Source organism: Oikopleura dioica, chromosome PAR (assembly GCF_907165135.1).
Source record: "Oikopleura dioica chromosome PAR, OKI2018_I68_1.0, whole genome shotgun sequence".
NCBI classification, from domain to species: domain Eukaryota; kingdom Metazoa; phylum Chordata; class Appendicularia; order Copelata; family Oikopleuridae; genus Oikopleura; species Oikopleura dioica.
Genome location: NC_137293.1, coordinates 279,701 through 539,235, shown reverse-complemented (window position 1 = coordinate 539,235; position 259,535 = coordinate 279,701). Strand labels below are relative to the sequence as shown.

The 259,535-nt window shown below is 41.5% G+C and overlaps 60 protein-coding genes, 2 long non-coding RNA genes and 1 other non-coding gene across 68 annotated transcripts; 27 read left to right on the top strand and 36 right to left on the bottom strand.

The window, feature by feature from the left end:
* Positions 1–9,205: 9,205 nt before the first annotated feature.
* On the bottom strand, positions 9,206–9,867 carry LOC145705819 (ubiquitin-conjugating enzyme E2 D4-like). The gene is made up of 4 exons (XM_081783316.1): positions 9,754–9,867; positions 9,636–9,713; positions 9,322–9,601; positions 9,206–9,279 (listed from the first exon to the last, which is right to left on the bottom strand). The coding sequence occupies exons 1-4, from the start codon at positions 9,865–9,867 to the stop codon at positions 9,206–9,208; spliced, it is 546 nt and encodes a 181-aa protein (XP_081639442.1).
* Positions 9,868–18,470: 8,603 nt separating this feature from the next.
* On the top strand, positions 18,471–19,450 carry LOC145705793 (DNA sliding clamp PCNA-like). The gene is made up of 5 exons (XM_081783277.1): positions 18,471–18,591; positions 18,741–18,847; positions 18,910–18,992; positions 19,031–19,261; positions 19,300–19,450. The coding sequence occupies exons 1-5, from the start codon at positions 18,471–18,473 to the stop codon at positions 19,448–19,450; spliced, it is 693 nt and encodes a 230-aa protein (XP_081639403.1).
* Positions 19,451–49,008: 29,558 nt separating this feature from the next.
* Positions 49,009–50,702, top strand: LOC145704265 (uncharacterized). 2 transcript variants are annotated; one of them, XM_081781712.1, is made up of 5 exons: positions 49,009–49,913; positions 49,987–50,149; positions 50,197–50,236; positions 50,287–50,364; positions 50,410–50,702. In XM_081781712.1, exons 1-4 carry the CDS (start codon positions 49,702–49,704, stop codon positions 50,328–50,330), a joined length of 459 nt encoding a protein of 152 aa, XP_081637838.1. In that variant the 5' UTR covers positions 49,009–49,701; the 3' UTR covers positions 50,331–50,364; positions 50,410–50,702. The 2 variants fall into 2 exon arrangements, with proteins under 2 accessions (XP_081637838.1, XP_081637837.1); XM_081781711.1 differs by having other exon boundaries at positions 50,197–50,364.
* Positions 50,703–52,600: 1,898 nt separating this feature from the next.
* Positions 52,601–53,536, top strand: LOC145702391 (uncharacterized). Its single transcript, XR_014134311.1, has 3 exons — positions 52,601–52,819; positions 53,236–53,306; positions 53,351–53,536. It is a non-coding gene; the product is annotated as an uncharacterized LOC145702391 (long non-coding RNA).
* Positions 53,537–53,788: 252 nt separating this feature from the next.
* Positions 53,789–54,788, bottom strand: LOC145702390 (uncharacterized). Its single transcript, XM_081779613.1, has 5 exons — positions 54,727–54,788; positions 54,399–54,636; positions 54,240–54,354; positions 54,063–54,136; positions 53,789–54,022 (listed from the first exon to the last, which is right to left on the bottom strand). The coding sequence occupies exons 1-5, from the start codon at positions 54,754–54,756 to the stop codon at positions 53,871–53,873; spliced, it is 609 nt and encodes a 202-aa protein (XP_081635739.1). The 5' UTR covers positions 54,757–54,788; the 3' UTR covers positions 53,789–53,870.
* Positions 54,789–55,054: 266 nt separating this feature from the next.
* LOC145704458 (uncharacterized) lies at positions 55,055–56,477 on the bottom strand. Its single transcript, XM_081781913.1, has 6 exons — positions 56,184–56,477; positions 56,011–56,141; positions 55,862–55,965; positions 55,670–55,793; positions 55,483–55,612; positions 55,055–55,196 (listed from the first exon to the last, which is right to left on the bottom strand). Exons 1-6 carry the CDS (start codon positions 56,473–56,475, stop codon positions 55,063–55,065), a joined length of 915 nt encoding a protein of 304 aa, XP_081638039.1. The 5' UTR covers positions 56,476–56,477; the 3' UTR covers positions 55,055–55,062.
* A 3,507-nt stretch (positions 56,478–59,984) lies between these two features.
* Positions 59,985–64,543, bottom strand: LOC145705899 (neuroendocrine convertase 2-like). Its single transcript, XM_081783398.1, has 16 exons — positions 64,446–64,543; positions 64,331–64,403; positions 63,866–63,963; positions 63,430–63,577; positions 63,093–63,271; positions 62,894–63,050; positions 62,729–62,823; positions 62,413–62,516; positions 62,287–62,374; positions 62,054–62,211; positions 61,801–61,884; positions 61,621–61,720; positions 61,428–61,576; positions 61,326–61,385; positions 61,219–61,278; positions 59,985–60,462 (listed from the first exon to the last, which is right to left on the bottom strand). The coding sequence occupies exons 1-16, from the start codon at positions 64,490–64,492 to the stop codon at positions 60,215–60,217; spliced, it is 1,848 nt and encodes a 615-aa protein (XP_081639524.1). The 5' UTR covers positions 64,493–64,543; the 3' UTR covers positions 59,985–60,214.
* Positions 64,544–64,843: 300 nt separating this feature from the next.
* LOC145704125 (O(6)-methylguanine-induced apoptosis 2-like) lies at positions 64,844–66,541 on the bottom strand. The gene is made up of 7 exons (XM_081781563.1): positions 66,369–66,541; positions 66,040–66,181; positions 65,656–65,782; positions 65,557–65,613; positions 65,319–65,514; positions 65,124–65,276; positions 64,844–65,081 (listed from the first exon to the last, which is right to left on the bottom strand). The coding sequence occupies exons 1-7, from the start codon at positions 66,448–66,450 to the stop codon at positions 64,900–64,902; spliced, it is 939 nt and encodes a 312-aa protein (XP_081637689.1). The 5' UTR covers positions 66,451–66,541; the 3' UTR covers positions 64,844–64,899.
* A 372-nt stretch (positions 66,542–66,913) lies between these two features.
* On the top strand, positions 66,914–68,328 carry LOC145704063 (uncharacterized). The gene is made up of 5 exons (XM_081781495.1): positions 66,914–67,039; positions 67,091–67,203; positions 67,241–67,488; positions 67,536–68,027; positions 68,071–68,328. Exons 1-5 carry the CDS (start codon positions 66,921–66,923, stop codon positions 68,257–68,259), a joined length of 1,161 nt encoding a protein of 386 aa, XP_081637621.1. The 5' UTR covers positions 66,914–66,920; the 3' UTR covers positions 68,260–68,328.
* Positions 68,329–69,411: 1,083 nt separating this feature from the next.
* Positions 69,412–70,075, top strand: LOC145703585 (uncharacterized). The gene is made up of 3 exons (XM_081780963.1): positions 69,412–69,575; positions 69,618–69,716; positions 69,888–70,075. The coding sequence occupies exons 1-3, from the start codon at positions 69,450–69,452 to the stop codon at positions 70,026–70,028; spliced, it is 366 nt and encodes a 121-aa protein (XP_081637089.1). The 5' UTR covers positions 69,412–69,449; the 3' UTR covers positions 70,029–70,075.
* An 843-nt stretch (positions 70,076–70,918) lies between these two features.
* Positions 70,919–73,444, top strand: LOC145705754 (cysteine-rich motor neuron 1 protein-like). The gene is made up of 8 exons (XM_081783238.1): positions 70,919–71,042; positions 71,248–71,680; positions 71,725–71,984; positions 72,074–72,367; positions 72,490–72,692; positions 72,731–72,885; positions 73,119–73,372; positions 73,416–73,444. The coding sequence occupies exons 1-8, from the start codon at positions 70,919–70,921 to the stop codon at positions 73,442–73,444; spliced, it is 1,752 nt and encodes a 583-aa protein (XP_081639364.1).
* Positions 73,433–74,633, top strand: LOC145704395 (uncharacterized). The gene is made up of 4 exons (XM_081781842.1): positions 73,433–73,481; positions 73,523–73,864; positions 73,907–74,014; positions 74,496–74,633. The coding sequence occupies exons 1-4, from the start codon at positions 73,446–73,448 to the stop codon at positions 74,601–74,603; spliced, it is 594 nt and encodes a 197-aa protein (XP_081637968.1). The 5' UTR covers positions 73,433–73,445; the 3' UTR covers positions 74,604–74,633.
* Positions 74,634–75,722: 1,089 nt separating this feature from the next.
* Positions 75,723–78,684, bottom strand: LOC145703291 (carbohydrate sulfotransferase 12-like). Its single transcript, XM_081780630.1, has 6 exons — positions 78,568–78,684; positions 78,359–78,469; positions 78,128–78,257; positions 77,481–78,082; positions 76,621–76,841; positions 75,723–76,134 (listed from the first exon to the last, which is right to left on the bottom strand). The coding sequence occupies exons 4-6, from the start codon at positions 77,650–77,652 to the stop codon at positions 75,838–75,840; spliced, it is 690 nt and encodes a 229-aa protein (XP_081636756.1). The 5' UTR covers positions 77,653–78,082; positions 78,128–78,257; positions 78,359–78,469; positions 78,568–78,684; the 3' UTR covers positions 75,723–75,837.
* Positions 78,609–81,484, top strand: LOC145705745 (uncharacterized). The gene is made up of 8 exons (XM_081783228.1): positions 78,609–78,614; positions 78,870–79,272; positions 79,343–79,629; positions 79,832–80,114; positions 80,155–80,428; positions 80,467–80,698; positions 80,742–81,176; positions 81,233–81,484. The coding sequence occupies exons 1-7, from the start codon at positions 78,609–78,611 to the stop codon at positions 80,958–80,960; spliced, it is 1,704 nt and encodes a 567-aa protein (XP_081639354.1). The 3' UTR covers positions 80,961–81,176; positions 81,233–81,484.
* A 14-nt stretch (positions 81,485–81,498) lies between these two features.
* On the bottom strand, positions 81,499–82,796 carry LOC145704776 (ATP-binding cassette sub-family C member 3-like). The gene is made up of 6 exons (XM_081782245.1): positions 82,642–82,796; positions 82,453–82,601; positions 82,173–82,409; positions 81,984–82,129; positions 81,871–81,942; positions 81,499–81,826 (listed from the first exon to the last, which is right to left on the bottom strand). The coding sequence occupies exons 1-6, from the start codon at positions 82,711–82,713 to the stop codon at positions 81,771–81,773; spliced, it is 732 nt and encodes a 243-aa protein (XP_081638371.1). The 5' UTR covers positions 82,714–82,796; the 3' UTR covers positions 81,499–81,770.
* A 54-nt stretch (positions 82,797–82,850) lies between these two features.
* On the bottom strand, positions 82,851–84,010 carry LOC145705744 (multidrug resistance-associated protein 1-like). Its single transcript, XM_081783227.1, has 4 exons — positions 83,929–84,010; positions 83,376–83,722; positions 83,157–83,334; positions 82,851–83,113 (listed from the first exon to the last, which is right to left on the bottom strand). Exons 1-4 carry the CDS (start codon positions 84,008–84,010, stop codon positions 82,851–82,853), a joined length of 870 nt encoding a protein of 289 aa, XP_081639353.1.
* A 430-nt stretch (positions 84,011–84,440) lies between these two features.
* LOC145705743 (multidrug resistance-associated protein 1-like) lies at positions 84,441–88,701 on the bottom strand. Its single transcript, XM_081783226.1, has 9 exons — positions 86,320–88,701; positions 86,101–86,278; positions 85,800–86,057; positions 85,586–85,740; positions 85,397–85,545; positions 85,117–85,353; positions 84,928–85,073; positions 84,815–84,886; positions 84,441–84,770 (listed from the first exon to the last, which is right to left on the bottom strand). Exons 1-9 carry the CDS (start codon positions 88,696–88,698, stop codon positions 84,715–84,717), a joined length of 3,630 nt encoding a protein of 1,209 aa, XP_081639352.1. The 5' UTR covers positions 88,699–88,701; the 3' UTR covers positions 84,441–84,714.
* Positions 88,686–90,628, bottom strand: LOC145704775 (uncharacterized). The gene is made up of 4 exons (XM_081782244.1): positions 90,483–90,628; positions 89,828–90,055; positions 89,403–89,786; positions 88,686–89,074 (listed from the first exon to the last, which is right to left on the bottom strand). The coding sequence occupies exons 1-4, from the start codon at positions 90,502–90,504 to the stop codon at positions 88,704–88,706; spliced, it is 1,005 nt and encodes a 334-aa protein (XP_081638370.1). The 5' UTR covers positions 90,505–90,628; the 3' UTR covers positions 88,686–88,703.
* LOC145704777 (dTTP/UTP pyrophosphatase-like) lies at positions 90,492–91,739 on the top strand. 2 transcript variants are annotated; one of them, XM_081782246.1, is made up of 4 exons: positions 90,492–90,609; positions 90,918–91,109; positions 91,154–91,336; positions 91,379–91,738. In XM_081782246.1, the coding sequence occupies exons 2-4, from the start codon at positions 90,930–90,932 to the stop codon at positions 91,598–91,600; spliced, it is 585 nt and encodes a 194-aa protein (XP_081638372.1). In that variant the 5' UTR covers positions 90,492–90,609; positions 90,918–90,929; the 3' UTR covers positions 91,601–91,738. The 2 variants fall into 2 exon arrangements, with proteins under 2 accessions (XP_081638372.1, XP_081638373.1); XM_081782247.1 differs by lacking the exon at positions 90,492–90,609 and adding an exon at positions 90,626–90,724 and having other exon boundaries at positions 91,379–91,739.
* LOC145704778 (uncharacterized) lies at positions 91,704–92,683 on the bottom strand. Its single transcript, XM_081782248.1, has 3 exons — positions 92,415–92,683; positions 92,093–92,370; positions 91,704–92,046 (listed from the first exon to the last, which is right to left on the bottom strand). Exons 1-3 carry the CDS (start codon positions 92,433–92,435, stop codon positions 91,809–91,811), a joined length of 537 nt encoding a protein of 178 aa, XP_081638374.1. The 5' UTR covers positions 92,436–92,683; the 3' UTR covers positions 91,704–91,808.
* A 54-nt stretch (positions 92,684–92,737) lies between these two features.
* Positions 92,738–93,531, bottom strand: LOC145704779 (uncharacterized). The gene is made up of 3 exons (XM_081782249.1): positions 93,486–93,531; positions 93,301–93,441; positions 92,738–93,137 (listed from the first exon to the last, which is right to left on the bottom strand). The coding sequence occupies exons 1-3, from the start codon at positions 93,503–93,505 to the stop codon at positions 92,858–92,860; spliced, it is 441 nt and encodes a 146-aa protein (XP_081638375.1). The 5' UTR covers positions 93,506–93,531; the 3' UTR covers positions 92,738–92,857.
* Positions 93,532–93,700: 169 nt separating this feature from the next.
* LOC145704774 (uncharacterized) lies at positions 93,701–95,572 on the bottom strand. Its single transcript, XM_081782242.1, has 3 exons — positions 95,475–95,572; positions 94,599–95,427; positions 93,701–94,554 (listed from the first exon to the last, which is right to left on the bottom strand). The coding sequence occupies exons 1-3, from the start codon at positions 95,549–95,551 to the stop codon at positions 93,934–93,936; spliced, it is 1,527 nt and encodes a 508-aa protein (XP_081638368.1). The 5' UTR covers positions 95,552–95,572; the 3' UTR covers positions 93,701–93,933.
* Positions 95,573–97,631: 2,059 nt separating this feature from the next.
* Positions 97,632–98,784, top strand: LOC145705742 (uncharacterized). The gene is made up of 3 exons (XM_081783224.1): positions 97,632–97,684; positions 97,965–98,041; positions 98,086–98,784. Exons 1-3 carry the CDS (start codon positions 97,632–97,634, stop codon positions 98,703–98,705), a joined length of 750 nt encoding a protein of 249 aa, XP_081639350.1. The 3' UTR covers positions 98,706–98,784.
* Positions 98,785–99,449: 665 nt separating this feature from the next.
* LOC145705741 (uncharacterized) lies at positions 99,450–100,696 on the top strand. The gene is made up of 5 exons (XM_081783223.1): positions 99,450–99,524; positions 99,778–99,880; positions 99,922–100,147; positions 100,189–100,330; positions 100,402–100,696. Exons 1-5 carry the CDS (start codon positions 99,450–99,452, stop codon positions 100,549–100,551), a joined length of 696 nt encoding a protein of 231 aa, XP_081639349.1. The 3' UTR covers positions 100,552–100,696.
* A 9,152-nt stretch (positions 100,697–109,848) lies between these two features.
* On the top strand, positions 109,849–111,265 carry LOC145704400 (profilin-P-like). The gene is made up of 3 exons (XM_081781848.1): positions 109,849–110,046; positions 110,236–110,476; positions 110,900–111,265. The coding sequence occupies exons 1-2, from the start codon at positions 109,871–109,873 to the stop codon at positions 110,456–110,458; spliced, it is 399 nt and encodes a 132-aa protein (XP_081637974.1). The 5' UTR covers positions 109,849–109,870; the 3' UTR covers positions 110,459–110,476; positions 110,900–111,265.
* Positions 111,266–111,270: 5 nt separating this feature from the next.
* LOC145704399 (uncharacterized) lies at positions 111,271–112,171 on the bottom strand. Its single transcript, XM_081781847.1, has 2 exons — positions 111,801–112,171; positions 111,271–111,586 (listed from the first exon to the last, which is right to left on the bottom strand). Exons 1-2 carry the CDS (start codon positions 112,134–112,136, stop codon positions 111,323–111,325), a joined length of 600 nt encoding a protein of 199 aa, XP_081637973.1. The 5' UTR covers positions 112,137–112,171; the 3' UTR covers positions 111,271–111,322.
* A 278-nt stretch (positions 112,172–112,449) lies between these two features.
* Positions 112,450–113,498, bottom strand: LOC145704065 (uncharacterized). The gene is made up of 3 exons (XM_081781497.1): positions 113,090–113,498; positions 112,900–112,978; positions 112,450–112,852 (listed from the first exon to the last, which is right to left on the bottom strand). Exons 1-3 carry the CDS (start codon positions 113,456–113,458, stop codon positions 112,539–112,541), a joined length of 762 nt encoding a protein of 253 aa, XP_081637623.1. The 5' UTR covers positions 113,459–113,498; the 3' UTR covers positions 112,450–112,538.
* A 1,797-nt stretch (positions 113,499–115,295) lies between these two features.
* LOC145704325 (uncharacterized) lies at positions 115,296–116,282 on the top strand. Its single transcript, XM_081781773.1, has 4 exons — positions 115,296–115,428; positions 115,482–115,601; positions 115,650–115,793; positions 116,048–116,282. The coding sequence occupies exons 1-4, from the start codon at positions 115,365–115,367 to the stop codon at positions 116,272–116,274; spliced, it is 555 nt and encodes a 184-aa protein (XP_081637899.1). The 5' UTR covers positions 115,296–115,364; the 3' UTR covers positions 116,275–116,282.
* Positions 116,283–116,368: 86 nt separating this feature from the next.
* On the top strand, positions 116,369–120,081 carry LOC145704173 (exosome complex exonuclease RRP44-like). The gene is made up of 9 exons (XM_081781613.1): positions 116,369–116,521; positions 116,671–117,042; positions 117,297–117,923; positions 118,022–118,321; positions 118,404–118,521; positions 118,586–118,938; positions 119,030–119,521; positions 119,602–119,773; positions 119,815–120,081. The coding sequence occupies exons 1-9, from the start codon at positions 116,369–116,371 to the stop codon at positions 119,955–119,957; spliced, it is 2,730 nt and encodes a 909-aa protein (XP_081637739.1). The 3' UTR covers positions 119,958–120,081.
* On the top strand, positions 120,072–124,086 carry LOC145705734 (STE20/SPS1-related proline-alanine-rich protein kinase-like). Its single transcript, XM_081783217.1, has 9 exons — positions 120,072–120,381; positions 120,426–120,514; positions 122,164–122,233; positions 122,278–122,513; positions 122,557–122,622; positions 122,664–122,857; positions 123,076–123,431; positions 123,492–123,683; positions 123,731–124,086. Exons 1-9 carry the CDS (start codon positions 120,072–120,074, stop codon positions 123,760–123,762), a joined length of 1,545 nt encoding a protein of 514 aa, XP_081639343.1. The 3' UTR covers positions 123,763–124,086.
* A 94-nt stretch (positions 124,087–124,180) lies between these two features.
* Positions 124,181–131,776, top strand: LOC145704174 (uncharacterized; the record flags this gene model as incomplete). The annotated part of the gene is given in 4 exon segments (XM_081781614.1): positions 124,181–124,366; positions 124,422–128,317; positions 128,320–131,340; positions 131,381–131,776. Coding segments are annotated over 4 exon segments (7,341 nt in total), but the record flags the coding sequence as incomplete, so codon positions are not given.
* A 56-nt stretch (positions 131,777–131,832) lies between these two features.
* LOC145705733 (uncharacterized) lies at positions 131,833–133,942 on the bottom strand. The gene is made up of 5 exons (XM_081783216.1): positions 132,697–133,942; positions 132,406–132,656; positions 132,204–132,367; positions 131,979–132,159; positions 131,833–131,937 (listed from the first exon to the last, which is right to left on the bottom strand). The coding sequence occupies exons 1-5, from the start codon at positions 132,767–132,769 to the stop codon at positions 131,833–131,835; spliced, it is 774 nt and encodes a 257-aa protein (XP_081639342.1). The 5' UTR covers positions 132,770–133,942.
* Positions 133,943–134,850: 908 nt separating this feature from the next.
* LOC145704082 (uncharacterized) lies at positions 134,851–139,468 on the bottom strand. Of its 2 annotated transcripts, XM_081781513.1 has the most exons (7): positions 139,331–139,468; positions 137,175–137,230; positions 136,698–136,727; positions 135,847–135,937; positions 135,587–135,678; positions 135,180–135,233; positions 134,851–135,127 (listed from the first exon to the last, which is right to left on the bottom strand). In XM_081781513.1, the coding sequence occupies exons 1-7, from the start codon at positions 139,375–139,377 to the stop codon at positions 134,979–134,981; spliced, it is 519 nt and encodes a 172-aa protein (XP_081637639.1). In that variant the 5' UTR covers positions 139,378–139,468; the 3' UTR covers positions 134,851–134,978. The 2 variants fall into 2 exon arrangements, with proteins under 2 accessions (XP_081637639.1, XP_081637640.1); XM_081781514.1 differs by lacking the exon at positions 136,698–136,727.
* Positions 139,469–140,797: 1,329 nt separating this feature from the next.
* Positions 140,798–141,415, bottom strand: LOC145704858 (uncharacterized). Of its 2 annotated transcripts, none has more exons than XM_081782327.1 (4): positions 141,282–141,415; positions 141,148–141,241; positions 140,991–141,107; positions 140,798–140,946 (listed from the first exon to the last, which is right to left on the bottom strand). In XM_081782327.1, exons 1-4 carry the CDS (start codon positions 141,343–141,345, stop codon positions 140,850–140,852), a joined length of 372 nt encoding a protein of 123 aa, XP_081638453.1. In that variant the 5' UTR covers positions 141,346–141,415; the 3' UTR covers positions 140,798–140,849. The 2 variants fall into 2 exon arrangements, with proteins under 2 accessions (XP_081638453.1, XP_081638454.1); XM_081782328.1 differs by having other exon boundaries at positions 140,991–141,098.
* A 7,428-nt stretch (positions 141,416–148,843) lies between these two features.
* On the bottom strand, positions 148,844–158,387 carry LOC145705720 (beta-1,4-glucuronyltransferase 1-like). Its single transcript, XM_081783202.1, has 7 exons — positions 157,711–158,387; positions 157,469–157,672; positions 157,369–157,430; positions 150,072–150,189; positions 149,385–149,722; positions 148,994–149,342; positions 148,844–148,951 (listed from the first exon to the last, which is right to left on the bottom strand). Exons 1-7 carry the CDS (start codon positions 157,810–157,812, stop codon positions 148,844–148,846), a joined length of 1,281 nt encoding a protein of 426 aa, XP_081639328.1. The 5' UTR covers positions 157,813–158,387.
* On the top strand, positions 150,950–157,339 carry LOC145703974 (uncharacterized). The gene is made up of 4 exons (XM_081781389.1): positions 150,950–151,196; positions 151,405–151,481; positions 156,990–157,144; positions 157,185–157,339. The coding sequence occupies exons 1-4, from the start codon at positions 151,078–151,080 to the stop codon at positions 157,254–157,256; spliced, it is 423 nt and encodes a 140-aa protein (XP_081637515.1). The 5' UTR covers positions 150,950–151,077; the 3' UTR covers positions 157,257–157,339.
* An 820-nt stretch (positions 158,388–159,207) lies between the features above and the next one.
* On the bottom strand, positions 159,208–160,015 carry LOC145705714 (putative serine/threonine-protein kinase zyg-1). The gene is made up of 3 exons (XM_081783196.1): positions 159,693–160,015; positions 159,371–159,651; positions 159,208–159,327 (listed from the first exon to the last, which is right to left on the bottom strand). The coding sequence occupies exons 1-3, from the start codon at positions 159,946–159,948 to the stop codon at positions 159,208–159,210; spliced, it is 657 nt and encodes a 218-aa protein (XP_081639322.1). The 5' UTR covers positions 159,949–160,015.
* A 12-nt stretch (positions 160,016–160,027) lies between these two features.
* LOC145702280 (phosphatidylinositol 4-phosphate 5-kinase type-1 alpha-like) lies at positions 160,028–162,361 on the bottom strand. Its single transcript, XM_081779500.1, has 6 exons — positions 162,320–162,361; positions 162,170–162,279; positions 161,650–161,815; positions 160,523–160,833; positions 160,252–160,476; positions 160,028–160,209 (listed from the first exon to the last, which is right to left on the bottom strand). Exons 2-6 carry the CDS (start codon positions 162,189–162,191, stop codon positions 160,052–160,054), a joined length of 882 nt encoding a protein of 293 aa, XP_081635626.1. The 5' UTR covers positions 162,192–162,279; positions 162,320–162,361; the 3' UTR covers positions 160,028–160,051.
* TRNAS-UGA (transfer RNA serine (anticodon UGA)) lies at positions 161,857–161,938 on the bottom strand. The gene has a single exon. It is a non-coding gene; the product is annotated as a tRNA-Ser (tRNA).
* A 1,221-nt stretch (positions 162,362–163,582) lies between the features above and the next one.
* LOC145705713 (glial fibrillary acidic protein-like) lies at positions 163,583–166,390 on the bottom strand. Its single transcript, XM_081783195.1, has 9 exons — positions 166,135–166,390; positions 165,804–166,090; positions 165,504–165,627; positions 165,242–165,318; positions 164,957–165,201; positions 164,272–164,347; positions 164,137–164,232; positions 163,977–164,097; positions 163,583–163,936 (listed from the first exon to the last, which is right to left on the bottom strand). The coding sequence occupies exons 1-9, from the start codon at positions 166,280–166,282 to the stop codon at positions 163,629–163,631; spliced, it is 1,482 nt and encodes a 493-aa protein (XP_081639321.1). The 5' UTR covers positions 166,283–166,390; the 3' UTR covers positions 163,583–163,628.
* Positions 166,391–166,489: 99 nt separating this feature from the next.
* On the bottom strand, positions 166,490–167,240 carry LOC145705993 (uncharacterized). The gene is made up of 3 exons (XM_081783501.1): positions 166,911–167,240; positions 166,786–166,870; positions 166,490–166,745 (listed from the first exon to the last, which is right to left on the bottom strand). The coding sequence occupies exons 1-3, from the start codon at positions 167,156–167,158 to the stop codon at positions 166,533–166,535; spliced, it is 546 nt and encodes a 181-aa protein (XP_081639627.1). The 5' UTR covers positions 167,159–167,240; the 3' UTR covers positions 166,490–166,532.
* A 523-nt stretch (positions 167,241–167,763) lies between these two features.
* Positions 167,764–169,071, top strand: LOC145705711 (uncharacterized). Its single transcript, XM_081783194.1, has 4 exons — positions 167,764–167,831; positions 168,402–168,524; positions 168,634–168,693; positions 168,948–169,071. The coding sequence occupies exons 1-4, from the start codon at positions 167,764–167,766 to the stop codon at positions 169,036–169,038; spliced, it is 342 nt and encodes a 113-aa protein (XP_081639320.1). The 3' UTR covers positions 169,039–169,071.
* Positions 169,072–169,275: 204 nt separating this feature from the next.
* On the top strand, positions 169,276–170,747 carry LOC145705707 (uncharacterized). The gene is made up of 3 exons (XM_081783189.1): positions 169,276–169,560; positions 169,998–170,594; positions 170,700–170,747. Exons 1-3 carry the CDS (start codon positions 169,330–169,332, stop codon positions 170,745–170,747), a joined length of 876 nt encoding a protein of 291 aa, XP_081639315.1. The 5' UTR covers positions 169,276–169,329.
* A 217-nt stretch (positions 170,748–170,964) lies between these two features.
* LOC145706168 (ZP domain-containing protein-like) lies at positions 170,965–172,357 on the top strand. Its single transcript, XM_081783690.1, has 3 exons — positions 170,965–171,418; positions 171,740–171,980; positions 172,119–172,357. The coding sequence occupies exons 1-3, from the start codon at positions 171,277–171,279 to the stop codon at positions 172,318–172,320; spliced, it is 585 nt and encodes a 194-aa protein (XP_081639816.1). The 5' UTR covers positions 170,965–171,276; the 3' UTR covers positions 172,321–172,357.
* Positions 172,358–172,860: 503 nt separating this feature from the next.
* Positions 172,861–174,560, bottom strand: LOC145706162 (uncharacterized). The gene is made up of 6 exons (XM_081783684.1): positions 174,350–174,560; positions 173,666–174,208; positions 173,459–173,574; positions 173,276–173,411; positions 173,065–173,234; positions 172,861–173,023 (listed from the first exon to the last, which is right to left on the bottom strand). Exons 1-6 carry the CDS (start codon positions 174,526–174,528, stop codon positions 172,863–172,865), a joined length of 1,305 nt encoding a protein of 434 aa, XP_081639810.1. The 5' UTR covers positions 174,529–174,560; the 3' UTR covers positions 172,861–172,862.
* Positions 174,561–174,722: 162 nt separating this feature from the next.
* On the bottom strand, positions 174,723–182,927 carry LOC145706157 (uncharacterized). Its single transcript, XM_081783680.1, has 11 exons — positions 182,862–182,927; positions 178,717–182,726; positions 178,595–178,673; positions 178,400–178,553; positions 178,177–178,357; positions 176,964–178,134; positions 176,801–176,919; positions 175,658–176,761; positions 175,210–175,616; positions 175,076–175,161; positions 174,723–175,029 (listed from the first exon to the last, which is right to left on the bottom strand). Exons 1-11 carry the CDS (start codon positions 182,864–182,866, stop codon positions 174,777–174,779), a joined length of 7,569 nt encoding a protein of 2,522 aa, XP_081639806.1. The 5' UTR covers positions 182,867–182,927; the 3' UTR covers positions 174,723–174,776.
* Positions 182,928–183,112: 185 nt separating this feature from the next.
* LOC145705702 (serine protease 42-like) lies at positions 183,113–183,994 on the bottom strand. The gene is made up of 4 exons (XM_081783185.1): positions 183,984–183,994; positions 183,579–183,921; positions 183,451–183,536; positions 183,113–183,407 (listed from the first exon to the last, which is right to left on the bottom strand). Exons 1-4 carry the CDS (start codon positions 183,992–183,994, stop codon positions 183,113–183,115), a joined length of 735 nt encoding a protein of 244 aa, XP_081639311.1.
* Positions 183,995–184,331: 337 nt separating this feature from the next.
* LOC145705698 (uncharacterized) lies at positions 184,332–184,848 on the bottom strand. Its single transcript, XM_081783183.1, has 2 exons — positions 184,552–184,848; positions 184,332–184,511 (listed from the first exon to the last, which is right to left on the bottom strand). The coding sequence occupies exons 1-2, from the start codon at positions 184,801–184,803 to the stop codon at positions 184,332–184,334; spliced, it is 432 nt and encodes a 143-aa protein (XP_081639309.1). The 5' UTR covers positions 184,804–184,848.
* A 1-nt stretch (position 184,849) lies between these two features.
* LOC145705694 (uncharacterized) lies at positions 184,850–186,035 on the bottom strand (the record flags this gene model as incomplete). Its single annotated transcript, XM_081783181.1, has 4 exons — positions 185,911–186,035; positions 185,523–185,871; positions 185,231–185,480; positions 184,850–185,051 (listed from the first exon to the last, which is right to left on the bottom strand). Coding segments are annotated over exons 1-4 (852 nt in total), but the record flags the coding sequence as incomplete, so codon positions are not given.
* A 1,802-nt stretch (positions 186,036–187,837) lies between these two features.
* Positions 187,838–190,548, bottom strand: LOC145705693 (uncharacterized; the record flags this gene model as incomplete). Its single annotated transcript, XM_081783180.1, has 10 exons — positions 187,838–188,279; positions 188,324–188,383; positions 188,594–188,768; positions 188,816–188,952; positions 188,997–189,088; positions 189,136–189,286; positions 189,339–189,516; positions 189,553–189,959; positions 190,033–190,046; positions 190,111–190,548. Coding segments are annotated over 10 exons (2,094 nt in total), but the record flags the coding sequence as incomplete, so codon positions are not given.
* Positions 190,549–193,131: 2,583 nt separating this feature from the next.
* LOC145705691 (acetylcholine receptor subunit alpha-type unc-63-like) lies at positions 193,132–198,146 on the bottom strand. Its single transcript, XM_081783179.1, has 8 exons — positions 197,074–198,146; positions 196,859–197,027; positions 195,761–195,849; positions 195,580–195,715; positions 194,867–195,288; positions 194,123–194,818; positions 194,002–194,065; positions 193,132–193,267 (listed from the first exon to the last, which is right to left on the bottom strand). Exons 1-6 carry the CDS (start codon positions 198,082–198,084, stop codon positions 194,213–194,215), a joined length of 2,433 nt encoding a protein of 810 aa, XP_081639305.1. The 5' UTR covers positions 198,085–198,146; the 3' UTR covers positions 193,132–193,267; positions 194,002–194,065; positions 194,123–194,212.
* A 463-nt stretch (positions 198,147–198,609) lies between these two features.
* Positions 198,610–200,782, bottom strand: LOC145705690 (uncharacterized). The gene is made up of 2 exons (XM_081783178.1): positions 199,977–200,782; positions 198,610–199,060 (listed from the first exon to the last, which is right to left on the bottom strand). The coding sequence occupies exons 1-2, from the start codon at positions 200,738–200,740 to the stop codon at positions 198,610–198,612; spliced, it is 1,215 nt and encodes a 404-aa protein (XP_081639304.1). The 5' UTR covers positions 200,741–200,782.
* Positions 200,783–204,344: 3,562 nt separating this feature from the next.
* Positions 204,345–205,829, bottom strand: LOC145706165 (uncharacterized). The gene is made up of 4 exons (XM_081783686.1): positions 205,518–205,829; positions 205,092–205,399; positions 204,798–205,050; positions 204,345–204,740 (listed from the first exon to the last, which is right to left on the bottom strand). The coding sequence occupies exons 1-4, from the start codon at positions 205,653–205,655 to the stop codon at positions 204,423–204,425; spliced, it is 1,017 nt and encodes a 338-aa protein (XP_081639812.1). The 5' UTR covers positions 205,656–205,829; the 3' UTR covers positions 204,345–204,422.
* Positions 205,830–208,410: 2,581 nt separating this feature from the next.
* Positions 208,411–210,680, bottom strand: LOC145706161 (uncharacterized). The gene is made up of 7 exons (XM_081783683.1): positions 210,417–210,680; positions 209,770–210,352; positions 209,401–209,717; positions 208,929–209,181; positions 208,803–208,883; positions 208,563–208,757; positions 208,411–208,522 (listed from the first exon to the last, which is right to left on the bottom strand). The coding sequence occupies exons 1-7, from the start codon at positions 210,542–210,544 to the stop codon at positions 208,484–208,486; spliced, it is 1,596 nt and encodes a 531-aa protein (XP_081639809.1). The 5' UTR covers positions 210,545–210,680; the 3' UTR covers positions 208,411–208,483.
* Positions 210,681–218,790: 8,110 nt separating this feature from the next.
* On the top strand, positions 218,791–219,687 carry LOC145706167 (uncharacterized). The gene is made up of 3 exons (XM_081783688.1): positions 218,791–218,969; positions 219,018–219,378; positions 219,419–219,687. Exons 1-3 carry the CDS (start codon positions 218,867–218,869, stop codon positions 219,624–219,626), a joined length of 672 nt encoding a protein of 223 aa, XP_081639814.1. The 5' UTR covers positions 218,791–218,866; the 3' UTR covers positions 219,627–219,687.
* A 726-nt stretch (positions 219,688–220,413) lies between these two features.
* On the bottom strand, positions 220,414–221,218 carry LOC145706169 (uncharacterized). The gene is made up of 2 exons (XM_081783691.1): positions 220,795–221,218; positions 220,414–220,749 (listed from the first exon to the last, which is right to left on the bottom strand). The coding sequence occupies exons 1-2, from the start codon at positions 221,201–221,203 to the stop codon at positions 220,634–220,636; spliced, it is 525 nt and encodes a 174-aa protein (XP_081639817.1). The 5' UTR covers positions 221,204–221,218; the 3' UTR covers positions 220,414–220,633.
* Positions 221,219–221,807: 589 nt separating this feature from the next.
* On the top strand, positions 221,808–228,929 carry LOC145706158 (uncharacterized). Of its 2 annotated transcripts, none has more exons than XM_081783682.1 (12): positions 221,808–222,109; positions 222,604–222,924; positions 223,758–224,147; positions 224,247–225,423; positions 225,469–225,776; positions 226,086–226,420; positions 226,464–226,529; positions 226,572–226,859; positions 226,903–228,242; positions 228,358–228,524; positions 228,570–228,746; positions 228,791–228,929. In XM_081783682.1, the coding sequence occupies exons 1-9, from the start codon at positions 222,093–222,095 to the stop codon at positions 228,063–228,065; spliced, it is 4,065 nt and encodes a 1,354-aa protein (XP_081639808.1). In that variant the 5' UTR covers positions 221,808–222,092; the 3' UTR covers positions 228,066–228,242; positions 228,358–228,524; positions 228,570–228,746; positions 228,791–228,929. The 2 variants fall into 2 exon arrangements, with proteins under 2 accessions (XP_081639808.1, XP_081639807.1); XM_081783681.1 differs by having other exon boundaries at positions 221,810–222,109; positions 223,758–224,141; positions 224,241–225,423.
* Positions 228,930–230,579: 1,650 nt separating this feature from the next.
* On the top strand, positions 230,580–232,084 carry LOC145706163 (putative acyl-CoA dehydrogenase 6). The gene is given in 7 exon segments (XM_081783685.1): positions 230,580–230,782; positions 230,820–231,038; positions 231,041–231,066; positions 231,112–231,240; positions 231,283–231,370; positions 231,415–231,707; positions 231,750–232,084. Coding segments are annotated over 7 exon segments (1,242 nt in total). The 5' UTR covers positions 230,580–230,592; the 3' UTR covers positions 232,047–232,084.
* Positions 232,085–235,022: 2,938 nt separating this feature from the next.
* On the bottom strand, positions 235,023–235,648 carry LOC145706171 (uncharacterized). The gene is made up of 3 exons (XR_014134657.1): positions 235,424–235,648; positions 235,172–235,344; positions 235,023–235,128 (listed from the first exon to the last, which is right to left on the bottom strand). It is a non-coding gene; the product is annotated as an uncharacterized LOC145706171 (long non-coding RNA).
* A 561-nt stretch (positions 235,649–236,209) lies between these two features.
* Positions 236,210–237,135, top strand: LOC145706166 (trypsin-3-like). The gene is made up of 2 exons (XM_081783687.1): positions 236,210–236,247; positions 236,344–237,135. Exons 1-2 carry the CDS (start codon positions 236,242–236,244, stop codon positions 237,097–237,099), a joined length of 762 nt encoding a protein of 253 aa, XP_081639813.1. The 5' UTR covers positions 236,210–236,241; the 3' UTR covers positions 237,100–237,135.
* Positions 237,136–239,307: 2,172 nt separating this feature from the next.
* On the top strand, positions 239,308–239,991 carry LOC145706170 (vesicular glutamate transporter 3-like). Its single transcript, XM_081783692.1, has 3 exons — positions 239,308–239,474; positions 239,514–239,654; positions 239,706–239,991. The coding sequence occupies exons 1-3, from the start codon at positions 239,312–239,314 to the stop codon at positions 239,915–239,917; spliced, it is 516 nt and encodes a 171-aa protein (XP_081639818.1). The 5' UTR covers positions 239,308–239,311; the 3' UTR covers positions 239,918–239,991.
* A 195-nt stretch (positions 239,992–240,186) lies between these two features.
* On the top strand, positions 240,187–256,428 carry LOC145706156 (fibrocystin-L-like). Its single transcript, XM_081783679.1, has 6 exons — positions 240,187–240,307; positions 240,703–255,299; positions 255,357–255,660; positions 255,707–255,776; positions 255,824–256,063; positions 256,106–256,428. The coding sequence occupies exons 1-6, from the start codon at positions 240,195–240,197 to the stop codon at positions 256,382–256,384; spliced, it is 15,603 nt and encodes a 5,200-aa protein (XP_081639805.1). The 5' UTR covers positions 240,187–240,194; the 3' UTR covers positions 256,385–256,428.
* A 1,255-nt stretch (positions 256,429–257,683) lies between these two features.
* On the top strand, positions 257,684–258,105 carry LOC145705682 (uncharacterized). The gene is made up of 2 exons (XM_081783170.1): positions 257,684–257,820; positions 257,863–258,105. The coding sequence occupies exons 1-2, from the start codon at positions 257,725–257,727 to the stop codon at positions 258,103–258,105; spliced, it is 339 nt and encodes a 112-aa protein (XP_081639296.1). The 5' UTR covers positions 257,684–257,724.
* The last annotated feature ends 1,430 nt before the right edge of the window (positions 258,106–259,535 follow it).

The window sequence follows — 259,535 nt, the reverse complement described above, 5'->3', positions numbered from 1 at the left end:
TGTAGTTTTAAAAACTTGACATTCGGAAGATTCGAAAAGCTCTGTGAAAATCAGGCCTGGATATCGAGCATAAGATGGTGGTCCTTGTCTTTGTGCCTGGATTCTGTTTTGAACTTGAACAAATTGATCTTCGCTGATGAATTCTGTTTCAGACAGTTCGTCCTCTTCTTCACTTTCTTCGTCTGAGCTCTCAAGATCGACGTTTTCATTCATTTTTCATTTAATAATAATCAAAAATATATTGATTTTTCAGAAGAATATTTATTTAATACTTTCGGTCCCAAAGATCCAATCATTCAGCCCCAGTTTTCCCTTTTCACCCACTAATTGAATCAGAAAAACACAAAAACAACATCTAGAAGAAGGAACAGACGCTTGTGAATCATTCTGTCTTCTTAGAAATAATTTTCCTCAACCCTATTTCTCATAAAACGCCAATACGTGCGAGGCCTTCTCACGGCCTCGCGGCCGTTAACGCATAATGCTGAGTGCCTAGTTAACGGGTTAAATGAGAGATTGGTCCTAAGAATTTTTTAGTCGACCCCCCACTGAGCGAAAAATTTCAGAAATTATTTTTTTCTTTTGATGATGAAAAGTTGGAGTAATTTATTGAAGGCAAATCGGGTGGCGGGCGGTCTCGATCGCAAAGGCTATTTTGCGAACGGCGTTCGCAAAATCGAAAAAATCTCGGTCGAAAATCGAGTGCTTCTTTTTCTTAGCGCTTGAGTCGAAGAAAACTCATTCTTGGCATTTTTGAAGAAGAATTTGTTCGTTTTATGTGGTGGCAAGCTGTTTGGCACAGCTGACCCTAACACACGTCTCAAACCTCAAGTGCCTCTGATGCATATCAAGCTCCAGCAGACACATTGATCGAGTACCTTGCATAATTTATGTTATTTTGTTTCCCTTCTTTCAAAAAAAAAAGAATAAGTTCTAAAATGTTTGATTTGACTAGCCTTTTAAATACAAGGTTTTTTGTAAAAACTCAGAAAACTGAATTTTGATTGAAATCAAAGAAGAGTATTTTTGGCTAGAGAAATGACCATAATTGATTGTTAGCTCCGCTGAACAAAACTGAAAGTTTCGGTCGATTTCAGATAATATGGGACCTCAGGCTCTTTCATTAGAGTACAGGACTCGTCCAAGAACTTAGTGTGTAATCATAGGTCATAAATATTCCATATAATAAGTTAATAGTTGACTTATCTCTAATCGATACAATTATTATATGAAGCACACTTATTTGAAACTATGTTTATCCAAGAACTCAACGAGAATGATGAAATTGCAATCCAGAATGAACTTTCAAAACTTGGAGAATTTGATGCCCAACGACTTTCAATTCCCCAATTAATCAGCCTAATAAGAGAGACATCGGCACGAGCGAACGATGAGAAACTTCCGAATATGGTTTACCAATGTTCACGCCGAAGCGCTGTGGTTTTGTTCCGTCAAAAGAATCATCTCACCATCGCCATGGCATTTATGGACCCATGGCATTCTGCAATATTCTGGACTCTTTCGAGCCTGGTTATTTTCTATTGTGGATTTTAATTGGTGGCAAAATTCTATACGAAGATAAAAAGAAGAAAAAAAGATAATTATTCAGAAAATATTGAAATGCAATCACGTGGTCGTGGCCGTTCTTTTAAATACTATAACGACGGTCGAAGACGAAAACAACAAATGTAATATATATAGTACGAAAAAGCTTCCGCTCGCTTATTTATTGAAATTCTGGTAGAGCATCGAGTACAGGCATTTCAGAAGCATCATCTGCATTTTCGTCGTCGCGGGCAACGTAATCGCCAGCGCCACTTCCCTCGACATTATTGTTGTTACAACTTCCGTCACTTTCATCAGCAGCGCTATCTTCACCATCTACGCCAACATCATCATCTGCGCTAGATCCGCTTTCACTTGTCTTATACTCTACATCATTTTATTGCTAACATAAATGGATCCTAAATTACCTTCCTCGTAATTTCGGAGATAGTGGACTTGATGGTCCGCGCCGATCAAACTCTCAACTTCATGTGATCGGTGGGGTTTTTGATCGTAAAGTTCAGAAATTGCCCTCAAATAATTGGTGAGATCATTTCTGAAAGCACCAGGGTTTGTTCGTGGAAGACGCTGGATTGAACGATTTTGGAGCAAGCCGTTATCAATGATCTTTGTCGACAAATGATCGAAATGATACTCTTCTCACATTTGTTAGTCCAAGGAGCAAGTGTTCTTCGCAAAATTTTGCTCCGACGGTGGTTCGCCCTTTTGTTGCCGGCTCCCGTCCAAATTAATTAAAGATAGGCATTGATTCCGCTCAACAAAAACAAATGGTTGTCTTCATGGATGGCTCTTGCAAGATTTCGATTATCGACTGAATTATCAGAAGAAAAATATTCTAGGTTGAGAGCTTGCCAAACTTCGACCTTCTCAACAAAATAGCCCAGATGTTTCTCACGACCATCCAAGTGCAAAAATTCTACTATTTTATGTTTTGAAGCACATAAATCGTACATTTTTGCACAAGGGCAGTTAATTATTAAAAACCGCAACGGCGAAGATAGCTCCTGGCGAAAAAGTTCTCGCATATTCAATCGTTCGATCGCAGTTGGTGCACCTGGATTGATCTCCAAATTGGAAAAAAGCCCGTAAAAAACTACTGTACATTCGCATTTGCCTTGCCGCTACCGCATTTTACAAAACTATTTATATACTACATAAAATTTCTTTTACAAAATTTACAAAATATAAAAATTAAGAAGGTTCCTGTAGAAAAAATAATAAAATATTAAAAAAATTTTCACCCTTTCCTCAACCATTCAATCATAAAGTAAAAATCGAAAATAAAGCCTTCCAAATACTGTAAAAAATTTTCCGAAATTTTTCGCTCAGTGGGGGGTCAACTTAAAAGTTTTTTGTGACCACTGTCTCATTTTATGTCTTAGAAAATATTTCGTTGCAAATTTCCTTACACCGACCAAACTCTTATACCGACCAATTCCTTACACCAACCAAATTCTGAAAATGGTCGGTGTTAGTATTTGGTCGGTGTAAGGATTCGGTCGGTGTAAGGATATGGTCGGTGTAAGGAAACACCGGTTATCATTCGAGCTGCCCCTAACCCTTAACCTTACCCAGGTGGCTACGCCCCCAACCTAAGGCCTCTCCCCCTGGACCCCCACCCCCCTTAAGTTCCACGTCCCTAACCCTAACCACTAGCCCAGATTCAAGAGATATTGGATAGCTCGAGTCACAGGCTCGAATGATAATCCCTCTCTTCGGAGTTTGCTGCAGCTGAAATTTCGAGAAAAAATTTGGACGAGTAGATATGCGATAAATATAAAAAAGCTCGAATCGCTTAGCAAATCTAACATGGACAGACAAGCAATCAAACAATGATGGCTTTAAGAAAGATGTTCAAGACTGGAATCGACAACTTGTGTAGCAAACCTCAGTCAGGGTCTGAAATATAAGTTGCAAGAATTCAAAAACTGATTGTAGAGATAAATTTTCGATTCGGAAGTTGCAAAACCGATTTTCGGCTTTAAGGACCCCAGTCAGCTTTTTCTTTCGAAAAATGGAAATTTTAAAAAACACCACATTTTGAGACCATTTTTGATTTGCCAAAAAAACATTTTGCGAAATTTTTTTTGTGAGAAAATTGTTTTTTAATAAATCTCAGATTTAACAAATTTTTAAAATAATAAAAAGTTAGAATGCGAAATTTTATTTTTGCGAAATTTTTTTTTTAAAAAAGGGGTCATTTTGCGAAAAACTCGCAAATTTAAAACTCGCAAAAAAATAATTTTATATACCTAAAATAAATTACTATTTTTACTATTCTTACTAACTATACTTTCTACTACTTTACCCTACCACTATTTCTTCTGTTATTCTCTATATTGCGCGCGGAGCGCGCCCTTCTATAATTTTTTCGCCAAATTTTCGCATTTTTTCTCGATATTTTTTGTACCCATGTTTTAGTTCCGGGTAGGGGGTGGGATGGGGGTATTTTCATTTCTTCCTCTTAGCGTTTTCACAATTTTTTTTTCTTTTATTTCTTAAATTTTGCATAATCTATTTTCGACATTATGGGTGACTCGAAAATTATTGGGAGGGTTTTCTTTGGTGTACAATATTATATCTTTGGCAGAAGATATTTATTGTTTATTATTAACTCGCTTATTTGGCAGAATAGGCGATTAACTCCTCTCAATAATTTTCTGGTCCCATTTGATTTTCCGAGCTGGGTTATCTAGCCGCCTACACGCGCCTCCACTGCGTTGGTAGTTTTCCTTGCTACGTTACTTCGTTTTTGTTTTTTAGCTCCTTCGTGTCCGGTTGGCTTAGTGGTGTGCCTCTTGATAGGGCGTTTCTGGTCGGCGTGAGTTCGATTCTTGCATTGCTCGTGCTCTTTCGGACGATGATGAGGGCGTTCAACCACAACCCTGATACACGATCGGAGACAACCGAGGGTACGGACATATCTTTTGATGCCTCCATTGAGTCCGTTTTTGCTATTATTGAGTTTTTAAGTTAGTATTTTGGATTGCTACTTAAGTTTATTGCTAAAATATTCTCGGCAACTTTGGCCGACATGGAGTCGTAGGCGACGATTCGGCTCTATTTTGTTTGTGAATTTGGGTCGGGTCTGCTTTCTCACTAAAAATTCTATTCAGGAACGCCAACTGCATGACCAATCGAAAGCTTGTCATTGATAATTCGGCGCATGTCCTGGAAATAAGCCCGATCGGATTTTACGCTTATTTCTACTGCTATGGAATGCAAGGTATTATTTTTCTCATCTTATTTACTGATCCTCAGAATCTGGCGAAGGACAATGGGACTAGCTATGTGCGAGCTATGCTACCGAGCCGAATGCGTTTGCACCGAGTCAATCGGATACGTTCTTTCCTTTTCTAGGACTTTATACGATCAATAATTGCTGCAAAGGTGATGACATCCGAACTTAAGACAAGCATATGCTATCAATCATGTTTGTAGCAGAAGTTGGGACTGTCTTGTCTAGAAGTTTATGAAGATGGGTGGCAATGGATCTTGGTAGTTCCAATGATTTTATCTTATCGTATCTTTAGGACAATTTTCTACGAGTCTTGGTCGCCTGTGTCTAAATATCTACTTTTTCGAATACACTCCTGCGCCGTGCTGAATAAATAGTCGATGATTTAATAGTTTAATGTTCTTTTAAGTTCCTTTTCTGGAGATAACCGAATAAAACCCTGAACTGATCTGAACGTTAATTTGTATAATTATATGAGTCTTAACCCTGATATTGAATAATTATAATTCATTTTTTTATAGTCAACCCAAGTACTCACTCATTTCTTAGTGTGATTGATCTTTTATCCTATATAATACTTGAATCCGAAGACATTCCTTAATTTTAATTTGTATTGATTTTAATCAGAACGTGGCTCAATCCTATTGATCGTTGCATAATAATGGAATAGTGTTATTAAGGGAATGTCCCGTTTTTATCGTCTATTTCGTTGCATGTTTATACTGGAAGACATGGTGTTTGAACCTGTGGCAATGATACAGTGAATATGGTTGGCAAGTTTTTCAGTACGTTTGAGGTCTTCATTTTCCGTGGCGTGGGTTTTCTGTGGCGTATGTACAGTTTGTTCCATCTTGGCGTTGGTCTAATTTGTTTTATTATTATTTCCTTTTTTTGTACCTTATATTGTCGTTTCGAAGACGATGTTTTCTTTTCCGGCGTTTGCATTCATCATGGTCACGATCGTTTCGCATTCGTCTCTGTTATTGTTCTCGTTGGTAGGCTCTTCTGTTCCGCCTTCTTCTCTCATTTCGTATTGCTCTATATCCATCATTGTTCGTCTCAGCTTCTTTCGTTGTTGATTCCATTCTTTCATATCCATCTAATTGAATTTAGCATTTCTCTTTTCACTCTTACTTACAATTCCGACTAGTGTGTAAGCGACTATGCATGCAGTGTTGCAAACTCCAATCATCAGTATTGTCATTGCGCCGAGCCTACAATGTCGTTAATTTCCTGCTATTGTACTATTTCCTTACAAAACTATGTCTTCGGCGCAGGTAATGGGCATGCCTTCATACATTTCGACGTCGTTGGGAAGTGAATTGTTGTATATCGTGTAAATTCTGTTTATTTCACCTTCTATAGTGACTGCTTTCGATATGGTGTTGATAAAGGCAGCTAAGCTGGCGGCGATGCCTCCCCAGAATACTATCGAGGCCACATTTGTTCCGCGTTTTTGGGTTATTGCTACATAGTATTATAGGGGTTTTTTTTACATGGCTTACCTAGGAGTATTGCGACGGAGAGGATCGCTTCGATGGTTGTGTAGCTGCCGAGGCGATCGTACGGGCGGCATTTCTGCTGGAACATTCTTTGGAAGTTTGCATCTTCCTGTAGGCAAAATTCGCACCATTTGATGTCCTATCATTTGGTTATTTTTTTTATCCTTTCTTTTACCTGTCTGATTGATTTCTTCATCTCTTCCAAAATGCTTTCTAGCTCCTTTCGTGTTGTCTCCGTTTCATTCTCTGGTAACCTGGCAATTTCCTTCTCAAGTTCTTCCTCATTCAATTTTCGATCGTTCAGATGTTCTGCGAAATCTTGCTTTGTTAGTTTTTTTTTTTCCTTTTTTCTTATTTACCTCCGTCCTTGACTCTTTTGCATTTTTCTCGAACCCTTTCGCGAGTAAACGGCGCTGTTTTCTGCGGATGCTTAAACAAGATTAATTCCTTCGTGAATTGGGTTTTTCTATTTACTTCATCCATTACTTCCTTGATGCCGCAGACGAACAATCCCAGTAGCGCGAGGGAAATCACCATTAACTTCGCATCTCTTCGACAACTCATGTTCGAATATCTGAATAGCATATTGTTAGCGGTTTCAAGTAAACGTTTTAATATATTTGGTAAATTGATCGTTTGTGTTTTCAATAATCGTTATCATGAAAGGATTGTCAGTGTTTTGAGTTGATTTACGGTAAATAAAAATATTAATGACAATTTAATTTGATTTATATAACTATTAATTGTATCCTAATTTCGCGTTTCCGGTGGTAATTTTATATTAGATGTCCATGTCCTCCTTGGAGTTGTTTTATGCCGGCGGTTCTCTTTTATACGTTGGTCTCTTCTAGATGTGCGTCGTTGTTTTGTGCTGATTTTCGTTCTTCATTTTCGTCTATTTTGTTTTCACGTTTGTTGCGAAGTAGTGCGATGAATGCCTGCGCCGTGGCAGTCGTCATTATGAACGTGCACAATTTTGTCCCCTTGTACCTAGGATATCGTTACGATCTGGCGTGCTCTTTTGAATATGTTGTTTTAGTAGCTGCGTCTCACCGCTCTTTGATAATTCTTTGTTTCGCTCTGCCTTACCTTTTTGTGTCTGCGACACAGCATAATTCTATATCCGATTCTCCCAATGTCATTTCGTATTTGTATTTTGAGTAGTCGACTGTTGTCTCATCGTTGTCTTCTTCGCTAAGGATCTTTCCTAGTAAGGCCAGCGTTACTACCAGGAATGCTCCGTTCATCAGCGTCGTGGTCGTCCACAATCTTTTCTTGTGTTTGTATCCTATTACGGCTCCTTATTTTGTTGTAAGCGTATTCATATTTCATTATCTTACCTAGCAAGATGTTTCCATGTGTTATTCCCGCGATAAAATTGTAAATGTCATTTTCTGATTCGTGGTTCGCGCAATTCTCCTTGAATACTCGCTCGTATGCGGTTTTGTCTTTGCAGACGTCAATTAATTCATTCGCCTTAAAGTTCCTTATTTCTCTATTTTGTATATTGGTTTTCTTGCCTTTTCTTGTTCTATTTCATTCTTCCTTAGAGTCTCCATATCCAAAACCGCTGCCTCTATGACTTTTGCTATTTCATTCCGTGTCCATTCGAATCCCATTTTCATTTTTAGTCTCGTTTCGAATTCGAGAATTCTCTCTCGCTGTGTTGCTGTGAAGTTGAGGTTTTCTTATTTTCGTTATTCTTTTTATATCGTTTGTTCTCTTACCTGGTGATAGCACTGCTTGGCACAGAGATTCGTAACGTTTGGTCGAGTACGTTGCCCAATTCCTCGGAGTCTGAGTAAAGTATTAGTATTTGTTCTTTATTTTTTCCTCATGTTTACGAATTAAAGTAGCTTTTTTCCTAGTCTATTGTAGCCAGTGTTCTAAATTCTGAAAATCTCGATATAATCTACGAAGCTAGCTAAGCTGTGAGCTGACTGTTTCCGAATATTGCTACGCTTGTTAAGCTGTAGCTGTCAGCCTAGCTAGCTCAGCTTGATTTGCTCACCAGATTTAGAACTCTGATTGTAGCTCTCTTGAGCTTGAAGTAATATATCCTAGAGAAGGTAGTTATTTTGACTTGCTAACGAAAAATATATGCCTTTAAAGATTATTGTTTGGGGTTTAACCTACTCTATATTTCGTATTTGAGCTAGCGTCCATTTTCGGTACTCATTTATTTTTGCCTCTTACCTTTTCCAATGCCTGACTTCCCATCGTTGCGAGTAATCCAACAATCGCGGTCACAAGCATGGTAGTTTCCATCGTCGTCGATTTCATTTCGATTCTGAATTATTTTATTGCCACTGTTTAGCTTCAAAATTATGAACGTTCTTTTATTTTTACTCCGTTTTTTGTCGATGGGCACACTAGTCGTTTTACGGCGTTGCTTTGTTATTCTATAATCTACTTCTATACGATAGCTTGTTCATTACTACTTTGTTCGGGGTTTTGCGTATTTTTGTTGTCGCCGGAACTAGGAGATATGTCATATTGTTGGCATTAGTTATATTTGTTCGTCCCTATTTTAGGCTAAAGTTTCACGGTTGTAATGATCTCACCTGCTAGAAATATGAAATCCTTCTGTTGTGTTTTTTGGTAACTTTTGGGTACTTCTTTTCTATTTACTGTTTACTCTTTTTTCTATCTCTTTCTTTCAATTTTATGCGTGTCTCTGTATCTTGTTTTGAGAGACTTGCTCTGCGGGTCGGGCGAAAATGTACCTCGGGCGCCACTTTTCGCGTTTCGCATTGCCTACGCACCCACTCTATTCTCCCTCGTGATTAGCCTTACTCATATATGACTCCATTTTGGCCCTTATGGCGGTTTTTTGTGTTTTATCAGAAGCTTCCATCATTTTTATTGATTTTATTTTGTTTTAATCAGTGAATTCTGTTTACTGGCTCATTGCATGTCGCATCGTCCATGTTTTCGCCTTTCGATTGAATTCTTCTGTATTGTTCTTGTATTCTAATGCTTCTCACGGTTATATAGTTATCGGCTTCGCTTTACCTGGCGGATTTGTTGGTTCACGCGGAATGTATGGCTTTAGATCATACATTGTAGCTGCGAAATCCATGCATAGCTCACTGATTGTCCCGAGTGGCCTTGTCCAGGTCCATTTTCTTGTCGATCCAGGCGTACTTAGTACCCTATTTGGAACATCAGGAATGAGTAGTTCTCCTGTTTCTGGACTGACCAATGGATGGTAAATCGGCGTGAGAAATTTTGCAGTGAAATCTCCTTGTGGATAATCTTCCGTCATTTGTATTTGCAGAATGAAGATTCCTCCCTTTTCATATTTTAGTAGTTCGTCTTTTTCTTACCTGGTATGGTGTGCCCAGTGGTCCAAGGAACCGGATGTTCCATTTGTACGGGTCATTTCTGTCTATCAGTATTGTGAACTTAATATATCTGTATTTTTGCCAATATATTCATAATTACCATTGCAGCTACCATGTTGCCGTGACTTTCCAAGTCTCGACGTTCTGCTTCCAATCTGTTGTTTTGGTAGTTCAAGTTCATTTCGAGAGGCTTTTCGAGATTTGCGGTGGTCATATTGCTATTACCGGTGTAACTATTTTTTTTTCTTTGTTTGTATATAATCTCATTTCCTGATAAGACTTTGGAGTGTTTCGTCGCTTTTGCTGATCGGCTGAGCGTGGTTGTCTCTCCGACTTGTGTCTGAGCGGGCGGTGCCCGCGACTTGCCGCTCAACAAAATTTGTCCGAGCGTCAGCCTTATCTATCTTCCGATCTTTAATTTCTAATTGGCCCGAGTACCACCTGATTTGTACCTGGCTTTCCCTGGACTCATTTGTCATTTTGATTTTTTACAATTACTTTCAAGAGAATTCTTTACTTCGAGATACTATTTCATAATTTATCATTATCCACGCTCTATCGCTTTCTCCCTGCGTCGATCCCAAGTCTAGAAAATATATTTCTAATCGCATTACCTATTCATTTATTATTTTGAATCTTCCATTAACTTGTCGACAGTACTCCCTTACAATTGATAATTATGATCCAATGTGTATTTTGTTTTAACTATATCCCCTTATTATTCTTCCCTTGAAATTTTTCTGTTTAAATTAAATTTGTTTTCAGCTAAATTCGAGTCCCAATTTTTGCTTTTAGATGTCGTCTGATTCCGTTATTTCTAGTGAAGAATTAACTCCGCCAGTCCACTTCATCCCGTTTTCTGCTGATCGTTATGTTCGGACGGGTTTCCCCCATTTTCGGCGTCCTGGAGTCGTCATGTCTTACGCCGTTCCTTCGTTTACGTCGGATCCTATCCATACGAATGAATCGTCCGATCTTCTTTTTCCGCTTAGACTGCGCTCCTCTTCTATTAGGTAAATTTATTTTACTATTTTTCATAATATATTTATTAGGGATGGTCGCGCTGTCTTTCGATTCACATGCGCCCGTAGGCACTGCACTGGCGAGGAGTTTTTCTCTGGCCCCTCATCTATGTTGTCTGGTTCTAATGATGACCGGATGTTTCTTGAAGAATCGGCTTCGAGCGATTTCTTTTCACTCGTGTCGCTCTTTAATCCTAATGATGCCCACCAATATCACCAGTCTTCACATTCTTGTTGGCCCCTTGGAGAGAATTTCGCTGGCGAATTATCGCTCCAGCATAAACTTCGGGTACTTTCTTTTTTATATATATTTTTTAGTTTTTTTAGTCCGCTCCTTTCTCTCGCCGGCGAATCCATCTTATTCGGGAGTATATTCACACGACTATTGAGCAGGTTCGCGTCGAATATCCGTCTTACGCTCCTGTACGTCACAATGATCATTACATTGATTTAGTTCTTTCGAGACTTCGTTGACATTTACCGTTGTTTCTCGTCTTTTTGTCCCTTGTTTTTGTATGTTAATATGGTTAATTTTTTTATTTCCTTTTTTTTTTATTTCTCAATTAAGCTTATCCTTTCGTACTCTTCCTTGTTTTCATATAATAATTTCGCCCCCTTCTGATTAATCCTATTTTTTATCTCGTAGCGCTACTGTTTCACATGATCTAAATTATTTTGACTATTTTTCCTGCCAGGCAAATTCGTAGCACCGATTTATAGTCACTTTCATTAAAAATTAAATTTTGTGTTTCACTTTTTTAGATTCGATGGCTAATGTGATTGACCCAATTTTTATTCCATCTTGTGCGAGGAAAGAAATTGTCTTCCCGCATGTGGTTGGCTCTGGACTTCCTGCCGTTTTATTATCATATGTTCCTGAAGATGCGTCTTCTGATTTTTCTCCCGATCGGTTTTTCTTTATCGATTTAGCGCTACACTCTTCCGCCATAGGTAATTCTCCTCGATAACAAATCAATTTTGTCCAATTTAGCGATGATCCTGGTCAATGTGTGTTTCGTTTTGTTTGCCGTGAGCCCTGCTGTCATGCTAGTGAGTTTTTCGTTGGATCTACTGACATCCTCGTCCACCCATATACTCCTGGATCGTCTATTCGTTTACGTCCGTCATGTGTTCGTGAGTTCTTTGCTCGAACATCATTTCCTTCCGAGCACCATCCCACTCTTCATCGTCAAGTTGTTCATACTTGTGCTGGCTTAAACTCTGCCTATGCCGCTGATTATTTTTTTCGCCATTTATTGGTAGGTTCTTTTATTAACGCTCTGTGTTAATATTTAGCGCGATTACAAAGCCATCCGTCCGACCACCTTTCAAATTGAGCGCTATATCGACGAAATGATTACGAGGGTTCGTGAAACTTTTACCGATTTTGCTCCTCTGCGTGACAGCCTCTCATATGCTGCTCTCCTTCGCCACGGTTCTGGCGCCTTGTCCCGCCGTCTTATATAATTTCTATTTTCCCTCTTCTTACCAGTACCAATCCTCCTTTTGTTCCTACATCCATGTTGTTTTTTACATGTACTCTCCTCCTTGATTTCCATTTACATTTAGAGGGATAAATGAGTCATGGGTCGTCCGCAAAAAATCCATCTGCTGCTGCCAATTGTTTCTCCAGTGATGATGAGCGCTTTGCTGATCTTCAAGCTCAAGCCGAGGTTTAATAAGTGTTCATATCCATTTTTAATTTAATTAGATTGATGATCAATCGATCCACCCTGAGGCTCGCCGATTAAAAGGCAATAATTCTGATCCTACGGATAATTGCACTTCTATGTCGTCTGCTCAGCCTCCTGATAATCAACCTCAATCTTCTCTGACATCTTCCCTCAGGGGTCGACAGGCCTCGATCGCGAAGTCTAAGTCAATGGCGGGTCCTGCGTCAAATACTAAGAACTTGTCGAAATCCAGGGGATCATTTCGTCTATCCGATTCCTCAGCTTCACCTTCCCCCCCTCGTCGACCAACGTCTCTTACGGTATTATTATTTTTTATTTCTTTCATTTTATATTTAGTCTTCTTGTCGAACGAATCGGCCGAACCGCAATACTAAATGCAACTCTTCGCGCCCCATTGATAACCAACTCAACAGAGCCGATGTCCTTGTTGATCGTGTATTGCGTGAAAATGATTCCCGTCGCCCCCAAGCCTGTGTTTCTCGTGCAAATCCTCGCAATCGACAAATTCGCGTTACCTTTGATTCTGATGATGATGACCGACCCTCTCGTTCAACGACGGCGCCTTCTCGTCAACCCGGTTATCGACGTCGGAAGAAGATGAGCTCCGTTCCCGCTATTATTCAGCCTGATCCCGAGGTCTATGCTCACAGGGGTCGTAAAGCGCATCACCACTTACCCCCCGCCGCGCCCGATAATCAACCTTCCACCACGAGTTCACTTCCGTCGCACCAATATCCCGACATCTCTGACGCTGATCTTCAGCGATTTTTCGAGGCGCCTCGCGGGGAAAATTTTACTCGCGGTCTTGACCGACTGCAGGCTTCCCTCGAGGAACGGTATGCCCAATACCGGCAAGGTGCATTGCAGAATCCTGCTGTTGCGTCCATCATCGGCGGTGCGGCTGACCCGGCAAATCCCACTGAAGATGGTGTCACTCCTGTCGATCATGGTGATCATCGTGGCTTGACTTTTTTCCGCGATAATCCTGATCATATTCCCTGTTCCTTCAACGCTGATGCATTTGATGATCCTGCCGCCCACATTGAGCATGTTCGTGATGAATTTTCTCATGTTACCAATTCTGTTGTGATTGCTCCCTCCGACACACGCTCTGTTCGCCATTCGTACGTGACTTCGGCAGGAAATCCTTCGGCAATTCTATGCTATGGCGTGACACCATCTGGGTCATCTCTTAGCCAAAACGATGTTTCATCTGATTCAACCTCTTCTGGCGCTCCTGACGATTCATCTACTCCTGCCGGATCCGTCGCCGTTCAAAACGTACCAAATGGAAACAATCCGGGTCAACAGTTGGTGCTTTTCGATATGAGAAAGGGAAATTGCTACTTAACGTAAATGTGTTTTTATATTCTTTAATTATTTTTTTTTCTTTAAGGCGCTGTGGTCGGCTTTCCGTGTTTTACTTCAGATGTAAAAATTGTAATGCCGGCCGTGAGACTTTCTACGGGCTTCCGGGTCTCTTGGTTGAAACGAGTCCTGGATCTTACGATGTGAATCCAGTGTTTAGCTCGGACTTTTTTCGCCATGTCTTTTTTCATCCATCGTCCGTGTCACCGGATTTTGGTGCTTCTAGTCGTAAGAGTTCATTACACACATGTGGAGGTCTTTCACCGCAAGAGGCTGCTGAGCTTACCTATCGTACCCTGATCGATGTAATTTTTTATATTGTTTGTAGTTGTTAATTGTCGTTTAGGCTGAAGTTCAACGTAATGGAGCTAACACTACGTCTGTCGTCGTGAAAACGTTGTTTGAAAAAGTTCAGCGCGAATATCCAGGATACAAACGTCAGAGAGCGAAGGCATTCTATGCTACCCAGCTCGCCCAAAAAAAATTCCGCTTCAAAAAGATGTTGGAAGATGCCGATGACGAACAGGATGAACGATGCCCCCTTCTCTCTCGCCGGCTTTGTAACTTGCCTTATCAGGCTGGAATGAATCTTTCCGGTAAGCGGTTTGCCGCTCACCAGGACAATAGATGCCTTATCCGTAAGTTTTGCTATCGAATATAATATGAGCGGAGCGAATTTTGTTTTTAGTTTTGGATTGGGCCCTTATCGAGCGATTGCCGAAGAGAACGTTCCATCGTATCATGTTAGATGGTACTTTCTTCGTAGCCGGAAGCTTCTATCAATGCGTCACGATCCTGATGTCATGCGTTGATGATATTCATGGCGAGAAGCTTTTGCATATTGGCGGTATCTATATGCTCACCAAGAATTCTTTGGATTATGAGCATGCATTTTCCGTCTTTTGGGATCTCATCAAACCTGAGATGCGGCTTCTCTGCACCCACTGTCTCTTGCAATGTGATGCAGAGGGAGCGCTCTATTCCGGGTATATAATTTTCGTTTATTTCTTCTTATTTATATTTAGCTTCGAGTCCGCTCTCTCATCGAAGAATGTTCAAGTCTCTACCTTCCTTTGTTCGATCCACTGCGAACGGAACCTCTTCCGGAATCTTAAGAATATGTTTGGAAATAAGGCCGCTGCTCCTATTCGTCTCGTCTGCTGGGTGCTTAAGAATGCCGTAAGTTTTCCCTTTGTTTTCTTTTTAATTTTTTTAGCAATTAATGCGTGAAGATCTCACTAATGGACTTCTCCTCTACTTCTACTCGGTTGTCGCTCGTACTCCTCTATTTGGACGTAGACTGGCGAGATTTATCAAGAACTTCGCGATGCGGGTGCTTAGGCATAAGTGGGGTAAGCGTTGGCACTTGTGGCCACTGATTCAGCTCCAAAAATGCAGTGGAATACCATTGTCCCTTCATACCAATCCGGCAGAGTCTATTCACTCTGCCTTAAATTGGACGTACGTCAAGCGCCATGGACGGGTAATTTTATATTTTTCTTCTTTCATTATTTCGTAGCGGCAACTCTCTTTCCGGAAAGATGTGGAGATTTATAACAACTTCATGAATGATAATGGCCGTGAATATATGGAAGGCAAGTTCGTTGAGCCTTGGTGCGATCCTGAACATCACGAAGCGAACGTTCTTCACATGCGGCAGGTTATTGATCTCTGTGACAAAATCCCTATCGTTCCTGAACACGAGCCGCTTCCGACCGAGCATTTTCTCGATATTATGGAATTTATGCTGAATACGTACAAGGTATTTTGTTTTACTTACTTTCCCATTAATTTATAGATGCGAGAATGCAAACGGTTCGCCGCTATCGCCGCGCGCCGTCTTCGTCGTGAACGACTCGCTCAGTTGATGGCTGACAGTCACGGTCTCGACGCTGGTCTTGTTGCAGCTGTTTCTAACGATGATCCTATTTATTCTGATGATGAGATGGAGGATAACGCGGTTGACGGGGCGTTGCCAGATGAGGATATTCGTATTCCGACTGACTCGAATGCTACTTTTGTCGCTCCCGTGGCTGAAGAAACTGACGCCGATGCGCTTCTCACCGAAGATCATTACCGCGATGATGCTGATGGTTGGAATCTTCAGCAGATTCCAATTCCAACCGCGTCCAACAATTTGGACTCCCAGTTTCGGCACTCGGTTTCTGAGATTGATCTTGCCACTAACGCTTCCGGTAATATTGGCGCCAGTATTATTCCATCTTCATCTGTATGCAATATCTCGCCTCCACCGCCTCAGCGTGTTGCTGAGTCTGTGACTTCACACGGTCGTATCTCTCCCCGTGATTCTTCCGGACTACATTCTGACCATTGTCATATTTCTCCCCCTCTCTGTCCTGTTGCTGCGGCCGCCTCTGTTACGCCCGAGCCACGTTCCAATAATGAGCCGATGCCCTCAAGCGGGGGCGCTGTTTTCGCGGAGGGCGCCGCAATTACTACTCCGCAGTCTCCTATTCGTCAGAGCTGTCACGGCTCAAACATGACACCTGTTTCTGTTTCTCCATCGATGCCCGTGGCAACTTCCGCTCCTGCCATTGTTTCAACTTCTAATCCAGTGCAGCAGTCTTTATCACAACTTAGTGACACAATGGATGATCTCCATCTTGGTATATTAATTATTAATATTTTTTTTTCTGTATATTAGATGCGTCATCCGCTCAACATCAAGCAGCTCCCGATTCCAACCCTCCTTCTCTTCCTGGCCCTTCGTCCATGTCTAATTTACCAGATGTTGCTTTCTCACAGGTTCCTTCTGCATCGGCTGATGGTCGAGTTGGTCCCGCTCGATTTATGGTCGAAGCCCTTTCTCGTACGGCTTCTGAAAATGATTCGCCTTCGTCTCTACCTGTTCCCGCTCGTGGTCGATCTTCTTTGAAAAAAACTGACACGACGAATTCATCACGCCCCTCTACGTCTTTTTCTCAAGTAGTTGAGTTGTTTTGTTTATTTATTAATTCTTTAGGCCTGCCTCTCTTCTTCTGCGTCTCAATCCTTGGGTCATTCTGAGCAGCCCTCCCCCGGGTCCATTAATCGTGTTTTGTCCCCTCTTAAACGCAAGTACAAATCTGTTCGCTTGGATGAAAATGGTCGGCCTCGTCCTCCGGTAATAATTTGGAAATAATTTTTAATGTCATAAATTTCAGCATGTAACTACGAAGAACCCACGTGTTATTTCTTCAGTTGATGAGCGTCCTTTGTCCTCTAGCGCCAATTCCTCTCAACCCAAGGTTTTTACAATCTTTTTCATTGTATCTGTATTTCAAAGGTAACGAAGACTTCTTCTAAGAAGCCGTCACGGACGGAGGATGAACATCAGTTTATGAGGAGCGCTCAAATTGCGTCGGAGGCGGCGAAAAATATATCTGTCACGTCTATGATGGGTGTATTTACTCGCAAGTCTACTCGCCCTATGAAACCTGAGCTTCTGCTTCGTCATCAGCTCGCCGAAGTTGCAGCTCTTAACAAGACGCGTGCCGAGGAAGAAGCTGCCGGTATCCCTGTGTCGCAGCTCACCGCCGATGAAGAATTAGAATTGGGTCTGATTGCTGCTGAACGACGGTCTTCTTCTCGACAGCCGCGTTCCAAATCGAAAGCTCCCCCAAAAAAGAATCCTAAAAAATCCTCCAAAGTTTCCAAAACTAAATCTAAAATCGTTGCCAAGAAAAAAGATTCTTCGTCCGTTCCACCTGCTCAGGTATTTTTATTTTTTTATCTTTTATAAATATATTTAGCCTACTAAATCATCGCGATCTAACCCGTCTTCTCGTTCGTCTGAACGGTCGAAGTTGGCTGTTGCTTCGAACACTCCTTCTGGTACCTCCCCCATCTCTCCCGAGGTATTTCTTTCTATAATTTTTTTTTTCGAATATTCAGTGTCCATCCCCTGCTGATCCGCCTTGTGGCGAAGCCATCATCCCCCTTCGACGATCCGCTCGCAATAAGAAATAGTTTTGTTTCTTGTTCTGCTGACTTGTCTTTTATTTCTTTATTTAGCATTGTGTCGCTTATATTATATCTTGATGATGTACACTGCACATATTACTCATCCATATTTTTATCGTATAACCGAAGATTTTAAGCACGATGGAATCGCCTCTTTTATTCGAATCATTTATTCAACTTCACGATGCAAATCTTTTGCTTGCAGCTAATCGTCGATCTTTTATTAAATTTGTTTTAATTGATAACATCACTCGCGATCAGCTCTCTGCGATTCTTAAAGGTCCTTACTTTGGTGCTTATGTATTTCGCCCTCATTCTACTGAGAATTCGGACCCCCCTCTAAATTATCATTTTTTCGCGATGCTCTGGTTTCGCTCCCCTTCAATGATTCCTTCGGTTTTTACAGCTTTTCCTGCTCGTCGCGTTTGGTCTCCCGGCTCAACTTATTTTCTTGGTACGCTTGAGCTGTTCGTTAATTTCGTAACTGCTTATTTCCAAGGTATTTACAGTCTTATTTAATTTTTTTTTATATTCATTTATAGAAGTCAATTTTTTTGGTCGCCACAATTCTAATCTCTACCGTGATACTCATCATTGGCACACTTCTTGCATTGGTAACCGTATTCGTCCTGCCGCTTGGCCCCTATCTTCGTACCCGTTTCTGTCCCGTATCCCTTCCGAAAATAACCTTTCTTTTGACATTTCGTCTCCCATCGATTATATCCCTCTTTAACTTTTCTTCTATTGTATTGCTACTCTCTTCTGTGTTAATGTGCCTTTATTTAGATTGCATGTTCGAGTGTAGTTTCAGGAAAGCGGAAACACTCAAAAGATGTATCGATTGCCTGACCGCTTTTGTCGATCAAGCTATTTTCGATATATCATACGAAGGTATATCATGCCAATCTGTTGATGCTTCTAATTGTTCTCTTGTCCAATTGGTTCTTCGTCGTAATGGTTTTTCATCATTTCGCTGTGATCGTAATCTTGCGCTTGGAGGTATGACTTAATTCCATATGTTTATATTTATTTTTCTTTAGTAAATTGTGTTCGTCTCAACAAATTACTTCAAACCGCACGAAACGACGATACCATTCGTCTCTCCGCGGAGGAAAATCCTGACGTCCTCAACGTGACTTTTGTTCGGGTTAGTTTTATTTTTTTTTTCTTATTCCGACAAAAGATTTATGACTTATTTATATCCTTCAGAATGACAACAATAATGCCTATTTCGAAATAAAGCTTATGGATCTGGATATCGACCAGCACACCATCATCGACAAGGATTACTCGTTAGTGGAGGATGATTTATTTTTATTATCTTATTTAGCACTACTGTTACGATGTCTTCCGTCGATTTCCAGGCTGCCATTAAGACCCTTGCGAATTTTGGGGACGAGCTTAAAATTGCCGTGTCGACCTCTAATATCGCCTTCCAATCCCGTGGATATTTGGGTTCTGGTGAATTTGTTTTTTCTATGGCTTCTTCAGACGCGAAAGATCGTCTTTCCCGTCTGACTATTGATACGCTATCACTTGTGGAGTTAACCTTCGCTATGCGGTTAGTTTACCAAGAATTATTGTATCTATATTCTTCAGGTACTTCCCTATCTTCACTAAGGCCGTTTGTCTCTCCAAAGATGCGACTCTTCAACTTGGTGTTGATGTTCCCCTCTCCCTTCATTATAATATTCAAAATTTTGGACACATTAAATTTTTCCTCCCCCCCAAGGTCGAAGATGACGACTGAACTGTTCATTCGATTCCCTTTATATTATATCTCTATCGCTTTCTTTAATTTTGCTCTTTTTGTCAAGGACAAAATTAAGCTGTCCCCTCTAACGTATTCCTCGTTATTGTTTAGAATTGCTCTCGCTTGATTCGTCTTTGGGATGGTGTTTTTTCATGCTCGTTTCAAGTCCTCATTTCAAATTCTCTCACTTCTTGGTGATATGTCATTCTACCCGGATGATATCGACTGGTTTATTGCTGTTGATGGGGCGTCTTGGCGCTCTCCTAACTCCACTTCCTCCGTTTTGACCGAGGTCTACGTTCCTGTCGCTTCGTTTGCGACTTTCCAGCTCTCCGAGCCATTTCACTACTACAGTAGAGCACATTCACTGTTAAAAAAAAAATTACTTTGTTAAGTTAATTCGACGAGACTGCGTGACATTTTACTGGCTCTTCCTCATGATTCTGAGGTAACATTTTCCCTGGCCGGGCTTACTGACGATTTGTCCGTCTTTCTTCACTGCCAAGTATGTTTTCTGTGAATGTTTCGTGTTAATAGTTTCTAGATGAACAATGAACGTCACCATGCATTCCTGGCATATAATCCTCTGCCACCTCGACCTTGGCTTCCATTCATACCCGATTTTCGGTAGTAAATATTATAACTTCATTTATGATTTTTAGTTGTAATTTGACGATGCCTTCTGCGAATTTTTACATCATCCTTGCTCAGCTTCTCCAACATTCGAGTACCTGCAAGCTTATTGTGACCGAAAATTGCGTCAAGTTTCAGACGTCCAACCCCACTGGACAATCAACAGGGTTCATCGATTTGACTACCCGCATTGTACCCTTTGCACCTGGACACTCAATTCTCATTCACAGCAATGAGGATTTCGAGGTTTGTCATGACCTTCGGTAAGTCGTCGCTATTGCATAAAAATAAGGGTTCTCTTCAGCGCCATGGTCTCAACATATTTTGCTGCCGCTGCTTCTACCATTGTCACCGTTTCTTTTGGTCCGGGGTCCTTGATGCGACTCTGTCAAGTTTTACCCTGTGGCGCTCTTCTCAGCACTTACCTTGCTCCACTCTCTGAATGAATGGCTATCCCTCTTTGCCTACCGTTTTTCCCCCAGACCTTTATTTTCACTCCTCTTCATTTTTTAACATTCCCTAATCCGATAAGGGCTTTTTATCGACACTTTGTCTATCGGGTGTCTTTTATTATTGATAAACCGTTTTATTTTACTATGCGTAACCGTTCTTTGTTTAGATTGCATATATGTTTGAATGCGAATTTGACTCGGCCTATCCCATGAAGATTTTGGTTGATTTTATTAACGATCTCATGCATGACTGCTTGTGGACAGTTTGCGCAGATGGCCTTTTTCTTCAATCTTCTGACAATTCGAATAGTGTTCTTGTTCAAGTTGTTTTCCGTACAAGGGGCTTTAGACGATTTCAGGCCGACAAGGAATTAAAACTCGGAGGTTTTTATTTTCTCTAGTGTTCTCTACGGTATTTTTAGTCAAAGCGAAATCTTTTCACGAAGCCCTCAAGCATGTGAACAAGGATTACTCCCTTATTTTGAAATGCGATGACAATTCTGACGATATTTCACTTCATACATTCTGCACGGTAGTTTATTTGGTTTGATAATTTTTCTTAAATAATAATTTAGAATGGCGGTCCTTCAGCTACATTTGATCTTCATCTTATTGACTTTGATCGCGATGAAGTTGAAATCCCCATATTTGACGTGAGGTTTGCGTTATTTGTTTATTATTCTTATTAATATTATATAGTTGCAAAGTGTCAATGCCAACCTCGTGTTTCGTCGATGTCTGCAAACAGTTTTCAACTGTTGGGGATACAGTAACGATATCTGTCAAAAGTGACTTCATTCTTTTCGAGTCTGATGGTAACTGTGAAAGCGGACGGATTAAGGTGGCAAATTATTCCGATATCCGATTTCCAAGTGATTCGATTAACATTGACGTTGTCAAGCAATTGCAGCAAACATATTCGACATGGTTTGATTTTGAGTACCTTCAAAATACTATTTTTAGCTATTTCCGCCGTCTCTTGAAAATCGCCCCTCTTGCTAATCGGGTGGACATTCATATAGTGGAAGAGCTGCCAATTGCCGTTGTCTTCCAGATCGATGAGTACTCCGCTCTCAAGACCTTTATTGCCCCTAGACTTTAGTTATCTGCGCATGATTTGTATATCAACGTTATTCGTCGTATACAGTTTTACACTATTGAAAATTTTACCTTCAGATTCTTTCAATGAGCAATTACGAAAGTCTCGGCAGCAGGCTTAAAAACGATCTGGATTGCTGCGTTATTGCAGAAGGGAGGGAGCTGAATTCGATTTCGTGCTGTCCCAATTGCTCAATCATGGTATGCTCTAAGTGCATTGATGAAATTGCTGGCGCGTCATCGTATTTGAAATGTCCTCAATGTCGAAAGCGACTCAAAAAGGTTCAAATAGCTTCTGAGTGTCGTTACGATGTTCATTATAGTCACAATTTCTACAAATTCGCTGGGCCCCAGATGCTCTTCGCACGGTTTTCGGTGAGTTGTCGGTTACCTTCATCGTAATATATATGTGTTTAAAGATCTTGTTGATTGCTGCGATCAACAAAGACTCCAAATCGAAGATCTTCAGCAGCAGATCAAAACTTTGTCTAAAAATAAGCCCGCTACAACCCAAAATGAAGAAACTGGCCGTCGAATTTCTTCTTCTCAAAAAAAATGGTACTATTTTTAATTTTCTCTTGTTGTGATTTTTAAGGTTGGTGGTCAACAATATTCCCTCGATAACTGATCATTTTCCATCTAAAGTCGCCTCATTTCGACTCGGACATCAGGTTTTTATCATTCCCTTTAAAAGTTAATATTTCTCTTAGAAACCTGTTGCTGATGATCAAGCACCCTCAACATCTTCGTCGGGTACTCCTTCCGGTGGCAGCGAGACTGGGAATAGACGTTCACCCATTATTACTCGTAGTAAAAGAGATAATTAGACGAATAGCTAGCGACTGAGTGGTATTTTTTTTTACTTATAGAATGGCATGTGTGAAGTTTTACAAGCCTGCTTGGTTGGCACATATGATTGCAAGCGAGTATCTTACCAAAAATGCTGTTCGCTTTACTTTCTGTCATAATTTTTTCCGCGTTGCCCCTTTTCCGCCTTCGAAAAACAAGGATAAAATTATTCATTTCAAGCGAAGCTCGACATGTTCCTATGTGAATACCACTCGCCGTATTCATGATTTGATGGGTTTTTTAATTCATTAATAGGAAAATACTGCTGTTTTTAGTTTTCTCTTCTTCGTTGCTATCAATTTATGAGGATATTAAACGCGCAAAGATTCTGATGCTAATCATTGCTGATGGACCATACGATGAACTTCAAATAATGGTTAAAGGCGCGAATCTGCACAGAAAGCATTTCCTACCCATCAAGCTTATCATCCGTTCTTGTTCTCGCAGTATATTGTTGCCTCGACGATCACTACCTTCAAGAAAACCAAAAAATAACAAAAACTTATTAAAAGATACTAGGAAAGGGATGGAAATTTGAAATTCATCGGTGATTCATTTTTCCGTTGATAAAGCGATCCGTCTGTGTTGATAAGTATGTTCAAACTGACTTCCGAATCAATATTTCCACCCTCATTAGGGACAATGACAATCTGTCGAGACCTCAAAGGTATGACAACAATAAATTTTTATCATTTCATCTTTTATCATAACGCGATCACTCTTAAAACGGATTTAATAATTATTCACTTTTTCCTACTTTTCGCATTTTTAGCTCTTCTGTGACTGGAAACTATCATCGCGACGAGATCGTCCTCCTAACTGAAGCTGCTTCATCCTTGTCCCTCCGTTCTTGTCCTTATAAAAATTACTACGAGTCTGTATTTCCCCGAAGATTCGTGAAGGACTTAGTAACGCGTAATGGCAAATTTAACTTCAATCAACGTGACTTAAGGTAATATTTCCTCTTATATATATTTCGAGCGGAGCGAGCATAAAATAAGCTTAAGTTCTAGTTTTTGCACGAAATTACACAATCGTACAATTCGCCGACGAAACGAAGTGCTCCCCGATTTTTCCAAATTTATATCCATCATTTCTACATCCCTGATCACACGAATCGATATTGGGGGATTCTTTGCAACGTCGTCGAAGTGGCGTAGCGTTACTCATGATCCCTTTATTGCAAAAGAGGTACATTTATATTTGGTTTTTATTATATTTATTTGTTAGTTCTATATCGATATTGACATAACTGACTACACTTTCCGTCGGTGCTGTAGCGGCCGCTCCACTTGCAAAAAATGTTGGAAATTTCTACAGGTGGCGGCGCGTCTAATTGACCAGACTCTGCGCAACGACTTTGGATTTTCGAAAATATTTTGGGGTATTTAGAATGACTCAGTTTCTCTTTATGTAAATAGTATACAGTGGTTCGCGCGGGATTCACGCCTGGGTTCTTGACGACGAGTTCATGGCCAATTCCGAGTCTCGCCGAAGAACCGTTCTTGCATATCTATCAAAAAAAAACATGCCTTATTATGGATCCAAGCTATATCATACGTTTTATTCACGAGCACTTGATATTATTGACCCTCTTTGGCTTGAATTACTGGCCGAACAAGGTTTGAATATGCTATTTGTGATCCGTTTAATTTTTTTTAGGGATTCTTTCGGATTTGAGCACTCTTTCTCGATTACTCGACTTTACGTGCTTACTCGACGATCAAAAAGCTCATCTGGTTAAGGAAGTAACGGCTGCCAAAGCTGAATCCGAAAAATGGAAGCTGATAGAAGGTGTTCTTCAATCAGGAGACACGATGGATTTTAATAGTATTCGGGCATTAAAATTAAAAATAATGCTGCCAGAAATCGACGAGCAAGTTACACTTAGTAATTCCCATCTCATTCGTCTCCCGTTCAGCATCCACGATCACTCGCAAAAAGGTTTATTTTTATTTTTTTTTTTTGCAAATGCCATGGTTTAGTTGTATTGCCTTTTGATGCACCTTCGGCGAATTGGTCATTTATTGAATCCATTCCTACTGTCTTTAATGTCTCCAGTTTGCAAAAAAAAGTTGAGGATAGCGTTATTTATTTGTCAAGCGTACTTAAAAATTGAAGTTCTCTAGTCATGTTCTGTGTGATTTTAGAATGCCCCAAACGACGATGGTGCCATCATTGTCTTCTCTCACAGCAAACGTTGGAAGGTTTTCTCCCAGTTTTGCTTTTCTTTTCATATCATAATTTAAGAATCACTGCTGCTACCTGTAAAGAATTTTTTTTGGAGCGTCTTGCTCGTGTCGACTCCGTTCAAGAACACATCCATGTGTATAACATTATGCTCTCACTTATGGATCAGATGTGAGTGTCCTTTGTTTTTTTTTTCTTCATCATTTAGGATCAAAATCGAGGCGTACACCTTGGGGAGACATCTTTTGGTTCGTGTGGATACCTGTCATTTCAACGGTGACAGAGAGCTAAGAATCGGACTTTCTCCAGATGCTAAGAACGATGTGAGGGAACAGATTCAGCGGTAAATTTTTTTTCCTCTGTAATGCTTTTACTAAAAACTTTTTAGCCGTCTTTCAAAACTTGAAGAAGATATGTTTTGCTAAAAACTTTTATACTCGTGCTTATAAATTTTATCTGTTAACTGAAAATTTTGCATCTCCTATTTTGCTTTTCCTTTTATTTTAGAAATGAATTTTGTTGTTGAAGCTTCGCCTTCACTCGCGCTGATATTCAGAGCTGTTGATAATTTGGCTCTGGATCTCCGCCTTTGCTTCAGGAAAAAAGTTACTATCATCGGAACAGGTGATGAAGATGCAGTTTTTGTCGTCTACAATCCCAACTTCGACTACCGTCGTTTATCAAAATTATGACAACGTCCACCGTGTAGTTCAAGGTAATGACTTATTTTCTCTGTAAACTTATTCTATCTAGTTGTTGATCGATTTGATGTTGTCGACACGATTTGTTCTGCCCCTCCAGGAACTCATATTAGTTTCAATCTATCAGCAGCTATCGGCGACAAACTGTACATCAAGTTCAATACGAAGGAATATTTTGTCGAGCACTGGGTGAATTCGAAGGAGGTTTTTAATTCACAAGCTCCGGATAGCAACTTTTATGATAACGACTGCATCGTGTCTATTGACAACGATTTGCTCTTCCGAACCGCTTCCCACTTGGCAACAGGTATACAGTTATAAGAACTTTTCACAATTTTTGATAGTTGGCGAATACCTGACGATCCACGTTATGACTAACGGAAAGGTGGAATTTTCAACAACCAAGACAAACAGCAGCAAGAAGAGGGTCACTTGGTTTGATGATGACGCGGTAAAAATTGAGAATCCGGTCGAAGGTCGAAGTTTCTGCAGTTTATAGTAAATTTAATTTTTGTTTGTCTTGTAAAATCTTTTAAGTATACTCAAGATGTTGACGGAATTGTTAACAGGCGCAGAGTCACTACATCTTAAAATAGATGATGGTGCAGCTTTGGCCTTCAAAGCCAACATTGGTCGATATGAGGTAAGATTTGGGTTAATGATCTTAGATGATTTTAGTTATTTGCACAATTTGGCGAGATGGAAGAGCTCAAAATACCAGTTTCGTGCTCAACTCTACAAATATTATAATTAGTCACTCTTGTTGAGCATAACTTAGAGGGCCATTGTATGCTGGTAGATCCGAAAAATGTGCCATCTACTCTGGAAAGATATACAAGGTACTACCGATCTGCAAACGAAGAGGGCGCAAGCGACAGCCAATATTCAGCGTACGCAGTTGAAAATGGCGAAGTTCACAGTAACGGATTTCATAATCTCTGTTTTATTCGAAGCGCCACTTGTTTTGTTTAACTATAAAATAATCATAAGAATATCGCTTATGAACTTCGGAAAAAGTCAACGATCACAAGATGCAAGCTCACAAGTATCTGACCGTATACTTCCAATCTCTGATCAAGAAGAGATTAAAGCTGCTTCCTCTTCGCAGCAAAACGATCAAGCAATAACTTGTGCACCACACGCTGCATCGACACCTAAAAAACCCGACGCGCAAAAAGTTACACCACCTAGTCGCCCAAATGAGGATGATTTTGACAGTGAGTTCCAGGATGAAGAGATAAATCAGTGGGTTGAGTCACGACAGATGGAAACGGATGAATGACTGAAAATCTTTAGGGCGCCATGGATAAAAATAATTATAAATTTCACTGTCACGAGTATGTAAATTCAGTGTTATATTATTAAGACTGATGGAGCGCGTTGAACTTGCCCTAAAAATTTTGGGCAGTAAGGATGCCCAAATCTGTGCGGACGATTTTGATTTTTATTTCTCGAGTATTACAAAAATCTCCATTCGGCTTCGACTGCCACCGACAATCAAATCGATAAAGGAAAGGAATAAAAAGTAGCTTATATAATTGTTTATGTTAAAATTGAACTCTTAAAATAATTGCTTGCATTCCATAAAAGATCAACTCGCAACAAAAATTCTGACAATCGGTACTACAACTTTTGCTCTTTCACAATACGTGAAAATTAACAAAACTCAAAGATACTTATCGTCAGGAATTCCAGGCTCGACGACGGTATATGACGCACATTGGCCGTTTTGTCCCTTCATACGTTGCCGGAATGGCCCGTGTAAGTGAAAGGTACCGAAAATTAAAATGCCCCCTCAATTTAGTTAATATCATAGCGAAATTGAGTATTTGGTACGGGATGATGGCCACCCCGTAAAAGAGTACCTTGATGCTTTCGACGGTATGAAGGAACTTCTGGAGAAGGTGCGAGGTGAAGCTGGCGATCTTGAAATCAAAGGTTTCATTCATTCAATGTACGAACATAATCATTTATTTAAGAAAATCCTGCAGAAAAAGCAAGAAAAGCAGTTTGATCTGTACGAATCAACCCCAGTCTTTAAAGATTAATGATACCTTACGTATTACCTATATTAGACTGAAATCCTACGAAGGCCTGCAACATAATGGAGAAACGTGTTCCCTTTGGTAGTTTTGAGGTTCGGTTTGCCGATGATTCCGATGAAGGACCTTCTTCCAGTAATTCGATTTTGGCTGCAGCGACGAAATCGAAAAGAACGAGTATCGTACTAGCTGATTTAGTGCCGCCGTCACGTAAGTAGAAAATAATTATAGAGTGCACTTAAAAATAATAGAGCCACCTTCGGATGATGAGCCCAATAGAGAACAACCGCATTCAAGCGGTGTACTCAATTTTCATCAGAAAAAAAGAGCAAACAAACACATCAAGATAGGCTCCGAGGAACTTCGAAATCTTCTCACTAAGAAGAAAGCATCGGCTCCAATCGCAGTGGACTCTGATGTTCCACCTCCACCGAAAACATCGACCCATTTGGCCAGTCGAGCAATTGGTAAAAAGTGCACTCATTCCACCTGGGACATAAATGAAGGTATAAACAAAAAAATTAATCATTTTTATATCGCGCAAACATAGTAGGAAGAATGGACATCAATGGTGGAGTTCGAGCCAAGAAGAAAGCAGCTGGAACTAATGACGATCCATATGCGTTTGGCAGTGCTGACCTAGGTATAACATAAAAATTAACACGAACATAAAATTGATATTATAGATGTAAGTCAGTCTGTCTTCCGCCCTTATCGGGGAAATTCGGGAAATTTTTGCGACCGTGACAATTTCTCGGAGACAATTACAATTTACGACTCGCAAGAACGACCAGTGGGTAAGTTTATAATAATTTATAGAATAGAATAAGTAAAATTTAAAAATAGACGCCACCGAAACAATAGATTTAACGAAGGACAGTGTTGAGGAAAGAGTTGCGTCAACAGGATCACTCAGAATTACCATCAACGGTAAATATAATAAGATTTTATTAATACTTACGCTTAAATAAGTGAGTGCGAAAAAGTACGAACGAGATAACAAGGAACTCACCGTGAACGTCGACCTCGATGAAGCTACAGTAAAAATCGAATAACTGTTCAGCCTGACCTTACTTGACTCAAATTTCCATATCTCTCGCTCAAAATTGAGCTACAAATTTTTTACTATTCGGTCTCAAGTAAATCTGATAGGTCAGATTAAGTGATGGCGCTGTTGCCGGTGGACGACGAACAGCGCCGAAGAATCAAACACTACCCAAAAAATTTATTAAGAAACGTGAATGTTCAAGGCATACCTTATTGACGCGAATAGGCTGAGAAAAATGGCCTTTGCCATCGAGTCGGATTTTGGCTACTGCAACTTGATGGTAACTTCCAAAGAATTGCATATTCACAGAATCGGAACGCGATCAGGAAACAAGATGACAATACTGACAATCAATCGAGAAGCATTTCACGAATACGAATGCCAAATAGAAAAAAAATGGGCAGGTGAGAGATGCTATTGGGTAGACATTAAAAAATTTTATTTAGTATCAACGAACATGTTAAAACAAGTTCTATCCGGGGGGGACATTTACCACGATGTGCTTATCAGCATAGATTACGACCAAGATGGACCATTTTTACAGACGGAATACATTGCCAGGGTAATTGATGCATACTAGCCGCTTTAGACTGTTTATTAAGATGAACAACCCAAGAATCCAGGAGCCAAGCGAATGGATGAAGTTAGCTCTGGGCTTTAAATCGAAGCGGCGAATTCATCTGTCGTACGAATTGCAACACATTCCAGAAACCGTGCCCGAACCCGAGTACAAGTAATAAATTTTAATCTTCATAAACTAACTATTGCTAGCTGCACCGTCGAGTTAGAAGGAATAACCCTTTTGACGATATGCGATAGATTCGAAAATGTCTATGGAAAGATAGAATTGACAATCGATCAGCTAACGAGAGTAGTTAAATTTTCAAGCACAAACTACACATTCCTGAACACACCAGTCAGGGGTCAAAATATCAGCCGAAATCCTAGTGCGAAAGCGAACCATTTTTTTTTAAATTAAGCGGCTTCGCAAAAAAGCGAGTTCGCACTGCGAATTTAGACCCCTGCTCCAGCTATAACAAATCGGGCAAGTAACGATCGAACACTTCGATACAACTATTCTAACAGGTATCACACGGTGTGTGCAAAACTAATGAATGAAGGCGAATGGTGTTCATCGCGAGCGCAGAGCAGATTCCGAATCATGTGACAATCAACGCAGCGGAAGACAAACTTGTTCTCATGTATAGCGTGGAAGGAATGGGAACAGTCGCCTACCATTTAGATAATATATAAGAGGAGTAACAAAAGGCAAAGGTCACGACATGAGAGATGAAATGCTTAACACCGGCAATACGAAAAATTCAAAACATTAAGTTTAGATTGAGATATGTCAACTATTCCGCGAAATGATAATCGAATTCACAACAACGGCGCAGCCGACATGGACGAAACCTTTCAGCAACAAAATACAGGAATGGCTGAAAGAACAAAGCATTAACAAAAAAAATCATCCTCAGCCATTGAAGCAGAAAACCAAGTAGTCCAAGAATTAACTTCCGAAAACCGTGGTCCAGAAGGTAGTGAAAACGATGAAACTAAATTGCTAAAGATTAACCTAAATAGAGGACAGTTGAAAATACCTCCTAGCATTCGAAACGATCCAAGAAGTACCCGAAGAAAACGAACGGAGCAACGAAAACCGAGACCTCTTTGACCCAATTAATCAACAGGAGGAAATACAAAGGGTCATAATAATTAGAAAGCGAAATTTAGAGGATAGTATAAATATAAAATCAGCTCATATAATTATTGACCCTTCACTCAGAATTAATCTTATCAACAACTACTTCATTAATGAGGACCAGTGGAATGCCGTTTACAACTTCGCCGACGAAGTTGACCCAGAAAACATTTTCCTGTAAGCTAATAATAAAACAAAAGACCACCGTTTATAGGGACGAGATACAGCGAGAAGAATACATAAACGACCGACTAATCGCCATACCAGATGAGGAGGCGACCGAGGAACTGTGTCCTATTTGCTTGGAATCGCTCACCGCGACGAGATGCCAAATGGCAAATTGCACGCATATCTTCCATCGAAATTGTATTCGACAGTGGCTGAAAGAAAACAACAACTGCGCCGTGTGTCGGGCAGATTTCTAATATTCCCATAAAAAATCCATCCATTACCCTCCCCCCCCCCACTCTTATTTTTCATTTTTTTTTGTGCATTTTAACTAAAACAACTTTCCAGGAGAAAGCAAATGAAACGTCAAAAACACTCCAGCTAACCGCAATAGTTCCTAACTCGACCTGTGATTAAAATTCCGGCGTACCCATCAACATGAAGTTACAGTAGCGTGTGGAGTTGCCGCAGCCTTAGCGAGTGCTGAATTGCTGCACCCATGACCAGCAATTCATCTTTTGTTTTCTTCTACAGTAACAAATTAAAGCGACGGTTCTGCACCTTTAACCCGCTGTCTAGGGGTAGAGCAACTCCAAACACCACAGTTCTGCGACAAAAACACAATATTAATAATATTAATATTAATAATAATTAATAAAAATAGTTCTAGAATGGATTTCGAACTAATGTGCGCACGCACAATAGTTCGGCACGCCACAGGAGGAGAAGATATACTGCTGAAATATTTGACCGCAATCGACATGATCGACAAAGCGACGATCTTTCTGGTACGCGCAAGGAAGGAGTGTGTAGAAGAGGGCGACAGATACAGAATTGACGCAGAAACCGCATTTATGCGTAAGGAAATAATATCAAACGGTAACAGAATTAATTAAGGTGGGCGACGCGCAACGGTCGAGAATTTTATGGGGAGATTCAAAACGAATGGTGCCCAAATCAATGAGTACCTTGCAAGTAATAACCAAGGAAGTATCAGGTAGGAAAAGAAAAAAAAAAGAAAAAAAAGGAATTTTAAGTGAAAATCTCACTGAAATGGTCAATGAAAACGCACGCCCATATGCAGCCATCATAAGTACCTTCAGGAAGCATTAGCAATAACTATAAATATAACACACATAATTATGCTAATGGAAAAAAGAGACTTTGAATTACAAACAATATATGTTCGTGATAAAGTTGAGGATGCTTTGGAGTTAGCGCGAAGCATAATCGAATAAAAGAATTAATATTCATTCTCACCTGTGAAAATTAGTGGTCATGATTTCTGTCAACAACTATTCAGTTTTAGAAGACGGTTATGTGGAAACAGGACAAAAACAACGCTCCGAAAACATCTCACCCTAATCGAGGTAACAAGTAAATCGACATTACGAAAACATAGATTAATATAGTCGACGGAGAAAATGGAATGGTGACACCCAGCTCCATCCTCGCCACCATCCACATCGCAGGTAAATAGACCCAAATATTATACAATGCTATGTTCACGCAAAAAGGAGACCTCAAGGAATGCAATGAAGCGGACATCAACAAAGCCATAAGAGTGGAGGTATAAACCTAAAAAAAATAAATGATTAAAAAATAAAGGCACCCTTGGAGATGGTAGTCAAAACTCAAGGCGAAGGAGATGTCACCATGCTTCAAAAGAAGTTCGAAACCTTGAAGGAGGAGAAAGCGTTGCAGCAGAGTTCCGATGATAAAGAAGGAACAAAACCACTTGGAACCCACCTCTGCACTGTTCACATCGCCGGTATTAATAATAACCCACAACATATTTAATAACTTAAAATACACATAAGAAACGATTATTGACAGCATGAACAAAAAGAACGTTCCAACAGCCGGAAATCGCAGCATCCCCATCGAGGTACGCAGACCTATGAATAAAATACAAAATGATAAGACTACCGCGGACCTCAAAGTCCTCCAGGCGTTGTCCAACGGCGAAGCAACGCTCAGACAGACACCAGATAACTTCATGATGGATGGAACCTTCCACCTAGGAGGAACATTGAAGGTAGATAAAAATCATTCCATAATTTTTGAATGACGAAGGGAAACATCGATCTTACCGCCGCTGTGAACAAGACTGACAACGAAGGGGAAGAAATCAGGAAAGGAAATATGCTGATGGATGGAACGTTCATAACAACGGGGCTGGAAGGTGAACAGAAAGTATTGATGATGGACGGAACATTCATGGCGGGGAAAATTGATAAGAAGGAGGAACAAGAGGTAGGAAAAAAGATAGACAGAATCAAAAAATAAATAGAAGGAGAAACGAAAGAACGGAGAGAAGAACGATAAAAAGAATGAATTCTGAATAAAAGGAGAAGGCGAATGAAAATGTGCAAATAAAATAACAGCACAAGTGTTCAAAAATAAAAGGCAATTTCTTAGATTGAAATGTCGTCGAATGCAAGTGAGAGAGATACGGATAGGAGCATTCCAGCGAGTCAAAATGAAATCGATGAAAGGGAGAACGAAGGAAACAACGAAGAAGAGGAAAGACAAACTCCAACAATGAATGAGGAAAACAGGGCTCAAGAGCCTGAGTTAGGACCGTGATACCAATACGCAAAAAAATAAAATAATATAAATAAATATAGATATATATCACGGAAAGGATCACAAAATGGAAACATGGCCGACCAATACGAAGATTGGATGAATGTGTATGAGGAAATGTACGAAGAGTTCGTCCAACGCCAATCATTAGCAGAAAGGCAGTTCTAAAATGGTTTATTAAAAATAGCTGTGACTTATTACACGACAAAATAATTGCTTTTTGATCAATATAGACAACCACTAGAAAATGCCAATAAAAGACAAAACGAGAGTGGCAACAGTACGAACACCATCGGCATACAGGTTGACGTTCGCGTAGAACAGAGAATGAGAACAATGGAAAGATATGAAAGGACTGAACAAGAGAGTCAAGGAAGCCTTTGCCCCATCTGTCTAGAGGAAATTAATTCTGACGGAGTGCAATTACAAATGTGTGAACATCGCTATCATGGAGCCTGCATCGGAACGGGAAATGAACAATAAAATATAGAAAAGCAAACTGTGATTTCCAATAAAGAACGATGGCTTATGGAACGTAACTACTGCCCGGTCTGTGTACGTCGAATCTAGGATCGCTAAAGACGGGGATAAGCATTTGAGATTGAAACTATAACTTATAGTCTATAAGTAATAACCAAAAACAAGCATGTCAAATGTAGAGACAACCAGCAATCAAAAACATTCACACAATTGCATATCCATTGAAAGGAAGAAAATCGCCGACTCGCTCCGCTCGATTTATAACCAAGAAAGAGAGAAAAATGGATAAGGAGCTAATTAACCGAAATTATTTAGAATGCCACCGAAAATATACAAAAGGGAACATCGAGGAATTGGCCTAGTCGAATGCAAGGACGAGGAAATACTCGACGATGAATTGTTAAGATTCCCAGTCCGAATATATTCAAAACTTCCAATGGACACTGACTTCGATCTTGATAAATTAATAGCCATTACAAGAGCAAGATACTTGGCTCTTTGTATCATCGAAGGTATAATGAGTATGCCCACTCAAGTATTGAGAATAGAAAAGATAGACACAAACAAAAGACTGTGACCAGTATAAGAAAACGGCTATTAGGCTGGGGTCGGCGACTACAGAACTGAGTTGGCGGATAAGGGCCGAACCAGAAATGACCAAAGCTGAGGGAAGCATTGATGCGCGGGGAAAGCCAGCTCGAAGATGAAATCTCGAAAATGAGACTTTCTTGCGCAGATACCGACCCCTGATGTTAGAAGAATCATTTTTACGCGACAAACTTGTGAAATATATCGGACTGGAGCGATTGATCCCCACACTAGACGAAAGGAACAATGATAACGTATCGCATTGGACCTTAAAGATAGCAGTGTGTCGAGATCCAGTGCGTCGGGCTTGGTTTATAGAAAATGAGCTCAGATTGTTCGAGTATAGATATTCGTTGCTGAGCGAAAAAGCAAAAAAAAAATTCCTGCAGGTAATTTACAAAAAAAAACCATCATTGAATTTCATTAAGAACGCAACGAAAGGAATCGACGAGGTAAAGGCTGAGGAATTGACAACGGACCTCGCCAAGAAACTGAAAGAATGTGCCAATATGAGAACAGTGACCGTTAAAACATGGTATCGCATTCCGTGGACAGAAGTAGAGACTGTTGTCTCGCAGAGGGATTGTTTTCTACATCAAGGCAAAGGTAAACATCAGAACGTATAAGTAATAAATTTTTAAGCCTATATTGCCGAACAAGAGTTGATAGAATACGTTAAAAGTATTATGAACAAAGAAAACCATCGCTGGTTAGACGGATTCGCAGTTAAGCACGACGCAATGATGTACAATGAAACAGAAAGACTAGGTAAAACAAATTTAGCGATATGACGCACAAAACAGAATCCGAAATTCTTGCTAGTGACTATCGAAGTAATTAGATACAGCACAAACGCGATAATTAAGTGCCTATCCTGAAAGCGATAATGGAAGATGTAAAGCCGGAAGAAATTCAAGCAAAAACGAACGGTCTCACATACGACAATTTGGAATTCATGAAGAGAACATCAATGCCACCTTGTTTAAGAAATTTGTTCAACGGACTAGATAAGGATGGAAAATTAAAATACATGGTACTGTACTAATATATAAAAAAAAAAGTAGCTGACTGGGAAACAATGAGTTGAAAAACGATAAGAAAGGTTATTAGGGACGGCTGCATTTATGGTCATTCCTACGAAATGCAGGAATGACAATGGAGGATGCCCTGAAGCTAACAACAACAAAAATGCATAACTACCAAAATCCAGCAGCGGAACACGAGTATCACGTTAAATATGCATATGGACAAGTGGGGAAAAAGAGCCCAATAAGTAATTATGAAGCAAATTACAACAAAAAGTAATGAGTTTAGTATCCTACACATGCGAAACGAAAACGAAGATTGCAAAATCGAAGGAAGAATATCATTTGTGCCCATTTACAAACAACGAAGATCTCAAAACCAAACTGGAAAGTTGGGGAATATCTGAAGGAAGGGATTTTCAAAAGTACCCAAACAGAGAAGGCACGTAAAATCAAAGAAAAGACATAGAAGACATAATGACACATGCGAAGAAAGGTCGACCACAAAAAGCCTGTAGCGAATTTTTCCAAAGAACACACCAGAGTGATCAAATGGACAAAAAGACGGTTGAAATCAAGAGCCCCAACGAATATTTTAACATGAGTAGATTTTGGGGGAAACAAGAAAAAAAGCAATGACACTAAATCAAAACCTCCCACTATATTTCACTCGCGAAACAAAACACATTTTGATGCTAAGACACCGAATCCGATAATTTGTGCTCAGGCAAACCTTCATCAGGGTGGAACGTTGGGGCAAAAAATTAGAATATGGCCGCCCGATTGCCCGCCCGATTAAAATTTATTGAAGAAGAAGGACAATTTTGTATCCCGAGGAAAAAGGGCACTCATGGAGAACCGAAACCGGTCGTTCTTAAAGAAAATTTCAGTATTTATGTCCCATAAGATGCCATTTTTTCTTCCGGGCGCCGACTATTTTCCCGGGCCCCGATTTTGCCCGATTGCCCGACTTAGCCCGATTTTTACCTCAAAAAATCGAGCCCTACACCGCCCGATTTGCCCGCCCGCCCGATTTTTTGCCCGGTTTGCCCGAGTGGACCAGTCCCAACGTTCAACCCTGCCTTCATTGTATAGAACGCTCGAGTTTTCTCGAATTGAAAACGTGAGATATTTTAATAGGTAATTTAAGCGTGAGCTCATTTATCATTTTCTTCCTGGGTAATGATTAACACAAAAAACATTGCAGAATGGAGAGAAATAATGAACAGGTACAAAATAACCTAGGAAAAAAATTAATTAAAAAAAAAAGGAATATGGAAGAATCGGACATGATACTCGAGGGAGGAACAGCAATGCTCAACAAGATCGGGGCCAAGGTAGACTAAAAACTAACGAAGATTAATAGCGTAAATCAAAGATCAATTGATGCACGATGCCCAAATGAATCAAGTGACTCTCGATGAGTTTCTACGAAGAGATGATACTATGGACCCAAATGATCCACGCATGGAGGAATACATTTAGGGATATAAGAGAAAAGATAAGTACTAAGGATTATATTCATCGACTTATAGCCGAGAGATCATCAATTTTTACCACCGCCACATAGGAATTGTTCAAACCGGAAAAACTAGAAAGAAAACCGTTAATGAACAATCAAGAAACATGGAGAGCGCTGTACAACGAGCAAAGGCTACGTGCTGTTCATGGCACTAGGCGACATACACAGGAAGGCCGATTAGTCGACGTGTTTATTGAAACACAAGAAGAGCTCGAGAAGGAATGTTCAATCTGCTTACAGAACTTCACTGAGATAATGGCGAGAGGGAAAAACTGCCATCATCTCTTCCACAAAGAATGTTTGACAAGATGGGTGGAGCAGAGCAACCGCCGAAACCCATGTCCAGGAACGGTGATATAAATATAAAAGCGAAAGTAATCACAAAATATGCATCGCCGCAAACAGAATGCCGACAGAGACTTTTCTAAGAGAATACTGGGCCATAATTAAAAGCTATACAGTAATGAAATAAAATTATTAAGAATGTTCTACCCACTGATGCTCGCCCGCGATGTGGTCCGTAGGTTCACAGGAGACGACATCATCGTAATGCTTATGCATTACTATGACAACGTAAAGGTAATGACGAAATAAAAACAAGGACTAAAATAAATTCCAAGGACGCAATCAGACTCCTTCAAGATCTACGAAAAACTCTTAAGGATTTTGGCCAGATTGCAAAGTATACCGAGATCATAGAAGAACTAGGTAAAAGGAAAGCCAAACGTTAATAAAAAAAAAAATAGGGGAATTGCTGAACGAATGCAAGAGCAGTTACGAAGATTTCGAAGCCAAAGGAGGAAAGCTGGCGAATGAATTGATGAATGTACCCGAAGATGAGAGATGGTATGAAGGTATAAATTGCGATAACATCGAATTATTACAGTAATTACATCGAACACCAAGTCGAGAGTAGACAAGGAACAGCAGAGACGATCATTGCTGCACATGCAAGACTAGTGCTCTCCAAACAAAAAGCAGACAATCGAGTGGCCGCAGAGATGAAAAAGAAAAACTAGTAATAAATATGAGCCTGCGAAAACGGATTAAAATAAACCGACGAACTCATTGACAAAGAACAGTATCCAGTGAAATACACATATGGATAAAAATGATACCAATGAAACTACAAGAGCAGGTGTTACAAAAATAAAGCAAGTGCAAATAAGTTGTGAGAATAAGCATTTGATATGGAGGTTTCAAATTTGCCCGAAAATTGCGGCAGCCAAATCTCCGAGGGGCGAATGCACACCTCCGCCATAGAACGGACATGGAACTTCAATTTCCAGGGACATAATGACGACAGCTATTCTTGAACAAAAAACGGCGCTGGTATATAAATTTGATAAGAGAACTTCTTATCAGTTTATTGACAGAAAATATTGGAACTATCAGGAGTTTTATATTATCCGACTCCTCTCGACAAGCTCTTTAAAACTTGACAAGAAGTTTTTGATGGTTTCCAGGCCCGCTAAATACTTTGTTAAATCATCAAGATAAAAATAGCAGCGCATAAACAACACAGGGGCAGAAGTATGATGCAAGCGATTGAACGGTTAATAGAAAGGGCAAAACTCAGCAATGACATAATGAAGCGGCGAAGACCGATGTAATTAATCTTAATAAAAAAGTTATCAAGAAATGGCCGCCTACTGACAAAAAATATCCAAAACGGGCAATAGAGGTCAAATGCATAACAGCACCGCGAAAATACAGTACCTTTACACACCGGTAAATCAGTTTAAAACTGATCCGGGAATATAATCATTCGGATACGACCAGGCCACGCCACAAAATAGTTGAGGTCGAAAAGGCGAGCGAAATTAGCAAGCACAGCGAAATCGATCACCGAAAAAACTTGCAATCATATCAGAAATTCAAGCCAAACTAAGTTGATTATTGAATCATCTCAAGTCTTTCGAGAAGTCGGCGCGAAAAAAAAAGGCCGAGAAGCACTGCTGCCAGCAAATCAGTTGAGATTCGTTCAAAGTAGAATGGAGGAACGACAGAAAGAGAAAAAAGGTAAATTTTTGGCAAAAAAAAAACCAACCAAAATCACAGGTATGCAGAAGGAAGGAACGATAAAGAAGAGAAACAACGTATGGGCGCCGAAAATGACGAACCGCCAGGAAAAACGCGGAAACAATAACCGAAACAGGAGGGTTCTGACAAAAATCACAAACCAAAATTAGAGAAACTAGTACAATAGCACGCTCCGCGTGCATTATATCTTTTACGAGCTTCATAAGTCCCTAATGGATTACAGATAGAATGATGAAGTAGTGAACATCTGATTATAAAGAATCCGGAAAAGAAAGCCATACGAGGAGCTGTTGGAAGAGCACGAGAGAGAACAGGATGAACGCGATAAACGGGAAGAACGTAAATTAGAGTAAGGATAATTTATGAATTGGGACAAACAAGACCCCTTACAAAATTAACAAAATAAATTTAGAGCTTGGCTTCGAAGAAAAAGACTGGAAAACCTACGGATGGAAAAGGAAATCATAGAATTGCAACAGGAGCTCTTCCAGGCTGAAAAGGAAGCAATCATGAAGCTGAAAGAAGAAAGAAAAAAGATTGAGGTGAGTAGAGACACAGAATAAGCAATATGTGAATTAATAGGGGCGAGTCAACGCAAGCATGAAGTATGAAAGACAGGAATCAGAAGAAATGCAGAACGAAGAATCGAACGCCGAGATGGATATCAAAACGGAGACGCAAGAGTAAAAGTAAGACAACAAGAGAGCCCAAAAAACCTTATAAATTCAGACGGAGAGAAAGAAGAGAGAATGCCAAATTTCGATCAACTGAAACAAATAAAGAAATAGAACCAATATGCAAGAGTGGAAATTTATTTTCAAAAAGACCAAAGCAGGAATAAGAAAAAAGAGAGCAGGAGTAAGCATAATCAGGGAATCCAAGAACATCGACAAACTTTAAATATTCGCAAGAAACAATAGGACAGATAATAATCGTAACCGTGTTAATAGAAAAAAAAAATTGACAATTATTAATTGGTCTTTTATCAAAGACGCGAGAGATATTCTTGAAGCGGTGTCAAAACAACGGAGCCAAACTGAGTGAGAGATTCTTCAGGCTCCCATGTAGATTCAGATTCATCAAATCCTTCCCAATGAACCTATAAAAGAATTATTAAGACAGAAAAACTATAACGAAATTGATTGCAGACGAGTAAAATTATGGTGGCGATATTGTAGATACGCAAAATAACCAACCTTGTATTTACGAACGCCGTTTTCGGTTTTATGTCCAATAATCTTTGAAACAAGCCACTGCGAATGCTCGGAAAACTACAAATTATTTAACTAAAGAGCGAGAAAACATACTTTGGGTTCCTTCTTGTCAAGATGAAGAGTCCCAGGTAAAAGAGAACGAGGTTTCCGAAAAGACGCATCGTACTTTCGAGCTTCGAAAATCTCCTCATCAGTAAAAGCATAGAGCGGATAGAATAATTCCGGGCCATTATTAACGCTGAACTAAGATACAAATTAAAAGAAAGAAGTAGGAAGGAGATTACTTTGTAATGAAGAACTCCGTCAATTATTCGACGATCCTTGAAGCGGCCGCCCAATCCATGAGTATATTCGTTAGTACGATTGATATTCATACTCCTGAAAGTTCTTGCGTCAGCAATAACCTCACCTCCATCAGCAACTTGAGAAGAAACATCAGGGGGAATTTCTTGGGAAGAGGGAGTTATTTTACTCTGCGACATAGCGCTGAAAAATGAACTTTGTGAGCAATTGTGAAGGAAACTAAGTATCACAGCTAATGATATATCGCCAACTATCAGGAAAAAACACGAAGGCAGAGGGACAATCAACTTAAAAAAACCACGGCGAAAAACAATTCAAGTTCAAAGCAAAAAATTTTACAAGATAAAAAAATAACATGTTTTTCGCCACAGCAAAAACTTTGACGCAAACAAAAAAAAAACACATTTCCGCTCCTAATGACGTCATCAGGACGCTCGAGGAGAAATACGAACGACACTGTTTCTAGACTTTCCGGAGTTGAAACAAGATATCCCGAATCCGAGTTTTAAAAATCTCCGTATTGAATACAACGAAAGAGAATATTGTTTTGGAAGAAAATAATAGGCAAGAAACAGACTTTAATTAAACCACTAATAATTTAAAATCCATGTGGTCAGAAAAAAAAACAAAATGATAATGAAAACTTAGCCACGGCCACTGAGATGAGCAACTTCAACGGAAAGAGCGAATTGGAAAAAGCAATCACCATTCACTGCAATAACGATGCTTTCAGCCTTAGCTCATTGCATGACAACACATGTAAGATTGACATGTTAGAAAAAAAAAACAAATTAAGTGAGCAACATCGTAAGCACTCCAGGTTACTTCGCTTTAATCGTGGCAGGGGCGTTCCTTCTTGGAGTAGTCCTAACAGGTAAGACGAATAAGATATGAAAAACAATCGAAACACCACCTCGTAAAAAATGCAAAAAAACAAATCAACTAATGAAGACAAATCAAGATATCTTACTCAGAGTCCGTTAAGCAACGATATGCACATGCCGTTTTGGGCGAAAAAGGAAAGAGTTCAGAAACAAAGTCAAAGAACTCCGAGAAGAAAAAAAGGTAAAAAAAAAGGAGGAGAATCAATATTTTTTTTTAGGAAGACCGAAACCCACCGATCATTGTGCCAATAACGCCAATGAGCCCATTACCGCAGCATTATCCGGCACCACTGATTGTCACTGAAGAGATCCCAAGAGTGACTAGAAGTATCACGGACCCAGTACGAATGGTAAGAAGGACGATGTTTTAGGTTTTCAAAAAATACAATTCAGTCATTTGGAAGAATGAGTCAAGTAAGCTACGAAAATGAGTACCATTCGACAAGGGTACCTAATAATCAACTAGAAACAAAATATGCCAAAAGTAGAACTGGAAAACGCATATAATCAATATAATGAGAAAGAATACTACAAGAAAAAAATTTTAAATAAATACCCAACCCACAGACCCCAAGAAGATCGAAGAGAGGATATAACCGACAATTGAGCGCCAACATTTTTGAAGAGAATAAGGACCGGCACAATTATAAAGAATTCATCGATAATAACTTATCAGATAAAATTAAAAAAAAATTATTATGTGCAACGATAAAAGGATGATGAATACTAAACCGTAAGAAAATCAGAGAATGATTCATTTGTTCTATTTAGAAATAAATAATATATGCACCATGCAACATATTTGAATGGAACAAGATAAAACTCGAATTCCAGTTAATATACACATTATTATCGCGATGCAAGCCTTAATATCTACATAAAGTGAAGCACCGAGAAGCACCAAAACCAATTAATCATATAGAGAGAAAATCAATTATGAGAAAGGCTAATTTAAAATCAAGGCAAGACAGAGCAGCAATAAAGCATTAAAAACAAAAATTTCAAATCCAAGATAAACCATTTGAAAAAAAAAGAATCAGATTAACAAATCTCATATCGACAATTATAACAATATCAACCTGCAGCCAAGTATTTATGACGAAATTTCAGATTCAAGCATTTCAAATTCAGGATTTTAAGAAATCCAGGATTTAGAATCCAGGATTTTGGGAAATGCGGAAGTAGCCTTATTTTTATTTTTACTAGGAAAACTTTCTTGATATGATTTTTGAAAAACCATAACTTGTTTTCAATCCAAGCTCAATATAAATGTTCTTTCTACAACTATGGTTGGTAATAAAAAATTAAGTCATTCATTCGAATTGGTATTATTATAAAGTTAGCCATAAATCATATAATTTATATAATATAAAGATCAAATATTTCTTATATCAGTGATTCTAACAAAGCAAATTTTGGTAGCTAAAGCAAACGCCAGGGAAACGGTAAAATCATGCTCTATTATAACTGAAAATTGAATGAGCTCGATAAGAGCTCGATAAGAGCGCGACTCGATAAGTTTTAATATTTTTGGACTTTCTCCTAAAGATATTAAGGTAATTACAAAGCCACGATGATAATTTATACACTAGTCTGCCTCATTTTTTGTGCTCTTTCATATCGGCAAAAAACGAAAAAATATTAATGCCCGTCAACAAAATTTGAAATCGCCCTTACATACGCAGCGCGGTCAAATAATTGGTTTCGATTGTTTATTAATTCCAGGCAGTATTATGGTCGGTAACAGAAATAGCAGCAAAATGAGAGGGGGTGAAATTGGCTGAAATTTGAGTTGACGACGGTGAACCAGCTCCAACAAAAATAGAGGCGTAATGAGAATGATCACGACATTTACTAAAAATATAATGAAGCAATTATAAACTGATGAGGGATGGAAGGTGAGTCGACCACCCAGGGGTGTAGGGCGGCCACGTTCTGCAGGGGAACGGCGTTCTGCAAATGCAGCTTAAAAATGGCGCTTAAAAACCTGATTTGAAAAACCATAAGGCTTATTTTGCTTTTGAAAATAAGTGCTTTTAGGCGCGACAACTTTTTTGACAACAATTGGCGTCTCGTTCTGTTAAGCAGCTTCATGTTAGCAGGTAGAAATTTTTAAAATGATCGATTTTTAAATATATCCTCAAATTTCCAAATTCGAGTCAGTGTTCTCTTTGGCCGATGCAAATCTATATCACTAAGCAGGTAGCATTTGGCATTGTTGGTCTTTTAAGCTCCGAGCTCGCTAATTTAGCTATAATCATTTTTAAAAATCAGTTCGGGATGGCCAACTCACCTTCCATAACCTCAAACTGATAAAATACCTGGCAACGAATTGATCAACCCCAGGAACATCCAAATAGCAGGAGATGGCGTCAATAGTTGATTCTGAAGCCCATTTGGAACTTACAGAAGAGAAGCATAACAGTGACTTAATAAAACGAAAAGAATATATAATGAATGAAATTAATTAACGAGATGCAAATTGGTATAAGTCAGCCTGGACTTAAAGATAAGGGCATCTGCAATCTCTTCTTTCCGAAACAACAGCCCATTCTTCAATAAGGAATAGAGATGCAGTAACTAGACAGAGACAAATTAGTAGAGGATAAGTAGAGAGTTGGGAAACAAGTACTCGACTTTCAAAATATCGAAACCAATTGCCCGCCGGAGCAGTTCTACGTCCTCCAAATCAACCAAACCAAGACGAGAGGTAAAAGTCACACAGTGCAGATTGGAAAGGAGAAGTGCCTTGTCTAAAAGCATGGTGAAACGTTCGGAACGGACGAATCGAGCAACCCAGCCAAAAAAACAAGGCGAACAGGCAAACAGGCGGCGTAGGATTCATATTTATATGCTAAGAAGCAAAAAAGGTCAGGAAACGGGCAATATCGGCGCCAGGAGATAGTCTGGGCACAGAGTAATAATGACAACTAATGGGCCGTAAATACAAAATTATCACTAAAGCATCAGGAATCGGGTCTTCATGAGCGTCTTTCTTACTACGAAAAAGGAACTAATCTTTTTCCCTCAATATATACAGATTTTTAAATTTCCGGACATCAGTCGCGCCCGGGTAAATAAGGAAGGGAAAATATCAGGCAACTATCAGACCCGCCAAAGGAAAAAAATCCGGCAACAATCGGGCAGCCGAATACAAAAAAAAATTTGCCCGAACGTTCCACAATGCTTCGGTGCGGTTTACATTTTCTCCCCAAACTTGTCTATCACCATAAAGCAATCGTGCAGAAGATAATATAGAGAAAATGTTATTAACTTGCGCTTCATCATTCAAATCAAGGATATCAGGGTTAATAGCCATTCTAAAATAAAACCATAGTTAATTATTGACGGCTAAGTTCGAAACAACGTATAATAAATTTAAAAGAGATGTCCCATAATACAGATTATACCAGAACTTCTCAGGGCACGCGGAGAAAATAGGTGAGTACTTCATTCAAGAGATCAGTTAAAGAATGATGAAAAAAAGCTCTTTGTAAAGTAAAATCGCTTCAACAGAAAATAGAAGGTTAACCGATAGTCAGGATCGACTATGGCCTTCAATTACTTGCTCGGCTTTATTTGCATTCCCTCGCCTTCAGGTAAAGTGGCTTTTTGACTTGGAATTCTTAATCAGAAACAAACCTCGAGTTCTGGGCCAGCGGCTGCAGATTCAACTGTTCACTCTCGTTTCTCCGCTACTCATGCTCGGTAGAATCGTCGTTTTCCAAAAGATAACCGCCGTCCTGAGTGTTTTTAGGAATTGATTTGTCATTTATAACTTAGTCAAGAGAATCCACACATGAAACATTCAAAAACAAAAAACTATAATTAAAGCCAAGAACACACTCTTGTTAAAAAGATAAGCCCTAAAGCATTTTTACATTATTTTTCAAAAATCACCTTCTTTGCATCAAGAAAAATCAGGGACTATGCTAGATATAGAAAATATCGAAAGATCAACGTCTCGCATGATTAGCGAAACCCCTCCTGACTCACCGACTAACTCAACATGTAAGGCGATAAGTTCAACAGCTGTTTCGGTAGGTTTATAAGACAATACCAAGATTATCTGGTCCTTCCGTCGGATGAAATGGCGTAACCAGTGGAATTTGAGATTCTGAGCTTCGGTTTGTGTCTAAAATCATTAAATTAAACAACTACGAATCGATAAGTGCAACTAAAGTCACTGTGCATGATCGCTTTCTTCAGTGACATCAACGAGTATGCTGGCGGCGGTGTCCTCCTTTTCTTCCAAAGATTCTTTAGGAGTTCGTCCTCGTAGTACACATCGCAAATTAGCCGCAGTCGCATCTTGAAGATTCACATCATACTAAAACAATACCATAAAAAAAAAAGAGCAAATATAAGTTCCCGAAACAGTTGAAAAGTAGCCAAAGAACGATATTCAAGTATTCACAGCCATCGCCGATGAAAGTTTTTAGGCAGTAAAATTTTGAAGAAAATGAGCTTCGATTAAGGCAAGTTTTTCGGCGGAAGAGGCAAGGAGGGGCTCACAATAAATATACATAAGGAAAACAAAGATCAAACCAACATGTAAAAATTAGAGCCCGGCTTTCATGTGTTGATAAGCAGCAACACGAACTTGGGCCTGTCCAGCAAGATCGGTGGACAGGGACGACCAATTGATTTGAGAAACAATTTCATCGCAACGAACGAGAACATCGGAGAAGCCAGCATTATTGTCCTTCACAAGTTGCCAATCGAACTAAAAGCATAGATAAACTAGGGGCAAAAATAAACAAGTTAAAACAAAGACGTCTATGACAAATATTAATATTACACATTCCCACGAAGGGATACATACAAAAAGCTTCTCCCGCAAAGACTGGCCCAACTCATCGCCAAGATGCATAATATATATGGGATCCTCAAGAATGAGGAGAATATCGTCCATCATCGCAATTTGATAATTGCCCATGTTCGTAGAATGATATAGAATTTGGAGATCGACTTCGAGGCGCCCCGAAGAAACCGCAGGAACGACAATAGGGCCAGATTGAATCCGGTTTTGAGTACCCATACTAAAAAAACCCTAGGACAACTCTATATGAGTGAAAAATAGTAAATTCAACACAAAAATAAGAAAACATAATAACTGACAAGACTTTGAGAAAGTAGCACACAAAAATTGAGGCGTCCAAAGCTCTAGTTTTCGTCGCTAGAAAGAAAATAAGGATAAATAGATAAATAACACCCACCACTCGAGCTTTACAGCAACATTCTCATCACCAGAAGCATTGGGGGAGCAGGAACATTTACAAGCGAATGCCGAATCAGAAATTATTGGTGTAATACAGGTAACAGCGGTACCAAAACAGTAGGAATTTCCACTTTTGCATTTCAAAGATACATGGGGGTCAGAGCCAGAGGGTTGCCATAGCGAGTTCCCACGAAGCGGGAGAGTAAAGACTAATGAAGATGCCTCCTGAACAGCTTCCATAGAAAGAGAACCGAATCGTGTGGAAGAAGGCAGGCACGAAAAGGGAATAATATTGGATAACAGTGGACCAGAATTAAGTATATGAGAAGGACCAGCGCCATTCAACAAAGAGTCAAGAGAAAAAGAGTGAGCAGTATCAGAGAGGGTATGAAAACGAGCCAGGAGGGATGTAAAAGTTGAAAGATGAGGCTCATTGACGAAGTCGGACAAAGGCGGACGCGTAATGAGTTGAAAAAACTCATCTTTGAAGAGAGAAGCATTACGATTACGAGTATTTATAAGGGACCAGAGCTCAAGGTCGTCATGAAGGTTGGAGCCGCGGAAGAGAAGTAAATTTTTTGTTTTCCGAGAAAAAGTATCGTAGGCCGACTTCCAAAAACGTAGAAATGTAACATCATTAATATGCGTGAGAAAATACTTAGGATTCCATAAGTCAAAATTATTCCACCTCCGAAACCAAACAGGACGCGTGAACTCGAGAAGAGATGAAACAATTTTCCTGGGCATAATTTCAGTGTAGAGATGAGGCGCGCGGTCGATCGATGACGAGGAAGGAGTTGAGGTTGATAGAAACGAGATAAAATCCAATAAAGGGTAAACCTTACTGGAAAAGACATGTAATGATGGAAAACTTTTTGGCTCCATCCGCGCTTCACGGGAATGGTCGCGCTTCATCAGAGACTGTTTGGGACGCCATACCAACTGGTAAGAGGACTTCCCAGGAATAATGAGACATGTAGAACTGGGGTCAGACTTTCCAGTTGATGCAATAGAAGAGGAGGCACACACAGAAGAATCCATTGCCACAGCATTGCCAGTGAGACGGAAGTCATCAGGAGATGAATGAACAAGAACACCGCTATTAAGAAGATTCAGAAGAGCATCACGATTGAGACACCCATCATAAAGAAAGTTACGGAACAAAGATTCGGGGGAATGGTCATTAGAAGATAAGTTAGCATAGGAATCAGAAAAAATCGATCGATGAAGCGAGGTAGTTTTAGAGAGAATAGCACTCCAAATTGACTCCCAATCGGTAAACTGAGGCAGTGGAAAATCGGCAACCGGCGGCAAAACATCGATTAAGCCACTGGGAAGAAACATAACAGAATTAAAATGTGAAGAAAGAGTTGGACTATGAAGTTCCATCTCATTTAGAATCATAAATTCTTTAGTGGACGGAAAGGAGATAATAACACGGTCCATACAATGTGGCGCAGCAATATTATTAACAAAATGACAGACCTGAGAGATATTGCACGCACCGTAGACAATGGCAGTGGTATAAGATTGTGGAGGCGTCAGGCCGTGAGAACGCGCCTGGGTTAATAAATATGATGAAGCATAATTCATCTGTTCAAGAAAAAGGGTATCATCGTCATATACCAAGACCCGACAGGTATCTTTGATCCATAGCCAAATATCGACAGCATCCTTCGAAGGATTCCGACTAATCATACTAAAAACGAGAAAAAAACAACTAACACAAACATGCAAAAAAACAGAGAGAAAAATGCACAGCATCACAGAATATAGTATGAGAATAAAAAAAATAAACAGCAAACAAGGTAATAAAGAAATTACACGGGAGAATAGAGAGAATCAAAGTTGGCGCGTAGCCGCGAGAAGCGCAATGATTGGCCGCGGAGCACCAATGAAAAAGGAATAATATAAGCGAAGTGAAAATATCTAAAACGTTCAGAGAATGTTATTGACTTCTGCCAAAGACAGTAACATTCAGACCGTAAAAGATAACATAATTAATAACTATGGCTTGGAAAAATGAACCGTGAAAACTTCTGCCAAAGATTCCACGGTCCATTTTCATCCAAAGCAATACCTGTAGAAGAGTTGCAGAAATAAAGAGACGAATAATATGTGAAATAATGAGAGGAAGGAATCTAAGCTTCAAATTCATAGAGATTAAACAGCCAAAAAAAAATTTGGAAAAATCAAAATAATAAGTGAAAAAAAAATGATGAAAACGCTAAGAGGAAGAAATGAAAATACCCCCATCCCACCCCCTACCCGGAACCAAAGCATGGGTACAAAAAATTTTAAAAAAAGTGCGAAAAAGTTTTCGCGAAAACATAATACAGGGAGCGCGCTCCGCGCGCAATATAGTAGATAACAGAAGAGATAGTAGTAGTAGGAATAGTATAGAAATGGATGATTAGTGAGAAATAATATGTAAAACAATAGAGAAATTAGTATAAGGAAGGTATTAACTAAGTTTAGTAAGTTAGTTTAGTAAGTTGTTTAGTTAGTTAATTTGGTTGTTTAGTTAGTTTAGTTTAGTTAGTTAGTTAGTTAGTTAGTTGTAAGGTTGAAACTTATTATTTTAGAAAATAATTTTTTTTATGTTAAATTGTTTTTTTGCGAAAAAAAAGTTCTTGCCAAAAAACCGCACAATCCGATTTTCGTAAATTTAAAATTTCGCAAAAATAAAATTTTTTTAAAAAGATATTTTGTAAAATAAAGATTTCAAGGAAAAGAAATTATGCAAAAATAAAATTTCGCAAAATGTTTTTTTGGCAAATTAAAAATGGACTCACATTTTTGATTCTTAATGCGTTCTTCAACTTACTTCAAAAACTTGATAAGAGTAAATTTTGACAAAAGAAAATCAATATTTTTGCCAAAATAAGGGCAAATTAATTTTCGGCGAAAAGTACAATTTTCAAATGCGATTTTGAGGATGTTAGAGTCGAGGTAACCCCCAAAAAATAGAGCCTCAAAATCGTTTTTGGCCCGTTGAATCCATTTCCGGGCCAAAATTTTAAAATTCCGACATTTGATTTTTCGAAAGTTGTTGACGGGGGAGAGGGGTCCTATCTCGACTCTTGTACCCTCAGAATTGCGTTATAAAGTTGGCTTTTCGACGAAAAATGACGAAAAAGTCCAAATTTTGCTAAAATTTTAGATTTTTATTGGTCAAAAATTGCTACGAGTTTACATAATGTATAAAATTTTCGGGCACACTAAGAAGCGAAAATACGGCTGTTTTGAAATTTCCATTTTTTGAGGAAAAGTGTTGACGGGGGCCTTTAAAAAAACTACTCTGCGGCTTTTCGTTTAAAATTTTCCAGATTATGACTCAGATTTTCTATACAGGTTTTCGAGCCCGGGTTAAGAACATGAAAATCCAAGGTTTATTTGTTCGTATTACTTGTTCGACCAAAATCAAAATTAAAGAATTGACTTTGGTCTCTGCCTTCATCGCTCTTACTTGAGTAGTGAAGCTTATGGAACCGAAATGGGCTTTTCAATCTGCGACAATCGAACAGAAGCAACTTTCTTTTGCGAACATGATGACCCTAAGTTTGCTTTGAAGACATACATGAACAAAGATTATATAAACGAGAGTAGAATTTGGGAGCTGGAAGATCCGATGAGTCTGAGATTCGATAATTATTTGACAACGAAAGAAATAGGAAAAATTCTGAACAGAAGGCCGAGAAAAATACTGTAAGTAACATAAGTAAGGGGAAGCCTGCTTCATAGTCTATGAGTCATAGAGCTTTATTACTGCGATTTCTAGCGAGGCGGTTGCTCAGTGCAAAAATGAAGGTTCAAAACTGTACCGGCCAAGTAAATCGCACTCACTTTCCTTTCTCCACGAGATCTTACCGGAAGTCACACAGGATATCATCTGGATGAATGGATATCTCCGCGACACGAGTCTTTACGAATTCGAAACGAATGTTTGATTCTCAGTCTTTGTTATTTTATTATTGAAAATTATTTTAAGAGAAAACTGGAGAGAGATGATTTATTCACCAAGTTTGAAAGTATATTGGGGTTTTATACGGATAATGAAGTTTTTGTCAACTCCTATAAGTTCAGTGGAATTTCAAAGGATGGCATGTTTCAGCGACAAACTAACAACTTCCCGGAAGCACATGGTCTTTGTTTCGAGGTTTGCAAGCAAATCATCGATTAAAAAATACGTTTATCTTTTTAGACGATCGAAGAATACCCCGAAATCGAAAAATTTCCAAAAATATTTACTTTCTCTTCAAAATCTGCGCACTTTTTGTCTTTTTTGTCGGATTTTATATTTTTCTTTGAAATTCTGATAATTTTGTTTTAGGCTAAATAGATAAAAACCTAAAAGTTTAGAAACTTTGTCTTTTCTAACTGCTGATATTCTGTCGCGTTCTGATTCATTCTATGAATCAATAGGAAAAAATAGGCAATAAAACACATTTTTATGACCATTATGATGGTTTTCATGATCAGTTTTCTTTAGTTAAATTTCTGTTAGTTCACCAAATATGTCAGAACAAAATGAGGATGCTGAATCTTTTCAAACTTGCGATGATCAAACCTATATCTCAGAGAGCAGCGTTTCTTATTCACGAGAATCAGATGTATCTGTTCAAAACCGCCCAATGAGCCACATTGTCAGACTGGAGAATACTATCGCATCTCTTCGAGAGAAAGTTCAGCAGCTCGAACTTCAACAAAAAAATGATCTCACTCAAGACGATCTCGAAAAACTATCAAACAAGAAAATGCTTCAAAAAATAGATACTTATGAACATGGATGGCAAAATTTAAGAAATTGATAATTTTATCACTCTCAATTTTTTGTCATCCTTTAAATTGATTCTCGAGTCGCAAACGACGAATCAGATGTTTACCTCTTCCTGAAGGCAGTTGTCGCTGGAAGAAAGATCGTCAATCTGAAAATCGATTTCACCTCGGCAGAATTCTACAAAACAAATAACGAAGAGGTGTATCAACTTTTTCGATACCCAATTACTTATAACGACTTCAGCATTCAATTCTTCATTATAGAAAGGGTCCTTTGGACCGGCCCCGACGACCCAGAAACTCTCCTAGACTGGATAAGAGGTGTAAAAACAGAATTTTATAACGAATTTCGCTACAAAATTGTTCTCAAATCTCCCGAAAAAAGAAATTTTGAGATTTTCGCGCAGTCGTCCGACCCAAAAGATGAATTACGTCATTGGTCGACGACAGAAGAGGAGGAGGAAGAATTCGGCAGTAAAATTTATGTTTACGGAAAAACTATGATTGGCCGCGACGACACAATAACCATGTATTTCGGCGCCTTGACAGACGACTGGGAACATAAATGGAAAAGGAGACCTCGCATGAGATCTTTTCCAAAAATACCAATTACGTGGACAATAATACAATAACGAAATGAAACATAGTTGATGAAAAATATATTCTACTGTTTAAAATAAAATATTAATTTCCATCAGAAAATAATTTCGTTGAAAATGAGTATTTGCGATATATCGAAAGATTGCGTCGAATCACGTGTTTGATAACATGAAAGCAAGTTGCTCCCATTCATGATTTTTGATCTATCGACTCGGTGGCCTTTTTTATGTTCTCTGGCGTAGATTCGCCGCGGGGGTGATCGTGACGTCCCCGCGCAACGCTGTCAGGAGCTCCATCTCCTGCAGAGATTGAACTTCAATTCTTGAATAAATCCTAGTGATTCCAACTGGAGTCTTTAATATCGCCCCTGTACATTTCCATTTTGAGAAAAAAAAAGAAAGAGAGCCATCACGAATTTGAAACCCTAGGAGAGGGATTAATGACCAACCAAAAGATCTTGACTAAAAAACCTGTGGAGAAAACCTGTGTCAGGGTAGTAAGCCCGCTCTGAAGAAAAGCCGCGTAGCGGCTTTTTCTAAAATAAAGCCGCGAAGCGGCTCAGTAATTTTAACCCTCAGATTTTTATATGTGACTTTTTCAGGACCCTGACTCAGGTTTTCTGCGCAGATTCTCGAAAAAAGACGAAGATTTCATATCTTAAAATTTCCTCTAAAATAAACTTTTGACCCTTTTATTCTCAAAAATTTTTGCAGTGAAGTTTCAAAATGGGAAAACCCAGAACTAAGTTTTGTGAAAATCGGAAGGTGTTCAAATTTACACAGAGCCCAGCATCCGGAAGTCGCTAGTCCTATCCCATATCACAGACACAAGAAAAACCAAAAAAGAGAAACAAAATATGAAATTCGTCAATTTGGCCGTCCTAACAACAACTTTTCATTTTACTAACAGGAACTTGGGCTCAAATAAAACCTAACTGAAATCATAGAAGAGATTTTCAAAGTATTTTTTTAAAAGAAAATCGGAAAAAATTGATAATTCTAGCCCTGGAAAGCCTGCCATTGACAGACATAGTTTTGGAAGATCAGAATGCTATCTCAAAGATTCCAGAAATCACGAAGTTTGAAATCTCAGAAAATCTTGCAGACGATGATTCCCTCGTGGACAGAAGCCGTCGAAGTCTGAGACATGACCGCAAACATCGAAGAAGCAAGAAGGAAAGAAGACGCAAGGAGAAAGAGAAGAAAAATAGACGAAGAAGACGAAACAAGGATAAGGTGAGGCCAAATTTAAAATGTTAAATGCTTTCTACTGATGATAAAATGCTACATTTTATGTGTTTTTAGCAGAGAAAGAAGCGAAATAAACGGGTATTATGAAAATTAAAAGCAAATAATTGTTTGATTACGCAAGATTGATTTGATTGATATTCGAAAAATATTTGATTTTATTCCAGATTCCTAGAAAAGAAAAATGAATACCAAAAATGTCAAGATAATGATATCTACCTGGAAGATTCTTCCAGACTAATTCTTATGTGTGGAAGAACCATAATTGGCTCTTTTCTTTAAAATAATGAAAATTTTTGTAATCACGATTCGTCCGATCAAAAATTAATAGGTATACGAGCAAGTCGGATGGACTCATTATAATAGAATAGCCCTCAGATGGTACATTAATAAGCTGTATTTAGAAAAACAAAAAGGATCGTCGACTAACAAGCAACGTCGGATTCCACAAGCTCAAGAGCTGGTCCCTCAACCCGTAAGCCCCATTTCACAACTGCCTCTTCTTATCTGTCATTTTAGAGCTCCGACGCACGACCGTATCCGTAAGCACTTGTCTGACTTCTCCGAGCCGACAACGCGATATCGTCGCCCGCAAGTTCCCTGCTTCCGCGGTCTCGATCGCCTGAGCAGCGGCGGCTTTGCGTGTGGGCTTTATCTTTCGTAATTTAGAGAGAAAAAAGCACTTGCTGGTATTATGATGATAACGCCTAGGACACGGGATTTTGATAATTTAGAAACGCTTCTGCGGATAATCCTCGTAAAAATCCCGCGACAGATCTTCTCCTCTCTATCTCTAGAACTCTGGTAGTTCCTTATTCCTTTCAAGTTCTTTAACTCCTGCCCAGCCGAGTGGTTTCTTCCTCATCCCTTTTTTCTTTATTTTATGTCCCGAAAAATAAACATTCTGCCATGGCTGCGTCTTTTTGTAAAAAAAAAAACGAGTTTTTCATTCGATTTTTGTGTATTTTTTATTTCAGGCTTAATCTTTTTAGTCTCTTTTTCATGCTCAATGAATTAAAGCAGGTCAAAAATCGGCGATTTACCAGATGTTTCGGGCCCAGGCGGCGCAGGCGGAAAAGTCGTCGCCAACAGAGGAGCCGGCGGGGATTTTACCGTCGGGCATTTTTCCGGCCATACCGGTGGTAAGGCAAGTGTTCATGTCGAAGTTGCCCCAGTTGACGCTCTTGAGTCCTGAAAACGGTCTTTTGGGAAGAGGGAAGGGTGATTATACCGTGAAGTTGAAGAGCGAACATATCTTTCTTTGAGTTGCCCCAGACGGTGCCGGATGCTGGCTCACCAGCGTGTCTTAAATGAGATACAGTCAGACATGAAAAAAGGTGGTCTTTAAAAATCTGGAAAATAACGACTTTGACTGATAAAATATCTCCAAGTTTTCATTTAAATTTACCGGAATTGGAGAGCAACATTGGTTTGTGTCTTGTCAACTCGGTGGTAGACAAATTCTGGAGTGTAGTAGTTTCCTCGGTCAAGGATGTCCCAGGTTACTCGGCCGTCTTCGAGGGCTGAATATTTTGTCAAGAGCGAATGAAGAGTGGGTTTTACGTACCTCGGAGGAAGTCAATGCCGCAGTCTTGCTTAAAGAAAAGGAGGAAGCCAGTGTAATCCGTGTCGACGGATCCGTAAATAGTGAACTTGATCTTGGCCGAGTCGTCTCCAACTGCGCCTGGGCGGGGGACCTTCTTGTTTCGGTTGAAGGCGGAGAAGATTCTGGTGTCGCCGGAAAGGACGGAGTGGTCCAATGTACAGTCATCGACAGTGTTACCGACGGTGGCGGAAACGGCGCTTTTCGGAGCTTTTTAATTGAAGCAAAAAAGGCCTAATTCTAGAGCCAAGTTGCTATTGAAGTATATTCTCTGATGTTAAAAAGCTCTCCTGATGGCGGAAAAAATAGTTGACAATTTCATTTCTAAATTATCTTCAGACTGAATATTTTTCGCCGAGCGGCGCGGGGATATATTTATATCTTATCTACGCTCCCCGCGGACGCGTGTAATCATTATTTTGTCCACGGATTGAAGGGATGACTTCTTGATTGCACAACAAAAGTCATTATCTCATTATGAAACGAAATTCAAGAACGAAATTGGTAACGAGACACCCCAAAGCTGTTTTAAATCGAAAAATTATTTGAAATTTCAGACTTTTGAAAGTCGAACTTTCCGTTTTCAAGAGACCCAAATTTAGAAATACGCCTAGGTTTATTCTGTTTTTTAGATAAGAAAGAGGGATGAAATCAGTAAGAATAAAGAGATGACTGTAGTTCCCGCAGCAGAGCATCCCTTCTTCGTGCATCCAGTATTGCAAAGGCTGTCGTAGCATGTCTCCATATTGTATTTGTTCTTCTCTAGAATTATGATAAATAGGCATTAAAAATGCTCTCCCTCGAAAAAAAAATTTGAAAAATTATATTTTCAAAATTTTTCGACCCGAAAATGATTCGCTCTAATCATTTATATATAATATTTGGATCTATAATATTTCTATAATATCTATAATATTTGGACCAATCAGAGGCTCGTATTTGTCGAACCGGCCAATCAGCGGCCGAATAGCCGCCCTCGCAAATTTTGTCGCCATTATTTTTTTTTTGATAATTTCAATCGGAAGGGATTTTTTGCATTTGAACATACTATCGACTTCGAGATAAGCAACTGTATGAGCATCCATGTTCGTCGGCAGACAGCCTCGTTGAATGAATCGTAGAACCGGATCTTCATGCTTTCCTTGCATAACACTCATCAACAAAACTTCACAAGTCGCCTTAGAATAAAAAATTATGAGTCAGCAGTCTTTTCGGATAGATTGATAAGATCTTACGTCACATGGTCGGACTGGCTGATCGGTATTAAGACTTGCACATCCTTCTTCATGCGCTTGTGGATGCTGCCACTTGTTGTTCTTGTCTTTGTACTCGGCTCCCTCGCATTTGTAGCACTTTCCGGTGTCTCTATGATCAGGGCTAGACATTTTGTCCGGGAATAAGCGAAACTTTGTATTAATTTATTCAAGCCAGTCCTTGGCTCCTCCAAGTCAAGAGCAAAAAGCGAGTCGGGATAAGTAGCAGCTTTCGAGCAATTTGCCATTTGTTGGCTTCCACAAAGAGTGTCATCAATCTATTTATCAATCTCAAAGCGGCATTTTTAACCTCGAATCTTTACCTTGATCGTTAGCTCCGCTTGACGAGCGCCGGTTTTTCCGTAGTCGAAGAGGGGGTTGTAATCTGGGATCATGATGAAGTCCCGTTTGAGCTCCGTAAAGGTCGTCTTTTTCGTCTCCCCGGATCCAGTTGCTTTAAATTGTCGCTGACATTTTGAAGAGGATCAATGCTTACTATCGTAGCGAGTTCCGGTGATCCAGTAGGTGGCGCAGTCGTATCGATAGACGACGGGAGTTGGCTCGGTCACGTTGTAAAATCGGTTCGGGATGGTGATCTTGAACGGTTTCGACTTTTCTGGGTCCGAAACGTCTTGACAAGCTTCATTTCCAAAAGTGGTTCCATCGGAGTTCTCTCTGTAAGTACAGTGGTAGCAGTCCAATGGTTGGACTTTTGGGTCACCGATAGACTTATCCGGGGACCAGCCAATGGCGGAAATTCCAGTGAAAAAGGGAACTAAGGCTTTCATGCTTTCAGGGGATTGCGTGAAAAATGGTGGTTTTGCTTTTAGCGAGTTATTATTTTGAAGGTGTAAAATGCAAATAAAATCGTTATTTAATAATAGGAGGTGCTATCTTCGGTAGTAGAGATTTCCTTTTCGGCAAAAATGCCGCAAAGCATTTCCATTTTGAAGCCTATTTTCAAGAAAACTTTTATGCACAGTGCCGAAATGGAAATCATTTTTTTGGGAAAAACTTTTCGGCAGACCTTTTTACTAAAATACTAATGAAAGTCTCTTCTTTTCAGGAGGCTCAATATTTACTACGGGCCAAAAAATAAACCAAAAAATATACATACTTATTGATATCCCTTTTTCGGAATTACCCAAATAGCAAAGGGTCTAAATTCGAACCGGAAATAAACTCTTACATCAACTGACCGTACTTTCATTTTAATGAACGTCTATTTTACGTCGTAAAATAATGCAAATCATCAAAAATAAAATCAGCATTTTTTTAAATTAGCCAGCACGAAACCGACGAATTCCGAAACCGACCTGTTCCGCGACAACATCCGTGACCAAATCGACAAGTTCAGGGATCAAATCGACCAGGTCCGCGATCAGTTTAGGGACCAGAGCGACCAATTTCGTGATCGATTCCAATATCGAGATCAATATGATCGCAAGAAAGCGGGTACCCTCCTTGTGCCGGGAAAAAACCTGAAATCCCGGCACTCGGAGGGTAAAATCCGAAACGTTCTAGAAATCCCTTGTTTCCTGCTTTTTAAAGGTTTTGTAAACGGTTTTCTATAATATTTGGTCACCAGGGATGTAAAATAGGTGGTGGCCTAAAACGTCGTCCAGTTGCTGCATGTGCGGCCTAAAACGTCTCTCCTGTTCTTGCATGTGTAGGCCTAAAACGTCTTTCCTGTTCCTGCATGTGTTGCTCAAAACGTCTTTCCTGTTGCTGCATGTGTTGCCTAAAACGTCTTTTGGGCCCCTAGGCTAAATGAATGAGTGAGTCGAGAGATGCTTGGTAAAGCCACGTCGCCTAACAGCCCAATAATAGCAATAATAGCTAGCCTCGACGATGACTCGGCTTCTTACGTAACGATGAGACAGGAAAAATAGATATTAGCCTAGGGGCCCAAAAGACGTTTTAAGCAACACATGCAGCAACAGGAAAGACGTTTTAGGCCTACACATGCAAGAACAGGAGAGACGTTCAAGGCCGCATATGCAGCAACTGGACGACGTTTTAGGCCACCACCTATTTTATATTCGCAGAAATTTTTGCTTTGCGATGCGCTACGATTGCGGAATTTTTCGGGTGCGATTTTGCGCTGTTTTGCGCTGCGAAATCCGAAAATCGCGCAATTTGCGGAATTTTGCGCAGTTTTGCGGGAAATGGAAATTTCTTTATTTTGCGGAAAATTTGCGGATTTTGCGTTTTTTGCGGAATTGCGGATTGCGCAAATAACGCGCAATATGCAGAATTAGGCTGATTCTGCGGGATTTTTGCACATTTCGCGAAAATCTGCGATTTTTGTGATATTTTCGCCCCGTTTTTTTTCCAATTGACATGAAGAGATAAAATTTTAAAATTTTTATAAAAAGGGGACATTATAACGAGGTTATAAAAATTATTTTCAAGGTTTTCAAAAAAAACCATAATTAAGCTAAAAACAAAGATAATATGAATTTTTTAAATAATAGGTGTGGGTAGAACTGAGATTGATCAACTCAGACTTCCAAGCCTTTCTCAAGCCCCTTTAATTAAGAGATCAAGGAACGGGGCTGAAACGGCACTTCTCGAAAATAATCGAAAATAATCGCTTTCTGATGAGCAGATGGTGTAAATACAGAAATTTTTTCCGCAAATTAATGCCAAAGTTGTTGATTCGATGATAAATGAGAATCTGATCCGCCAATCTTCGCAAAAAGCGCAGAAATTTTGCGCAAAATCCATGAAAATTGCGTTTTGTGGATTGCGAATTTATAAAAATTTTGTGGAATATTCGCGCAAAATGCGCATTTCTGAAACCCACTGAAGAGCGTGATAATGAATAATACCGGAAGCATTTTACAAATAAAATCGAGCGTTTCCGCTAAAGTTCATTCACTTCTGTGAAACGCAAAGATGGCAAAAATATTCGATTTGACGAAGTCGATGATTGAGATCTTCAACGACCACGCTGGTGATGACAAAATGCTCTCCAAAGAAGAGCTCTTGAAGATGATGGCTCAAGGTAAGTTAGCAAAGTGCTTAAATTTTCTTAACAACAAGCTTTAGATAAAGACGAGATGTTCTCCTCCAAAGATATTTCAAATGGGCTCATGATGATGTTGGACGAGGGCCTCGACGAGAATATGTCCTTCGGTGAATTTATCGAGTTCATCGCTTTCCTCTGCGCTCTCATCGAGGCGGGACAGGAAGACAATGCAGACTATACTGATGGTCCTGAGACCAATTACAACAAACCTCAACCAGAACCAGGCACCCCAGAATGGAAAAAAATGGAGCAAGAAAAAGTCATGGAGAAAATAAGGAAAATATTGGCAGCAACGTTCGGCAAAAAGAAGAAAAAAAGATTTGCTGACACTAAATTCATGCAAGTTGTCGACTCAATTGCAAAAGCCGGAATGTAAGCAGTGAGCGTTTCCCATCGCCCTTTCTGTGCACGATCCGCAAGGATCACTCACTCACGCAATAGATACTCTACAAAACACACACTCAAGCAGGAGCCCAGTGATTTAACCACTGTGTAATAAATATGCTACAGTCACATTGAGTCCAGTACATTGAGCAAGGCAAAACTCAAAAATAAAAAAAAAATTTAAGAAAAAATTCTCATTTTATAAGCAAAAAAAAATTGGACCCTTCCAACTCACAAACAGTCAGGGCAAATTATAAACATTGTCACTTTTTGTCAAAATTTTCGTTTTCGTAAAGACTTTTCGAACAAGACCTCTATTGCCGCCGAATCCCAGATTCTTGATCGATCCTTTGTTTGACTCATTCATTTTAATTTTGCCATTTTTTAAAACAGGCTCTCAAAAGAACTTGCAGACTTCAAGTTGCAGTGTAAAATGCAGGGAGAATGTTTAATGGAAAGTTTCAACAATTAACCTTAGCCCGCCAAGATGCGCCACGCGACCGATCCTTGGTCATTCATCTGCTCATAACGCCCAAATGAGAATTTTTTATCCGAAAACTAAGGGTACTTTGAAAGAGTTTACTCGATAATCTTTTGAAAATTATCCGAAAATCGGCCTTGAAATGAGTTTTAAAACGTTTTTTTGAAAAACTGAAAGTGAAAGGCTCAAATGATAACCCCTCTGTGCGAGAAAAATACATGAAAACTAAAATACTGATACCCTTATTTTGAGAAATTAAGACAAGCAATGATGAGATGAATTTTTTTTATTATTTTTGATTTTTTTAGCGTAACATTTTGAATGGCACCCTAGTCGACTAGTGTATAATTCACAATATTAAATTATTAATTATAAATTTTAGTAATAAATTAGCGGGATTTTTTTTCTTAAAAAATAAATAAACAAACAGTGCGGAAAAAGGAAAGAAATCAGAAAGAAGGACAGAAGAAAAAAGTTGTAAAAAATAAAAAAAAAATGAAAAGATGTTTTGATGAACTTCATGGATTCAAAAAATTAAAAAATAAAAACTGAACGAGGTGAAGAAAAAAGATTGAAGAAAGTTTTGCGTTGAAGACTCTGCAGAATAAGAATAATTAAAAATTTGAAATCAACTTTTGATTTTGTCAGACATGTGGCTCGGAATGTGACTCCAGGGGTCTTTGGTTCCGTGGATGACGAGCTTCCATTTCAGGACTTTGGCTTGTTGTTGTTGCAGGGTTAATTCGCTCAAGGCGACTCGCACCTTCCATTCTCCTCTGGAACGCTCACCCCAGAACTGGACCGAAACGAAAGGCCATTCGTTCAGCCCAACCACGCTATCGTCATCCCTTGGCCTCGGCTGGAGAAGTTTTGACGCTGAAGTATTTAGTAAGTGTTCTTGCTTGTTCAATATTTTAAAACGCGCAATCAATCAAATATTTATTATAAAAGGTTTGTTCTTAAACTTATTCGCGGAAAAATGGATTTTCTTATTTTAACTAAGTGCTGTCAAAGGAGTTAAAAAACTTGGTTCGTTTCTTTGAAGCTTGGAAAATGATCGTAAATGATAATCTGGAAGTTGAAACATGGGAAGTTGAAAGGTCGAGGAGCTATGTTTTGATCCATCGTGACTTTTTGCGAGGATTATTTCTCGGCATAAAACCCATTTTCGAGGGAGTTTTCGTCCAACAAAACAAGAAGGAGAATCGAAAAATTATTGTCAAAGAAGAAAATGAAATCGAATTCTTCGAAAAGCTGAATTTAAAATCGTTTTGCGAAGGAACGATTCAGTTTTTGTTTGACAAAATCGACACTTATTACTTTGGCAAAAGAGAGAGGCTTTTCAAAAAGAGAGTGAGCTGATAAATAAAGAGATTAATATTAATAAAAGCTTGCTGTTTCTAGACAGCTCATGTGATTCTTGGATATAAGAGAAGAAACAGTCAAAAATGCCGAAGCAAAGAATGAATTCGAGTCCCTCGAGAAACAAAAACTAGACTTGAGTTTTGCGAAGGAACGATTCAGTCTTATATTTGGCTCACTCGACCGATAAATCTGGTATTTATAAAAAGATTCTCAAATGAGTCTGCTCGTCAAGGGCGAACTGTCATCAACAGAAAAAGATAGACCTACTTGTGCTCATAGGAGACGTCATATTGATCGCCAAATCTCCGCGTCGAGATGTTTTCACGGCTACAATTCATGTTTTGATCTTTTTGAAATCAAGGAAGAGTACGTACAAATGAAAGCTTGGACGTGTTCGATGTAGTTTACTTCATTGCTTTTTCCGGCGCAGGAATCTAGGAAAAAATTTAAAGGATGAGATAGAGGAAAGAAAAAACCTGTATTGAAAGACATTTCTACAGGTTCGCCGCCTGTAAATGTCATTTTGTCGATCTCCATTTCTCCAACGATGCAAGATTTTCGCTCTGGCGCATTTTTCCATTTCAAAGCTTCTTCAACTAGCGATCCTGCGTCGATCACTCCGAACCTGAATTCATAAAAAATTGTCTTTTGAGCCCAAAATTTTTCTACCCGAAAAGATGGTTGAATAAGAATCCAGCGCCATTGACCTGCCAAGGGTGTCGCGGATCCGAAAGCGTTCGCTTCTTTGATGTGTAAACGAGAAGATGCTTTCGGAATAGTTTTGAAAGTGGGGTACGAAATGGAAAAGTGATTGACTCTGACTTATGGGATTAATAATAAAACCCTCCTGAACGTCCCTCCACGTCAAATCTGGATTAGCTTCGAGGGCGAGCGCGATTACGCCAGCAGCTTCTGGCGCTGCGGCTGATGTGCCTAAAATTGAAAATAGCTTACAGTTACCATACTCTTTGTTCAATACTGTATCCAAATGAATCGTTCTTGGAATATTATAATAAACTAGTCAATAAAGTATTTACTGGATCTCTCTCTAATGGATGTATAACTGTAATTCCCCCGCTCGAGGACATGCCGGCCTACTTACCCGAGTGCTTCATTGTACAATTGCCATACAGATCAGTGGTGGCGACGCCCGCATTGCTTCGAGCGCCGACCTTGCCCGATGAAAAAGTCGATGCGACGATCGAGGAGCAGGACTCGTCGTAGATCGCCGTCTCGCCGTCGTTGACAGCCGAATTAATGCTTCATATCGAGTAAATAACTGCCAATATTCTTTCCACATATATATTAATTCGTTGATTCTCTTTGAACTCGAGCCTGATGGTCCACATGGAGCTTGCATAACCGTCTAAGTTGCAATCATCGAAAGGTCCTCCATCTCCGGATGCCCACACATAGATTGAGCCTGATGAGTAATAAGAAAATATTTCATCAAAAAGGTACCTTTTCCATTTCGACCCTTGTTAACTCCGTCTCGCATAGCTTGGAGGGTGAGCTCTCGGGGACCATCGACAGTTTTTCCATCATCTGTTGGCCCCCAGGACGCGCTGAAGGTTCAATGACTTATTTTGATAGAACATTTTTAACCTGTTTGAAATTCATAGATAATTCTTAGATAAAGCCCCGAGCGATCTTTTGAACGAGCTAATGATAACTCAAAGTTGTCAGAAACGCCACAAAAGAAAAAAATCCATAATTTAAAGCATAGAAACTAATTATGGTTTTTTTTTTTTGATGTTGTACAAATCATAATTGTTACCTGTAAATATCAATATTCTGCGGCCTAAAGCCCATGGAACTCGCTTCGATCGCATCCGTCATGTAGGGTTGATCGAGCATACGTACTGCCGCGATCTGAACATCATTTATTCACAACATCCTCCTTTACGATCAACGTCTAGCCATCAATTTATATATTTTTTACCTTCGAGTTGTATGCGATGCCGACTCCGCAGATTCCATTGTCAGCGACGGCAGCGATTTCACCTGCGCAGCGGGTTCCATGGCTGTTGAAGCCGTTTGAAGTCCAACGGGGGTAGGGATACGGGTCGTTGCCGGAGAAGTCCCACGAGTCTTCCGGGCTAGAATATTGCTTTATTCCATTATCTAGTTGCTAATCGAACCTGTAATTCGGGAAGAGATCAGGATGGTTGTAATCAACTCCATCATCGAGAATCGCGACTGTAACTCCTCTGCCAGTAAATCCCCGCTGCCAGACATGAGTCACATTCAAATCAAGTCCAGGTGTTCCATCATCTTGTCCGGTGTTTTGAATGTACCACTCAGCGTTCCACAGAGGATCCTGAAAAAATCATTGAAGAAGCGTTTTAATTATATTTATGCTGACGTCAGCAGCGCTTATCCGATTGTTGTCAGACTATCGGCCTTACTTTTGCGCAGCGCAAAAGATGGAATAATTGATGACGAAAACGAAAAACGAAAACGAAAAAATGCACTAACCTGACCGTGATAGCCACCCTTTGCCCGTGTATCCGGTTCAAAGGTATCCCCTCGCATGCCGCGTTTGTCACGCCTCAGAGGCTCCATTGGATATGTACGGCGGATTCTGTAGTCGCGTGCAAGTTCCCTCATGTAGTTTTCTGCTTGGCTAGTGGAAACAATAAGTAAAGACTCTGACACGCTCAGTACGCAGAAGAATCAGATTCTATCATTAATTATTAAACAGTTCTTGCTCAGAGTGTCTGTCTCTGTACAAAAGGCCTTGCTACAATTTGTCTAGCAGACAATTTTATTGGTTCTTATTTCAAACTTATCGAGAATGCTTATTATAGAATTTTTTATTGCGAAAAAAAAATTTTCTTCTCGAAATTTTTTTGACTTTGTTCAAAATGAACAGATAAGGGCCTAGCTCTTACCCGCACCCTAGAAAGTATACCTTTTCTTGAGCAAATTTGGCATGCCAGATCGCTTGAGCAAAAAGGTATTCTCCCCAAGAAGTCCATCCGGAACCGATCGCACTTCCAATCCATGTCGCTAAAATTCAATGTTAACCAACAGATTACTCCCGTCAATAATTAAAGCCTTCAAGCCTCGGGCTTTCAAATGGGACTTGACGGAGATCCGAAACAGAAGCTGGCTGAGGGATCGATCGATCGGGCCAATCACTGGCATACATTCTTTCATTGACCGAATGAAAGATGCATTCTGGGCTTCGGTAATATAATAATGACCTCATTTATAATTATACCCACTTTTGTGGCTTAAAAACACGCTTGAATTTGCTCAATTAAGGTCAGGTTTAGGCGAGATAAAAATCGATAACGACCATCTTAACCGCTCATTTTTATAATCAAAAAGAAAAAATAGAGCTATCTGATTTATATTTATAAAATAAGGATACCTTGAGAAGAGATTGAGTTTCAGGAAGATATTCAGGTTGAAGTTCGACAACAAAATTATTCGTTAAATAGCCACTAAATTCTCCTTTAACTTCAAAACTTATCAAATTTTTAAACCTTTTGACAGGGCTGAACAGCCCTAAAAGGCCAAGGCATTGTTTCATCGACTGTCTCCCAATCTGAAAAAATTTCTTTACAAGATGAGTCGTTGTTGATTTCTCTCCGGATTTACCAAAAACAACAATTCAAAAGAATGAAAAGAATGGGTAGAACTCACCGATAGCTGAGCGCAATGCAGCAGGAGAATTATCGGCCCGAGGCAATGCACCGACTCAAGCGCGCCCCGGGCGACGGCGAGTTTTACCCGCGGCCGTGAATTTGAAAACGACGTGGCAAAAGAAAACTAATAATATTAACAATACATCAGAATATTTCGATCTTCTTGTATTTTCATCTTCGTCGTTATGCTTGACGATTTTGACATATGTTTGATCATTCAAAAATAAATGAATATAAAGTGTACAAAAATATTTATATTAATTATAAAAATGTAAAAGAGAGTAAGAAGAATTTACGCAGCGACGAAGTGATTGCTTGCTGGATGTCTGTAAGAAAAACGCTCGAATTCTTTCGGCGTGTAGGCTCCCGGGCCGGGTTGACTTGCAATCTTTGCCTTGGTTAGTCGGGATGAGTTGGATTTGAACATGTAGCTTCCCATGGATTCTTTAACTGGGGATTTGTAGACCCCAACATCTAATAAACAAATAAGACTGAGAACAAAAAAACATCCTTTACCATATTGCCCCGGTCCAGGAAGAGGACCTGGTTTGTCAACTGGCAATGCTGGAGCGGAAATAAGATTCCATCCTCTGCATGGTTGATTCGTTGTATTGCTTTTTGAAGCTTTCAGATTTGTGCTGCTGGAGTACGCTGCCGGTCCTGGCCCATCTAGAAATTGAGATAAACGCTGATTTATTTAGTTATCGTTACCTGAGTACTCATTTTTCAAAGGGAATCGCTCAGCAGTATCTCTAAACCAGTTCATAGTAGAGGATTTCTTTTCCAGCGGCTTTGGATTGTATGCATTTGGCGCAACAGTGGAAGAAGCACTGGTCTTCAGTCCCCTTTTGCTTTTGCTTTTGAATACAGAAGTGGTTCCTTGTGATTTTTCCAGGTTTTGCAAGCTCTAGAAGAGGATAAATAAATGGGTAAACAGCCTATTTTTTACCTTGACAGGATCGTATTTGTTCGGAGCAGGAGTTTTCTCGGCAATTTTTTTGATTGGCTTTGAGTAAAAATTGATTTAGATTTTCAAAGTCTTCTTTACCTGGGTTCTTGGGATCTGAAAACCGTAGCTATAAGCTCGGGAGAAATCTTTTCTATCCGAAAAATTTGTTGAAATCGCGTAAGTACTTGCTGACGGGCCACCCTGCTTCTTCATCCGAGGTAAACGCCTAAAAGGTTTACATCAACCTAGAGTTAAGCGCGTGAACTCAGAATTAAAAGACGCCTTTGTCCGATTTTATTAGATTCAAGTCGCTGGAAAATTATTGTGATACCGTGAACACTATTTATTGCCTTGTATGTTCATTGCTTTATATGAGAGATTAGCGTCTTGTCCCCGAGTTTCAATGTTATAAAATGCGGTATTCAATAGCCGAAGACATATTTATATAACAACTTCAGCAATAAAACAATTGATAAAAACAACCTTGATTGCGAGGCGAAATAGCCAGTTCCACGCTTTCCAAAAGATGGCGATTCACCGACTCCCCAATCCTTCTGATTTGAGTACGCTCCTGGACCAGGGGTTTCTGAGATATTTGAATCTTTGAATCGGGCTTCTGTTGATGCTGAAAATAGTTAATTGAGAAATTGCTCGGAACTTCTTTTGTAATCAATTTTATAACAAGTCAACTGTCCAATTTGGTTTATAAATAATTCCAATTTGAGTATTTTTGGAAAGAAATTTTAGTTCAAGTTATAAGAGGAAAATAACTGACGGATAGGAATGATAAAATTTTTCAGTTCTTTACTTACAGAAAGCCTTTTTTTCAAGTGAATTGGGCAAGATCTGCACCTTGAATCTTGACGGAATCGACGGCCTTGACTGGCACTCCATGCTCGTAAAACTCTTTGCCTTCTTCTACAAAAATTAGTATTTGTTTGCTTTTTTATTGAACTCGTAAGTTTTGAAAATCTGAAACTCCTCCTGTTGGTCAATAAGCACAATTCGAGGCCATTGTGGTAGCGCTTGTGTTAGCACTACACTGTGCAGACAAAAGGAGACTCAAATAAAGAATAACTCATCTCAGAGTCCTCTGCCCAAACAAGCAGTAATTTATTCGACAGTTACACTCATGATTTCTATTAAGATAATTACCATTTTTTTAAACTGAATTTCAGATTTTCGATAACAAGGAAGAAAAAAATCTTTCTAGAAAAAAGTCAAAAAACAGTTAAATTATCCGGTGCTAAATATTTTTATGCGTAGTCAAATATCAAATCGGTTTCGAGGGCGTTTTGAATATTTGCATATCAATCGACTTGTACTCCTGAAAAACTATAACGATTTTGAATATCATTTCTTAGATGAGATTTCTCAGCATTTTCATATTTTTCGAGGGCGTGTTTCGCGCTAACTGTAGCTTCAGAGCACGCCCGTCGATTGAGAATAGAAGTGCTATTGTAGCTAAAGAAGATAAGTGCCCGTAAGTTACATAAAAATAAACTGCTCTGCATGAATCAAACAATAATTTTAGTGATGAGCACTTGCAAATAGAATGCGAGTCAATCTGCAGACTAGAATTCAATCGATGCCGTCTCCTCTGTGAGACGGAATACTGTCAATCCATTTGCGATAGGGAATACGACAGTAAGTCCTAAGAGAAGTGAGTTATTATCTTCCCCAGATTGCCGGAACGGCTGTCCTTGTGGAGCTGACTGTAAAGAAGGATGCAATAACTGCGAAAATACCCTCTGTCCTGTGGGTATTCTGGTTATCGGCGCGGACGTGAACGAGGCTTTCTCGATTTCTTTCGACGGACAGACGAGTACGAAAGCGACCATTTCAGCACCGAGGGACGACTACCTTGAATTGGCTCCTCATGCTCTTATAAAGAATGAGCTTTACATCTTTGGTGGGCAAAATACAATGAAAGTAACCAGAATTTTTAGAGTCAAAATTTTAATGAAAATAATTTCAAGATTGCGAAATTGGTTGGCTGCGAGTGGATAGAACAGGTTCCAAAATTAATCAACCCAATGAAACAAGAATCTGCCGCGCTGACTATTGACAACGGGACTAAAGCTTTAATTTGCTTTCAATATAGTATGAGTCCGCAACGATGTGAAATATTTGACACGACAATCTCTGTCTACACAAATTCAACCAGATATCCGCACGGTGGCGGGAAACTTGCCTTCTATAAGGGACAACCATTGACTGTTGGAAACTCCTTGAAAACTTATGAGAATATAGTCGAAACTCTGAGACTCACTGATGATCCGAGCTCTTCTGGTTGGTCTACTTTGGACGACTTTCCGGGGCGAACCGGCAATCACTTTTTGATCGGGCTACCTAGTGGAAGTGTTTTGCTCGCGGGAGGAGGATTTTTTGAGGGGAATGACTGGTTTTCCCAAACGGCGATTTGGCTTCTTCAAGATGAAATTTGGACACAAATCGGGGATCTTCAAAATGTAAGTCTTCAGAAAACTGGAACAAAAATTGATAACCTTCAAGGCTGACGCCCGCGGATCAGCAATCATGTACAACGATTCAATTTTCCTGGTTTCTGGCTACAACGATCCCTATGCGATTGTTCGTCTTGACTTTGAAGGGGATGAAATGGTCAATCAAGAAATCATCGGAAACACTGTCTCAACTTACCTTCCTGTCCTTCTTTTGGTTCCCGCGGATTTTTGTGTCTGAAGACTAGCAGATGCGAGACCAGAAAAAGCAAATCTTTCTATTTTTCGATCTCAAAATATATTTTTTTTCCGAAAATCCGAAAATCCACGCAAAGAGTTCGAAAGAGCAAGCAATAAAAAATTCCTTTGAGAACCCTAATTTTCTTCAATAATTGACTCGGCAAGGGCCTTGAAAACAGCGTGTTCATAAAACTCTCGGACAAATGATGGCGCTCGCGCTTCGTGATCGGACTATTTAACCGGGAATACCTCTTTCCAGAAACTGTCCAAATTAGATTTCAGAATTTGAAAAAAACTTCAATCAAAAGATAGAGAATGAAATTTCTTCTTTTCCAATTTCTTTTCTTGTTTTCGTTTTGTGAGTGTTTCGGAGACAAGCGAGTGGCACATCTTCATTCTGCTCTTTGTATGACTCATGGAAGGCAGATCTGCAACAAATGTCCGAAGATCATGACCGCTAGAACTCGACGAGGATTGAACAGTTCTGAAGAACTTATACGAAGAAGCTGCCCTAGCCTGGTGCAATTATGCTGTGCGGATAGCAGATTTATAAACACCCGATTTGCCTGAACGGAAAACTGCCATTTTATTTTGTATTTTTTTATCATTTTCCAAATTCAGTTAGAGATACGTCTTTCTTTCCTTTCTGTGAATAAACTATTTTTTAATTTGAATCCTTGAAATACTCAGTAAATGCTAATAGCAACTGATTGATTTTTTATTCTAAAATGAGAGGAGATGGCTCAATTCGACAAAAAATTTTTACCAAAATTTTGGTCAAATTTAAGACAAATAAGATTTCCGCAGATTGCCGGTAGGGCAAATCAGATTTCAGAAAAAATGTAAGGGCCTAACCCTAACCCTAACCAACCCAAGGGTAAATCTAACCCTAAGCGTTCAAAGGTCCAATCTGTACCAGGATATTTTTGTAATACTTTTGGAGAGCCTGATAATTTCGAAAAAGCTGCCAGAATCTATGCTGATATAAATTGGTCCTTGAAACTTTTGAGAATCTTGTGTTCCGCGTCTTGTGTTCCTCAATGTGCGTCATGTGTTGCTGAGTAACTTCTTCAAATCCTAAACACTCTTTCGAAATCAATTTGTTTGTTTGCTCATTCCATCGCCGCGATATAAAACCAAGCCGTCTTTGCCAAAAAAGACAAGACACTAGAAAAAAAGAAAGAAAACATCATGAAGATTTTTGCGACCCTCGCTGCTTCTGCCTCTGCTTTCGGCCCTCAATTTCCCTCCGAAGCTTCCAATAGCCAGTTTTATTTGAACGCTGTTTCTCAAGCCCTTACTGCTGCTCAAAATCAGGTTAAATATGAGAGGAAGAGGTGAAATTAACGCTGTTTCTAGGGAGATCTGCATGGCCGTGGAATCTCGGGCGTGACTAGTGTTCGATGCAACAGAATGGCCGACATTCGAGGCAGTGGCCGGGGAGAAGTTCATGTCAAGGTATATTTTGATTCTTGATGTTTCAGGTTTTTTAGTTGGGATATTAGTATACAATGTTCTTGTAAATACAAAACTTAAAAGAAGATCCGCAATTAAATATTTTATTTTCAGACTTATGGATAATTAGACACGCCTATATTTGCCCGCTATATTCTTATTTATATATTTAAGCATTGCAACGTCCACTGGGAATCCCTCGGCTGGGGAAGAGTCTACGACTGTGTCTCCGCAATGGAAGTGTCTGCCTGTTCTTACTGCCGAATGGCCCCGACTGCTGATAACTTCCGAACATCTTGCCAAGAGCAGCCCTGAAAAGAATACAATCCAAATAAAGCACAATTCAAATTTTTCAAATTCTCAATTTCAAAATCGAGTCTCTCTCTCTCTCTTGAATCCGCGCAGGGGGTCCAACCAGGTGACAAGGTCAAGTTCAGACTCAATCCCCGCGTCATCCCTTTCTTCTTACTGAGCTTTTTTCTCCATTTTTCGAGCATGAGTTTCTTGTTCATTTTTTTGCTAGAGATATTTGCACAGAGAGTGGTTGGATTCAGTTGTTTGCCAGAAGATTGCTCTGTTAGTTTTGGTACTGTAGTCTTTTTATGGAAAGTCTTTTGATAAATCGATTGACTAGTCTTGACTAGTTTAGGTCAAGCAAGTTAATACAAATGTAGAAAGATATAAAAATAGATAAGAAAAGGTCTGTTCTATTTCTATCTAAAACATCAGTCAAAAATTATATTCTACAAAAAGAACAAAGAGTACCATTTTGATAAGAACGATATACGAGCGACGCTGCTCAGCAGAAAATGATGATTGTGACGGAAGAAAAGTTTTTGATAGCTGTCACTGCTGCAAAATCTGCGGGAAGACGGAGGGAGAGTCTTGTGGAGGAATGTATGGACTCAGTGGTCAATGTGCGCCGGATCAGGGACTGTATTGCGTGATTCCAAGCAGCTTGAATAATGATGGAAATGTTATTGGCACTTGCAAGTCGTTAATGGGAAGGGTCTTTTCTAAGAAGAAATTCTCCTTGAGTCAGACTTTTTAAGATTCTCAGGGAATTTGTCTTGAAAGTTGACCTTATCAAATCAAGCTGGAAGATTTTCCTGACTCTTAACTGTCTGAAGGAGTCAAACCTTCAAGCCTTTCATTTTTCTTATACAAAAGATCCTCGGTGATAGACCGAAAATGACAGCTGCAAAATGTTCGTTTTCAAAGGCTGCGAAATTGTTGAGAATACTTGTGAATGTCGCCAAGAACAGAGTTGCATCGACCCATTTCCATTCCTGACGATTGAGGATTGCCAATTGGCGCTTATCAGAAGATGTGAGAAGAGAAAATGTCCGAGATATAAGAATAGGAGAATTTCGTGTCCGGTTGATAGTGAAATTCTACCAGGAAAGGGTGCATTAATTTAAGGGCTGGTTCATGCGGATGCAAGCCAATCAAAATCGAGCATAGATTGCAGGGGCCAATCAGAAGTCTCATTTTCCTTAGAGCTTCAAACGCATTTTCCAACCCTTAAAATCAGGCGAATGGAGCGATGATGGATGCTGTCCACAGCCCGATAGCTGCATCTGCAAACCCTGCCCGAGAACCCTCTGCGGAAATGGAACTCCAAAGATTCTGCTTCAGCAAGGAAACGGAATTCCCGGAACCTGCTGCGACGTAGAAAAATGCGGCGGCCTCTCTGACCTAAACATTGACTCGTCGATTTCCGAGGTGACTCCTTTCTGTGGCAAGCTCGACGGGCAGCTGAGAAAAGTCGGAGATACGTGGTGGTCGGATGAGTGTACAAAATGCACTTGCAAGGCGGATGGTAGAACTGACTGTGAGGCGTTTGCTTGTACCCCGGAAACGTGTCAGAATTATGAAAAGAAGGACAAGGCGCATTTTGATAAGTGCTGCAGGGCTGAGTGTGAGACCTACGATTATTTTATATTTGAAGAAGACACCTGTCCGAGGTTTGTAAAAATAATAAGAATTCTTATTCCTAATATATTTCTAGGATGCCCCGCTGCGTATTTCCATGCCAAATTGAGTTCGACTCCCGCGACTGCGAAATCTGTCATTGCCCCGACTACACTTACGAGGACGGACTGAGTTCGTCGTCAGAAATTATCACCAAAGACGGATGCCCGTCGCTATCCGGCTGTCAGAAGACCTGTCGCCGGTTTGGATTCAAGCGCGATCCAACTACGAAATGCAAACTTTGTAAATGCCAGAAAACTCCGCTCAAGTGCCCGAACCTGGGTGACTGTGTCAAGAGTAAGTGACGATGCGATTCTTTCCTTTTTTACCTTTTCGATAAAAACTTATCGCTTTCAACAACTTTTTAATTCTGAAATGTCGTCTAGTCTGCCCTTATGGTTATCGCCAGGACAACTACGGTTGCGAGATTTGCCAATGCCGCCGATGTCCGTCCTTCAATTGCGAATCACGTGACACTTTCGGAGTCATGACGCAGCTCATTTGCCCGCACGGCATGGTGATCAACGACAGCGGATGTCGAATTTGCCGCTGCAGGAAGAAAAATGAAAATGACACGGCGCTGACTGAGAAAAGGGCGGGAAGCGTTTGTACTGTGGGAACTAGTAAGAAGAAAGAGGGGGAGATGTGGAAATCAGGAACTGTTTCTGAAAACCATAATTGTGGGAAGAATTTTTGAAATAAAATATTTTTGATAATTTTTGAAGTTGATTCTAAAAACTTAATGTATACATCCTTTGCAGTTCTAAACCCGGTAAAAATAAGTTCGCTAACAAAATCAAAGGTTGTCATCTATGCTTCTGCTATTCCGGCTTCGATGAGAACAACGAAGGCTCGATTCTCTGCAACCTGATCAAATGCCCAGATGTCTCCGGCTGTCAAGCTGTCGTATTCCCTGAAGACTCATGCTGCCCACAGTGTTTGACTTTAGTTGAAAATACGAATTCTACTGAAATTTCTACATCATCAGCCGATTTCTTCAAACCGGTATTTTTTCCTTTTTTCGCATTATGGCAATCGTTTAGCAAAAATGCGACGAATTAGGTCTAGTCAACGGAGAAGTTTGGCGACCAACAGAAGAAAATTGCTTCATTTGCGGATGTATGGCATCTTTTGTCATGTGCTCCTATCATGTCTGCCCACCGGTCACTTGTGATGAGCCAATACTGATTCCCGGAAGGTAGATTTTTAGCTTTCTTGCGTGAAAAGCACCCTTCAAAAAGATTTTTGGGCATTACGACAAAGTACGTAGCAAATACGTCGAAAATGTCAGGATTCTTGAGACTAACAACTGACCTATCGTCAAATACCATTGACTCAAAATAGACTGTTCCCGAAGGTCGAAATTGAAGAAGAAAAATTAGTCAGCGCAGAAGCCAAAAATTCTTCCAAATAAATAGCTGAAAATTCTAGCTGCTGTCCAATTTGCGAAATCTCCAATCCTCTCAACCACCGCCTCTGTATCAGCGAAGAAAAAGGAGCGATCGAACATGGACAAAGTTGGCGAGTTTCAAACTGCAAGAGTTGTTACTGCGATGGCGGAGAGATCGTGTGCCGCAATGAAATTTGCGAACCAGTGGATTGCGAAAATCCGGTCATCAGAAAAGATACATGCTGCCCGATTTGTATTGATTTTACGCCGCCAGGGATTGGACTTGCTTTTGAAGGCATTTTTATTAAGAATTTTTTTGGTGAAATAATTTTCGAAAGCATTTGGAAGACAGTTGTATCGACAATGAAATGAATGACAGACTTTCTGAAACCACTTGGAAACGAGTATTGCTAGAAATTCCTTCCTCATTTCACCAACAATTTAGGATGTCTGTACGACTTGCCAATGTCTTCGCGGCGACATCAGCTGTTTTGTCGACCCCTGTCCTCCAATCGAAGCCTGTGAAAGTGGCTTGGAACCGATTTTCGCCGAAGGTCATTGTTGCAAAATCTGCCCAATTGCTGAAGAAGAGCTGTGCAAGACCAAGGAGTGCACGATTACTGTTGTCATGACGGTATTGCTTGTTTTGCTGACGATTCTGTCGATAACAGTCCTCGCCTGTGTGAGATACAAGAAGAGCAAGGATACATACGAGCCGGTGCCGAGATATTCTGATACTTACAGAACCAATGGCGGCGTGGTGCAGCTACCAAGAAGTCCAGCAATTGTAGGAAAGAAAAAATTAATTCTTTGTTGACAGATTTTCAAGGCACGAGTCGTCGCTGGAAATGACCCGGATGGCCGAGTAACTGCAACTGGCTACGCACGTGACCCATCTCACATGTCAGTAATGAATCTTCAGAATGCTACTTCTTTCGTAAGTGAATAGTTAAGGACCCCCCCCCCGTCAGCTTTTTTCTTCAAAAAATGAAAATTTTCAAAAATGCCATATTTTTGTTCTGAATGCGTCTGGAAGTTAGATTAAGTATAAAATCTTGACATAAGCAAGTTTTGACCAAGAAAACTCAAAAATTGAACCAAAAATTGCACATTTTCGTCATTTTTCGACGAAAAGTCCAATTTTCAAACGCGATTTTGAGGGTGTTAGAGTCGAGATAGACCCCCAAAAAATGCAGCATCAAAAACGTTTTTTGACACGTAGAATCCATTTCCGGGGTCAAAATTTTGAAATTCCGAAAATCGATTTTTCGAAAAAAGCTGACGGGGGGTCCTTAATAGCTCTTTCCATCAGCTTCTTCGAGTTTCTATTGGTCGAAAATCGACTGTTGATCATTTTGACCAATGGGAAGCCATGATGGATTGATGAAAAAAATCCTTATCAAGAATTTCTATTGTAGCAATCGCTTCCAAAACACTCCACGGCCACCCAACTGACCTCCGATATCGGCAAATTTTCGAGCGTCACTGCCCCCGATTTCGACGAATTGTGGAGAAACAACGAATAAGACCCCGTTTTCCCTTCCTAAAAATAAAACTACAGGCTCTTAAGATTTTAATAAATGACATCAATATCTCAATTTACCGGTGATTTATTACATTGACTTACGGTAAACATTTTGCCACGCGCTGCCTGTGGTCGCGCACCATGTGGCACGCAATTTGGCGGATGGATTTCACGCCGCGGTAATACGCGAATTTAGCAGCGAGCTCAGAGCATTCCAAGTTTTCTTCCCGCCACTTTCTAAATAAATATGAACGAGGTGGAGCATCATTATGACGGTAAGAAACAGAGAAAACCTTCATTTCCAAGAGAAACAAATCTAGAATGCCCGAGCGACTCGCCGGAGAAACAAAAGCCAAAACTCGGCCGCAAAATCTCCCGCGTCCTGTCGATCTTCCGTAAAGAGCCCAAATCTCTTTCAAAGGAGCCCGTTTACGAAGAGCTGCACGAAGTACACGATGGATCGGAGATTTCCGCGCCACAGTATTCGATCAGTACGATGGGAAGACTTGACAGTGGCATCTCGTCAGGGTCAGATCTGCTTGAGCCCAGCTTTGCCGAAGTTTTGAGGAATGGAGCGCCTTTTCCGCAAGTTGTTGCGCCGAATGGTTGGTGGGTCAGGAATTGGTCAAAAATCATTTTTTTGACCAAAATTATTAAAAAAAAAAAAGAAATTTTTATGAAATTTTTAACCATTTTTAAGTTTTTTGATGAAAAAAAAGTTTCTTTATGCTTGAAAGACCAATTTGGTCAAGATTTTTAAAATCCTGCCGCTAATTTTTTGACCAAAATTAAAAGAGGTTTTCGCCACCGAGCCCCTACCCTCTTCCTTCCCGTCGAAGAACTCAAACCCGTCGACATCGCCTACATCGATACATCCGTCAAAATCGACAAGAAAACACTATTTTACCGAGAAGAATTCATCGGAAAAGAACATCTCAATCTGGTCGGCTACAGTAGACTCTGGGGACCGCTTGTGCTTTCGATAAAGGATAGATTCTTAAATTTATTTCACGATAAAGCTTTTGGTGCTTTGAAGGTTCTTACGTCAGTTTTATATAAAAATGGGCGTTTTTAAAAATGGAGAATTTTGGGCCTGCAAATTTTCGTCAAAACCGTTCTAATAAATATTTATTACAGCTTTTAAAAATGAATAGAATAATTTTTGTTGAACACTTTTGGCTAAAATTATGCTTTACAGAATATTTTTGTTTGGCATTTTGAACACTTTTCGCACTCTATCTTAGGTTATTTTGGGCTTCTTCAACTGCACTAATGAATTTTTCAACGAATTGAGGAGAGTACCCTCCAGCGACGAAGTCAAAGTAGTATCGTCTGTAAAGTTCTTTTATCAAGTCGATTGGTATTTCTACGAATCCTTGGGCTTCGTGATGAAACCAGCCGGAATCGGGGTCTGGGCCGCCGTAGCGAGGGGCGAGCTCGAGAATGCCGGTCAGGCCCTGCTTGTCCAGGACCCAAGGCCATTCTTCTTCTGATCGACGGCCGTGGATGATGTATTCGTAGTCCATCGCACACTAGAGAATATTCTTAGATTGAAAGATGCAACAAATAATTCGACTTTCGGGACAATTTTTTTTTCTCAAATTTGATTGGCTGGCCGGTCGAATGTCGACATCTGGTTTGTCAAAAATCTGACCAAGATTTTGGTCGAAATTGTCGCATTTTTGCCTGGTTTTCGCTCATAAATTGCCAATTTTAGCATTTTTTCGAGGCTCGAATGAATATTTTGCCGCTTGATTTTGCTGTCAGATAGTATAAATCATCATAACGTCAAAATTGCGGAGAATTATAGATAAGAGATTTTCGTTTCGGAAAACTCGTGTTCAATGTCAGGAAATGACGAGATTTGGAAAACATAATGTTTTTGCTACTCATTCTACGAATTCCCATAAAAACTAAGCTTGTTCATGTTATGACTGATCGAAGCTGTCAAAACATAACCGGCGGTAAACCGTTGAACTTAGTCTTCGACAGCGAATGGTCAAAAAACAGGAACTTACAAAATGACAACATTCGTCTTGAGCTTTCCAATGTTGATTCATTGCCGCGTCGTTTGTGTCATGAACCAGCATTCGCAGCCATTTTTCAAGGGAGACTTTGAATTTTGGCGGAGCGGGTGGGCCAGGCTCTTTTCGGGCTTTTTCGATATAGGAGTTGAATTGTCTGTTGTTTGCTTCGTGCGCAGGATCTTCTGGGTAGTACTGGATTTTGTCTCTCCAGCCTAAAAGAAATTTAGAGTTTCATTATCTAAGAATTAATCTTTCGTTGATGATGTCTAGTGGGCATTTTTGATTCTTTCTTCTGTCGGAATAAGCCCGAGATGATCTCAAAATCTTGGAATCATGGTCCATAATATGGTTCCATGATTCATGGAAGATATTGAGAATTAAAGAAGGGTAAATTGAATATCGAGAGTCAGTTGAAAATACTTTTAACAACTTTGAATGAGAGTATCATTTATATTAAAAATCAGTCAATATTATCAGGATTTATAAAAATATACGATTCATTTCAAATATTTAGCAGAATTTGGCCGTGCGAATACAAAAAGTCAAGTTGAATACATTTTTGTTTTCATTTGTTAATCTGAAATCAAGTAAAATTTTGAAGAGCTATTTTTATTTTCATAAAAAGCGCGCCACCTCCTTCTATCTCAGGTGTTTTATAGGCCATCTGTTATGCAGATTTCCAAAAATCCAGCTGTTGATTATATCTATTTACTTTTAGGAGGCCTGTAAGTAATAGCCTATTACTAATAGGCCATAACTAATCGCCCATAAGAAAATTTTGACGATCCTAAGGGTCTCAGAGCTCTATCTTTTGACCACTTCTTTTTCATATTTAAAATATGATATTTTACCTGATCTTGCCCTTGTAAATGGATCCCTCGTATTTATATATCTCTTCTCCTTCCCCTGCAACAGCGCAGCATGCTTGACTGTATGAAACCTCGGAACAAAGCCATACAAAGCTGCTGGATAAAACACGTTTTTATTCGAGTCGTCCTCAAGCACGACGCCTTTTGCGGCCATTTCTTCTTTCGTCTTGGAAAGTTTTGCGAGGGCGATTTGCCAGTTGGATGTCCCGGCTTTAGGTGGGAGGCAAATCAGGAAGTCTTTTTTGACTTTTTGGGAGTCAGCGTGGCGTAAGGAGAAAACACTGAAATTTGGCTCCAAACTTTGACTTTTTTCAAACGAGATAGAATATTGGATGCTTGGGAATATTTGGAGCCGAATTTATCATTCCACTTGATCGGAGCCATCGAATCAAATCGCTTCCAAGAATACGGATCCTTCGGTTCACCGCCTGGTTCAACGGATAAACCTTCGATTAGTCTGTGAAAATCAAGTAGATCCTCAATCGTGTTATTCTTATCAGCCGCCATTGCGTAAAGTTGTTGTCGATATGTACAAGCAAGGTTTTTGACCAAATAACGACGGAGCATTCGCTTCTCGACCGACTCTGAAAAGGGGCCTTGAAAGAAGCTGCAGATAATTGTTAGCTTACCCATTCGTTCTTCTTGTTCTGGAGTAAGCGGTTCTGAAACGGGAGGGGAGGCTGCATATTCCCATGTGACAACCCAATCGAATTTGGAATCGCCAAGTTGAAGGGTGTAATTGAAGTATACAAGCAATATCTATATATAAATTAAAAAATAGTCAGCAAAAAATTCTTGTTTGTTGACTTCAGAATTTTCAGATTTTTCAAAATTCGGGGAAAAATTTAAGATAGACTTACGGTTAAAATTCCTATAAAAATATATCTGTCTTGAGTTGCGATTTTCTTCGATCTTTCTTCATATTTCGATGCTCTTATTAATAACTCGTTCTCTTCCATTTTCTGTTGTTCCTGAAATTTTCTCTGTCAAAAAAAAATCAATGAGGGTTTAGAAAATCGAATTCAGCCCGCGGGGCAAGCAGCGTAATAAAAAAGGAGGGTTGACTTACTTTTACAATTAAGCACCTGTCTTAATTTTAATTTCTAACTCATGAGAGTTTGTTGATTTTCGATGAGTATTTTCTTCCTTCCTCTCTTTTTTTTCTTCTTTCCTATTTCTCTTCTATCAAAAGAGTTTTCAATGCGCAAATATGCGAATATTTGTGCACTCCTTTTTGTTTGCTCGAGTGAAAATAGCGCGGTTTCTTAAACTGGTCTCTTTTGTTCAATTATTCTTTGTCAAAATTAAGCTCAGAAATAACGGAAAATCGTAAAAAATCTCCGAAAATTTTGATGATCTTCGACTTGTCAGCTCGGACTTCTCTTCTATCGATCTTGTAAGAATCTCAATAAACAGCTTGAAAAGGAAGAATACTCCATCGTCTTGCGATCCGTTTCTGGCACTGAAATTCGCCAAGTCGCTGCTCCAACTGACTCGATCGACTGGGCTTCTACTGTTTTCGGCTCCCTTTCGATGGACTCCTTCAGCCCCGTTGTCAGCCTCAATGCGTGGGAGACGATTTCGAGCTATGACGAGCACTCAACATCGAAAATCCACAACATCGGTCTTTTACTACAGTTGGAGAAGCAGTACGACTCGTTGACGATGGTTTCGAATGTTCAGATTTCGCGACATTTGACCAACTTTTTGGCTACTATTTCGTCGCCGATCAGAGGAACAGACGGTTCAACCGCCTATCATGCCCAGCACTCCGGTATCTTTGAATTCTCTCCTTTTTAAACACAATTTTTATCGAGAAATTTCAATCCAAACCTCTTTTTCAGAGCATAATCTGATGATCCACCCAGCGCCGATGATGAAAACCTTCCGCGAGCGACAAGAACGAGCCCTCGCCCCACTCGTCCAAATCATCTTCCAAGGCCATCAGACCCCTTTTTCTCCAGATCTTATGGGAGAGGACCGCGTACTTGTCTACATCATCGTCCAGCCTGTTCAGTTTTCTTCGAAAAACGAAAGCTACAAGATCTCGATTGTCGCGGATAAAAGCGTCGGTGACTTCGGACCGAAAATACCAGAGCCCTCGGTGGTTTCAAAAAAGAATCTGCAGCAGGTTTGATAGAGTCTTATAAATATCTTATATAAAAACTGAAAATAGACTTATACGTAGCGATTTTATAGTTTTATCGCGTTTTTATGGAACAGGGTTCAACGAATTTGCCAATAAAGTCGCTTTTTTTATGGGCCTTTTGGATGAAATTGCTTATTATTTAAATTTATAACATGTAGTTATATTTCAACTCTCAATTCCCAAGGTGCTGATTCCTCTTCTTATAAACGCATCAAACGCCGCTCTAGCATCAAAAAAGCTCGTATGTCTCCGTGCAAGAGCTCGAGCAGAACTCTTCGCTGATCTAATCGAGTCGCTTTCTGGCTGGGATGGGACTGGACAGCCGGTGGAGGGGCAGAAGATCAGCGAGCTGGTGAGACCGCCCGTGGTCAACAAGGAGAAGAAAAAACTTCTTCCGGATAATGATACTTACATGGTGTTTATGAAGGCGGTGGCGAATTCTGAAAGCTCGAGAAGCCGCGATTCAGGTATCCTTAAAAAATAAATAAACAAAATAACTCTTGTTAGGGTGTTCGTCAGGGAATTACTCATCAAATGAGCTGGAATCGCCAGTCACTCCGCCTCCAGTTGAAAAGCCCCCAAATTTACCGAGCAATTTGCCAGTTGTTACGCTTATCGAAAAGCCGGACATTTCCGGTAGGTATTCAAGCGTAAGTCTGCCAAGAAAGACTTCCAGGGAAAGTTGTTGCTCTCATGAGAGAGTCGTTTATGATATCAAAAGTAAGCCAGATGGAACGACGAAGAGAAGGCGGACGAAAACAAGGAGAAAACCCTCCATCCGGTACGACCCTTTCTAGTAGAAAAATTCAACACTTTCAGAGAGGAATCAAAGCCAAGAAGAAAACCTTCACGATCAGAGTCCCGAAGGTCATCGAAGAGCCAGAAACAGGATAATTTTCTTGAGCAGAAATCACAGTACGATCGCTTGAAGCATGACAGAATTGTAGAGCGATGCAGATCTCTCTCTGACCTTGGCTACAAGGAAAAGCACCAGTCGAGAAAATATGCTCAACTTGAGGACCTCGACTTCAACTGTACTTCTGATTCATCTGTAAGTTTTCCCAAAAGCAATTCTTCCTCTAAAACTTCCTAAGATCGATTCCCTATCCGACATGGACTTTACTTACGCCCTCAGCAAGCTAAAATTTCCGCCGCGAGAAGCCACTTCAAGCCGAAGAAAAAGCCGAATTCCAAGAGCAGCATCTCTAGCTGTTCTTCCAGAGCTCAACGAGTCGATTCCGATGCGGCCAATTATCAAAAATGATTTGATTTCTGCGAGAAAAGAGAAACATTCAGTTTCTTTCAGAGAATAAAGCGATATTGAATGATTTCTGTACATTTGACTTTTGGAATAAAAATTTTGGTGATTTTCGTTCTTTCGTCTCTAGAACTATGGTTATATTTGTCCATAGTTTTCATTTGTCATATTTGAAAAAATATATACACGATGAAATTCGACATAACAACAGTCAAAGAAGGAGAAAGTACGATCTATACTTTTCTACTCAAATTGAGTGGAACCGAAATTGGTGAGTCGTTTATAAATCTAGGTGTAAAGCACCATGTTAACAGAGTTCTTAAAAAGAAATCCTGCTTGTTCTTGCTGTAGCTGTGATTCTCATCCTGCAGAGTAGAAACATAACGAAGATAAAGAAGAAGATAGACTACGACAAACTTGGGAATGGGCATCAATTTGAATAGAATACTGTCGTTTACTTACAATTAGTCTCAAAGAAAAACAACTTTGATAACCAAAAAAGAGATCCTGAAGAAGAACCGACTTCAAAAGCTACAAAAAAGATGCCTGCAATGTTTAAAATGTACCGCAAAGTTTGAATAAAAGCACTCAATTATTTAACTGTACTTTATTATCAATAATAGTGATTTTTCAAGTTTCAAACATACAAAGCAAGGAACTTTAAATGGTCAAAATAAAGGTAAAGCTGGCTAAATCAGTATCAGTAGATTCATTCTTTTTTGTGCGGCTTTCGGAAAATGTGATAACTGGGTATCAGTGAGTGATTTTTTTTACTAAAGACAATGGTAGTTTCTAGTTCGGAAATGAGTGATGCTCATCTTGACAATTGTCAATTGAAACAAGTTTGAGGTAGATGAATTCGTGACTAAGATGAAGCCTCGTGGCTGCCGGAAGCTTTGAACAGCTCACTGTAGATTCCACCTTTAAATAACAAGTTAGGCATTGGCTCAAATGACTGTAGTTACCGTCAATGGCCTTGAGCGCAGTTGGGCTGTCAAACTCGGCGATTTTTCCTTTGTCCATCACCAGAATTTTGTCTAAAAGAAAGTTAAGTCTATCCGTGGAAAAATTAACTCACCGGAATCATCGATCGTATCAATTCTGTGAGCAACGGCGAGGATTGTGCAATCTTTGAACTCTTTTCTAATGGTCGTTTGGACTAGCTGATCTGTCTCGTTATCGACTGAAGCTGTTGCTTCATCCAGAATCAGGAACTTTGTCTTCCTAATTCAAAAAATAAGTCCTCCAGTCTCATTTCTTTCCTTACCTCAAGAGCGCTCTAGCAAGGCAAACTAACTGCCTCTGCCCAGCACTCAAGTTTCCACCACCTTCAGCAATTTCGTGATCCAATCCTTTCGCCAATGTATCTGTAAATCCCTTCAAATGAGATAGCTCGATCGCTCGCCAAATGTCCGCATCCGAGTATTCTCCAAAAGGATCCAAGTTCTTTCGAAGAGTGGCAGAAAACAGCGTCGCTTCCTGCGGAATAATCGTCAACTTCTTTCTAAAAAAGGAATCAGAAAACGAATAAGGACTCAAGAGCTTACCTGAGGTCATGAAGACCGATCTCTCTACAATCAACCCCGTCGATGATAAAGCTCGACTTTTCCTCCGCTTCGACAAGACGGAAAAGTGACAAGACAAAAGTCGACTTTCCGGAGCCAGTTCTTCCACAAATACCGATCTTTTCCCCACCCTATCGAAATAAGTAACGCTCCAAAATGAAAGATAAGAACCTTGATAGTGATGCTGAGATCATCAAGAGCTGGGGGCAAGTTTTTGCGGTAACGAAGAGAGAAGTTTTCCATCTTGAGTTCTCCCTTGTCCGGCCAGCTTTCCAAAAGCTTGTCTTTTCCTTCCCATTCCGCTTCATGTGGGAATTCATCTTTTTACGAGTTTTTCAAAGGATAGTCAAAATTGTAAAAATAACCTATTCAATCTATTTTTAACCCGATCCTTTGTCCGTATACTCCAGCAGCCTCTCCACCGCCACGGCGTGATTCTCCAAGTCTGATGTTTGTCTAACCGCCCAGTTGAGTGTTTGACTCATTCCGAGCGCAGTGGACAGAGCAAAGCCAACTTTACCCGCCGTGGTGTGTTCCTTAGCCCACACGAAGATTAGAGCCGCAGTCAATACGAGCAGATGTGAGAGAATTTCCAGGCGGACGGCGAGCCAACGGTAAGCAATTATAGAGCCATAGTAATTCGCTAGAAACAAGAAATGAAAAGAGGAAAGGGGAAATAAGCGGACCTTGATTATTCTGATCGATGAGCTTGAAGTTGTGGCTCTGGAAGCGACTCTTGTATCGATAAGCCCGAATGGTAGATGCTCCGTGAATCGACTCGCCGAAATGATTGTAAATTGGAGATTTTGAAACAGACTCGATTCGTTTGAGCTGACGAGTGGTTGCGACAAAGATTCGTTGGATCTTTCAAATGGGTTAACGATAAACGATAGCGAGAAACTAACCTTGAAGTAGACGATTCCAAAGAAAGGCAAAAAGACCAAGTACCATACCGAGCCAGAAACAATCGCAAAGACTCCAAAAAGAACTCGCAAAAAACAATGAGTCCACATTTCCAGCGTTCTGATCAGTTGCGCGTCTACAACATCGATATCCTTGCCGACTCTGTTGATGATTCGTCCGGAAGGAGTTTTGTCGTAGAAGCTCAGTGGGAAGCGGAGAATCGATTGAATAACTTGATCGTGGATACCTCGAGAGGCTTTGATGCCACCAAGGGAGAAGGAGAGAGCGACGACAATGACAAACACGGATTGAACAATACCGAATCCTCCGTAAACACCCAGACGAACGCCTAGCTAGCTAAAATTTCCGCCGCGAGAAGCCACTTCAAGCCGAAGAAAAAGCCGAATTCCAAGAGCAGCATCTCTAGCTGTTCTTCCAGAGCTCAACGAGTCGATTCCGATGCGGCCAATTATCAAAAATGATTTGATTTCTGCGAGAAAAGAGAAACATTCAGTTTCTTTCAGAGAATAAAGCGATATTGAATGATTTCTGTACATTTGACTTTTGGAATAAAAATTTTGGTGATTTTCGTTCTTTCGTCTCTAGAACTATGGTTATATTTGTCCATAGTTTTCATTTGTCATATTTGAAAAAATATATACACGATGAAATTCGACATAACAACAGTCAAAGAAGGAGAAAGTACGATCTATACTTTTCTACTCAAATTGAGTGGAACCGAAATTGGTGAGTCGTTTATAAATCTAGGTGTAAAGCACCATGTTAACAGAGTTCTTAAAAAGAAATCCTGCTTGTTCTTGCTGTAGCTGTGATTCTCATCCTGCAGAGTAGAAACATAACGAAGATAAAGAAGAAGATAGACTACGACAAACTTGGGAATGGGCATCAATTTGAATAGAATACTGTCGTTTACTTACAATTAGTCTCAAAGAAAAACAACTTTGATAACCAAAAAAGAGATCCTGAAGAAGAACCGACTTCAAAAGCTACAAAAAAGATGCCTGCAATGTTTAAAATGTACCGCAAAGTTTGAATAAAAGCACTCAATTATTTAACTGTACTTTATTATCAATAATAGTGATTTTTCAAGTTTCAAACATACAAAGCAAGGAACTTTAAATGGTCAAAATAAAGGTAAAGCTGGCTAAATCAGTATCAGTAGATTCATTCTTTTTTGTGCGGCTTTCGGAAAATGTGATAACTGGGTATCAGTGAGTGATTTTTTTTACTAAAGACAATGGTAGTTTCTAGTTCGGAAATGAGTGATGCTCATCTTGACAATTGTCAATTGAAACAAGTTTGAGGTAGATGAATTCGTGACTAAGATGAAGCCTCGTGGCTGCCGGAAGCTTTGAACAGCTCACTGTAGATTCCACCTTTAAATAACAAGTTAGGCATTGGCTCAAATGACTGTAGTTACCGTCAATGGCCTTGAGCGCAGTTGGGCTGTCAAACTCGGCGATTTTTCCTTTGTCCATCACCAGAATTTTGTCTAAAAGAAAGTTAAGTCTATCCGTGGAAAAATTAACTCACCGGAATCATCGATCGTATCAATTCTGTGAGCAACGGCGAGGATTGTGCAATCTTTGAACTCTTTTCTAATGGTCGTTTGGACTAGCTGATCTGTCTCGTTATCGACTGAAGCTGTTGCTTCATCCAGAATCAGGAACTTTGTCTTCCTAATTCAAAAAATAAGTCCTCCAGTCTCATTTCTTTCCTTACCTCAAGAGCGCTCTAGCAAGGCAAACTAACTGCCTCTGCCCAGCACTCAAGTTTCCACCACCTTCAGCAATTTCGTGATCCAATCCTTTCGCCAATGTATCTGTAAATCCCTTCAAATGAGATAGCTCGATCGCTCGCCAAATGTCCGCATCCGAGTATTCTCCAAAAGGATCCAAGTTCTTTCGAAGAGTGGCAGAAAACAGCGTCGCTTCCTGCGGAATAATCGTCAACTTCTTTCTAAAAAAGGAATCAGAAAACGAATAAGGACTCAAGAGCTTACCTGAGGTCATGAAGACCGATCTCTCTACAATCAACCCCGTCGATGATAAAGCTCGACTTTTCCTCCGCTTCGACAAGACGGAAAAGTGACAAGACAAAAGTCGACTTTCCGGAGCCAGTTCTTCCACAAATACCGATCTTTTCCCCACCCTATCGAAATAAGTAACGCTCCAAAATGAAAGATAAGAACCTTGATAGTGATGCTGAGATCATCAAGAGCTGGGGGCAAGTTTTTGCGGTAACGAAGAGAGAAGTTTTCCATCTTGAGTTCTCCCTTGTCCGGCCAGCTTTCCAAAAGCTTGTCTTTTCCTTCCCATTCCGCTTCATGTGGGAATTCATCTTTTTACGAGTTTTTCAAAGGATAGTCAAAATTGTAAAAATAACCTATTCAATCTATTTTTAACCCGATCCTTTGTCCGTATACTCCAGCAGCCTCTCCACCGCCACGGCGTGATTCTCCAAGTCTGATGTTTGTCTAACCGCCCAGTTGAGTGTTTGACTCATTCCGAGCGCAGTGGACAGAGCAAAGCCAACTTTACCCGCCGTGGTGTGTTCCTTAGCCCACACGAAGATTAGAGCCGCAGTCAATACGAGCAGATGTGAGAGAATTTCCAGGCGGACGGCGAGCCAACGGTAAGCAATTATAGAGCCATAGTAATTCGCTAGAAACAAGAAATGAAAAGAGGAAAGGGGAAATAAGCGGACCTTGATTATTCTGATCGATGAGCTTGAAGTTGTGGCTCTGGAAGCGACTCTTGTATCGATAAGCCCGAATGGTAGATGCTCCGTGAATCGACTCGCCGAAATGATTGTAAATTGGAGATTTTGAAACAGACTCGATTCGTTTGAGCTGACGAGTGGTTGCGACAAAGATTCGTTGGATCTTTCAAATGGGTTAACGATAAACGATAGCGAGAAACTAACCTTGAAGTAGACGATTCCAAAGAAAGGCAAAAAGACCAAGTACCATACCGAGCCAGAAACAATCGCAAAGACTCCAAAAAGAACTCGCAAAAAACAATGAGTCCACATTTCCAGCGTTCTGATCAGTTGCGCGTCTACAACATCGATATCCTTGCCGACTCTGTTGATGATTCGTCCGGAAGGAGTTTTGTCGTAGAAGCTCAGTGGGAAGCGGAGAATCGATTGAATAACTTGATCGTGGATACCTCGAGAGGCTTTGATGCCACCAAGGGAGAAGGAGAGAGCGACGACAATGACAAACACGGATTGAACAATACCGAATCCTCCGTAAACACCCAGACGAACGCCGATAGACAGCGGCTCCTCTGGATCATCAACCATCAGATCTTTGGCAGATTCAAAGATATCCGTCTCTCGCCGATATCTGGTGACACACTCTTCGACGGTTCCATTTGCTGGCTTTGTACTGTCGGACCAATCAGCCAGCCAAAGATTCTCGCCGAGCCAGAAGCCGTATCTGATTGTATTCATAAGCATGGCGAAGAAGAACTGGAACATTCCAAAAGCCTCGAGATATTTTCTCAGGACGCTGAAATCGATGGTTCCGCTTTTTGACTCTTCCTTCTCCGTGATTTTGCCGTCCAGTGCTTTATCTTTCGACTCCTTGACCGACAACTTCGACTTCGTTGGCGCCTCAATTTCTTCGGCTTTCTTTTCAGTAGCGGAAGAATCAGCCTTTAGAATCATATGAAACTCCGGATTTCGCGCCCAAATATCTTCATATTTTCCGATGTCAAGAATCTTTCCTTTGCTCAACAAAACAACACGGTCGCACATTGGCAGGAACTGCGTCGCATGGGTCGCTAGAACTCGCGTTTTGGATTTGAGAATGGACTCTCGGCCGATCAAATTCGTGAATATTTCTTTTCCTACATGAGGATCAACGGCTGACAACGGATCGTCGAAGAGAATGATGTCTGGATTGGAATAGGCGGCGCGAGCGAGGGAGACGCGCTGTTTCTGGCCTCCGGAGAGGTTGATTCCTTTCTCGCCGATTTCCGTCTGATCTCCGCTTTGGAGAATGTCTAGATCATCTCGAAGCGATGCCGCAGCGACGCACTTCTTGTAATAAGCTTCGTCTAGTTGCTTGCCGAAAATGATATTGTCCTTGAGCGTGGCATTCTGCAGCCATGCATCTTGGGGAACATACGCGACGGTGCCAGCTAAGGCTACGGATCCGCCGAGCTGGTCCATTTCGTTGAGCATGGCGCTGATAAGCGATGATTTTCCGCTGCCAATGTGTCCAACTATGCCGACGAGTTCGCCCTTTTTGATGTCGATAGAAATATCCTCCAGGGTCGCTCCTTCGGATTTCTTCCAAGTAAAGCTTCCGTTTTCAATCTTTACAGTTCCCGACTTTCCAGGAGTCTTTTCGGAGTCCTTGAGTTCTGGAAGATTGAAATAATTCTGCAAACGGGTCACGGAAACGCGCGCTTCGATCACTTGCATCAGCATCATTGGAAACATCTGCATCGGGAACCGCAGCAGATTGAAGTACATGATGGAAACGAAGGCCTTCTCAGGGGTGAGGACGTTGTTGACGGGATCTCTGAGGACATAAGTGGCAAAAGCAGCGATAGTGATGAAGAACGGCGAGACCGACCAAGTCAGGGACATGAAAACGGCGACTTTTGCGCGTTTCCACATTTGGTCCAGCTCTTTCTGACGGATTTCGTCGATCCACGAGGCGAAGAACACCTCCCAGGCGTAGAGTTTGACAGTTTTGATAGCGGTTACAAGCTCGGAAATGGTCTTCATTCGTTTGTCCTTGGTTTGCATCAGCGCGCGCATGATTTCTCCGATCTTTTTGCCGACGAAGGCGTTTGCTGGGATGAGTAAGATCATCACGGCAATTCCGGAAAAGATCGCGGCGCCGAGCTCTTGCCAGAGAAAGTAAAGCGAAAGGCCGATTTGAAGGGGGCCAGACCAGATCATGTGAATGTAAGTGAAGATGTCTTGGAACTTCTGTGCGTCGACCGTCATCATGTTGACAATTTCTCCGTGTGTGAACATTCCACGCGCTTGAGAAGAAATGTTCAGTGATTTCTGGTAGAGAAACGAGGTGATCGAGTTTTTCACCTTCAATCCGGCATTGCTTCCGACCCAAAAGTACTGATGAAGCAGGAGTGTTTGAACAGTCGAAACGACAAAAAGCAGGAGCGCCAGAAGAACTCCCTCTTGGATCGACGTTGATTCTGCGCAGACACTGATCCAGCGAATAAACATCTTGAGGACTTGAGGGTTGATGAAGGAAAGCGCGTCGTGGAGAAATTTGAAACAAGCAGCCATTAGAGCAGGCTTCCAGTAAGCTTTGACCATCACTTTCAAGAGCCCCTTTTGCATGACCTTCGTTCCTTCGACTGGAAGATCAGATTCTTCAGCATCTTCTGGCTTGGTATTAATTTTCGACTTTTTCTCGTCGAGAAGCGCATCTTTTCATCAGCTTTTCCGCCCTTTTCCTTGCTTTTTGCACCTTTTTTACTCTTAATTGGAGCGATAAATGTCCAACTTGCTTCTGCAGCTTCCCAGCTCTCGCAGAATCGATCGTGCTCCTTGTCGGACTTGAGGTGTTCCGGAACCTTTGGAAGATCGTCCATTTCTAGCGGCTTGTCTGTGACGCCCATGATTCTGCCGTACCAGTGGAAGAAAATTCGGGACGGAAGACTAGCTTCTTCTTCCCAAGCGTTTTCGGACGCTAAGAATGGGTCAAATTGAATATTTCGAAAGTTATAAAGCTTCATATGATATGAATCATATCTCGAAAAGCTGCGTAAGAAACCTGAGTTTGGGCAAGAGATCTTGTTAACAAAGCTGCAATTAAAGCTTTTTCAGGACCCTGACTCAGGTTCTTTTCACAGCCTACCAAGCCTAGATAAAGGTCTTACTGAATCTTATGTACAATTTTTTCATCTTTTCGTATTTTCTCTGGACTTTGGATTTCGCCCAGAGAGAAAGATAGAAGAATATCCTAAACCAGAAGCAAATATGAACCGCGCAAATAAGCTAGTCTTGTAGAAACTGACCCATTCCTTCAGAATATTTGGCGCAAGGGTTGAGGTTATTCGGTACCAAATGCAGCACCATTCCAATCAGCAAAAGCGTTTCCTGCCAAACAGCGAATTTCAACGACCGTTGCAGGACGATAGAATCGTGGACGGCTTCTGGCGAGTTGAAGTAATGTCCAGCAGTGATAAAGGTCGGGAAGAAGCCGATGAAGGAGACGAAGAAGAGGAGTAGGACGAGGCCATTTCCGTCTTTTGTCGTTTTCTTCGATTCCCAGAGGATGAAAATTGTTGAAAAGGGTACGAGGGAGTAGAGGACCGGGCCGAGGAGAGCGAGGTCTTCGGCGTAGCCATCTTTGTTATAGTCGATGACGGAGAGGATTGATTCGGACCAGGATAGAATTACTTTAAATAAGGTTATTTCTAAGGAATATAAAATTGGGTACCTAAGGCGACAGAAACAAAAAGGCGAAGATAGAGGAGAACCGATGGCGTTTGGTTCTTTTTTCGAATGCTAGCGAAGAATTTGACAGCGACGAGAAAGAGCACGGGCGAAACTAGAATCGTGGCAGCTCCGATGAGCAGCTGATTTTGATGATACTCGCACGCTCCAGCCCATTGTCCCGATGCGCCTTCGATAGTCTGCCAGCCACTCTCACTACACCACATGGTGACTGAAATAGAAAGATTGTTAGTTTAAATTTAACTCATCTACGGATTTTGGCCAATATTTTGGTTCAATAAGGCATTATTTTGTTTGACCCCGCACAAAGGTACGCTTATCATGCTAGAAATCCTCCTTTTTATAAATTTTTATTTGTTAGAAAGGAGCCGCAGAAATAATGCGGTAGGCAAAGTAACGCCTAATTGAGCCAAAATTTTGGTCAGGAAATATGAATGGGTTAAAATTTTTAAAATTTGAAACATGATTGAGATGATTTCGATGAAAGGAAACATGGGAACAGTTCTTTTTCTACAGCAATTTTCTCTACACTTTTGAGGCTCAAATTTGAGCTAAAGATTGATTCATTTTCGAGTCTGACTTCCAACTTTTTTCAAAAGAAAAGTTCGCCAAAATAAATCGATAAAGAGGGAACGAACCAGCGGGTCCGTTGAAAATCATGATTTTTCTCTTATTTTTTCAATTCTTCCGTTTTCTTCTTGAAGAATGCGCCAAGAGCCCTGGCCCCGCGTAGGTTGAGAAATTAGGTTGTTACTCGGATCTCGCGTAAGTTAGAGAAAAAGTGGTTATTTTTTGTGAATTATATGAAAAATCTCTAAGCCAATTTTCTGAAAAAAATTCTTTTGTTCTTAGTAAATGGAGTTTCTTCCGCATCTTCTTTGTGAGTCGAAAAAAAGAAGAATCGAGAAAAAATGGCTGTCGTTAAAATGCTTTTCTTGAGCCTTAGATTCTCTTGGTTGATTTTTCTTTGACCAAAATTTTCGACTTTGGCCATTTTTCGTTGATTTTGACCTTTTCTCTTTTGTATCTTTTTCCAATTTTATCGAAATAAGAGCCCTAATTATCGGATTTAGAAGAAAAGAAAAATGTTCAAAAACTTCAACGGTCGATTCGTGCTTGGATCAACGAGTCCGAGAAGGAGGGATATTCTCAAAATGGTGGACTTGGAATTCGTCCAGAAATCGCCGCAATTTGACGAAACCGAGTTAATGAAACGAACAGATCTTTCGCCCGAGAACTTGGTCAAACTCATTGCAGAAAATAAGGTGAGCCCTTTCACTGCTTTCTTTTTTCAACAACATCTGTTTAGGCTGAAAATGTGGCTGATCTTGAAGCAACTGACTTTCTTATCTGCTGCGATACAGTAATTGCTTCCGGGGCTCAGATATTCGGCAAGCCAGCGGACAGAACTCAACAACTCGAACGGCTGAAATCGATGAATGGAGGGAGCCATTCTGTGTTTTCTGGAGTTTGCTTGAAGTACAAAAATAAGGTTCAATCCCTTCTCTTTCTGTTTCTTGAGAACTCATTTTAGACGCGCTCATTTTCCGTCGAATCAAAAGTCAACTTCGGAGACAACAAGGAGGAACTATTGGAATGGTACGTCAGCACTGGAGACGGAATGGACAAAGCAGGAGGATACGGACTTCAATCAGCTGGAGCAGTGCTTGTCAAGAGCATCGAAGGCTGTTATTATAATGTTATGGGACTGCCGCTGCATCAGCTCTTGCGAGAAATTGACCTCCTGCTCGAATAGAAAAAAATAGTGTTTGAAAGCTGAATTGACGACTTATGACATTTGGATTATCACATGGGAAAATGTTCTTTATGACGAATAATAAAAATTGGAGTCTTATATGTTGAGTCAAAAATTGTTCGTCGGTTTATTCGTAAAATAAAGTTGTAAAATGAAGAAATATCGTGGCATTTCGGTAGATTTGTTTGTCTTTGTAGTTCTTCTGTTTTCAGAAGCCAACCGGGATACTCTGGCCAACACAAGTAGTGTAGTCGCATGTGGGAGCGATGTCGAACTCGGCGACCTGGTTTGGTCCCATTGGAATGGTCACTGGAATGGCGAAATTGACGCAGTCGTAGATGTCGTTCCAGGTGACGGTATCAGGCAGGCCGTTGGGGTAGTTGAGTTGGAGGATGTACGCGTCTTTTTTCAGGTTTCCAGTGATGTCTGGCTGGGTCTTGTGAACGCTAGAATTGAGAATAAAGATCGACGAATGGGCGGAGTTGGTTTTACTTGAATCCCATGGTGATGGATCGATGATCTTTCTGATCCTTAGGGTAGTCCTGGTAGTAAGTCGCGTTGAAAGCTCTGTAATTCGGCATGGGATGGTCGGTTTTGGGATCTCTCATGTCCATAATTTCGAAGCTGAAGGCGTACTCGGGATCATCTCCTCGGAACATGTTGAGAACGGTCTGCTTGCAGGTTTTTCGGGAAAAGATCAAATATCCCTGATAGTCGTTGAGGGCGGCAGCGCGGCTGGAGGAAATGACGAAAGATGAAGCAGTGTTTGTCTGAATGATCCGCTAAGTGGAATTTTTTACCATCATTCTCTTACTCTGAAATAAGGCTTCATCATCTGCCATTTCCAAAGCGCCTTCTCCGTCAGCAAGTTTGGCGCAACTCGGTCACAAGCGCAAGGATCATCGACTGAAATACATTAAAGCTAAAAAAGCTCAAGATAAAATTTCAAATAAAAAAAATATATCATTCCACACACTATCTCTTGATCTCTCGTTTTTCAAAAGAGATAAAGAAATTCAAAAATTCGGTTTCATTGTAATTTTGATTTAGCAAAAGTCAAGCGTTCTCAAAAAACGCAAAAGTCTCGCTATGAAAAAAGAAATGGAGAAAAGTCGATTTTATGGAGAGAATAATTCAATAACATTTGGTTTATTCAAAACAAATTTAGAATTCAGAGTGCGGTTTTCAGAGCGGAAGGTTCTTAGAGATGAGTTTCGCCGGAATCTTTTCGTTTGTCGCCACAGCTAGAATTTTTCTTCAAAGAAAAATTGAAGGCAGTTTTCTTAATTTCATCATTTTGGTGCTCATGATGTAAGAAAGAAATCCGGAAAGGGAAAACATCACTGCCGCTGCAACCAAGAAGGAATACATTTCATTTTCATCATCCTTGATTTTTTGAGGTTCTTTGACGAGAGGAGTACAGATACTTGGCACGGTTGAGAGGGCATAAATGGCGACTTGGAGCGGCTTGTGAATTACCCACCATCTTCGCTTCGCGCTTGGCAGGTTCTCAAAAGGAAACCAGAAACCAGTTTGGCTAGAATGGAAAGTTGAAAACTACGGAGCTCTCGAAAGTTCGAGGGTCAATATTGACTCTTATTGATAAAGATTTTGTTTCTGAGAAGCTCAAATTTGATCAATTATCGCCGAAGTATTTGTTCCGCGGAACGAAGAATTAAAATCAATTTACGAAAACTCACGAAAATGCTAGAACAGCTCCAGTTTCTCTCCAGCTCCAGTCTCTTTTCTCCTTGTCCGCATTCAGATAGTTCGCCAAAATAAGCGAGAATCCAACAATGTTGAAGATCGTCACGAAAATTGACTTGATGAATAGATTACGCCTAAAGCATTAGCTTGAAATAATTCCGAAAAAAACTGTACAAACCGGCAGTTTCCTTCACCCATCTCTAATTTCAGTTTGAAAGATCGATTTATGACCAGCCACTGAGTTTAAATAGCTCTGCTCCACAGTGCCCCGGAACTTGATCAACGTCATTAGTAAAAACTATGGTTACCAAGAGGGGGAACAATAAAGTTCACATCTAACAGTTAAATCAATTCTCATGAATAAGTGAATAATTTGCTGACAAAAAAGACGAGTTTTGTTTAACCGTTTTTTTATGATTTTTATTTGTAGCAAGAAGGCAAATCATAAATAAAAAATAAATAGAAGAAGAAAAGAAAGATAGAAAGTGAAAGGTAGAAGGGGATAAATGAGAAGAACTTCTTTGACTTCCGTCGTCATCTCCTTCCAAGCTCGCTGACCCTCCCCAGGCTCAGCTCGCTCGGATTTTGAGATTTGACAGAGATCATGAAGGCATGCATCGCTTGTTTTAGTTGAAAAGAAGCTGCATATCAACGACAGTCTTGGCAACAGGATCGCATCGTTTGTTGGTGTCGCTGCAAGCGGCTGTGAACAGGTTGACGATGCTAGCACTGTCGTAGTTGACGGCGTCGAATCGCGGCACGAGCTCGTTCTGGCAGATGTCGCAGTCAGAGTTGTCGACCCAGGTGTGGCTGTTGAAGTCGAATGCGTTTGTTGCTACGCTTGGGTCGCCGATGAGTCTGGCACTTTCTTCGAAGGTCTTGGGGAAGCATTCTTTCTGGCCGCCGACTGTACCGTCGCAAATGCCATCAGCGCCAGTGTTATACCAGTCAGCGTCTGATTTGGCGTAATTCCAGTGTCCAGGATGGGGCTGGTCCTGGATGTCTTGCTTATTAATCGCGGCTCCATAGCCTCGCGTATATGTAAAGAAATCGTTGCAAGCAAAGTGTCGGATCTTCGACGGAGTCGCGCTTGGTGAGTGGTAAGTGATACCACCGGCTGCTTCTTGGAGACCAGTGACGTCAGCTAGAGTGTCGCCGGCTCTGTTGGGATTGCAAGTGCTCCCGCAAGCGCCACCACCGTCGTTCGGCGCTGCGGCAGAGAAGGCTGATTGTGACATGATTCCTGCCTTAAAAATCGATTAACACATAATAAGAAAAGGAACAATTTTACCTTTGTGGCATTTTCGATGTACTCGTGGGTGAGAGCGTCGACTTTGACGCCTTGCTGGTAACCCTCTTGGCAAGCAAAGTCGTAGCCGAATGGAATATGTGGCCGCTGGTTTAAGTCACCACCATTTGCAGGCTGCTTGTAGGGCAGGAAGTTGCATGGAGCGTTGCCTTCGGCACTGTAGTTGGTTTCGGTATCCAACCCGGCGACGCAGCAGGCTCGACAGACGGAGACGCCGAATGGAAGGAGATCGTTCCATCCAGCTGTTTGGCCTCGGTCGACCTTACGAAGACACTGGGCCTGGTACCAGCTTCCGTAGAAGAACATGTTGTCTTCCTTGTCTCCGCCAACGTTACCGTCAAAGGTATTGTCCAATTGGTCCTTGTGGTTCTGGACTTGCATGGCCATGCATCCACCGACACCGTAGCCGAGAACCGTACTGCTTCGTGCGCTTCCAAGGCTTCCCTGGTTGTTCGTGAAAGTTCGCTTTCGGAAAGCTTCCCTGTTGTTGTTGTAGGATTGCTGCGATCCAAGTCGAGTTCGCTTGATTTGAGGATGGTTCATCATCTGAGCGCAGCCGGCGCGGATTCCAATGACCTGTCCGAAGTGAGCTCGCTCTTCGAGGAAGCAGTACATCTCTTCACCCTCGCACTCGATTCGGTTGTAGTGGTTGAAGAAGCCGGTCTTGGAGACGTCCCATCGATGGATGACGATGTTGTCTTTGGTAGCGTGGCAATATCGACCATTGCCGGACCGAAGACCTTTGTTGTTGCCAGTATCGGTGTTGCCAACGACGTTTCCGTACTTTCCATCGTAGCTCGCTTGCGGAGCTCTAGAAATTCAATGTTAAAAATTTTAAGCTTCTCTCTTGCGACTTACCCGTAGTTGTTAAACAGACTGTAGTCGTAGAAGCCCTGGCTCGTCGCCGAAGCGACAACCGTAGCAAAAAGCTTCATTTTCCCCAACTACGAGATTTTTTGCCAGAAACCGGGGTTTTGAACGGAAATGTTTAGCGCGCTGGTAGAAGAAGGATGTTTCCGGCGAAATTTGCTGATAAATGTTTTTTAAACATGTGGTTGCTGCCCCCACGTTTCCTGCTGATTAAAATGTTTATCACGTGACAACAAAAATCTGTGATTAAAAATTTCTATAACTTCGTGTACTGGAAAAAACGAAAGCAAGGTCTCACTCAGTCAAAGGTCATAATTTCAGCGAGCCAAACGAATTTTTTTTTACCGAGTAAACTTAGACTAGTCCCGGCTAGGGGCCGTTGGTCCGGAATTTTTCTTCGATTCTTTATTTTTGGCATCTATTTTTATTTTTTTTTACAAAATGAACATTAGTTATTTCTTTTTTTTTGCATTTTTCCTAGCTTCAAAATCATGTTTTAGGCAAAAAAAAATCGCAGAAAATGGCCAAAAATAACCAAAAATCGAAAAAAAAATTCCTAAAAATAACCAAAGACGCGATTTCAACTTCACTTTGACGATAATTTTCGAAAATTTTCCGTGGAATTTCTTTTCCCCAGCCGAAGAATAAGGCCGTATCACCTAGAAGATGTGACTTTTAAAAAACGGAGAGCAAGTCTCCAGCTGTCAGAAAACTCCAAGCGATGACCTATCTCCTCATCTACGAGCATCCTTTCGTTTTATCTTCAGAAAAGCTTTTTCTCTTCCAGAGATCACTCGCTATGGCGATTGAAGAAGAAAACGAGAATATCGAAAATGCGATTGTCAAAACTAAAATTCAGGTATTTTCATTCTCACCTAAAATTTAACTTTATTTTACATTAGTGTCTTGATTGCGACTGCATCGGAATTTTGAGACAAAAAGGGACGAAAGTGTATTTGATGCCCGTGGAAGTTTTGAATACTCGGAGCATTCATACCCAGGAAAACGATGTTAGAAAATCGAAAAAGAAAAAAATATGGAAGAAAAAGTGACGGCGAAAATGGGCTTGGCGAAACACGGGAACACGACCTATTCGCAAAAGTGGAGCTATCTGACTCTTGACTGTTTTCTGGCTCACTGTTATGCTCATAGGTATCTCTCCAGTAATTTAAATATAATATTAATATGAATTTTAATAATATAGCAAACTTCGCCTCCTTGGAGAAATCGCGCGGTGCAACGACATTTCTGACGTCGAGCTGTCACCGAAACTACAAGAAATGCGTTAGAATTTCGACGATGGACTTTTGCGGACATTTAATGAAGCAATGCCGCGAGACCAAGAAGTTTATCCTTCCTGAGCCGGTTTCGAAAGTCGAGCATGTCAAAGCGCCACTGCTTGTTTTTTCCGAAGAAGAAAACGATGTGAATCTCCGCCGCTGTCAGAAGAAACGCTTTTACGACCAAAGAGTCTGCCGCCATCTCTGCTCGAACACGCTCGTTTTGAAATCAACGAGGACCAATCCAATCACGCCCTGCGAGTCAATCTGTTTTGGGCTGACAAGAAGCTTCGATTCCGCCGGAGAAGTTTGCCCATTTCAGAAGTACTGTTCCGAAGGTTGTCCTTGTCCTCATTACCAGTGTGAGAAGTTGGAGTCGCCTCAAAAACTTGTTCCAGTTTTTGATCTGCAAAAATCTGAAACCAGTTCAATGCCAATCGAGTCAACTTCAATTCAGTCGTCTTCAACTGAGTCCACTTCGACGACGGGGTCAACAATGTCGTCCTCAACGCAGTCAACAACTTCGGCGGCAACATCTCCAATGACAACCTCAATACAGTCAACGTTGTTTTTGGACAGTTCAACCGCCCAATTAAATGGCAGTACTGAACTGATAACCGGTTATGAGTATGAAGAACCAAATTATGCCATTTTTTTGGCAGATTTCAATGGTCAGAATGAACCAAGAAAGATCAGTGTCTTTGATTTTTTGGACTCTTATGAACGGTTTTGATGATTCGATGATGATTCAAATTAGGTTGAAATATGTTTCCAACTAAAATATTTCAAAACTTAAAAGTCAATTGGTGCTACCTTTCTCAACGGTGAGCATTACTTGGTCGATGCCTTTGGTAACTTGATGAAAATGAAAGAAAATGGCGATGCTCCGATTTTAGTTCCGAATCGACGCAAAGATTTGTACGCATATTATTTATATATTCTTTGAAGATCAAAGTTTGGATCGCGACAAGAGCCAAGGCTTTTGTTTGGCATAAGATTGTGTCGCCAAGGCGCTAATAATTTTTCGTTTTCAAGAGGCCGTTTCGTTTTCCACTTTGAATCGTCGATTGGAACTCACCACATTGAGATTCGCCTGAAAGACAGAGATCGAAAGATCTTCCCCGTCCTTGTTATTTGAAAACGGTCGAAAATCAGATGAACACTTAAAAGATCATTATAAATTTTTGACCAATAAAAGCTCGCCGAATGACCGTCCAGACAAATGTTACTACTACGCGCCGGAATATAACCTTAACAGATTCGAGGAAGCCCAAGGTGAGAATCAGCCCTTTACTTTTCCTTGTTCCTTGACATTTTAGGCTACATCGCGAGCAACCACGTGAACGCTCGAACATCTTCAATTAGCTTCGGCGGCACATTTATTTTGATGAGCTTGAGACTCGGCAGAAACTGGATCACCCTTTCGAAAACAGTCGCTCTTAACTCAATCCGAGCAACGGAGCAGTTGGAGAAGGGCTGGAGAAAAGACGAGTTCACGGTTCCAGCTATGTTTCGCGACTTTGATCCAGTGCACGTGATTCCTCTGGAACGGATTCAAAAGATATTTTTTCCTTGCTCTTCCTGCTTTTTCTGTGAATCCTTAAAGATCGATCTTGGTCAATTGATGCTGATCCTCGTCACTAGAAGCATTGCCCTCTCAAACACGCAATACTCACTTTTACTCGAAAAAGAAGGGAAATTCCTGACGCTCGGCAATGAATGGATCGGCTCCTTGGTCAAGTACGAGCGAGAATCGCGTTGTTTCTCTGGTTTGTACGCTCCGAAAGATTACGCCTATTCAAATGCATTCGGAACCAACAACGACGAGTGTGAGTATTTTATCAATGGGTTTATAAACAACGATCGTATTTACCTCCAGAATATTGTTTTTGACACGACCTTTGAAATATTTTTCGACTTCGGAGAGGATCTTCACTAGAGTTATATTTGTCAGACAACAAATATGGTTCATAGCTCGCAAACCGAGTCTCGTATAGTTCTGGATAAAAGTCAATCCTCTGAAAAGATCACATCGAGCTTGATTTCCGGCAACAAAGTGCTGAAAACAAAATGCTTGTGACTAGCAACCCGTATTTCGAATTTCACAAAGATGTCTTTCCGAACTTCGCCAAAAACGCTGTCGAAAGACAAATCCTTTTTCCGCAATCAGGCGACGCTCTTGATCAATTTCTTAATAACATGTCGTTACTAATGGCGATAAACTGAGCCCGAACAGCGAGCAGTTTGTCTCCACCATATCCATTGACGATTCTGCCCGATTTTCCTTTTTCGTCTTTCGATGAGTCTCTATTCCATATTTCTTCATTCGAACTGGACTTAAATGAAACGCAAAAACTTACTTTGGACATTAAGCAAAGAGTCTATCTTTTAGAATCATTTTTATTTAAATGGTATTGTTGACTCCGCAAAGACCAAATCTTCCCTCACAAAAGCAGCGAAAATCCTGGAATTTCGATCGTACAATGAAGAATTGATCTTTGCAGTTGAAACCTTTGAAAACAACTTCATTGCCATCTCTTCTGACTTTTTCGGGGAATCGATCGCTTTGGACGATCCGTTAAGCACGGATTGGAGATCTCTTGAACTCATGTTTAAAGTCGAGGACGACTCACTTGTTTCCCTCGTTGTGAGGAAAAGGGGCCAGGAAATAGCAAGAAGGCAAATGAACGAGCTTCAAACTATGGGAGAAAAGAGAGTCAGACTTTTTAAATTCGACGACGAAACCGAAATCAAGAATGTTTTTTTCTATCAAAATCGACCAAGTCAGATTCTCGTTATCTTACCTGAACCAGAATTACCACGCCATTATGCTCTGTTTGGAGATGGCTTTAAAAACGAAAATACAAACTTGATTGTTCCAACGATTCTTCAGAATAAAATCTACGAATCTAAAGCTGCTCATGTGAAAGGCCAGTTGCATTTTTTCGGCGGCCGTCAGAGACAAAAACAAGTAGACTGCTCTTTGAAACTCCTTATTGACTATATTTTAGATTACTATTCTTGTCGAATGCGAATTAAGGCTTCTCCCGATTCGGCTTCGGAATGAATATTATGCTGGAAGCAGGACGCTCACAATTTCAAACGGAACTGAAGGTTCGTCGCAAGAATATATATTTATTTTTTACACTTTTCAGCTCTTGTTTGTTTTGATGAGAAAACAGACAAGAAATGCGAGATTTTTAACGGCACTGCTGTTGAAAAACTCGCATTCGAACCAAGAGAAGGGCACTGGGACGGTGGACTTGCTCATTTTAAAGGACGGCCAACAGCAGTCGGCGGTCAGATGTATCCTTATTCGAACAGAGGATACACGGAAACCTTGACTGAAAATGGCTGGGAAAAACTGCCGCGTCATCCCAGGTTATTTTATTTTGCAAATTTTTTATTCAGCATGATTTAAGAGATATAAGGATTGTTACTGTTGCTGGATTGCCGTCGGGATCAATTGCTACGTTGGGAGGTTGGGATGGGGATTCAGAAGTTCTCAAGGAGATTTTCGTTTTGAATGAATTTGGATGGACAATAATGGGAAATTTGCTTCAAGTAAGTTCATTTCGGGGTATTTTGAAAATTTGATAATATTTATTATTAAAAAATATATCTATATTTTTCAGCCTTCTTACTCTGGATCATCGATTCAAGTCGGCGACGCTATATATTTATTCCCTGGAGAAAGCGACGAAACAACTCGAATGATACAACGCGTAAATCTAGGAAAGGTTGACCAGTTTTTCAAGAAACTTCTTTCGGAAAGCTTTCGATAATTCGAAGGAAAAAATGGTGAACTGATTTTAAAGACGGAGACAATATTGCTGCAATCGAGGTTGTCGGAGAACATGATAAATATTATTCTTACCCGATTCTATTCTTGTCACCGTCGAATTTCTGTACTGCAAAACATGATCAACGTCCTTATCAGTAAAACTTTCTTTGTGCGTAATAATTTTTCAAATTGTTTATTCCAAAAAATCACTTTTTATTTATTACAATAATCGACAAGAATAATCAGAACAAAAATTTATTTTCTCGTATATTTTTCGAGGTTCGTAAAATCGCCCCCCTCAAATATATCAAATTCTTCAACAAGTTTTGAAATCGCAAAAGGATGATGCCCGGGCAGGATACCCGTCTCGCAAGTTGCCTGGTCTCTTCCGATTGTAAAAGTGGACGATTCTCCTTGCTCATCGATCTTGTTCGACCGGTCGATGAATCCCTTAAAATAGACAGATTTTTTCGGATTTGGATGGCTCTTCTTGATCAAGTGAACTCCGGGGCGAGAGAGAAAAGACCAAAGACGGCCGTCTTCGGAATTCTCGGCGGGATAGAAATCGGGGAAGGTCATTGCTCCAAGCCCTTGAAAAACAGATAAGCTAAAAAAAATGGAGCCACTGATTGTACAGTACCTTTACTGGCGCCACCAAGCTTAACATTAAATGGGCAGTAAACAAACAGCGTAAAGTTAGCGTTTTCCCAATATTCCCTGCTTTCATATTCTGGATGGGCATCGTAATCAATATTTCCATTATCCGTCCAGTTCTTTGAAGCGAGCAAAGAGATGCCTCTAGCCTTCATTTTGATGTACCCATTTTCGATTTCTCGCACTTGGTTGAATTTGTTGCCCGACCAGACGGGCATGCCGGCGATTTCGCTCGGAATCAGGGCGGTATAATTTGCATTCTTGTAAATAGTCTTTTTTCCGAAGACTATTCATTTATTCTTATAAGATTAATCTCGACGCGAGATTAGTCTGTTTGAATAAAAAAGATTAATTCGGGAAATTTTCGAAATAGTTCCGAGATTATTTCAAATAATCTTGAAACGCGCGCTGTGATTGGTGGACCAATGGCCGACGGCGCGAGAGAAAAATGAAACTCAAACATGCTTGGAGCGCAGCTTGAAATTTTGTCCGCGCCGCCTCGCACTGCTCACAGCTCGCCAGCGCCACCAAAATTTTTTCCCCGAGCCACGCGACCCTCGCTAAAAAGATTAATCTCGAAACTAGTCCAGTCTTGACTAATCTCAGAATCTTTTTCCAAAGAAGATTAATCTCGCAAATTTTCGAGATTATTTACAAGAATGCAAATTATACCGCCCTGCTCGGAATACATCTTAATTATAGAAAAAAGAGTGAAATCGAAAAATAGAAAAGTTCTTTTACCGTGTCGGTCTGGCAAGAACCCAATCGCAGCGATTAACAGCACAAACACATTTCGCTCCAACAAACGGCTTTCCTATCGAGTTTCTATATCCCTTTTTACATGCCATTCTTAACTGGTCGCCTTCGTCGTGATAGACCTCTCCATTGAAAGACGGATGCCAATATTGATGAGTAGAATTCCCCCGGCCTCTATTCACCCGATTTATGTACATTCCTGGCCAGATAAAGTCGCCTTCAAGGTTCTCGTCATAAGTCTGATTACCAGTGCACCGCGCTGGCATTGGCGGCGCTGTCGGCGCTGGTGCAGGCGGAACAGTGACTTTGAGCGCTTCAATGAGCTCGTCGAATCCACTGTCGGATGACTTAATTATTTGAGAGCCAGTAGCACCACCGTACGCTTCTAATTTGGACTCAATAATTGCAATTTTGCTTGCAATTGGATCAATTTTGTCATTTTCGGTTCTCACGATAGCCTGGACGACGATCATGTAGGTGACAGATCGCATGAATTCATTCTCAGTTGCCAATATAAATCGGCCGTAGTTTTCAAGGCTCAATCCCGATGCAGCCTGAACTTCCTTCATATTAAGAATTTCTAGCTCTTCTTCAATATCGAATCGATCTAAAAATCCGGCCCAAGACGACGGATTCTCCAAGTCGACATAATCAGGAAGATCGTTTTCCTGACTGATGAAATCAAGAGTTGCCGTTTTAGGAAGGGGACATTCATTGATAGGAATGCATTCGCCACCGTTGCCGTCGACAACTGTTTTGCCCGAGCGGTAGATGTAGCCGAGAGCACACTGGCAGCCTGGTTTGCACTTGTCATCTTCGATGCAAATCTTACTCTCGAAATTATTGAAAGCCGTTGTGTGGCAATCGTGAAAGCAGGTGTCCTTGCAAGTCTTGAAAACCTCTGTTTCTTTGCAATGGAAACATTCTTCTATCGGAATACACGCAGATTCCTTCTTTCTGGTTTCTTTGACGTATCCATCATCACAGACGCACATTTCCAATGTCCTCGAATGACAAGGCAAGTCCAATTCGAGTTCGTATGGATGCTTACAGCTCTTGAAACAGCCTGGGGCTTCCCAGCTCCATGAAGAGTTCTCGCCGCATTCTGGCTCGACTCGAATACATTCTTTTTCTTCAATGCACTCTGCGAACGGGTTTCGATCTTTTTTAAGATATCCAGATCGACAGACGCAGCCAGGAATCATCAGTTGATCAGAAATCTGCTCGAAATTTGAGATCAATTGAGTAGCTTGAGCAACGCATTTGGATCCATCTGGATCATCACATGTCGGAACACAGTAATCCATCTTGTCAATGAATCGGGCGTGGCGAGGACAGCCGCCCATGCAACTGGAAAGCGGGACGCATCGTGAAAATGGGTCATCGTTTTCCCTATAAAAACCGTCTTTACAGACGCACTGGAGGTCTTTATCTGCACAGTCCTGAGAAATTCTTGCTCCTCCGGAAAATTCATTCCATGTGTTTATTTGCTCGTCTAAAATCTCAGTGTATGTATCGTTGCACGTGGGTCCAACGTCATCTGGACAACCAACCTCTTCGAATTCTGGATGACAAGCGAGAGTTTCAATCAGACATTCCCGATTGTAGCATGGCAACTCAAAATCATTTTCTTCAATGATTTCTTCGAAGTCCCGATCCCAGTCCATTGCAAAGTCGTAGCCGCTTATTCCGGCCTCTTCAGCGGCAGAAAAGAAGCTGAACATCAAAGATCTTATTGTTGGAGCCACAATATGAAGCTGCGCGATGTATATTTCTTTCACAATAAAATTATGCTTTTCATCGAAATAGGAGATTTCCTTTTGGCGTATTTCGATGACCCCGATGTGAGAAAAATGCTCATCATTTCTTAACCTGAACATCAGATCTCGCCAAGTATAGGGATTTTCAAAGTCAAAGCTCGGTGCTGTTTTTTCAAAAATATAGACAAGATCCGCTTTCTCCCAAGTTGTGTACACGTCAAAGCAATCCTGTCGCGGAACACAAGGACTCTGTAAATCTGCATTCAATCGGACAAAGTTTTCTTCGCAGACACAACCTCCAGAACACCATTCGCTATTCTGCATTCGTAATTCACCAAGTCTGACAGATTCGCAAGTCTCAAAACCATCGTTGTAGCATTTCGTTGGAATTTCGTTTTCTTTACATTCGGCAACATTGAAATCGTGACAAGTTTCTGATCTGACACATTCGGCATTGGCTGATTCTGAACTTCGGACAAAACCTTCGAGACAATTGCAACCAGGAACACAGGCGTTTTCGCAAAGCGGCACGTCATCTTGGCAAAGAGGGTGACAGCTCTCTGAGCACAATGAATACTCTTCGTTTACACCACAATAGCAAGGATCTTCTGGAACACCGCCTCCGAACATTCCGCTAGGATTTCCTCCGGGACAATGGCATTCGTAAGATCCATCAGTATTAAAGCAGAAGGCCCAATTGTCATAATCGCAAATTGTGTTTTCCGGAGCAGCGCATTCATCGACATCAACGCAAACCCATCCAGCTTCCGGCGAGCTGACATCATCAGTGTAGCCAGTATTACATTGGCAAGAAAACGATCCGATCGAGTCTTCGCAGCTCGCATTACTTGAGCAACTATGGGAGTTTTCGGAACACTCATCAATGTTGACGCACTGGCCGACAGTTCCATTTCCTCTGAATCCAATATTGCAAGTGCAGCTCCATAGGGGAATCAAGTCTGTACAGATAGCGTTGACATCACATTGATGGATGGAAACACCAAGTTCGCACTCATTGATATTTAAACAGTTGTAATTGTCTGCAGACATTTCGAAACCAAGATTACACTCGCAAGTGTAGCTGCCAAAAGTGTTGACACAAGCAGCGTTCTCACTACAATTAAATGCATTCGTTCTGGCCATGCTACACTCATCAAAATCTACACAGTCAGTTCCCCTTGCCGCATTGGCATTATCTGGATTGTCGACAAAGCCAACATTCACAAGAATAACTTCCAGCGTTGTCGGAACAGGTTGCGTCTATGTGACAGTCATCCAAAGATCGAGCGCATTCGTCGATGTTGATACAGTCATCTCCTGCTATGTTGAATTCGTATCCAATATTACAAAAACATTCGTAGGCTCCAAACGTGTTGCTGCATGAAGCATGTGTTGGACAATCAAAGTCATTGATGGCACACTCGTCGGTGTCATTGCAAATCAATCCATCTCCGTTGACGTCGTTGAATCCATCCCAGCATTCACAGTCGTATGATCCGGGATTGTCAGTACAGTCCGCCTGTTTGCTGCAAGGAGCGTCGACCACACACTCATTGATATTTGCACAATCAGTAACGCCATCACCTTCATAGCCTTCTTTACAAGAGCACGAAAAACTTCCCGGGGTGTTCGTACAGATCGCATCAGCATGACAATTATGCGGAAGATCAAGTGAGGTGCACTCGTTAATATCCTCGCAATTCAAGCCGTCAATCGTGATCCATCCAAGATTACACTCACATGTGTAACTACCTATTGTATTGGAGCACACAGAATTCACGTCACATTCATCTGTTTCGAGAGTACATTCATCAATATCGATGCATTGTTGCTATGAAAAGGAATCGACCGCAAATGAATATATTTCTATTTGATATTAGATATTAAATAGATAATTTTGTGTTTGATCCCTTTCCTCGGAATCTCTGCACTCACAATTATATACACTAAACTCATAACTCTCACGCACACATCGTTCGTTGTTCGGACAATCGAGATCAGAGCAGCCATAAAAAAAATTATTATTCATGCATTGAACGGTGTATTCCGCCCCGAACGCGAATGTGTAGTCGGTGAAGATTCCAGGGCTCGGATGTTTAATTGCCCACAAGTCATCGAAACAGAGATCGTCGGTCGGCCCGGACCAGGCTATCAAATTGAGACAGTTATTAAAATCATATGCTTCATCGAGATCGCATACATACCAGCCTTCATCTGGCGTCCATCTTATGAACAAATCTATATCGTGGCAAGTGTAGACGTCTTTTCCATTAAACGTATCGCCACCGTAAACCAGACACGTAAAACTTTCGGCTAAATCGGTTAATCTTATAGTTTGACAGCAGCCGAGATTTGTCCGATCGCAATTAACAAAATTGAATTTATTGTCCCAATTCCAATAATTATATTCGTCTTCTCCGTTGTAACAGTCCTTGAAGCCATCGCAGAGTTGGTGTTTGAATATTGGCCGAATAACTCCCAAAGCGTCAGGCTCCTGACACTTGGTTGTTGGCGGAAATGCTTCGATAGCATTCTCGCCGATGCAGTAGTGACCATAGATCTGCTGGGCATCGGTCGTAGTAAGGTGAGGATGCGGAGAGTAGCTCTTCCCGTTTTTAAGGATAAACCCGTCAGGCATAAGAACGGATGATGGCTCGAGATGATGATTTGTGTCGATCCAACCCCACTCATCGCTGTTTGCGGGCCAAAGCAGCTCCGGAAAAGGACCTTGAATCGGGTCTTGCTCGAAATATTTGAAGAAATCAGGTCTATAATGCTCAGATGACATTCCAAGAGCCACAGCGAACACACGTTGAACACCTCCAGTCAAGATACAATTGTTTGTCAATCGCATTGCTTGATAGCCTGGCTGAAGATCCAACATTCCACTAAAGCATAATTCGTCGATATAATCACAGAAACCTTCGTAGGACCAGCATTCCTCTTTTCCTTCGGGATTGACCGAATTCTCACCAACGATGTGAATGCCATAGTCATAATTAAAATTAGGAGCAAATTGTTCTTTAAATTTGAGGCAGGGCACAGCAACAGAAATAAGGCGAATCTCATCACGAATTTTGGAATGGAATTCAAGAGAAACGCTGTCATGAAAGGCATATGGGATAATGATATATCCCTCCTCTGACCGCCACCATTTTTTGGGATGCCGGTCAAATTCTCCTCTGGAGGCGAAGATCTCGTCTTGCTTTGAAAAGGGACTTTCGTGAGCGGACTGACGTTTGGTATTCGACATCGTATCCAAGGGAGGAGCGGGTTTTCCAACCAATTTTTCGGAACGGCTCTTAAATAATCGCTTACTAAAACAACGACTGTGGAGCTAGGGGGGCAAACTAGAAACAACATTTTCTTGATTTGTTTTTGATTGACCGGTTCAACTGGTCGTAAGTTGTCACCTGGAGCACAGGTACCAAGATTGAAAATTTTTCGTTATCTGGGGCCAGGTCTCAAGATAGGCTTTGATTTCTAATCTCCGCATAAAAAATACCGAAATTGGGATTTTTTCGAGTCTTTGTACGTGGTCCCCAGGAGACAACAACGGCTTGACCAAGATGTTTCTAACTGATAGTCACAACCAAAGCGGCCGGTAAGTTATCGCATCGTATCAAAACATTCGGAGATCGACAATGCGCACTTACATGGCTTTAGATAGCTTACGAGTTTTTCAGTTAAAGAAATCCGAAAAGTCTAAAGATTGAACTGCTTGATTCAAAAATTGACTCTTTGGTCATCGCTGAAACTAACATGATCTCATCATTCAGTGACCAAATTTCCGAAATCCTAGTTAATTATTTGTCTTTAACTCTCTCAAAAATCATTTTTACTAAGCAATCTCGCAGTTAAAATTTGTTCAAAAGAGTTGCGCTTGGTCGTGTTCTCCAAGGCTGTGCGATTAAATAAAAAATTAATTTTGTAGAAACTACTCAAAAATATTCAAAATCTAAATCGTAAACGAGCGCTATATTCTCGGGTCTTACCTCTTCTCTTTCTGTTTCTACATTAGCGTAAACATAACCCGGTTCGCATTGACACGAGTATGTCCCTTCTTCGTCCACGCATGTGCTTCCACAGTGGCAGTCATGGGTACCTTCAGCGCATTCATCAATATTGACGCAGGAAAACACTCCCTGCGCAGTCACTTGGAGTTTCCATCCCAAGTCACAAATACAGAAATCTCTATAAAACTCATCGTGGTTATGGATTACGAACCAATAAACGTAACAGGAGGAATGAGGATGACAAACAGTCGATATGCACACATCAGCAGGACCCTCATTGTCTCTCTTTGTTCCCGGCGGATTCGCTTGGCAGAGCTCAAGGAGCAAAAGCAACAGCATGATTTCTACAAGCTTTCAATAAACGAAATGTCGAGGTTGCTGTCCAGTGAGTTCCACTGATAGTCACAATCAAAGCGGCCGCTAAGTTATCGCATCGTATCAAAACATTCGGAGATCGAAAATGCGCACTTACTTGGCTTTAGATTGCTTTCGAATTTTCCAGATCCGAAAAGATAAACTTTTGATTCAAAGTTTGACTTAAAAAGCTGGTCTTTGGAAATCAGATTCACTAGCATCATTTTCCATTTCAATGTGAAAAGACGATTATTATTATTTATGATTATCAAAAGACAAATGTCTCCGATATGCCCAACAGTCAAATATTTACAGCTGAGAAGAAGATACGTCTCCAAAAGCAAATATAAATCGCAATCAAAGACAGAAAATGTCAGAAAATCATCGAAAAGAGACTATTTTTCGAAAACCTTCAAGAAAGGATTGCTTTCTTGTCCTCGAGGGAGAGCTTTTTTTATTGATTTGATCATTTGAAAATCCCATGGCGAGCATTGAAAGATGATTTTTACGAGATTCAGAGCGCGTGGCGAGTCTTTTTTTCTTTGCCGTATTTTAAACGAGCTAATATTTGACGATCCGGCGGAGGACGCTTGTTTTTATGCCTCTGCTGAATCATTTTTTCCGTATTTTGAAAGAGTAGTAACAAGTGTTAATTTTGTAAAGGCAGAATTTAAAAATGAGTGATTACAAAATATTGATCCTTCCATGATTGAGCTGGTAGAGCGGGTGATGATTAAGAAAGTAGCGTCTAAGGGAGTGACTGTATGTCTTGCAGATGTATTCAGTGCGTTTTCAAAGCAGTCAGGCGCGTCACTTTTAGTTTCACAGCTACTTGAAGTTGAGCTTTTTTTATTTGAGAAGTTTAAAAAGAGAAAGAAAACTTGCTTTTTATATTGACAAATATTTATTTTTTATTATAATTTTTTGTCAAGAATAAAAACAAAAGAGACTCAAGTTCAAAATCTTTAACAATCAAGTTGGAGCCAAATTTTTTCCAGAAAGAATGAAATTTCAGCAGAAAAACTCGCCCCAGTCTGATTCAGACTTGGCTAGCGGGGGCTCTAAGGGCGTCACGTCGTCGCGGTTGAGTTGAGTTGCGCGTTTGGGATCAAAGAGGAAAACGTGAGGCAGTTGCCCCGTCCGGGCGCGTTGTTCATTTTTGTCAGAGCCCGTCGCTCTCTTTGGCCAGGATCAAGATCTGAGTCACTCGAGTTTCTTTCGCATTTCGCAGAGAAAATAACACAAAATATGGCCCCCTCGAGTGAATAAGCTGTCCCGTCTTTCAGTCAGAAAAACCGCAGAAACGAGAAAAGAGAAAATCGAGAGAAACAGCACCTACGACCCGGCGTTTTATGACGATTATTATCGGGTTTAAAAGGGCGTTTTGTTTTTTCACCATTAGAGAGAAAAAAATTACTAAAAATTATTGATAGTCTCTCAAAGATAGCAATAATTTCTTTGTGAAAAGGAGCCCTTTTAACGGGCAAATATCTAGGGAAGATCCCATTTTAACGGATTAAACACTCCTTAGGAATGCCCTTATTTAAACGGATTTTTAATCAAATACTTTTTAAGCAACATTAATTCGGAAAATCCGATAAAAAGAGGACCCTTTTGAAATAAATTCAAATGTCCTAAAGGAGGTACTTGTCAAGTAAAACGACGACCCTATTCTATCAGTTCTTTGAGCAGTATATTTCTGTTAAAAATTTCAACATGATGTTTTTGTCCAACTACTTTCACAAACCTCTTATCTTTTCAGAGTGTAAGTTATATAAAAATGTCGTGGTCCGGATACGTCGACAGTCTCAAAGCAAACTACGCCGGTAACGTCGCCGCCGCTGGCCTTTTCGGCTTCAATGGATCAACTTGGGCACAGGAAGGCTTCGACCACGCCGCCGCCAACTACCAGGAGATTATCGACTTGTACAACTTGTTCACCGACCCCAGCAGTGGGTAAGTCATCTTTCTTGTTTTTCGACCTTGAGCTAAAAAAAGAGGCACGTGACCGTTCTTTTGAACTTCCAGCGCGTCAGTAAAATCATCAATGAGAAATGAATTAGTTTTGACGCGGCGATAAATATTTATTAATCGAGCATCGACTTTTTTCTCAAGCGTACGTAAGCAATTATCATTTTCTTCTAGTTTCGCAAATGGCTTCACATTCAACGGAGAAAAATTCGTCCTTGTCAAATGTTCCGAAGACTCGCTCCAAGCAAAGTCAAAGGCCGAAGGAAAAAACCCGTTCTCAGTTGAAAAGTCGAACCAGTGCCTCACCATCGCCAGAGGAGTCGATGGATCCAATGGTGGATCCTTATCACTCGCCGTCGGGAAAATCGCCGACTACTTAAAAGCTAACAACTACTAAGCAAGACAATTGCATCTGGTAAGTCCTCCTTGATGTCCAGCTCGGCAATCTCTGTAGAAACCTGAGTGACTCAGGCTGAGTCAGGGTAGCGGTTTTATGTCGAAACCGTCTCCAGACCCTGACCCAGGCTTCTACTCTGGTTACCAAGCCCATCCTCCTTGCCTTCATTATCTTCCCGGCAAACTGTATAAAAACCTAAGTCAGAGTTCTGAAAGAGCTATAATACCGTATAAAGCCGCGACCCTGACTCAGGTTTCTGCACAGTTTCCCGAGGCAGATGATGAACTCAAAGAGGATGGGCGGGATGGTAGTCTGAGAAGAAACCTGAGTCAGGGTTCTCAGAGAGTTTCGACAAAAACCGCGACCCTGTCTCAGGTTCTTTCATAGGTTTCTGATCCCTTTATCCTTGCTATCATCATCTCTTCTAACGACCATATTTAGCATTCCAAATCACCTAATCAGATCAACAACAAAAAAATCGCGTTTGAGCAGCTCTCCACTCTTCACCAGATAGCACCTTCAAAAATTGAAATTGAAATCTTCTTTTCCTTTTTTTTTCTTATACGGCTAGGCCATAAAGAATCTTCTTTCAAACTTTATGGCCCAGTAGGGCACCCCTTACTTGAGCACACCTGTCTCCCTTCAACATTGTTTTTTATTATTATCTTCTTACAGTATCAATTTGAAATTCATTCGACGTCTGACACAACATGTAACTGTACAACTCTCTAACTGAATCTTAATCAATTCGGGTCAGCTAATAAGAAAACCGCTTATTTACAAAAATAAAATAACAAAATCGAACAAAAAAATCAACAACGGTTCCCTTTATTCTTCAAAAAAGGCAGGCACTAGACTTTCAATTCATCCCCTCGGTCGTAGTTCTTTCGAAGCAATTTGTTGTTCCGGACTGAAAAAGCTCTGAACTGAAAGCAGGTAGAACCCGGGATTGAGTTGGTCGTTCCGGTAGCAGGAAGGATGAAAGAAAGGAATGGCATCTAGTGAGCCGCAAATTTCGGAGCCTGTTTGGGGGCAGACACCTTTTTCTGGGAGGAAAAGCCGGTGGGTTTCGGGAACGCTATCGACGGGCAAGAAGGGCTGATCTTGGAGGAATTCATCGTAGAGAGACTAAAAGACCATAAGTTGTTGAAAAAACTGAGGATAATCAAATATCAATTGAGCTATTTCCTGATTAAATGTTCACTATATTTTCTACATTTGTCACTATATTATAGTATTGGCTGGTGCCATTTTCTGAAGTGCGTTAAATTATGTCAATCATTATTCGGATAGAAAATTATTTGAGCACACGGTTCTTTTGACAGACAATTCTGGAATTTACCTCAAGGATTCCACCAGTTGTATCATTCGTCCAATTCGAGTTGTAGCAGCCATAATGCTCTCTAACTTTCATTCCATCCTCATTCGTCTGAACCCTCGTGCAATGAGCATTTTTAGCGTATAAAACTTTGTGACATAGAGCCTCTCCCGTGCATCGGAATTCATAAATCGGCTTCGTCTTGCAGAATAGCTCTTCCACCCACTTTCCATCTTCAAGCGTGCTCTTGTAGTCTCCCTCCTCTTGCCACCAGAAATTTAAGTTCCAGGCAGCGTTGAATTTCGTGTCCCAAACTGCCGCGGATGAAAAAGAGCCAAAGATAAAGGCGAGAGATTTCATTTGGAAATTTTGAATTTTTCGGGATGAAAAGCTGGTTTTATAACCGACGATAAAGCTTGGAAAGCGATGCAAGTTTTTCAAACAAATTGTCAGCGCGGAATAAACATCACGTTTTTCCGACGCGCATCTTATCCTGCTCATAATATTGAAAAACGTTATGAAACTTCTTTTCCGAAATGCTTTTCCGAATCATAATGTGACTCGGCAAAGCCGCTGACACAGGTCCTTACAAAGGTTCCAGAGCCCGCGGTTTTAGCCAATTTTTTCCTCAATAAATGAAGAAAAAAGTGGGCAAAGGTTTTATTTTTCCTTTAGGTCTTTTATTATCAATAAAATCGTGATAGTTTCAGAGCGAATTTGTTCAAAAAGCAGTGGAAAAAGCAAGAATCAGTTTCAGATTTTCTAAATTCGATCCCAAGCGTAGAGGCCAGTCTCGTACTCATCGTGCTTGTCGTAGTTCATGTCCTCCTCGGTGAAACCATCGAGGTTGCCGAAGTCCTGATGGTCATAATCCTCATCATCATCAAGGAGGCCAGGCTCATGATCTTCCTCTGGGTCCGTGTCAGTTTCATCGTCGGTAGTGTCACCCTCAAAGTCGTTGTCGATGTCCAAATCGGCGAGGTCCTGATGAAGGTGCCCACCACCGGAGAAATCAGAATCGCCATCGTAGCAGTCGGCGTAGCCTCCGCTAAAAGTAGCGTTCTCGGGATCGTAAGCTGAATAATCAACTTCAAATCAGACCTCTAGTCAAATATTTTCTTACCTTCATCACCACTGTCCCGAGTTTCGCCATCATTTCTCGATGTTTGAAGTCGATCGTCTGGTTTCTCATCTGGAAGTTCCTGAAGGTAGTCCTTGTGAGGATCAAGCGAAATCTTATCGAATGATTCAACAAGAACCCATCCATCAGGCTCATCAGCGGGACCAATCTCGGTCATCTTTAATTCTCGTACCTTCTCATTCTCTTCTGCTTTCTCAACTTCAGCTCCGGAAGATCCTGGAATCGGAACGGAGCTGAAAATGGCACTTCCATCGGCTTTCTCCGAGTATTCTTTGCTGTCGGGGTATTTCGTTCTCACGAGCGTAACCAGCTCGTTCTTCCTCCGCTGCAAATCTTGCTGCTTGACGAACATCTTTCTGCGCTCATCGTGGAGCTGTTTCTTGATATCGTCGAGTACTGATTCACGGGTTTCAGCGTTTAAAAATCGGCATTGATATGGGCTATCTATGTCCCCTTTCATTTTTGCCTTGCGCGCGCTTTTGAAACCCGGCTTCAATATTTTCAAGAAGCACTTGCTCCAGCGGGCCTGCGGGACGATCATGCTCGTTTTCAGTCATATTTTCAGCTTTTTGGCTCTCAAGTGGTCTAAAAGATGACTTGTTCTATCAATAGGTACAAACATGTTTTTGTTTTCAATTATTTGTAACAAGTGGACTAAAGAATCTGTGTACAAAACTTGACTCAGGCTCTGACTCAGGACGCTAAACTAGAAATGAGACTGGGCTCGGTAACCTGTGTCAGGGTTTTCAAAGATCTCAAATCAAAAGCCGCGCGGCTTCTTTTTTCAAAGAGAAGGCGGCTTTCCAATTGAGATCTTTTTTAAACCTTTTACTTCCCGAGCTCAGCTTTGTATAAAAAGCCGCAAGGTGGTTATTCGCCAAAGCTCTTTCTGGACCATGAGTCAGGTTTGCTTCGCAGCCTTCGGAGTCTAGTGCAAAAAATAGTGAGCTTGAGCGGTGAAAATGAAAAGACAGAGAATTAACGATTCTTCGTTGATTTCAAAATGTTTCAATATTTTTTCTTGGTGTCCTTTTTCTCCTTGAATTTGAAGTCCTTGTATCTGTCTGGGTAGTCCTCCTTCAATCGCTCGATGATTTTCTTTCTCGATTCTTTCTTCATCCGTTCTTGTCGAATTTCCTCAAGTCGTTGTTGTGGGCTTGGTTCTCCATTCTCGCTTACTTCACTTTCGGATTCTTCGCTTTCTTCATTCTTGTTCGGTTTCTCGCGGTTCGGCTTCAGGTGGCTCCAAGCTCTATCCAGGGTGGATTCTCGATGAGTTTCGTTCGAAGGGTCGGCGAAAACGTACGCTTTGAATACTGGCTGTTTTAGGGTCGGCTTCAGATAAAAATAGGGTTTCGAAAAGCCGCCTGCATCTTCGGGCAAAACAATGAGGAGAGCCAAGCTTTGCGCGGATCTTGGCTCAAAAACCTGTGAAGAAAACCTGAGTCAGGGTCTGAAAGAGCTTAAAGGAAATGCGGCGTAGGTTTCGTTGTTAAAAAAGCCGCTACGCAGGTTTTCATCTTAGCTCTTTGAGACCTTGACTCAGGTTTTCTACGAAGGTTGCCGAGCCCAGATCCGCGCAAAGCTCGGTTTTCCCCTTTTCTAGTAGAACCATTCCGATATTCCACAATTTTGATAAGAATAAAGACCCTCTCCTGAAGTCCCTCAAGACACTTATAATAAAACCTCTTGGTTTCTTCATGCTTCTCGACCAGTTTCGAGTACTCGTCGAGCTTCATTTGGAAGTCGTTTCGGAGGAGGTTGAATTTGAGACTGAACTCGTGCCAGCTGCCGTAGCAAGGGAAGCGCTCCTTGTTGATTTTCGGGGAGCCAAATTCGGACGCAAGTTCGCTTAGTTTCTCGGTCATTTTTTCTTGATCTGAAAGATTAACTATTCGGAAACCTGTGTAGAAATCCTGAGTCAGGGTCTTGAAAAGCTTCAAGAAAAAACCGCGTAGCGGTTTCTAGTAAAATCGAAGCCGCGAAAAGTTTTAAGTTGCTCTTTCGAGAGTCTCGAATCGAGACCCTGACTCAGGGCTTAAACACAGGTTTTCGAGTCTAGATGATGAAGGGTAATGATAAAAAATGAATAAAGAAACTGTTGAACGACAGAAAAGATACAGTAGTAATGAAAAAAGGATTGGAAATTGACAGATAAATTAGAAAAGTGCGATTTTTGATTGTTTCTCTTTCTCAAAATCAAAAATAAATGTCAGTTTTGAAAAATTCAGACAATTTTACTTAATACGTGAAAATTTGGGAGTTTTCTCTTTTGCCGTTTCTCTGAAAAACGCTCTGAAAGAAGAAGCGTTCTTCCAGGATAATTCTTGAAAAATGAAGAGCCGCGCGGAGCGCCTGCCAATCAGCGCCGCCCGTTTTTTCGAGAATCTGAAAAGCGAAAAAAAGAGAAGAAAGCAGGTTTCGAATTTATCGAATTTGATAAGAAAATGCTTTGGCGAAGAGCAAGCTTGGCAATTTCGGCAATTAGGAAAGAATCTTTGGATGCAAGAGGTATTTTCTCACAAAATTTCGCTTCTCATCAATTTTCTTAACGAAAATTCTAGCGGCGGAAGTGCTGAATAGATACAGAAACACGAAGGATCCGGAACTTCGCCAGCAAATTCTGAAGAGAGAAGAAATCAAACTCGAACGAGCTCAAAAAATGGGGAAAGATCGAATTATCGGTAAACTAAAAAGTCTTCCCTTTCAGGGTTTTCTTATCGGTTTTTCAGTGAAGGATGAGTACCGAAAATTCGAGTGGAAATTGGAATCGAATCAAAGAAAATTCGAGCCATTTGAGGACGAAGTTCTGATTGAAGCGGAAATTGCTGGGGATGAATATTCGCAGCAAATGAAGAGTGTCTTCAAAGAAGCTGGTAATTAAAAACGATCCTAATTATTTATTTTTCCCTTCATTAATGATCGCATTTAAAAATTTATATAAAACATATTAAAAATGAAAAAAATGGTTTGTTTTGATGAAATACTAGAGAAAAACATAAACTGGTTTTTTTTCTTTACGATTTCAAAAAAATTTAATAAATGATTTTATGGAAAAGTAACTGCAGATTTGCCAATTTTATTTTCTGCCACGGAAGCAAATAAGATCCTCCTGCAAAAAATCTTTCAGATGAAAAATACTACTGTCGCGTTAAACTCGCCGAAGCCGCCCTAGAAGAACTCAAAGAACTCTGCCCTTCGCTGATCCCTGCTCCGCATATCCACAAAGATATGGTCGAAATCAAAGGCCCAGATTTTTCCCTTCCAGTTGACGATTTCCTCACGATGAAAGCACCCCTTGGACAAGCAAATTTATACGAAACGAATTCTTATAAATCAAAATCGAATTCTGAATAAAATCGCTATTTGGAAATTTTCAAGTTCTCTATATTTGCTCCTCGCGTTTCGTGACAAATCTTATTGAGCAGAATTAAGAATTACTTTTTAGAAAATGAAGGAAAACAAGGTCGTAATTGTGAAGACCCGCGGTGGTAAAATCCTCCGGTTGATGAAAGAGCATTACTTGCGAGATGATATTGAGCATGGAATTGGAGCAGCACTTGATTCTAGCCCCGAAAATCGGCCTAATTCTTTCTGCAGTCGGGTAAGAGAGCGGTTTTTATCTAGGATTGGGGAACCTGTGTTGAAAACTGAATCAGTGTCCAGAAACAGCTTTGAAATTTCTGTAAGACCTTGACTCAGGTTTCCACACAGGTTCCCCAGCCCAGATTTGAGCCTAATGATCTTTTCTAGCCCCACTGGATTCTGCCAGATACAAACGTCTTTCTTCACAACCTCGATGCGTTGGAAAACGAGCGATTCCAGAACATCATCATTTTGCAAACCGTCCTCAACGAAGTAAAACGACGATCTGGTCCGAATTACAAGAAACTCCGAAGTTTGATCGGCTCAGGAAGAAAAGCCTTCGTTTTCGTGAACGAATTCTGCGCAGAGACGTTTTCGAAGCGGGTCAAAGGAGAAAGCAGCAATGACTACAACGATCGACTGATAAGAAGAGCAGTTGCGTTTTATAACAATAAAGGAAGTGGATTTGGAACAAGGTGTTTACTCATTACGAATGATCGGGCAAATGCGGAGATTGCCAGGAAAGCTGATTTGGAAGCGGTTTCTTTCAGGAAAGGGCGATTTCTTTATCACAAGTCATTTATCGATAATAGAATTTTTGAACATCTGTAAACACCTATAGACTTCAAGTGCCATCTAGATACATCTGTAGACATCTGTAGACATCTGTTGACATCTGTAAACATCTTCAGACATCTTTAGGCATCTTTATCCCTCTGGAAATAGCTGCAGATACCTTGAGACGTCTAAAAATCGGTCTCCGTAGAATAGAGCTCACTATAAAAGAATCAAAGCCCTGTAAAAGAGAGTATGTCGGAGAAGTAGCGCCTGAAGTATTCGACAAAGTCGCTGGAGGAAACGAAGATGGGATCGAAATCGACCGAAATATTAACTACCAGCCGCATTGGTCGATGACCCAGGTCCAAATTGGCGTCAAATCGAAGAAACTTGTCCAAGGCAAGCTTGAAATCTCGCGAGACAACTATCTTGAGGGACTACTGAGGGACGGGGATCGCGACATTCTGATTCAAGGAAGAAATGATCTCAATCGAGCGATGAATGAAGATATTGTCGCGGTCAGAATCAAGCCAGAAAGTGAATGGTCGGCTCCGAGTTCTCGTTGTTTAGATACTGAGCTTCAGCCTGGAGCTGACGAAGCCGAAGCAAGCGCTCCCAAAGCCGGTTTAAAGCCGATTCCGACGGGAGAAATCGTTGGTATCATCAAACGCGCATGGAGAAACTACTGCGGCGTGATCGAAGCTCCCAATCCGGGTTCAACGAGAGTACTCTTTCTCGCTGCGCAGCGGCAGATCCCGAAGATTCGCATCGAAACGCGACAAGTGGAGAGACTTATTGGACAGCGACTCGTTGTTGCTATTGATGGTTGGAGCCGAAAATCGAGATATCCGAATGGACATCTTGTCAAAGTCTGGGCTCCGCAATCTTTGCAGCTTCGCTTCTAAAACAGTCGCTGCGTGGCTTTTTATTTCATTATTTACTGCATTATTTCTGAGCCCAGTTCAAAGTCCTCGGAAACGTCGGCGACAAGAAAACAGAGAACGAAGTCCTTTTACTCGAGCACGACGTAAAGCACGATCCATTTTCACCGAAAGTATTGAGCTGTCTGCCAGACAAGAACTGGACGATCACGGAAGAAGAGCTGGCGAAGCGAGTTGATTTACGGGAATATGACATTGCCTCCGTCGATCCGCCCGGCTGCACAGATATTGACGATGCGCTACATTGTAAAAAGCTGCCAAATGGAAATTATGAAGTCGGAGTTCACATTGCTGATGTCAGTCATTTTATTAAACCAGGAGAGTTGCTCCCGAAAGTGCGTTTCAAGCGGTTTTGTTTCGTTTTTGAGGAAAAATAGACAAATTGAGAGCAAAAATAAAGGAACTGCACTTGATGAAGAAGCTGCGCAGCGGGGGACGTCGGTTTATCTCGCTGATAATAGAATTGACATGGTACCGATTCTTCTTTCGTCGAATTTATGCTCGCTTAGAGGCGGAGAAGGTACTTTTTCCGGGATAACGAAAGCTTTTCTCGTAAGGTACATATTTTAACCCTTTAATTCTAGAGCGATTGGCGTTTTCCGTCATTTGGGAGCTCGATGACAACGCGAAAATCCTCAGCGTGAAATTCCATAAGTCCGTCATCAAATCGAAATCTGCCTTTACCTACGAAGAAGCCCAAATCCGCATCGACGACAAATCAAAGACCGACTCCTTGACCGAGAGTCTGAGAGGATTGAACTACCTGGCGAAGAAACTGAAAGCGCAAAGGTTGGAAGATGGAGCGCTCACCTTGGCAAGTGTGGAAGTTCGCTTTCATTTGGACTCAGAGACGGCAGATCCGATTGATTTGTACACGAAGGAGTTGAAAGAGACTAATTCTATGGTCGAAGAATTTATGCTGTTAGCCAACTGCTCGGTAAGCGACTGTTTTAGTCATCAATTTTCGGTAGTTTGAAGTATTATTGATATTTTTGGCTTTTATTGGTCTTTTTCGATCATATTTTCAGGTAGCGGAGCATATTCGAACAGAATTCCCACAATCAGCCGTTCTCCGTCGCCATCCAAAACCACCCGTGTCCAATTTCGACCCTCTAGTCCGCGCTGCCAGGGCCAAAGGATTCCATCTCAATGTCAATTCTTCCCGTGAACTGGCGGATTCACTCAACGAAGCTGTCGATCCCGCCGATCCAATGGTCAATACTGTCCTTCGAGTCATGTCAACTCGCTCGATGATGCAAGCTGTTTATTTCTGCACGGGTTTCGAAAGTGATTGCTGGCACTACGGACTGGCTGCGCCAATTTACACGCATTTCACGTCGCCGATTCGAAGATATGCTGATATCATGGTTCACAGAGCTCTTGCAGCGTCAATCGGCGCTGATACTACGACGCCTGATATTCTCGACAAGAATCACATCAATAATGTCTGCAAGAATATCAATTTTAGAAACAGAATGGCTCAGCAAGCTCAGAGAGCATCCATTGCTCTTCATACCCAGGTAAATAAGCAACAACTTTGCTTGAAGGGTTTCTTGGCCAGATAGCATGTGATTTTCGTTTTTTCATGTCTTTTTTCTAGCTTTATTTCCGAAAACAAGGCGCTAGAACCGAAGAAGCGTACGTCATGCAAGTCAAACAAAACGCCATCGGCGTGCTCATCCCTCAGTTTGGCATGGAAGGAACGATCTTTTTGAACGATTTGGAAAAAGAAGCAGAATTGGATGAGGAGAACTGCGAATTGCTCGTCAAAGGTCTCCCCTTTTCTGTCATTAAGTTGTGTAATTTTTTTTAGGTACAAAGTTCAAGGTGTTCGACAAGGTGAAAGTGCTCGTGACGACGGAGCAAAGTGGGCCGCAGCACGAGCGCGTCCGGATGAAACTAGTCGATCCTATTATAGAAGGATTCAGCGTTGAAAGCGACAAGATGGAAGGATAAGAATGATACTTTAGAATATTTTACTGTTCAAGAAATTCACACTGAAACTCGTGACACCCCACTTCACATTGTTTTTCTCTCTCTCTTTCTCCTTTTCAAAAATAGAGAAAGAAGATGACGATGATGATGATCAAAGAACTGATTTTGGAGCTTTTAGAATATGAAAAACACCTGAAGCTATTGAAAATGGAATCGGGGCAAGAAGAAATCGAGTTCACCACGAACAAGGGCGACTATGAAATGCTCGAGGTCCTCGGTCAGGGAGCCACTGCTCATGTTCAAGTCGCCTGCTTTACTTGCCCGAAAACTGGGAAACAAAGGAGGGTGGCGGTGAAACGGATTCAATTCGAAGAGTTTTCCAGCTCACTCAAGTCGATTTCGACGGAAGTTGGGTTGATGATGAAGTGTAGACACGAACATATCGGTCAGTTTTTTGAGTAAAGAGGGGGGGTTTATAAGGATTTTCAGTGGAGTTTCATACGAGTTTTGTCGTCAAACATGAGCTTTGGATCATAATGGCCCTGCATTCTGGTGGATCAATGTTTGATGTCATAAAAGTAAGTTTATTCATGTTATGATATTAGTAATAACTTGTAACACTTTTCATTTTTCAATACTTGGGCACATTATGAAAGAGACTGTTGCAAGATTTAAGTCTTCATTTAAGAAACTTTAAAGGATGCATTTGAACATGTAGGAATCGAATCATTTTATTACTTTATTCTTCTGAACTTCAACCTTACATTTTTATGCAGCGTTTGAATCAGAGTTTGAAATTTTCGTGACTCGCGAGCGGCTCACTTGAGAGCGAGCGAGCACGAGCATGATGCTCTTTGTGCTCCCGAGCACATTTATTTCAGAGCTCGTGCTCTTTGCGCTCGCGAGCGCATTTCATTTTGCGCTCTCGCTCTCTTGGCTCTCGAGCACTGGTCGAATTGTGCTCTCGCTCGATCGGCTCTCGAGCTGAAAAAACTGACTCGCGAGCAGCTTTCAAGGGCCTTAAGGGTAAAACATCAAATCAGCCCGGCGCGCCACGCTGGATCAGCGGCCCGCTGTGACCTACTTTTCAAAAGGCCGTAACTTATGAACGGATAAACTTTTTTCAAAACTTTCTTTTGGCTTAAATTGATTGAAGCCTTCTCTCTTAGCATACTGAAAATGAGCGAAATCGTCCACTAAAAAGTAGGGGAAACTGACATGAGTTGGAAAAAATCTATCTCCTCTCACAATTTTTATCCGATTTTTTTGAAACAAAAACCAGTCAGTAGAGCTCCGTTAGACCTATAATTTGGTTTTCTCAGATCAAATTTTGAAGGTCTCTAGAATTTTATATGATCCTTTGAAATGAGCGCTGAACCGCGCCGCTACTTTCGCAGGAGCGCAGCGTGAGAGATAGGCGGGCGATTTTAACCAACTCATGTCAGTTTCTCCTACTTTTTAGTGGACGATTTTGCTCATTTTCAGTATGCAAAGAGAGAATGCTTCAATCAATTTAAGCCAAAAGAAAGTTTTGAAAAAAGTTTATCCGTTCATAAGTTACGGCCCTTTGAAAAATAGGTCACGGCGGGGCGCTGATCCAGTGTGACGCGCCGCTCCGATTTGATGTTTTACCCTTAAATGATTCGGCGGCCCCGTGACTAATTCCATATGAGTCCCTGTCACAGGAGTTAGCACCTCGCGGTGGGCATGTTTTATCTGTTTACTCTCGGCTTTTCGCATTCTGCTGCCGATATTACGGACCTAATGAAGCTTACATAAAACCGAAAACAACAAAAATAGATCCTCAAAGAAATTTATTTATGAAAGTGAATAATTATGCGAAAAAATATTCTTTCAATTTTGCTCGCGAGCCGCTCGTGAGTCAATTCCATGGCGAGCACGAGAGCAGCCGCTCCCGCTCGTCTAGCTCCCAAGCATTTCTGACATATGCGCTCGTGCTCTCTGCGCTCGCGAGCGGGTTCAAATTTGGGCTCGTGCTCTTTTGGCTCTCGAGCCAACTCATTTTCATGCTCCCGCTCCCCTGCTCTCAGAGCAATGATAAATTTTGCTCTCGCTCTTTTCGCTCGCGAGCATTTGCGAGCATTTCAAACTCTGGTTTGAATCTTGATAAGATACAAATAATGATAGTTTCGGTTGATAAAAATGGATCAACGAGATTGCAATCAAGTTTTGAACCCTGGTTCGATTTTTTTATCTTTTCTTTTAGCAAAGAATAAACCGCCCTGAATTCGAAGATGGTCTCTTTGAAGAGGTCGAACTTGCCACTGCTCTCAAAGGTACAGTCTTACACAGAACTTCTTTGCTTCAACACCAGTTCTAGCAACTCTATCGGGACTTGATTACCTCCACTCAAACGGGCAAATTCACCGCGACTTGAAAGCTGGCAACATCCTTATTGGAGGAGATGGTGCCATCGCTCTTGCCGATTTTGGTGTGTCGGCGATAATGAGTATATCTGGTGATCCGTTTGGCGACGCGAAAAAGGGCACTTTCGTCGGAACTCCTTGCTGGATGGCGCCGGAGGTAATGGAACAAGAAAAAGGCTACGACATGAAGGTTTGAATTCTTGATCATTTGAAGGGAAATATTTGATTTATAGGCTGATATTTGGTCTTTTGGAATTGTTGCCTTCGAACTTGCCACTGGTTTTGCTCCGTATGCCAAGGTAAGAGACGACTCGAACCATTAATTTCACCTGAAATTAAGTTCCCGCCGATGAAAGTCATCATGCTGACCGTCAATAATCCCGAACCTACTCTCGACAAGACGAAATACAAGAAATATTCGCGAGAATTCCGCAAAATGATCGAAAGATGTCTTCAAAAGGATCCGAAACTGAGACCTACTGCAAAAGAGCTCCTGAAAGGTAAGGCAGTTTTTATCGGCTGGATTTATCTACCGTTCCGCCCCAATTCTCGCCCGACCTGATTTTTTCAATTGAAAAAAATTTTATATTTATAAAACGGGATGAGATTAGCAAATTTTAAAATTTATATATAATATATAAAATGATGGAATATTTAAAATGAATCTTTTTAATGTTTTGGTTTTGTTTCATGCTCAAAAAACGTCACAGTTTCTTGCATACTGCCGAATAAATACTTTAAAATATATTCAGACAAATTCTTCAAAAAGCAAAAGAAGACGACAAGTACAAGCAGGTGATGCGTTCCGTTCTTTCCTACACGCCGATTCCCGCCAAAGGCATCACGCCCCGTCGAGTTCCTGGCAGCTCTGGACGACTGAGAAAGCTGCCCGATGGAGGCTGGGAGTTTTCCGACGACGAGGCAGACCCTCAAGAAAAAACTGAAAATCACAACAGTCCAAGAAGTGCGGAAGCTAAGCGCGAAGTTGACGAGTTGAAGCTTAAAATGGAGGCAATGAAGGGAACGGAAGTCAAGTTGAGCTTGAGAATTCGACAAAATCAGAGTGGCCATCTTCAAGATATCTCTTTTCCGTTTGTTATTGGCACAGGAAAGGGGTTCGATGAATATATTACTGTTCGATAAAGCTTGTGAATTATCCCTTCAAAAGATACACCTGCACTTGTGGCGCAAGAAATGATGCAGAATAGAATCATCGAAGTAGACGATATCCTAATCGTAGCATCGAATATTGAAGACCTTTTGGAGGCGGTGGTTAGTAATCCTGAGACGAAAATGGAGGTCACCTTCAGGGTGAAAACAGGCCTCACAGACAATAATATTAATGAAGAGTTATTGAAAGGTTAGTTCATCGAATCGAGAAAGAAAATGATTTATTTTCTTTTGAAGGTTTTGCAAAATTATCTTTGGAGAAGCAATAAAATCATCTGATGAAGTCATCCTGTCAAAGCTTTTTTCATAAAACTTAACCTTATAGCTGCATACTTACCCTTCTGTTTTGCGAATATGGAATTCAACTATTCAACAGTTTGTAATTACAATTTGTATATTGCCCAATTATATAAAGTAACATAAATGATTTTACATGTAACATTACCGTCATGAGTCATGACGCGCTGTTGTGTATTTCTTCTGTTGATTTGACTAAGTTCATCGATTTATAATTATGATAATTATTTTACTATTTCTACATTCAGCATATCAAATTTCTGTTTCATTTTAACTCTCCTGCCTTCTCTTCCAACTATTTGTTAAATATAATTCAATGACCAAACGAACACAAAAACTTCTATTGAAAGGCCGAAATTCATATTTTCGCTTATCAATATTTATTTTTCTTGAGTTCATGCGTGTTTGTTTCCGGCAAATCTGCAAGAGAACATTCTTGAAGATCAATTTCTAAATAATCAAATGGCAATCACGAATGTCAATGAATTTTGAAATGATAAAAGAAAAGATGAGATTTCTTTTTCTTCATCCGAGAGAGATTGAACGGGATGAAGGGTCTCGTCATTTTCGTCGGAGGTAAAATTTCTTATTAAAAATATGAGATAAGTTTTTAACAATCGAATTTATTAAGGGCTGGCGGATGTTCTTGCCCAAGAGGACCCCAACTGCCTCCAACACCAGCTCGATGAGCACTGCCTTGAGCAGACTGGCTTCCCATACCTTCGATATAATCGGGCCAAGGGAAAATGGCGTTGCTACGGAAGCCTCGCACCAGACGGCAGCATGCATCGAGAGTGCACAGATAACTTCGGGAACCGAATCGATTGCGTCCGACACGCTGATGATAGTCCTTTTCTCGGCGGGGTCCACGCTTACGTCTTGGATGCGCTGACGATGGGATGCCAAGTCGACGAGTATGACGAATACGATCAGACCAGTACTACAGAGGGAACAGTTACTACCACAGTAATAACTACAACGGCCGACACGACAACATCATACGTTGAGCCAAGCACTGACGAACCTATGTCAGAAAACCAGCTTCCGGAAGGTACCAACTGCTACAGTGGCAATCAGTTTTACGATCAGCTCGATGACAACCGAATCGTCGGCGGCGAAGAAGCCATTCCTCATTCTTGGAACTTCATCGTCTCTCTCCAATGGGGCGGTCATTTCTGCGGAGGTTCGATTCTCAACGAAAATTGGGTTCTCACCGCTGCTCATTGCTGCGGATCTGATGGCATGGAAGGTACCGACGTCGTTGTTGGAATCCACGGAGTAAACGATGACGATGGACAGTTCAGGACTGTCGAGTACTCCGTCAACCACCCATATTATGGCGAAGATGGCTTTTCTGGTGACATTTGTCTTCTCAATTTCAGCGAGCCACTTGCTCTCGACGGTATGAACTCCAATGTGGTTTGTCTTCCAGACATTATGGAAGGCATGAAACTCGGAGGAGAAATGCCCATGGACGACTGCTACGTAGCCGGATGGGGTGCTCTTGAAGAAGGTGGCGGTGCTCCTGATGTTCTTCAGACCGTCAACGTGCCCCTTATCAGTCCAGATGTCTGTACGTTGCCTTCTATCTACGGCGGACAAATAAATCCAGAGTGGGAAATCTGCGCTGGCCATCTCGAGGGAGGAAAAGACTCGTGCCAAGGTGACTCTGGCGGGCCACTTGTTTGCGTCAAAGATGGCGAACCAGTTCAAATCGGTGTCGTGTCATGGGGCAACGGATGTGCTCGACCGGATCAGCCAGGTGTTTACGCCAATGTTTCAAAAGCGCTACCTTGGATCGAAAGCGTCATCTTTGGTGAAGAAACTACAACTGCTGAGACAACTACAAGTGCTGAGACAACTACAAGTGCTGAGACAACTACAAGTACTCAGGACACTACAGATGATTATGATGACTTCTGGTGCCTGCAGGATAAAATGGACGACTTCTGCTACGAGTACGACATGGCTTTCCCATGGGCTCGTTTCAACCCAAGCAAAGGCAAGTGGTTCTGCTATGCAGAGCTTGATCCTAACGACATGGAGAACGAACAGTGCGCTGGACCAGATGGCACTCTTGAAATGTGTATCCAAGCTCTCTGGGGCGGCGAGTACGTCGGCGGCGTAAACGTGGACCTTCTGGCAATCAAAGTCGAAGGCTGCGACGATTTTGTTTCGACAACATTTTCGCCACCAACCGATTATCCTCCAACGGATTACTCGACAGAAGTTCCACCCACTGACGATTTGGACCAGCTTCCTGAAGGAACAAACTGTGCCGGCAATCAATTCTACGATCCTGAACTGCAAAAGATTGTCGGAGGAGTTGAAGCAGTACCTCACTCTTGGAACTTCATTGTTTCTCTTCAATGGGACGGTCATTTCTGCGGCGGCTCAATCTTGAACGAAAACTGGGTTCTCACCGCGGCTCATTGCTGTGAAGACGGCATGGAAGGTACTGACATTGTCGTTGGAATTCACGGCTTGGATGACCAGGGACAAGTTCGAACTGCTCATCATTCTGTTAACCACCCTAGATACGGACAAGATGAGACAACAGCAGGTGATATTTGTCTCGTTCATTTCATGGAGCCACTTGATCTTGATGGAATGAATGTAAATGCTGTGTGCCTTCCAGAGATGATGGACGGTATGAAGCTCGGCGGAGAGATGCCAGAGATGGATGATTGTTATGTTGCTGGTTGGGGTGCTCTCGAACAAGGCGGTGACAGTCCAGATGTTCTTCAGACTCTCATGGTGCCCCTCATCTCCGACAATATTTGTCAAATGCCATCAATCTACGGTCAATCATTTGTTCCCGAGTGGGAGATCTGCGCTGGTTTCCTCGAGGGCGGCAAGGATTCTTGCCAGGGCGACTCTGGTGGACCACTCGTCTGTGTTAAAGATGGCGAACCCGTTCAAATCGGTGTTGTCTCCTGGGGTGCCGGATGCGCTCAACCAGACTCGCCCGGCGTTTACGCTGATGTTGCCAAAGCTCTTCCGTGGATCGAGAATGTTATATTCGGCGATGAAACCACAACTGCTCCAATTACGGACACTACCGAATATACCACTGATGTTCCACCGACTGAGGATCCTGTAGATGATTTCCATCAGCTTCCCGATGGCACCAATTGCGGTGGGAACCAATTCTATGATCCCGAATTCCAGAAAATCGTTGGAGGTGTCGAAGCCATTCCGCACTCATGGAATTTCATTGTGTCTCTCCAATACGGCGATCACTTTTGCGGAGGATCAATTCTTAACGAGAACTGGGTTCTGAGCGCTGCTCACTGCTGCGAAGGTGGTATGGCGGGTTCAGACGTCGTTGTTGGAATTCATGGACTTGGAGATGAGGGACAAGTGCGAACTGTCGATCACGCTGTTAATCATCCACGATACGGCGAAGATAACACTATGGCTGGTGATATCTGTCTTGTACACTTTGTCGAGCCACTTGATCTCGATGGCATGAATGTGAATGCTGTCTGTCTCCCCGAAATGATGGATGAAATGAAACTCGGAGAAGAAATTCCAATGGAAAATTGCTTCGTCGCTGGCTGGGGAGCTCTTGAACAGGGCGGTTTCGGTCCTGATGTCCTTCAGACTTTGAGCGTACCACTGATTTCCCCTGAAATCTGTACTATGCCATCAGTTTATGGCGCTGGACTCGTTCCTGAGTGGGAAATCTGCGCCGGTTATCTCGAAGGTGGCCAGGATTCTTGCCAGGGCGATTCTGGAGGACCTCTTGTTTGTGTCAAGGACGGTGAGCCAGTGCAGATTGGTGTCGTTTCATGGGGTTCCGGTTGTGCTCAGCCAGACAAACCAGGTGTTTACGCAAGCGTTTCTAAGGCTCTCCCTTGGATCGAGAGTGTCATCTTCGGTGATGGTACCACAACTGCTCCAAATACTGATACTACTGATAGCACCTGGGGTCCAACTGAGACTACTCCGGACAGTACCGACAGTACAGACTACACAACTGAAGACGGCGATGATTTCTGGTGTCTCCAAAACAAAATGGACGACTTTTGCTACGAATACGACATGGCCTTCCCATGGGCTCGATTCAACCCAGGCAAGGGCAAATGGTTCTGTTACGCTGAACTTGATCCTAGTGACAAGGAAAATGATCATTGTGTTGGACCTGATGGAACTTTTGAAATGTGCATCCAAGCTCTTTGGGGAAGCGATTATGTCGGTGGCGTAAACGTCGATCTTTTAGAAATCAAGGCCGAAGGCTGTGACGATTTTGTTTCAACCACTTATTCTCCACAAACCGATTATCCTCCAACTGATTACTCAACAGATGTTCCACCCACTGACTTTCCAGGTGACGATTTGGACCAGCTTCCCGAAGGAACCAATTGCGCTGGAAATCAATTCTACGATCCCGAACTGCAAAAATTGTCGGAGGATCTGAAGCAATCCCCCATTCTTGGAACTTTATCGTTTCTCTTCAATGGGGCGGTCACTTCTGCGGCGGTTCAATTCTTAATGAAAATTGGGTTCTCACAGCAGCTCATTGCTGTGAAGATGGCATGGAAGGAGCTGACGTAGTTGTTGGCATTCATGGTTTGGGTGATGAAGGACAAGTTCGAACAGCCCATCATTCTGTTAACCACCCACGATACGGACAAGATGAGACAACAGCAGGTGATATTTGTCTCGTTCATTTCATGGAGCCACTTGATCTTGATGGAATGAATGTAAATGCTGTGTGCCTTCCAGAGATGATGGACGGTATGAAGCTCGGCGGAGAGATGCCAGAGATGGATGATTGTTATGTTGCTGGATGGGGTGCTCTCGAGCAAGGCGGTGACAGTCCAGATGTTCTTCAGACTCTGAAGGTGCCTCTTATCTCCGATGATATCTGCGCAATGCCATCAATCTACGGACAATCATTTGTCCCTGAATGGGAGATCTGCGCTGGTTTCCTCGAAGGTGGCAAAGACTCCTGTCAGGGCGATTCTGGTGGACCTCTCGTCTGCGTTAAAGATGGCGAACCCATTCAAATTGGTGTTGTCTCCTGGGGCGCCGGATGCGCTCAGCCAGACTCGCCAGGCGTTTACGCTGATGTTGCCAAGGCTCTTCCGTGGATCGAGAGTGTTATTTTTGGCGATGAAACTACCACAACTGTTCCATACACTGAAACAACCGACAGTACCGAGTCAACAACTGAAGATGGCGATGATTTCTGGTGTCTCCAAGACAAAATGGACGACTTCTGCTACGAATACGACATGGCATTCCCATGGGCTCGATTCAACCCAAGCAAGGGCAAATGGTTCTGCTACGCTGAACTCGATCCTAACGATATGGAAAAAGAGCAGTGCGTAGGACCTGACGGTACTTTTGAAATGTGCATTCAAGCGCTCTGGGGAAGTGATTTTGTCGGTGGCGTAAATGCCGATCTCTTAGAAATCAAAGCAGAAGGCTGTGATGATTTTGTCTCAACCACATTTTCACCACCAACCGATTATCCTCCAACAGATTCTTCAACTGATATGCCACCTACAGACGCCCCCATCGACGACCTCCACCAGCTTCCAGAAGGAACCAATTGTGGAGGAAATAAATTTTACGATCCCGAATTGCAGAAAATCGTCGGGGGTGTCGAAGCTATCCCACATTCCTGGAATTTCATTGTTTCACTCCAATATGGTGATCATTTCTGCGGAGGATCCATTCTCAACGAGAACTGGGTTTTGACTGCCGCTCACTGCTGTGAAGATGGCATGGAAGGTACGGACATCGTTGTTGGAATTCATGGACTCGATGATCAAGGACAGGTTAGATCATCGCATCATTATGTTAATCATCCAAGATACGGAGAGGACAACACCATGGCTGGTGATATCTGCCTCGTCCACTTTATGGAGCCACTTGACCTTGATGGCATGAACGTTAATGCCGTTTGCCTTCCAGAAATGATGGATGGCATGAAGCTTGGAGGCGAAATGCCGATGGATGACTGCTACGTTGCCGGCTGGGGCGCTCTCGAAGAAGGTGGCGACGGCCCAGATGTTCTTCAAACTTTGAGTGTTCCTCTCATTGCCCCTGAAGTTTGTTCAATGCCTTCTGTCTACGGCGGTGATATTGTTCCAGAATGGGAAATCTGTGCTGGATACCTGGAAGGCGGCAAAGATTCCTGCCAAGGTGACTCTGGCGGACCTCTTGTCTGTGTCAAGGACGGAGAGCCTGTTCAGATTGGTGTCGTTTCTTGGGGCAATGGATGTGCTCAACCGGATTCACCTGGTGTGTACGCTAGCGTTTCGAAGGCCCTTCCATGGATCGAGAGTGTTATCTTTGGCGAAGAAACCACCACTACTTCTGTTACAGAAACTACTGATAGCACTGACTACACAACAGAAGAGGGCGATGATTTCTGGTGTCTTCAGGACAAGATGGACGACTTCTGCTACGAATACGACATGGCTTTCCCATGGGCTCGATTCAACCCCAGTAAGGCCAAATGGTTCTGCTACGCTGAACTTGATCCGAATGACAAGGAAAATGAGCAGTGTGCCGGCCCTGATGGAACTTTAGAAATGTGCATCCAAGCTCTTTGGGGTGGCGATTTCGTCGGGGGCGTTAACGCCGATCTCTTGGAAATCAAAGCTGAAGGTTGTGATGATTACAGCACGACTTTCTCGCCACCAACTGATTACCCACCAACCGACTACTCAACCGATGTTCCATCAACGGACTTCCCAACTGACGACCTTGATCAGCTTCCAGAAGGAACTAACTGTGCCGGTAATCAATTCTACGATCCTGATTTCGAGAAAATTGTCGGTGGAGTCGAGGCTGTTCCTCATTCATGGAACTTTATTGTCTCTCTTCAATGGGACGGTCACTTCTGCGGTGGCTCGATTTTGAACGAGAACTGGATTTTGACTGCTGCTCATTGCTGTGAAGACGGCATGGAAGGTTCTGACATCGTTGTTGGCATTCATGGTTTGGGTGATGAGGGACAAGTTCGAACAGCCCATCATTCTGTTAACCACCCACGATACGGTGAAGACGAAACCACTGCCGGAGACATCTGCCTTGTCCACTTCATGGAGCCTTTAGCTCTCGATGGCATGGATTCCAACGTTGTCTGTCTCCCCGAAATGATGGACGGTATGAAACTCGGCGGAGAGATGCCAGAGATGGAAGACTGCTATGTCGCCGGCTGGGGTGCTCTCGAGCAAGGTGGTGACAGCCCTAACGTTCTTCAGACTCTGAAGGTGCCTCTTATTGCTGACGAAATCTGCTCCATGCCTTCTATCTACGGACCTGACTTCGTTCCTGAATGGGAAATCTGCGCTGGCTTCCTCGAGGGCGGCAAAGACTCTTGCCAGGGCGACTCAGGCGGACCACTTATCTGCGTCAAGGACGGCCAGCCAGTTCAAATTGGTGTTGTTTCATGGGGCTACGGATGTGCTCAGCCAGACTCACCAGGAGTTTACGCTGATGTTGCCAAGGCTCTTCCATGGATCGAGAGCATCATTTTCGAAGAACCAATGACAACTACTACGTATGAAACTGAAACTACAACAACGGTGATATTCAAATTTTTGCGTTTTCTTATGCTTATTTTAGGGCGATGACTTTGATGATTACTGGTGCCTGCAACATCGACTCGACCAATTCTGCTTCGAGCGCTCTTTAGATGAAGAAAAGGACTTCCCGTTCGCTCGATTCAATGTCGGCAAAAACAAGTGGTTCTGCTTTGCTGAGCTCGACGCAAATGGAATTGAAAAAGATCAATGCGCTGGTCCATCAGGCGAACCTGCAGGATGTGTTCAGTACAAGTGGGGAACAGACTTCCTTGGTGGTGTTCATGCTGATATGATGCTTGTGATGGAGGAAGGATGCATCGATGTTACGACTCCTGAGTTCACCACTGAGGATACAACGACTTCGGCAACTACCACTACAACAAGTATGTATAGATATTTTTATATTTTTCGGTCAAAGATATATTTCCTTCTAATAAAATTCCAAATACCTACAATCTTCGCGTGTTTTTCTTTCAGAATCAAGTTTTTTATTTACAAATTCATTAGCAACGCAAAAGAAACAAGCATGGCGGAAACTTTCAGTTTGTATCCGCTGTCAGGATCAGCTGTCGTGTTGAAATTTTCATAAACTGTCGTCTGAAGTTTGGTAAGAGAGGGAGTTTTGGATGTATTCTTACCAGATCTGGAGCTTCTGAAGTAGTAGTAGTCTTTTTCTTCTTGGTTGTTGTCGTAGTTGTCGTCGTCGTCGTGGTTGTAGTTGTTGTCGTGGTAGTTGTGGTTGGAACACAAGCTGTGTCTTCTGTGATTTGATCCACATTCTTTCCGACGTTTGTGAACGGTGCTCCGCATTCAGTTTGACTACGGTACAGGTTTACCTAAGGAATTAGGAAATTTTGTCCTACCGTTTGTTCTCCATTCGGGAAAAAGCCCAGAGCATCTCGCAGCAGTCGATTTGATTCCCAGCAAGGTTCAATGAAGTGATCATATTTGCTCGATCGAACAAGTCAGAGGTGATGTTGGTCAACTTGTTGTTTGATAAATCTAGTGAGCCAAGAACCGGTGTTGCCTGAATAACTGTTTGCTGAAGAAAGAATGCTTTTGAACCTGGATGGAATTTGTAGGGAAGAAATCGATCTTGTTGTTGCAGAGTTTGATGATCTGAAGCTGATTCAACGAAATGAACGAGGCCCGCTCAATCGTTGAAATATCATTGTGGCAGAGCTCTATTTTTTGAAGCGCAAGATTTCTGAACGAGTCGGTTTCAATTCTCTTTATCGAGTTTCGGTTCATCAAGAGGACTTTCAATTTCGCCAAGTTGTCGACCGTCGAAACCGGAATTTCTTGAAGATCATTGTCTAAAAAATATTAAGGGAAGAGATTCAAGAAGCTTTGTACCATTGAGATTGAGGTATCGCAGGCTTTTAAGATGAACGAACGCGTTGTCCTTGAAATGCTGAATTCCATTCATTGACAAATCCAATCCAGTGACTTCTTCAGGGATTCCATATGGAACGAAATCAACAATTTTCTTTCCCTTGCAGTCGACAAGTTTCAGCGGGAGGAAGTTATCATCTTGCCATCTGTAGCAAATGCAGTCGCCAGGGCATTTGTCCCACCAAGCGCTTGGGCAAGTAGCAGCGAGTTCTTTCTCGGTAATGTTTGAAAGGGACTGACCGACGATTGTTTTTGGATATTGACATTTAGGATCTCCAATGAGATTTGGAACGCGACGGACCCAGGCGAGGTGGCAATCACAAGAAAGTGGGTTTCCTTGGATATCGAGTTTTTCCCGAATTAGGCTTCAAAATTTACTGGTAAAAATCGTTCGGGTTTATTTTGAAGCCTACCAAATAGGGCAAGTTCTTGCTCAATTCTTCTGGAATAATTTCAATCTGATTGTTCTGAAAGAAAAGCTCCTGTATGTTCATAACATTATGTCCAAAAATCTTTCCTCCCAAATGAATGAGTCGCGGATTGTCACGAATCTCTAGAGTTTTGAGCTTTGGAAGATTGACAAAAGCGAATTTTTCGACGACTTTCAAGTTCGGCATTTCGTTCAAGTAAATTGCTTCGAGCTCGGCGAAATGGGCGAAGGAAGAGGTTTGAAGCCGATCCATTGGGTTTCGCGACAGAGAAACATTTTTAATTGATTGAGAGTGTTGAGCAAACTCGTCGGAACTCGCTCGAATCTGTTTTCATCCAGTACCAAGCTTTGAATAGACCCAGCCCAGGCGAAAACATGCGTCTCCAACTGCGCTTCGGATAAACCACATCTCGTCAAGTCCAATTCCTTCAATTGGGTAAGCTGATAGAGTCCATGAGCGTCGATAGAAGTTATAACGTTGTGGGAAAGATCGAGAACGACGAGTTCTGAGAGACTGTTGAACATGCGATTGACGACGCCGGAGATTTTGTTGTTCGAGAGGATGATTTTGTTGACGTTGTTCGGGGTCATTTTTGGCAGCTCGTTTAGGTCGCTTCCAGAGCAGTTCATTGTCTTTGGGATTGGTAAAAATTGGATTGTTGGAATTATAGACAAAAATGTGACAAAAATTTAAGGATATTAACTGTAGTTGACATCGTATTATAATTCTTTTTGTTGTTTATTGTTAAAGCTTTCGGTTGTTGATAACCATCTTCAGTAACTAATTTTGTTTTAGTACAGAATAATCAGAGAAATACACACCTTTTTTGAGTGGAAAGGGAAGAGAATTTTCACACTGATTAGTTTTTGACAGAAAGACAACAACAATAGAATTCATCTAGAGAGAAAATGCATAATTTGAACAACAAAACAAAAGCCCGCTCAAGAAATTTTGTTGTTCAAATTATGCATTTTCTCTCTAGATGAATTCTATTGTTGTTGTCTTTCTGTCAAAAACTAATCAGTGTGAAAATTCTCTTCCCTTTCCACTCAAAAAAGGTGTGTATTTCTCTGATTATTCTGTACTAAAACAAAATTAGTTACTGAAGATGGTTATCAACAACCGAAAGCTTTAACAATAAACAACAAAAAGAAAAAAATTTAAGGACAATTTTTTTCTGAAATCTGATTGGCCGATCGGCTTAATACCGACTTTTGATTGGTCAAAAATTTTTGTCTAATTTTCTTTAATTACTGTCAATTCGGGTCACGTCCTCAAAGTTTCTATTACTTTTTAATCAATTTTCCTTCAGAAAAACTTCATGTTTCAAATTTCTCTCAATATAACAATTGCAGGGACTCGGACACTTTCCATGCGGCGGATTGTCTTCATAATTCGTCCATGGACACGGAGCGGTTAAAATATCAAAGAATTTCGATCCATGAGCGTCAATTTCTTTTTTCTCTTTTGGTTTTCCATCAACCGTTTGGAAGAGAAATAATAAAATTTGCAAAAGCATATTTTCAGGGGAAATTTTTCATTGATGATCTTTCGAGGTTTCTTGGGGATAAGCCTCAGGTCGTTAATCCTTGAGTCATCCCTTTTTTGTGAAGCTCGGGAAGTGCATCTCATCATTTTACAAGATCTTCACCTCTGAGGCACTTGGCAAGAGATGAAATTACTAGGCATTCGGATGGTTTATTTAAATATTCAATATTCTAGCGAGGAAAAAAAAGTGCAAACAAAAAGAAAGCAAGTGTGAAGTGCAGTGCAATGTTCGAAATTCTCCTTGTTGATTTCAAAGTTTCAAATTCAATCGCGGTCGAAGAGCATTTTCACTGGAGTAGGTCGGAAAGAGCCGAGGTTGATGACTTTTTTCCGGAGACTTCTGCTTTTATAAGCGCGCAGATCGTGCACTCGCATCCATTGGCGCAGATCGGCTGGGCAGTTCATGGATCCTTCTGAAAGAAAGCTACAGTACTGTCCTCAGAAGAATGATTTTGATGAGCTTACCTGAGAAATACCGGATTCGTATGCTTCTGTTTAGTTCATATCCAAGGACCCAACTTTCAGATAGGTTAAAAACCCCAAATAAAAAAACGCTGATCTTATTTTTGAGTTTTAAAAGTGACACCCTTATGATAAGGTCCGAACAATCATAAGAAAAATGAACTTAATACTCTTTATTACTTTGATAAGAAGCTCACGCGACTAAATGGCACAAACCAAGAAAAGAAAGTGCATTTTCGGAAGACCAATAAGCTTGCTGTATTTGGGCTACCGGCCAATCAAAAACCTTTCTATAAAAATCAGTTCCTTTTCTTGGTTTGGCCCGTCAAAAAAAGCAGAGAAAAAAATTCTCAAAGAAATCTTAACCCATGAATTCAATATCACCAATAATTTGGTTTTGTAACCTTTCCCATGTTTAACCCTTGAGCGTCCAATTTTGAATCGTGCTTTTCTCAACACAACAGGTACTTCTTGGCCTTTTTTGTTGAATGCATCGCGGATCTTTGTCTTTGGTTCTTTTTCTTGATAAAAATCGTTTAAAAATCCTTAACGCCTTTTTCTTCTATTCAGAGGCGTAAGGCCTGACATGTCAAAAGACATGGCCTTTATGAAAAGCACGTGTTTTTTTAAAGGCTGTTTCCGGTACTGCTTTCAAAAGTTGAACCATTCCCATTCACTAGCGTACTTTTTGTAATAAAGCCCGCTGTAGATTTTGCTCAGCGGCTCTTCTCCTGCGTTTAAATACAGAGTATTACAGACTGCTAAAAGCATATATTTAAAAAATGGGATCGCTTAAGGGGGGGGGTCGACGAGAATTTTTTCAGGGGTGATCGTAATTTCGCTTATACACATAGTCAGGATATGAATCTTATATTTGATGAATCTACAGATTCTCCCAAATCTGCTGAGCCTCAAATCATTTGATAAAAATTTAGATTTAGGGGTCAAAATTAACAAAATTTTCGAGAAAATGGCCCTACTTTGACGGCATTTTTGACCGATTTTTTCTGGCCAAAATTTTTTCTAGTTTTCGCCGCCTGATTTTTACGACCCTTATCTATCCACCAGTAAAATCAGATTTAGCCTATCTTATCGGGTTTTCCCGAATTTTTGGTCACGGAGATCCCGATTCTCGTCGACCCCCTCCTTAAAAAACAGTTTTTTTGTAAAATCATCAATTTTCTCTCTGGTCTCCAAAATTTGGATAAGATAAAATTGGTCTCAAGTTTGATTTCGCGGCTTTTTATCATTATCAAAGTCGGTTACGTATTTTCTGAAATCGCGGGTTAGTGATTGAAAATTACTTTTTTCCTTGAAAATTTGAGAATCTTTGTAAAGAGATATTTAGATCTGAGGATTAATTGAAAATGGGTTCATTTTTCAGCCTCGAAGGCCGCCTCGCGTCCTCTGTTAATATAAACGTTCAAGTTCAAAAGTGAAACGACTCGATTTCAATTTATTTAATCAATTGAGGATGCGCCGCCAGACAACGGTAATTTGGATTTGAGTAGTAGCTCTTACCGATTTGCCTCTGTGGTAATGGCTCCATTACTAGTTTTGAATTGAAGAATTTGTATTTTTGAAAAGGGGACAAATTGATAGTAATTGATCGAATGGGGATTTTTACTGTAGTTTTCGATAAAAAGAGTATTTGAAAGCCTAAATTTTCAAGCTGAAGGGACTAAACCAAAAAAAGATAGTGCATTTTTGAATTACCAATAAGATTGCTGTATTAAGCCTACTGGCCAATCAAAATTCAGATTTATTAAATCACTTCCATATTATTACCCTAACCCTAGCCCTTACCCTGACTCAGGTTGCCGAGCCCAGATCTACCCCCTTAGAGTAATAAGACTCTATCACGTCATAAAAGAACTCGGAAGAAAAGATGACGATGCTTCCTTAATAAATCAGAGTCAGGCCCCAACCCAGCTCTGAGAAAATCCATTTTGATGATGACATATTATGATTCTAATTTGCTTATCAGTTGTTGCTTACCTGGCGCAAAGAGGCTCCCGGAGTCGAATGATGAATCGTAAAGTGCGGCCGAAGCTCTGAAAGAATCAAAAAGTTGTGTTGACAATTTGCGGTGGATGAGTTGAAAGAAAATTATATAAACAATCATCTTAATGGCGGGTAGAATCCGAGGAGCTAATAAAATAAAAAAAGAAGGGAGTTCAAGTGCTTACATATGTTAAATATTTAAATTGATGTTTATTTAGCACCAGATGCGAAAATGGGGTGTAATTGAAGACCGCCATCTTACCGTATAATTTTCATTAAATTATTTTCAACGAAAAAGTTGAAGATAAAATAATAATTAAAATTGATTTTGATGTGATTGTGGTTAGGGTTAGGGTTAGTTTTGAGGTAAAACAGGAATTCTTTGGTTGAAATTAGATAAAAAATATCGATATGCGAAATCGAAGTTGACACCCTGAATATTATTTGAACTAAAAAAGTAAAATAAGGGCGTCACTTTCTTAAATTTGAAATTTTCAATTAACGATGCTTACCCCCTTACTGACTTCTGCTTTGAAAGAATAAGGGTATCACTCCGAAACTACTTACAGTGGTTATCCATTATTTAGCAGTTATTTTAAAATATAATTCCTTAAAATGGAAATTTTTCTTTTCTTATGGAAAAAATGGCTTTTTTTATCGTTTTCCGAATGACTGGGAGAAAAAGTCATGAGAACAAACTACTGCATAATTTTCAATTCTGACCCTTCTGCGTAAATAATTGAGCAATAAAAAACTTCTCAATTGATTTTGAGTAGTTATGGTCTCTGAGCCATCTATTCAGCTCTGGCTGAGCGGTAAATCAACGATTACTTCCGATTTTCTGAAGGACAAATAAATACTTTCGCTTGTTAAAAAATCTCCGTTCTCACCAAAAAAATGAACTTTTCAGAAAACGAACTTCAAAAGTAGGTTCAATTGAAGAATCACAAAATCAGCTGGGAGCGGATTTGAAAAGCTCGTAACTCTGTCACTTGGAGTCGTTTTATTGATATTTGATTTTTGGACCACCTAATTAGCTGGCCTTTTTGATTGACATAAATTCATTTTTTTTATTCAGCATTATTTATGATCATTATTTTGGTTTTTTTTATTGAATTTTCTTTGCTGGGTAAGAGAGAAAGAATTTCGCAAAGGAAAAATTCAGATTTTTTAAATTATCGATCCCTTTATTTCCATCTTTTTCCACGTGATTTTTGATATTTAAGGGTCTCTAGGTCGATAATGACGATTTTTGAGAATAAATTCTACAAATTCGTCCAAAAATCTTCGGGATTTCTTAAGGGTATCTAAGCGAAATCCTTGTTTGAAAAATGTGTTCTCGTCGATAACTTATCGATACCCTTAACCCCTGCCCGCATGAAAAATTTGTCACCCCTGCCCGCATATCGACCTACGCGTAGGTCGGGCCTTTTTGGGGTCTTTCAGTCGGGATAAAATTTTCCAAAAGACATGGATGGAAAGATAAAAGGCTGAGCTTTCTCCTGGACATGATCAAATGTCAAATGTCAGATGTCAAATATCAACAAATGTCATCTTTTCAAAAGTACTCATTTTTGATAAAAGAATAAGTCGTCAGCGCTCCAAATCTCGTCCAAAATGAATTTAAATATTTTTATGCAGTCATCAATACAGTAAAAATTTACAATTACGAACTTTTATTATCTACTAAGCATAAATTTGATCAAATAGATCTTGCCGAGAACAGTTGAATCAAAGTTGGGTTTTGTCATGTTGACCCGAGATCAAAATTTCGCTCAATTGCTAAAATCTTAAATCTTTGAATAAATGTTATTTTGAGCTAAGATCCTGATTCTCCATTAAAAAGTAGCCCGATATGTGGGGGTCAGCTTTATAGAAAATATTTACCAATAGCGAGATAATCGCGTTTAAAAGTCAATTTACCTACGCGTAGGTCGATATGCGGGCAGGGGTTAAGAGGTGGTTGCCCCCTTATGGCAAGTAAAGCAAGATCGAAAGAACGCTGTCTTGAAATTGATACGTTTTTTAAAAAAGTCAAGAAGCAAAATAGAAGTAAAGAATGCCAATGAAGACACGTTACAAGGGCTCTAACCGGAAGACAAGTTTGCGGCCACAAAGGCCCTTCCCTTCCTTAAACAATAGGCACTTACATTTCTGCCGCCAGCGCGGCCGCGAAAATCACCGCGTTAAACTTCATCTCATCTCCAATTCAAACAAAAGTCTCTTCAAAATTCAGCCCTTCTTTTTTCTCTTCCTTGATTTCCTAAAAATCCTAAAAAAAGCCGTCTTTTTCCTGAAGAATAATTTTCAAACAAAAATCTGAGAAAAAAAATGTTGAATCTTCTGAGCGCGCTCAAGTGTGTGCGAGCGCCACCGATTTTAAAAACTGAAAAAATATAGAAAAGAATCTCAAAGGGCGGAGATTCTTTTTATTTGGAAAATCGGAATAACGTACATTTTTACGGGGGATTAGCTATTTTGACGGGGAATGGATTTTAGTCGCTGAACCAGGGAAAAGATTTGAAGATTTTTTAGTCAGAAAAGAATCACTAGAAACGATTGAATCTTGAATAACTAAACCCCTTTTCAATCGATCTTATTATTTTAGTCGTAGATATTCTTAAAGCTAAGATAGCTAAGCTGGGGAAGGAATTTAGCTTGGCTTAGCTTAGCCGGCAAATTTTCTCCTCAACTTAGCTAAGCTAGACCTTCTTGGAAACCTCTAAGAGAGAAGCTGACGAGAAAATTTGCCGGCTTAGCTTAGCTAAGCTTAAATCAGGACATTTTTAAAAAAATCAAAACCTTGGAAGTATTCTAGAGATATTTTCCTTTTAAATTTGATATTATTTTCCTGGTCGTTTACGAAAAGGGCAAATTTGCGGGAAAAAGCAACAATCGGAAGCTCTCAAAATTTTTTTCCACCAAAAAGCCAAATTTGTACAAGTTTGATGTCAAAAATTATCAAAGAAAAAATGACATCTTGGCTCGATATAAAATTGACCTGACAACAAATCTAGCATATCAGCTCGATATGTTGACGTCAAAACTTTCCGGAAGTTGAAAATTTTCCGTATTTTTCTCCATTGAGAAATTGAAAAAAAAAGAGTGATTTTTTTGTGTTTCAAGAAGACTTTTGCTGTCAGTGAAGGACGCGGATTAGGGCAAATCGATCAGCTTTAGTTTCCAGTTTAAGTTTCTGAGAATGTTATATAATCCCAGCACTGGTGTAAGTGGAAGCTGTGTACTCAACGCAGCGGATGAGACATTTCCGGATTAGCGTGAAAAAATCCCCTGGAGGAAATTCTTGCTACAAACAAAAATGTTTCTCCTCGTTACTTTCTTCCTCATTCCTTCTCAAGAGAGCTCGATTTACTTATCAGTTTTTTAAGAAAAGATGATAATATGGCTTTCACTATATTAATTTTTCTTGAATTTTTGAAATATTTTGCTGAAAAAATGAGTTTTCAAATTATGTTAATAGCAATAATTTTGGTCAAAATCATCATTATTAGCGGTTAAATTGAAAGCTCTGGTCGAAAATTCAAAAAGAAGAGAAACTGAGAAATTTATTAGATAAGCATAATTAGTAACCAAAATGAACTTTTTCTTTTGGTCGGAAGGAGAAAAAGGGAACAGGTGCGCCTGTCAGAAGATGACTGTAAATAATGGCTATGCAGATTTCATATTTGAGCGGGTCTGCTCGCCAAGCACTTCGGGCAGAGTTATCGCGGGTTCAGGAGTTGGGCTTTTAATGCTCATTGAATGCCTGAAAAATTAACTGTTTCTCCGACCAACAAATTGTCCGATAACCTGCTCATTCTGGTCATCGTTGATCTCCGCATCTTTTCGTCCTTCTTTCTCGTCTTTACAATATCAGCAAGAACATTGTTGATCAGAAGACCTTTCGTTCGCGACTCACTGTTTTGACTTCAAATAAGACCTAGAAACTTATTTTCTAAGCCCTTACCTATGACATGTACTGGAACTGTGGATGGAAAAGGCGCTCCCGCCAAGAGACGATTTTGTGTGAGATCGAGATTTACTTGCGGAGAGCGATAGAACTACACAGTTTATAGATTTATTTTTGTAACTCTTTATCACCTGATGCTCGTTTAATGAATTCCTCCGCTTTTTCCAGTTCCTTGGTGACTTCTCTTACCGCCATTTGTCGGTCGAAAACAGCATCTTCCAAGGTATCTTCATGGATTGTCGGATCTTCTTCGAGAAGAAAATCATCGACTTTTTAGGGCGCAAGATTAATCAAAAAAAATCGCACTAAGAAACACTAAGATGGCCAAAATTAAGTTAAAATTTTAGAGCAATCAGATGACCGCGTTCCACCTACGGGGCCAATCAGATTTCAGAAATTTTTTTTTCAAAAACTTGGATTTTCGTCGCATTTTTGACCGAAAAAAGCCACTACCCGAAAAATCGTTCGTGAGAACCCTTTTCCTGGATCAACCAATTCGTCTAACATCTCATCGAGTCGAAATTGCTCATTGAGTGGTTCACTGCCGACGGTGTTTTTCGATGGACTCTTCCATGATTTCACCCGCTAAAAGGAGAAATTCTTAATTTCAATCTCAGCTGAAACCATTCCCAAAGCAGCAATATTTGATTTTCTTCCAAATGCCCATTTACAGCATTTTTCGATTATAACTGTCACATGAACTTGAGCCTATTTACTAAAAATACAGTTTCTAGAAAGAAACATTCTTCTTCAATCCAGCTCTGAATTAAAACGGTCAAGGTCCAAGGTGTCTCTCAAACAGAAATTCTTGGAACATCAAAATCGATTTCCTGGCGCAGTTTCCTTTACACCTGTCACTTCGCAAAGTCGATTTCCTCATGTCATAGGCGCGCTTCCGAAATGTTATTATCGGAAGTTTTACTTTCGCAAAATCATTTCAATCATCAAATGCAGTATTCGATCATTCTCTTCTCGGCTGTCAAAATCGTTCCTGCTGAAATTCTCGTTGACGAAACAAGAAAGTCTTTCTTGGTGAAACTTTTGTTGAATAAGGGAGTCACCGTGTTATTTCAAAAAGAAAAACCGGTATGAGGAACGTTTTATTTTGAAATCAGCGTTTCTGAAAGCTTGGTTCTTGGATATGAGTGTCACAAAAGCATAAGAATACGCCATTTCTCGGCTAAGGTCAGCATTACTCAGAACTTCAGTGAAAATGCTCTTCGACCGCGATCGAATTTGAAACGTTAAAATCAACAAGGAGAATTTCAAAAATTGCACTGCTCCTAAAAGACTTTCTTTGTATAACTATTTTTTTCAATAAAAATAATTATTAAAATTAACCATCCGAATACCTATTTATTTTTATCTCCTGCGAAATTGCGTATCTCTTGAAGCTCTCATTAGCCGTTTTTGAATGTGTAAATAAGGCTTTGATTTCGATAAATACTTTTTTATTTGATCAAATTGGTAAAACACGGTACAGAAGACACCGGGAAATTTGAAAGAGACATAAGTTTGCTAGAATCATGATTGGGAGACAAACAGAACAGAAGAATGCTTATTTTTCAATTACATCAACGTGTAGGAGAGATTTCGAATTGGCTTGTTGACGACTGAGCCTTTGGTAGCCCAGAACCAAAAGTCGCCAGTTGCAAGATCATCGGTTTTCGGGAAAGATCCCGAGGCTTGGTGTTGATGGTTTGCATAGAGAAAGTAGGAGACATTTCCGTCGTTAGTATCTTCTTGATGAAACTCAATCCTTACCCAAGACCCTTCTTCGCACTGCACATCGAATTCATGAACATCAGGAATTGCCACTTCTACAGTTATTTTTCCCGTAGTGTACGCGTTACGAGTGAGAGCAAATTTTTTCTGATTTTCGTGATCGATGTACAAGCTGTGGCCTGTGTAGTAGTAGGCTGAACTATAGGAGTCGCAGAGAATGTCGACTTCAAAGCGGAAGCTGACGGATGCCGCCTGTCTCTGCAGGTAATTGTTGTAGCTTGGAGTGAGCGGGCAGCTGCTAACGATCGGGAAGCATGTCAAGAAAGGGTTGCGACAAGGGTTCTCACAGCCATCGTCGACACTGGTCGTGGTCGAGATCGGAGCTGGGGTCGTAGTTGTCGTCGTACTAGTGGTAGTGGTAGTAGTGGTAGTGGTAGTTGTGGAAGTCGTATGGCCCTGACAAGCGGTTTCCCACGCGTCGACAGTCCACGATTTGAAGTGCCCGTTGTTGCAGTGCACTCTTCCCTTGTTTGTTCCGTCTTCGCAGATGATGTCGTAGCCGGCTCTTCTGTTGTTGATGACTCTCGCGAGCTCGAGCTGACCATCTTCAAGCTGGACGGAGGCAGCTGCAGCGGCGCATGGATGAGCCTCCTTCGGGGAACAGGACAATCTGACGCTGGCGTTGAGGTTTCTACGACGGGTTAGTTAAAGGAAATGAAATTTAGTCAACAAACTTTTTGGCAATAGTTGCTGGCTCGCCGCATCGGGTCATGAATCGCGGGGCATTCTTCCTCGGCTTGGCGGTCCAGTCGGGAACGAATCCCGCCTCGCAAGTCGGATAGCAACGAATCTTCGACCTCAAGAGTCCTAGATTTGGACAGTTCCAAGAGCCGTTCTCGATCGGGAACTGCTCGATAGTCTCTTCAGTCTTGGCGTCGCAGAGAACTCGTCGCTCTTCCCTTTCTTCAGCGGTCAGCCCATTGTACTGCTGAAAGTAGCCGGCTGAAGTTGAGGCAAAAAGAAAGCCTGCGAGTTTCATTTTCTTCAATATCGAGGTAAATGATGGATCGATGTTGGAAAATTCCGTTTATAAAGGAGATGGATTAACAATATTAACGATTAAAATTGCTCCAAGATATAGAACATGTTTTGATTCATTTTCAGTCTATTTTCTAAGTCTGTCTACTTTTTCAAATTTGTCTATTTTTCAGAAGAGAAAATTAAAATCAGCAAAAAAAAAAATCGAAAAAATGAATCAAAGCTTTGTCTTTCTCGGTAATTTTGAAAATTTTCGTAGCTTTTTACATTTCTGCGCGCATATTCACTTATTTCGATTATGATTGAGGTCCGCAAATTTTAATAATGGCGAATTTTTTTATCCTTAATTTTAAATTTCAAGTTCCTTTCTAGGCGAGTGACTCGAAATTTGTCAAAAATTCGGGCTCAACCGATTAATGGAAATGATTTTATGGATCAGGGTTTTGATTGGCCGGTAGGCCAAATTCAGCAATCTTATTGGTTATCCAAAAAATTCACTTCCCTTAATTGGTTTAGTCCAAAAATTTGCGTCGCAAAAAGGCTCTCAATTTTTGTTCATTGTCGTGAAAACCTGGGTCAGGGTGTTAAAAAAACAATAAAAAGTCACGTGACGGGTTATTTTTTGTTAACATCGGCGCAAAGATCATCATTTTTTAATTCGCCAGATTTACAAACAAATGTTTTACCTTTTTGCGGTTTGGAAACTCGAAAAATGGAAATTAGACTTTGCTAAATTTGCCCGCGACGTCAAATGTAGCGTTAATTGAATAAAAACATTTTGGAGCACGTTTTCACCGACCGGCGAATTCGATTACGATTTTGGACAATTCGGGTCAACTCTAATGTTCATCTTTATCCATAAATTATGGACAATTATGGATGGCGTTTTCTTCCGAAAACGTTTAGAGTACGGGTGTCGGCTCAGAAGTCCAAATTCACCTCACACAAGTTTCACCTAGGTGAAGGTGGGTGAAGGTGAAAAATTTTTAACTCACCTCACCTAAAATTTTCAAAAGCCGGCTTTCACCAAATTTCACTTTGAGGTGAAATACGGTGAAAATTTTTCAGTTCCCATCACCTTACCTAAAATTTTCGAAAATCGGCTTTCACCCCAATTCACCTTTACGTGAAATTTGGTGAAAAATTTTCACCTCACCCCCCTCACCTCACTTATTTTTTTGAATATCGGCTTTCACCTTAATTCACCTAAAGGTGAGGTTTGGGTGATTTTTTTTTCACCACACCCGTGGGTGAAGGTGAAAGGCTGAATTTGGAACTCTGTCTCGGGTTTTTATCGGGTTCTTATTATATTTTTTCATAAATGCACTTTTCGCGTCATCGAATATTGTACAAGAGTTTATTACATAGAGTGTTACAAATAAATTTTGGCAGGATAATAGAACAAAATATAAATGAGTTTATAAGTAAAAGAATAGAAATTGAAAATTCACGTAAGATCATTTTAATAGTAATCAGAAAAGCGGTTTTTTATTTCCAAATCGTTTTGATGGAGGAATGTAGCCTTCGTCTTTGAAAAAATTTTTCTTGAAAGGAATCTTTCGATTTCTAACCCCTTCTTTTTGCTTTGGCCAGCGAGGAAACCAGGTTTCGACTGGGTTGCAGCTTTTTGGATCATCGTATATTTTCATCAAGGTTTGCTTTTTTCAAGGCTTCTTTCTCGAACCCAGTGTTTGAAAAAAAAAGTGCGCGGGCTGCGAGCGGGCGAGCGGGGCGCGGGCGGGCGCGCTCGTCCATCCGACCAGCTAAAATTTTGACAAATTTTGCCCGCACTCATCCGCCCATCAAAAAATCAAGCCTCATACTGCTCGCACGCGCACGTACCGCTCGTGCTCCCCCGCTCGCCCGCCCTCCCCTGCCATGCTCGCCCCTCGCCCATGAGTGCATGTGATTGGACAGGGTATTATCAAGTAAAACGGACTCATTTTACACAGAACAAGGACTTACACAAAATTGGGACTCATTTTACACAGAAAAATAGGAAATCGTTTATTTTCTATGTTACATAGACTATGTAAAATAAGTCATTATTCTATGTAAAATAAGTCCCTTTTCTGTGTAGATTAAGTCCGTTTTCTTTGTTGGTCGGTGGGTGGTGGGCTTTTTGGTCCAGAGTTGGAAATGTAGTAACATGTTGCTACTACATACTGCCATTACTACCATCAGAAACACCGCTTCAAGATTACTACCGCGGCTCCAAAAAACTGCTACTACGTACAATTACTAAAAAAAAGTTAACAGTTTACTACCATCATGATCAAAGACCTTCTTTTCATTAAAAACCACCGGTACAAATTTTGTACCGCTGCCGCCTTACATCCGGTTCAGCAATCTTTGAATAAAATCTGAGTCAGGGTCTGAAAAGTCTTTTACGAAAAGTTCGAGAAATTACTCATATTCTGGAAATGATATTTACTCTGCAATCATATATTTACCTCTTCAATGCCGACTCATGCAAAACGGTCAGCAGCAAAAGATAAATCGTAAAAACTCTTGAAATGAAGGGAAAATTAAGTTTTAAAAAGCAAGAGAGTTCAGAAGACCCTTCAACTGTTCCGTTGAACGTCGTAGTCAACGTCAGTAATCAAGTGAACAGCCCAGCAGAAAAGAAGGAGAAAAAAGAGAAAAAGGATAAAAAATCGTGCCTGAATAAACTAAAAGGTCTTTCGCTGATTTTGAAGATTGCGGTCGCTCTTCTGACAATCCACGGAATCATCACGCCTTTGATTCTTTCGAAAATGAATGCTCATTCCGATTCGCAGGACGATTCTACCATTACTAAAGCTTCCGGTAATTGTGTTAGAACCGGGTTCTAAAGTCAGAGTTTTTAATTCATATTATTTGAATTTTACCTCAGAATCAGTACGTTCAACAAGGCTAGCATAAATGTGGCTGGAGCCTCCACGTTCTGACTTGTAATTATCTTGAAGAAACTTCAAGACAAAAGACGTGGAGTAAAAAAAAATCCTGACTGCAGAACCAGAATTTGAACTTACGGAATCAGGTTCTGCTGCAGAACCTGGCCGCCTTTCACCCAGTGCAATTTAATAAAGAACATAGATACTCTCCGGCTTCAAAAAGAGATCGAAGAACTCAAAAGCGGTCGCTCATTGATGGTTCTTTCTGGATTGGACTCTCAAACAGTGTTTCTGAGCTATGTTCTCAAATCAGATGGAAGCAAGAGTCCTCTGACAATCAAAATGCCTTCTTACACTTCTCACTACCTTTACCTTTCGTACTCTGCTTTGATTCGCGGAAAAGTCTACATCTTTGGTGGAGTAAATGAAAATGATTTTCATGTAAGTGTTAGTTTATGAAGTCTTCATTCCATGAAAATTAGATCGCGATGATTAACGACTGTGAAATTGAGGAGTTAGATGTAAAACTCAACAATCACTATTACTGGAATGCTGCTGTTGTAACGGCAGCAGATCAACAATCAGGTAGACTAAGAGCAATATAATTTAAAATAATATATCTTTAGCATTGATTTGCTTTGACGAAAAAGAATGGAGAAACTGCGAAGAATTCAACGGCAGCGCTGTTTCAATAAAACCGGCGACGAAATATTATCATAGAAATTCTTGTTTGGCGCTCTACCACGATCACGCAGTCGCAGTCGGCTCCTGGGTTTCTGACGCCTACAAGAAAGTGGAGGAATTCAATGGCGATTCTTGGTCAGAATTACCAGATTTTCCAAAGTAAATTGGTTTAAATATCTTTAAATTATGATTTGAAGAGCAATTTTCATGCATTCCTGCATTGGAGTTTACGACGGCTTTCTTGTCCTCGGAGGGAAATACGAAGAAAATGAGGAATCTCACAGCTTAAAAGATGTTTATTTACTACGCGACTTAGAATGGACTGTTGTTGGCCAGCTCAACGAATATGTAAGAATTTTATCAAATTCAGCCATCCTAAAATTTAACTTTAGCATTTGTATTCCTCCGCAGCGCGAATCGGAAATACGATTTATCTTGTTAGCGGCAGAAATGAACCGTATGTTATTTTTATGAATCAACAAAAATTATTAAACTAAGTTATGCTGTGGAAAAACTGGAATGGGATGGAGAACAAATTGCCTCGGCAGAAGTCGTCAACAATCACTGGAGCGAATTTCATCGTCCGATCGTTTTACCTGTCGATGAATTTTACTGTACATAAATTTTATAAATCAAAGCGCAGCATAGAAGATCAAATAACATTTCAAATAATTGACAAAAGATAATTTTGTAGGGCCTACAATGTAGGCTATAAATTATAGCGGCTATAATACCTACTCTCTCTTATTCTTTATTGAGATCTGCTAGAAAAACAGCTTGAAAAATAATTTTCTAGAGAATATTAGTTTCATTTCATTTTGGTAGTAGCTCTGCAATCTTTGTATAAAACCTGATGAAGAAGATCTCTGATGAAAAGCCGCGGATCGGCTTCGGCAGAATTTGAAGTTCAATTGAAAAGGCAATTTCGCATAGACGTGCTTTATGCCATAAAGTTTATGGTGGTGCAATTTATTTCAACGGTCATACCGTATGCAACATACGGTATAGATAATACGAAAAGGGAGAATCCTACAACATACTACCATTACTACCACCCGATGAAGAAATTTACTCCATTTCTACACGTACTACCCTACTAATTTCCAACTCTGTTTTGGTCGGTTTTGGCTGATTCTACGCGTCTTCCGGTTGGTTTTCTTTGAGTAGAATTTAGCGCCCCGGGAGGGTGAGCGGGCGAGCGCGGGAGGGTGCCCGCGCACATCCGCCCATCCCAAAATCTGGCCTCTACGTGCCCGCTCTCATCCGCCCTTCCAAACAATCGGACCCTTCGCGCCCGCGCTCGTCCGACCATTCGATTCTAAGGCTTTTTTCAAACACTGCTCGAATCTTAACCCTAAGCTAACCTTACTTTATCTACTTGAAAAGTAGTGAAGCCATTCCTGGTAGTGAAAATTGAACAAAACCCAATTTCTGTAGGTCTCTTCCAATCGAGCGGCAGCGTGAGGAAATTTCCAGCCCTAGAATTGACAGTACTCTTTATCATTCGACAAGGGACTCACATCGTGAACCAAAAAGGCATCGTCAAGCACGGAAAAAGTATACCCCGCAGTGAATAGCTCGCAAATCTGCTGCTGTCGATCAAAGCCATATTGTTTGAATCTCTCATCAAAAAGTGGCACATCTTTTGAGCCAATGTAAAATGGCTCCCAATTCTTGTTCCATGTCGCGTTGAAGACGATTTTCGACTGGTCGCTTTTTCGGAGAGGGATATCCAACCAGTGGGGGTGCTCCTCGGGCGAATGGCACCACCAGCAGGACTCGTTGTGGAATGGTCGGATGAGGCCTTTTCCGAAATCTTCGAGAAGGTGTTTTTTGTTCTTTGATCGAGCGTAGCCTTTTTTGAGTTCTCTCTACTTCCCCGTTTAAAAATTGGGCATTTGTAGTGGGAACTTTCCTTTTTGCATCTCAAAACATGGCACAACAAAAACCACGTTTTCATTAAAATCCTCCTCGTAATATCCTTTACTAACCGCCATTTTGTTAAATCTCTCCCTGATAAACTCATTAGGCAGGACATCAATGTCGATGAGAAATGTAAACTTCGTCGCGGAAGCTTTTATCGCAACGTTTCTCAAGACATTGTGAGGATAGGGAATGTCGCCTTTGTAGTTGCCTCCGTCGTCGCCACCGAATTTGGAGATGATATCGACTAGCTCGTTGCAGTCATTGAATTCTAAACCACCGGCGGAGGAAGAAACGTCCGATGTATGGCCGATCGGGTAGACCAGGGGTCAAAATATCAGCCGAAATCCTAGTGCGAAAGCGAAGCGAAAGCGAACCTTTTTTTCAAATTTTCTGCGAAGCGAAAGCGAAGCGAATTTTTCGCCCATGTTCGAAGCGAGAGCGAAGCGAAATATCATTAAAAATTGCGAAAAAAAGCGAAGATTTTTTCGCTTGAATTGAAACGCATTCTCTGGCAAGAATCTATAGCTATCAGCCACTCAAAAGCGAAGATGATTTCAAAAACCTATTTTGGGGCAGAAAATTACAAAATATCAGTAACTATACTTAACTTTACGAATTCGCTTCGCTTCGCATCGCTTCGCAATAAAGCGAATTCGCACTGCGAATTTAGACCCCTGGGTAGACGAGATGAAACGTGACTTTATCGCGAATCTGGGGCCAGCATTTGCGCATTGAACTGATCGCGTCGGTAACGAAGGCTGAATCTTTGTCGGGAGCAAAGACAGCGATGCTAGAATATGAGCGTTAGAATTCTCTTGTCAAAAAATATGTGATTTAATTAGCCAGAGTTTCCCTCCTTGAAGCTCAAGCTTGCTGAATGTTTATTAATCTCAAAGCCGCTGAATGAAAGCAGGAGCACTTGAATAGTCCTGTAAGGATAGACAGTAAGGCTCTTGTAATCCACGCAAACTATGGCGGTTGATGATAGTTTATAAGTTATAAACTGTAACATATAAATATTTATTTGAGGAGAAAGCTGCTTCAAAATTTGGCCATTCTGAAGTCGATTATCTAGGACCAGGGTTAGGGGCTAGGTCGAGGTAAATGTTACCATAGAGTTGAGTTCTATGTGGAGAAAGCCCCCGGGTCCCCATCCCCGTTTTCCGCGCATATCACTCGCGGGGAAGTCTAAAAATTTTCCTTCGCGCGTGCTGGGCGCTTCAGAAGAATCTCGAAAATTTCTGCGGAAATGCAGGGATTCAGCCAATCACAGAATCGAGAAGACGAACTCCAAGTTTTGGCGCTCCACATTGAGCGACTCTCAGGGCCAGGGTCGCTCAGAGTCTCCTTTCTTCACTTATTCTATCTCCACCTATCTCCACTATTCGCCAAAACATGCATCATTAATACGAAAAAAACTTTCTAATCCGCTACGTCAATCACGACCCTTGAAACCGGCATTGCGATATGAGCGTTATCACAAACCGGCCCGATGAACCCTGGACTATAAAACCGAGCGCCAAGTTCGCAAAAATCATCACTCGCTAAATACTAGCGAGAAGGAACAACTACAGATTTTCCCCAAAAATCTTGTCATCGATTTTGAAAAATGAAGCTTTTTACTTTTTCTTCGCCGGAGCCGCTCTCGCCCAGGAAGTCGACTCCTTGAACACCGTCGATGACTCATTCTCCTACTACTACGACGAGTTCGGTGTTGCTCTTGGAAACGCTACTGAGGAAAATCGAGGGAAGAATTCGCTTATTCGAGATGATCCTGGATCCTGCCTTATCTGTGACGTAAGTTTTAGTTGAAACCAAGAGACTCCTCAGGTTAGGGTTAGGCCCTAACCCTTAGAGTTGTAAAATGCAAACTTAATAGAAAATCGAAACTTCGATCTTTCCTTAGAATCTATTTTGGCAAAGGCGCTTTGCGGCTTTTCAATATGAATTTACCGATTGTATTTTAGAAGGAACTCAGATTCAAATTATTAAATCATTTCTCTAGGTCCAGGACGGATACGACTACAACAGCGCCCTCAAGGAATGCAAGAGAAAGGGCAAGTTCGTCCAGTGCAACAATGAATCAGGGCAAACTTACAAAATAATCAACTTTTTTCCTAATAATGCTATTGAGTTAACACCTGGCATGATTCTATATCATGGTAAAGTACTATACATAGGGGGTCCACCGTGGGAAAATTCCGTGAATTTAAACCTTCTTAAATGTGAAAAATAATTGATGGAATGGCTTCCTTTGATGCTGAGGATCATTCTTTTTCATTATGACAACCCCCGAAAATCCCTATTTCATCCCTTAAAATTCAATTTTAGGCTCGAGCTTGCACTTTTTTGCGTTTTAAAAAAATGTTCCAAAAGACTCCAATTGGAAACCAATATCATTGTAATCTACAGGTAAAATGCTATAATCTGATAGGTGAATCGTGTTGTGCACTCGTGTGCAAAAAATTCTAGAGCCGATTCTTTCTCTCAAATCGCCACCCTGTCAAATCTGAGGTGTTCGATTCCCGACGATGACACTTTTTTTATTCATTTTTTCGCGTTATTCCGGTCTAGAATAATAATCTTTTGAAAAAAAAAAATAAGTCATGTGATATCAATGACTCATCGTCGTCCTCCGGAGGACTCTTCTGATGGAAGAACCTTGCTGGTAGAGCAAAAATTTCTCATCAAAAATGGTCGGGCCGTCTCAGCCCCGTCCCTGGCTTTTTATTTAAAATGGGCTTGACGGCCCTTCGGGCCGTCTCAGCCCCGTCCCTGGCTTTTTATTTAAAATGGGCTTGACGGCCCTTCGGGCCGTCTCAGCCCCGTCCCTGGCTTTTTATTTAAAATGGGCTTGACGGCCCTTCGGGCCGTCTCAGCCCCGTCCCTGGCTTTTTATTTAAAATGGGCTTGACGGCCCTTCGGGCCGTCTCAGCCCCGTCCCTGGCTTTTATTTAAAATGGGCTTGACGGCCCTTCGGGCCGTCTCAGCCCCGTCCCTGGCTTTTTATTTAAAATGGGCTTGACGGCCCTTCGGGCCGTCTCAGCCCCGTCCCTGGCTTTTTATTTAAAATGGGCTTGACGGCCCTTCGGGCCGTCTCAGCCCCGTCCCTGGCTTTTATTTAAAATGGGCTTGACGGCCCTTCGGGCCGTCTCAGCCCCGTCCCTGGCTTTTTATTTAAAATGGGCTTGACGGCCCTTCGGGCCGTCTCAGCCCCGTCCCTGGCTTTTTATTTAAAATGGGCTTGACGGCCCTTCGGGCCGTCTCAGCCCCGTCCCTGGCTTTTTATTTAAAATGGGCTTGACGGCCCTTCGGGCCGTCTCAGCCCCGTCCCTGGCTTTTTATTTAAAATGGGCTTGACGGCCCTTCGGGCCGTCTCAGCCCCGTCCCTGGCTTTTTATTTAAAATGGGCTTGACGGCCCTTCGGGCCGTCTCAGCCCCGTCCCTGGCTTTTTATTTAAAATGGGCTTGACGGCCCTTCGGGCCGTCTCAGCCCCGTCCCTGGCTTTTATTTAAAATGGGCTTGACGGCCCTTCGGGCCGTCTCAGCCCCGTCCCTGGCTTTTTATTTAAAATGGGCTTGACGGCCCTTCGGGCCGTCTCAGCCCCGTCCCTGGCTTTTTATTTAAAATGGGCTTGACGGCCCTTCGGGCCGTCTCAGCCCCGTCCCTGGCTTTTTATTTAAAATGGGCTTGACGGCCCTTCGGGCCGTCTCAGCCCCGTCCCTGGCTTTTTATTTAAAATGGGCTTGACGGCCCTTCGGGCCGTCTCAGCCCCGTCCCTGGCTTTTTATTTAAAATGGGCTTGACGGCCCTTCGGGCCGTCTCAGCCCCGTCCCTGGCTTTTTATTTAAAATGGGCTTGACGGCCCTTCGGGCCGTCTCAGCCCCGTCCCTGGTTTTTTATTTAAAATGGGCTTGACAAAGGCCGTTGTTCTTTGATTTTTGACTTTGGTTGATGATTTTTTAGTTTTGTCCCCAACCCCACCCGCTCCCTTACTCGTTAAATTCTTATTTTTTCTTATTGTAAACGTTTTATGGTTATTATTAGCTTCGGAAGGAATTTTTTGCTAGCAAATAAATTTTGATAGTAAAATTCAAATTTTTTTCATTTTCTCATTTTTTCGCTCTGATGGTTCAGGATGGATCCTCGGAGCTTGTTATGATCGTAATTATGGTCAGTGATCATCAGCTATCAAATTCATGCAACAAAACTCTTTTTACGTGAAAGTTGAGAAAAATCATATTTTGACCCCTTCTGACCTCACGTGACCTCTGATGACCTCAAGTCATATGTCAAAATGATCAGTGGATCATAAGCTTTCCATCGATGTATCATTCATCCTTATAAAAGGATGTTTAAAAAATCGATTTTCCCACGGTGGACCCCCTAACTATACAAAAAATTTTTTTCGAAAAAAAATTTCAAGGTTTTCAACCTTTTTAAGCCCGTCAAAGGTCTAACTTTTGAACGCACCGAGCTACAAGCAAGAGAATAGGCTCAATCGACGCGCCTGCGAGTTCTGATCATTTTGAGAAAAAAAATTTAGTGCTGCGCCTTTTGATTGATCAGGAATGACCCGGAGGACCTTTTTTGGACTCTGCTGGAAAACAAACTATTGCTGGAAGAAGATTCCTGTTTCCAAGAATCTCCAGCACCAAGCAAAAAATACATAAAAATAAAAAAAATAAGATGTTTATGATCACATGAGTCCTCGGAGGACCCATGGAGGACAAAAGCTGCTGGAAGACCTCTCAGCCCCGTCCCTGGCTGATTAAAATTAAGGGGCTTGACGGCCCTTCGGGCCGTCTCAGCCCCGTCCCTGGCTGATTAAAATTAAGGGGCTTGACGGCCCTTCGGGCCGTCTCAGCCCCGTCCCTGGCTGATTAAAATTAAGGGCTTGACGGCCCTTCGGGCCGTCTCAGCCCCGTCCCTGGCTGATTAAAATTAAGGGCTTGACGGCCCTTCGGGCCGTCTCAGCCCCGTCCCTGGCTGATTAAAATTAAGGGGCTTGACGGCCCTTCGGGCCGTCTCAGCCCCGTCCCTGGCTGATTAAAATTAAGGGGCTTGACGGCCCTTCGGGCCGTCTCAGCCCCGTCCCTGGCTGATTAAAATTAAGGGGCTTGACGGCCCTTCGGGCCGTCTCAGCCCCGTCCCTGGCTGATTAAAATTAAGGGGCTTGACGGCCCTTCGGGCCGTCTCAGCCCCGTCCCTGGCTGATTAAAATTAAGGGCTTAACGGCCCTTCGGGCCGTCTCAGCCCCGTCCCTGGCTGATTAAAATTAAGGGCTTGACGGCCCTTCGGGCCGTCTCAGCCCCGTCCCTGGCTGATTAAAATTAAGGGGCTTGACGGCCCTTCGGGCCGTCTCAGCCCCGTCCCTGGCTGATTAAAATTAAGGGCTTGACGGCCCTTCGGGCCGTCTCAGCCCCGTCCCTGGCTGATTAAAATTAAGGGGCTTGACGGCCCTTCGGGCCGTCTCAGCCCCGTCCCTGGCTGATTAAAATTAAGGGGCTTGACGGCCCTTCGGGCCGTCTCAGCCCCGTCCCTGGCTGATTAAAATTAAGGGCTTGACGGCCCTTCGGGCCGTCTCAGCCCCGTCCCTGGCTGATTAAAATTAAGGGGCTTGACGGCCCTTCGGGCCGTCTCAGCCCCGTCCCTGGCTGATTAAAATTAAGGGCTTGACGGCCCTTCGGGCCGTCTCAGCCCCGTCCCTGGCTGATTAAAATTAAGGGGCTTGACGGCCCTTCGGGCCGTCTCAGCCCCGTCCCTGGCTGATTAAAATTAAGGGGCTTGACGGCCCTTCGGGCCGTCTCAGCCCCGTCCCTGGCTGATTAAAATTAAGGGCTTGACGGCCCTTCGGGCCGTCTCAGCCCCGTCCCTGGCTGATTAAAATTAAGGGGCTTGACGGCCCTTCGGGCCGTCTCAGCCCCGTCCCTGGCTGATTAAAATTAAGGGGCTTGACGGCCCTTCGGGCCGTCTCAGCCCCGTCCCTGGCTGATTAAAATTAAGGGGCTTGACGGCCCTTCGGGCCGTCTCAGCCCCGTCCCTGGCTGATTAAAATTAAGGGGCTTGACGGCCCTTCGGGCCGTCTCAGCCCCGTCCCTGGCTGATTAAAATTAAGGGGCTTGACGGCCCTTCGGGCCGTCTCAGCCCCGTCCCTGGCTGATTAAAATTAAGGGCTTGACGGCCCTTCGGGCCGTCTCAGCCCCGTCCCTGGCTGATTAAAATTAAGGGGCTTGACGGCCCTTCGGGCCGTCTCAGCCCCGTCCCTGGCTGATTAAAATTAAGGGGCTTGACGGCCCTTCGGGCCGTCTCAGCCCCGTCCCTGGCTGATTAAAATTAAGGGGCTTGACGGCCCTTCGGGCCGTCTCAGCCCCGTCCCTGGCTGATTAAAATTAAGGGGCTTGACGGCCCTTCGGGCCGTCTCAGCCCCGTCCCTGGCTGATTAAAATTAAGGGGCTTGACGGCCCTTCGGGCCGTCTCAGCCCCGTCCCTGGCTGATTAAAATTAAGGGGCTTGACGGCCCTTCGGGCCGTCTCAGCCCCGTCCCTGGCTGATTAAAATTAAGGGGCTTGACGGCCCTTCGGGCCGTCTCAGCCCCGTCCCTGGCTGATTAAAATTAAGGGGCTTGACGGCCCTTCGGGCCGTCTCAGCCCCGTCCCTGGCTGATTAAAATTAAGGGGCTTGACGGCCCTTCGGGCCGTCTCAGCCCCGTCCCTGGCTGATTAAAATTAAGGGCTTGACGGCCCTTCGGGCCGTCTCAGCCCCGTCCCTGGCTGATTAAAATTAAGGGGCTTGACGGCCCTTCGGGCCGTCTCAGCCCCGTCCCTGGCTGATTAAAATTAAGGGGCTTGACGGCCCTTCGGGCCGTCTCAGCCCCGTCCCTGGCTGATTAAAATTAAGGGGCTTGACGGCCCTTCGGGCCGTCTCAGCCCCGTCCCTGGCTGATTAAAATTAAGGGGCTTGACATAAGGCTCGCACCTTTGTTTTAATAATTTGGTTTCAAGTGAAGGTGATCAATCTTCATCTTGTCCCCAACCCCACCCTCACCCGTTTCTTTAATTTTATTTACAGACCAAATTTTATCTTTATTTATGGTCTTTTCATAATATTTTATATAAGAATATTCATGTTTTCCACGCTTGGTCTTCCAGCAGGGTGAGTCCTCCAAGGAGTCATGTGATCAAGGAAAACCCATTAAATCATTTTTTTACAATTTTATTATTATGCTCGAAAATGATTTAAAATTATTCTTCTTCCAGCAAGAGTTTGTCTTCCACCAGTGTTCAATGAAGGTCCTCCGGGCGATTCCTGATCGATCAGAAACCCTAGCACTAAATTTTCCTCTTCTAAGATGATCAGAATTTCAAGGCGCATCGATTGAGAGTATTCCCGTTCTCATAGCTCGGTGCGTTCGGAAAATGGCATTTTCGGTGATTTTAGATGGCGCTAGAAATTTACCACGTGATCATTGGGAAATTTTTTTTTCGAAAATGTCATTCATGTGTCTTGGACACATGTGTTACAAATTTTAAGCCTCCTACGACCATCCAGTAAAAAGTTGATTTTTTGTAAGTTTACCCTAACAATGATGCCGGCGCGACCCCGAACTGGAATCTCTGCGAACTCACCGAGCGAAGAAACAACGGAAAAATTCAACTCACCTCAACTTGCAACCAACAATCTGCTTGCCTTGGGAACCAAAAGCAGAACGATCACCAATGCCTTCCTTTTGGCGCAGTTGACCGTAAGAGACAACTCATTTTTGAAAATTACGATTTTTCTAGGAAACGGAATCGAGAAAGCTTCAACTTGCCGACAGTGCTTCGGAGTCGGCCGACAAGTCAACAGCTTCTTGAAAAACCTCATCTCCGGGAAATACGATTTCTCTGATTACGATCGGGACTTTACTGGGTACTATTAAAAAAATCCTGCAATAAAAATAAGCAAAACAAACTCCCTCTTTTTTACCTCATTGGTCCAGACCAGCGTTCAAGCAGGTTGATCACGTGATGAAGATGATTCGCAGAGCACTAGAATTTCTCAATTTGTAGGCATGTATCTCCATTACCTGGCTGGCAAGAGTGACATCTTCATATTGCCAATCTTTCATATCCGCAAAGTAAAAGTACCGGATCATGTATTCGGCAGTAAAATTCGGTAGAAAACCAGCTGGAGTTTTGACCACTTCTTTTGCCGGCTCATTTTTGTACGCTCTTTTTACCAAATTTCTCACGTGACCCGATATGTCCCGGACATCGTGTAGAAAAGTAAGCTTAAAAATTTTACCCAATGCATAACTCTTTCCTTTACCGAGTAGGCAGTGAGAATTAAAAGAGAAAAGATGCCGATGGAAATTCGCTTCAATAACTGTATCCTTCTACTTTTCTCTTGAATCAAAGAAAGCTCTACCATTTTCTGTGTTTTTTGGATTAACAAAAGATCATGTTATTAATGCTTTGTTTCTGCAGCGCTGATTAGGTCGTTAAATGTTTCCGCCGACAATGAGAGAATCGTAAGAGTTTATTTGTCAGTGTCGTGTTGATCATGTACAGTGATGTTGATACGAATAAAGGTTGCATCAACTACCGGAACTACGACCCAACCGTAAGAAGTCTGAGTTGTTTATGACAGAACTTTGCCCGTAAAATGATGAATCTGGTCAATGACAAAGTCTATTTTATGACGTTTTTCATTCGAAGCTATGTTGACACTATATTCTTGATTTATTTTTCTGAAGTCAAAACGCCACTCGTGACAATTCAAACGAATTGACTGTTGCTTCATAAGTTTGATATTAACTTTCTTCTGTCCTAACGATAGCAGTCTCAAAACTTTTTTTATATCATCTTCCTTCATCCAGTTTCTAGGACCACCAGATGCTTTTTGCCGATCATTTTCGAAAAAATTTCCAGCGCCGCCAAGGGGACCAAGCTCTTGTACGAGCTGATTTAGTTCAAAAGATGCAGAGTCAGTTTGTTCCCTTGATTCAATAGGCAATTTACCCTGTTCCGCTATTTTTTTGTTTCTCTCCTCTTCGAATTTTTTCAACATAATTTCGGTCCCTTCAACAAATTTGCGGTGGTTTTCTTTTATCTTCAACTTGATATCCTCCTTTTCTGACAGATTCAGTGAACTTTCTTCTTTCAATCTGATCTTCGCTGTTAACGCACGATTTTTTCCCTCGAATTCTTTTACTTTTTGGTCTTTTAATTGAAGCTCTCGATCTTTTTGCTCAAGCTCAGCATTTTTTCTTTTGATTTCTTCCTTCATCTTAGCATTTTCAAGTCTCAAAATTCGGATCGTCTCTTCTGGTGGGACAAAAATGTCTGTCGGTCTAATTCCTTCCTCCAATCTTTGAATAAGCTCAGAGAAAAGCTCTTCGCTTTGAAGCTCCAAAGCATTAGCCGGTCGTTCAGATTTCACAGGATTCAAGCATTTTTCGAGAAGATCTTCAAACTCGTTGAAATTCCCAGGTAGAGAATAACCCGGGATTGATCGGCGTAATCCATCGCGGATATTGAGCTCTAGAATTTTCGACTGGCCTTATGGAAATTTAAAGTTTCCTACTCATTTGATGAGCGATGTTATGCCCTTGATAATTATTCGGCGTAAAAGCATGTTCGAAGGTGATCAACTCCTAGAAGTGAGTTTATCAGATTTTTGAATTTTTCAAGAAGAAATACCTGCAAGATCATTCCAAAACCCCAAACATCGAGTCTTGGAGATTTTGCGATTCCCTCGTCCTTGAAATGTTCTTTTCAAAGGTTTTACAATGGCCCATAAAAATTCATCTTTTCCTGAGTTATTCTAAGCCTTTCCTGGTGGTGCGTACAGTTCCGTATTTCTGACATCGTGAGCATTTGTCGTATTGCTCGTCCTAGTGACAGAACGAACCTCTGACGCAGAGCCGAAATCACCGAGTTTGACCTGAACAAATTATTTATCTGAAAAATGAAAAGAAAAAACTTACGGTGATCTGATCTGCCTTGACAAAAACATTTGCCGGTTTTAAATCGAGGTGAAGAATCTTCCTCTTGTGGCAGTAGCTCAGCGCGCTGACGATTTGAGCACCAATCAGAGCCACTTCTTCTGGCTTGCTTGTTCGCCCAGCTCGTTTCTTCCGCTGGATCCAGTCTACCAGACTTCCACCTTCGCAATATTCCATCGCAATAAAGGATAAAAGTCCGAATCGCCACCAATCTAGCCTCATTTCGGGGAGGAATTCGATAAACTCAACGATAAACGGGTGCTCTTGTTATCAATTAATTTTCAAAATAAAAGCACAAGCTTACTGATAGCGCTCAAGTTTCTCGCCTCCTCTTCTGCTTCTTCTAGCTGCGCCTGTGACCGTATCTGTATCCATTTGATCATGACTATATCTCCTGTTTCTTTATCAGTCGCTCTAGTGACTCCCCGGACGTCTCCAAACTCTGAGTTTTCCAAATTCACGAATCTCTCATTCAGCGAATTCGGCATTTGCTCTTTTTCGCTGCTTTTGGATGCTTTTTTCTTTTGGTGTTTGAATATTGTGACTGTAATTGTTTGCATAAGTAAATTTGAAAATCGAACAACCAATGAAGCGGTAGAAATGCGAAATTTATTGATACGAGAATTTACAGTTCGAAGAAAACATTTTATTCACATATTTTTTCTAAAGCTCTTCTTTTTGCGAGTCGATTTTCATAGCAAGGCTTAGTGCGCGTTGCCAGTTTTTCACTGGCGATTTCATTTCTGTTTCTTCTTCTTTTTTATCTTCTTCTGAGGTCTTTGGTTGGAAAACGCTGTTGAGCATGTAGGCATCAAATCGATCTAAAACCGATTTTTTATCCACCTTTTTAAAGATTCTCTTACGTTTGTATTTGCCAGGCGGCTGGACAGAAACTTTATGAAGATTTTGAGGTCTGTGTTTTACTGCTTTCCAAATGTATTGAAGTTTGTGCGGGAGGTCGTATTCTTGAAGCATATCTACAATTCCAATGTACAGGTAGCACCGGGCGCCGGTTTTGTCTCGAGCTGGAATTCCGCCCTCGAAAACCATGTCGAGGAAGTTTTCTCGAGACATTTTTCTTTGCAAATCTGAATTGATAGAGATTTTTAAGGGTGTCGACGGCTTATCTTCTACCTTGAATTATTCTTTCATTTTTTGGCTTGACAACTCCGAGTAACAACGAATAGTCGAAAATATTATAAGCATCGAGAACGGTCGAATCAAACTTGATACTCTTCTCGATTTCGTTGTAATATTCTGGCTCCAGATGCAGCGATCCAAAGATTTCATCAAAATCGAGATCTCGATATGTTGGTTGAGCTTTTTTCTTTTCTTTTTCTCCTGCTTCTCGGGAGATGGTAGAGCCTTTCAAGTCGAATTTGTGGGTGAGCTCGATTCCATGAGGAAAGAAGTTGCGCATCACGACGATTCTGATCGATCGTTTTCTAGGGATGATTAAGGGGGAGGTCGACGAGAATCGGGATTTCCGTGACCAAAAATGCGGAGAAACCCGATTGGATAGAAAAATTCTGACTTTTCAGATTAAAAGAAAAGGGTTTGAAAAATTAACCGGCGAAAAGCAGAAAAAAAAAATTTTTGAAAAATTTTTCAAAAATTAGGGTTGAAGTGGGGGTGTCTCGTGACCAAAAAATCTCGAAAACCGAGTTTTTTTTTCTTCATCAATTATAATTTATAAATAGTTTAGACCCTTAAAAATTAACCGGCGATCAAAAAATTAAGGGTAATTTTCATAAAAATTTTTTTCTCATTGATTAAAAATATTCGATTTTCGTCAAAATCGACATTTTTAGCCATTTTTTCATGGAAATTTTTACAAAAATTAGTAAATAAAGACTAGGATTTTTTTTTTAAATAATTTGTCAGAAATCATTTTTAAACAATGCCTTTTTTGGACGAAATCACCAACTAATAATTTTCAAGAAATTTCAAGTTCGAGACTTACTATCGAAAATTTTACATTAAAAAGTTAACAAATTGAGAAAATGCTAGAGACCAAAAATACTCCTTTTTTATCGAGGAATCCAAAAATATAATCAAAATTTTGAAAAGGCGAAAAAAATTTTCTCGACGACCTCCCCCTTAAGTCTTATGATTCTAGCTTATGGTTAATTTGCCCAATACGGGTTTCGAAAGAAGCATTCTTGTGGCTTGGTAAGATGTTCACTGATAGAAGCAACGACTAAAAACGACTTCGTAATATTTGTTTCATTTTTATGGTGTTTCCTGGGCGTAAATCCTACCTCATTCGAAGAGTATAAAGCCCATAAAACTTCGTCAAAAACGTATTCGGATGTTGGTGCAACGTCATGTAGTAACCAAGCAGCATCTGCTTCAAAAACTTCGACTGTGCCTTTGAAACCGTCTTGAAAACGTACGAATTGTCCGATGTCGTCCACATGAGAGCGCCTAAAGGGGGAATGAGGGGTTTCCAAAATTTGAAAAAATGGCGCTACGAGCAGGATTTGAACCTACGCGGGGAGACCCCATTGGATTTCAAGTCCAACGCCTTAACCACTCGGCCATCGTAGCTTGTTAAAACACCTCACCAAAGAACAATATAAAGGGATTACTCTCTAAAAGGGCTCAGATGACTCATTATGACTCATCATGAGAATTCACGATAAATTGAACCCCTTTTTGGACTTATTCAGTATCAAGCTTAGACTCTAAACTTCAGAGTCTTTACCTGAATTTAAGAGTCTAAGGTTTAGAAATTAAATCAAAAATAAGGACCTCCCTCTCATAAAGTCCATTTTATACCTGATTTTGCCGGATTGCCCATTACTTTCAGCTTCCCCTTTGCAATTTTCGAAATGTACTCCTCATCCGATATCCCAAGAGCTTTTCTAAAGTACTGGAATCCTTTCGGACTAAAACTTGTTAAGAAAAATATCGGAAAAAGTCGCCTACCTTTGAGCTTTGAACTTGAAATCAGAAAGAGTGTGCGTTGGAGTTTTTCAGAACCAGCAGCCGGAAAATAGACTTTTCGAGTTTTCTGGAAATCTTGGAATAGAAGCAGTTCGTCCTTTGATTTCTTCTTTTGGTACATTTCTGTCAGGTGAATGATCGCTAATTGAAGCGCTTTTTTGGGCTCTATTCATTATTTTTTCTGATAGACAATTGTTAAATTAGCAAAGAAAAGAAGCAATTATGTCCTCAAAATCATCTTTTCTGGCAAATTGCCGGTAATTAACTAACAAAGAAAACACCCATCTAACAAGGGCAAATTCTTTGTTCATCCGGTACCAGAAGAAGCAGATGGTGGCAGACGACGTTTGTCACGGATCATAAAAAAAAACTCTAAAAAAGGAGGGATCAAGTCCGGTAAGGTCCCATTAAAAATTCATGATGAATTTGAGCCCCGGCCTAAACCAATTTCATCTCCCTGGCTTCGTTTGAAAATGAATGCTTTCGTAGCTTCGTTGAATTTCGTATGCTTTCCCAGTCTGACAGTCTCCTGAATTTATAATGAATCGAGAGATTTACTCCGTTCGGGTGGGAGAAGAGGGGGGTTAACTTGACCTTTTCAAACGACAATTTCAGCGATTCAGAAGCTTTAAAAATAATACAAATACGGTAAAAATTAGAGATAAATAGAAATGAACATTTTCGAACATTTTGAAGTCCCAAAAAATCTGATTTCAGCGAAAATTTTCGCAAAAATCGACTTTTTTTTTCCCAAATTTCGGCGATTCGAGTGACCACCCAGAGATTTGCGGTTTTATTTCCGGCAATAAAAAGACACAAAAATGCTTACTTTTCTGTCGATTTTATGCGTAAATTCTTCATTCTTCTTCTCATTTGCTCTTTCTTTCGTCAATTTGACGATATCAAAGAAATTCGCACTGTTTTCTCTCTCCATCTTCAAGTCATCCATTTCTAGTCTTTTTGAAAATTTGTTCTGGATATAAAAGAAAGGCAAAGAAAGAGGCCCGGATAAAATGCGCTTTCGTTCAATTGAGCGCGTTTTATTCTTGACGCTAGAGACGCCTCGGGCTGCTTTTTGGAGAATTGAGCATGAAGGAAAAAAAGGGACTGGGCGTGAGACTCGAGAGGTGATGAGACTCGGGAGAGTGGTTATAATGCTGATTGGATAATGATTATTGACAAACGGCCAAGAATTGTGATGTCTACATTCTCGCGGTTTTTTTTTTATTATTTATTAGTGTCCAGAATTATTAATGATTCTGCAAAGAGATGAAGATCATAAAACATCGATTCACTCAGAAACAGAATCATCAGAAGAATCTTCCGATGAGTCATCAGAATCGTCAGAAGAAGAGTCAGAAGAGTCGTCAGAAGAGCTTGAGTCACTTGGTGGCGCAGTTTTCTTGATGATAATCGAGGGCTCCACTCGCTTTGGAATCGCTGGAGCTTTGATGGCAACGACTTTTGTCGCTGTATGAGTTGGTTTTGGTCGATCGGGGATTCGGGGAGGAATCGCTGGGGCGGAAATTGGCTTGGAGGGGGTTTTGATGATTTGGACCGGTGGGCGCTCATCTTCGCTTGAATCGTCTCGGTCAGAATCTAGATTCAATAGAGCATCTTTTCGAAGGGAAATTGGTACCTGAAGAACCATTTGTTGAAATCCGCCCTTCTTCGCCCTCCAAAAGGCTTCTGTATGTATCGATTTCCTTCTCCAGCGAAAGTTTCACGCTCATAAGGTTCTTGTACTCCGTCAAATGTCGCTAAAAATCTCTAGAATCACGAACAACACGGGGTCATACCTTCATGTCACTAACAGCACGATCCAGCTCAGCTTGAAGCTTTGAAACTCGCGCTTGATAAGATTGGACCTCGACTTCTGAGCGTTTTTCCATGTCCTTGGGAAAATAAGAAAAATGCGTTATCAGTCAATAAACCTGAAGATTTCGCTCGAGGTATTCGTTTGTTCCTCTGAGACTCTCAAGCTCCATTTCCAGCCGCGTGACTTGCTTTCTTTTCAATGGTTTAAAAGGACGCTATGATTTTATGGGTGCGCGTCAGTTAAGGCGTTTTTGCCATTTGCGTCTTTTAAGGCATTGCGTCTTTTAAGGCACTTGCGTCAGTTAAGGCGCTGAAAAATGACTAGTGGAATTCTGATATCAACTAGGGTCTGCTAGATTTCTTGATAAAATATTACTTTACCAATTCCTAGGGTAAGTGCCAAAGTTAATATTTTCTCAAGAAAATCTTTTTATATTCAGTTATAAGCTGAACCGCTGGTTTATGATTGAATTTGAAGTTTTTCTTGATAGAATAAATTTATTATTTGTAAAAATAAAGGTTCGACACTAAAATTTTAGTTAATTTTCTCAGATCGTTTTCAATGTATTTGAAATTATCTGAAATTTAAATATTTTGAATACGCTGTTAAATTTGAGATTGAAATAAGGAGAATTTCAAGGATAGTTACAATCGAGGTAATTTAGCAGACCCTACTTGATATCAGAATTCCACTAGTCATTTTTCAGCGCCTTAACTGACGCAAGTGCCTTAAAAGACGCAATGCCTTAAAAGACGCAAATGGCAAAAACGCCTTAACTGACGCGCACCCTGATTTTATACCGAAGTCCGGTTTTTCGACCATTCCTGTACTCCGCGATTTCGGCGTTGACCTTCTCGAGTTCTTCCTGATTCGATCTTGATTTTTCCTCCAAATCCGAGCATTTTCTCTTGTACCATTCTTCTGCTTCATCTCTGTTTTTCGCAGCAATGACGTCGTATTCTTTTCGAATCTCGGCAAGAATAAGCGTCATATCTGGTGTGACACCGTCAACTTCCACGGAAATTCCTTGCTCAGAGATTTGATTCTAAGAATCTTTTAAACATAATGCCGATAGATAAAATTACCTTGAGATCCTCTATCTCTTCAGCTCGGACTCGGCGGGTGTAGTCAAGTTCTTCTTGAACAGTTTCGATTTTGCGTTCTAAATTGATGATCATATTTAGAAGAATTAAGTTATCTCAAAGGCTAGTCTCCAGTCTTAATTGATGGGACTTTTCATGTTAATTTTGAGTATTCGATACTGTATTGAAGCATTAAAATACTGATTATCTAGCCTGGAAATATATTTGTGGTGTTTAAATAGTATTTTGAATAAGATATTCTTACCAAGATCAACCCGAACCATCGTTGCGTCATCAACATCTTTTCTCATCTTTTGAAGCTCATCTGTAAGATCATTTCGTAAAGTATGTTCGTCCTCAATTTTATGACTTTTAAAGATAAGTTTGATCTAAGCATTCATTGCTAAAATTTAAGTTAAGGTTCGTAGTCAGAATTTAATATTAAATAGAAGTTGATTATTATATTATATAATCCTCAGAGAGGTTGTCTCCAGAAAAGTATATATATATCTCAAATCTGGCTGCATTATGGTTTTCAATCTAGATCATTTTTATCCCGATTCCTAAGTTCAACAGCATCTCCCTTCAAATTATCCCTCTCAACCTGCATCTTGACCTTCTCCATCGTTTCTTGATCAATTGCGATTCTCAAGGCATCGATCTCCCTCGCCGTATCATGGTGATTTTCAATTTCAGACTTCCGTTTCTGAGCAGCTTTGATTTTCAGCTCTAGAATTCTATTCTGCTCTTCCAAGAATCGGACTTTTTCAATGTAGCTCGCGAATCGAGAGTTCAGTGATCCAAGTCGCTCGTTTGGGGATCCAAATTTATTCTGCGCTGCGGCGTACATGGCTAAAATAGCTAATGAGACAAATTCTAGCGCTTTAAGATTTTACCTTGAATATCATCGGAAGTATAAAAGTCCGTCTTCTCTGCACCTTCATTGGGAATCTTGTTGATACTCTGCGTACTCCCAAACTGCCCCCTCGTCGGCCCAAAAGCCTTTCTATACGAACTAGCCCTAGAATTTGACAAGACGGGCATCACTTATTTCTTTTCCAGCTTTGTTTTTGAAGGAAGCTGATAAAAAGCGAGAAACCGATGACGCCACAATTATGCCCCCGAGTGGCGAAAAAACAAGCATTGAGCTGATTATTTACGCTTTATGGCAGCATGCCCGGAATTTTTTTCCCTCTGACGCATCTTTTTTCCCTTATTTTTTACAGAAAATTTTTTTTAAGAAACACTGTCTCAATTTTATTGATCGATCTCGATCGAAGACCATGTAATAATTTCAGACACAGAAAGCAGCGCATGTCATTCCAGCATATCTCGAGCCGAACATATCGCCACCATAGGAGTAGATACCCATATCGCCCTGCCCAACAAGCATGGTTATTTGCTTCGTTTCACAAAAGCCGAGACTTTGTGAGACATTTCCCATACATTCAACAGCGCACATTGGTGGGTTCGATTGATATGTGCAAGCGCTTGAGCAGATGTCGCACTGGAAAGAATTTATTTTCTCAAACAATTGAGCCACTTACATAAGCCTCGAAGAGGTCTTTATAGACGTTGGAATTGCCTTCGATGCCACAGGAGGCAACAAGATTGTATCCATGACCGTATCCACTTGATTGAAAATGATTCAAAAAATTATTTTATCCCTTACGTGTTGGTCGGAATCGTCGAGTGTCCAGCAGTACGAGCGGAATCGTCGGAGCAAACGCAACTGTACTTTCTTCCAGTTTCGACAAGCAAGGCATCGTGAAGATTCAGAACACATCGTGGCATAGACATGCTGTTCCGACCACATTTGACGAGTTCATCGCTAATAACTTTCTCGACCGCAGCGTCTCCCTTTTCGATCGAAACCGCATCAACCCCTAGGTTGAATAAAAAGAGCGAAAGCAACTTCATTTTGTCTCAGAATAATCCACAATATATTGGTGAAAAATTTTTTGTTGTGAGCATCTGTTTTTTCTCAAGATTTCAGGGCGTTTAGAATTATTCTCACTGTTATTCGTTATTCGTTCTGCAAGGTGATGGTTTCTCAAGCTTACTTGGAAATTTTTTAGGAAGTGGGCGTTTTGTTGGCTTTTTGCTCGGGAATTTATGCAGTATTTCATTTTGAGAAGAAATTTATTTTTAATATTTCTGACTAGGGATGGAAAGGTAGAAAAATCATTGCAGAAAGCAAAAGCTTCGAAGTCTTTTGAAGTTGAAATAATGTATTTTATGATCATTTTTTCCTTCGATTTTTTATTGAGAGCAATTAAATGATCTCGCTTTCCTCGTTTACAAATTGGAGTAAACAACGAACCCCTACATGCAAACAAGGTGAGCAAAAATCTAGATGAACTTATTCGTCATTTTCAAAAATTTAACTCGTATATTTCGTGGCAGCGCCATCAAGCAGATATTTGAAAAGAACATCGCCGCGAGCGAGTTGCTAGTAGAGTGCAGTCGTTTTTGTTTAGACTCCATCAAGTTTTTTGGGGAAATCAGACAGGAAAAGATAAAAAATGAGCAAAAACAACGGGCAACAAATGAGCAAGAAAGAAAAAGAAAGAGAGGGAAACAGCATTTCAAGGTCAGTTTCAAAGACTTCTTCAAAGAATAGTTTCAAGGATCGGATAAAAATTTAAAGAACAAGATCTCATTTTTTAAGACTTTACGAAGGGATACCCTTAATGTTTTATCAAAATTAAATTAATAAATCAAGTCAAAATTTAAGATTTCAAAATAAAAAATTCTTAAATTTTTTTCTTATTTATAATTTATAAATGATAAAAAATTATTAAAAATTATTTCGATGAAAATTAACTTTTATTTTTTGAAAGATTCTTGTTGATGTGAATTTTCAAACGCAGAATAGAGCGGGCAGTGAAAGTTGTATTGTTAGCTCAAGGTCATTTTGATAAATTTACAAGGGGATAACAATTGATTGATGCAATTTATATTCGATAAAAAGCTGCCTGCCATTGAATGCTGCAGATCGCCTGTCACGGAAAGGATCGACGTCGTTAAACGAGGCGAAATGATGAGATCTATTTGGTCAAGGGCTCAATTTTCTGAAGAAAAATTGAGGAACCATAAATCTTTTCAAAATATGTTGCATATTGATTTTTTTTGCTCTAAATTACCGATAAATTAAGCAAAGGGTTCGCTTTATCTATACTCTCCAAACCTGTATTAATAAAAATATATTATCAATTGAGCCTGAAATACAGTCATTTGGCGGCCTAGCGGACGGAAATCATCGCGATCTACGAGCAAGCATACGGTACTAAAAAATCTCGCTTTTCAGAGTGTTTGAGAAAACGACATAAATCGCAGCTTCCGCTGCATCTGAATCAATGATTTTTGAAGGGGAAGTTATTGTATTTATTCAGGGCGAAAACTTATCCGACAAAAGTTCCTCCGCCAAGATGTCGCTCAAAAACTATGATCAGGTAAAAAATTCGCGAAGAAAATTCATAGAAAAAATCTTTTGCGGGACTTTTCTTCGGAAATAAAAAAGGACACCTTTATTTTTTTCATAAGAACAGAAAGATAATTGAGATTTTAAATTCTTTCAACTAAAAGTTGCTGAGGAAAATACAAAAAAAAAACGAAAAAATGATCAAATTCTTATTTTGAGAAGAAAATAAGGGTGTCTCTATGCTAAAAATCGATGAAAAAGCCTGCTAGGAAATATTTTTTTCAGAAATTTATACGAAGAACCGACCTCTCGACCCCGTCGAACGCTGATCTTAGAAACGCGAAAACGACTTGCTCTTGGAAAAATTTATGTTTAGAAATCTCCGCTTTTTTTGTTAATAAATTTTGTTTCTTTTCCAAACCTGTCCCAATCATTCAATCATTGAAAGGTTCAATTATGACATCATCAAATTTTCCGCCGAGTACGTGTTCTATTTGTAATGCAATATTGCCCGGCTGGAATTATATGAGCCGGGTTTAACCGTGAAAATCGGCATGATCGGTATAAATATCCTTCCATCTTCGATAAAAAATCATCAGTTCGGATTTTTGAGAAAATATTTTTCAAATTTTCGGAGAAAAATTCACGAGATTTTTTGAAAAAAAAAATGAAACTTTTAAAAACTGTTATTTTTTGCGCTCCCGTTTTCGCCGGAATTCCAAAATGTTGGGAAACTGAAGGTTCCGGCTCTTTTTCCGGCGATTTTTCTGGAGATGGCGAAACCGAAGAACTGCCCGGCCAAGGCGATATTTACGACTATTTCAAGTTCAACGAAGAAACAGGCAAAATAGAATTCCACCACGATTTCTCAGCATACGATGGCGAGTGCTATCTTCAGGTGAGCTTTGATAAGTAATTTTTTGTGTGTCGACGGATTGCGGCAGCTTTATGTACTTCGAGGGTCGCTATTGATGGAATTTACGTAGATTACCGAGAGAAACAGATTTTGATAACCAAGGACGTAGGAATTTTGAATAAGAATTTTCGCAAGAGAGATAATCTATTGACCCCCGTATTATTTCGAAAAACCACTATTACTAATAGTCTATTAGACCTCTCTTTTTGTCAAATAAAATAAGGGTGTCACTATGATAAAAGAAACTCTCCAATAAAAATCTGGTGTTAAATGCTCAATCTTTTAGGGTTTGGGTTAGAGTAAGGGAAAGAAAAACTAGATAAATATTAGTTTTTTTCTTTTGGTAAACGAGAATAAGGGCGTCACTAGACTAAAATGCGATCTCATAAAACATACTCAAAATCTTCATTTTTTCCTAGCCATCGAACAAAGAGCTCAGCTATTTGAAAAACAACTGCTGGAACATCCGTTTTGTCGACCCCAATCGCCCAGATCCGATCCCACTCGATCCAACAGACTTCGAACTTGACGGTTTCAGTGGAAGCATCACCGCCGGTTTCGCCTTTGTCGACCGCGACTCTGCTGATAATTCAACTTCAAGTTTCTGTTCTCAAGCTTCGATGCTAATGACGGACGAACAAGAGCTGATTTTCGTGATGAGAAATTCTCAGCGACATTGCGCTCCAGTTGAATTTGAGTCGATGGAATTGCCAGAAACCTGTTGCGATTTTTCGCAGTTTCCTGCGCGTCGACAGATGAATCTTGAAGACTACGCCTGGCAAACTTGCGGCATCGACAACATGAAAATCGAGATCGACCGCTGCGCCATGGTCTACTACGGCTTTTCCATCGACGATTTGAACCTGGATGGGCCAGAGGGTGGTACGGGACTCGGCCTAGCTGCTGGAGATGATGATCATTGCATGGGAGAATTTAGTGAAGATGGAGACAGGTTTGTCTGGACATTGGAGGAAAGGGATAGCTGCAGGAATGGTGAAATTGAGGATCTAAAAAGGGCAAGAGTTAGGATTTGGGTTAGGATTAATGATAAAGTCGGGTTATCGGTCTTGAGGTCCTATCTCATATCATATGAGTCATATGACTGTCTAACTTAACTTAAGGGTGTCAAGGGACTTTATAAAAGGAAGATTATCTTGGACAAGTTTTGAGACAAAAAATAAGGGAGTCACTAAAAATTTTTGGAAAAAAGAAAAGGCCACCAAAAATAGCCTGGAAACAGCCAATTTTGCCCTGAGCTGCCAGGCACGTGTCAATTTTGATTCGATTTATCAACAAAATCTGTCAACAAAACGAATAGAGCGAGCTATCATTTTGACAGTATCGCGTAGCTGCTTAAATACTGTACAAATTCACCATGGACAGAACTCATCGAGAGGCTAATTCGACGCATTACACCTTGTCAAATGCTGTCTCAGGGCGAACGGGTCTTCAAGTTGGCAAAATCACTAGAATTCGCGAAGCAAAAGGAAATGGTGTTTATTTTGCTGGAAAACTAGATTTCCAAAATTTCAAGTTTGCCTAGCGCATCAGAAACGATCTTCTTTTTCTTATTCCGGAAAGCGGAAGTCGACTCAAATCCTCATGCGCGTCGCACTGGCTTAATTACAGTAGAAACACCAACAAACAGTCAATTTCGCGTGCACTTACCCAATCTCACTGACAGTATCAGCGTTTAACATGGGCTATTTGCAAACTGTCGTCCCCGCAGGAATCGTCAATTTGAAATCGACGGCTGTGCAACTCGACTATCAAATGGCGATTTACAAGGACGCTACTTACGAGGATTTTGTTGAGGCGGATGCGGAATTTGATGTCCCAGGTAAAATCATTTTTCATTGAAAAGGATGAATAGAAATTTATGAGGCTCATTTTAGAATTTAGGATTGGTCAAATTTTTTGAAGGGGAGGTGTCAGAAACCGACAAAAATCCCGACAAATTTTGCGTGGAAATTTTCAGCCAACCAGAATCCTGGATTTGGCTAACAGGCCAATCAGAAGCCGAGTAGCCAACCACGCAAAATTTGTCGAAATTTTTTTGTCGGTTCCTGATGCCACCCCCTTATAAAGCTCCTTTTCATTTCGGTCCGTAACCTAACCCTAACTTCAATCCTTAAAAGTTTCGAGTCAAAACTCTTTTAAGAAAAAATCTTTGTTGGAATCTCCACAACCGCTCCTGGAGACCTCAAACTTGGCGTCGAGAAATGCTGGTTCACTGGTTCTCCCGATCCTGCTGATGCTCTCTTCTATACTTTCATCGAAGACGGATGCGGGGAAACAAATGCTGAGGAGGGTTCAATCGAGATTTTCCAGAATTTCGGGAGCTCCGATGCGAGATTTTCCGTCAAAAGCTTTTTGTTTGACGGCGATGAAAGTTCTTCATTGTAAGTTGAGAATTTTATTAATAAGAAAAATCGTAATTACGAGTGACGAAATAGCCAATTGGACAAATTTGCTTCTCAATGATGATAAGTCGAGAAAAATCTACAAAATCAGTGTTTTTATCATTTTTGCTTGTTAAGATATTTACACTGCGATGTACGATTGTGCGCGGACTGCGATAACACTTGCGATAGCGATGCAACCAGAAAGCGACGGGAGCTCCTTGTTCTAGAAAATACAGACGATTTGGTTTCTCACTTGTCCTTGGAAATGCCGATTCAAACGAGAAAGGAGCAGCCTCGATTTCGAGGTTTTTTTCAAAGAAGACCATTTTTAAAATAAGTTTCTTGTTTCTGCCTTTTTTACTAAATATCATGAAATAAATAAACATGATCGGCGAAACTCTTTCTCGGAAAATCTTCATGATAATTAGGGCCGACGCGTAAAAAATCATCCCCAAGAAAGCATTAACGTAGAGAGCTGAAATTTCGGGACATAGTGTAGTTCGACCAAACTTAAAAAAATTGCTATTGAAAATTGTTTGGTCTTGTCACGTGGTCACGTGATACAGGCCTCCGAAAAGCTAAAATAGCTTGACGACCTTGAACGCCTGATCAAGGTCGATCAGCTCATACCAGAAGTAAATTTTCGATAGCAATTTTTTTATTTGGGTCGAACTACATTAGTAATGTAACATTACCTCCCGAAGTTTCAGCTCTCTACGTTGATGCTTTCTTGGGGTTGATTTTTTACGCGTCGGCCCTAATCATCATTTATCAAAACGACGAATTTCTTTTCGAAGTTTCGGATTCACTACCTATAAAAATTACCTCTTCCTCACTGCTTACAAAAACACTCTTATTTAAATTTTCTATTCAAATATTTTATATTTTGCAAAGCGGATCAAGAAGCATTTTTGCGTAGGATTTGAAATTTTGAGGAATGATTTCGGTCAAGGCACAAAAGTTGTAAGGAATGATTCCGTCGCCAAAAGGATATTCGACATAAGCTTCGACAAATGATTTTGCAAGTTCAACCGGGTCACCTTAAAAATAACGTTTCTGCAGTTTTGACAAAAGAGCCTACTTGGAATGGGTTTTCCATCTTCTTTGAGTTTTTTCTTCAAAATCTCGACCGCGTCTTGAGAAGATTTGTCATTTCTAGTTTTTCTCCAAGTTTCATATTGATTTTCATCATCAAGACAGAGTGTTCTCCAAACGACTCCGATTCGGATTTCCGACTCATCAAAAGTTCGGCTTCAAAAATTCTTGAATTTTCAAAAGCGCTCCGTTCTTACATGAATTTTCCGTCTTCAAAAAGCTCCCACGTTTCGCCCTCCTTGTATCTGAGCTCAGTTGCTTTGTCTTTGTTGGCAATAAAAGCCTTCGAATTCGGACGAAAAGTTTCAACCCCGTGCGCTGTTTTTACTCCGTCTGAAAATGAATTTTGATATCAAGGAAGAAGATCAGCAAACACTCACCAACAATAATAGCGGAATTATGTTTTGCTCGAAAAGAGTACTTTTCGCCTTTTGGACCATGTGGCCAGAAGACGAAATCGCCTCCGTCGACATATGGGTTTGTTTCGTTTCCGTGACTAAAATGGCAATAAAGACCAGAAATGCGCAATCACTTGTATATCTAGATAAAATCTACAGGCAGAGTGGTCAGGAAGCTATCGAACTAACATGTATGCAACTCCTTGAATCTGCGGAACTTCATTCTCATTGATCACTCCACTTTGCCTCAGCGCAACTAGCAGCCAAACCGGGGTACTCTCCCTCGAAAACTCCATGAAATACGGATTGTCGTAATGAACAGCCAGTTCCGATCCAGGAAGCAAAACCGTCAGCGCCATCATTTCTTGATGATTTTTCTTTGGCGAAGGACAGAACTTTTCAGAAACGGCTTTGTATTGTTCAGAAGCGAAGACTTTGGAGATAGCGCCGACGGAAGAGAGAGAATCGGGCCCGTCTTTGATGTGCGAAAAATACTGCTGGAAGAAAGTGGAACCGATCAAATTTGCCAAATCGTCGCGGTACATTTTCTTCGACTGCGGGCCTCCCGAGATCACGTGGTGCACTCCGACATCGAATCTTCCAGCGAGAGTGCAGTACTCGCGCTTGGAATTGGGGAGCATGTAGGGGTGCGCACAGGTGCCATCAGGGAGGAGGGCAGTTTTTTCGCCGATGTGGTCGTTTATTGCGTGGTTGTCCAAGTTTGTAGCGGTTCTAGAGAAGAAAAATGAAGATGAGAGAAAACAATAAGTATGTTTTCCGTTGCGATTTTTTTGAAAATTGTCTTGTCGTTACGGAGATGAATTTAAATATTTTGTGTAATCTCGCTTGTTAAAGAAGCTGAAAGTATTTTACCTGAAAAGGCCTCTTTTTCGCATTTGATTTTTAATCTCCGCAATTTCATCCACCGTCCAAATATTTTCCAAACTGCTCCAATTATCGTTTCTCTCCATTTTCGCCGCCTCCTTTCTCCACTTCCTCGACAGACTTATCTGCAAACCTAGCAAGCCAACAAGCCCTGCGAATTTCCACATTTTAAAAATAAAAAGGGTGTGGCTAGAAAGAAAAAGTGGTACTAGCTTGATAGCAGTTCATTTGTTTGATGTCTGGAGAAAATCATTTCAAAAGATAAATATTTGATTTTGCGAAATTTTGAACTTTGAAAAAATCAATTCTTTTCGTTCTTTCGGGCATAAAAATGGTAAAAATAGTATAGTTTATTGGAAAAAGACAATTTTATAATGAAGATAATTAAGATGTTTGCATCAGTTTCACAAGAGACTCAGTAATCGCCGAGACATCGACAAAAACAGCTCGAAGAGCAACTTGAAACATCAGTTTGTTTCGACAAAAGACCGAAGATCGTCGCGGTGCCTTCTGGAGAGTCGCAAATGAGAGGGGATCCTCGATCGGCGGTGCAGATTCCCTCGGCGGCTTCGTAGATTCCGTCATTGTCCAAGTCGATTTCTCCAGCGCAGAATTCGCTTTCAAAGTCCACTGTGCCAGGCGGAAGATATCCGCTCAAGGAACAATAGCTAGAAAAATGATGATAGAAATCTGATCTTCTGAAAAAAAACAAACCTTTCTGAATAAATATTGATTCCGACCTTGGCCATTGGGTCCATTTCTGATCCCTTCATCCAGCAATACTGGCCATGTTCTGGGCTCTTGAAAGTTTTTTATGATTTTAGGTGACAAAGACAAGTTTTAAAAACCTGTGATCGAAGAGGCAAACAAGCTTTTCCGAAGCAGTCCTCGCACTCCTCCGGCTTTGATTTTGACAAAGACGGGACTTTGATCAAACAAGCATCGGAAGTATCAATTCTTGGCTTGACGAAAATGCTCTTGACGTAAAATTCGCCGCGAGAACTGTCCGCTCCTTCGATCCATTTTGCTCCACCGATCATTGCTTCGATGGAGGAGGTGCTTCCGAGACAGCAATGCTCAGTAGTGGTGAGGATGAACTCGTCGTCGATGATGACACCGCCGCAGAAATGGACAGAGCCATCGAAGGAGGTGACCTTGAGCTCGGTGTGCCAGGGATGGAGGTTGTTGAGGCTTGATGTGGCCTTGATAAGACCACCGTAGGATTGGAACTTGTTGTCCCTGTCGCAGGTGAGGCCTAAAATGATTAAAAATATCTCGTTGAAAAGTCAATTTAACCTGATGGAATCGAGTTGGTTCCAGATTCAAAGACGCTTTCTTCAAATACTGGCCATCCAAGACCTCTTTCTCCTGTAAAACCATTATTGCTCACAATCAATAGTGGATATTCAATATCTTCTTTGAGGTTGAACGAAAGTCGACGGATGGTGTCGAATATCTTGAAAAGGTCAAGTGGTTTTTCTGAAACTTCGCAATTGATGAAAGCAGAGTAGTGGTAGGAAATTAAGTTGTCCTGGAAAATGTTCAAATATTCGGAAAGAACGCCGGGATTGTTCGATCGGAGATTGCATTCTTCGCCGACTTGCGTTTTGTAATACAGATCCGATTCAGTCTTACAGGTAGATGAGTCGACAGAAAGGCGGCGGTGCTCAATCGCGAGTTCTTCAAAGCTAGCTCGGAACTCGTCAACGTAGTGTCCAATAGAAACAAAAGCTTCTTTCAGCGACTCAATTTCCTCCTCGATTCCAAGTGTCATTTCTCGGAAAGAGCAATAATCTTGAGACTCGACTGCGAATTCAGCGATGCATTGCTCGATTTCCGGTTTCTGCTTCTTGAAATCTCCGAAAGCGTCCATTTGCATTCCTCCTTCATCTCCCATCGCAAAACCAAAAGTGGCGACGCAGGTGACTCCGACATTGCAATCTTCGGTGACTTCCGATTCACCTGGGCAAGAAGCACCTGAGCGGCAAACTCGCTGTTTTGTTCGACTTCCACCCTCGCAAGTTTTTGAACAAGGCGACCAGAAAGACCAACCAGACCAGTCTCCTTCAGCTCGTCTGTAATATCCCGATGAGCCATAACAATCGCCAGCGTAGCATTTCTTCGTTTCAGCTCTGATTCCTGGACAATACTCCCCGTAGCACTCTCGGTATCGCGTTTGCTTGCCCTCGCCGCAGGTGACTGTACATTTGCCCCAAGGCGCCCATGTTCCCCAGCTGTCCTGTGGCTTGTAGTTGTAACCATTGTTATTATTACTGTAGTTGTAGCAAGTTTGAGAAGCGGTACAAGTTCGGGACTCAGAATTGCTTCCTTGGCAGCTTGAGCCGTAGTTGTTGTTACTGTAGTTATTCGTTACGCATTGACGCTCTCTATATTGTTTGCCTTAAAAGTTCGTCAGTAACAAAAGTCTTGTGAGAGTACCTTTATCGCAAGTGGCTGAGCATGTGCTCCAGTGACTCCACTGTCCCCATTTCGGTCGATAATCTGGGCATGCATGGACGTTGCACTTCTTGGTCTCTTCGTTTTTGCCGGTACAGCCCCTGTGAGAAATTTTTATCGAAATTATTTTAAAGTTTTTTCCTACTTTTTGCCTGGTATGGCGTTCAAGCATTTGCGTTTCCTAGCAATCCAGCCGGTTCCACAAGATTTCGGACATTTGGACCAAGAAGTCCACATTCCCCACATTGGATTATAATTCGAATTGTAGCTGGTGTTGATGTAGTTGGTTTGGCTTGGTTTGTAGGCATTGTTGTTTTGGGTGTAGTTGTTGTTGTGGTTGTATTGCTGGTGATTGTTGTTGTGTTGCTGAGATTGCTGAGAAATCTGCGGTTTCTGGCTGGATTGTTGTGGTTTTTGTTGGTTGTTATATCCGCCTTGATGATTTTGTTGGGAATATTGGCCACTCTGACCGCCTTGCTGATTATATTGCGGTTTTTGATAGTTGTTATCGTTGTTATGATTATTGCCTTGATGATTGTTATGGTTGTTTCCGTTATTGTTGTTGTTGTTTTGATTATGGTTCTGATGACCTTGCTGATTGCTTTGGTTGTTGTTGTTTTGGTTGTAGCTATCGCAGATAACAGCTCCCATGAACCGCTGAAGAAGCGCGTCGATCTTGACGTTCCATTCGGTGTTGCATCTCGGTTTGACATGAGCGATAATGTCCCTCATGTAATAGAAAAGACTTGCTTCATCAGTGACTTTCTTCGATTTCGTCAAAGAGCACGGGAGAAGACCAGCTTCGGCCGAGCATTTTGGTAGAGTTCGTCCACCGCTGCCGCTTTCAGTTGCCTCGCGTCCATCGCCAAAGTCGGATTCTAGATAGATGATCTCTGCTTTGTCTTCATCAAAGACAAAGTCGATCGAAATGATTGGCTCATCAGCTCCACTTCGCATAAATCCATGCTCACATTTTCCGTAAACTTGTTCGGCAGTAATTCCGAGCGGCTTCAAGAACTCAACGATCATTTTCATCAAGCCAGTTGCTTCCTGCCACTCGCAAATGTCAATATAATGATCATTGAAGAGCTTCTGGAGGCAAGGGCTTGCGAATCGCATGGAGCAGTAACCACTCTTGCAATCGGGTTTCGAGTCGTCTGTCCAGGGACACGTGGACTTGTAGACGTCCGTAGCGTGGTAGCCGTATCCGCCATATTCGCCTTCGCATTCTCGCTTTTTGCATTGTTCTCGTTGATATGGCTTGCCGGGGCAGGTTGAGTACTCGTTTGTGCAGGTTCTTCGACGCTCACGGTATCCTTATATTAGCTCTCAATTTTCAATTAATAGCATTTTCAAACCTTTTCCACATGTTGTCGTGCAAGCTCCCCATTCTCCCCATTTTGACCATCCAGTTTCGCTGTCATATTCGTAAAGGTCTTCACACTCATATTCGCTGCATTTTTCCGTTTCCGTATCTTTTCCAGGACAGTTATAAGTATTGCACTTTCGAGTTCTCGTTCTGGATCCTCCATTACAAGTCTAAAATTTAAGGTAAAAAAATAGCATTTTTCTTCAAAAAACCTTTGAGCATTTGGTCCACTCGCCCCACTCTGCCCAACCAAACATGTTTCCGTAGCATTGTTTTCCAGTTTCGCACTCTTTGGATTCAAAGTAGAGATCTTCGTCGCCGCATTTTGATGGGTCAACTGGTTTTCCGTATTCAATACATTCTCGACTAGAAATGATAAGCTTCTAGGAAAGAATGATTGCTCTTACGTTCTAGAGATACTTCCATTGCCACAAGTGACAGAGCATTTTGTCCATGCTCCCCATTGTCCCCAAGCTGGTTTACCGTCTTAATTTTAGTTAAAGATTCTTGAAAATCTTTTGATACTTACTGTTTACGTAAGAAAAGTTATCGCACTTTTCTTTATTGCACTTTTTCTTTGCAACAGGAGAACCTTTGCATTTGCACTTGGAAGGTTGAGTCGGATGAACTGGGAGAGCTGTTGGTCCAGTTGGAGGCTTTGTGCCAGGGTTAGTGGGAGGATTCGTTGGTGGCCTGGTCGGTGGATTGGTTGGCTCATGAGGGCCATGAGGGAAGTCCTCATGAATCGACCTTCTTTTTCTGTAACTTGGGTTCCATCGGCCGTATTCTTCTGTCTCTTCACAGACCCTTATTTTCTCCATAATACCCCCATCGCATGAAGCGGAACAAGCGCCCCATTCGGACCAATGGGACCACTCCCCAACACATGGTTTTTCATAAGTAGTTGTGGTTGTTGTTGTCGTCGTAGTCGTGGTAGTTGTTTTGTAACAGTTTTGGTCAAGGACGCAGGTTTTCTTCTGTTGGCTAGAGCCAGGACAAGGAGTGTTGTCATAACAATCGACAGGGCATTTTCGTGTTCTGACGGCGCGGCCATATCCGCATGTCTTCGAACAGGCTCCCCACTCGCCCCATTCTGTCCATTTCGTCTCGCATTTCGCTGGATATTCCGTTGTTGGCGCAGGAGTGGTGTAGTATCCGCATTTTTTACGATTGCAGGCCCTTGTTTGACGATTTTGACCATAGCAATTTTTGACTGAGGAATAATTATTGACGCATTTTCTTGTTCGCTCCGAAATTCCGCCTCCGCAAGTTTTTGAGCACTTTGACCAAGCTGACCATTGAGACCACTCGGATTTGTACGGTGTCGTCGTTGTTGTGGTCGAAGTTGTAGTAGTAACTGGGTAGCAGTTTCCTTTCTGCTTTTTCTTTCCGTAGCAGCGATTTGAATATCCCTCGCACTTGCGCTCTCGGTATCTGACTCCGCCGTAAGCAGTCTTGATGCACTCGCCCCACGCTCCCCACGCACCCCAGCTGTCTCGATAGGTTGTGGTTGTTGTTGTTGTAGTTGTAGTGGATGTCGTCGTGCATGGTTTTCTATTGCAAGCTCGGTTTTGCCTCAAATTATCATAGCAGTAACCGGACTTGCATTTTCGTGTTCGATACTGAGTTCCACCATTGCAAGGTTTTGAACAAGTCGACCAGGATGACCATTTCGTGTAATCAGCAGCACTTGGCGGCTTGTAAGGATCTTCCGTGGTCGTTGTTTCTGGAGGATAAGTCGGGCACATTCGCCAGCCGCATTTTTGTTGTTGATTCTTGGGACCTGCGCAGTACGAGCCCTTGCAGTAGCGAGTTCGGGATCGGCTACCGACTCCGCATGTTTTTGTGCAAGTCGACCATTTGGACCAATAAGACCACTCCGAATACGCGGTTGTAGTGGAAGTGTATGTTGTTGTGCAGGGAATGGCGCTGCAATATCGAGTTTGAGTTTTCTTCCCGTAGCAGCTTTCGCCGGAGCCATAGGCATCGATGCAATGGCGTTTTCTAGTCTTTTGTCCATATCCGCAAGTCTTCGAGCAGGACGACCAGGACGACCACTTTGTCCAATACGGAGCTGGCACTGTCGTTGTAGTTGTCGTTGTCGATGTTGTGGAGCAGAAGGTGTACTTGTTGCAAGCTTCTCGGTCAGTTTTTCGCCCGTAGCAATCTCTATCGTTGTAGCTCGACTTTTTGCATTTTCTAGTTCTTTCTCGCATTCCTCTTCCACAGGAGGTAGAACACTGCGACCAAGATGACCAGTTCGTCCATCTTCCATAACCAGGAGTCGTCGTTGTTGTTGGCGGCTCTGTGGTGTAAACGCGGCACGATTTTCGATTGCAAACTCTTTTTTGCTTACTGTGGCCATAACACTGCTGACCGTATTTCGACGTAATACATGATCGTTTTCGAGTAGAAATACCACCCCCACAGGTTTTCGAGCAAGTTGACCAGTTTGTCCATTCTCCCCATTTTCCTGGAGTGTAGACGGTCGTTGGAATCATTGTTGTTTCGTAAGGACAAGCTTTTCGGTTGCAAGCTTTTTGTTGCTTCTTGGCGCCAGGACATTTTGAATAATTTGAAGTGACTTCGATCGTTTTCGACTTCTCGTTGCATTTTCTCGATCTGTACATCAGTCCACCGTCGCAAGTCGCAGTACAACTCGTCCAAGGCGCCCATTCTGACCACTCGTATTTAGTGCTGCTTCCGGTTGAACCAGTGGTTGTGCCGTAATAACTACCGTAGCAGTCTTTATCGGCCCGGCACTTTCGAGTATCGGAAGATTCGCCAACGCATTTTTGGTAGAGATTATTATACTTGCATCGTCGAGTTCTGATCTGATTTCCTTTTCCGCAAGTAGCTGAGCACTTGGACCACTCTTCCCAATTCATCCATTTCGATTGCGAAGTTGGTTTCTGATAAGGCGTTTTCGTCGGCTTGGTTGAGTACTGTGGCGGAATTTTACCGAAACAGGCCATTTCCTCGACCATGATTTTAGGCTCACAGTACTTGTTGCTCGTTTTCATTGTGGCATAATTGCCATGATAAAAGCAAGCACGAGAACGAGCCTTTCGCCCTTCTCCGTATTTGGCGCAGCAACTTCCCCATTCTCCCCACTCGCCAGGCGCGTAAGGACCGTCGGGCTTTGAGGGTCGGGTCGTGTACTTAGGAGCCTTTGTAGTGTACTTTGGTTTTCGAGTTGTTGTCTTTCTTGTTGGGCGGGTGTTGTAGTTGCTTGGTTGCTTGTAGCCTCGCTCGCCCTCAGTAGAAGCCACATAGGTAGAAGATGTGTAGGTAGTTGAAGTTGTCGTTGATTGAAATGTCGTTGTTGTTGTTTCTTCCTCCGTCGTTTCAAGCATTCTCTGCTGCTGGAACCCTTTTGATCCCTTCTTTTTGCTTTTGTTTTTCTTCTTCCATTGTTTGTAATTTCCACCTGCTGATTGAGACTGAAGGTAAGCTGTTTTGAAAGCATTTCTCCGATATCTTTTCTTAGATGGTTTGTTTCCTGGTGCACCTGGAACTGGTTTGCAAATTTTGCCGGATCCGGCCATGTAACCCCTTTCTCCAGTGACCTCGCTAGCAATGTCAAAGCCGAGTGAGCACGTGAGCTCGATCATTTCGGAGGACTCTTCCTCGAAATTAAGATCGAAGGAAGAGATTCTTCGTCCATTTTGTACTTCTCCGCCGCTGGGTCGTTGAGAATCGGTTGCGATAACGTACAAACCTTGTTTACGCAGCCTTTGTTTGATGCTGTCGAGGGTGACAAGGAAATCAGCCTCCATTGCTTTCAGGAATTCTTCTAGAGAGATCGAGGGGTCGTCAGTGGTCGATGATGATTGCCGAGTGAACCAATTTTTCGAAATCGTCAGTTTTTCACCATCAGCGGAAGCGCTTCCATAGCGCGAGGTAAAAGTTTGTTTATTGTCGACAATGAGTTTCGATAAGTACCACTGCTCCAATTTGTAGTCTACATCTGATTCTCCCTCGCCCAAGGAGCTCATGATGCCGTCGAGATTCTGGTAGTAGCCAGTATTGACATCGAGGACGGCAGAGAATTCGAACTCGAATTCTCGGAATGCATTTGGATTTGCATCACCACATGGTGCTGAACTCAGGCGATTTCCAGTGACTAGGCCTCTGTTGAAAAACTCAACTTCGATGTCGCTTAGTCTGTGGCCAGTTCCGGCGAGCCAGAAGTCCGACTCGGGCGTTCGAGGATTATCGGAGAGGCCAGAACCGATGGAGAGCTGGCAAAATTTTGGGTTCTCTGAATGAAAGGCGAAAGCATGGCAGCCGGGGAAGTGGACGCAACTGCTGATGCAATCTTCAGAGGTCTCTTGTTTGATGACAACTGGCTGTGATCGCTCTTCAATGTCAGTAGAGAGGACGGAGAATGTCGAGAGGACTGGTTCAAATATCTCTGGAGAAGTGGTGATATCCATTCCGATCGGTGCTTCGCTGAAAATTGAGGGGACCTTGACGCATTTATAGACATCTCCTGAGCCAAAGGCAAAAGGTAGAAGGAGACTGCCCCCGAGAGACCTTAACAAATAGTTTAAAATATGTAAATTTATTATAGATTAAGTGCGGACTTTAAGTAAATTATATCAGTCAGAAAAAATTCAATTATAGCTCGGATAAAACCTTCGTCTCGGAAATGAATTTTAATTAATTTACCTCATTCTTGCGGAATATCTCTACCGGTCTGTTGAGCAGAACTCGGAGAGCCATGGCAAACCTGAGTTAGAACAAGATAAACGGCATCGTTTGACAACATTATCTCATGTTTTCTCTTCAGCGGATGCATTTTTGAGGAAATGCAGGTTGTCAGCATAATCAATGTCTGATTTTTTTGTTGATGACAATTTATTGTAAAGACAGTTTATATTGGCTGTGGACAGATTTGATAATTATTAATTTGTCATTGATTAAGATGTTTGCATCATGTGAACAAGCGTGTCAGTAATCGTCGAAACATCGACAAAAACCGCTGGATATCCGCTCGAGGAGCAGCTTGAAACATCAGTTTGTTTCGACAAAAGACCGAAGATGGTAGCTGTGCCCTCTGGAGAATCGCAAATGAGAGGAGAACCGCGATCCGCAGTGCAGATTCCTTCGGCGGCTTCGTAAATTCCGTCGTTGTCGAGATCAACCTCGCCAGCGCAGAACTCGCTTTCGAAGTCGACGGCTCCGGTTGGAAGGTATCCATTGAGAGTGCAGTAGCTAGAAAAATTGATAAATAAAAGAAAAATATCGAGGAACTTACCTTTCTGAGTAGATGTTGACTCCGACCTTGGCAGTGGGGTCCATTTCGGATCCCTTCATCCAGCAATACTGACCATGTTCTGGGCTCTATAGAAAGATTAGTAATTGTTTCTTTACTGATATTCTTACTTGAGATCTGATTGGCAAGCAAGCCTTTCCAAAGCAATCCTCGCAAGTAGCTGGCTTCGATTTTGATAAAGATGGGATCTTGACCAAACAAGCATCTGTCGTGTCAATTCTCGGTTTGACAAAGATGCTCTTGAAGGAAAATTCGCCGTTGGCTCTGTTTGCTTCTTCTGTCCAGTAACCGCCGCCGATCATCGCTTCGATTGAGGAAGTGCTTCCGAGGCAGCAATGCTCAGTCGTGGTGAGGATGAATTCGTCGTCGATGATGACACCGCCGCAGAAATGGACAGAGCCATCGAAGGAGGTGACCTTGAGCTCGGTGTGCCAGGGATGGAGATTGTTGAGGCTAGATGTGGGCTTGATGAGACCAGCATAGGCTATGCTGCATAGCCTATCATCACTGATGACTCATCAGACATGTTTCCATGTAAATAAATCAATTATTTTTCGTGACTTTCGATAAGGTCTCTAACTTTATTAAGCCAATATCGAGAGCTTGAATGATGATATAGTAGCACAGAGCTACAATATATGCTATGGCACTTTTAATGCCAATTGGACATCTTGAGTAAACAGTTCGGCTTCGATTTGAAAGTCAAAGACTACTAAGATCCGGCCAACAGGACTTGAGATGAACTTTTGGATGATAAAAGACCCTCATTCTGATGATCACAAGTCCAGAAAAACTAGGATTTTTCCATGATAAAGACTTTTTATTGATAAAGATCAAGAAAATTAAAAACTAACTGTACATTTTTAACAAGCATCCGGTCTCAGTCGGAAAAAGGCGGCAACCATGTAAATGCTGCCCGTGACAATGACGGTTTTAACTTCTTCAGGCATATTTTCGAGGCAATCGTTTATTGATTCATATTCAAAACTCTTCAGTCCGTATTTTTGAGCACTTTCAACTGCCTTGGCAACGTATTTGTGTTGCTAAACTTTTGTTTAGCCAAAATTTAACAATTGAAGAAACCTCTTTTAATTGATCCTCTTTGCTGGCGGTCAGAAAGTCAGGGAAAATGTGCGAATACTTTTCTTTCGTCGTGTTTGAATCAAGCTCGTCTTCATTCATTCCAATAGTTGGGCATCCGGCAAAATAGTCAGGCTTCAGAAACTCTGCAATATGCACCATTTGACTGTCGATATCACGTCCTCGAGCAGATTTCATCAGAATAAGAGTTTCTCCTTCTTTATTTTTAGCAGCCCAGTGTGATAAGATTTTCATTGATTCTATAATTATAAATACCAAAATCAAGGAAGAGTAAACCTGGAGTATGCGCAGCGTCAAGAAGAATTCTGATCTTTCTGCCTTTGACTTCATGCTCCAAAATCTGTTGCCGTCCAGGCCATCGGATTGATTGAATGGCCTCCTTTTCCCTTGGAGTGACAACTTTCATTAGGTCCGATTCCGACGAGCTGCTGAACTTTCGCAAACGCTCGAAAACGCCGCCTTTTAGCTTCTTCATCAAATGCCTTCAAGTAAGTTCATCTGGTGAAATCAAAAAAGGATACCTGACGAGGGCTCGACAACCTGTGTCAAAAACCTGAGTCAAAGCCTAGAAGAACCTTAATGAAAGCCTCTTTGAGCCTTTTCATTCAAGCTCTTTCAGGCCCTCACTCAGATTTTTGACACAGGTTGCCGAGCCCAGTACCTGACAGCAAGAACGGCGCTAGCAGCATTGACATTTTGAGGAAATTCTAGTTCCGTGGAATCGATCAACTCTCCAGAAGGAGTCAAAAGCTCCCCTCTGTTCTTCGCTGATTTGACTAGGACTTCATATGCTTCCGGATATTCTTGCCAGGTCGTTATCAAGGTCGCTCCATGTCTGAATATTCCAGCTTTTGCCGCCGCAATTTCTTCAATCGTATAGCCGAGCTTTTCCAAATGATCATAGCCAAGCGCTAGTAAAATTTAAATACCAAAGAAAGAAATTCTAAACAAACCGGAAATGCAGCAAACCCGAGGCGCGCCCATCGGATACTGCGATGTTGAACAAAGCTGTCCACCGATGCCGACTTCGAGGATGACCACATCCACTTTTTGCTCGACAAAAGATTGCAGAGCAATCAGCGTCAAATATGAAAACCACTCATTTCCACACCGTAAATATTCCGTTTCCTCAGCCTTTTCGAGCTTTTCAAATGTAGCGGAGAGTTCTTCCTCCGAAATTGGTTTGCCGTTGATGCGGATTCTCTCGTTGATGCTGTTGAAATGGGGAGAGGTGAAGAGGCCGGTTTTGTAGCCCCTTGATCTGAGAAGCGTTTCCGCCATTGCACAAGTCGTGCCTTTTCCCTATCGAAACATTTTGATAAGAAGTGAAAAAAGACAAACCTTAGTTCCTGCGCAGTGAACAAGAGGAATGGACTTGAGTTTTTCATACATCTTCCCATCGAAAATTGTTTTCAAAGTTTCACCGAATCGAAGAAAATTTCGAGTTCTTCTTTTCACATTTGCCAGCTTTTAATGATACAAAACAGTATTCGTTTACAACTCAAATCAAATTTCTTATCACTTTCATGTTCAACTAAAAGCTCAGGCGTCGGCTCAAGTCTTGTCATTCTCAATCTCTTTCAATTTCGTTTTCTCTTTTTGATACTAACAAATTATATTCATAATTCAAAGAAATACTTGAAAGAGGAAATGACATAAAATGAAAGATATTGCAAAACTGCGAAAATAAGATTTTTCCGCAGACTTGGATCCTGATAACGGGTGTTTGACCTTCATCAAACATCAAAGAAGGGATTAATTGAAACCTTTTAAAGGATTCGAGGATTGTTGTACTGTAACTAGGGTCCGGCATGATTAGGACCAAAAATTTAATTTCAATGAAACTTCACGATTCCACTAATTCGACCCTAAGGAATTCAATTCCGTTCACTGATTCTCCCAAAAACCCCCCATTCAGCCCTTTTCAGGGCTTTAATGAAAATTTAAATTTTTTTACAGTCTGTAACAATCTACTAATAGTTTATAGACTTTCATGTGGAAAGTTGCTGAAGCGGAAATAATACTGTATCGTTTCATTATAAATATGAACGCGCTGCGAATATAGAAGCTCACTCTTGAGTCTTTGACAAAAATGCTGACTTTATATTTTTTCCATGGTCCATTGACGAAAGTCTGCTTCACTTTACCGGTAACCAAGACTTTGTTTCCTCAGCGTAGGAGTCTCCGGGAAAGCCCAAATATCCCGAACATATCCGACAGCAACTTCGGGGTGGTGAGAAATTCGAGAAAGTTCGAGAAGGTTCTAGAATCGACTGGCAGCTTCTTCTTTCGAGCTTCATCTTGAACTGGCTGAGCGATGAATAGGATTGGATGAAATTTTATTTCGTGGCCTTGTGTGTTTGCCCTCTGCATTTGTCGGCTCTTACGTGCGAAGTAACATCCATTGCACCGACCAGAGAAAGCCGGCAACAGATAAAAATGAAGTAAAATTTCATTATAAGTTCCAAATTGCACAAAATATATTTTAGCGTCAGTTTTGAAACAACAAACAGAATCGTTACAAGGCGTCATATTGCGATGATAGAATCAAACAATTTTCACAACTACCCAAGGAACGAGTTTCAAATTAAATTTTATCCATCTTACTTGATATATTATGATTAATAGTCTTAGATAATAGTTAACCTTGAATAACTCTTTGATCAGCCGATTGAGCACCGTCGAAATCCACGACCGACCAAATGCGCTCACTAAGGATGAAATGTCTTGGCTTGAAGACAGGTAAACAAAAGATAAGAAGACTGACAGACAAATGATTCTAGTGCAATTTTGGATGATTTTCGACCCCGAGAGAATCTCACAATCAACCTCCACTCAGGTTGTAACACATGAAATGATTTACCGGATATAAGATATCCTGTCAACATCGATTTTTTCCACTCCCCTTGTCCCCTCGTACCCATTGTCATCCCCCTTGCGCACTGTTCCTCCTTGGTAGCGGGTGTATCCGGGTATCTTATCCGCTTCGTAAGAAAGCGTCTGGTCTTTTGGATACAAGCGAGGCTCCAATTTTAATGGAGCGTGTCCTAACCCTCGTTAAAAATGAGTAGACTATGAGTAGACCTCCTGGTCGTAAAGCTCAAGAGTAAACAGGGGACGACACTTTGTCCTCTGACGCATGCGTCTCGCTCGACAGCCAGCCGCCCCCACCGCTCCGCCATCCACGATCATAGAGAATCAGAATTGTGAACTTTGCTCCCCGCCAAAAGCAAAATATTTTACCTACTGAATGTACATTTAATTCTCGCTAGAGCTGACGCAATAATTCTGATTCTGTATGATCCTGGACGGCAGAGCGGCGAGAACGACTAGCCATCGAACGACGCGCATGTTCTTTCAGTCGACAATCTCGCGCGTGTTCTGAGATCGGAGCTGTCTTTAGCGGATCTTTGACTGGATGAATGCGCGGCCTTGGAGCTTGTTTTTTGTGTTTCTTTATTGAATGAATAAATAAAAGTAAATTCGTTCGAATTTTCAGTCTTTTTCGCTTTTTTTGGCTCTCCAGCAAACGCGTCAGTTGTTCAATTGAGCTGGAGATTTTTGACTCTTGAGATTTGATAGTCTTTTGAAGCTCAATTTGTTGGAGTTTTATCGAAGCCATCAGATTGATTATTTCGGCATTGGAAGTCGAGTTCTCTCGGATTTGGCCGGGAAGATTGTTTGGCGAAAGCATTGGCGAAATATCAGTACTAAATCAAAGTTGCCCCTTCAAAAGAAAATAGGAATAAATCACCTTGAAAACTCCTCCCTCGTTTCTTCAGAAATCTTTTGCTCGATAACAGGCACTTGAACTCTTGAAAAAAAAGTTGAAGACTCATTTTTAGCATCAATCTGGGGCACAAATCGACAAAAAGAGCGACAAAGATTGGAATTTGAACTTTTAAGAAGGAAATTTCTGAAAGCTAATTGGCTGACGGGCCAAATGCGGACTTCTGATTGGTTGAAAATTAACCCATTGTCGTATTTTTTGTCGATGTGTTTGTTCAATCTCCATCAATCTTACGGAATTTTAATTTGTGGCTTCGAAAAAATCGGCCTCTTCTTCGTCAAATCTAGTGAAGCATCCGATAAAGTCTTCTCAAAGACAGCTGGCGGATTCAAGCTACAAATTTTGCCCGCATCGAGGGAGCTGGTCTTTTCTCGGCGATACGAAGGTGGAATTTTGATTCGAACGCTTCCTGAAGAAAGCATGAAAAAGGTGACTGGACGCTTTGGAAATTCATACCAGTTCTATATTCTTCCCCTTCTTGGCGGTTTGTCAGACTTCTCGAAGATAGACTGCTTTTCCGGTTGAGCGTCGAGGATGTGTCTGGCGGGTTTTTGCTGCTCGCCTGCCCCGGCACAGCTAAAGTAAGCCCTCCTCTAGAAAAAAAAAGATCTGGATAAAGTTTAAAGATGCTCCCAACCCTTGTCTAGACGGCTGCGCGCCAGGTGAGGACTGGCTTTCCGCTTCAACATTTATCTTTTCTAAGCTGCCTCGTCGTGATGGCATTCGCGACTGAAAACCGTTTTCAAAGGATGATCATTCACGAATCCATGCATTACCGTTATGTTCGAAACAAGACGACTGCCCACTTTTGAACTGATTTCCGACGCCTTCTTTACCGCGGCCCCAGTTTTTGATTTCGTCAAAAGGGCGATTTTCGAAATCATCTTTGCTTTTCGCCACCGCTTTCTGGATTGCACGGATGAAGATCTTTTGCGAAAATGAATTTATTTCATAAATTTGAGACCCAGCGAGTTAATACCTTGAAACTGTTCTTTGACTTGTCAATTTTTTATCCGCCGCGATGGAACTTGTATCATCCTTCTTTGCCTCGTCAAGATGAACATCCAAATGAAGCTGCCTCTTTCTTCTTTTTGACTTTTTGCTGACAATTTTCTCCAACATGTCCAACTTCGATGTGATTTGTTTCGTCGCCAAGGCTGAAAATGAATAGAAAAAATTGAAAATAAGGGTACCTGTGTCGTCAATCATAAACTCCTTGTTGATTGCTTGATCGACATTGTCCGTGTGCGTTTTTATCTGCCGCCATTGCCACAATGCATGAGCATATTGCAGCGTCAATTGACGAGCTTCTTTGATCTCCCTGTACTTTTTCCCCAATCTTTGGCGAAAGTTGAAAAGGCTTGTTTTTCCAACATCATCATAAATATCCAGCTCGTTGGTCTTATTCATCGCGTAGAGCTTCCAAGCTGCTTGAATCAGCGAAGCAGCAGCGTTTCTCCTAATTTTCCAGAGTCGTTGTTTCTCGATCGACGCTAAAATTCGCTTCTCATCGGGAGGAATGACGAGTGCTTCTGAAAGGACCCCAACGATCAAGGCGGTTTGGAAGATTCCAAATAAACTGCTGAAGGCGACGAAGATTCTGTTCAGGGTGCACGAAAATTTCAAAAATGATTTTGTTAAAAAAAATATACTGTAGTACAATCATTTTATACAGGGAGGTTATATTCTTATGAGTGAAAGATTCTCAGAGATGGAAAAAGTCCAACTTTCAATCTGGAATAGGCCCCAGCCGTCGAAATCGCTTCAAAAGCTGTCAATAAAATAGCACCCTTCCTAGAAAGAACAAACGAGGGCGTAAAGTCCCCAAAGCCCAGGTTTGTCAGCGTGACAGCCATTAGCCAGACAACATCGAGATATTGCATGCATGTTCCGTATCTTCGTTCCAGCGCAAAAACGACATATCCAGTCCCGAAAACGATGAAGAAGTAAAGTCCAATCAGCATCGTCAGCGGCCGTTTCATAAAATAACTCTTCAGGAGGAACGTTGACGACAGCTTGATAGACGCAACAGTTTTGAGGATTTCCGTCATTCGGTTGTATCTCATGGGATGGTGTTCTCGCATGAATTTGATGGTATGATAAAGTCTCACGAAAATGATGAGCTGCCACTCGGGAGGCACTGGAATCCCTCGAATGGGAGGAATGTGGATCGCGCAGAGAGAAACTTTTTTCCGATAGAAAAAATGATTTCATAATCATAACAGCTCGAGAATCATTGAAGATTAAGCAACGCAATGACGCAAAATTTAAATAACTATCGTTCCTTCAAGAATAAACTGAGCCGCCAAAGGTGAGCAAAGAAGGTTCATCTCGCGGCAAAGATGATGCCTGACAACTAACAGTCTTCTCTCCAACTCGCTGTACCACCAGACAAGGATCAGTGTCAGAATTGTAAGGCAAGAAATGAGAAAGCGCGTGACAGTAGATGTATGTCGGAGCACGTCTTTTATTTGTCCAACTTGAAAGTCCCTGAATTTTTTATCAAAAAGGCCTGGTTAAAATAACCGGTTGTGGCAAAAAGTCTATAGACAATGAAAGATAAATCATCTTAATAACAGATTTTGTTGTACAGAATTGTATATACAGTGCTCTTGTTTCATTTTTAACCCTTTTTTCAGAAGGCGTCATGCTTTTATCCTATTTTTGCGGCTTCAAAAGCTGTATTTACTCACGTATAAGTCCCATTGACAGCATCCCAAGTGTAAGTACAGTTCATTCCCCACGGCATCGGGCGAGAAAGCAAAGAAAGATAGCCCCTAGAAGTGTAGTATAGCTCCAGATCGATAAGGCTGAAAAAACGAAACTTTAAAAAACATGAAACCAGTGCGCTTTTTTACCATAAAACAATGCTGACAAGTGTAACGGAAAGAAGCGCCGAACTGGTCTGTCGAAGACTTCGGTAGACTCGCATCTTGAGCAGCTCTTTTCTCTCGAATTCCGCAACATCTCGCCACTAGAAAAAAGGCGTTTATTGTCTCCAAGATATTCTTGCTCCAAGTTTTCTTTTCTACGAACCATTATTTTAGCTTTTCAAAAGAAAACAAAAAGTAATTGGCTAATTTATTTCGAGTAAAATTGAATAAATCGTTTAGGATGAGCCGAAACCTTCTGAAATCGATCCCCAGCTGAATCTGATTTTGGCCTTTATAATAAAGTAAATGCACCTCTGGACCGAGAACGATCATTTCCCACGAAAGCTCCCGCATTGTCGTTAAAACTGAAAGGTTCTCTGCTTTTTGCGAACGATTTCTGCCATGAACATTCATTTGGCAAATTGACATTGGCCATTTTATCAATCTCTTTTTCGGTTTCCTTTTTTCGGTGATAGGATAAGACGCGATATATACGGGATTATTCTTGCCCCAATTATGAATGCTTTCAATTTTCTATGCAGCAATGTCTTTGCAGAAGAATCTTTAAAATAATAAGCAAAAAAAAAGAAGAATTATTTTCGCTTAGAATTTTCGTCAATCAAAGAATCCTTTCTTCTTTATTACCTGCTTTGCTTTGAAGAAAAAGGCACGAGTATTTGTGGTTCCATTTGACTAAGTTGAATCTTCAAAACCATTATTTAGCAATTTTAATTTTATTATATTTCTGTATATCAAAAATCTGATTTTATAAAAGACGAAGCTTAATACAAAAATTATGCAGAACCTAAAAAGGAAGTGATTTTTAGATCTGCTTTTTGATTGGCTCGGAGGGAAAACAGAGCAATTTAATTGGCTATCCAAAAAACCACTTCAAATTTTTGGTTTTGTCCAAAAAATGCCCAAATTTTTTTCGATTATAATTTTCAAAATTGAAATTTCTGACTGTAATTTGAAAATCTTCCTGCGTAGAAAGCTGCGTAACTGTCGACTGTCGTTGAGAAAAAGGTCCATTCATTTCACTCATTCTCTTAATCGCTCCTATTTCTATCCATCCGTCTTTCAGACTAAGGGCCGAAAACACAAGTTAACAAAGTCCGAAGCTTAGTTTGAGTAACAAGGAGCATGCATATTTCACGCTGCCAGGATCAAATATTGAACAGAAAAAGCTCATGAGCGATGAATCTCGCCGTTTGGAAAGTTTCACTTTTCAAAATTAATTTTTGCTGATTTGTGCACTGTACTTGCCGGAGCGATACCGTACATTGCAGGTGCATCAATCGGACTGTACTCGATTATTCATTGAAAACGATAGGTATTGTATTGGATATCTACCGTTTAAAATTGCTTTTCTGTTTTGTCCTGTTTTCTTGATGATTCATGCTCAGAACCAACAAATCTTGATAATGTTGATTAGCAGTACTCTTACAAGAATTTCGACGACGTTTTTGAGTCCATGATTCATTGACAGTATCTATCACAACTGTAGCAGATGTCAATGTAGCTCCATGTCGATTTATTCCAGCAATTTTCCTGCCGCTAGATGTCTCTCGCCCGTTTCGTAAAGCTTAAAACGAGCCGTATTCTTTACTTACTTTCATAATCAAAAAACTTTTTTCAAAAGTAGAATGAACCTAATTCGCCTCGTTTTAACGCTTTTGAGCGTTGCTTCCGCAAATCTTCTTCGAAAAACAAACGATTTTCTCCACAAAGTTGAGGACAACGCAAGCCACAAAAAATACAACCAACAAGTCAGAGCGAAATTCCGAACCCTCTCCCGCGATCTGCTAAATCGAGGAGCAATCAACAACTACAGAAAAAACTTGACGAGTTTTGGTACTAAGCATTGCGGCATTTGCTGCATTTCACTGTTGTTTTCACTGTATATTTCCATCGAATAATAAAACAAGTTATGAAATCAAAAATTGAGAAATTATGGTGTTTCTTCTTCGGATGATAAGCTGGCGGCAAGAACGTCTCTCTGGTGGGTAGACGAGAGGAATTTGAAGCAGAGATCCTAAAAAATCATATTTCATAACGAACAAAAAAGGCAGAAAGATTGGCCAGTACTCAATGACATGCGTTACAAATCTGGTTAGAGCTTGCAATTTCGGGGGGCTTGATTTCTCTAAAATGCCAAAAAAAAGGTTATTTTATACGTTTATGTAACACTTACTATAATAGCATACTCCGGAAGGTTGCAATTAGAATCAGTACAGGACCTATTCTTCTATAATTTAGCCAGAAACGGTATGATACCAAACCTTTTCTCGGTTAGTAGTCAGGGTTAGGGGGCCGGGACTCCCATGCCAGGGAGTACCAACTGGGGGTAAGGCTCTAGGCCCTAGAGTCTAGGGTTAGGGGTATCATACCAATTCTAGCCCAAATATAGGAAAATCGGTCCTGTACCAATTCTCGTTGCATATTTTCACAAGATACTTCTTGTGGCTTACTGAATATTTGTATAGTAAGTCTAACGATTTAGTTATGAAAAATTTGTAAAATTTACTGATTGATTTTTGTCAATCGTTTTTTTTGTTTACGTAAGATTGACGTTCAAACTAAGCTGTTAAAGTCCGGGTTAATCTTTCAATTTTCTTCATGAACAGCTTGCGCTCTTTACCACAAAATCACCTAATCCCGGAAAAGTTTGCTTGGTCCTTCCGGAAAAAATATCCGTCAGATGTCATTTCGTAGATCTGGCAGAAAAAATTATGGCAACATAACATAAATATGGTGCAAGATTTAAACCTGATCGGTCCAGAGAGTTTCAGAGCGAAGATATTCGTCGTCCCGTTGTATGTACCACATTGCTCTTTTTTCCGAGTTACAGTCAGTTTCTTCGAAAATGCCTCAAAATGTAAATCGCTGCCTGAGAAGGTCCATGCAATTTTCACCAAAGATGATTGCCGATCCAAGAACGCAAGTTGTAATAAACACTCGAAATTTGCTCACAAAAAATTCACGAACAAGCGAAATCGCAAGAAAAATGAAGCAAAGTTCCTATGAGAAGACAGTGATCCAGCACAAACGCGACATATTTCCATTCTGCCTTCGAGTTCTCATTAAATTCCTTTTCCTTGAAACTCTTTGCCATGTATTCCACCCCTCTGATCGCGTCCTGCACTTCTGGGTTCAATAAAATCGGGTCGGTTTCGTTTTCCGTCCCGGCCAGTTTCGCTATCGCTCGGTACTGATAAGTCCCTTTGAAGACATCGCTGATCTTGGGCGGCTTTGGTCCATGCACGTCCATTTTTTTCATTGTCGAAGAAAAAAGGAGCCGGGGCAGGAGATCGATAAAAACGGTGCGAATCCATTGTGGCATTTCGTGGGTCTCGGGGCCGCGGTGGTGCATGTTTTCGACCACGATCGTGAGTAGGATGGAAACGGTGTTGAGAATCATCGTGAAGAGGATGTAAATGCCAAGTTTCGGGACTGCCCGGGCGGTTTGAGGGATGCTGTCGACGATGACAAGGAAAAATGTGACCAAGGACAGGAGGACGGAAATACACAGAGTTATCTTTTCCGCCTCTTCAGCTGGGAGGTAAAATACGGCGCAGGACAAAAGCTACATGAAGATTTTTTAACTGAAATTCAGTTGGGCGAAAAGACTTACCGAAAAGACTATTGTCGGAATAATAATATTCAAGATCAAATATCTCGGTCTTCTTTTGATAATGATATAATGCGTGATGTCTTCATATCCTTCCGGCAGCCCTTCGTAATATTGAATATGTCTCCAGCACCCGTAATGAAACATTTCCCACTCCCCGTTTACATTATACGTCGACAAGTCGATCGGCTCGCAACAAGTCACATCGTCATAACGCGCATCGAAATTCCGAGTCTGGATCAAAAACGTATTTCCCGTCCAGCTGCCAATCTTCATCGAGCAGTTCTGCGAGTCGAACGGGAAGTTTGCCACTTGGATTTCGCAAAAAGTTTTGGTGATAATTGGCGGGCGCCACATGACGGTTCCGTTGCTGAAGATTCGGACGCGGACGGACTCGGCGATGATGAAATCTCCATCGGCATTGCCTTAGCAAAAATGGTAAAATATGAAGAAGGTAAAGAAGTATTTGTATATAAACATTTGGCATTTCCCAACTCAAGAGTAACCTCTAGGGAGGGCTTATTTTTGCCATTTTCGGCTGCGCCACATCTTGACGCTCCTGACTTTTGCCCAGCTGACAGGAGGTGGGCGGAGCTTGACATGGCGCAGCGACTGGGCGGAAATACGATTTTTCCTCACCGGAGATCCGGGTTTTGATTTCACGTGTGTGTTTATTTTGAAACTATTTATTCATATAAAATCATCTGATATTCTACCATAGAGAGCGTAGTCAGGCAGCCAAAGAAAATCCTGAGGAACATGGAGCGTCGCGACATTTCCGTAGTCTTCTGGATCCCAAGACAGCCTCTCGTCTACCCACTCGTGATGAAACCAGAACTTTATATCGATTTTCTACGAGACTTGTTTATTCAAAATATTTTCAAAAGTCCGTGTTACTTGAGCGACTTCATTGACGTTGATGATTTCGTTGAGAATCGGACGAAATTTCACTTTTACCGGGTTTCTGTGGTCAGCTTCAAGGAGGGCTTAAAACTGTCTTCGAAAAGGGGAAATCGAAAATTCTAGAGCCTTGCTTGTGGTCTTATATTCGGATTGTAGTTGTTCGTTTCAAAGAGCTTCTTTTTTTAATCTCTCTGCTGGGCCTGCTTTTTGCCCATTTGCTTCAAAAAATAGAAATAAACAAAGAAAATGCATTTTGATCATTATTTTTGCTAGCAAAAGATCAAGTCCAGGGGCTGATCTATCGACAGCTGACGATCTGGGTGGGGATCGATGACGTTATCTTTGAAGAATATTTTAGGATAAGAGTTTTGTTTATTGATAAGAGGATAAAGTTGGAAATGAACTTTTGAAGAATTTCTGAATAAGGAAGAAAATAAATATAAAATAATTTTTTTTGAGAAGAGATAAAGGTTTTTTGCTAAAGAAATTCGCTTTAGCAGAATCGAAACACCGGTTAAATTTCACTTCTTGGGCATTTTTATAGAAATAAATAATTGCCAGTGATAAGAAAACGAGTCCAAATAATAAAATAGGTTTTAATTTCAAACGGACCATATATTTTTTTTTTGATTCTTCGAAAGACCATTCTGAAATTTTCAAGAAAAAGTAGTGAGAGAATGAAAGACACTTCTGTTGGCTAAAAGTGTATTTATTCGCCAAATTCAATGATAATCCTTTATCAAGTCCTAATACTACAGTACATTCTTCAGTACTAATTGTCAATGTTACTGTCAACTGCAGTTGAGAAATGAAAACGAACAATAATCATCATAAATTATATTTCTCTTTGAATTCTGTCGTCAGAGGCACTTGACTGTCAACACTCATTGCAAGAAGCTTGTCTTCAGCACACGTTTTTTCCGACAAGTGCAGATAATTCCATGAGCCGCTCTCGTAGAGCATTTTGGCGTTTGTAAATGGATGTCCGCGGTTTTCGCAAGCTCCATGACCATTTTCTTTCGCCAGAGTTTTTATAAAGTTAAAATTAAAATGCAAATTGTAGATTTGCAACTTGACAAATTTTATTTAAACTCAGTCCTATTATTTTTAAATACTCACTGATGTTCATTTTCTCAAAATTAATAATTTGAGTTTGAGGAGATTCCCGATTCAAGGCCAGTTTGGCTACAGTGCAATCAATAACACCTTCTGCGCAGCGAGAAAAAGTGCTCTTCGCAATTTCTATTTCTTCTTCCATTTTCTAGATTCTTTTTTACGCTTCTGTGTTGATAGATAAATGACTAAACCTTTTGTCCAAAAGCCTCAATTTTTCGATGCAAAGAAGCATTAAAATAATCGTACATAAGAAGATCAATTTTATTGAATTCGTCGAAAGTTGCTTGTCGCTCCTCGTTCAAGGGCTCAATTCTGTAGTTTCTTTGGTTTTTGTTTTCAATGTACAAATGCTCGTAGTCCGCGCAAAGTAAATGCCGAAGTAAGACAATCCCCTCCCAAAAATACTCGGTTAGCAGGATGAGGTCGAAGTTGCTGTCTAATTTTGCCAAACTCTCCTGGACGTATTTCATGTCCTTCATTCTGTCAAAGTCCATGCCAAGCTCGAACGACTGGGGATTACTCACTCGGTAAGCATAGGGAGCTGAAGAGTCGTAAGCTTCTGGAAGAATATCAAGAAATTCTTCGATCGGCAAAAAGGGCTTGGCATCAACATCTTCGACAGTGTTGGAAAGAATTTGTTTGAATGGGGCGCCCCAGCAGGGCCAGTCGCAATCGTTCGAATTTCGATAAAAATAATTGTAGGTTGATCGAAAAGTCGCGAGTGGATCTCGAATGGTTGTAAACGTCTTGACTTTTCCTCTGTTCGCGTCAAATATTCCCGGCAAATAATCCATGTTCCAGCGAAAGTGATACGTAATGCCTATCACTGGATCATTTCTCTTGCTCCCTTCCCAACAGAGTTCGTTGAACATAGCTGGAAAACATCCTCCTTGAGGTCCCATTTGAGGTTTTTCACTCTTCTCGAAGGCATTGTTTATTTTGAGCCATTTGTCAACTATGCCTTTGAATGTCGTTGATGCTGTCTTGTGTTTTTTCATAAAAATCAGACCATCTTGCAGCTGACACTCATTTTGCCATAATTCGAGGTCCGCTTTCAGTGGAATTCCCCGGTATTCGCTGCTTTCCGGCGATATCTTCTTTTGGACAATTTTTAAATAATTTTGTTTTTCAAAAAGCGGGAAATTTTCTTTGTCAAAAAGCTCGTAAACTTCGTTGATGTACTGATTTCCTTTTTCAATCATTTCGTTCGTAAAATATTCAAAAGAAGGCTCTTTTTTGGGCGATGAAATTTCTCAGTTTCTTCTAGTGTCTAAAAAAGAGTATTAGATCATTCGAGTTTCCGAGTAAAACTTACTTCTTTCAAGCATTTCAATCGAATTTCTCTGTCCGAAACAGTGTAAACATTCTCTTTTTCAATAAAATCCAAGATGTTTTCCATTTCATGGATCGCGTTCGCCTTGAGACTTTCGTAAAAGAAAATATGAAGTGGAACGTTCGCTTTTCCTTTCAGAGGGTCCTCAACCAATATAAATACAAAAGCTTTTTTGAACAAGTGTTTAAGTTGCTTTCTCGTTCATAAAGTCAAAAATTCGTCTACGGTTTTAAGGAAATTGGGGTCTTTAAGCAGTTAGGTTTATCTCAGATAAATTATCTGATAAAGGTCGAGAAGCCCACAATCGATTTGTACTCGATCAAAGAGTCTTAAAGCTTTCTCTTTTTTCAAAAACTATTTGATCTTTTCGCGCAGTGAGTAAATCCATGACCGATTACCGTTGAGGTGCGTTTTCGAGGGCTAAGCTTTCGCGACTAAGGTCAACTGTAGCTTTTCTTCTTTCGTATTTTATGAGGAAACCCCTTCCTATGTTTTGGTCAATAACTTCTTCCGCTAGAGTCTTCCACTTTCTCAAAAAATAGCTTCCCATTTTTTCCCACTCTTCTCCAACGAAAATTTCTTCTTCGACATTCGCTGTGTGCCCTTTTCCGTGTCGTCGTTTCCACTCTGCCACCGCCGCGTCGAATGGATTTCGAATGAGAAAAAGAATGGCTTTTGGGTTCGGAATTCTCTCGTCCTTGATTTCATGAGATTTCTGAAAGAGCGTCTCACCATCCGATGGCACTGTTTCTTCACCAAGAAAACCAGCCTCCAACAATTTTTTGTCTTCGTAAACGCTTCCAGTGTAAATTCCAGTTGATTTTTCGAGGAGCATCCGCGTCCAACTAAAAAAAAGATATTTTTAACATTCAAAAATTTATTTGCTTTGGTTTTTCAAAAAACAGATTGTAATTTCTACTCTTAACGCCGGAACGCATACAATTTGTTTCTCCCGGAACGCATATTGACCCATTTATGGGTAAGCACCTTTGACGCCATATGATATCAGAAGTCAAGAGTCAGTTATTTAAAAAGCTCAGGCTCTGAGCTTTCATTAAAGCCCAAGTAATCTTAGCGCCCGTTTGTGACCTTGAGTGAGCTCTTGAAGTCATGTTTTCGCGATGAAATTGAAGAGTTTCTTCCAAAAATAGACCAAAAAGAAAGTAAGTAGACATTTAAACTGGTTGTAGATGGCCACAAACCGACAAGCGCTAAGATTTCTTGGGCTCTACGGAAAGCTTAGAGCCTGAGCTTTTTAAATAATTGACTCTTTACTTCTGAGAAGGCCGGACGGGTATCGAAAAATTAATCGAGAATTGAGTTCCTCATCGAAAAGTAGCTCCATAAGTTATGGACCATAACCAAAGCCTTTGGTCCAAAGGGCGCGTTACAAAAAAATGTGTCGATATGCGTTTCGGCGTAAATATATGTCACATTTAATGTTGATTATTGCCGCATTTTAAATGTGATAATTTTCGCAGATGTCTCGTTCAATCACGAAAATTAAAAGACGAACTGAGGTCATTTTAATAATAAAATTCGACAGATACGCATTTTCCATAAATTGCATTTACTTAAGACGACGTGAAATCCGCCGTCTGGAATATTCTCTCGTATTTCAAATGGCATATCATCATTTTGGCATTAAGATCTTAATGCGACTGAAAATCGAGGCGAACTTCCGCTGCTATTTTTGGTTCTTGAACTTGCCTAAGATAAATTCAATTGATCGCCCGTGTGCAGAGCCAGATAATCACTTACGTATTACCGCTGCCTGGAAATGAAACGAAAGGTAACACTGCAAACTTATTTTTCTTCCCAAGTCGTATTTCCAAATCGCAATTTTCTTCGTCAATTTGAAAGTGAAGGTTCAATAAATTATCGTCTCTTCCAGCGACAGCTCTTTCAAGATTCACATTCATGCTCCAAGTCGAAGGATCTGAGTAAAGAAAGAAGTCTGAGAGAAAACAAATCTCTTGCTCGACGAGTGAGATTTCCGAATCGAGGTCGATTTTGTCCAAGTCGCGTTTGAAGATTGAGAGAATTTCTTTTTCCGTGAAAATAATGATATTTTTGATTTCTGAACGAAGCTGCTCGACGAATTCGGAGTCGTTTGGAGGACTGAAAATAACGAGTCTGGATATGTTTCGTTTCCCAAGCTCTTCTTCGATAAACTTTGCAAAAACCATCGGATTTTTCCGAATAGCAAGCACTTTTTGCATTGTTTCAGTTTCATCCTTGCCTGCTCCCCAATCATCCAAATCGTATCTCCAATGAAGTGCCGCCATTTTATGCTCTTTCAATCCTTCGAACTTGATGATGGCCGCAATCTTCTCAGCTAGATTCTTGATTTTCTTCGGGCGACTGGTTGCTTCGATCACTTTTCTAAACAGTTCGAAGTCTGATTCGACAAATGGCTCCAAGTTCTTAAACCGATGACGGAATATCATGTTCCAGGGGAGCAAGGAGTACGGATGTTTTAGCAAAATGCATTGCTTTCCGTCAAATCCGCTTAGAAATCTCATTAAAGATTCGGTTCCTCCTGATCCAATTCTTCTCAGCACAATTTTTTCTGTTCTTAGCGGCGTTGTTTTTATAGCTTTTTAGTTTTTTTTCTTTTAAAACGCCGATTTCCTATTTTTTTTTTGAAAGTCCATATTCAAATACTCATAAGTAAGCTTCGTCCATGTCTCATAAGTTCTTTCCGGATGAAAATCCAGAATAAGATCAAAGGAGTCGCCGCATACGGACTTGACATCAGCTGGGTCGATTAATTTTATTTTGCTTTTTATGGACTCGAATTTTATTTTTATATTTTTACGGTGATTGAAAGTCAGCTGATTCGCGATTATAAATTATAATTTATAATGCACCGAAGAATTGAAAATAGAATGACCGAAATCAATGGGGCCCAAATTATTTTTTGAAAAATCTTAGGGGGTAGAACTAGGTTTTTCGAAAATAGCCAATTCTAGACCGGCGCTCAAAATAGAAAGGTCACAATAAGTAATTGTCACTAACGATATTTTCTTATCCAAACTTGATAAATTGTCAATATCAATAAAAACAGACGGATTAGAAAAGAAATGCCCAACAGTAGTGAAATGTCGGAAAAATAGAGGAGCAACAAAAGTGCGATTCATCAGCTGGGATAAAAATAAACCCTCGCGAAGGCCCCAGATCTGGTTGTTAGGCCCGCCCATATTCACGGAAATAATGATTTTCTCTTTCTCTTCTTTGCTTGTTGCTTCGTTATTTGAAATGAGGCTATCAACAGTAGTCGACTTGTAAGTGATCTTCTGCATTGTTTCGACATCTTTCTCTTTCCAAAAATATAAACTCGCCGTAAATAAACACGCAAACGCCAAAATCAAAAATAATTTACACTTGAAATTGACAGAGCGGTCTCTTTTCGCAGAACCCATCTATTGAACGAAAATGATTCTACAACTCATATATTTTTACGAAAGACTCGGTGCGAATTTTTAGTGCCACTTCGATTTCATTGAAGGGCGCCCCCGTCACCAAATATCACGGAGGATTTAGATGTCCGGAGTTAAAGAAATAGAGAAATGCGGAAAGTAATGGAAATCAGAAAACAAAAATTATTTTTGTCATTGTTCTTATGCTTCATTGTTATGTTGTTATTTAAAAATGCAGCGCAAAGCGAATCGATAGCGAAGAAATTAAGGAAAGTTGACAAGAAAGTTTGTATTTTTTTTGAGAAAAATAGTTAAACATGAGAGGCATGAAATTATCGATTCCCTGTTTTCCCAAACTAGTTATTTCATTCTTGTCAGACTTGCTTTTTATGCTGCAAATTATGCCTCTCATTTTTCTCATCTTCTTGATCGTTTTTGTTGAAATTTTATGGTAGCAGCTGAATTGCGTTTCTAAAATTGATAATGAGGGTTTCAAGAAAACTCGTTTAGGACGAAAATCAGAGAGAATATTTTTGGCAACTTTTTAAGAAAAGCAATCATTGTAAGTAACGCTCAAAGTCAAACGCGAAACAATCGATGAACATATTGATATGAAAAAGCAGGTTATAAAAAACCATAAAAATCTGAATAAGTTGAAATTAGAGCTTTTCTTGGAAATTCGGTAACAAAAAATACTCCATTATTTTGTATTTCGGCTGTATTCAAACGGATATCCGAGGTTATTATCCAATTTTCAGATCATGAGTCCCACAATCCCAAATTCAAAAAATTTCATGGATGAGATTTTCAATAACAACGAAGACGCCTTTTACATTTACGAGCCTCTTTACCAGTACTCCAGATCTGGATTCTCGAAAAGCACCCAAAAATTGCGCAAAGAACTTTTAGTCCACAATCTCAACTGCAATTTCATCGATCACTACGACCAATCACTCACATTCGACCGATTCGATGATGACTTAAATATGCATGGAACAATCGAAAGCAGAGGAAACTTTGTTTTTCGAAACAAACATCGACGACTCTGCTTAGAGTTGCAAATATTCTACAAACATTGTCAACAGGGACAATCCTTATTGACGCTTGAACGCATGTAAAAGTTTTTTCCCGGAACGCATATCGACCCATTTTTGGGTAAGAGGCCGTAGACCCGTTTTCTTGTATATATTAACCCAAATTTTATCATAAGTATGATCTTCAGACAATAAACTTCAAGAATGGAACATATGATATCTCTCATCTGTTTTTCTAGCTCTAGAAAATGATGATTTATGAAGGCATATTTCAGCGCCTTACCCAAAAATGGGTCGATATGCGTTCCGGCTTTAATTTCAACAAATTTAGTTAACTCTTGTGATCGCTATTCTGAATATCCAGACGAATTCATCACGAATTGAACCTCATTAAGGGGTAAACCAAAAACAAAGGAGTACTTAAGATAGAATAAGACACCAAAGGAGCAGGTAAGAAAGTGTATCATATGATTCATGTGCCAGAGAGCGAGCTATTCAGGTCGATTTTAGTGGACAGGGCTTTAAAGCAGCATAAAACTGCAAGCTAATTGGCTCCAAAAAATCACTTCTTTTGTTGTACGATACATTATTATCTGCTCCTTTGTCGGTTCATCCTAGCTAAAGAGTTCCCTTTTATGGTATGTGCCCTTATTCTTGATGGTAAATCCTAAGGATAATCTAGAATAAACGGATTTCCGGTGTATTTTCAATGGTACCTGTCTGTAAAGCTTTCATGACGGGAAAGGTTTTTATTAGTGATTCTGAGTATGCGTCTCAGAAACGACATGAATGTGCGTCAATCATTGAAATTCATAAAGGTTTTATCTCCTTAGCAACTAGATTTTCAACTCCTTCTCTGTTCACCGCCATTCTGCAAGACAAATGCGACGGAATCAAATTGCGACAGCCAATGCGACCCTCTTGATTCTAAGTTAGCTTCAGAGACTTGCAAAACTCTCGTTCCAGTCGTAAAAATAAGCGACAGAATAAGTCTTGACGAAATTAAAAATATCTCAAGTCAGGATCTCACAAAAACTCAAATTTATTTAAAAAATGTTAGAACCTTTCAAGCGAAAATCAATTTGATATCAAACTCATCTTTGAATCAATTGATCTCGGAGATGCTTGCGATTTCGCAAAAGAAAGTTCTGAAGATAAAGAAAATCAAAATTGGCTGAAAAAAAACTTCATGATTGTTGACGCTGATGATCATGCTCGTAGTCTGGAAGAATATAGCAAGAAGATACTGAGCTTTGCTGGTTTTGAAGTCAAAGATAGTTTTTTTGATCTGATTAAAAATTTTAAAGATGCAGGTAATAATGCCTTAATCGAGAGAATACTGAAGATTTATTCAGAAAATGAAACAAAAAGAAATCAAGAAAGAAGTATAAACTCCAACAAAAAGCTGAGCAAAGAGTGTCAAGCCCTTTTAAATCTCTCGGATATTAAATATTGAATAAACATCATATTTCATTTTATGAAGTGAGGCCTCCGATATAAATCCCTTGTGAATGCTTCTTTTTATTCATAAAAAAGATCGGTATCACTACTTGCATTTCTGTATTGAATTATTATTCCCTTCAATCAATGACGTAATCTCTGCATAAATACTAAAAATATCAAGTACATGTATATGAACTACCTACTATATATAATCAAGAATTTTCGTTTATTGAGTATAAAATGATGAATTTTAAAATTTAATTTTGAAGAAGTTTGCAGTTATGTAGCAAAAAAATTTTGAGAATAGATTAGAGTTTCTTTCCTTCTTTCAAATCGGAGAAAATCTCCGTGTTCGAAATAGTTTCTCCTCGCCCCATCACAGATCTTTCAATCGCGACGTTGAAAGACCAACTCGAGCCATAAGAAAGATAGTAAGTTGAAGCCGTGATGGAGATCTCCATTTCCGCGAGCGACAAGATTTCAAATCGAAGGTCTTCGTATTTTTCGCCGCAGTTAGCGTAGTTCTCCGCAAGCGCGTCGATGAGCTGCATTTGAGTGACGATTTTGAGTCTTCCTTGATTTTCGAATTCTCGCTGGACGCCGTGGATCAGCTCCATTTCGGAAGGCTGAAATTGGTTATTCAAGTTTGATCTTTTATCGACAAAAATTGACGGCTGACTTACTGGAGTAGCAATATAAATAAAGTCGAAAACTTCTTCTCCGCCAATTTTGTCCAAATGTTTCCCGAGAAAATCCGCGATCGCTTTGGAATCAGAAAGAAGATCAAAGTTGTCGCAGATCAGTTTGTATTGGATTGCCTTGCACTGCTCGTTTTTCCAGTCTTTTTCGTCGTATCTCCAGTGGATCGAGAGGAATTTCTTGTCTGGCGAGTACTTTCGGACGAAGGAGTCGACGAAGATCTCCAGATGTTCCGGTCTAAAAGGGGATTAGACAGATTTCGGAAGAGAGAAAGCGACCTTTGAGTATGTTCAAAAATCGCCTTTGACAATTCGCCATCATCCGCTTCTGGTTTGTGCCACTGTCTCATTATCGGCGTGCATTTGTAAGGATAGCTCGCCACTGGACATTTGTGATCACTGCTGAGTTTCTTTCGAGCGTCGGCCAAACTGGCCACTTGAAGGAAATTTCCTGCTTTATAGGATTTCAGCTCGTCTGGAGGAGGAAAGGTTTCAAAGGGAGCGAGTTGTTGTTTCTTCCAGTTTTGGCAGTAATAAGTGAGATTGAGGGAAGAAGAAGAGGTAAAATTGTAGTACTCCTCGATCGCCTAAAATGAAGGGAAGTTGAAGGTTTTTCGAGCCCAGAGGGTCTTGTGAGAGTTATTTATGCAATCCCTTCGCTCAAAACTGCGCCTAATCTTTTTACACATGTAAAAGGTGGCTCACCTGGACGCGCGGGTAATTCTCTTTTTGGCAAATCGTTTGAAGTCTATAGATTATGTCGAATCCATCTTCGCCACAAGCTTGTTGCGCGTCTTCGGGTTCAATGACCGAAATGAGCGATTTGATTTTTGACATGTCCATTCTTTTTTATTTGGTTGCGATTGGGGTACCAGCAAAATAGTTGACTTACACAGAAAGATGAATAAGAGAGCTGGCGTGAGGAAATGACGGAATTTCGATTTATTTTTTCTGAAATCTGATTGGCCTTAAGGCCAAACAGCAGAATCTGATTGGTCGAAAATTTGCAGGAAAATTTTTGCCAAAATAGTCGCAATTTTCATCGAATTATGAGGCCTCCGAAAATAAAAGGAGTCCTTTGCTTTTGTTATAATTAATTACTGATGATTATCATTATATAATTTACTAGGAACATTGGTAATGTTTATGCGTAGCGATTTATTAATAGGAAATTAATCCATGTTCGTTCTTAGACCGCTACTCTTCTGATAAGTACGGTATTTAGATAAGAGCCCCCTTCTCATTCCGGGGATAAAAAGCCAGCAACTTCGAGATTTAAGGATATAAGCTATGAATTTGAACTTTCGTTGCGCCTAAATGCGACCTAGGATCATTTTCATTTCAAAAGCAGTCCTACCTAAAATTGCACGTAGAACTCAAATCTGGAACTTTTGAAAAAAATCTTATGAAAAATTTTCTCTCTAGAGCGATTTCAAATCTTACGCTCTCGATTGCTCGAATTTTCTCCATTGAATCGCTAAAACTAAACCGTGTCTTTTATTTTGATGATGTAAAGCTAGAAAATTGACGGGCTTTTATTTCCAAACTCTCTCAAATTTTCATTCTAGCGTTTTCCTCTTTCTTGCTCGAGTTTTTCTCCTTTTTGTGCTTTTTCGCGTGCAACCAATCAAAGCGCTCCGCTCAACCGCGCCACTCTCACGGAAAAGAGGAGTTGAGAGAGCGAGCGTCCAGCGCGCCGCTTTTTACACTATTCGCGCGCTTGGTAAGCCTCATGGAAATCGCTCTTAAATCGGTTTCGGTCGGAATTAGGGAAAACTGATCCGTCAATTTTGTAGATAAGGGTTAAGAGAAGTTATTTATCGAAAAAACTCGACCGATTTAGTGTAAAAATTTCGAGCAATCGAGAGCGTAAGATTTGAAATCGCTCTAGAGAGAAAATTTTTCATAAGATTTTTTTCAAAAGTTCCAGATTTGAGTTCTACGTGCAATTTTAGGTAGGACTGCTTTTGAAATGACAATGATCCTACGTCGCATTTAGGCGCTACGAAAGTTCAAATTCATAGCTTATATCCTTAAAACAAAAATGAAACCACTTTCCTTTGATGAAAAGGAACGATCGCCGTGGTTGAACCATTGGAAGTTGGATCGCCACGATCGTGTTTGAACCAGGGCGGAATTATCAGCGTCCTGTTCAGAGCGACGGCTTTTTGATTAGGTTAGACTCGCGCCGCGTTTTTAAAAGAAATTATCTTTGAAAAGATCAGCTCCTTGATTTTGCATTTTGGCTTTTTCAGGACACGTCTGCGCTCATGAAAATAGGGTTAGCTTGAGGTAAGATAATCAACCGCAATTTTGGGAAGAGCGGGTACTCAATTGAGAGAGTCTAACCAGTGCCTAGATAGATCGAGTCTCGAATCGACACAATTTGATTGTTCGGCCCTCTTGAACCAGCCACGGCTAGAAATCTCGTCGGATCGAGCTTGTACTTTGGCTCAATTGTCTTCCCAACATCGGACTGCACTTCTCTGTCGAGCGCACAGGCGCCCGTTAATTTTGATAAAACCGGGCGCTCGACGTTTATTTGATTTTTTAAGTCATTTGATTTTGATAAATCTTCAGCTGCGGATTCAGCTTTTGGGTTATTTTCATCGGTTTTCGGCAGTGATGGGAAATACTTTTCAAGCCGTATGCTATTAAATTAATCGTTATTTTTTGAAAAAATATTAAAATTAAAATTTCAATTATTTTAGTTATTAAATTTGATAATTATTAAATAATAAAATCAAAAACTCATTATTTTTATTAAATTAAACAAAAATATTATTTTTGAATTTTTATTTTTAGAATTTTATTAGATATAATTTTTTTAATTTTTTTTAAACAATTAATTAATTTATCAAATTATTAATATTTTTTTCTTAATTGATTGAAAATTGAGAAAAATGTTAATTAATTACCTTGATGAAAATTCAAACGTCAGCTTCTGATTATTCTCTACAAAAATAAACAAAAACGAAAAGCAAAACAAAACAATCAAAATCGGAAGCAACAGTTTCCGGAAAACCGTCATTTTTTAATTGATTTTTCTCTCAAAAAAAACGTTGAAAAAAATTAGTTTCGGTGCGGGAAAAAGCGGAGTGAACAGCGCCGCGCTACTCGCCGACCGCTACTTTATTTTAAAGAACGACATGTGTTGATAACAAACACGGGAAATAATTGCTTGGATAATTTTTTCTGTTTTTATGGGATAAGAAGCAAGAGGGCTAGTTTCATGATTTTTTATATAAAAAAGGCGATATTTTTTAAAACAAGCTTTTTTTTTGGCCAATATTTGACATTTTCAAGCTGATACAGTAGCGCTTACTGTATCAAAGTGTCCGTTACTGTCAGTAGAAAAACTTTCTTTTTGAAATATTTTAAAGCCTCATTTATTTGAACTTTTCTAGCCGGCTTTTTCATTAAATGAAAGAAGAAGAGTCGTGCGGCTCAAGTGGCTTAAGTACTCTAGAATTTTGAGTGGATAAGAATTTAAGAAAACGCAACGTGTGCACATTTTTTCGCTTCCGCAAGAACCGCCCGCAAAAACCAAATCCTATTTAGCTTCCTTTCCTGTGTTTTGATTTTTGACTGCCAGAAGTTTAAATTGAATATATTTTATTGGCAGTATATTTTTTGAAGAAATATTGCTTGGGTAGTATTTTTAGGTCTTTTTACTTTCGTTTGATGTCTGCTTCGAAGATTCGCGTGTTCTGAAAACCAGTCAAAAATGGCAATTTAATCCGCTCTTACCAAAAAAGTCGCTCCTTTGCTCAAAACCGCTCTTTCGGCTTCGACGTTAAAAGACCAACTTGAGCCAAAAGAGGAATAAAAAACGCTGGAAGTAATGCATGCTTCCATTTCCGCCAAAGACAAGATTTCGAACCGCAGATTTTCGTACTTTTCGCCGCAGTTTTTGCCATAATGATCGATCAGCGATTCAATCATCTGAAAAGCGTTCTTAAAAATAGCAGAGAATTGAAATTTTATTGCCTCAATTTGAGTGACGATTTTCATCTTGTTTTTCGTCTCGAATTGGAGTTGGACGGATTGAATGAGTTTCAGCTCATTCGGCTGAAGGAAAAATTAAGAGCTAGAATTAAATTTTCAATTTCTCACCGGAGTAGCAATATAAACGAAATCAAAGGCTTGGTCGGCTCCGGACGCTTCGAAAAATTTCATCAAATAACTCGCCAGTTGCTCCGGATCCGTCAAAAGCTCGAAATTCTGGCAGACGAGTTGGAACTTTCTCGACTTGCATTGCTCGTTTTTCCAGTCGCTTTCGTCGTAGCGCCAGTGGATTGAGATGAATTTCTTTGAAGAAGAGTATTTTTTGATGAAGGAATCGACGAAATCTTCGAGATGCTTTGGCCTAAAAACGAAATTTATTTAAAAACCGCCGTTTTAAAAAGGAGAAAAAAAAACCGCGAATTTTTCTTTTTTTTTTCGAAGCCGAACGCGGCTTTTCGATTTTTTTTCTTTTAAATAATGAAATTTTGAACATTTTTTAACGAATAAAATTTCCGCTTTCAGTCGTTAGGCCAATCAGATTTAATAAAAATTTAATTGAGTAATCTTTATATATTTTTACCTTTGCGTATGAGCAATAATATCCCTTGAAATTTCGCCAATTTCGTTCTCCTTGCCCTTCGCCCTCAAAATCGGCGAACTATTGTAAGCATAAGTCGCGAGGGGACATTTATAATCCGAAGCGTAGTACTTTTGAATCTCCTCTTTTGCATTTTCTGTCGATTTGATTTGAATGATGTTTCCGCCGTGGAAGACGCTTTCGATGATTTCTCGGGAAGGAACTGTTGGAATCTCTTTCAAAGACGATTTTGAGCGGCAGATTTGTGCGTAATCGATTGTTTCTGGAGTTGAAGGGAAATTGTAGAAATCACGAATCGCCTGAAAACATAAACAGCTGAAAGGCTGAAAACCTCCATAAAAGCCTAAATACCTGAATTCTATCAAAATTGTCCGGCTGACAAATCCGTTGAATTCTGTAGAGAACATCAAATCCCGCCTCGCCGCATTTCTCAAGTGCCTCTTTCGGCTCGATGACGGAAATCAATTCTTTGATCCTTTTCAAGTCCATTCGCTGATGAAACTCGACAATTTCTGTGTTTGAACTGTTTGCAGTTGGGTCTCCGCGGTTGTGCTTGAAGAATGGAGGGATGATCAAGGTGCGATTGAGAGCGATGGCGAAGAAAATTGAGTCGCGGAGGGAGAAGATTTGGTTGTTTGGGCCGCGAGAACCAGCCACGGCCAGGAATTTAGATGGATCCATTTTGTATTTCGGCTCTAGAACTTCGCCCACGTCACTTTGAGCGCTCCTGTCTAGCAGACACGGTCGAAGTGCTTCTTCTTTTATTTTTTCTAACACTTCAGTTTTCTGTGGCTCAAGAATTTCCTCCTCTGCTTCGAATTCTAGCTCTGATTCTGTAGGTTCTAAATCCTCGACCTCAGATAAAATTTGGAAAATGTTTTCTTTTGGCTTCTTTTTCAAGAAATGATTGCCGAACTGTTTATCGTGGAAATATCTGAATTAAAAAATCAGTTTTTCAACAAGATAAAAATCTATTTCGTCAAAAATTTCAAACTTACTCTTCTTCTTTCATGACAATCCCAGTAAACCTTTCCAAATTCACTAAAACCGACATGAACATATAAACAATCACAATCAGCACAAAAGGAGCAATACCCTGCTCGGCAAAACTTCCACCCTTGATCATGTTTTCTCTTGGTTCTTAAAAAGGCGCTAATTTCTCGGCGGAGTGCTGAGAGCTCAAGCGCCCGCCCCTGCATTCGCTCTGAAGCTGCGTAATCGTTGCGCGGCGGGGTAAACCTCGTGCGCCGGCCAAACCCTGGAATTATGTTTTGACTTTTTGTTTTGCATTAAAATAGCCCCTTGGGGGATTTCACTGTCAGAAAAATATGGAGATGAATGCAACTTAAAAAATTTTTTGCGAAAAAATTTTTAAAAATAAAAAAAAAAACAAATTATCTTTTTTGATTTGCTTCAGAAAATAAACGTTATAAAATTGAGAAAAAAAATTTTGATTAAAAATTTTAGGTTTATCCATTCCTGGGTCAAGAAAATCCTTGCCACATTCTTGGCAACATTCACTTTGCTCCACGCATTTTCCATTATTTGCCAGAACTTGATACGAGCATTTCGTATCATCAACGCAGGCGAACTCGCAATCTTCTTTTTCCAAGCATTTTTCCAGTGGGCAGAACCATCCGGTCCCCAGTCCTTCGCAGTCGAAAATGCACTCTGCAACGTGGGAGCAAATTTTAGAAATCGGGCATTTGAGGTCTTTGAAGTCTTCACAGAAAAAATCCGCAGGACAAGTGAGGCCTGACAAATCTGTTTTCAAGTCGATAGGTGTTGAGCAATCAGCATAGCTTGCACAGAATCCAGAAAGTGCATCAGGACTAGCGCAAGTTGTGCAAGGGCAATCAAGGCAACTGTAAAATCCGTTCGTTTTCGCCGAGACAACTGCTCCAGTCTTTTTGCAGATGCATTCGTAGCCGTCACCGATTCGTTCATCGAGATTCTTGCACTCTGTCGTGAATTCTTCGCAAAGATGACTCCCTGTTTCGCACTCGTTTATATCTAGACAAGTTTGTCCGTCGTAGCCAAGCTGGTAGCGAACGCCATCAAAGTCCGGCGGACAGCCGCAGCGGAAAAATGGCGATTTGTATTCATTTTCGCAAGAATCACTGCAACCGGCAATGTCGCTGCAGGCATCATAAGCAGGACAAGTTTCCAAATCCTTCGTGGCTGGATCTCCATCAGGATCCGGATCAGCTAACGAGCCATCGGGGCATCTGCATTCTGATTTTTCTGGCTCGGTTGCGACGCAATCGTCCAAATTCTTGCAGTTTGTTATTTTTTCACTGACGCCCATGCAAATCACTGTGTTCCAGGAAGCAGGAGGGTTCGTCATGTCCATCCAAGTCCAGCCGGCGCCTTGCGTACTCGACAAATAGAAAGCGTTTCCATTCGAAATCTCAACGAACGCTGCTGACGCTGAGGCCGCCGTGTTCGATCCAAAGAAATTCGTGTAGCCGTTTGTTTCGTTTCCCGGGGTGAGCGCTTTCAACTGCCCTGGTGGGAAGAACTTACCGCTTGTTGTTGTTGTGTGAGTGTGAGTTAAACCAATGACGGCAAAGACAGTATCAGCAGCGCTGACAGCTTCGACGGACTCAACGACTTTTCTCCAAAACTCTTCTTGCTCAGCTTTAAAGGGATAGATGAGCTCTTTGCCATCGATTTGACATGCTGCCCGTGCTGCGTCTACTGAACTAAAAGTCCCCGAAGACTTTTTGATCGCAGACCATGTAAACTGTTGAATAGGGTGCTCATCGTCTTCGATGTTGTAGTATCCTTCTTGAAGCGTATCTCCATTGAGGACGATTTCGTAGCCATACATTGCCAAGCTCGCCGGTTTTGCATCAGCAGCGCAGATTTCGCGGTCGATTCCGGGGATGATCACTTGCCCGGGCTGGTAATTTCCGCTCAAATAGGGGACATGGACGCATTCTTTCCAGTGGATCTTGAGTTCCGCGATACTTATTTCAGCATGCTCGAATTTGAGGGTAAGAGAGTTTGCAACGATTGCTCCGGAAGCGAATCGGATTTCGAAAGTGAAGACGTCATCAGTTGGAATCAACGAGGAGATAAGGGTTTCGGTGTAAGTTCCATCTGATTCAAGCACATAGTAGTACCCTTTTATACTTTCAAGGGAGAATCCGTTTGATTTTGCATTGGAATTGTCAGCATGTGCTGAATCAAATCGAGGTAAACCAATGTAGTCTTCGGATAGTTGAATCGTTATTTTTTCAAAAATGACTAAGACAAAGTCAGCGTCCCAATCTACATCTGTAACAGCTTCCGGGTCAATGAATCGGAATTTGAGCTCGTTGTTGTAGTCTTCGCCGCATGGTTCATCGAATGTAAAGGCGGTATTTTGATCATTATCGAACATTTTGTTCAGATCCGCGATGTCAAAGTCGCCAAAGATTTTCATTTGAACATCAACTCGAGTATCCGGATTTAAATTTGTGTCCAAAGATGCTTGATACTCGAACCAAACAGAGTCAGAATTGGCCCCTGAAAGCGTATTTGTCCACAAATCAGCAGGTGGGACTGACGGAAATTGATCCATTGTTCCTTCGCCGTTCCATATGATATCTTTATAAAGATTTTCCCTCTGAAAAGCGCAGACATCTGGAATTTCTGGCTCACATGGTTTAAATGATATCGTCAAGCAATGTTCTCTACTTTCTGATCCTTGGATGGCAGGTTCACAGATGCCGCACAGCTTGTGGGTCTGGGAAAGTTGATCTTCTACTGGAGACCAGGTACAAATTGCTCCACCATCGCCGTCCGGCTGCGGGCAAATCATATTGTACGGCTTTTTCGTCCACCGAGCTGATCTAATTCTTGAATAATACCGTGCTTCGTAAGTCAAGACTCCCTTCCAAGGAATGATAATAGAATTCTTCGGCGCGTCACCCGCCTCGTTCAGTTCATAAACAACAGAGTCGTCAACTCCTGGCGACGGATCAATCCAGGCGGCACCGATAGTACAGCCTGCCTGAAATACAGAGCATCCGCCTGGCGGTCGTTGGATGTAGTATTGACTTGTTGCAGAAGATGCCGGGATCGTTCGGCATGTATCGGTGTCCAAATTGTACAGAAGAAGCCCTTCATCAGTAGTTTTCTTATCCAAAGAGCAAGGTTCAGCTTTCTTGTTGACTTTTGATCCGTCTCTGTAATACATTTTTGCTTTGCTATCGACAGTGATGCCGAGCAAAATTTCTTCTGTATCAGGAAGTTGAGTTAGGAATTCTATCTCTTCTTCCGTTCTTGGTGCGAAAATCTCTCTACCTGGGGATAAAAGGCCCTCTATATCGTCAACTGGTGTAGGACCAAGGACTTCACAGTCTGCTTCTAGAACAGGAGTGTTGTAGCAAGCCATGTCATCAGTATACGTCGGCTTGGAGCAAATAATTTTTGCCACTGTACTAGCACAATTCGTAGCAAGGTGGCAGCTTTCCATTGAGTCATCGGCGATATTTGCCGGGTCATACTTTATTCTGACGCATGCTCTTTCGTTGGGATCGCTGGTCGTTGAGTCAGTAAAACTGCTTGCTGAAGTGCATCTTGTATTGAAGTCAGTTCCCGTTATTGCAGAATTGTCATATGGATCTAACAAATCAGCGCCTTGATGAGATCGAGCTCTTACATAAATTTCTTCGCCGAAACTTTTGAACCAAAGAAGCTCTTCTTCTGTCCTCGGCATCGCTATTTCCATACCGGCTTGTTTGCAGTACGCCTCTCCCTCAAAGTATGTCATTGGTTTCGCTGCAATAGCACAAGAGCTTGGCGGAATCGCATTGCAATCAAGAAGTGGATGTGTGCAAATGAATGGCTTCGTCGTGTCCATGTGTTGGTCGAGCATACAATCAACTCCGAAACCCATACTCATTGCAGAAACGTAGACTTTTTCAACATTATCGGAAAACGCTGGATTTTGGCAAGTAGTGGACCAACCAGCTCCTGAAAAAATTAGTCCACCGGTGTTCATGTCGATTATATCGTCGCCAACTGCAACTGCATTCAACCAATAATCTTGCCATGGATATTCATCAATTAGACTCAAATCAGCAGAATTTTGAGGAGAAAAAAGAGCTCCGCCATTTTCTTCGCAAAATGCTTTTGCATCTGCATATGTTTTCCAGGCAGCTGATGGAGCACAAAGACCATCGAAGCTTGGATCTTTGAGAATATGGCTCTCATCTACTGTTCCGTCTTCTATGATCGCCATGAAAACAAGTGGCATCGAGGATTTCGGCTTGAACTCATCGTGATTTCCGGCTACAATGTGTTCGTACCACCTATCATAGTATGGATCAACCGGGTCAATATTTGGATCGTATTCGTAGTCTTCAACCTGAATCGCCAACGGACGCGCTCGATCACAATTACCACCATTACAGCTGTCTTTCGTCGGGTCGTACCCAATTACACAGCCCCCTCGATCAGTTGCCCAGAAAAAAGCCCCGTCGCTGTAATCAGAAATCGTCTCAAAAGCGAGCTCGCTGGCTTCATAAGCTGTCGACCATCGGCACTTAACACTATCGCCATCGGCGTCTTCTGGACTCAGATCGAAATAGACAGTGCCGCAGCCGGCTTTCGCTCGCCAGTCGCAGGGTGTTTTGAAAGTTGGCGGATTGTTGTCGATCTCGAGAATATGTGCTGAGTATTGCCAAACTCTTTTGCCCCAAGGCGTGTGGACAGACATTCCATGTAAGCACTGACCGGTTGTGTAGGTGAACGATTTCTGATCGTAGCCCCAGCCGAGATTAGGAGGAGCGCAAAGAAATCTAGCATTTTTGTTTACAACTCCATTTGAGTCAGGTGTTGGGACTTTATCCTGCCAGAAAGAACACTGACCAGACGAATCAATGTAAATGAGATTTGGGTAACCTGCTATTATTGTCGTCGTTCCCGTTGATGTCATTCCCGATGTTGTTGGTTCCGCCGTAGTACCCGGTTCTTCTGTCGTCGTTGTAGTACTCGTAGTAGTCGTTGTCGTACTCGTTGTAGTCGTCGTACTCGTTGTAGTGGTCGTAGTTGAACAGTCGAATTGAGTCTCATCACAACATCCAGCTGTATTCGACGCATCAGGCCATCCGCAAGTGCCGCTAATAGCAGTCAATGGAATAAAGACAGTTCCAGGACCGCATTCCTTCACAACAGTACCGCCGACCACATTTTGATGATCGCAATGATAAAACTTTTGGCAAACTGGGTGCGGAGTATGAGCGTTGTCCGGCAAATTATTATCCACACAATGAGTCGGATTCGTATGTTCGGGTTCATTTCGGACTATTCTTGTGCTTGTTTGAGAGCACAGGCTCGATGTGTCTGCATTATTTTCTATCCAAATGTCTTGATTAGATGTCTTCGCGAGATGCTTGATGTATCTCATTTCTTCAACCGTTGTCGGACCCCATTTAGTTGCCCCTTTTCTCTTCGTGTCGCACAGACGAACTGCATCATCCACAGTCAGGGAATTCTGCAAATCCCAAACTGCATCAAAAATATTTCTGTCCATTTTGAATTCAAAACTTCCGGCTCCCCACCAATTGTGCATCTTTTGCGCATTCTCTTTCGTGTAGACTTCTTTGATTTCAAAGAGTGCTGGTTCCACGTGACCTGGTCGATTGACGCTCTGAAGTGGTGGCTCGCACTCGGAGCCAGGAGATTGAGCGAATTTCTCTTCGTCAGGATATGCGCTCTCCACATCGAAGTTCCAAAAGGGCATGAAGTACTCTCCAATCGCCTGGTCAGCTGTGATCTTTCCGATTCTCGTCACATCGGGCCAAGCGTCTTTTCGCCCCTTTGTCATCGTCATTTCTACGAGTTCTCCGTTGATGGAGCATTCTTGTTGCCACCCGAGCTTCGAGTCGGAGTATTTATCGCCCTTCGAGATCGTGCCGAATGTTTTACTCTTCCCGAGACATTGGCTACGGAAAATTCTGAACATTGGATTCTGCGGGGTAAATCCTTCTTCTTTCTTGAACTGAATACTTGCGCCTCGATATCGATGCTTCATCATGTCGCTGTACTGATTATTCGGCTTGCATTTTCCGCTGAATGGTGAATAGGTTCTTGCGAACGAGCGTGCAGTAAGATTTGTTGAGGCGATGTTGAAGAACTGATCGGCGCTGTTGAAGATAGGAAGCTCTCTAGAAGTAGCGATGACAACTTTCGGCGCGTTGGGATCCGCTGGTTCTTCTGGAGTTTCTGGCGCTGGATCGGGAATGACTTCAGTCGGCGGGCCGGTGAAAACATCTCCCAAATTATTGTACGAGCAAGTTGTTTCGGTTTGATCTAACTCAGCGCAAATGAAGTAATGGAGCTCCGAGCAATCGACGTTTTCCGAACAACCTTTGTCTTCTCTGATTGTTGCGCAGGATCCGTGTGTTACTGGATCTTCACAGAATGTCCCGTCACTAAATTCCGTTGTAGCAGCGTCAGCAGCGATGCCCGAGGAGTAAAGATATCGTGTTGGACTGGTTGATGTATCCGCGTTGACGCCGATCCAGACTTCGTAGGGCTGGTTCATCAGGAAGCTTACATCTTCCTCTGTGCGGGGCATAAAAAGCTTAAGATTGAACGCTTCGCAGTGGGCTTTCGCATCAGCAAATGTCTTCTTTAGAGGACATCCATCGGCGTTGCAGTCCGTAGAATTCGCAATTTCGGATATTTCGCAGTGAAAAGGCCCTTCGTCTGGTACTGGACCAGCTTCATATCCACAACATTTCGTTGGATCTGTGTGGCAAGCCGCATCCATGCACATTGTTCTATGTTTATCACTGCTCTTATCGCAGTCGTCAGCAAAGCATTTTAAGACTCCACCCTCTGGTTCCAAATAGAAACATTTCCCATCAGCAGCTGAAGCAGCTTGACAGAGCTCGACTATTTTCGAATCGGCAGGCGGGGCGGGTTGTCCAGTTATGGTCTGATACTCAACTGCGTCGCCTTCGACGAACTTGAGGTCAATCCAGACGTCATTCGAAGAATGGAAATCGATCTGTTCTTGCGTTTCTGGAAGCCAAAGCGTTTGGGAACCCGAGCATAAGGCTGCTGCGTCGACAGCTTTTTTTACACTTGTATCTTTGACGCAATTTGCTGTTATAGGTTTCCGATCTATTTAGAAAAATAGAACAATTAATATATAAAAATGAACTACACGACGACTAAACGCATCACTTTCTTGTTTCATAGCGATCTTGAACCCAGCCTAAAGCATGAATTTCGGTAAAAAGCGAAAGAAGTATCAAAAATCTCTTTTCTCTCATCTTCTACGATAGGAAAAATTCGGAGTCTTAGATCGTTTTTATGTGGCGAACATCAGATATCGTCTCGAAAACGCCGATTTTTAGAAAGAACCTTGTTCCGTCATGCATCGTTACTCGAAGATATTGACTTATCATTCTGATTTGCGGGAAAATAACGAGATGCGAGGTATGGTCGAATATCTTACTGAACAAACCTGCAGTTTTATCGAAGAAAGCTCCCTAATTACTTTTAATTGTTGATTGCTTATAGCAAGAAGAAATCGTTTATCGTGATCAAAGTGAGCTACCGACAAGTTCAAACCGTAAAAGTATGCGCTCGCGGTTAATAATTCGCGCTGCTTATCAGCATTAGCCTCCGACATCTTTTTCTAGCGCCACCAATTAATTCTGACATCTTGTTTAATCCAGCTGCTTTTTTCGAGCTCTCTCACTCACTCAATCCTAGAAAGCGTTTTTTGATCTTGAGAAAGAAAAACATGAAAGTAAATAGTTTTTCCTTATTTTTGCTTGCTCAGGTCATAGCGGCAGAGACCAAAGAAGAATTACTTGAAGAGTATAAGAGGAAAAATCCAGAACTGCATAATCAGATGCGCGGGTCCACGGGATTCAATGTTTTTAATTTTGACGGCGAGCCGACGGAACAACCCCCGAAAAATCGCGAAAAGGGAGAGGTAACATTTTCATAATTTGATATAAAAAAGCTAAAAAGCTAATAGATAGCAAGATAATCTTCTTTTAAATTTTGTACAACAACATCGAGTCCGAAAAACTAAACAAAAAATATTTTGTAGGTTTTGTTCTTGCGAGATTCTTCAAATTCTTCATCAGAAAATGCGACTGAAAATCTTCCGGAAATTCGTGGCAATCTCCAGTCCAGTTCTAAAGCCTGTTTATTATCTTCTTTTCTTGTGATTCTGCTATCAATAAACATTCTATTCTGAGAAAACTTTGAATGAAAGAAAAAAAAAAGTTCAAAAAAAAATCTCAAAAGCCACATTTCTTGTCAGCAAAACGGGTTTTTCTGACACCTTGCGGCTCGCGAAATTATAAAAACCCCACTTCACTCAGAGCTATAGATTATTTAACAAATGAAGATTTTAAGTTCTTTGATTTTCACATTTTCATTAGCGCAGTTTCCCGGAGAATGTCCTCCTCTCCGACAATATTTTCGAATGGGTAGTTCTGTGAGGCATTATTGCACGAATGATAGAAAGTGTTCGCTAAAATGCTCAAATGGGATTAGAGAAGGTGATCCAGAGTCCGTCAGCTGCAAAGGTGAGACTCAGTCTTTCATTTAAAATCTTTTAATGTCGTCGTTTTAAGATGGAAGCTGGAATGCTCTCCCAAGAACGAAGATTTACTGCAACTCGGCGAAAATTCAACCTCCGAAAAAAGTCCCCCCAAAGACTCCTTTGTTTCCAAAAGAGCCCGAAACTAGACCTTTCCTCTCGTCCTTCTCTAATTTAATCATCGCTGAAGGAACACCAGATGTTGTCAAAGAAGCAAGTGGTCTGGCCTTTGGACCTCTGACGGATTGCGGACCAGTTTTGGAACATTTCAGTTTTCCAAAAGGATCTTTGGCGAGATGTTCGAATAATCTGTGCAAGGTCGAGTGCTCTGCAGGGAGAATCCCAAAACCAAAAATCATCAAGTGCATTAAAAAGACTTCGAAATTTTGGCCGAGGTAGTTTTTGACCAAAAATTATTTCTCTACTTTCTTTCAGGCCAAACTCGGAAATATCTTGCTCATCTCCAAACAAGGCGCCACATAAATTTCCGAGCAAAAAACCAGCAAAACGCCCACTTCCTGCGAAGATTCCAAGTAAACTTGAGAAACCATCACCTTGCGGAACGATTGAAAACAGCGAAATTACCTTGGGAGAAGGCGTGGGAGCAATTTGCAATCCCTTCGGATGTCAATTTAGGAAATGATTTCAAAGTTTTACTTTTCAACGAAAAGGTTTCAATTTGTTATTTTCATAAAGATGTGAGACTGGCTCGCCAAATATGAAGAGCGTCAGGTGTTTCATGCGAAAGAAGAGATTTGTTCCAAAGAAAGAGAAAATCTTCTGTCAACCCTAAAAATCTCATCTTTCCTGATTGACTCTGATACAACCTATCGACGTTAATGAAAATTCATTAAATTTAAATCATCAGATCGCACGTTTTTTTCTCATCCAAGGGTTTCTCTCAAGTCCTAGCTGCTTTGATCGTAATCGTCTTTGACTTTCAAATCGAAGCCGAGCTGTTCACTCAAGATGTGCACTTGGTCCAGAGGGTGGGCATATTAATCATTTGATGGCCGTCATAAATTGTTTTAAACAATATTTGCCAAACAGATAACACTCTTATGGCGCCGTTTTTCTGAAAAATTTTCGGAAAAGTTTTGCCTTTGTCGAGCGTTTTGGTTTCCCACTCAACTTTCGAAAGAGCATATCTAGAAAAGCTTTTATTCGAGAAGCAGATAAAGGGCGGTCTCAACCCTAGAGTCCAGACTTGAAAGAGTTCACCCTTCCAGATTGACATCCAGTTTTCGACAGAGTCAAAACTTGTGTTTGCTTTGCGATTCTATAAAACTGTCAAATCTGCTTTCCAAGCACCCTGATTCAGGCTTTTTAAACAAGTTTCCGAGTCAGACATTGCTTCTTTTCAATTCATACAATCCTCAAGTCCTGCTTTTGCTGTTGATTTTATGCTAGAAAGCGCGAAGAAACGGTTTTTTTCTTTGGATTTTGATGTTTATATTTGCGTAGTACGAGAGCGAATATAAGAAATTCTGAGGCAGAGTGGGAGCAGACATCAGTATGAACAGGTACGATTGGGCTCTTGAACCACAGTGGCAGTTGAAATTGCAGATAATCAAATGAACGCTTGAATAACACAAGGGGAGGGGGATCGAGAGAGTCGGTGATAAGGGGAGTCAGTGGAGGGGAATCAGACTAGTTGCGCTTGGCGTGGTCGACGCGAATTTGACGGCCGTTGAAGTCGTGTCCGTTGAGACTGTCGATCGCCGCTTGGCAGGAGGACTCTTCAGCGAACTCGCAAAAGCCCATTCCTAAAGTTAGCTTGTGAGACTTTCGAAGAAAAGAAGAAGTCTTACCTCTGGATCGGCCGGTTTCTCGGTCAACGAGGATTCTGAATTTGACGACTTGGCCGTGAGCGCTGAAAAGTTCGGAGAGTTCGTGTTCTTGCGCGCTCCAGGGGAGATTTCCGACAAAGACGGAAGGGCCGTTCGATCGGGCGCCGCCGCCGCCTCCTCCGCCACCAGAGTAGCCGCCTCGGCCACCACCGCGTCCGCCGCTGAGAAAAGAGGATAAACCACCGCCGCCGCCGTAGGATCCGCCACCACCGTATCCTCCGCCGCCACGGTCGCCTCCGTAGCTTCGGCCGCCACCGCCATAGCCGCCACCACCGCCGCCGTAGCTTCCACCGCCGCCGCCATAGCCGCCTCCGCCACCGTAGCCGCCGCCACCACCGCCGTAGCCGCCCTGGTCACCTCCGTACGACATATCTGATAATTGAAAAGGGTAATTCCAGGTTATAAAACAGATATACGGGGGCAAGGTTATCTAGACCAGGTTCTGTGAAGCCTAACAGAAAAGACGCGTTGCGGCTTTTTGAAAAACGAAGCCGCTAAGTGGCTAGGCGATATTGCTAAAGGTATCAACCTTCAAGTAATTTTGAAGCCGCTTTGCGGCTTCGTTTATGAAAAGCCGCTGCACAGATATTCAGTTAGGCTCTTCAAAACCTGACACAGGTTTTCTAAACAAATTGCCCAGCAGGTAACAGAGGAAAAACGCTCTTTTAGAGAGTCCTAAAAATGACTAGAGTCTTCAGTTTCTTTTCATTCTCTTGAAAAACAAAAATTTTTCTGGATTTTGAAACAGGTTCGGAAAAGTCGGAAAAGTGGAAACACACGAGCTTGAGAGCTCGGCGAATCAGATTGGCGAATCTCTTTCTGGCTCAGAACGAACCAATTCTTTTATGACTCATAATTAAGAATCTAGGGACTTTTTCTCCGAATTTAGAATTTTCGGCAAAATAAAAAATCGAGCTTGAATAACAGTAATTAACACAAATCACAGATTTCTCACAAAATTAGTGCTAAAAAATATATTCACGAAAATTTTTTTCTAATTTTTAAAACGCTTGAACTTCTTATTTTTCCTCACTTTTCGCTTCTCAAGAATTTTAGAAAGAAAAAAGGGATTGAATAATTGCGCCCTGGGCGTAGGCGAACTTCGATCTGACCAGTCGTGGGGCGATTCTTTTCTTCCGCCAAAATTTGCTTTCTCAACGAAATTACTACTCAGCGAAAATTGGCAATGAAAGAAGAGGATTAGAAAATAAGAGGAAAAATATTCGAAGAAAAGAATTTATGAAAATAAGAACTAAGAAATGAGCGACGCAGAAAGGTAAGAAAAAAAATATTGTAAACAATTTCATAATAGGAAAAAATGCATTTTTCTTCATTTTATTTAATTTTTCTTCCTGATTTTTCAAGAAGGGACCATTTTAAAGGGCAAAATCCTCTGAAATGTCCCCAATATAGCGGAGTTTTCAGTACAAATCGTTGAGAAAACATCAAAAACGTTAAGTTGGCACCATTTCGGAGGATTTTCCCGTTAGAATTGCCCCCTTTTTTACAAAGCCCGGAAGTCATGAAGAAAGATGATTCTTTTTTTCCTGGAATAATCGCACTTTCTCATGATCAGATGAGTTGAGTTGAATTTTGCACTTTCTTTCGCGAAAAATCTCTTGAATTATTCGTTTCATTTTGTTTATTTCTTTAGAAAATACTCTTTTTCGTCAAAAATTGGTTTTTTATAATGAAGGAGCGCAATTTTGTTCGCGCAAATTTTAAAAAGCCATATCCGCCGCGAAATTGCTCTAAATCTAAGTATTCTAGCGATGAACCAGATTCCCAGCAGCTGGACCCGTATTCGGACGATTCGGATAGCCAGAATCGCCGTCAAGCGCGATTTACCTGCACCCTTTTGAATCTTTCGAAACGGCACAAGCATCAAACGCTGAAAGAACACATCAGAAATGAGTACAAGAAGTATGGAACTGTCAAGAATGTGATTTTGGACGACAAAGAAGACAACCGAGTGGCGGTGGTTTTCTTGAGCGAGAAAAGAGAAGTCAGAAGAGCTTGCGAAGCCACTGATGGAAGATACCTTTTCAATGCGATTTTGGACGTTTATGATTCGTCCGAAAGTGATAGACAGTAAGTTGCAGTATAAAGATGGTTGGAAAAGCATCGAAATGTCGGTTGAACAACGAGTTTTTTCAGGATTTTGGGTTACTTTTCGTGAAATAGCTTTTTTTACGAGAGTAAAACTTTAACAGATTTAAATGCGCGTTCTTTGCATCAAACATCGAACAATTGTCTTCGAAATCAGGCTTTATCCCGGGTAATTATCCGGTAAAATGGCTTTTTTGCATCAGACTGCGCGTTTGCTCATCAAAACTCGAAATCTGATAGCTTCCAAAAGGAGTCGATACGTTTTCCATATCGAGCCTTCTAGTAGCTTGTCAGAACTTCGATAGTATCAGATACTCATTGCTGTCTATCATTTGCCCGCTCTGATTCTTCGAATACATATAAAATTATATTTGTCGAGTATGATTTTTCATTATGGTTTCTCCATTTCAGAAAACTTTAATTAATTTTAGGTTCATAAAAGATGAAATTAAAAATCTTCACTTGAGGCAAATTTTCGTAAAAAATTTTTTCATGCTCAGAAGAAAGAGCAGAAAATTCTGAGTCGACTTAGCTAGGTTTGACCTAAAAATTTTGACTTTATGACGTCACAAATTACGAAATAAAGTCCGAATTTGGGCATTTTGGGTAAATTTTGGGGCCACTTTTTAGGGGGTTTCTATTGGATTTATTGGACGTTATTGGACTATTTATTGGGATCAAAATTTTTTATTCAAATCAACGAACCAGATTTTTATTTTTTTCGAAAAAAACAATGAAAAAGTTGTCTTTCCAAGAAATTTAAACCCCTTCTTATCTCACCCACCTCTAACCGTTAGAGTCTAACGATATTATAGCGAATTCCCGTTCTTCTCCTCCCGAACTCTCTTCATCGGAAACTTGGAAAAAGTGACAACTTACGAAGACCTGAAGCGCCAGTTCTTCAAATACGGCAAAATCCTGAAAATCGACTTGAAAAAGATCAACGGAGTAACTCGCTACGCCTTCGTTCAATTCGCCAAGCTGGACGACGCCAGACTTGCTGTCCATCGCATGCAACGAGAAAAACTAGGAAAAAACATCGTCGCGACTTGCTACGCCAGAAGCATTAAGAGCCAAGTGCTTTGGTTCTCTGGCTCATTGCCGCATCGAGGTCACGATATTGATCCAGAATATGGGGAGCAGTTCTTCAGACGAGTTTTTGAACAGTTTGGCACTGTGAGAAGCTTGATTCTAGACAGGCAAGGGTTCATCAAAGCTTTAATTTTAGCTGTTATAAGGACTTCTTTGCTCCCTTAATAGCTGAATGCCGAAAAAACTCTCATTGAACTCTAGAATAGACGTAGTCCCAAGCAGAGCCAAATTCTTGTCGCGTATTCGGACGTAGTTGGGTCCAACAAAGCCTACATCGAGTTCAAAGAAAACCGTCGAAAATTGACGAATTCCCGCTGGTCCTGCGACTTTGCTTCCGAAGAGCTAGTTCAATCCGTAACTGATGATATGCACAAGAATAACGTCCTTTCCCGCTCGGAAATCATCAACCACTGGGGAGATATCATCGCCAAGTTGAAAAAAGCGCAAGAAGACGACGAGTTCCGAATGATTGGGAGCGACTACGAGTACCGCAAGTACACAAAGCTCTCGGAGCGAATCGATCGAGACAACTCGGCGGAGCGAAAGCGATACAGGTCACGTGACTCACGTTCTCGTTCCAGAGAGCGTTACCGTTCAAAGAGATCGCGTTCCCGCTCCCGTGGTCGGGATTCGCCGAGAAGAAAGAAGTCAAAAGGGACCGTCTCGTTCGGAAGAGTTCATTCCCCACAAAGCCCGCGAGGAAGAAGAGGCGATCGGCGACGCGGATCGTCATCCACATCGTCTTCTTCCTATTCCCGTTCGCGTTCACGCTCGCCCGATAGCGGCAGAAGCAGAAAGAAGATGAAGAAGTCGAAGAAATCGCGCTACGAGCGAAAGAAAAAGCGCTCCAGCAGAGAAAGGAAGAAGTACCGCGAGCGTCGGGGACGCAGTGAATCGAAAACGAGCACGAGCGACAGTTCCTCAGATAGATCGACGTCGACGGATCGCTCATCGAGTAGGAAAAGAATGATGGACTTGTCCGAGGCTCAGTTGGAGCAAATGCGTAAGAACATTTCCCAGGAAATTCAAACAAAACACAACAAACCGCCGTTCGACTCTTCGGCCAGCGCAACTGCCGGTGCCGGTTCCTACAATCCTAAAGTAACAATCGACAATGATCACTTCAAAAACACGGAAAGAGGAGAAGCCATCCAATCCGAATCCAAAAGAGTCACTTCCACCACTGCCACAGGAAACGTCGTCGTCACCAAGAGTAACAAGCCGATCGAGCTCGCCGTCCCACACAAGCTACCGCTGCCATCACAAAAAGTACTCGACGAAATGCTCGGCGCAAAGAAGAATACTTCCCGTCCGACTTCGCCGGTCAAAACGCATAAAGTTGCAGATGATACTTCTGTCAAGAAGCTCTTGGACAGACGCCAGTTGAAGGTTATTTCAAAACTATTTTCGATTGTTAACTAATCAAACTTTCAGGATGAGGATTCGAACGCTACATCTAATCAAGATGAAGAAGAAAAACTAAAACACGCGGCTCTGACGAGTAAGAAAAGTGCGCCGATTGTGCTTCCAGTGCTTCCAGTTCCAGCAAGCGCGAGTACTCCGGCTCAGAAGCCAAAGAAGCCTGGGCAAGATCATGCTCAGACTTCCCCAGTTCTTTCTAGCTCACGGGAAAAGCCGAGGGAGGAAACTTTGATGAGCCCGAAGCGCAGCAATCCACAGCAACAAGTGCCGACCAGTGGATATTCTGGTGCGGCGATGGGAAAACATGGCAAAAAGAAACAGTAAGTTTTCGAATAGCTATAGGAATATTCCCGACAATTTAATCTTACGTCAATCTCAATCACTCAACCGTAATTGATGACGGATTTAATGAGAATGGATAAGTTAATTAGGCAATATATAAAAAAATTAAGGCAACATAATAAGCCGGTTTTTGGAACACTAAACCTAATTTAATTCACTCTAAAAAAGAAAAAGAAAAACTTAAAAAACGAAATGTTCAAACTAAAAGATCCGAGAAAGCGCAAGTTCTCAAAGTATGATGATGACCTTTATTTAATAAGATTCTATAGAATATATTTTTATTTTAGAATGGCCCAAAAGGCAAACACCTCTCTTCAAAATGGCAATTCACACAGCAGCAACGCAGCAGCAGAAATGCAGGAAAAAGAAGCCAGAAAGCGAAAAGAAGAGCAAAAGAAAAAAGAGCTTCAAGAGGCGAAGAAAAAGCCGCAAGCACAGCCTGCCAATCCGAAGAAGTCATTTTTGCTGCGAGCTGGGCCAAAGAAAAAGTTCTTGGAGGACCCGATGCGAGCTATTGGCGATGAAGACTACGACGACTTCCGGAAGGAGATCTTGCAGCTGCTGAGTGAAGTAAGGCAGGAGGCTGAGCATCTTCCGGAGGCAGACGAGCCCTACATTCCAGGTAACTTGAAAATTATCCAACGGGTATAAAAACTCGATTCTAGTTCTGCAAAAAACGCCCCCACGCGAAAACCCGTCCCTGGAGCACCTCTTCGAATGCAACAACACATGTAACTATCCCACCATCAACTGCCGTTAAACTCACTTTCTAGGGACTCCAACGCCCCATCGAGAGTACGCTGACGCTTCGGGCAGCTCTGGGGAAACTAGAAAGCTTCCGTTCGGGGCTCGCATCACCAAGAAAAACACTTCCGGAAGCGGCGTGATGGAACAGGCGAAAGTTCAAACTTACCTGCAGCGAATCATCAAGCCCGAGGAGTTCTTGATCGACTCGAATGTCAAGCGTTGGGACATCTTCGAAGAGGACAGGAAGAGGATTGAGAAATCACCTTGGATGAGTGCAGATGTCACGACAGAGTCGCCATTTGTCGATAAACCAGGTGAGAAATCGTTGAAAACGGGTTGGTTTTTATCTTTTTTTAGGCGTTTTCGACTTCTACCAGGACTGGAACAGCTCGATTCAAACTGATCTCGAGCACTTATCCGCCGCTGTTAATGAAGTCCTTGGTATCGGCGTCCAACAGCCTGTTCAAAACAATACGGAGATCCCAGCGGAGAAGATGGAACAGGAATTGTTTCTTCCTAAAGAAGAGCCATTCCCATCCGCTTCGAACAACGGAACTGACACTGGAACCTCGAAAACCGAGCCGATGGAAGACTCTTCTGTCAACGGAGAAATGGTCAAAATAGAACTAGAAGATGTCGAAAACGAGAGTGAAAAACTCAAGATGATGCAACACGGATCAGAGCGACGCGCCTCCACCAAGAGCGAAAAAGAGCACAAAAAGGAAAAGAAAGAGCGAAGCAGAGAGCGCAAAAAGAGCCGTAAGACCAGCTCTGACGTCGAAGGAGCAGAACGAAAGCACAAAGAAAAGAAACAAACAAGCGCCTCGCCAAGTCGCAAGATCTCCGCTTCTTCACAAGAATCCGCCGCACATTCTAGCTCTCCGACTAGTGAAATCCTCTCACCGAAGCCATCATCTGAGCCGCTGGACATCCACGAAGTCGACAAGACGAATCAGTCTGTTCGAGAACGCATGGAAGATATGATGCGACGCAAGACAAAGTCCGGCTCGAGCAAGAAAAAATCTGGCAAGTATCGAAGAGCCAGCGTTCCGGAAAATGACGACGAAGGAAACGCGATCGTCAACGATGCGGTGAAAAACCTCTCTTTCGAAGACAAGAACGAGGCGAAAGAAACCGAGGAAGATCAAAAATCGGATCCGAAGGATGACTGTGACAGGAACGCAGAGCTAGACGCGGCCCTTGCGGGGCTGGAGGAAGACTACGAAGCGCCGAAAAGAAAGCGGAAACTGTCATCTCGCCTGAGAAGCCGTTTGAGCCCAAGTTACCGCCGGCCAAAGTCGTCAGAGACGACCAAAAAGCTACCGAAATCAAAGAAAACCTCGTTGTCATCCCCAAGCCAGCTCAGCCAGAGACTCCAACGAAGAAGAGCGAGCCGCTGTTTAGTCCAGCTCCAGCTGATCTTCCCGAAAACCTTTTTAGAAAACGTTTCAAATTACAAGAACGTCGACCATCTTTTAAATCTGAAGCAGCTCCGGAACCAGTCAAGAAAACTGAAATAAAGGCTGAACCTCAACAACTGCCAGAACCATCTGTTGTTGCTCCACCGGCTCCAGTCACGACTGCTGCTCCTGTCATTGATGAACCTAAAGTTAAAATTGAAGCGAAACCTCAAGAAAGAAATACATCTCCCTTCAGAGCAAATCAAGCTGCTCCAAAACTTAGTTCTCCCGTCAAAGGTAGATAGACTTGAGCAATCAGAAACATGAGCAATCGGAATATATTTTGAAAGCGCGCGATTGAGCTCTTACAATCGTGCTTGTAAAGCAGGAGAAACTAATATTCATCATTCAGTATCACTCCCGGATCGAAGACACAGCCAGTCAGAGCTTATCAAGTCGGATTTGTTAGAAAGAGTAGAGAGAAAACTTTCAACTGCTTCTGGAACCAGCGAAATCAGCAACGCTTCCAACTCCGGCTTTTCGACCCCTGTTCAAATTCAACTTCCCAACAACTCAAAGGTACCCTTTTCTTACCTGGATTTACCTGATATCTTGCTTCTTTAGCTGGAGACGATTGTTCCGCCTGCTTCGAAGCGGTACACTCCTGGGCCGATCAGATTAGCGGGTGCTTCTACGACGCTTCATCCGACTCAGAAGCCGACGGGAATCATGACCATTCAGCAGCCGACGATTCAGACGATTCAACCAACTGCCCTCTCTCCTCGACTTACTGCTGTCATGGTACTCATTCTCCGTTTATTTTCCCTGACTCTCATCCTTTTAAGGTTCCCCGGCCAGTTATCTTGACACCAAGCACTCCTGCTTCTCTTCCACAGGGAACGCTTCGTCCAAACATGCCGCTGACTACTCAAGCGCAGATCATTACTGGCCCGAGAATGACCACAAGCTCTTCTGCCTCTCAGCAGGTCATTATCCAGCGACCAGTGGCGATGCAATCCGGCACAGTCATCAACGCACAGCAGGTTGGGCAAGGCCAAAAGACCGCTCAAGTCGTATCGAACTTCATCGCGCCGCAGTCATTTGGAACTGTTAGAATGTATCAACCCATTGGCCAAGGGCGTCAAGGTAAATTAAAGTTCCTCTTATGCCTCTTGAACTTTCTATTCTAGTGCTCGTGAACCTCCCACCATCTGCGCACTCGGGTTATGTTGCTCAAAAGGTATCTTTATCGCAAGTCATTTCCCAGCTCATATTCTTTCCCAGCCGGTGCAAAAGCCAGAGCCCGTTAAGACGGAGAAGAAATCGGAAGAAGCAGAAAAGCCTCCGCCTCAGCCGCAAATTCTCTCCTACTCGACAGGTGGAGCTTCTCGCGTCCCTGTCAGCCGCGTTCCAGAGCAAACAGTGCATGTGCAGGCGGGCCAACGGCTACCAATGCCACCCTTTATTTCCCAACAGCCGCAGCAATCTATGAGACCGCTTTCTGTCAACGATCGTGCGCAACTTCTTGAACGGTAAATTTTCTTCTTAAATCGAAACAGGTTACTCACAAGAAATACTAGTCATAAATTGCTCTGGCAAGGATATTTGAATATCAAGAACGACACAGCCACCGTTCATCTTAATTTGATTCATGGAAACGCAGACGTTCCGATGGAATTTCTGCCACGAGACAGAGATGCAACTGGTCAGGCACAGCAGAACCGAATGGGGACGCTCAAGATTGTTCAAAGAATGCGGCTTGAACCCAACCAGGTTAGTTTAGAAATTATATTCCGGTGAAGGCGTTATCCGGCTTCTTTTTAAAGAAGCCGAGGTTTTGGAACCTGTGTAAAAACCTGAGCTGGGGTTTGAGGGCTTATTATCAAACAGGAATCTGACTCAGGTTTTATTCAGAGGTTTCTCGTCCCAGATTGGAGGATCAATGATTTTTATACCCATTTTTAGCTGGAAAAAGTGGCTGAACAAATCGAAAAGAGTTCCACTTGCTGTACAATGGTCGCCCTTCCATGCGGCACTGACGAACGCGACGTACATTTGCAAACCGAGGCACTGCGGAAAAAGTTCATCGAGTACTTGACCGAGAAGCGCTCGGCCGGAATCGTCAACGTCGCCGGCGGACGCAGCTCTCACATTTTGCACATTTTCCCTCCTTGCGAGTTCACTACCAACACTCTCCGTCGCTTGGCGCCGCGCTTCCTCGAAATGGTTCATCACTTGCCGATGCTGCTCGTCGTCATCGCTCCTCAATGAATACGACAAGAACGTGGTGCAATAGTTTCATTATGTGTTTTCTGTCAGATCATTCACACTCATTCGTTTTCACTTGAAAGTTCAAGAGGCTTTTTGCCTCCGTGAAAAAACTCCCTCGTCCAAAAAAGTTGTTGTCCAGAAGAAAAAAATTGCTATTTCTATTTATCCTGACAATAAAGCCCACGAGCGAATTCATTAAAAATCGTGTTTTACTGTAAGAAGTTATAACTGTTACAGTAGAAAGTTCGTCTATCAGTTCTGTTATATAAGCTACCCACCTTTGCTTTTTCAATATTTGCATTTTCGAAAAGAGTAAACCAACAAGACAGGGCAAAATTTAGCGACCGCTCGAAAACAGAACTTTTAAATAAGAACCATGTTGAGGTCTATTTTAGGCAGATCACTTAGAGTTTCAGTGCCAAAGAGAGCCGAGTCAGAGGCTGTCGGAGCATGGGGAGAGATTTACGGGCCCGAGCATTTGCAAATGCAGGATTCGCTCAGGAAGATAATCGAGCAGGATATTAACCCGAATGTGCCAGAGTGGGAAAAAGCGGGCCAATACCCAGGTAAAAATCAGCAAGATGATCTATCTTACGTTTCTAGCGCACGAGGTTATGAAAAAACTCGGCTCAGCTGGTTTCCTCGGCACTTCTCATCCAGAAGAATACGGCGGAATGGGACTTGACTACTCCTACACTGTTGCCGTTTCTGAAACTCTTGGGGAGATTAAATGCGGAGGTATTCCAATGTCGATCGGGGTTCAATTCGAAATGGCTACCCCGGCGCTTGGAAAATTTGGTAGTGAGACGGTCTGCGAAGAGTTTTGAGACCTTCTATTGCTGGAGACAAGGTACATTTGTAATCTACGGAAGCATTTAGCTAGCGTGTCATTTAGGTTGCATGTTTGGGTGTTTCTGAAGTCCACGCTGGCTCCGATGTCGCTCAAATCAAGACGACAGCCAAGTCCGATGGAGACGATTACATTATCAATGGCCAAAAAATGTGGATCACAAACGGCCTCCAGGTAAATCAGATGAAGAAAACCTGCGTTTTGACCTTTTCTTAGGCTGATTGGATCTGTCTCTTGGCAAACACTTCTGATGGACCAGTTCACAAATCGAAGTCGCTGATTTGCGTGCCAATGGATCTTCCTGGTGAGAGCTCTATTCGCTCTGATTTCGATTATTTTTTATTTCAGGCGTCGTTCGAGCAAAGAAAATTGAAAAAATTGGAATGTGGTCTTCCGACACCGCCCAGCTCTGGTTCGAAGACGTCCGAGTTCCGAAGAAATACATTATCGGAGAAGAAGGATCAGGATTCATGTACCAGATGATTCAATTCCAACAGGAGCGAATCTTCGGAATGGCTTCTGCCATCGCTGGAATCGAAGCCTGCATCAACGACACAATCGATTACACAAGGGAAAGACAGGTTTTCGGAAAATCGGTCTTGGACAATCAGTACATTCATTTCCAACTCGCTGAGTTACAGGTACAACTTTTCTAAGAGACGGATCGATAAATATGATTTTAGACCGAAGTAGAAATGCTCCGCGCTCTCTTGTACCGAGTAACTGCGATGTACTGCAACGGCGAAGACGCGACAAAACTAGCCTCGATGGGAAAACTCAAGACCGGCCGACTAATCCGAGAAGTCTCCGACAAATGTCTTCAAATGTGGGGAGGAATGGGCTTCACTCTCGAAAACCCAGTTGCGCAGCAATATCGAGACGGAAGATTGGTTTCGATCGGAGGAGGCGCTGACGAAATCATGCTTCAGATTATCTGCAAACTTATGAATATCTTGCCGAAAGGAACGAAACTTGTTTGAGTTCTGACAATCAGGAAAATAAATTATTGATCCACAGACCGACATATTTGAAAACCAGTTCAAAAGAAAAATTTTCAATTTTGATTTTTGTAGTTTCAATCGCACTATCTATATTTTCAGCGTTCATAAAACAGCATTTTTCAAGTTCATTCTTCACAAATCTTCGCAATCTTCATTATCTTCATGCGCAACTAAAATGGCGAGGCGGTTCAAAAAGAAGTATTGCGATGGAAAGTACCTTTCTTTCACTTTTTCCAGCGAGACCAGTCAGTTTTTCATTCTCCAACTCCAGCTCTTGAACCTTCAATTTCAGCTCATCGATTTCAGAAGTCTGATCTTGCACTTGACTTTTAAGATCGACGAGCTCTTGTTTTTGGAAGGACAGAACTCTTCGCGCTTTCGACTCGGCCTTCTTTTGAGTTTCTTCCTTTTCCTTTTCTCCGAGCTTTGCCTTCAGAGTTTCTTTTTCATTCTGACTTTCCGAAAGTTGCTTTTTCAAATCTTCTTCAAGGGCGGACTGTTCTTGTTGCTTTTCTTTCAGTATCTTTGATCTTTGCTCAGCATATTTTTTGCCGTAAAATATTATCAGTCATAAAATTTATGACTTTCCTTTCTAAGATTTCTTAAAAGAAAGATGAGCCTATCCTGAACTCCTTTTTTCAAGATTGCATTTTCCGCTTCAATCTCCGTCTCTTTTCTCTTGTGCTTCATTCTGTACTTCTCCGCTTCCTCACTTATCATCAGCGTCGCTTTCTGTCGCTCGAATTTCTTCTGTAAAGAAAGAAGGTCCATTCTTTGATTGTTCAGTTGAGTCTTCAAAATTTTTTCCTCATTTTGACTTTCCAAAAGTTGTTTCTTCAACTCAACTTCGCGGACGCACTTTTGTTGTTGCTCTTCGTTCAATTTCTAAGCTTTTTGGTCAACAAAATTTACTCGAAATAATCTGTAATTCTTTGGCTTTGGGAATGATCTGTGGCTTAGAAACTTTAAGAAAAAGTTGAGCCTATCCTGAATCTCTTTTTTGAGGCTTGCATTTTGCGCTTCAATATTCGTTTCCTTGTACTTTGCCGCTCTTGAATTCTCCTTCAGCTGATTTTGCAGATTAACGATTTTTTTCTTTGATTCACTTAGAAGATCCACGTGATTCAGGTGATCTCCTTTTGATTCCATTGCATCTTTGAGAGCACTTCGGAGATCTCGAATTATCGCGTCCTTATTTTTGCCGATCATTTCCGTCTTCATTTTTGAATCCACTTTGTAAGATTGCAGTTTGTTGTTCAGATCCGAAATTTCCAAATCCTTCTTCTTTAATTTTTCCATCAGCTCGTCGTATTTCTTCTGAAGAAGGCTATTACTTTTGCTTTGATTCTCAATTTTTGTCTTCCGCTCTTCCATTATTCTCGTAAGCTTTTCAATTTTCGCTTTTGATGGGTCATTTTCTGCAAGTTGCTTTTTAGCCTTCGTTTTCTCTATTTTCTTCTGCTTCTTTTGCAAAGAATCAAGATGCATTCGTTGAATATTTATTTTCGTCTTCTGCTTTTCCACAATCTTCTTTAACTCCTCTATTTTTGACTCTGTCGCCATCTTCAATAAGACTTTTTAAAAGTTCTTTAAGGGACCTGGGCGAGCAGCGCTTAGCCAAACTTCACGCGCTCGCCGTTCTTCTTAGAAATAAGATTTTATGAAATTTCTTTTTGTAAATTATATCTCCAAATCTTCAGCTTTCTTTTCCGATTCTTAGTTTTTCTCTATCATTCTCGGTTGATGAGCTAGCGAGAAGAAGAGAAGCCCAACTTCAAAAGGCATCAAGTCTTGCAAACTAAATTTTTTCCTCATGAAACTAGCACCATTGAAAAGAGCGTTAAATTCTGAACAGATCCCACTCCATCAGCTAAACTAAATCTGTACATACTGGAGATAGAGGCCAGACAAACAAGATAACTTAGCGCCCGCGCAGCGGGAATCATGTCCAGGAAGCCCAAAATAGCTAAATCGGAGCGTCCAGCCGCGCCGCGACCAGCTGCGCGCGCTAAGTAATTTTCTTAATCTGGCCTTACACGCCAATAAGTACGGACTTAGTTTAGCTGATGGAGTGGGATCTGTTCAGAATTTAACGCTCTTTTCAATGGTGCTAGTTTCATGAGGAAAAAATTTAGTTTGCAAGACTTGATGCCTTTTGAAGTTGGGCTTCTCTTCTTCTCGCTAGCTCATCAACCGAGAATGATAGAGAAAAACTAAGAATCGGAAAAGAAAGCTGAAGATTTGGAGATATAATTTACAAAAAGAAATTTCAAAAAATCTTATTTCTAAGAAGAACGGCGAGCGCGTGAAGTTTGGCTCAGCGCTGCTCGCCCAGGTCCCTTAATAAAAAATACTTTTTGATTGAAAAATGAAAAAGAAAGATTTCTCGAATTCTTATTCCTGAAAAAATCACAAAAAAAAACTATCTGCAAAATCTTCTCTCCGATCCTGAGCGTGAATGAATTTCCTTTTCCGAAGAGACCGGCTTCGGTGAAATCTAGAGGATTCCTCGACTGCTGATTTGCGAAAGGTTTTTTCGAGCACTTGTGATTCATCAAAACTGGTCAATTCATCAAAATATGCGTTTTTTTAATTCATGTTTTTGTGAATATATTTGTCTTGGCAGGAATTTTTAAAGAATAAATAAGCTGAGTATAAATGGTAAAACGATTAATACATAAATTTTGGAAATAAATAAATTTGTGGAAGATGACGAGCGGGCTGGAGAAAATGATCTTCGTTTTCTCTTCTTTGATTGCGATTTGATGGCAAAGTCATCAATCAAACTTTTGTCGTCTTTAGATAAGAAGCTTCAAACTGGGGAAAATTGTTGAACTGAGCTCTGCAACCTGTGTGAACAACCTGCAACCTGAGTCAGGATCTAAACCGTAGCGGCTTTTGCTCAAACATTTTCCAGACCTCAGGTTTTTCACACAGGTTGCCGCGCCAATCTGTTGAGTGAAGACTTTCCTATATTTTCTGCCGTCAAGCTTGATCTCATGTTTCACAATGATATTTACAGGCTGGGTCTGATCGTCAGGCCAGTACCGCGTTAAACTCTCTTAAAAGATTTTGATCGATCATCGATCATAATTACTACAAACCTTTTATCTGGGTTCTGCTGCCGGTTCTGGAGTCGAGAATAAAAAATTCTTCTTTTTTCACAAAATTAAAAAATTGATCGCGGCAATTTTCGTCGAAAAGGATTTCGTAAAAACCGTCTTTTTCTTCGAAAGAAAGAAGATGGCATTTTTGCTTTTTGCAGGCGAATTTGACGCTTTTGGTTTAAGAAAATGACTGAAGTTTTTTTTCTTTTAAAATATTTTCATAATTTCAACCGAATTTTTAAACCAAACCTTTCAGTACAATCACCTAAAATCTCTCCAGAACCATAAGCCAGATATTTATAACAAAGTCCCTGTTTTCTAGGAAGCCAAAGATCAAACGGAAAGATCCTTGCGTGCTTTTCAAGAAGACTTCCTCCAATGACCAGGCAAAATTTCTCAGCTTCTTGATACGGTAAAGATTCGTAGTAATCGACTTCGAAAATCGAATTGAGTGAGTCTAATCTGACGTCTCCGCTTCCATCGCCACATCCACTGTTATGGATTGATAAAAAAAAGACTGAAGGCCTGACTCAGGCCGCCTGAGCTCAGCAGCCAGTGGAGTAAACCTGAGTCAGGTTCTCAAGTTCCCTCGAAAAGGGCAATCCATTCCTGAAATCAACTGACATGCTAAGCCATCAACCTTCTTTTCGAAAAGTCTCTTTTTCATAAAATCTATGAAAGTGCAATGAAGAAAAGATGGAAAACAGAAATTGTTAAAACTCTGGCTTTGAAGCGGATTTAATTTGAGGTCGAAAGCTGCAGCATTTAATTTTGCCGATGTTAATGGCTAGAATCAATCATGAAATGGCGCAATTAAAGTTGCCTAAGTGCCCAAGCATTAACTTCCTTTTGGCGCGTCATGGGATCAATGGGATCATCAAATATCGAGAAAACAAATCGAGTTCTTATTGTTTTTGAAAGAAGACTTGACGTAAAATTATTTCGCATGCACTCAGAAATTAGGAAATATTAATTGTTCTGATGCCAAATTTCGTGGGAAAAGGGCATCTGTCTTGGGAAGTTTGTAAGTGCCGGCACTTGATGATTTCACTTCTTCGGAATACAAGATGAAGGTAAGTGCATCAGAGATTGAGAACAAAAATGCGAGAAGAAAATTTATTTTTGGCTTGTTTTAAAATTAATCTTGAAAGTAAAAATCTCTTTTTCAGGTTTTCGCGTCCGTTATCGCCGCCGCCTGCGCCCGATCCACCATGATCATTGGTGGCGACAAGGTCGAGCCCAACTCTGAGCCCTACATCCTCTCCATGCAGCGATTCGGCTCTCACTTCTGCGGCGCTACCCTCGTCTCCATGAGCTACGGTGTCTGCGCTGCTCACTGCACCTACGATCCCGCCACCGTCACCGCTCTTGCCGGCGCCCACAACAAGGCCGTCAGCGAGCCCACTCAGCAGCGAAAGCAGTTGAACAAGTTCCTCCGAAACCCCGACTACCGACCACTCCTGATCGCCAACGACATCGCCATCGTCGGATGGGCTACTCCCATGGAACCAACTGCCTACGTTGTCCCACTCCCAATCCCCGCCAAGGCCACTTCTGAATGGCTCCAAAACGGATGGGGCGTCCGAGTCTGCGGCTGGGGCAACATCGCTTACCCACAGACCAACTACCCCAACGAGCTCTACTGCGTCGACACCAGCATCGTCGATGTCGCCACCTGCAACTCCCGAGAAGCCTACAACGGTTCCATCCTTCCCGGCATGTTCTGCGCCGGCGAATGGCCAACTGGAGGCAAGGACGCTTGCCAGGGTGATTCCGGCGGACCAGTTACCCTCATGATCGATGGAGTCAACCACGTCATTGGTGCCACTTCCTGGGGACAGGGCTGCGCTCTCCCTGGATACCCAGGTGTCTACACTGATGTCGCCTACTACCGAGACTTCGTCGAGCAGGAGACTGACCTTTAAACTCATTCGATTCTGCAATAAAATACAAACAAACATTATGTTAATCTTTGACGTTTAAGGGGGTGGTGGTCGAGAATTAGGATTTTTTCAACCTAAAAAACTCAATTTTTACGAAAAAAATTTTTTTTGTTCTCAACCTTAACAAGTTAGAAAGGGTTAAAATTATGTGGGCGGCTTGGTTTTAGAAAAAAATTTCAAGGAAAAAATGACGAAATCGAGCGTCAAAGTCGACCTAAAATCGCGTTTTTAGCCATTTTTTAGTCGACATTTTCCGATTTTTGGCTATTTTTGGCCAGTTTTTGAAGCCGATTTGCCTGAAACGTAATTTTGACGATAGAAATAGATTGTCCCACAAAATATGTTATTTCATTGAATAACTGTAAGTTAAGGCAGAAAATTAAAAATCATTATATAATTCTCCACCACCACCCCCTCAAGCAAGATCTGAGCGACATTTGAACGAGATTTAAATATAAAGGCAAAGTTTTTCGCCTCATTCACCTCTTCTTACTAAATACTCAAATAAATCTTCTCAATCAGATCAGTCTGCGCAAATTTGGGCGTAGCTTCAGATTCTAGAACGAAACAAAGGAGCTTTTCAATACTCGGCGTTGGCGACAGTAAATAATCAGTTCTTATTATTGAAATCGGGGCTATTGTCAGTTCTATTAGTTCTATGACTTGTTGCTGATTTTACGTCTGAGACGGAAAGATGAAGAACATTTAGAATAAAATTGATGAATTTTTGAAAGTCAGAAACGGTGAAATAATTCAAGTCGTCTTATCAGTAGTGGAGTTAAAGTAGAAAGATGAAGAAACAAGACAATGTAAAAAATGAGAAAATCGGAAGAAAGAGACTCGAATTTGAGAAAGGATTAAAAATAAAACATCTTTTTTTTTGAATATTTTAATATGTAAAAATATATTATTTTCTCAATGAAAAATAAATCTATAAAAATCCAACTCTGAGCATTTCTGACAATGATTGTCACAGCCGGCCACTACATCGCCCGTCAAAATCTCAACTTCACCATCACAGTAATGACCGATCCTCCAGCCGAAGAATTCACCCCTGTTTGCTCCTCAGAAGATATCTCCGGTCCTGAAATTTCGCCGAATTCTTCAGATATCTTTAACGAAAGAAAAAAGTACGATTGGACGACGGCTCAATATGGCTACATGTTGGGCGCTTTTTATATTGGCTACTGCGCCGCTGTTTTTCCAGGAATGATATTGAAAACCAGATTTCGTTGAAATTTTTTCGAAAAATCTAGCATTTTGAATATCGAAAAAAAGGTGCTTTGGTGGCGCAAAAATTCGGATTTCACCCAACAATTCTATTTGTATGCTTTGGAAACGCACTTGCTTCATTCTTTTTCCCGATTTTGGTCGATTATTCTTTTGCAGCTGGAATTTTTTCACGAATCTTACTTGGCCTTACTTCCGGTCCCATTATGCCGAGCATACAGGTAAATACAGTAACAATGAAGAAAATCTATTTGCCAAAAAAGGGCGCTTGGTACTGGTGGGGTTGTCCAGAAGAAATCACGATCAACATCGCGATCCAATCGATTGGCGTTACGCTGGGAAATTGCTTCGGCGCCATCGGAACTGGCCTGATTATTCAGCATTTTAATTGGCAATTGTCTTTTTACCTGTCTGGCTTGATGATGTTTCTTGTCGGCCTTCTCTGGCTGCTGATGGTCGACCCGATACCAGAAAAAGAATGGCCTCAAAACTTGAGCTGCTTGAATTGCTGCAAGATTTCAGCGAGAATGACGGAAGAGGAGAAAATTTTGATCAAAAGTTCGAGACCTCCGGCGGTTGAATCTCCAAGAAAGGGTTCAAAGAAAAGGCGACAAAAGAGGAGAAAATTTTTCCGAACCCTTTTGAGACTCCGAGACATGCCGATAAAATCGATCATTTCCGACCCTCAACTGTATATAATCTCCTTTATTTGGTTTGCAATGAGCTATGTCATCTACAGCGCGACGAATAATACTCCAACGTATCTAAGGAGAGTTCATGGATTGCCGATTCAAAGAATCACTTTTCTTTTTGGAATTATTTCGGTTTCTTGTTTGGTCGTCAATGTGGCTATTGCGATTATAGGAAAGATAGCAAAATATAAATGGCTCTAGTCTAAGACTCATAACTTATGAGTCATAAGAGTGAGCTGAAATTTTAAAGTTATCGATAAAAAGCCGACCGAATGAGAAAAATCATGTCATCAACTTTTGTCAGAAAAACTTGGACTGCTGGAATGGGCATCATTTTCCTCCCAAGTGTTGTTCTCGTTAATTTTCTCGGCTGCGATGCAAAAACGATCGAATTCTGCTTGGCTGTTTTCGTCGTCTGCGCAAGCACTGCCTCAAGTTTGCTTTCCTTTTTTTCATTTTGTAAAATTCCTTCAGCGATCGGCTTGAAACCGCTGACAGCTGATATTTCCGGAAATTATGCTTCGGTCATTTTTGGGTTTGTGAATTTCATCGGCAATTTCGCTGGTTTTGCTGCTCCCAGAATTATGGCATTTTTTCTCACGGGCAAGAATCAAGGTTTTGAAAAATCAAGGCAAGCTAAAAATTGGTCCAAACTATCGTTTTTAGGAGAGCCGGAAAGCTGGGACATGGTTTTTGCGTTACCGGCGGGCGTGTTTACCATTGCTCTTGGAATCTTCATCGCATTCGGAACGGCGGAGACTCGCTCCTGGGCACTTACGGAAAAGAAAGAAGACCGCGAAAATGGCTCGAACTGCAAAGTGCTGGAAGGAGAAAAACTGGTCTTCGCTGAATCTTCCTTGTCTTCAGACGAAATTTAAGAAAATTTTATTTTACTGTGCTTTTTACATCTGAACTAAAAGAGACGATTCAATACAGGAAAATGACTCTCTTATACCATTGGTTTTCAGACTTTTAAAAATTAGACAGAATTCGCTTACATCGAATTCGACATTCTCATTTTCAGGAAAACACTCGAACCCGGGTCGGGTGATGATAACATGCTCTCCCGTCGCGTGATTTGCATCTCCGACTATCTCGCTTATAAAAACGCTGATTTTTGTCAGGAGAATCATCCATTTTCATGCTCCCGCAGCAATGAAAAAGAGAGACTTTATTCTGACCCTGCTGCTTGGCGCAGCAAGGGCAGACTATCCCGTCAAGTCGGCTTCGGCTGTCGGCGGTGATGAAGCTGGAAACACTATTTTCAGGTAAATAAATTATGTATTATCAACATTAGGAACCCAAATTAGCTTTTCTCGAAAAATTAACAAGAATAAAATTAAATTTAAGGACACCCCCCCCCCCGTCAACAATTTTCCTCAAAAAATCGAAAATCTCAAAACAGCCATATTTTGGCTTCTGGAAATATAATTTTTGATAAAAATTTTTTTCGTCAAAAATCCAATTTTCAAGCGCAATTTCGAGGGTGAAGGAGTCGAGATAGTCTATCTCAGATAGACCCCCAAAAATGCAGCCTCAAAATCGTTTTTTGACCTAAAGAATCCATTTCCGGGGTCAAAATTTAAAAATTCCGAAAATAGATTTTTCGAAAATTGTTGACGGGGGTGGTCCTTAAATTATGAAACTGAAATTTGAAATTCAGTTTTGGCGGAAATTTTGCTGACGAAGAAAACCTCGATCTCCAGTTCAAATGTCATGGAGGACATTTTACGCCGTGCTTGATCGAAGAGGAATCATCGACCAACATCGTCTGTCGAGCAAAGCTTGACGACGGAAGGCACACTCTCTTTTTGAATAATGAGGAATGCCAACTTGATGCCTGTTCTTTCCGAATCAAAGCACCAGAAATCGACCCGATTCCTCGAAGTTTCAATGGAGAAAGCCGACCGCGATCTCGAGTCGAATCCGGACGACGGAATCCAGATTATCGGGAGCCACCGCAAAAGCAGAGCGAATCGTCTTCGAAGGCTCGTGGATCAGGCTGGAATGATACTCCTGGCTGGCCGGTTGTCTACGATGTGCTGAACGGGGATGTCTCTATCAACGGAGGCTTCACGCTAACGATCGAGGGAGAAAACTTTGGATCAAAGCTGGACTCTTTCGGAGAAGAAGGCCGTGAAGGAAACAGCGATATCAAGGTCTTCCTTGAATCAAGAGAATCCGGCTCCTGGTCCCCTGTCGCCGAGTGCATTCCCATAGCTCACTACCACAATCCAACTCAGATTTTCTGCGAGGTGTTTGACCGTCTTCCTCACTACGGTCAATACCGAACTGCTGTTTTCATCAATGGCAACGCGGCAAATTGGCACTGCGGATGTAAAAAATGCGATTGGATGTGCAAAGTTGGCACCTACGAGTGGTCCGCCGATTACATCCGACAGAATGTTGACAGCATGCGAGCTGTCGGACAGCCACGATGGACCGAGTGGTTTTCTTTCGAAGAATTTGGATCGGATCTCGTTTACGAGTGGGAAAGCGAGCACAGTGGGCAAACTCCTGGTCAGGAATTCTTCTGGGGCGACGTTTGGCGCAAAAAGAACACCACCCAGATCTGTTTCGCTCCGCTTGCGATGGAAGCTCGTAATGATGAAACTGGTGCGATTCTTGACTCGACCTACTTTGACGAATTCACCCGGGAGTATGCAGTTTGTCGAGCTGACGAGGGATCGAATGGATGCAGCATGAACAGTACCAGCTTTAGGTTTTTCTGCGATGAGGGCGCGACAAAGTTTCACTGGAACCCGGCGAACCGAGATGATGTTCCCTCGATGGATTATGACACCGAAACACTAGAATATCTTGAAAGCGTTGATTTTTTGATCAATAATAACGAGGTCGTTGGCCAGTGCCACTTGGCGTACGAAGACGAGGAGAACAGTGAAGTCTACCGATTCGACCCGATCGAGATTGGAAATCACGGCTATCACAATAGCTTTTACTTCTCTTGCCGAGTTGAGACCGACTATGTTGGTCACGTGACTCTTGGAGTAAAGAATCATGGCCGAGGCTACACTTCACTTTCGCAAGAATCCAAATTTTTCGACAGCGACGGAGAAGTTCGATCATTCACCCTCGCTCCTTCGATTCATTCGATTACCCCAACTTCTGGCTATCACGAAGGAGGAACGCGAGTGACAATCACTGGTCGTGGTCTCGCTGGGCCAAATGTCGGTGCTGAGAAGGCCGAAGTGACCGTCGGTGGTGTTCCATGCGATATCGTCTCGGCGAGTCCTCGCACGATTGTTTGCGATACAAGAGCGAGTGTCGCTATCGCAGAGGGTGCGAAGCATATTGGAGGTGCCGGTGCTGATTTGGAAATCACCACTGCATTTGAGTGGACAATGGATACTGACCAGTTTCGATATGGAGCCGATGGGTGGGATCTTCGAGAAGAACATGAGTGGTGGGAGTTTGGAGCAGAGGAAAGAACAAAATTCTCGCGAAGACTTTACAAAGCCCACAATTCAAAGGATTTCTACCAGGAATGGGACGCACCATGGTGGGGAAAACGTTACCACGAACGATCCGATTGGTTCTTTGGCCAAATGACTGGAGCTTTCTCGCCCCCGATTACCGGTTACTACACGCTTTACAAATTCTGCGATGACGTCGGCTCTATGTGGATGAACACCGACGGTGGAAACCACCCTGACACGCAAGAGCACCTTTTTAGCAATATCCGTACATTTAATCCTCATTCGGCTGGACCGCATAGAGGCGAGTCTGCCTCCCCAAGAATGTTCCTCGAGGCTGACAAATCTTATATCTTCAACGATAATTTTGTCGAGCATTCTGGCCGTTCTTACAACAAACTGAGCTTCATTTTCCATGGCCCGGATCCTGAAATCAACTACCAACATGATCCCGTACCAGCGCCAAGAGAATATGATAGCTACGTCGCTCAAAACGACCAGCTTCAGGTTGTCCAGGAAGTTCAAGAAGTCGACATTCTTTCTTCAAGTCAGGAAGAAAATATCAAGGTCGCCATTGTTTCCGGTGACCCCGATCGAGTTAAGTTTGGTCTTCGATGGGCTAATTCAAATGGCCAGAGCAAGACGACTCCTCTTGGCACTTGGAATGAACACAAGGAAAATGACGGTGCTCTGACAAAAACTCTCATTTCTTCTCAATGCGAGACTCTTGGATCGTTCGAGCCATTCTACATGCCATCGAATGAAGATTCTTCCACTCAGTGGCGATTTCCTTATGGTAAAACAAACGTCGAGAGTTTCTGCGGCCAAAAGTCTTACTACGCCAAGTGGCGTGAATTTTTCGCCATCGGCGAGAGTGAATGGCTTCCGGCAGCCGAACCTGTCCACATTGATCTTGTTCCTCATTTCTGCTTCGCGCACAAGGGCGAGCTCGACGAAAACAGTCATAATACAAGAATGTTCCTTGAAGTCGGATACATGGCGAACGGATCTTCTGAAACCTTCGGGGAAATTATTGACAATTTGAGCTTCCTTGAAATGTCTTTGTCACCACAAGAAATAAATATGGAGTCAAGAACAAGCTGGGTCCACATGTGTATTGACTTGAGAGCTTTGATTTTGGCCAACACTGATTTGACGAGCAACCAAAACCCCGATTTTGTTGAACATGTGTACTTGAGACGGCTATATTTCCGTAATCGGTGGGGCTATTTTGACGAACTCGGATTCGGCGTGGCTTCAGATGATTATGAAGTCTTCAGAAGCGATGTTCCAATTAGACCAAACACGCCTGTAGGAAATATCGACATGAAAGTAAATGAAAATGCAATGATTGCTCGATTGAAAGACACTCTTTGTGGAATTGATATTCCAGACTTCGAAGTCATCGGCGGAGCCAATACAGCCGTAACTGTCGAAGATGTTATTGTTTTCAACAATTTCAATGAAGAAACAACTGGAAAACTCTACACGCTGACGAATCAATGGGGCGCCGAGCTTCAAATCCAGGTCCACGAGCACCAGCCCGTCAGTCCAGGTGTTCAAGGATTCTTTCGACTTTCGTATCTCGGACAAACTACTCCAGAAATCGACATTCAAGCACCCGACATCAATGATGTCCTCACTTCCGAGCTCAAAAAGCTTCACGGTGATGTCGCGATGGTCAACGCTGAGTCGAATGGTAATTGCAATGATGGTTACACTTTGCAGCTCTGGTGGGCCGTCCCTGGCGACTTTGCTCCAATCGAAGTTCAAAATATCAACTTGACTGGTGTCGAACTTCATGTTGAAACCGTTGACGTTCGATCTGGCGGTATCTGGATCAAAGAAATCCCCGGTGCCTTTTTGCGCACTGTTCATGATGAGCCCCAAGTTGTCGTGACACGAAATGGCATTTCCGCTGTCTGCAACACTGACGATCAAGAATGCTCATTTTCGTATCTTGATGCGCCCGCTGATATTGCGTCAACAAGTGCAGCTCAAGTGAACACTCCTGCGTCAGGGGAAGCTAGCTTCGTTGTCAATTTTGACGCGCCTGTTGGAACGATTGCTTACATGAAAATCGGCGATGTTTTTGGTGAATATTGCTATGCCGATACTCAGTGCAGATTCGTCCAGACAAGTGAAACCTCCGTGGAGATTTTCTTCCAGTCTCTTCCTTATGGCTCTCATCCAATCACCGCGTACACCGAATTCGGCGCACTTTTGAACAGTGGCGACTTGAGCATTCTCGTGAATCCGCCAGCCGCTGGTGTCAGTGTCTCTCCATCTGTTGGTCCCGCTTATGGTGGAAACATGGTCACAATTTCTGGAAAAGGCGTCGGAATCGGCGAACAAGTTCCATTTTTCGATGGAGTCGAGTCTAAAATCATCAGTGTCTCTGCTGATGAGATTGTTTGCCTTTCTCCTACAATTGAAACAACCGATGCAGCTGTCGACATTGCTTTTGAAAACGGCGTCGTTCTCGGCTCTTTTGCCTACTCGGGTGCATCATACGACCTCACTTCCGATCGAATCGATTGGTCAGTCAAGGGAAATCAAGAAATCGCTTTCTCACTCTCGAGCGCACCAGCGGACGTCGAGTCCGGAGACATTTTCTTCGACGGCGAGTGGATTGCCACTCTCAACTTCGCGAACAACGGATTCGCTTACGTTAATGCTCCCTCTGATGCGAAGACCGACTTTGAAGTCAAAATCTGTTTGTTTAAAAAGGTCGACGGAGAAACCATTTACCTCGGCTGGACATCAACCATTCTCATCAGTTACAGATTGACAATCGACAGCATCACTCCAACTCATTCATCAACTGCTGGAGGAAGAATTCTAACGATCAACGGACGTGGCTTCGGAACCAATTCAGAAGAGGTTCAAGTTCATGTTGGAGGCATTCCTTGCGATGTTGAATCGACCACATGGCAAGAAGTCACCTGTAAAACTCGTGGCCGCTACGAAACTCATCAGGTTATCTTGACTGGATCTTCCTGGTTCCCACAGAAATTGACTGTCCGGGCAAATGACCGAATCACTTGGAGCTGGATTTCAAACGAAGAGTTCACTGTTCAGATCGGAACGACGGACTCTTTGAATAATGAAGAAAAACTCTCAGACGACATTGTTTCAAACATCGTCTCTGGCGAAGCAGGAACCGTCGAGACAATTGTCACTGCTGCACCTGGCACTTACTTCTACACTTCTGGATACATGGATGGATATTCGATCTTCGCAAATGGCCAGATCGAAGTTCTTCCTCCTTTGAATTACGAAGAGGAAGTTGTTCTCTCCCTTGCTGGATACAAAGCAAATACCAACCCTCTGATGGTTCGAGGATGGCGAAAGTGGACCGGATCTACCGACTGTGCGACTGATGGAGGTTCCGTCTCTATTGCAAGTTCAGAGACTGTCGCTGCTAATTGCACCGCTTGTACGACTCATACTTACTCTTACGATCTTACTCCCAAAGCATCCTCAGTCGAATTCGACGGGCAAACTCTGACTATCACTTCTGATGACTTTGCTGATCAAACTGATTGCCCCGGTGCTTTCAACGTCGTTGGCAGATCCGCTTACGGTGAAATTAAATTCACCGTCGAGAGCGTTTCCGCCACTCAAGTTGTTGCATCGATGCCCGCTCCAAAAGCAAACTGGCCATTCGGAGAAGATCTTCAAATTGAAGTTTCTGAGTTTGGCCGAGGAAACGTTCTCATCAATTCTGATCAAGTCGAGAAGTTTACTGTGAGTCCCTCGATTGACTCTGTCTCGCCTCGAATCGGTTCGAATGAAGGAGGAGCTCTCGTTACAATTACTGGTGATGGATTGAAATTCGATCGTTACACTTACACCAAAGTTTCTTGCTGCAGCGAAATTCTTACTCACACAAAGACGCAGATTGTTTGCGTTTCTGCTCCTGGAAAACCCGGAAGCTCTGCTGGAATCGGCGTCACGTGGCACGAGAAAGAGCCAGAAAATGAAAATGTTTTCATCACTCTTGCTGGTTCTCTTGGAGGGTCCTACACCTTGAAGACAGATTTCTCTTTTGATTTCACACAGCTTGCCGTCGAAGATGACGTCAATGAGTTTGCGCATCAAACAAACACTTTCTCCCTTGATGTCAGCTATCAGTTCCCCACATCTCCTGATAATCTTCGAGCATTTATGAAGGGTGTCTCTGACGGATCTCAAATTGAGCTGACAAACACTTATCTTGAGCTTTGCGAAGGAAAAGCTTGCTTCCGATCCCAATGGACAGCAACTGGATACACATCGCAGAAATACGATGTCTGGCTCGAGTCTGATAATTACGGAAAGATCACTTACGGCCGGGAGTACCCATCAATCTTCATCACTTCCATGCAATACAACGAAGGGTCGCATTTCGGCGGTCACAAGATCCGAATGACAACAACGACGATTTATGGTGATTTCCCTGAACACCACAATCTTCGAATCAGTCGTTGGGGAAGAAATCTCTGTGAACGAGAAGATGAGCGGCTTGAAGGCTATTGTACGATTGAAAAGATTTCTGATAACCAAATAGAAATTGTCACTGCACCAATGATCGGTGAGATTTCTGGAACTGGAGAAAGAGCTGATGTCCGAATCAACTTTGAATACGACAACGGTGATGGAGATGAAGAAGAAATGGTCTACTGGTGGGACTCCGTTAGCAACAGATACCATCATGATTGGACACTGACTCCAGGTGTTTCCGCTGTCTCTAGCAATCGATTCTCTATTGGAGATGTTCTGTCTATCACTCTCAACGGAACTGAAGACGGAACCTGTACTGGCGCTGAGGTCTACATCGGAAATGCTCCCTGTGCTATTTCCTCTTGCAGCGCTGTTGGAGGCACTATTGACTGCATTGTCGGACCACAGGGTGACGGTGACTACTCACTTACTGTCTTTTTCCCCGAAGTCGGATACGCAACGATCAACGACGGAGTCGACAAAGTCTTCACAATGAACTTTGACGTAACTTCAATTTCACCCTCATCTGGTTCTTATGGAGGCGGTGTTCTTGTCACTCTTATCGGATCCGGTCTCGGAGCCGAAACTTTCGATGGCCGCCTTTGTGAGGAGCCACTGTATGATTGCGAGTTCCCCGACTTTGAGACTGCCATCTGCCGAACTCCAAATATCGGTGTTCGAGAGCACGACTCATTTGTCTGCACTTATCAATTCTACAACGCTGATGGATCGCCGCACAGTTCGTCTCGAATCGCCAGCTTCGGATTCACCTACCAACTTTCTGACACTGCTATTATCAGCGATATCTCTCCAGCTCTTGGCGGAAGCATGGGAGGAACGAGAATCACAATTTCTGGCTCAGGTTTCGTTCCCCTTGGGCAAACTGTGACGATCGGCCAAAGCACTTGCGACATTATCAGTGAGAGCTCAACAGTAATTGTCTGCGAAACAAACTCCCATCCAACATCCACAAAGGAAGCTGTCATCGTTGAACTGACCTCATCTGGCTTTGCTGCAAGAGATCCAAATGCTCCCGCTTCATTCACCGGTGATTTCTGGTATATTGACAGATGGAGTTCAATTTTCACCTGGGGCTGCACCGAGTCGCCATGCGAAAACAAGCCTGTCGATTACGACATCGCTGTTATTCCAGCTGGAGTTACTGTTCTTCTTGATGAATCTACTCCTCTTCTTTCAGTTCTCTTGATCCAAGGAGGAACTCTTCTTTGGAACCGATCAAGTGGCATCAAACTTCGAGCTCAATACGTTTTGATCACTGACGAGGGTCGATTTGAACTTGGAACCGAGGAGGATCCATTCTGCCTCGACGCTGCAGGAAACAGAATGACTGCTGATATTGAGCTCTTTGGTCACTCAAGAAGCGTCAAACTTCCAATCTATGGCGCTAAAGTTTTCGCTGTTCGATCTGGTACTCTCGATTTGCATGGCTGCCCGATCGGCAAATCCTATTCCGTTCTTTCACAAACTGCCAATGCTGGTGATTCCGAGCTCGTTCTCAAGGATGTCGTGGAGACCGCCGACGGTGCTGCTTCGAACTGGCAAGCTGGTGATGAAGTCGCTATTGCTACTACTGGTGGACGGCTTTCAATGAAACAGACTGAGCGAAAGGTTATTCAATCTGTTTCGGGCAATGTGGTGACGCTTACTGAACCACTTGAGCACCGGCATATTTACCATCTGTCTACATGGGATGGCGACGAGCTCGAAGTCACTGCTGAAGTCGCTCTTCTTACAAGAAATGTTCGACTCTACGGCAACCGAAATATGGACTGGTATGAAGAGCTTCCAGAATGTACCGAGACGCAAGAAGCGGCTGAAAGCGCAGTTCAGACCTGTTTCCAGAATAAATGGGGTGATGAAGTCGGTTCCGATGAATTTGGCTCACATTTGATCATGCATTACATCGTTCGAGGAAGAATCAGAAACATTGAAGTCTTCCACGCCGGTCAAGGCGCCCAACTCGGGCGATACGCTCTTCATTTCCACAATTCAGGAAATCAGCCAGACAGTTACATCTCATCAAACTCGATTCACGATACTTTCAACCGAGCTATCACGATGCACGGAGTTTGGAATGCGACCATCGAATGGAATGTCGCTTTCCGATGCAAGGGGCATAATTTCTTTATTGAAGACGCTGTTGAAGAAGATCTTCTCATTCAGTACAATCTTGCCATGATGGTCAAACCTGCTCAATCACTTCTAAACACAGATCAGAAAGCAACTGGTTTCTGGATCACAAATACGTTCAATACAATTCAACACAATCGTGTCGCTGGTTCTGCTCAAATGGGATACTGGGTCAATGCACCATCAGTTTCTGGACATGCTAATGCAGATTGCCCACCAATTGTCCGCTCGCACTGCCCCAACTTCACTTCCGTCAAGAAATGGTACAACAACACAGGCCATGACATCGGTCTCTACGGCTTCTGGGTTTTCACAACTGAAGAGAACGTCGCCTACGCACCATCAACTATGGATTGCCAGGAGACTTGGCCACCAGGAGAGGCGATTTTCGAAAAGGGAACATTTTGGAACTGCAAGCGAGGAATGGAACTCGCTCTTGTTGGAGACAATGTTAAAGTCAAGGATTTCACCGTGGCGAATAATCAACTCGGAGGTCTTTCTGTTTTAGAGACACAATCATTGAGAGATGGAGGCATGTTTGATGAATACTTTACTGGAATCGTTGACAGTAAAACAATCGGATACATTGATGCAACTGTGCCAGAGCTTTCTCTTTGCACAAGATTTGGTGTTGAAACTCCATGGAAGCCGGATGGTCAGATGACAGTCGATGGCATCAAATTCTTCAACTATGACGTGTCTTACGAGGATGACGAAAATGTCGAGCCTGGCTGGTGTAGTGCAATCGACGCCTGTTACAGTTCTTATCCATTTGATTGTGGTCGAACTTCGCAATGGTCAAATGTCCAATGGTTTAATTCGCCGAGAAAATTCGCTGCCGATTGGGAGCACGAAACGATTCTGGTTGACATGGATGGTTCTTTGACTGGAATGGGTGCTCCTGGCTATTCCGTTGTTCCTCAATCTGACCTGTTCCCGCCATCTATGTGCTTTGATGCTCCAGAATTTTCAGTTGAATTCCCTGCAATGATCTGCAACTCTATTGAATACAACCGATACGCGGTCAACAAAGTTCTTCCAGACTCTCTCCGAGGATTCTCGATGATCATCGAAAACAGATGGGGACAATCATTTGTGCCTTTCCGAAAATCTCGCTCGACTTCTGGTTTCGGCTACATGGGACTGTTGCTCTCTGGTGAACACCACGATATTTCTTGGGTTGATCATGAGCATATAACAAACATCACCTACAATGGTCAACTTTACGATATTGGAAAGGACAAGATGGTCACCATTCGCCACCCATTCTACCAATCAACTGATTACGCTGAAATCACTGGTGGAAAACGAGGAGTTCACGCTAATGCTTCCGATTTGGGAGACATTTATGAAGACTTCGTCGGTGTTCCAAAGGAGGACGGAATCTTTGATCGAACTGGAAGCCCATTAGACTATTACATTAGCCCAATTGACAATTCATTAACTTTCGGTGCTATGCGAGGCGACTACTCCAACAAGTTTTATGATCTGAATTTCCAGATCTCAGTTTACAAGTGTTTCTGGCCTGGATGCGTTCCTCCCACAGAGCCTCCACCAACAACGCCTCCAACAATTTCTGATTATTGCAATTGGAGCGATCTCGCTTGTTGGGACGACGGTGTTGTTCCTTCGGATGGCGCCAATGTCACCATTGCCAACGATAAGGACGTTACACTTGATATTGATATCACTGTTGATATCCTTTTCATTGAAGGGACTCTTCGAGTGTCAAATGAAACAGATGTTACAATCAACGCTCGAGTAATTTTGATCAATACCGGCATGGGAAGCTCGTCAGCAACTCGAAATCTCATCGCAGTTGAAAACGGAAACTTCTTCGTCGGATCCGAAGAGAGCCCAATTTGCGACACTTCAGTGACTATCAATCTTCTCGGAAATGAGTTTGGTGCTGAATTCGGCGCTCCCAACGGCGCAGTGCCAATTGGAAGCAAAGCAATTGGAAATCTCGGAGGACTTCAGTTGTTTGGATGCCCACGAGCTCTCCGCAGCTCTCAGCTTGCAGCAGATCTTGTCGCTGGAGATAATCAATTGACTCTTGTTGATGATGCAAGCTCACTCCAACTCGGCGATGAGCTTGGAATCGCTCCAACATCGTTTGATATGAGAGAAGCTGAGTATGTCGTTGTTACCGGAATCAGTGGTTCCGTCGTCACATTTGACCCACCAGCTCAATTTGACCACCTTGGAAATACTGAGTTTGCTGCGGAAGTCGTTGTTCTGACACGAAACGTCAAAATTTCCGGGGCTTCTGAGTCAAGTGACTTCTTTGGTGGCCGCGTTGTCTCTATGGATGTTACGGAGTCCTCTACTTTCAGATCCGGCTGGGCACAAGTCAGCGACGTCGAGTTTGTTAACATGGGTCAATTTGGACACACTAAACCTGATGATCTTCGGGTTCCACTTGCCTTCTACTACATCGGTCTCCAGGACTCGAGTGATAGTCGACGATCTTTTGTCACCAACTCGGCTTTCCATCATTCATACAATGGTGGCATCGTCACTGGTGCTGGCTGCGACGGAGTTCAAGTTGAAGGAAACGTTTTCTTTGACATTGTCGCCGACGCAATTGAAGATCTCGGAGAAAACACTCAAATTATTGACAACACTGTTGTATTCTGCCAATATCGAGTTCTTTATCAAAACAATTTCGAGATCGCAATTCCTCAAAATGGAGATACAGAGCAGAGCAATTTGCCAGCTGGTATCAGCACTATCGGAACGAAGACAGCTGTTGTTTTGAATAACCGGGTTTCCGGTGTTGAGGGTTACTGCTACAAATCTCATGGAAAGGCTTGTTCTTCTAACGATGTTTGCGCAGACAGTGTCTCTGTTGAGTCGCCACCAACAATTGAAAACACCGGACACACTTGCATGTTTGGCGCTGCCATAATCAAGGTTCAAGGACGCCCATGCATGGAATACTCAAACTTCAATTTCTGGAAGATAATGGACTACGCTTTCTACACCCAGGCTATAGGATCAGACGTTCTCATCAAAAACAACATTGTGACTGACTCTGTTGTCGGAATTCAAAATGTCATGATCGGAAACGGAGACCCACTTGATCACGTTCACGGAAACCAGAAAGTCTCGATTGATGGAAACATCTTCACTGCTTTCTCCGATTCTTTCGCTTGCTCTGATTTCGGTAAACGTAACAATGCTCTTGTCGTTACTTCCGGAATGACTTCCATGTCTCGCTCGCGATTCAATCCAAGAAGCGGAACAACAGCCATCAAAACGCCATATTTCCAGAACAAGGTCAACAAGTGGCCGAAGAAACCACTCGATCAACAGACTGGATACACAACGCTTGCCGGCCGCTCCTGCGTCAACTCAAATACCTTCATCAATTACAGGAACCAAGTTTGCGGAAATGCGCGAAGCCATATTATTTTCAGTACTACTCGAGCTTTGACTGATCATGCGCCCATGGTTGAAGTGAGAGACACAACAAAAGTCACGTCAACAAAGGCAAACCTTGTCTATTTCCATCGCCCTTCAGTTGGCAAGGTCAGCCTTGATGAGTGTGTAGATATGCCATGTGACGGTGCTCGACGAAGATTTATCAAGGACATCGATGGAAGCCTGACAAATGATGCACCAACTGGTCAGGAAGTCGCGATCATCTCGCAGTCTGAATATCACTGGGAAGGAGTAACAGGCTTCCCCTGGTCGGACAATGTTGATCAAAGATTCGGCCTGGGTGATTATCGAATTCCGACTTCTATGCTCACAGATATTGACGGAAATGTGGAAGATCCTTACGTTTACGCTCCGTCCCGAGGTGCTCCTCGACCGGATTCTTGTGAATACGAGACTTCTTACAATGCATACGTCTGTACTGGCGCTACTCGTGGATTCCTTAACTTCGAGTCCATGGATTTCGACACTGAAGTGAGACGAATTGCTCCTATTGGAATTCGCTCTGACTCTGGTTTCCTCGACTTAGGAAACGGTCCAGCGGATCATTCTTGCTGCGCTGGTTATGCCTGTTCTCTTCGAGCCACGATGAACTATTTCTTGGTCAACTGCGGCGAAACATACGATTTCCATACAACCGGAACAATGCCGACAAAGGTGCGATTCTCTCTTCAGCAACTTCCAGCTACTTGCAAGATCGGAATCAAGATGCACACTATGCGTCAAAATCGTCAGGATGTCTTTTTGAATGGTGACAACATCATCTACTCAAATCAATACGACTTCGCTAATGACACTTGGCGATTCCCACATCCCTCGATGATCCCAACCCTTGATGAGCCTTCTGGATCTAACTACTTCGATCGAGCTGAGCAAATGCTCTACTTTACTCTTGGAGGCGGCGATCAGCTCGAAGTTCGAATCGCTAACTCGATCATTCTCACTCTTGATATCACCACGGAACTGACTATTGAAGAGTTTTACGCTAGCTCTGACCTTCCTTACCTTCTTGCTGCCATGCTCGGTCTTGATCCAAGCCAAGTCAAGATCGTCGAAGTTGTCAGAGAAACTAATCCTGCCCGAACCTGGACTCATGAAAGCACAACTGTTACTGGCCAGCTTCCAGAAAATAATGAGGTCACTCGAGTGAAAATTGAGTTCTCCAATGAATTTGGATCAGATGAAGAAGACTCGGTTTCGAATGGAGGTTTCTCAAGAGCCGTCTTTACAACAAGTTCAGCAATTAATAACAAGAACGTCGGAAACAGACTCGTTGCTGCTCAGATGGAGGGTCGACTTGAGGCTGACATTTCCCAAGCATCTGGTTCTGAATTGAACATTGTCGCTACTACTCTTACTGCGCAAGCTTTGAGTGGTGAGACACCAGCTTGGTATGAAAAGGGCACCGAAGGAGACTCACAAACTGTTCTTGCTCAGCTTGGAATCGATCCAGATCTCACGGAAGGAACGGCCCTTCAAGACTTGATTGTCGAGACTGCTGAGCTCAACAACAAAACTGAAATCATCAACTCTACCAACATCGAAGAACAGGCCATTCTCCAGGAAACAATGGATCGAACGACAAAAGCCGTCAGCTACGATCAAGTTCCAACAACGATGGTCGTCGTCCAACAGATTCCCCAAAAAGTCTTTGTCGGAAGCAGAATGCGATATCCAATCAGAGTTGCCATGCTTGACGCTAATCATGAGTCAATGACTGAAGTTGGTTACATGGGCGATCCGATGAGAATCACAATCTCTTCTTCTCCTGATACCTTATTGAAGAATACGGAGACGTATTTCGTTCCTGGAAATGGAATCGCCAATTTCGACTACCTCGAATTCGCGGAAGCCGGTCGATTCAGTTTCAGCATCGCACTCACATACACTGGCGAAGCTGATATCGCTGTCGCCGATGTTCAAACGATCTCTTTCGATGTGACCGCTGATGTTCCTTCAGATCTCGCTTTTGATATGCCGCCACCAGAAACTGTTGTTCAACGACGACCATTCAGCGCGATGGTGATCATGTACGACAGCGCTGGCAATCTGATGACTGGAGATATTCTTACACCAACTGATCCTTGGAGAGTTTGCGCCGCCCCAGTCAATGGAACTGCCACGCAAGAGCTTCTTGGTGAAATTGAAGTTCCGTTCGTAAACGGCGTCGCCAAATTTGACAATCTTCAATTCAAGGAAATCCAGAAAAACGCCGCAGTCAGATTCTATGTTTGCTATGCGGCCGGCGAAGATGTCGAAGCACTCGGAATCAGTCAGATTATTTCCGAGTCGATTTCTGTCACGAATATTGATGAGTGCTTGAGCGCTCTTCATAATTGTGACCCGAACGCTTCCTGTACCGATACAGAAGGAAGTTACACTTGCGAGTGTAATGATGGCTTCACTGGTAACGGCTTCGTCTGCATTGAATTCGTTGATGAATGTACAGACGAAACTCATGAGTGCTCCGAATATGCAACTTGCGTCGATGCTCCCGTCGGATACACATGCGCCTGTAACACCGGCTTCTCTGGAGACGGCTACACTTGCGAGGATGATGACGAGTGCATGGACGAAACGGACTGGTGTGACGATGCTATTTCAATCTGCGTGAACGAGCTTGGAACATTCTCTTGTCAGTGCAATTCTGGCTACGAGAGCATTAATTCGAAGCAATGCCGAGATATCGACGAGTGTGTCAACAATCCTTGCGATGGAGAAAACCAAGAATGCACTAACACGCCGGGTGAGATTTAATTCGGAAAAAAGAGCTGTATGAAGCAAAACTGACTCTTTTCTTAAGGTTCTTATGAATGCGCTTGCGGCGAAGGCTTCAAACTCAACTGGAGAGACGAGTGCGTCGACATCAACGAATGCAACACTGGCGATCATGTCTGCGGCGAAAACACTCAATGCGAGAATCAGCTCGGAACCTACACTTGTGTTGGTACTGGTGGCGGCGGAGCATGTACAAAAACTTGCGATCCAGGCTTCGAATGTGGATTTGACGCGACGGGAGGTGAAATTTGTGTTGATGTCGACGAATGCGCCGATGCTGAGCTCAACAATTGCCAGAGCTTTGAGACTTGTGTCAATACGAACGGAAAGTATGGAAGAAAACTAAGTTTTCAGCCTGTTTAAAACCTCTTTAAGATTCCGATGCGATTTCGACAGAGACACTCATTGCCCAGCTGAGCAACCGTGGAAGCCTGAGTGGAAAGGAGTATGATAAAATTAAATATAGAATTTGTTTCTAAAATTCTTCTAAAGCGCAAAAACATGCGGTACATCTATCTTTCCGACGAAGACGCGATGCTGGCGATGAAGTTCCGCGCAAAGAACAGACTCGTCAACCCTCGAACAGATCTCTACTACGGTTTCGTCGTTTTCACCAAGGATGTTTGTGGTGTTGACTTCTTGAGAGCGATCAACGACGGTCGAGTCCAGATCGGTTTCGTCGATTCAGAGCCAGTTTACGAGCACAAGATCACTTATTTCAGAAATGATAAGGTTTTTTATTCTCGAAAATAATTGGAAAATAATCACTTTTAGAAATTCACCAACGCCGGTTTCAGCTTCCGATTAACCCAAACTGTGGACAAGGACACTCCTTGGACGCGAAAACAGGGCCAAATCGTCAAGAATATGGGCTCAGACGACGTCCAAATCATCTTCATGGGACTTGACAAGATCAACTGGCTCACCAACGCCGAGAACTGTCTTCTGACGGCGGCGAATGCAATTCTTCCAGATGGAGACTACCCAGATGTGATGACTCCTTGCGTCTTGTGGGAGAAGATCTTCTGGAACACTCCGACAATTACAAATTAACAGCTCGAGATTTCTTCCTGATAAATAAATAGTTGCTTCATAACAAAAAAACACGCTTCTAAAATTTCTCAAAATTTTGAATCCTATTATGTCCAAAAATGACCAATTATAAAAATCATATTCGTCTTCTTTGTCTCTGCAATTTATTGAATCAAGACAAAATATGAACTCGATTTCTAAGGAATGGTCGCTTTCTGTTTTGTGCTAGTCCTCTAAAAGTAAAAAGTGGCGTCTGTTTTTATGAAAAAGAAACCAAGAGCTTTGAGAATCATAACAAACAGTGCGCTCAGACTTTATGTGATAGCAAAACAACGAAGGTCCAAAAAAGTAAATGAATGGCAATAAGCATAACATCAGTTTCGGGTTATCAACTCTGATAAACTCTCGAGTTCACCAAGCGATGGCGCACTTTCTTTGCGAGAAACTTTATGCTTTGTTCATTCAAAAACTAATCACGAAAGAGCGACTAAAAGTTTTTTCGAAAGAGAATGAGGGTAAAGAGATAATTCTTTTTTAGGGCTCAACTTTATTAAGATCCTACCGGCGATCTTGTCAGCAGGTGCACTTGCTGCGGAAGCTCCCGAGGATGCGTGGACCGAAATCACCGATGCTTACAACGCTCTCTACGACGCACTGCTCGCGACATATTCCGATATGAATATTCCAGAAGTGAAAAAAGCGAATCGACTAAGAGACTTTTTCAACAAAGTCAGCTACCTGCCCGGGCGGGTCGAAGATTCATGCACCGATTTTGCAGGTTCGGGGGACCCAAACGAGTTCCTTCCCCCTTACTACGACAGCGAGAGTATCTGTCATTCTCTGAACAATTTCTTCGCTTCTATAATAAGCTATCACCAGGCTTATACTTGCAACGAAAATGTAATTTCTCCGAACAAGACCTTGCGACTCATCCAAAGACAGCGATCGATGCTTTTCAATAAAAAGTTTAAACAACTCCAGTGCAACCTACCTATAGCCCCAACTGAGCCGCCAACTGAGCCTCCAACCGAGCCTCCAACTGATCCTCCAACGGAGCCTCCAACTGAGCCGCCAACGGAGCCGCCAACAGAACCAGAGTTATAATTTTTGCGTGAATCTTTTTTGCGTTGAGCTATCTTAGCAAAGCCGAGCTCGAAACGAATTTAGTCAAGTTCGACTTCTTTTAAGTAGCATCACGGTGTTAGTATCCTCGATTCTTTTTAGCCTTTTATTAATTGATTTGAATAAATTTGGCATTGAAACCAGGAGCTTGCCTGACCAAGTGCGCTCAGAAATTATAGCTCTGAACTGAACCACCAACAACTGCAGAACCACGAATTTATCGTAAATCAGATGCGACTATGACCTTCTCTGAAGCAATCGCGTACTGCCTCGGCATAGGCATGGAACTTGCTACTTTCCCAGATAGGAGTTTAAATCCCAACGACTGGGCAACGGTAAGGTGATTTTTTATTTTCACTCGAAAACTTTTCACCAAGATGGAGGCAGCACTCATGGTTGGTCTTGATCCATCAGATCAGACTTGGTATCGCGCATGGCGCAACCATGTCTATAACAATGGCAATTGCGGGATGTTCGCTTTCAGAGCTGACATCGGCTTCTATGGCAACGATGATTATCCCTGTAATAATCAATATCTTGCATTCTGCTCCGCTGGAGAATTTGCAACGACAACCTGGTATCAAACCACCATGTCCACCCCTTTCTGGTTTGGCCGCTAATGTCTTTTCTTCATCTTTCATCTCTGAAGATGGGACTTTTTATCTATTTGAATTTAATAAATCAACAATAGATATAAAATGCCGTTGTCGTTTGTTTTAATTTGCAATCATTCACGTGACTTCACCAGAAATAATTAATAACGTTTGTTTACTCAACAAGATATTCAGATCTTGAAGAGACAAAACAAATGCCATATTAAAAGTTTGTTTGAAAGGACAACTATTGAGCATCGCTTACTTTCATTAACGGCAAAACTCATCTGATGTTTGCTTCCCTAAAATGCTGTAAAATTGAGTAGATAAAATGAGGTTGAGGTAGTTATGAAAGTCCAACAGAGCTCACAATTTTGCTCCACCGAATTTCGAACTTCTATTTCATGAATCATGAATTATCGAAAAATGTTTCTCAAATCAGCGATCGAGAAATTCTCCAGATCTTTCCGAAGCCGGACAGCGTGGAATAGGAACCCTATATTCGCAAAAAAATCAGAGGGAGAATTTTGCAGATATCTTTTTGTGAGTTGCGCATGAATAAGAGTTCTGGAAATTTATCTATTTCACTATTTTTATATTTCTCATGAGAATTTTTTTGAAGACCGCCCTAGAATTGCCTAAGTTCCAAAAATGGACCAAATACAGAAGACAAAAATAAAAAATCAGAGAATGCAGCTTGACTTCTTTCAAAGGAAGCATGAAAAGACGCTTGCGAAGTTGAAGGAAATAGAGGACAAAGCGAAAGCTGAGAAAGAAGGGGCAAAAATGTCCTGTCAAAAGCGTGAATCGAGGAACTTACGAAAATTCTGGAGAAACGGGAGCAAAAAAAAAGAGAATCAAAGCAAAAGTTGTATAGATTGTCGGTGTTGACCTCTCATGAATGATGATTGAAATTTATTTTATGGGCGGGTTTCGGCCTCAGTAGGTCTTCGTCAGCTAGGGTCGGCACCGACCACCATTTTCCCAGGTCGGGTTGGTCGGTCTCCCAGAAATTGGGCGAAATCCCTGGTCGCTTTGGTGGGTCGGGTCGCCTTATTTTTTGGTCGGTTTTTGGTCGGTCGGTGGTCGGATTTTGGTCGGGTCGGGTCGGTTTTTAGACAATAAAAAATGATTTTTTTTTCAATTTAGGAGCGCTCGAGGCATTTTATTGTGGCAGTTGGTGCGCCTTGAATGGCAAGATTTTCAAGAGTTGTAGCGCGGAGTCTTCGCCGATCTTTTCTCTTGTGTCCGCTGAGGAATGAGAACAATCGCTCCAGTTCTGAGCTCGAGAAACAGCAGCCTCCAATCTCCTTTTCTCTGTCCAGCGAGGATTTTCTTTATATTCGCTTGATCTTCTCTAGAATATTCTTGGACATCGTACCATTCCTGGATACAACTGCGAAGATTCTCCATCTTCAAGAAAAAGTGAAGAAAATATTCTCGGAGAGGCGAAGTGG

Excerpts from the sequence above, each read along its gene's own strand:
- LOC145705819 (XM_081783316.1), bottom strand. The coding sequence starts at position 9,867 with ATGACCACCGCAAATCTCGAAAAGCCTCTCGAAATGAACTTGAACTAC. Across the intron at positions 9,714-9,753 it reads GCAACATGGTAGCTGCAATG|TTCACAATACTGATAGACAG; the intron begins GTAATTATGAAT and ends AGATATATTAAG. Across the intron at positions 9,280-9,321 it reads TGAACCAACAAATCCGCCAG|AATACAAGAACAATACAGAA; the intron begins GTAAAGCGAAGC and ends GAGAAGCATTAG.
- LOC145705793 (XM_081783277.1), top strand. The coding sequence starts at position 18,471 with ATGTGCCTTTATTTAGATTGCATGTTCGAGTGTAGTTTCAGGAAAGCG. Across the intron at positions 18,848-18,909 it reads TCAACGTGACTTTTGTTCGG|AATGACAACAATAATGCCTA; the intron begins GTTAGTTTTATT and ends TATATCCTTCAG. Across the intron at positions 18,993-19,030 it reads ATCATCGACAAGGATTACTC|CACTACTGTTACGATGTCTT; the intron begins GTTAGTGGAGGA and ends TATCTTATTTAG.
- LOC145704265 (XM_081781711.1), top strand. The coding sequence starts at position 49,702 with ATGGGCTTTTCAATCTGCGACAATCGAACAGAAGCAACTTTCTTTTGC. Across the intron at positions 49,914-49,986 it reads AGAAGGCCGAGAAAAATACT|CGAGGCGGTTGCTCAGTGCA; the intron begins GTAAGTAACATA and ends TGCGATTTCTAG. Across the intron at positions 50,150-50,196 it reads TTTACGAATTCGAAACGAAT|AGAAAACTGGAGAGAGATGA; the intron begins GTTTGATTCTCA and ends AATTATTTTAAG.
- LOC145702390 (XM_081779613.1), bottom strand. The coding sequence starts at position 54,756 with ATGAAATTGTCAACTATTTTTTCCGCCATC. Across the intron at positions 54,637-54,726 it reads CAACTATTTTTTCCGCCATC|AGCGCCGTTTCCGCCACCGT; the intron begins AGGAGAGCTTTT and ends AAAGCTCCGAAA. Across the intron at positions 54,137-54,239 it reads AATGTTGCTCTCCAATTCCG|ACACGCTGGTGAGCCAGCAT; the intron begins GTAAATTTAAAT and ends ATCTCATTTAAG.
- LOC145704458 (XM_081781913.1), bottom strand. The coding sequence starts at position 56,475 with ATGAAAGCCTTAGTTCCCTTTTTCACTGGAATTTCCGCCATTGGCTGG. Across the intron at positions 56,142-56,183 it reads CACCGGAACTCGCTACGATA|CAACTGGATCCGGGGAGACG; the intron begins GTAAGCATTGAT and ends GACAATTTAAAG. Across the intron at positions 55,966-56,010 it reads AAGCGGAGCTAACGATCAAG|ATTGATGACACTCTTTGTGG; the intron begins GTAAAGATTCGA and ends ATTGATAAATAG.
- LOC145705899 (XM_081783398.1), bottom strand. The coding sequence starts at position 64,492 with ATGAAACAATGCCTTGGCCTTTTAGGGCTGTTCAGCCCTGTCAAAAG. Across the intron at positions 63,964-64,330 it reads AAACTCAATCTCTTCTCAAG|CGACATGGATTGGAAGTGCG; the intron begins GTATCCTTATTT and ends ATTGAATTTTAG. Across the intron at positions 62,212-62,286 it reads AGCTCCATGTGGACCATCAG|CATTAATTCGGCTGTCAACG; the intron begins GCTCGAGTTCAA and ends CTCGATATGAAG.
- LOC145704125 (XM_081781563.1), bottom strand. The coding sequence starts at position 66,450 with ATGGAGTGCCAGTCAAGGCCGTCGATTCCGTCAAGATTCAAGGTGCAG. Across the intron at positions 65,614-65,655 it reads TTCAGATCCCAAGAACCCAG|CCAATCAAAAAAATTGCCGA; the intron begins GTAAAGAAGACT and ends TTTTACTCAAAG. Across the intron at positions 65,082-65,123 it reads TCCTGGACCGGGGCAATATG|ATGTTGGGGTCTACAAATCC; the intron begins GTAAAGGATGTT and ends TTTGTTTATTAG.
- LOC145704063 (XM_081781495.1), top strand. The coding sequence starts at position 66,921 with ATGAGATTTCTCAGCATTTTCATATTTTTCGAGGGCGTGTTTCGCGCT. Across the intron at positions 67,204-67,240 it reads TTGCGATAGGGAATACGACA|ATTGCCGGAACGGCTGTCCT; the intron begins GTAAGTCCTAAG and ends TATCTTCCCCAG. Across the intron at positions 68,028-68,070 it reads AAATCGGGGATCTTCAAAAT|GCTGACGCCCGCGGATCAGC; the intron begins GTAAGTCTTCAG and ends ATAACCTTCAAG.
- LOC145703585 (XM_081780963.1), top strand. The coding sequence starts at position 69,450 with ATGAAGATTTTTGCGACCCTCGCTGCTTCTGCCTCTGCTTTCGGCCCT. Across the intron at positions 69,576-69,617 it reads TTACTGCTGCTCAAAATCAG|GGAGATCTGCATGGCCGTGG; the intron begins GTTAAATATGAG and ends CGCTGTTTCTAG. Across the intron at positions 69,717-69,887 it reads GGGGAGAAGTTCATGTCAAG|CATTGCAACGTCCACTGGGA; the intron begins GTATATTTTGAT and ends TATATATTTAAG.
- LOC145705754 (XM_081783238.1), top strand. The coding sequence starts at position 70,919 with ATGTTCGTTTTCAAAGGCTGCGAAATTGTTGAGAATACTTGTGAATGT. Across the intron at positions 71,985-72,073 it reads CCTGGGTGACTGTGTCAAGA|TCTGCCCTTATGGTTATCGC; the intron begins GTAAGTGACGAT and ends AATGTCGTCTAG. Across the intron at positions 72,368-72,489 it reads TGTTTCTGAAAACCATAATT|GTTGTCATCTATGCTTCTGC; the intron begins GTGGGAAGAATT and ends ACAAAATCAAAG.
- LOC145704395 (XM_081781842.1), top strand. The coding sequence starts at position 73,446 with ATGAATGACAGACTTTCTGAAACCACTTGGAAACGA. Across the intron at positions 73,482-73,522 it reads CTGAAACCACTTGGAAACGA|GATGTCTGTACGACTTGCCA; the intron begins GTATTGCTAGAA and ends CCAACAATTTAG. Across the intron at positions 74,015-74,495 it reads TTCAGAATGCTACTTCTTTC|CAATCGCTTCCAAAACACTC; the intron begins GTAAGTGAATAG and ends TTTCTATTGTAG.
- LOC145703291 (XM_081780630.1), bottom strand. The coding sequence starts at position 77,652 with ATGGCCGCAAAAGGCGTCGTGCTTGAGGACGACTCGAATAAAAACGTG. Across the intron at positions 76,842-77,480 it reads ATTTACAAGGGCAAGATCAG|GCTGGAGAGACAAAATCCAG; the intron begins GTAAAATATCAT and ends AATTTCTTTTAG. Across the intron at positions 76,135-76,620 it reads AAGACGAATGTTGTCATTTT|TGTGCGATGGACTACGAATA; the intron begins GTAAGTTCCTGT and ends AATATTCTCTAG.
- LOC145705745 (XM_081783228.1), top strand. Across the intron at positions 79,273-79,342 it reads CTATCATGCCCAGCACTCCG|AGCATAATCTGATGATCCAC; the intron begins GTATCTTTGAAT and ends CCTCTTTTTCAG. Across the intron at positions 80,429-80,466 it reads AGGAGAAAACCCTCCATCCG|AGAGGAATCAAAGCCAAGAA; the intron begins GTACGACCCTTT and ends CAACACTTTCAG.
- LOC145704776 (XM_081782245.1), bottom strand. The coding sequence starts at position 82,713 with ATGGAAAACTTCTCTCTTCGTTACCGCAAAAACTTGCCCCCAGCTCTT. Across the intron at positions 82,410-82,452 it reads ATCGGTCTTCATGACCTCAG|AAAGAAGTTGACGATTATTC; the intron begins GTAAGCTCTTGA and ends TTCCTTTTTTAG. Across the intron at positions 81,827-81,870 it reads TGCGCTCAAGGCCATTGACG|GTGGAATCTACAGTGAGCTG; the intron begins GTAACTACAGTC and ends TGTTATTTAAAG.
- LOC145705744 (XM_081783227.1), bottom strand. The coding sequence starts at position 84,010 with ATGAAAACTATGGACAAATATAACCATAGTTCTAGAGACGAAAGAACG. Across the intron at positions 83,335-83,375 it reads TTGGAATCGTCTACTTCAAG|ATCCAACGAATCTTTGTCGC; the intron begins GTTAGTTTCTCG and ends CCCATTTGAAAG. Across the intron at positions 83,114-83,156 it reads CATCGATCAGAATAATCAAG|CGAATTACTATGGCTCTATA; the intron begins GTCCGCTTATTT and ends TCTTGTTTCTAG.
- LOC145705743 (XM_081783226.1), bottom strand. The coding sequence starts at position 88,698 with ATGGTCAAAGCTTACTGGAAGCCTGCTCTAATGGCTGCTTGTTTCAAA. Across the intron at positions 85,074-85,116 it reads CTTGCTAGAGCGCTCTTGAG|GAAGACAAAGTTCCTGATTC; the intron begins GTAAGGAAAGAA and ends TTTTTGAATTAG. Across the intron at positions 84,887-84,927 it reads TGATACGATCGATGATTCCG|ACAAAATTCTGGTGATGGAC; the intron begins GTGAGTTAATTT and ends ACTTTCTTTTAG.
- LOC145704775 (XM_081782244.1), bottom strand. The coding sequence starts at position 90,504 with ATGATTTTCAACGGACCCGCTG. Across the intron at positions 90,056-90,482 it reads GATTTTCAACGGACCCGCTG|TCACCATGTGGTGTAGTGAG; the intron begins GTTCGTTCCCTC and ends TTTCTATTTCAG. Across the intron at positions 89,787-89,827 it reads TTTTGTTTCTGTCGCCTTAG|TAATTCTATCCTGGTCCGAA; the intron begins GTACCCAATTTT and ends CCTTATTTAAAG.
- LOC145704777 (XM_081782247.1), top strand. The coding sequence starts at position 90,930 with ATGTTCAAAAACTTCAACGGTCGATTCGTGCTTGGATCAACGAGTCCG. Across the intron at positions 91,110-91,153 it reads AACTCATTGCAGAAAATAAG|GCTGAAAATGTGGCTGATCT; the intron begins GTGAGCCCTTTC and ends ACATCTGTTTAG. Across the intron at positions 91,337-91,378 it reads GCTTGAAGTACAAAAATAAG|ACGCGCTCATTTTCCGTCGA; the intron begins GTTCAATCCCTT and ends AACTCATTTTAG.
- LOC145704778 (XM_081782248.1), bottom strand. The coding sequence starts at position 92,435 with ATGATGAAGCCTTATTTCAGA. Across the intron at positions 92,371-92,414 it reads TGATGAAGCCTTATTTCAGA|ACAAACACTGCTTCATCTTT; the intron begins GTAAGAGAATGA and ends CGGATCATTCAG. Across the intron at positions 92,047-92,092 it reads TCCATCACCATGGGATTCAA|CGTTCACAAGACCCAGCCAG; the intron begins GTAAAACCAACT and ends TCTCAATTCTAG.
- LOC145704779 (XM_081782249.1), bottom strand. The coding sequence starts at position 93,505 with ATGGGTGAAGGAAACTGCCG. Across the intron at positions 93,442-93,485 it reads ATGGGTGAAGGAAACTGCCG|GCGTAATCTATTCATCAAGT; the intron begins GTTTGTACAGTT and ends CTAATGCTTTAG. Across the intron at positions 93,138-93,300 it reads GGAGCTGTTCTAGCATTTTC|CCAAACTGGTTTCTGGTTTC; the intron begins GTGAGTTTTCGT and ends TTTCCATTCTAG.
- LOC145704774 (XM_081782242.1), bottom strand. The coding sequence starts at position 95,551 with ATGAAGCTTTTTGCTACGGTTGTCGCTTCGGCGACGAGCCAGGGCTTC. Across the intron at positions 95,428-95,474 it reads AGTCTGTTTAACAACTACGG|AGCTCCGCAAGCGAGCTACG; the intron begins GTAAGTCGCAAG and ends TTGAATTTCTAG. Across the intron at positions 94,555-94,598 it reads ACATCGAAAATGCCACAAAG|GCAGGAATCATGTCACAATC; the intron begins GTAAAATTGTTC and ends TCGATTTTTAAG.
- LOC145705742 (XM_081783224.1), top strand. The coding sequence starts at position 97,632 with ATGAAAGAAAATGGCGATGCTCCGATTTTAGTTCCGAATCGACGCAAA. Across the intron at positions 97,685-97,964 it reads CCGAATCGACGCAAAGATTT|CTCGCCGAATGACCGTCCAG; the intron begins GTACGCATATTA and ends GACCAATAAAAG. Across the intron at positions 98,042-98,085 it reads CAGATTCGAGGAAGCCCAAG|GCTACATCGCGAGCAACCAC; the intron begins GTGAGAATCAGC and ends TTGACATTTTAG.
- LOC145705741 (XM_081783223.1), top strand. The coding sequence starts at position 99,450 with ATGAACGAGCTTCAAACTATGGGAGAAAAGAGAGTCAGACTTTTTAAA. Across the intron at positions 99,525-99,777 it reads ACGAAACCGAAATCAAGAAT|ATTACTATTCTTGTCGAATG; the intron begins GTTTTTTTCTAT and ends ACTATATTTTAG. Across the intron at positions 99,881-99,921 it reads AATTTCAAACGGAACTGAAG|CTCTTGTTTGTTTTGATGAG; the intron begins GTTCGTCGCAAG and ends TACACTTTTCAG.
- LOC145704400 (XM_081781848.1), top strand. The coding sequence starts at position 109,871 with ATGTCGTGGTCCGGATACGTCGACAGTCTCAAAGCAAACTACGCCGGT. Across the intron at positions 110,047-110,235 it reads TTCACCGACCCCAGCAGTGG|TTTCGCAAATGGCTTCACAT; the intron begins GTAAGTCATCTT and ends ATTTTCTTCTAG.
- LOC145704399 (XM_081781847.1), bottom strand. The coding sequence starts at position 112,136 with ATGAAATCTCTCGCCTTTATCTTTGGCTCTTTTTCATCCGCGGCAGTT. Across the intron at positions 111,587-111,800 it reads CAACTGGTGGAATCCTTGAG|TCTCTCTACGATGAATTCCT; the intron begins GTAAATTCCAGA and ends ATGGTCTTTTAG.
- LOC145704065 (XM_081781497.1), bottom strand. The coding sequence starts at position 113,458 with ATGATCGTCCCGCAGGCCCGCTGGAGCAAGTGCTTCTTGAAAATATTG. Across the intron at positions 112,979-113,089 it reads AAGCAGAAGAGAATGAGAAG|GAACTTCCAGATGAGAAACC; the intron begins GTACGAGAATTA and ends GACTACCTTCAG. Across the intron at positions 112,853-112,899 it reads TCGGGACAGTGGTGATGAAG|CTTACGATCCCGAGAACGCT; the intron begins GTAAGAAAATAT and ends TTGATTATTCAG.
- LOC145704325 (XM_081781773.1), top strand. The coding sequence starts at position 115,365 with ATGCTTTGGCGAAGAGCAAGCTTGGCAATTTCGGCAATTAGGAAAGAA. Across the intron at positions 115,602-115,649 it reads GGGGAAAGATCGAATTATCG|TGAAGGATGAGTACCGAAAA; the intron begins GTAAACTAAAAA and ends TCGGTTTTTCAG. Across the intron at positions 115,794-116,047 it reads GAGTGTCTTCAAAGAAGCTG|ATGAAAAATACTACTGTCGC; the intron begins GTAATTAAAAAC and ends AAAATCTTTCAG.
- LOC145704173 (XM_081781613.1), top strand. The coding sequence starts at position 116,369 with ATGAAGGAAAACAAGGTCGTAATTGTGAAGACCCGCGGTGGTAAAATC. Across the intron at positions 117,043-117,296 it reads GGAAAGCTGATTTGGAAGCG|CCCTGTAAAAGAGAGTATGT; the intron begins GTTTCTTTCAGG and ends AAAGAATCAAAG. Across the intron at positions 119,522-119,601 it reads CCATTGCTCTTCATACCCAG|CTTTATTTCCGAAAACAAGG; the intron begins GTAAATAAGCAA and ends TCTTTTTTCTAG.
- LOC145705734 (XM_081783217.1), top strand. The coding sequence starts at position 120,072 with ATGACGATGATGATGATCAAAGAACTGATTTTGGAGCTTTTAGAATAT. Across the intron at positions 120,382-120,425 it reads GTGTAGACACGAACATATCG|TGGAGTTTCATACGAGTTTT; the intron begins GTCAGTTTTTTG and ends AAGGATTTTCAG. Across the intron at positions 122,234-122,277 it reads ACTTGCCACTGCTCTCAAAG|CAACTCTATCGGGACTTGAT; the intron begins GTACAGTCTTAC and ends CACCAGTTCTAG.
- LOC145705733 (XM_081783216.1), bottom strand. The coding sequence starts at position 132,769 with ATGAATGGAATTCAGCATTTCAAGGACAACGCGTTCGTTCATCTTAAA. Across the intron at positions 132,657-132,696 it reads GCGATACCTCAATCTCAATG|ACAATGATCTTCAAGAAATT; the intron begins GTACAAAGCTTC and ends AATATTTTTTAG. Across the intron at positions 132,160-132,203 it reads TCCCGAATGGAGAACAAACG|TCAAACTGAATGCGGAGCAC; the intron begins GTAGGACAAAAT and ends CCTGTACCGTAG.
- LOC145704082 (XM_081781513.1), bottom strand. The coding sequence starts at position 139,377 with ATGAAGTTTAACGCGGTGATTTTCGCGGCCGCGCTGGCGGCAGAAAT. Across the intron at positions 135,679-135,846 it reads AAAAAGTACGCTAGTGAATG|GATCCGCGATGCATTCAACA; the intron begins GGAATGGTTCAA and ends ACCAAAGACAAA. Across the intron at positions 135,128-135,179 it reads ACGAATCCGGTATTTCTCAG|AAGGATCCATGAACTGCCCA; the intron begins GTAAGCTCATCA and ends GCTTTCTTTCAG.
- LOC145704858 (XM_081782327.1), bottom strand. The coding sequence starts at position 141,345 with ATGGCGGTAAGAGAAGTCACCAAGGAACTGGAAAAAGCGGAGGAATTC. Across the intron at positions 141,108-141,147 it reads AGTTCCAGTACATGTCATAG|TCAAAACAGTGAGTCGCGAA; the intron begins GTAAGGGCTTAG and ends TCTTATTTGAAG. Across the intron at positions 140,947-140,990 it reads ACGATGACCAGAATGAGCAG|GCATTCAATGAGCATTAAAA; the intron begins GTTATCGGACAA and ends TTAATTTTTCAG.
- LOC145703974 (XM_081781389.1), top strand. The coding sequence starts at position 151,078 with ATGACTCATTCTCCTACTACTACGACGAGTTCGGTGTTGCTCTTGGAA. Across the intron at positions 151,482-156,989 it reads TTCGTCCAGTGCAACAATGA|TGCCGGCGCGACCCCGAACT; the intron begins ATCAGGGCAAAC and ends CCCTAACAATGA. Across the intron at positions 157,145-157,184 it reads TCCTTTTGGCGCAGTTGACC|GAAACGGAATCGAGAAAGCT; the intron begins GTAAGAGACAAC and ends CGATTTTTCTAG.
- LOC145705720 (XM_081783202.1), bottom strand. The coding sequence starts at position 157,812 with ATGGTAGAGCTTTCTTTGATTCAAGAGAAAAGTAGAAGGATACAGTTA. Across the intron at positions 157,673-157,710 it reads TAATTCTCACTGCCTACTCG|CTTACTTTTCTACACGATGT; the intron begins GTAAAGGAAAGA and ends AAAATTTTTAAG. Across the intron at positions 157,431-157,468 it reads ATGTCACTCTTGCCAGCCAG|TGCTCTGCGAATCATCTTCA; the intron begins GTAATGGAGATA and ends GAGAAATTCTAG.
- LOC145705714 (XM_081783196.1), bottom strand. The coding sequence starts at position 159,948 with ATGCAAACAATTACAGTCACAATATTCAAACACCAAAAGAAAAAAGCA. Across the intron at positions 159,652-159,692 it reads GAGAAACTTGAGCGCTATCA|AGCACCCGTTTATCGTTGAG; the intron begins GTAAGCTTGTGC and ends ATTGATAACAAG. Across the intron at positions 159,328-159,370 it reads TCAAGGCAGATCAGATCACC|GTCAAACTCGGTGATTTCGG; the intron begins GTAAGTTTTTTC and ends TAATTTGTTCAG.
- LOC145702280 (XM_081779500.1), bottom strand. The coding sequence starts at position 162,191 with ATGGGCAATCCGGCAAAATCAG. Across the intron at positions 161,816-162,169 it reads GGGCAATCCGGCAAAATCAG|GCGCTCTCATGTGGACGACA; the intron begins GTATAAAATGGA and ends TTCCCCCTTTAG. Across the intron at positions 160,834-161,649 it reads CTTTATACTCTTCGAATGAG|AAAACGATCGATCAGAATCG; the intron begins GTAGGATTTACG and ends AATCATCCCTAG.
- LOC145705713 (XM_081783195.1), bottom strand. The coding sequence starts at position 166,282 with ATGCCCGTCTTGTCAAATTCTAGGGCTAGTTCGTATAGAAAGGCTTTT. Across the intron at positions 164,348-164,956 it reads GGTCGAAAAACCGGACTTCG|AAAGCAAGTCACGCGGCTGG; the intron begins GTATAAAATCAG and ends ACCATTGAAAAG. Across the intron at positions 164,098-164,136 it reads GTGCTGTTAGTGACATGAAG|CGACATTTGACGGAGTACAA; the intron begins GTATGACCCCGT and ends AGAGATTTTTAG.
- LOC145705993 (XM_081783501.1), bottom strand. The coding sequence starts at position 167,158 with ATGAAGTTGCTTTCGCTCTTTTTATTCAACCTAGGGGTTGATGCGGTT. Across the intron at positions 166,871-166,910 it reads TCGACGATTCCGACCAACAC|TGGATACGGTCATGGATACA; the intron begins GTAAGGGATAAA and ends TTTTCAATCAAG. Across the intron at positions 166,746-166,785 it reads AAGACCTCTTCGAGGCTTAT|TGCGACATCTGCTCAAGCGC; the intron begins GTAAGTGGCTCA and ends AATTCTTTCCAG.
- LOC145705711 (XM_081783194.1), top strand. The coding sequence starts at position 167,764 with ATGAGCAAAAACAACGGGCAACAAATGAGCAAGAAAGAAAAAGAAAGA. Across the intron at positions 168,525-168,633 it reads GATCTACGAGCAAGCATACG|GGCGAAAACTTATCCGACAA; the intron begins GTACTAAAAAAT and ends GTATTTATTCAG. Across the intron at positions 168,694-168,947 it reads CGCTCAAAAACTATGATCAG|AAATTTATACGAAGAACCGA; the intron begins GTAAAAAATTCG and ends TATTTTTTTCAG.
- LOC145705707 (XM_081783189.1), top strand. The coding sequence starts at position 169,330 with ATGAAACTTTTAAAAACTGTTATTTTTTGCGCTCCCGTTTTCGCCGGA. Across the intron at positions 169,561-169,997 it reads ATGGCGAGTGCTATCTTCAG|CCATCGAACAAAGAGCTCAG; the intron begins GTGAGCTTTGAT and ends ATTTTTTCCTAG. Across the intron at positions 170,595-170,699 it reads AAATTGAGGATCTAAAAAGG|GGTGTCAAGGGACTTTATAA; the intron begins GCAAGAGTTAGG and ends ACTTAACTTAAG.
- LOC145706168 (XM_081783690.1), top strand. The coding sequence starts at position 171,277 with ATGGGCTATTTGCAAACTGTCGTCCCCGCAGGAATCGTCAATTTGAAA. Across the intron at positions 171,419-171,739 it reads TGCGGAATTTGATGTCCCAG|AAAAAATCTTTGTTGGAATC; the intron begins GTAAAATCATTT and ends AACTCTTTTAAG. Across the intron at positions 171,981-172,118 it reads GGCGATGAAAGTTCTTCATT|ATATTTACACTGCGATGTAC; the intron begins GTAAGTTGAGAA and ends TTGCTTGTTAAG.
- LOC145706162 (XM_081783684.1), bottom strand. The coding sequence starts at position 174,528 with ATGTGGAAATTCGCAGGGCTTGTTGGCTTGCTAGGTTTGCAGATAAGT. Across the intron at positions 173,412-173,458 it reads TAATTCCGCTATTATTGTTG|ACGGAGTAAAAACAGCGCAC; the intron begins GTGAGTGTTTGC and ends ATTCATTTTCAG. Across the intron at positions 173,235-173,275 it reads TTTGAAGACGGAAAATTCAT|CCGAACTTTTGATGAGTCGG; the intron begins GTAAGAACGGAG and ends GAATTTTTGAAG.
- LOC145706157 (XM_081783680.1), bottom strand. Across the intron at positions 178,674-178,716 it reads TAACTTTTCTTACGTAAACA|ACGGTAAACCAGCTTGGGGA; the intron begins GTAAGTATCAAA and ends ACTAAAATTAAG. Across the intron at positions 178,358-178,399 it reads AGTGGACCAAATGCTCAAAG|ACTTGTAATGGAGGATCCAG; the intron begins GTTTTTTGAAGA and ends CTTAAATTTTAG.
- LOC145705702 (XM_081783185.1), bottom strand. Across the intron at positions 183,537-183,578 it reads GCTTGCCAATCAGATCTCAA|AGCCCAGAACATGGTCAGTA; the intron begins GTAAGAATATCA and ends ATCTTTCTATAG. Across the intron at positions 183,408-183,450 it reads GTCAACATCTACTCAGAAAG|CTACTGCACTCTCAATGGAT; the intron begins GTAAGTTCCTCG and ends CAATTTTTCTAG.
- LOC145705698 (XM_081783183.1), bottom strand. The coding sequence starts at position 184,803 with ATGAAAATCTTATCACACTGGGCTGCTAAAAATAAAGAAGGAGAAACT. Across the intron at positions 184,512-184,551 it reads AAGAGGATCAATTAAAAGAG|CAACACAAATACGTTGCCAA; the intron begins GTTTCTTCAATT and ends ACAAAAGTTTAG.
- LOC145705691 (XM_081783179.1), bottom strand. The coding sequence starts at position 198,084 with ATGATTGAAAAAGGAAATCAGTACATCAACGAAGTTTACGAGCTTTTT. Across the intron at positions 197,028-197,073 it reads TTGAGGCTTTTGGACAAAAG|AAAATGGAAGAAGAAATAGA; the intron begins GTTTAGTCATTT and ends AAAAGAATCTAG. Across the intron at positions 195,850-196,858 it reads TTTAAAAATAATAGGACTGA|CCCTCCTTGAAGCTGACCAC; the intron begins GTTTAAATAAAA and ends GACAGTTTTAAG.
- LOC145705690 (XM_081783178.1), bottom strand. The coding sequence starts at position 200,740 with ATGAGATTTCTAAGCGGATTTGACGGAAAGCAATGCATTTTGCTAAAA. Across the intron at positions 199,061-199,976 it reads TTTCCAGGCAGCGGTAATAC|TTGGACGCGGATGCTCCTCG; the intron begins GTAAGTGATTAT and ends TCTTTTTTTTAG.
- LOC145706165 (XM_081783686.1), bottom strand. The coding sequence starts at position 205,655 with ATGGACATGTCAAAAATCAAATCGCTCATTTCGGTCATTGAACCCGAA. Across the intron at positions 205,051-205,091 it reads ATTTTTGAACATACTCAAAG|ACCGGAACATCTGGAGATCT; the intron begins GTCGCTTTCTCT and ends ATCCCCTTTTAG. Across the intron at positions 204,741-204,797 it reads TTATTTATATTGCTACTCCA|CCTTCCGAAATGGAGCTGAT; the intron begins GTAAGTCAGCCG and ends AACCAATTTCAG.
- LOC145706161 (XM_081783683.1), bottom strand. The coding sequence starts at position 210,544 with ATGATCAAGGGTGGAAGTTTTGCCGAGCAGGGTATTGCTCCTTTTGTG. Across the intron at positions 210,353-210,416 it reads ATTGTCATGAAAGAAGAAGA|ATATTTCCACGATAAACAGT; the intron begins GTAAGTTTGAAA and ends TTTTTAATTCAG. Across the intron at positions 209,718-209,769 it reads ACAATTTTGATAGAATTCAG|GCGATTCGTGATTTCTACAA; the intron begins GTATTTAGGCTT and ends TTATGTTTTCAG.
- LOC145706167 (XM_081783688.1), top strand. The coding sequence starts at position 218,867 with ATGGGTAGTTCTGTGAGGCATTATTGCACGAATGATAGAAAGTGTTCG. Across the intron at positions 218,970-219,017 it reads AGAGTCCGTCAGCTGCAAAG|ATGGAAGCTGGAATGCTCTC; the intron begins GTGAGACTCAGT and ends CGTCGTTTTAAG. Across the intron at positions 219,379-219,418 it reads ACTTCGAAATTTTGGCCGAG|GCCAAACTCGGAAATATCTT; the intron begins GTAGTTTTTGAC and ends ACTTTCTTTCAG.
- LOC145706169 (XM_081783691.1), bottom strand. The coding sequence starts at position 221,203 with ATGTCGTACGGAGGTGACCAGGGCGGCTACGGCGGTGGTGGCGGCGGC. Across the intron at positions 220,750-220,794 it reads AGAAACCGGCCGATCCAGAG|GAATGGGCTTTTGCGAGTTC; the intron begins GTAAGACTTCTT and ends AGCTAACTTTAG.
- LOC145706158 (XM_081783682.1), top strand. Across the intron at positions 225,777-226,085 it reads AAACATGGCAAAAAGAAACA|AATGGCCCAAAAGGCAAACA; the intron begins GTAAGTTTTCGA and ends TTTTTATTTTAG. Across the intron at positions 226,860-226,902 it reads GCCATTTGTCGATAAACCAG|GCGTTTTCGACTTCTACCAG; the intron begins GTGAGAAATCGT and ends ATCTTTTTTTAG.
- LOC145706170 (XM_081783692.1), top strand. The coding sequence starts at position 239,312 with ATGAGAAAAATCATGTCATCAACTTTTGTCAGAAAAACTTGGACTGCT. Across the intron at positions 239,475-239,513 it reads CTGCGCAAGCACTGCCTCAA|CGATCGGCTTGAAACCGCTG; the intron begins GTTTGCTTTCCT and ends AAATTCCTTCAG. Across the intron at positions 239,655-239,705 it reads TCTCACGGGCAAGAATCAAG|GAGAGCCGGAAAGCTGGGAC; the intron begins GTTTTGAAAAAT and ends TATCGTTTTTAG.
- LOC145706156 (XM_081783679.1), top strand. The coding sequence starts at position 240,195 with ATGAAAAAGAGAGACTTTATTCTGACCCTGCTGCTTGGCGCAGCAAGG. Across the intron at positions 255,300-255,356 it reads AGAATGCACTAACACGCCGG|GTTCTTATGAATGCGCTTGC; the intron begins GTGAGATTTAAT and ends TCTTTTCTTAAG. Across the intron at positions 255,661-255,706 it reads TGTGTCAATACGAACGGAAA|ATTCCGATGCGATTTCGACA; the intron begins GTATGGAAGAAA and ends AACCTCTTTAAG.
- LOC145705682 (XM_081783170.1), top strand. The coding sequence starts at position 257,725 with ATGACCTTCTCTGAAGCAATCGCGTACTGCCTCGGCATAGGCATGGAA. Across the intron at positions 257,821-257,862 it reads ATCCCAACGACTGGGCAACG|ATGGAGGCAGCACTCATGGT; the intron begins GTAAGGTGATTT and ends CTTTTCACCAAG.